This window comes from Rhinolophus sinicus, chromosome 14, assembly GCF_057876585.1.
Source record: "Rhinolophus sinicus isolate RSI-liver-muscle chromosome 14, RSI-T2T, whole genome shotgun sequence".
In the NCBI taxonomy this organism is placed as follows: domain Eukaryota; kingdom Metazoa; phylum Chordata; class Mammalia; order Chiroptera; family Rhinolophidae; genus Rhinolophus; species Rhinolophus sinicus.
The window spans coordinates 24050900-24339257 of NC_142514.1; the positions used below are offsets into that span (position 1 = coordinate 24050900).

General features: G+C 42.0%; 7 protein-coding genes and 1 long non-coding RNA gene across 27 annotated transcripts; 2 read left to right on the forward strand and 6 right to left on the reverse strand.

Moving 5' to 3' along the window:
* The first annotated feature begins 4337 nt into the window (after positions 1–4337).
* GJA4 (gap junction protein alpha 4) lies at positions 4338–7217 on the forward strand. Of its 4 annotated transcripts, none has more exons than XM_074334361.2 (3): positions 4338–4447; positions 5403–5482; positions 5720–7217. In XM_074334361.2, the coding sequence occupies exon 3, from the start codon at positions 5737–5739 to the stop codon at positions 6730–6732; it is 996 nt and encodes a 331-aa protein (XP_074190462.1). In that variant the 5' UTR covers positions 4338–4447; positions 5403–5482; positions 5720–5736; the 3' UTR covers positions 6733–7217. The 4 variants fall into 4 exon arrangements, with proteins under 4 accessions (XP_074190462.1, XP_074190461.1, XP_074190458.1 ...); XM_074334357.2 differs by lacking the exon at positions 4338–4447 and adding an exon at positions 4467–4648; XM_088791019.1 differs by lacking the exon at positions 4338–4447 and adding an exon at positions 4796–5177.
* A 36711-nt stretch (positions 7218–43928) lies between these two features.
* On the reverse strand, positions 43929–53924 carry LOC148755673 (uncharacterized). The gene is made up of 2 exons (XR_016018604.1): positions 45378–53924; positions 43929–45299 (listed from the first exon to the last, which is right to left on the reverse strand). It is a non-coding gene; the product is annotated as an uncharacterized LOC148755673 (long non-coding RNA).
* A 2290-nt stretch (positions 53925–56214) lies between these two features.
* On the reverse strand, positions 56215–57142 carry SMIM12 (small integral membrane protein 12). The gene has a single exon (XM_019730099.3). The coding sequence runs from the start codon at positions 57140–57142 to the stop codon at positions 56864–56866; it is 279 nt and encodes a 92-aa protein (XP_019585658.1). The 3' UTR covers positions 56215–56863.
* Positions 56215–121879, reverse strand: DLGAP3 (DLG associated protein 3). Of its 5 annotated transcripts, XM_074334363.2 has the most exons (15): positions 120812–121387; positions 104104–104249; positions 100669–100751; positions 98073–99230; positions 93711–93916; positions 93325–93397; positions 82571–82784; positions 82005–82318; positions 81549–81634; positions 67749–68233; positions 66343–66434; positions 65935–66078; positions 62695–65252; positions 57235–57324; positions 56215–57147 (listed from the first exon to the last, which is right to left on the reverse strand). In XM_074334363.2, exons 4-13 carry the CDS (start codon positions 99177–99179, stop codon positions 65034–65036), a joined length of 2940 nt encoding a protein of 979 aa, XP_074190464.1. In that variant the 5' UTR covers positions 99180–99230; positions 100669–100751; positions 104104–104249; positions 120812–121387; the 3' UTR covers positions 56215–57147; positions 57235–57324; positions 62695–65033. The 5 variants fall into 5 exon arrangements, with proteins under 5 accessions (XP_074190464.1, XP_074190466.1, XP_074190465.1 ...); XM_074334365.2 differs by lacking the exons at positions 104104–104249; positions 120812–121387 and adding an exon at positions 121796–121879; XM_074334364.2 differs by lacking the exons at positions 104104–104249; positions 120812–121387 and adding an exon at positions 121722–121742.
* On the reverse strand, positions 121235–157932 carry TMEM35B (transmembrane protein 35B). Its single transcript, XM_019730164.3, is given in 9 exon segments — positions 121235–121340; positions 121784–121903; positions 150392–150459; positions 151028–151130; positions 152265–152339; positions 154802–155075; positions 156115–156277; positions 157824–157874; positions 157876–157932. Coding segments are annotated over 9 exon segments (1017 nt in total).
* Positions 157933–159366: 1434 nt separating this feature from the next.
* ZMYM6 (zinc finger MYM-type containing 6) lies at positions 159367–197676 on the reverse strand. 8 transcript variants are annotated; one of them, XM_074334368.2, is made up of 17 exons: positions 197533–197676; positions 196938–197026; positions 196254–196419; positions 184948–185032; positions 184261–184501; positions 181111–181285; positions 180822–181013; positions 178817–178967; positions 178293–178408; positions 177248–177517; positions 176930–177080; positions 176176–176348; positions 174788–174935; positions 173425–173565; positions 172952–172989; positions 163036–163180; positions 159367–161320 (listed from the first exon to the last, which is right to left on the reverse strand). In XM_074334368.2, exons 3-17 carry the CDS (start codon positions 196344–196346, stop codon positions 159489–159491), a joined length of 3951 nt encoding a protein of 1316 aa, XP_074190469.2. In that variant the 5' UTR covers positions 196347–196419; positions 196938–197026; positions 197533–197676; the 3' UTR covers positions 159367–159488. The 8 variants fall into 8 exon arrangements, with proteins under 8 accessions (XP_074190469.2, XP_019585662.3, XP_019585661.3 ...); XM_019730103.3 differs by having other exon boundaries at positions 197517–197670; XM_019730102.3 differs by lacking the exon at positions 197533–197676 and adding an exon at positions 197372–197451.
* Positions 197677–211034: 13358 nt separating this feature from the next.
* Positions 211035–255172, reverse strand: SFPQ (splicing factor proline and glutamine rich). Of its 4 annotated transcripts, none has more exons than XM_074334373.2 (12): positions 254249–255172; positions 253312–253500; positions 252685–252986; positions 252493–252588; positions 251767–251963; positions 251585–251669; positions 251135–251252; positions 250746–250794; positions 250544–250665; positions 241756–241801; positions 240795–240883; positions 211035–213227 (listed from the first exon to the last, which is right to left on the reverse strand). In XM_074334373.2, exons 1-10 carry the CDS (start codon positions 255062–255064, stop codon positions 241778–241780), a joined length of 1998 nt encoding a protein of 665 aa, XP_074190474.1. In that variant the 5' UTR covers positions 255065–255172; the 3' UTR covers positions 211035–213227; positions 240795–240883; positions 241756–241777. The 4 variants fall into 4 exon arrangements, with proteins under 4 accessions (XP_074190474.1, XP_074190475.1, XP_074190473.1 ...); XM_074334374.2 differs by lacking the exon at positions 211035–213227 and adding an exon at positions 229002–229145; XM_074334372.1 differs by lacking the exon at positions 211035–213227 and adding an exon at positions 239929–240017.
* On the forward strand, positions 212721–232720 carry ZMYM1 (zinc finger MYM-type containing 1). Of its 3 annotated transcripts, XM_019730109.3 has the most exons (10): positions 212721–212807; positions 217421–217593; positions 218708–218780; positions 218960–219209; positions 224680–224854; positions 224945–225157; positions 227104–227257; positions 228116–228268; positions 228426–228463; positions 228977–232720. In XM_019730109.3, the coding sequence occupies exons 2-10, from the start codon at positions 217498–217500 to the stop codon at positions 231290–231292; spliced, it is 3468 nt and encodes a 1155-aa protein (XP_019585668.3). In that variant the 5' UTR covers positions 212721–212807; positions 217421–217497; the 3' UTR covers positions 231293–232720. The 3 variants fall into 3 exon arrangements, with proteins under 3 accessions (XP_019585668.3, XP_019585669.3, XP_088647146.1); XM_019730110.3 differs by lacking the exon at positions 224945–225157; XM_088791020.1 differs by lacking the exons at positions 212721–212807; positions 218708–218780 and having other exon boundaries at positions 217454–217593.
* Positions 255173–288358: the final 33186 nt, after the last annotated feature.

Genomic DNA, 288358 nt, shown 5'->3' on the forward strand with positions numbered 1-288358 from the left:
GGAAGAATTAAGAGGGCAAGGGTGTACTGGGAATTAATGCCCATGAATGGAAAGGGGAGAAAGTAGGACTGAGCGACAAGTACCGTGGCAGGGAGCTCTGTGTCCGGGGACAGATTGTCCATTACAGGAGCCCCGTGTTGGGTGGAAATGGCTGGGCCCCTGAGCACTGCTTGGCTCAGTCGTCACTTGGGGCCAACCCCAGCACAGCTTGGCCACCTGGACAGCTGAAGCCAACCTGAAAGTGCTAACAGCTGGAGGCTGTCCGCTGACCAGACTCCACACAGCTGGACAGCAAGTACTGTATGGAAGGGGTGCATCCGCTGTCTGCCACCCACCCTCATAGCCCATTCGCAGCACAGCAGCCAGGGTGATGCTGTCAAAACCTAAGTCAGGCCGTGTCACTCCTCTGCCCGAAGCCCACAAAGGCCCCTCACGCAGGCTTTTAGGGGCCTATAAGCTCTGCCTCATCCCACATCTCGGCCGTTCCCTTTCTGAACTCCTGTCTTCTCTTTGCTCACCTCACCCCAGCCACACTGACCACCCCACCCCCCCCCCGTTCCCCAAGCAGGGAACACCAGCCACACTCCCACCTCAGGGACTTTGCACTGTGGTTCCCTTAGTCTGGAATGCTCTATCCCAGAGGACCACAGGGCTCCCTCCCTTCAGGGCCTGTGTCAAACTTCAGCTCCTTAGTGAGAATTTCTCCTCCCTTCTATTCAAAATTGAAACTGCCATCCCGTGCACCCTCAATCCTCCCTTCCTACTTTACTTTCCACATAGCATTTATTATCATGTAACAGGTTCTACATTTTATTTTGTCTATCTCCCCCCAGCTAGAATGTCAAAGCCACAAGGATGGATTTTCGTTCCCTCTTTGCTCTCCAGGGTCTAGGACAGTGCCACAGCTCCAGGGGCAATAAATATTTGTTGAATTAATAAATTCATACATGGGCCAGGTGACCTGCTAGGTGCTACCGTAGAGATGTAAACCAGACCCAGCTGCCTGCCCTCCAGGGGCTCACGGCCTAAGGAGGGAGGAGTAAAGACAAGTGAACAATGCACCAAGGGTGGGGGAGGAGAAATTGGGTGTCGTTTAATTGTATAGTTTCAATTTTGAAGGATGAAAAAGTTCTGCAGATCTATTGCACAGCAGTGTGAATGTACTTAACACTACTAAATGGTACACTTAAAAATGGTTAAGGGCAGCCCGTTTGCTCAGTGGTTAGAGCGCAGTGCTCAGAACACCAAGGTCGCCGGTTCAATTCCCACATGGGCCAGTGAGCTGCGCCCTCCACAACTAGATTGAAAACAACGACTTGACTTGGAGCTGAGTTGACATGGATGGAGCTGATGGGTCCCGGAAAGACACACTGTTCCCCAAATTCCCCAATAAAAATTTTTTTAAAATGATTAAGATGGTGAATATTAGGTGTTTTTTATCACAAGTGAAATAAATTTATTTTTTTTAAATGTACCCAGGGACAATAACTGAGCCACTGAGATCACAAAAGCACAACTAACCCAGTGGAGGCCAGCGGGGGGAACTTCTGGGAGACGGCAGTGTGGAGCAAAGTCCTGAACAACTTGTAGGGTTCAGCACAGGAGGGAGCTGCAGGCAGAGGGAACAGCATGGACACAGCAAGAGTGCACAGGGAACCACAGTAAAATCCAGCCGGATCGTGGAGTAAAAGGGGAGCGGGATGAGGGTGAGAAGTGGCCAAGGCCAAGAGGCAACGGGGAGCCACAGAGGGTTTAAATGGAGCGGTGTTGTGGTCAGGGAAGGGTGGAGGCTGGGTTGGAGGGGGCAGGGATGGAGGCCGGGGACCAGCTGGGAGGCCACTGAGATGGTGGCTGTGAACAGAGAGTCAGGGCAGTGGGGACGGACGGTGGGATGGGGTTTTAAGGATGTTTCCAGGTGGAATGGCCAGGTTGTGGGGATTCCTCTCATAGCTGATCCCAGCTCCTCCTTTTCCCAGGAAGGGGCTGGGTCATTCAAACCCTGACCTCCAGAGGAAGCTGTAAGAGCTGGGGGAGGGGAGCCTGTGTCTAGTCACAGGAGAGGAGCTCTGGAAGCAGAGGCTGCAGTGGGAGCGCGGCAAGAAACTGCCTCTAGGGACCTTCATTCTCACGACCTCGGGGGTCAGAACCAGGGCTCAGTTGTCAGTTTTGAGAATCCAGAAGGCTGCGCTCAGACGATCCTGAAGTTCTGAGGTCTGAGCCAGGCCCATCCCACTTGCTGCCCAGAAAGTTCAGTTAGTCCTGCTTAAGGTAGGACCCTCAGGGACCCAGGGGCACTGGGAGTCTAAGAACTAAATCCTGTTGCGGAGAAACAGGGACCTTTTTGCCACCAGCCCCGGGCTTTGGCCCCCACCTGCCCCTCTCCCCACCTCTACTCGGCTCCTGAGCTTCTTCCCCTCAGCCTTTTCTGTTCTGTCATCATAAGAAACATCCAAACCTGTAGACAATTTTTGTAAGAGTTCAGTCACAAGATTTTCTCAACAAGAGCTTCTCAACCGGCTGAGAAAAATACTTCCAAGAAATGACAGTTTACAGCTTCTTTTATGCATTTGGAATTAAGGAGGGAACTTAAGGAAGATTACTTGTAAGTAGCAGAAATCAAGGCAGGGATGGGATTACAGGATAGTTAAGGAGGCTGTGCGCTCTCGAGGGTGGTCACCCTTTAGAAGGAGGGGTCTGAAAAAAGGCATTCACATAGATGCACGGAAAAAATGGACAGAGCTTGCTTAAGGTACAGCTAAAGAAGTTATATGCCTGGGCATGACTACCCACCATGACCTGCCCAGTTAGGAATTTATGATCAAATCACCCTGTAAGGTCACATTCCAAAAACCCCCATTTTAGTCCACGGCTTCCACCAAGACCAACCCACAGACCCTTTTTGTCACAAACATTTTGTCACGTGTTTTTAGCCACAATTCACTTGAACTTTCTGTGTACCAATATTAGGCTATGTGTGCGTTGATTGGATCTCCTATCAACCCTACACAGTAGGAACCATGACTATCCCCATTCTACAGAGGAAGAAACTGAGGCACAGGGATTTATGCAACTTGCCTAAGGGCACAGGGTTCAACAGCAAAGTCTCAACTTCAACTCTACTGCCTCCACCACCAAGGCCAGTGACATCTAACACCCTGGGGGCAGTGGCCAAGGTCTCAGGATCTGGCAGCCCCAGGTCCTTGAGCCTTTGTTCTTTCTGTTCCTTCTGCCTCAAACGCTCTCCCACCCACTCCAGGAAACATTCCTAACCAACCCCTGTGAGTCACCCAGTCCTTCTCAGAGCTTTCCACATTTATCATTTCACTGCTTCCTATGGGCTGATGTGCTCCATTCCTGCCTCCCACACCAGCCAGTGAGAGCCTGTGGCCAAAGACCACCTCTGGCTGCTTTATGGTCAATCCCCAGCTCCTCCTACAAGCCTGCAGCACAATAGACCCTCATTAATGTTCATCAATAGGATGAAGCCTAAATGAACCAGGGTAGGCTCTGCTCACTACACCCCCCCCATTTACAGGCATAAGAATGGGATCCAAGTGAAAGGTGGGGAGAGATCCCCTGCCCAGTGTCAAGTGGCCCATGAAATTACTTAGAGACCTCTGATTGAGTAGCCCCCCAGGAGTGGGGATGTTTGAGAATTCTGCAAGGATACAGGCTGGGCTGAGACCCCAGCTCCAGAACTGACTCTAGGGAGGGCACTGTGGGTCCCCATGTCCTGGTGAGCCTTGACTGAACAGTCCTGGCACAGTGCTGGGCACACCGTGGCAGCCTAAAAAAATAGGACCCCAGCTCCAGGGATAGGCCCTTCCCTGTTATGTAAAATTTCCCAGCCTCAGAGGGGAAGAAAGAGGCTTACAACTCCAGCATTAATTACATCAAGAGTTTATTAAGGGATGCCTTGTGCAGCAGGATGACGGGATATCCTCCACACATCATGGCAAGAGCTAAGGGATTACATAGGACAGGGTAGGATGGATGGAGGTGCTGGGACGTCACCTGGCCCCAATAAGGGTAAAATGCTTTACAGGTTCAGTGGGGCAGGGCAACAGGCCTCTTCCAGGAACCAGCTGCTGTGGGGCATATGGGAGGAGTCGATCAGAGTCTCTGAGGGGATTTAAGAGAAGAGATCTCCACGTCTATCTGTATCAAGTCACGGGCTCTGGCAACAGTGACATCATGGAACAGTCTCGCCACACTCCCCCATCAGCCCCCTCTACTCACCTTCACAGCCCCTCAGGCCAGTCGCTGAGATCAGCAAATTCCTACTCTAATCCTTTCAAATTCCACCACCCTGAAAAACTTCACCTTGGAGAATTCCTGTTCCAGCACCAAAGAAACTGCGGCTAAGGGAGTGGAGAAGGAAAGAGCCCCCTTCGCCACCCAACTCCCAGTGCTACCTCCCGGGCCCCTTCCTTGAGAGTCGCCTGAGGTTAGTCTGCACCTCCGGGTCCCATCGGTAGGCTCTGAAAATTCAGCGCCTGCTGCCCTCCCGCTGGTTTCCTGCCCCCGCCCCGCCCCTCCGCGCTATTTAAGGCGCCCTGCCGCCAGGCGCGGTCCTGCAGGGCTCCCGAGACTGCCGCTCGGCCTTCGTGCGTCCACACCGCCACCTGGGCCGCCTGGCAGGCAGGCGGTGAGTTGTGCTTGAGGGGTGGGGGTGGGGCTGAGGGTTGCTTCGAAAGTGGGGAGGGTAGGGGGGAGGCGAACCACCGCAGTAGCACTCACCCGGCCTGCCTGTGGCAAGGCTCTATGCGAAGCGAGGTTCCTACCTTCTTTCATTAAACCCTTACAACCCCAGGAGGCAGGAATATTATTTCCATTTTACAAGAGAAGAGACTGAGGTGGTAAGAGGTTGTCACTTAAGCCAGGTCCCCGGTTTATAAGAAGGAGTCAGCATTGGAACCCAGGTCTGGTTCCAAAGCCTGCCTCTAAACAGCTTTGCTCCCCCTTCCCCTACCTCCTTTCCCCTCACCCCGCCCCCCAAGATGTTCTGGGAACTTCGTGGCCTGTGCCTCCACCCTGCTATGACAATTCAGGAGTCTAGAATTTGGCAACAAAAGCTTGGGGGGTGGGGGCAGGAGGGATGGAAAAAGGGGACAAGAGCCAGCGTCAGTACTTAAATTGCAGGTGGTCATCACTGCTGGCAGGTGGAGCTAACGCAGGTACTGCCTTTAGGGTGTAGCACCCCTCCGACCACACGCTCAAGGGTTAGAGTGAGATATGATGTGGAGGGGAGCAGGGACCTGAGGCTTTGGGTCCCCTGAGAAGCTGACATAGCGCTACCTCTACCCACTGTCTGGGGAAAACCTGTCATAGACAAAAGAGGGGGAGGGGATGTCACAGCTGTGTGACCTTGGATAAGTTCCTAAAATTCTCTTTTCCCATAGGCTCAGGAGCCTTAAGTTGAGCCAGATCTTTTTGGGCTGTGGTCATCGTGGGACTCTGGCTGGGAACACGAGGGACACAGGTGTGTGACTAGACAGGACTCTAGCTGTACCCTTGCGAGAACTTAGCAGTCATCGTCCAAAGATCTGCTTTTAGTCCTGACCGCCCTGCTAGGTGTGAGCCCCTACTTCCATCTCTTTCACTCCTTAAGCCTCAGTTTCCCCCTAGGTAACAAGGATGTGGCCGACCTCCCTGTAGGCTTGTTGCTAGGACAGCTGAGAAGGACTCCGTGCTGACAGTGTCTTCTGTCTCCCTGCAGACGGATGCCCAGGAGCCATGGGCGACTGGGGCTTCCTTGAGAAGCTGCTGGACCAAGTCCAGGAGCACTCGACTGTGGTGGGCAAGGTCTGGCTGACGGTGCTCTTCATCTTCCGAATCCTCATCCTGGGCCTGGCGGGTGAGTCTGTGTGGGGCGATGAGCAGTCGGATTTCCAGTGCAATACAGCCCAGCCGGGCTGCACCAACGTCTGCTACGACCAGGCCTTCCCCATCTCCCACGTCCGCTACTGGGTGCTGCAGTTCCTCTTCGTCAGCACCCCCACCCTGATCTACCTGGGCCATGTCATTTACCTGTCTCGGCGGGAGGAGCGGCTGCGGCAGAAGGAGGGGGAGCTTCGGGCACTGCCACACAAGGACCCACAAGTGGAGCGGACGCTGGCAACCATAGAGCGCCAGATGGCCAAGATCTCAGTGGCAGAAGATGGCCGCATGCGGATCCGCGGCGCGCTGATGGGCACCTATGTGGCCAGCGTGATCTGCAAGAGCGTGCTAGAGGCAGGCTTCCTGTACGGCCAGTGGCACCTCTATGGCTGGACCATGGAGCCTGTGTTTGTGTGCCGTCGACGACCCTGCCCTCACCTCGTGGACTGCTTCGTCTCCCGCCCCACGGAGAAGACCATCTTCATCATCTTCATGCAGGTGGTTGGACTCATTTCCCTGTTGCTCAACCTGCTGGAGCTGGTATACCTGCTGTGCCGCTACCTTATCCAGAGGATAAGGGCCAGGCAGGGCCAGGATGCCTCCCCACCCCAGGGCACCACCTCAGAGCCTTACGCTGACCAGGTCTTCTACCTCCCCATGGGCAAGGAGCCCTCATCCGAGCCATGCCCCACCTACAGTGGGCTGTCATCCACTGAACAGAACTGGGCCAACCTGACTACGGAGGAGAGGCTGTCTTCTGGGCCCCCCCTCTTCCTGGGCCTGTCCCCCCAGAGTAACCGGAAATGCCCCAGTAACTCCAGCAGCTCTGCTTCCAAGAAGCAGTATTTGTAGAGGCCTGGGACTTCTGTCACCCTGTAGTGACAGAAGTGGGGCCTGGGAAGTCTGGCTCCCTTGGGTGCCCCCTCCTTGAAGGCTCTGCAGAGATGACGAGGGCTGGGGGAAGTGGGGGCTTGCTGGTCAGAGAGCCTCACTGTAGGTTGTTCTTGAACATCTGGGGCCTTCCTGGTGACCAGAGGACACCATGGTTTCCCCTCCAGAACATGGCTTTACCCCAGGCTTTGGGTGCTCTTGGCCAAAGGTGTTATGGGCTCTCTGGTCTTTTTCACTTGGTTCAGAGGGACCTGGAGCCAAGTTATTCCACCCCCTCCGTCCAGGTTGTCCTCACAGGAAAAGGCTGGTCAGGGCTGCTGGGTCGGCCTTGGTTACACACAGCCTGTGCTGGATCTGGCCCTGCCAAGGGGACTGGTGTCTTGTTCTCATCACTCCTTCCTAGTTCTGCTGTTTATACTTCTAAAATAAATAGGACTTGATCACAAGCTAGGTGTGTATATTGATGCTGTCGTGATATGGTTCAGGGTGAGAGTTAGGGGGTACAACTGCTTTGCCAAGGTTTTCTTTGCTTTTGCAGCCTGCATAATCTGTCTTTGGCCTCTGTAACCCCAACTCCAGCTACCACCTATATCCTGCCTCTCAGCAGCCCTGAGTCCCAAACATCCCACCTTTTGAAATGCCTCAGGCACCATCCTCGTCCCATCCCCACTGCCCAGCCCCCTCAATCTGCCCATTAATCAGCGGCCAAAGCAGTGTCTGTCCCCATCTCCCCATCCTGCCCCATGGCCATCCAGTTCCCCCTGTAGTGTGCTTCCTTACTGGACACTCTGCTCCCGAGGCCTGCCTGCCAGCTGAGCCCTTTATAGTCCAGCTCAAATGGGCCCTGCACCCATTCCACCTCATACTCTATTTGCGAGGGCAGGTTTAGATCAATTGCCCCTTCCTCCCTTGGCCCTTTCTAGTCTGCCCACCAGAAAGAGCAACTCAAGGGCCTATATCATGTCTCCTCCCCATGCACCTAAAACTCACTCAGTGAGAAGAGACAATGGTAGTATAAAAAGGTGGAAGGGAGTGTGGAAGAACAGAATCTTGCCTCTGAGTCACAAAGGTTGCAGGAAAACAACAAACAATTGAACTGGATCTTGACCAGTGAATAGGAGTTCACTGGGGAAGGGAAGACCCTGAGTATTTGGGCAGAGAAAACAGTTCGTGCAAAGATGCAGGAAGGGAAAGGTCAGGGGGAAGAGTGGAGGTGCTTAGGGCCTGATAAGCCTTCTAGGAAATGGGAAGAATAGCTGAGGGTGAGCCCAGTGTTGATAGAGTTGATATTTGTGTGGAAGGTGACCCAGGTAGAGACAGCACTCAGGTAGGTAATGGCCCTCAGTGCCAAGCTGGTTGTCCTCCCCTACTCAGGGAGATCTGGAGTGGGGGTTGGAAGAGGGAATGGGGTCTACCTCACATGGCCACATGCTTCTCTCTGAGAGCCTTCACAGTAGGTTGGCAACCTGTCCCCTCTCTCATCAAGTTTCCAAAACACCAGCTCTGTACCCCTCACTGCAGACAGAACTCGCTCACTCACTACTTAGCCATCAAGTCTGAATGCTCAGCCTGATAAGCTACCAGCCCTCTTACTCTCCCAGCTTTGGTCCCCATTGTTCCCTCTGAATCCCTGAGATCTAATAGACCAGCCTCCTGGTGGCTCCCCAAACTCACCCGGTATGTCCCCACCCTGCTCTTTTGCCAACCTGGAGTGCCTCTTCCTCCACACTTCCAAACCCCACCAGTCCTTTAAACACTACTGTACCCTGGAAAAGGCAGAGCCTGAATGCAGAAGAGTAAAAAGAGCTTTAACGTCAAGGGATCCTCCATTTAAATGCTGCCTTAAGACCGTACAAAGCCATGCGGTCTTAAGTCAATCATTTCACTTCTCTGAGTGTCTGTTTTCTCATCTTTAAAATGCAGATAACATCGCCTGCCTCGCAAGTGACAAGAAATAAAAATAAGAGAAAGTATATGAGTGTGTCTGGCTCCTAGTACTCATGCAGTAAAATTCAGCTCGCCTTCTCCAGCAAGGCCAGCATAGGTTCTTCCTCCAGGAAGCCCTCCCTGATTTCTCCAGCCAGTCTCCAGTGATGCTCTCTACCTCTCAGGAATCTGGACCACTGTTTAGTATGAATCTATTTCATCTCCCCAGCAAGTCTCTAAGAATCACCAGGGAGACACTTTTATTCCCCACGGGCCAAGCCCTGCATTCACTTTGGCTATGAAATGAGGGATTGAGTTAGTTTGGGCAGAAAGGAGGCTGTTCATGCATTGAAAGGGCATGATCCAGGAGACTGAGATCCTCTTCTGAGGAATTTGCCCCCAGCCTGGGTGAGAGGCCATATTTGGTGGTGTTTTAGAGCCAGCCCAACCTGAGGGCGCGGGGAGCCTGCATTTCTGATATTCCCCACCTGTCCTGGCTTGTAAAGGTAGGAGAAGGCAGGTTTAGTTGAGTGATGAGAGCATTCTTTCCCTCCCTCAAAGCTCACCAGCTCTGAGCTTGGTGTTGGAGCTGGGGTCAGGCTGGGGCCCATGGACTTTGACCTTTGGCAAGGCTGAGGTTGGGCCCTAGACTGGTGACCACACAAACACAAGGGCAAATGGGCTGGAGGCTTGAGGGTAGGCATAGAGTAGTGGGGATGGGACCACATAGAGTGGGGCGGGGGGGGGGGGGGCGGTAGGGCGAAGACTTATGCAGTGAGGAGTGGCTGTAAGCTCCATCCCATCTGCGTTCATTTCCTAGAGCTGTTGTAACAAAGCCCCACAGGCTGGGCGACTTCAACGACAGATATTTATTGCCTCATCGTTCTGGAGGCTGGAAGTCTGACATCGGGATGTCTGCAGGGTTGGTTCCAGGGGACTGTGAGGGAGAATGTGTTCCAGGCCGCTCTCCTAGCCTCTGGTGGATTGCTGGCAATATTTGGCATCCCCCAGCTCTGCCTTCATCTTCACACAGTGTTCTCCCTGTGGGTATGTCTGTCTCTGTGTGTCCACATTTTTCCTTTTTATAAAGACACCAGTCATACTGGATTAGGACCAACCTAGTGACTTTATTTTAACTTGAGCACCTCTGTAAAGATGCTATTTCCAAATAAGGTCACATTCTGAAGTACTGGCGCTTAGGATTTCCACCTCTTTGGGGGTGGGGCACAATTCAACCCCTACCACCACCCCACCAGCCCCATCTGACCTCCAAGCACTTGTTGTGGGAGACAAAGGAGAATGTTAAGTAAATATTGGACTCAGACATCTCCCTGGTGACATGGTCAGGATGGAACACAACAGATTCGCATTGCACTTCTTCCTTTGCCTCCTTCAGCCTCTCACCAGCCTACCCCTCACACCCTCAAAATGTGAATTGGGAACACGGGCAACTCTCAGTCACAGAAAGAGCCATAGGAGGCTTGACTCCTGCCTCTTATCCTTCACACTCACTTGACTACAGTCCTTTCCCCTCTCTGGCCCTCAGTTTCCCCACTGTGAAATGAAAGGGTTGGATGAGAAAAGGTATGTGGCAATTAGGTATGAGGAGAATTTCGTGGAGTAATTTATCACTAATCATTGATCTGAAGCTCACAGGTGATACACTCTTTTTCATGAATCAGAACATATTCAAGATCATTTCTACAGTAGGATAAATCCCAGTCACTTGAATTCACATTTCTTTCCTCAGCGGGGGAAAAAAGGGATGAGGTTATGTGGAGTGCACTGGGAATTCTGCATAACCCAAGGTCATCTTCTCTGTAACCCATGGGACTATGTGAACTTCATGGGACGCACATAAACAAAGCCGACAGCTGTTGGGCTGGGTGACATCACAACTTCTTCCCAACCTAACACGCTGGCTCACTGACCACTGGGTTGCTGACCTCATGATTCACCCCCTGACCGCCAGTGCCTTGACTGGGGGTCCTTCATTTCCTTTGCACACTAACCTCAGCATGACCACTGATGTTTGCAGGAAACAGAATCTATCACAGGACCACTGCAGCTTCTTTCTCCACTTTACAGCTTCTCCTTCTAGCCCTGGCTCTGACCCCAGAGGCCACACGAGGCTTATCCGTTCTGCTCTGTCCACAAGCGCTGCAGCCACAAGCAGATAGCCCCCAGGCTCATCCTGAGCCTGGTCTTCTACTGTTCCTCCAGGGGACTCTGATTTCCAGACGTCTCTGGCCAACCTGCAGTTTGTCTACTTTCCTCTTAACATGTGTCGCCCTCCCCTGGGTGCTAGATATGATGCTCCAAGTGATCAGAATCCAGATTATCTTCTCTCTTGCCTCAAAACTTCTACCTCTATTAATGCAACCTAGGATTACATTAACTTTTCTATTTTCTTCTCTTTTGCATATATAGAAATTTTATTTGGATTATAAAGGTAATGCATGATCATTGTAGACAAGGAGATCCCACCATTCAGGGGTAAAAACTGTTAATATTCAGAAGTAATTCTTTCCAGCCTTTTCCATGCATATTTTAAAATAAAATCTGAGTAAAGGTCTATCTATAATTTCATACTCTGCTTTTTTCATTTTACATTAAGTCATGCCTTTCCCCCACGTCATCGAGGGTCTTTAGAAATACCACTTAATGACTTTATCATATGGCTTTATCATTATCCACTTAAACATGATCCCAATATTGAATTTTTTAAATTGTTTACAACTAATTATCCTCTATTATCAATTGTACTGTGGTGTAGATGCCTGTACTTAAATGTTTTCCAAATTGCCTATTTCCTTAAAAGAAAGACATTCCAAGAAGCAAAATTCCTGGGTCAAAAGGTAAGAAATTTTAAATCTAAAAAGTTAGGGGCTTTCTTCTGGTTATGAAAATAATTCATTGTGAATGATTCAGAAATGCAGAAAAGCACAAGCAAATTATAAGACATGAAGGCACCAACGACCTCTGAGAGTGAGAGAGAAGGTGGGGTTGAAAACAGAATTGCTCACAGATGGCAGCTGGTGCATGGATCCCCTTCTCCCCCCACCCTGTAGAGGGATGGAAGTTTATTCTCTGGAGAAGATAAAACAGAGGTGGATGGGGAAACACCATGCACAGTAGAGGGTGGGAGTACCATAAAGAACATAGAGGAATTAAGTGGAAGTTCACATACTGAATGGCGAGACCCTCAGCCTTCACCACCACCTCCCCCAGTTGGCTCTGAGAATGCTGGCTGATAGATAAGTCTATAAAAGAGGCTCTGATCTAAACTGTAGGTTGTGGAAGGCTGCCTTGAGGAGGTGAACTTCAGCACCTGAAAGGTGAGGAAGAATGATCCAGCAAAGAGATGGGAAGAGCGTCCCAGGCAGAGGGAACAACATTCCCCAAGGCTCTGAAGAAGGAAGGGGCTCAATGTAGTCATTGCTCAGGGTTATTTCTTAAATGGACTGCAAGATACTGTTCAGAAAAAATTACTTGTATGTTCAACAGCACTGTATGAAAGTGCCCATTTCAAGGCACCCATAGCAGCATTATTTTAAAATTTTCAATTCCTTTATTTATTATTCAGCAGGCAAAAAATTTGGTATCACCTTTCAATACACAAGCATTGATTACTAGTGAGGCTAGACATTTTAACATATACTTCCTCAGCACTTGTGTTTCTTCTGTACTTTTTTTTTGCCCATTTTTCTCTCAGGTTTTAGTGTTTTCTGATCAATTTGTATAAGCTCCTTATAGAGCTCTTTTATCTCTCTATAAAGATAAAACTTTTTATCTGACATATTTGTTATAAAAAATGTCTCAGTGTGTTTTTTCATCCTTTTTAATTTCTCTGTAGTCAAATTTGTCAATTTTTTCCTTTCTGATAGTTTCCTGCCTATACTGTTTTCCCCTTTCTAAGATTATTTTTCATCTTATATATTTAATACTTTAACTTGTCTTGAACATAATATGAAAGAAATAATTGTTAAGTAAATAAAAGAACGAACAAATAAATTAATTTTAGCATATAATGTAAGGTGAAGTGCTAACTTTTGTCCCGTCAATAACTAATGATTCCAGCAATCCTTACTGAAAAATACTTCCAACACTAATTTATGTTATCAGCTTGACCATATACTATATTTTTATACATAAAACAGTCTATTTCTGGGCTAGCTAAGATTATATTCCCTTGATCTATCATTGGTATGAAACTATCACTGTTTTCATTAGTGTAGCTTTGTAACACATTTTAATATCCAGTAAAATACATTCTCCATTTCTTATTTTCACTTTTTTTGAGAATCCTGGAAGCCAAGTATGTATCTCTAGGCAGGTGTTTGAAAGGGTCTTCTCAGTGGAATCTGACAGACCTAAAAGAAGAGACCTATAGATCCGGGCACTAGCGATTCCTCAAGGAACTAGCTAGATAGTCACGCAGTGAAGAGCAGTCAGGAGACCCCACCCACTTCCTCAAAGCATCCAAACAGCTTTTGATGACCCCCTCTTAGACAGGAGCACACCACCAAGGATCGGGGCACTTAAGGAAAGTAGCTTATATAAAAGAGTCTGAATCAGAGAATAAAGCTTTTTAGAGAATAGAGATTATACGTGGAGAAGAAAACATTTTTAAACTATTACTGCTTTCTTCAGAAAGATAAATGAGAATATTGTATCCATGAAATAACATGATGCTCTCCGAACGCAACATGCAAAGGAAACAACAAAATCAAGTTCTTGGAAAGTAAAACCATGAGAGAAGAATTGAAAACTTCAATAAAAAGTTTGGAAGATAGCTAGGCAATCCTCCAGAAAATAGAATAAAAGACAAAGGTATAGACATTAGAAAAGATTTTTTAAAAAGTAGAAGACAAGTCAGGAAGTCCAACTAACAGGAGTTCAAGAAAAGACGATCAGAAAAAAATAGGAGTGAAACTAATTGGAGAAACTTCTAGATTGAGAGGGCTACTACGTGCCCAGCCCAATGGACAAACATAGGTCCACACTACTGAAAATTTTCAAAACACTGGAGGCAAAGAGATGAGCCTACAAGTTTCTAGAGACAGAACATAGTTCCACATACAATCTCAAGAATCAGAATGGCATGACACTTTGCAACAATATCGGAAGCTACAAGACAACGGTTCAATAACTTCAAAATCCTGAGGACAGTGATTTTCAACCTGGAATTCTACACTCAGGCCAATGACCAGTTAAAGTGTGAGGGTCGGCTATACATTCTGCAATTGACTTGCTAGCATAATTCCTTGAAGGTTTAAATAAACTTGCATGTAAAACTATCTGGACTCACTACCTTTTTCCTGTCATTCTTCAACTTTTTTTTCACTCTCTTCAGCAACTATCTGTCTATTCCAATTTTCTTCTTCATGAATCTATCTTAGGAATTTATATTTCCTGACTCCCTCCCCCCAAAAAAAATTGCCATTTGAATTAAGTGTTCAGGTAGCCTGTGTCATCAAACCATATATTCTCACTTTGTTTACACTTTAACTAAAAGCCCTCAGTAAAATTGTTCCTGAGATTCGTTGTGTGCCACGTGGAGGCGTTTTGTAAACAGGGTTATGCTAGTTTGGTAAAATCAATTGGAAAGCTTTTCAGCTAAAACTCCTGAGCCTTTTACACGTGGGCTGCCACTAAGCTATTACTAAGCATGAGCTTATGTAACTGGGAATTTGGGCAATAAAAGTTTGACATCTGCACCAGTGAATGCCATCATGTCCACTTCAGCCCATTGCTCCAACTTACAAGAACCACACTTGTTTTTTCTTTTTTAATAAGCAAACTTTTTTTTTTTAACTGTATTTTTTAAGTGTGTTTTTCCAGGACCCATCAGCTCCAGGTCAAGTAGTTGTTTCAATCTAGTTGTGGAGGGTGCAGCTCACAGATCCCCATGTGGGGATCGAACAGGCAACTTTACTGTTAAGAGCACTGAGCTCTAACCAACTGAGCTAACCGGCTGCCCCATGAACCATACTTTTAAATCTGGATTCTGTTATCTACAGTATTAGCCACTCCTAGCTTCAATAAATTGGATTTGTTCTTCATTTGATAAATCTGAGAGTTTAATGCAATTAAAGGGCCTTCCCTGGTGGAGATGATTATTCCTAGGTCTGTATGTTTGGGGTCTTTGTTAAGTGCAAAATACTCTTTCTGAAAGGCCATATCCCTCGCTCCATCCCACTCCACAGGAGGGGAGGCAGCAGAGCAAAGTGTCACAGAGAACCAGAAGGTATGGAGAACCTGATTACCTAGACCATGCCCTGAGCTCAGTGAACCTCATCATTCCAGCTCAGCTGTGACCCAGAGGGAATGAGAGGCAGACACAAGAAGTCAAGTCCAGCACAGGGCCCATAAAGCTTCCCAAGATGAGATGCCCAGGCATTAGGTTAGGACCGTAGGTGCACAAGCCAAACTTTAGTCATGGGAAGAACCATCTCTGCCTTACAGTTCCTGCAGTAACAGAATGCAGCAAGCCAGGGAGCCCAGGACATCATCCCAGGATTGGCTCTAGAGAGGCCTCCAGAAAAACTGAGATGATAACAGGGAGTGTCAGAGCCATACATATAACTGAAGTAGATATAATGAGGGGACAGACCAAGACCGAGAATTCTACCAACCCCATAGCAACATCAATGGGAGTTTTGACATTATTTCTAAATGAGGTTATACATAGAGACAAATATTCTTCATAAACATAGATGCAAAAATCCTCAATAAAATATTAGCAAGTCAAATCCAAAATTATATACCAGGACCAAGTGGGATTTAACCCACAGTATGCAAGGCTGGTTCAACATTTGAAAATGAGTTAATATAATCAACCACATCAACAAGCTAAAGAAGAAAATTATGTAATCATATCAATAGATGCAGAAAGGGCATTTGACAAAATCCAACACCCATTCATGATAAAAACTCTCAGTAAACTCAGAATAGAAGGGGACTTCCTCAATTTGATAGACTATCTACAGAAAACCTACAGCTAGCACCATACTTAGTGGGGAGAAAGTAGATTTCCCACTAAGATTAGGAACAAGACAAAGATGTCCCCTCTCACCACTCCTTTACAATGCTGTACTCAAAGGAGTTGAAAACTTATGTCCACACGAAAACTATACACAGATGTTTATAGCAGCTTTATTCATAATTTCCAAAACTTGGAGACAACTAAATGTCCTTCAGTAGGTAAATGGATAAGTAAACTGTGTTACATACAGCCAATGGAATATTATTCAGCACTAAAAAGAAAGAATCTGTTAAGCCATAAAAAGATATGGAGGAATCTTAAATGCATATTACTTAGTAAAAGAAGCCAATATAAAAAGGCTACATACTGTATGATTTCAACTATATGACATTCTGGAAAAGGCAAAATTATGGAGTCAGTAAAAAAATCAGTGGTTGCCAGGATTTAGGGAGGAAAGAAGAATGAATAGGCAGAGCACAGATGATTTTAGGGGCATGAAACTAGTCTGTATGATACTATAACGGTAGATACGTGTCCTTATACAGTTGTCAAAACCCATAGAATGCACAGCACCAAGAATGAGCCCTAATGTAAACTACAGATTTGGGTTGATGATGATGTATCAATGTAGGTTTAACCGAGTTTCAAAATACATGAAACAAAAACTGACAGAACTATTAAAAAACACAAGACAACAGGCCCCAAATGGAGTCACTTTTGCTGAGCTCAACATCCCCAAGCCAAGACTTAGTTTCGGATCTGCCAGAAATGGAATCTTACACCCGTCAATCATGAATCACCTGACGAGCACTATTAGGTAATCTGCCTGATAGACCCCTGTCATCTCCTAAAGTAATGTAACTTGCAATAACCAATCCACCTTTTTTTTTCTTTCTTTTTTTTTTTTTTTGCCTAGAATAACTTCCCTCTGATAATAACTCTGTTCTGCCTATAAAAGTCCTTCGTTTTGTACAGCTGCTCCAAGTTCCTTTCTGTCTGCTGGACTGGATGCTGCCCAATTCATAAATCATTGAATAAAGCCAATAAGATCTTCAAAATTTACTCAGACAAATTTTGTTTTTTAACAAGGGAACAATAAATAAATCTATAATTATATCTGAAGAGTTCAATCTTCCTCCTTCAGTAAGTGATAGGAAAAAAAGACCAAACAGTAAGGATAGAAGAGCTTTTAATAACACTACTAACCAATTTGACCCAATTAACATTTATACAACTGTCCACCTAACAACAGAATACACATTATATTTTAAGTGTACTTGGATCATCAGCAAGATAGATCATATATTGGACCATAAAATCAATCTTGATGAAGTTTAAAGGATTGAAATTATGCAAACTTTGATCTTTGATCACAATGGAATTGAACTTGAAATCAACACTAGAAAAATACCTGGAAACACCCAAAATATTTGGAAAATAACACACCTAAAAAAGCCAAGGGTTCCAGGAGGGAAGCCGAGAATATGAAGCCGAATTGGAAAAAGCCAAGGGTCAAAGAAGTCACAAACAAACTTTTAAAATATTTTAAACTGAGTGAAAATGAAAATACAGCATAACAAAATTTGTGTGGTGCAGCTTAAGCAGTGCTTAGATGGATATTTGTAGTTTTAAATGCTTCTGTTAGAAAATAAAAAGTTCTAAAATCAGTATTCTAAACTTCTACTTTAAGAAGATAGAAAAAGATCAAAGTGAATGTAAATTTAAAAAAAAAGAAATAATAAATATAAGATCAGAAGTCCATGAAATAGAAAACAAATGAACAATAGAGAAAATCAATGAAACCAAACTGGTTCTTTAAACAGATGTATAAAATTGATAAACCATCAGCCAGATTGATCATGATAAAAAGGAAGACACAAATTACCAATATCAAATATGAAAGAGTGGCCACAACTATAGATCCTACAGACATAAAAGATTGATAGGGAAATATTATGAAGAACTTCATGATGACAAATTCAACAATTTAGATAAAATGGGCAAGTTCCTTGAAAGACACAAACAACCAAAGCACACTCAAGAAGAAACAGATAACATGAACAGCCTTATATCTATTTTTTTCCTTTTATATAGAAACATTAGCCCTATATCTATTAAAGAAATAGAATTTGTAGTTTAAAACCTTCCCACAAAGAAAACTCCAGACCCAGCTGATATCACTGGTGAATTCTACCAAACATGTAGGGAAAAAATATCAACAATTCTACACAAACTCTTACAGAAAACAGAAAAGGAGGGAATATATCCCAACTCAATTTATGAAGAAAGCACTACTCTGATAAAAATGACAGATAAGAGAGAGAGAGAGAGAGAGAGAGAGAGAGAGAGAGAGAGAGAGAGAGAGAAACCATCTGCAATAACATCAAAACTATAAAAAATTAGGAATCAATTGAACAAAATGTGCAAGATCTGTGTCATGAAAACTACAACACATTATGGACAGAAATTAAAGACGATCTAAATAAACAAAGCGTATACCACGTTCTAGGATAATAAGACTCTAAGATAATTGTTTTTGAGATGTCAATTCCTCTAAAATAGACTTATAGATTAAATACAACATACGTTAAATATAATATCGATTAAATACAATCGCAATCAAAATCCCAGTAGGCTTTTTGGGTAGAAATTGACCAGCTGATTCTAAACTTATATAAAAATGCAACATACCTAGAAAAAGAACTAGGTTGGAGGACACGTACTACCTGATTTCAAGACTTACTATTAAACTACTATAATCAAAATGGTGAGGTATTGGTAGAAGGATAGACATATAGATCAATAGAACAAAGTAGAAAGTCCAGCAATCTACTCACATCTTTTTAGCAAAGATGCCAAGGTAAATAAGTGGGGAAAAGATAGCTTTTCATCAAATGGTGCTGGAATTAGATATGGAGAGAACACAAAAGGAACCTGAGCCCTTACCTCACACCATGCACAAAAAATAATCTAAAATAGGTAACTAATAATATAAAACTTCTAGAAGTAAAAAGAAAAGAAATTCTTGAGTTGAGAAAAGGTTTGTGAGCTTGGGTTAGGTAAAAAATTCTCAGCTAGAACACAAAAAACACAAGTCAAAGAAGAAAAAATTGATAAATGGGACTTAATCAAAAATAATCAATGAAATAGATGAAAAGATGCTTAATAATATTAGTAACTAAAAAATGCAAATTAAAACCATAATGAACTGCCACTACAAAAACCACTAGAAAGGGTAAGGTGAAAAAGACTGATCATACTAGCAATATGGACAAATATCAAAAACATGCTAAATGGAAAAAAACAAACATAAAAGACAATACACTCTATGATTCCATTTATATGAAATTCTAGAAAAGATGGGTGGCCAGTTTGCTCAGTGGTTAGAGCACAGGGCTCATAACACTAAGGTTGCTGGTTCGATTCCCACATGGGCCAGTGAACTGCTTCCCCCACAACTAGATTGCAAGCAAAGACTTGACATGGAGCTGATGGGTCCTGGAAAAACACACTGTTCCCCAATATTCCCCAATAAAAAAATAAAATAAAAAAAAATTCTAGGAAAGACAAAACCGCAGTGAGGGTAAGCAGATCAATGGTTGCCAGTTTCCTGAGCTGTAAAGTGGGGAGTCATCTCTATTAGTACCTACCTCACAGGGTTGTTGCAAGAATAAGAAGCTCTACAGGGAACTTAGCACAGTATCTTACACATGGAAAAAGTTCAGTAACTGTTAGCTATATTTTTTTTAATCATTGATATTTTTGTGGCAGAGCGTGGTGGAGCTCACCCATATCATGTCAGCCTCTTCTTCCTGGACACACTACTAGCCCCTACTTCTAGCCTCTTTGCATCTAAGTATGACCATGCAACTAGTTCTTACCAATAGAAAGTGGACGAAAGTGGCCAGGCAGTTAAGACTGGGTTGCCTCTCCATGCTTTCTCTATTTGCTGAAGGATGGAGAGAACCCAGTGAAGGACTCTGAGACCCTAGAAGATGATGGAACCACAACATGCAAGGAGCCTGGTTGGACTGGGAAACAAGCCAAAAATAAACCTTTATTGTATTAAGCCATAAAAAGTTGGGTAAGTTTTCATTGTTGGTATTGTTGTTACATTAGCCTACTTGATTAATCCATCATATGTGTGTGTGTGTGTGTGTATACACATATATATACATATATGTATCTATATATGTATATCCATGTATAATATTGCTCTGTCCTTATCCTTCCTACTCTGAACCCTCAGAAGTACTGAGTACTTCCTACTATGACGTATGGTTCAGAGAGGTTAAGTAACCTGCTAAAAGTCACACAGCCACCATGTTTGATCTTTTATTGACGTAGTCAACAAATCGTTTCTTCCATCTGCTGTGTGCCAGGCCCTGTGCTGGGTCTGAAGATACAAAGATACAGGGAGACAAAGTCCTCAAGGTGCTCAAGGGGAACAAACCCATGACTCATGAGCTACAGCCCAAGACAGAATGGAGCCTGTGCACTGTGGTCCCTCTCTGGTCCCCTCCCCCAGCTCTGCTAGCTCCCAGAGCTGCAGAAGCCCAGCAACAGTCCAGAGACGTTTCCTGAGGCCTCTGTTTTCCTTGGCCCTGTGGTGGGAGACAGTGTGGCCAACAAGGTGGAAAACAAGAGCAGTGGGGAGGTGAGGGGGGCGCAGACCTCCCAGCAATACATCCCTGTCGCTGATGGGAGCAGGGAACAAGGGGGCTGCCCTTCCCCCACCCCCTAGCCCATCCAGGCCATTGTTCCCTTGTTGTGACAAGGGGCTCAGCTCAGGCCCACAGACCAGGGGCTTCCTCCCAAGCCAGCCATGCTTGGACAGCTGGAGGAAACAGGCGGCTGGTGAGCCAGGTCTCCACTCCAACAACAACAGGCTGCCTGCCCGCTGGCGGCCTTGCTGGGGGGCCGGCCTGGAGCCAGAGAGGCCACCCCACTCCACCCCGCCAGTGGCAAAACATGTTTTCTTGTTTTCTGAGGGGGGGAGGGGGCTCGTACCTATCCTGAGCAAACATGGGAGCTGATAAGCCTGGAGAGGCCTGGCTGCCAAGCCGTCAGCTGGGGCTATGGAGGCAGGGACAGGGCCAAGCCTCACACGGGAGGTCACACAGGCCAGAATGCCAGGTTCAGAGTCAGTGGGGGGGACAGCCAGGTCCTGGCCACTCCAGGAATAAAGCACCCAATCCCAAGTCCTCCTTCACTGAAAAAGGGAGACCCTCGGGGCTGCCAGGCCACAAACGCCATCACTGCCCTCAGAAGCACAGCAGACTAACCAGTGAGGAGTGTACCCATCGACTGAGTGCCTGCTTCTCAGCCAGTCCTCTTCCCAGCATCACCATGTCAGTGCTCACAGAGAATATGAAAAGTAAAGATTGCTGCCTGTCACCTTTGTCAGATCAGGTGGCTGAGGCTCAGAGAGGCAAAGTGACTTGACCAAGGCCACACAGCGAGTGGTCCACAGTTGGGTTATAAATCTACAGCTGCCAGACCATAAAGTCCATGTTCTTTTTATCATGCCCTAGCCAGCCCCATAGCCCTTCGTGTTTGTAGAGGTCTTTAGCTTACAAAGCACTTACCAGACTACTGTGTTCGTTTCCTAGTGCTGCCGTGGGAGCCATTATCAACTTGCCATAGCTACCCCTCATTTTTTATCAAGAAGCTCAAAACAAACCCATTACATTAATGTCTTTGTTTGGATTCCCCCCAAAGTAGACCCTGAGGTAAAGGTTTGAGTGCAAAGCAGTTTATTCCGGAGTTGATCCCAGGAAGTGCATCCAAGGAAGTACCCATAGGGAAAGGAGAAAACTAATACAGGGTCCATCCGTGGGCCAGGACTGCTGTGGGCCTCTGGGACTCAGTCCCCCTGGGGACCTCTGGGACACAGCATAGAACAGAATTGTCCCTTGAGATTCAAGAAAGCTAAAATATTTATCCACACTCCCACCCATCCTTACTTAAAGACTGCTTCTGGCACCTTAACTCTCCAAGCTTCCAGACTGCACTGTGAGGGGGGCTGAACGTGCTCCTGTAGCCAGAGAACGTCCTCAGGCAGAGACATGCAAATCATCATGACAGCAGATGCAGGAGTAGTCGATGCCAAGGGGACATGAGTGGGGTACTGACCGCCCCTGCTGCCATTAGTAAAACAGGCAGCATCACTCCCGTTTTGTAGATGGAACTGTTGTCCCCGTAGGCCACACCATCCCACAGCCCCATGCACACTGTGACTCTGTTCCCACAGGCCTCTCTTCAGCTCTAAGAGGATGACTTCTCACCAAATGTCACAGCCCCTGCAGCCAGCCTCACAGGATCTGAGTTCCACCAAGAGATTACGAGTCCCATCATCCTCTCCAATTCTGACCCTGTCCACAGAGAGTCCGTGTCCTTTGATTCCTCCCATTTCTGCCTCCACCCCCCATAACCTCCTCCTCCAAAAGGCTGGGGCAGTATTTATTTCCTCTCTTTTTGGGGAGAAGCTCTTCACATTACTATCCAGGAGCCACATAATCAATCCTCAGATATGCTTCATCGTTTCTCCCACCACGCCCAGGGCGCTTACACAAACGAGACCCTTGGTGGCCTACTCACCAAAGTCAGAGTGCCCGGTGCAGGCATGCAAATGAGGCTGCACCCAGAGTTTCACTGCACAGATGACGAAAAGCTCTAAAAGCAAGCGATTTGTCCAACTCTCATGCAGCACGCTATCTTCTAATTCCAAATCTTCGAAAAAGAGGGAGTGTGTACCCTGTCACTGGAGGTTTATAATAGATGCTAGAAAACAATGCTCTGGTGCAGGATGTACCAAGGTGGGGGGTGGGAGTGGTCCACCCCAGGTGTGGGCAATAAAGGGGTGGCATTATTTGTAGCAGATTTAAAAGGAATGGTAAAACTGACTAAAATTCAGCCTGGTTCTTATTATCACCATGCACTGGTACTCCTAGAGAATATCAGGGATAAAATAGCCCTCGACCCAGGTGGACTGCTCCCCCACCCCATTAATGCACGGCTTCACTGTGCTTCTCCTCTCCTATTCTGTGTCCGCAGCAGACTTTATGAATCAATCAGGTCTCTCCTTTCCACTGAAGTGAATGCTGCCTCAAAACCCACCCTCCATATTTTACTGAGCAACCACGTTCTGAGCTGGCATCAGAACTGACCCCTGGCATCTAAGATCCTAAGGACCGTAAGTTTTTTAGCCAAGACGCTTCCTGTTCAAGAAGTGTTTTACGGACTGTTCTCTGGATAGGGGTCTAGCCTGGACCCCTTCCTCTCGTACTTAATCCAACTCCCCACCTCCACTTCTCTGATTTTTTAGTCCTTACTAATCTTCCCTTACTGTTCACAGCTCTATTTTTGCTCGACTCCATATTTTGTCTCTACCTGCTTCCTGCCCCTAGGGCACCTAGGACCCTGGCTTGAGAATTGAATCTGAAAAGGCTTGGCCTCCTGCCTACCTACTTCTTCCCATGGTCACTGCAGCACAGAACCACGGGGAGCACTGCAAGGTGACTTCTTATCTGTACATTGTGTCATCAACATAACCTTGAACCCTCTGGGAAATCCCCTTAAGGGAGACCTGACCTTTAGCACTTACCACTATCTTAAGTTATATTAAGGATTTATTTGGAGGTTTAGCGTCTATCTCTGTCCCTGGGAAAGTAAATTTCAAAAGGTCAGAAACCTGGTCCATCTTATTCCTTGCTGTATCCCCAGTATCTAGAGCTGTTCCTGGGATATGATAGACACTCAGTAGCTAGCAGGTGAAAGAAGAAGCAGATGAGTTTTCCTCTGCCCACACTTTGGCCACAAAGGCCCAGACCTACCTGGGGTAGCCTCAACAGTCAGGATGGCTCTGCCTCCAGGATCTCAAACTCTGAGCCCCCATGGAGCACACCTGCCCTTCACCCCACAAAGGTCCTCGAGTTCTTCTGCCACTCCATCCTCTGCCCATCAGCCCTGCTGTGCTCTCCTGCCTCTGCCTGTGCTCGAACCCATCCTCTGGTTCCTGAGATCTGCGTCTTTCCCTAGGGCCTGTTCATCCAACCAGCAGCCCCAGGGAACGGAAACACAGGAGGTAGAAGAACAGAGTATTTGAGAGCTAGGACCCTGAAACCAGAGTGGCTGCATACCACATCATGCACACTTTTTTGCTCACATTTGTGAGGAAAAATAAGGACGCACATTATACATCGGTAATCCTAATTCCGTATCTATGCAAATGTTTTTAATTCTTTTATTTATGCTTATGAGGTAAAAGTGTAACTCTAGAAATCAACAATGATAACCGTATGCAAAAATAATACCCTGGAACGTGATAACCGGTTTTGCTGAACTTACGACAAGCTTGCAACAACGAAGAGGTCTTCCCTTTCTATGATGCTTAAATATCATAAATTTGTTACCGGTACATAAAATTTCTTGTACGTTGTATCTGTTCTTCTGTTTTGTAATTATTTGTTACATAGAATTTCTTGCACCATAATGTGTTAAAAAAAATAAATGCTAAAATTCCTTTATAATACAAAAAACAAGTACCTAAATGTAAACTAATAAAAATTTGAATTAAAAAATTAAAACAAAAGATTTTTTCCCTGAAAGTTTGGGCCAAAAACATTGGTGTGCCTTCTACACGGGAGCACATTACACATGGCAAAACACAGGACTTAGCCTCTCTGAGGTTCAGTGTCTTTTCACCAACAAAATGGCAAAAGTAATACTAACACCCATCTCAATGGTTTTTACAGGATTACATAGGGAGCTAAAATACACCAGATGGTAGTGAGCCTTCAACCATGTTTACCATTATTAATACCAAGTTAATAATGCATTATTAGCACCATGTTAAAGACGCTTTTATAATAGTCCAGAAGAGAAAAGTACAACCCACTCAGCCTCCCCCAAGCCTTATAGGGATCACTGAGGAAAATATTCAAAACTTAGGTTTGCATAGAACTCAGATTGAAAAACACTGGTCTAACCACCAACCATTTTGCATTGCATTAATGACCCTAATTCTTCATCCCTCCCTGGACCCAAAGCTTTTGTCATATGACTCTGTAGATTTTCTCACTGCAGAGATGGGTCTACCTCCCTACCCCATGAATATGGGCTGGTCTTGTGGCCTGCTTGGACCAAAAAAACAACAACAACAGAAGTGACTATATGCCAGTTCTGAGCCTAGGCTCCCAGAGGTCTCACATGTTTGCATCTGCTCTCTTTCATCACCACCACTCCAAGAGAACATGCTTAGGCTACCTGCGGAAGGATGACAGACAAGTGGAGCAGAGCAGAGCCATACCAGTCACCCCAGCCGAGGCAGTCTAGATCAGCCGACAGCCAAGAACCCCCACACATGTGAATGAGCCCATCCAAGGTCAGCAGAGCTGCCTAGCCAGCCCCCAGTTTACTCTAGACCTGTGAGTCATAAATCCTTATTGTTGTATGTACACCACTGAGATTATATGGATATTACACAGAAAACGCTGACTGATACACTACCCAAACAGGTATTAGACCACTGTGCTCTAGCCTTTCTACCAATGGCTGAGCAGCTTCTGCTCATACACTTCCATCAACAGCAATCTGATAACCTTCAAAAGCAGCCCATTCCCAAAATCTTTTCATAGTTTGGGCTCAAATCTGCCTTTGTGTCCTTCAACCCTTGAAACTAACTCCTAGATCCAGACGAAAGTGGCCCAATCTCTCTCCTGGACCTATCTGCATGTTTATATGGACGTCCTCCAACCACACCAAAGTCAGCACGTCCAAAGCAAAACGCTTCTCTTTCCTCTCTCTGTTTTGCACAGGGCAAGAAGAACCTCTGAAGTCTTGCTCTTCCTCACCCCCGACATTGAAATAGTTGCCAAGTCATAAAGATTCTATTACCTCAGAGTCACACATGACTCTCCAGTGCTGGCCTCTTATCTCTGGTCTAGTTCCCTCCAACAGTTGCCCCCCTGCCAGCAAGGAGTGTCACCCCTCCATTCCCTCCTCCACACCAGCTACAGTGCTCCATGAATCCGTATTTCTCTCAAAGCATGTTACCTTCCACCTACTCTGTCCTAGGAGCTGTGCTAAGGATAGAAGATAAAATGCATAATCCCTACGCTCAAGGAATTAATCTAGTGATGGGGCTCATCTTTCTAGCACAGGGATCTGACGATGATATTATCCTTTACTGGGTGCCCATTATTACATGCCAAGTACTTTATATCATAGATCTCAAATTCTTCCAACAATTCTATTGAATTTCATTGTATCCGTTTTTACAGATGAGGAAACTGAGGCTCAGAAAGTTCAAGTGACTTGCTCAAGCCATTGCTCATAAGTGGCAACATCGGGCTGTTGGTCCCCAAACCCAGGCTCGTCCTATGGCAGCAAACTGCCTTTCAGGCTGTTATCGTGCCCCTTCCCTACTCAAAACCTCAGCAACTCCCAAGGCTGACAGAAGAAGCCAGTGTGTTTAGCAGGGACTCTGGGGCCTTGCTTGTTGCTATGCTCGTGTCAGACCAGCACGTTTCAGTTCCTCCCCTCTGTTGGCTTGTGCTGTTTCCTCAGCCTGGGATGTTCTCCTTCACATCCTGACCTCCCCATTCCTCAAAACCCAGCTCAGGCATACCTTCTCCAGGAAGTCTTCTCATTAGCTAGCAGGACTTTCCTGTGTTCCTTCGGCACTCTGTCTCCCACAGCAGACTTAGGGGTCTTTGTAGACAAAACCTGAGCCTGACCCATCTCGGGGCTCCCTGGCTGCAACCCACAGACGGTTTGTGCTCCGTAGCCGTGGAACCAGACAAAATGAATTGGATTGGATTGCTGCAAATAGGAAGTGGGCTCAATCATGGGGCAGAAATTGGCTGTGGGCTCAATCATGGGGCAGAAATTCATTTAACCAACATTTACTGAGCACCTACTATGTGCTCACTCAGGATTTTCAGTTATAAGAGTAACAACCCTGGCTAACATACATGGGAAAACTATTGAAGTATCTATAGAGTAGCAATAGGAAGCCTTAAAAACAATGTTCAGAGAACCACCAGGAACCCAGGCATGTTTGTCAGGAAGAGATTGCATTTTGGAAATACAGGTGAGGAGGGACCTTAGAGATTACGTATTCCAACATTTCCCGATATATTCTCAGTGGAACACTATGAAGACAGCACTATGAGAAAGGGTAAGTGAGCGAGGCTGGCTAACTCAGATTTCTTCATTTCAGGACTTCTCAGAGCCTTTGATATGCCAGCATGCACTGTGAAAGTCCAGGAGTACATAAGGTCGTCAACTTTTCCCTTATTGGACCATGCAACCCTTTTCTCGGGGAGTATTCTGTAGGATTAATGTTTAGCAGACCACGCTTCAGGAAACCCCCATCTAACTCAACCCTCAGTTTCAGACAGGGAAACTGAGGAACTTTCCTGGCCTTGGTGGGTCCTGGTCTCCTGACTGTCAGCCCAGAACTCAGGGCAGGGACCCATGGCCAGGAAGAGGAGACAAAGATGAAGGCAGACACCTGGGCCAAGGGAATCCCTCAGGCCCTCCTCTGCCTGACGCTGCTGCTGCCGCTGCCGCATGAGCTCACCCTCCAGGTGCAGCTGAACAATGCAGACCCTCTAGGCCTTCGGGGCCCACTTCCACCCTCAGGAAACCCTTCTGGGGAAGCAGGGAAGAGGAGTCATGGCAGCACTCGGCAACTCAGGCCCAGCTCCCAGGGGCCTCAGCACCAGAGGCAGGGAAGGGGGCAGAACACCCACAACGAGCAGGAGCCCACGGCCTGGCCAAAGAGCAGATGTGCTGCAGTCCAGCCCCAGCTCTGCCACATGGCTGTGGGATCTGGGGCAAGGTTCGTTAATTCTCCAAGCCTCAGTTTCTTCAGCTGAAAAAAGAAATGTTCAGTTGACACATTACAAATGATTCAGTAAAGTGTGCAGCATTCTTCAGATATGAAGAGTTATTGTTTTATTGGAGATCAGTTAAGAAACAAACTTTCCTCTTTTTCCTAACAAGAGACCCTGAAAAAGCCTTCTCCAGTAGGTCATGGCAACACTGGTGGGACTTCCACAAAAGAGGTGTCTCCCATTTAGCAATATCTGGCAGGGCCATGACTTACCTAGAAACAGATATAAGACAGCATTAACACTGTAGTATTCATTCCAAAAGTATTTCCTGAATGCCACTAGTGTGCCAGGACCTGTACTTAGTGTTATTTACACACACACACACACACACACACACACACACACACACACCCTATATGCTAGCTTATAACTTCATCTCCACCCCCTTGATCTGAAGGCCCAGGCTGCCTAGAATATACTTTCCTATCTTCACCTGGTGAATTTCTACTCATCCTTCCACATGCAGATGAGGTATCACCTCCTCAGGTCTGCTCCGCCTCTCCTCCCTCCGGGATAAGTCGGGATAAATCGGTGCCGCCTCTTTGCTCCGTCTGTGCAGACCCTCATCGCTGATCTTCCTCCATCACTATCCTATCCTAGGATAGTCTTACCTGTCTGTATATTTGTCTCCTCCAATAGATTGTGAATGACTTGAGCGCTATGGGCCTATAAGCCTAGACTGGCACATACAGGTTGGGTAAATGAATGTGAAACCCAGTTTCCAACTTTTTCTGTTGTGGAAAGCCTAAGGTTTTTCCACATATCACCCTTGAAGCACGAGTCCACATGTCTTCACATCTCCCCCAAAGAAAATACATTCCACAAAGCATCTGAGTGCTGGAGATTTTGTAAGGAAGGCAGAGGATATGCACATCCCAGGCAAGAGCCCCCAAACAGTTATCAGACACGTTCATTCCCAGGCTTCCTGTCACCACCAGTCGTCCTCGGTGGTAGGCAGAAGAATGGCAAAGGGGAATTAAAGCTGCAGATGGACTGAAGATAGCCAGCCCTCTGACATGAAGACAGGAAGATTATCCTAGATTATCAAGGGAATCATTATAAAGTGGAAGAGGAAGGCAGAAGTGGTGGTCAGAGGGATGGGATATGAGCACTGGAGCTGGCTGTAAAGATAGAGAAAGGAGAAACGGGGCCATGTGCCAAGGAACAGAGGTGGCCTCTAGAAGCTGGAAAAGACAAGGAAATGGATTCTCTCCCAGAGCCCCCAGGAAGGAATGCAGCCTGACAACACCTTGATTTTGGACCAGTGAGACCCATTTTAGACTTCGGATGTCCAGGACTGTAAGAATACATTTGTGTTGTTTTAAGCCACTAAATTTGTGGGAGTTTGTTACAGCAGCAGTAGGACACTAATACATCCTCTTGCCCTTGACCCCTACCATGCCCAGACCCTCATATCTCAAGCAATTCCACTGTGGCCCCAAACTTGCATGGTTCCCTCAGCTAAACATTAGCTTTGCAGTTGCCCAAACCCACCCTTCTAAAAAGGCAGTTTAGCATCCATCTGCTGTTTTCCAAGGATATATCCCTTGACAAGAGGGCTCACGACCTAGCCACTAGTCAAAATATTCCTTCCAAACAGAGCCCTTTGTGCTTTGTCACCTTCCGGATGGCCCTGGGATTCTAGTGGTGAGCTCTTCTCAGTTCCAAATCTCCCTCTTTTGGTTGAGGTTCAGAGCTTTTATTCTTGGGTCCTCTGATATCAGTTTTTGTAATGGGATCCCTCTTTCCAAGCCTGTTATGGAGGTACAACCCCATGCTAGAACACCAGCTGGATTTATGGTGCATCCCCTGCAAATTTTTTGTCTCAATGGACTTCTGAAAAGGACAATTTGGAATTATAGTAGCCACTCTGGGGGTCATTTGAGATTCTGAAATTAGTATACTTACATGCACAATAGAGGATGTCAGAAATATGAAACAAGATGAGTGGGAGGCATTTTTAAATTGGTATTCAGAGGCCTCCAAGAACTTAAATGACTCAAAGATAGTCTCAATATCTCTTTTGTCTTTTTGTCCAGCCAACAGCTTTCAGGGGAATTTATCTTTACCCTGGGATCTTCACCCTCTAAAAATTCCCAAAAAGTTCCTTCCTTGGAAACTCTAGCTATTTATATGTACAAATTTTGGTCCTCCCTCTTGTGCCTTCTTAATAAAATGGACCAACGGAGCCAAAATAATTTAAAACTCTAATGGCCGTTAAGGAAAAACTTGGTTTTAAGTCCACCTTAAGGGCCCTCCCTTCAAGAGAGAATCCCATCCCCGTGGCAATCTTGTAGCTACCGATTGTGCTGTCTAATCCCCTCACCTTTTTCCTCATCCCCACCCCCCTCCCATCTAACAACCCTCAGTTTTTCCTCTGTATCTGTGAGACTGTTTCTGATTAGTTCGTTCATTTATTCTTTTTTTTAGATTCCACATATTAGTGAGATGATATGGTATTTGTCTTTCTCTGTCTGACTTATTTCACTTAGCATAATGTTTTCTATGTCCATCCATATCGTTGCAAATGGTAAGATTTCATTCTTCTTTATGGAAAGCCAGTTTGGGGAATGTAATCAATAATGTTGTAAAGATTTTGTAGGGTATCCGATGGACACTTGTCTCATTAGGGAGACCACCTCAGGGATGGTGTAGATGCCTGATCACTGCACTGTACACCTGAAGCTGAAGCTGAATAATAATGAATGTCAACTACAAGTTTATATATAAACTTGTAGTTGACATTCATTATTATTCAATATATATATATATATATTTACAAGAAGTGGAGTACAGCATTAGGAATAGAGAATAGAGACAGTGGAAATTTAACGGCTGTATGCGATGTCAGAGGTGTAGTAGATTGGGCGAGGGGGGTTATCACTTTGTGAGGGATATAAATGATAAATGTCTAACTATTGCATTGTTTTGTACACCTGAAACTAATAAAAAAATAAAAAATAAAAAGAAACAAAAAGAGAGGGAGAGAGAATCCCAAACCTTTAGGGGATAATGGAATGCAGTCTTTGATCGACATGCAGAAGCTTCTAAAAACCACATTGACATTTTAAAAAACAGTTCTAAGAGGAAACTTTGGCCATCTGAGCAGGTGCTTTAAAATTTCTTACTGTTTCTCCTGCATGAAACCCAACGAGATATTTAAAAAGATTTAATAATTTTTTATCAGAAATTTGGACAAATTGGAAGCTAAAGATTCAGTCTGGTAGGAATTTTTTTAATCCTCCTTCCCTAAGCTAAAATAAAACTATGTGCCCAGAGGGAAAGAAACAAATTAGGAAGATGTTTTGGATGAGTAGATCAACCTATAATGTCACTTAAGTTACAACCCAGTTCTTTGGGAAATTGAGAGCAACTGTCCTTATCTTAAAAATCTGTGCAAAACCAGAAATGGAACTCTAGAAGCAGTTCAAAGCCCACCTATCTTTACCATCTTCAATTGTTCAGACTGAAGGAAAAAAAATAGGAAACAAGGGTTCTGGTGGTTGTTGTGTGGTTTTTTTTTTGCACAAACTGCTGCTCTGGCTCCAAGACTTCTTGCCAAAGACAAATATAAATCTTAATTGTCTTCTCAAATATTAAAAAGACAAAGCCTTAGCCATCTGAATGAATACACTTAACTTCTTGCAATTGTTATATATTAGTGGGGGTTTTGCCTTACTATACCTGTCTCATGGCTAACATTTTAAGCAAAAGTATCAGTTTTCTGGTTGTGTCTGCCTATGTATATGCATGTGTCTACCTCCCAAGGGTATGGCTAGAATTGGTTTGTAAAGAACTCTATTTAATTGGCTTAAAGGAATTAAGTGCTTATATTTTAAAGTTCTCAAAAAATATAATAGAAACTAACCCAAATGATTTTCAGGATCTGGGAAAATGCTTGGTATTAAAACTAGTTTGAGTTTGTTTTGGCGAAATAGGCATGTCTTTAGAGTATCAGCGTTTCATATGATACTTTTATTTTACCTGGGATTACAAAAATAACTTCATATTATCTATTATAAAATTTGTCAGCAGGAAAAATGTCTTGGGATAAGAGTCAATAATTACTATTGTCTGATATCTCATGGAGTTTACATGAATGATCTAAACATAATTATTAAGAACTAATAAACAAAAAAGATATAAGCTGGATAAAAGGGTTTGCTAGGTAAAACTTTTTAACAATGACCTATGTACTTAAAAATAGTTTCCCAAAAATCTTTTGGTAACTTGAAACCTTAGAGTTTTGCCAAGTTTAGTTAAATGATGAGTGAAGTTAAATTCACTGAGTATCTAGAACATTTCTACATAAGATAAAATACTGAAAGGTTAATTGTTAAATAAATTTATCTACTTTTGATTTCTTACAGAGAAACTAAAAAATAAATTTGGATCCATTAATGAGTGTTTTGACTTTGTTGAGGAAGCATATGTTTCTAAAAATTATGAAATATATTTGCCAGTAAAAGAACCTATGTTTCCAGAGGTTATGAAATATATTTATAAATTTGCCAAAGAATGCTGATTGCTTACTTTTTAGTTGTCATTAGAAATTAAGGTTTTTAAGGGTTAAGAACTCTAACTAATATGTAAGGAGATAACACATGCTTTTAGTAAGAGAAGCTATAAGGAATAGAAATGAATTTTTGAGGGAATTAAAAGTGTCCTAAAATAAGTTGGTTATTTCTGAATAAGAAGAGACAAATTAAAAAGGGCAAGGAAAGCTGTAGGAGGTTTGTGAAAAAGGAATCTTGAAAAAGGAATTTTAAATCAATTAAATAAGACTTAAATTGATTTAATTAAAGAAGTGCATTTAAATATCAAAAGTAAGTTGATGCAGAATTAGAGTTTGTTTCTGTTAGATGGGCAAAGTTTTCCTGTACAATTGGTATGTTCTTAATAAGAGATCATAAGGGAAAGCAAAGATTTTGTGTTTTATTCAAATTATTTCCTGCTCTGTTTCATCCGTCTTTGATTCCTTAGCTAATCAAGTTTTCTGAATATGAAGAGCTAAATTTTGCTTACAACTATTTAATGTTCTGTATTTGCCTACAAAGTCTTTAATTTTCACCATGATTAAATAGATAATGAAATATTGTTTCACAATGACCTATAGATCCTATTTGACTGTTTTAAAACTTTTGCTGTTTGATAAACTTCCCCAAAATTAAATCATCTTTTCTTAACCTGAAAAATAACTGAGATTTTTCAGAAGGCTCCCTGAAAATTTTCAAAGGACAGCACTCTCTCCTTATAAAAGGGGAAATTAAACTAATTAGGCCTATTTGATATGCTAAAATTACATGGGAAGCATTGTCAAATAAGAAATACTAATTATGTTGTATTTGTATGCATACGTTATTGTTAAAATAAATGTTTTAAAAAGATATATAACATTTCTAAGAATCTACAATGTCCTGATATAATGTTTTTATTTGTAATTCTAGTTGTCTTAAAATGCTGTGTATTGCAGAGAAAAGCAAATGTCTTTGTCAATTGCATTGTAATCAAATCCTTAACCATCTCATTTTAAGTCTGTCATTAGCAGAGAGTCAGTATTTTACTCTGATAGTTTTTACATACATGTTTAATCTTCACAGAGATTGATTCCTGAAGAGGACTCTGACACTTATTCTAAAATACATGCTTCTGATAAACTGTTAGATCGTACCTTTGAGCTGGGTGAGGATTTGCAGACCTCTAAGAAAAACTAGATTCACAAAGCTGCTAACAACAAGATCAAGACCAATAAGAATTAACAACATGGGACTGAATGAATTTAAGGGGACGATTAGAATTTTTATGACTTTTTGTTTGAAATATTACTGGTTCTTAAATCTTTTATTTTCCATATACAAGGAAACCTTTCCTCTTAAGCTACCTTTTCAGTTCCTTCAGCACTACTGTGAGTGAAAATAATAATATAGCTAACATTTGGGAGCACTTACTATGGGCCACGCACTAGTGTTATTGCTTTACATGTGTTAACTCATTTCATCCTCCCAACAACTCACTGAACGCAAGCAGTAGTCTCAGCCCCATTTTATAGTCAAGAGAATGGAGACACAAAGACTAAGTTGCCCAAGGTTACACAGCTGAGATTTTGATTCAGGCAATCTGACTCCAGAGTCTGGGCTCTTAACCATTGTATCCTGACTCCAGTACACAAGCAAACGAATAAATGAAGCATATGTACATGGATGCATGTGTGGACGTATGCCTGTGGGTGCAGATGCTGAGAAACAAAGTCACTAAGACAGGACACCTGCACTCAAGTTTCTCACAATCCAGCCAGGAGGCAGAGACACAACTCATTCACATAGTGCTTTGCTCTGACAGCATCCTGCATGGGGTTCTGGGAACAAAGAGGATAAGAGGGGGCAGGGAAAGCTTTCTGGAAGAGGTGGCACTGAGCTGAGTTTTGAAGGGAATGCAAGCAAGCAATTATCAAGTGAAAGGTGGCAAAGGGCATTGGGACAAAAAGACCTCGAGAAATACAGAGGCACATCAAGACACTAAGAGACAGAGAAATACTGACTGCAAATTATAGAGGCAGGGAAAGAGCCACAAAGAAAGAGGCAGAAAACAGCTGACTGTGTCATGACTGGCTGCTCCCGGCCCAACCTCCCTCCAGTTCTGGGACAGAAAATAGCCTGGCTGACCTGTAGTGTGCAAAGCATTTCCTGTGCAGCCCTGGGGACCCCTGAGCTGTACTTTCTCAGGGGTGGGGCTGGCTGGGGTGGGCAGTGAGGGTAGGGGAGGAGGGAACAAGAAGTCCTGGGCCTGGATGAATTCTCCAGGACAAGAGAGACTGAAGATGGGCAGGAAGTGGCATGTACATGTCAGGATCCTTGCAGGTGAACGGGTGTGCGTGTGTACGAGGGTGCCCAGAGTGTGGGTGGTAGACCTCCACCTTTGCACATGGCTTATCCTTGGGTTCTGTGTCTCTTCACGGAAAATGAAGCCTAGATGGACACACAGCTGGTCATGGTGGCCACCTCCCTAGCTCTGAGAGCCTTCTTGAGTACACAAGCCATCTCTTCTGGGAAGCTGCCAGCTCCAGAGTTCCGGGAGCAGCTTCCAGTAGACTACCATGCCTAGTTCCCAAGGACACCACTTCTGCACGCTCCCTCCAAGGGTTAATGACTTGCTCCCGACTTTTGCTGGGGACTGAGTGATCCAGCCAGAACCTGCTCTGAGAGCCTTTCCCAGGGAAGAGGAGGAGAGGCTGGGGGACAGTTAGGCCTGGCTCCCAGAACCCAGAACCCAGAACCTCTAGTTGGGGAAGAAATCCTCCTATCAGGGAGATCCCAACATCCCCAATGATTCCCCCATGCCTTCAGCCTCTTCCCCAGCCTCCTCATTGGGTCCCTGTCCCCACCATCTTCAAGGCTGTTTTTGAGACTATCTTTAAACCAGCTCGCCCATCCTGTCTTGATTCAGTTTATTTCACCCTCTATTCTTATTAGATTTCCCACATATGGAGATGTCTTTGAATCTAGAGCGTGCCTTTTTCCTATTTGATGGACCTGCTTCCAGAAACATTCCAGCAGAGGCTGAGAGGCCATCTGTGGAGCTGCCACAGAAGGACTGCTACACAGGCAATTCCTGCCCAGGAAGGAGGCTGGACTTGCATTTTCAGCTGTGTAGACATGCACACTGCAGGAGGTATTCCAGGTGAAACAGGGTTTTCAGGACACCCCAAACTTATGTTCCCTCACTCTGCTCCTAAGTCTGAGCTGTCAGCCAGTATTACCTCTTTGTGACCCTTTGGCTCAAATCCTGACCACCAGCCAGGGTCTTTGATTCCACTACATGGGGACCCATGGAGCTCACCCCAAAAGACCACAAAAGAGCTGCTAGGCTGGAAGTACACTGGCTTCATCTGGCAGGGCCATGCCAGGTCTTTCCGGCCCTCAGTGGGCCTGCTACCCTGGCCCCCAAGCAGCTACACAAATCAGAGATGTCACCATTCCCACCTTCCCAAAAGGAGACCAACGAACTGCTGGAAGTAACAAAGGAAGTAACATTTGTTGAGAACCTCTCAAGTATCTCTTTTAACCGACATACCAACCCTTCTAAAAGGGAATTGCTATCGTGGTGAAGAAGGGTTTTCCAGATGATGCTAAATCAGGATTCAGTCAGCTTGTGTCTGATGGATGGAAAGGAGAGCGCCCCTCCTCCCAGCATCCCTTCATAAGGGGAGTGTCCGACTTAGGCGGCAGTACAGGGGCGGAGGGCTCCTGGAGAAACTGGCTGGGGCAAGGTGAGCTTTCCCGGGGCTCAGCTCCCAGGACTGGGTCAGAACCTTAGGGAGAGAGGGAGGCGCTGCTGGCAGAGGTGCTTCCTTTCCTGGGGGATTGTCTGAGAGAAGGCTCACAAGCCACACTGCTTTGAAGCCCAGTGACCAAGTACGATCTGGATTTGGTGAGAGGAACCTTCTCTCCACTTCTTCATAGAATTCTAAGTGGTCCACTTCAGTGAGGACTGAGGAAAACATAATGCCACCTGGCACTCAGCCTGTCTGTGGGTGTGAGGGCACTGGGGTAGCACTGGGCACAGAGCAAGCGCTCTTTCATGGGCCCCGTAGACTTTCTGTGGCTTGCAGGCCAGGGCCAGACATAAATAACAGGTTATGAACACCTGTGAGACACGCTGGGGACTCTCTGAGTGGGTAGAAGTCTGGGGTCCTAGAGAGGGGGTTCTATGAGGCAGAAAAAGTGGGGCATTAAAGTCAATGTGATTTCATTTGTAGCCACAGGTTGATGAGCCAGGAAAAGGTACATCTCATGCACTTTTAGACGGACGGGGGCGGGGAAGTTGTCAAGCTTAAAGAGACCAAGTCACTTGCGGAGATGGCGGAGCTGGTGCCAAGCCTGGGTCTCTGGCTCCACAGCCATGCTCTTTTCAATATACTAGTCTACCTGGGCCATCTCCACAACTAAGATTGAAAGGACAACAACTTGACTTGCAAAAAAGGCCTGGAAGTACACACTGTTCCCTAGTAAAAAGTCCTGTTCCCCTTCCCCAATAAAATCTTTAAAAAATAAAAATAAAAAATTGGTCCTGTGACAGAACCTGTAATAGATCAGACTTGGGAGGTCTCAGCATTCCTGTTTTTCTCCACATGGAAGAAACAGGTCTGCAATGAAAGGCTGGAGCTGTAGAGAGAGACACAGAGGTGAGAGAGAGAGAGAGAGAGAGAGAGAGAGAGAGAGAGAGAGAGAACTGGTGACGCTCATGTCTGCCACCAATGCTGCTCTGTGGACTAGTAAGGTCTTTTTGCCTGAAAAGCATAAGTTGGATTTGGCCACTTGCCTAAGGCCCGGTCCAGTCCCCACATGCCCTGTCCATCCCAAAATAGGCAGGACAAAGAGCAGCAGCTCCAGGGAAAAAAATGCTGAGGGAGGTGGGGCACCAGTCAGGCTGTCCCTTGGGCTTCTCCCAACAATGGAATGGGCAGCACATTGTTTGTTTCTGGGTTGAGACACCTCCCAGATACCTCCACCCTTCAGCTGGCAGTCAAGTGAGGAAGAGGCCAGATTGGGTGGCATAGGCAGTTGCCAGTGTCTTTGAAAACCTTCTGATGCCTGGGAACTACCTTTCTGACCACAACTCACATGGACAGGGAGGGCAAGTGGAGATGTCAGACAGGGAACAAAACAGCTTGTTCTGTGCTGAGGAGGGAGGGAGGGAGGGAGTGACCCCAGGCTTGGGAGGGAAAAGGCTGGGAGACCTCTAACCAATGGAAGCAAGATGGATGCTTGATCCCTACTCAGATGCCCACTGTGGCCTTGAGTCAGCCATTTCTCTTTTCTTTCCCTCAGGGTTCCCAACTGTGTAACAAGCAATGGGAGCAGGAAACGCTGTGAGCTACAGAACCCTGATCTCTACCAAGTTTGGGGACAATCTGGCTTCATGTGTGGGATCCCAGACCTACTCCTAACCTTAGCACCTTCCAAGCTCCTCAGAACTTGTAACTGCTATGATTGTCTGTGTACCTTCCCAAGGTGGGCAAGTCCATGGGGCCAACACCAGTGGCCTCAGGGGCCAGGTACGCTGGGATTTCACTGTTGGTGCAAACTGATGGGGAAGGACAGGAAGCTGGGACTTTGGTAGGGAGGATGAGCTCCTCCAAGGGCAAGATCCAGCCCAACACTAATGTCTTGAGGCCAGTTTCATGTTCTGAGCAGACCGATTTCAGAACTGGCCTTTCAGGACATGGATGTGTTCAGAACAGGACCACAGTCCACAGCTTAGGAGCACAGACACCCAGCCCACCCCTTTGGGGGGAGTGGGGCGGGGAAGAAGACACTAACAAGGTTAGTCAAGGTGTCAGGAAGCAAAGCAGGGTTTATAAGCTATATAAATGGGGAAAGTGAAGCTGGCTTAGATGGCTAAGGTCCAGGGTTGCCAGAACTTGACACACCAGGCTATTGGCAACACAGCAAATTCCGGAGCCCAGTGGCCCTGCCAAGACTCAGGGACCAGGTCGGGCTGAGTGGTGGTACTGGCACCTGCAGTTGAGCGTGGGGATTAAGGCGAGACTGAGAGTCACGTGCAAGAACTACATAGTCTGTGCTTGGGAGGACTGACGCCAGGGTAGGGCCGTGTGTACAGCTCTGGTTTCCACACCAGCAGGGAAAAGAGGGGAAGAGAGTCTCGAGCTGCAGCCTTGGGAATAAAGAGTTTTACGGCGGCTGTGGCTCCCACAGGCCTGAGCAGCCACAATTCACACCTGCATGCAGGCGTGGGACACAGGGCAAGCTGTGTTCGTCTGTAAGTCCTGGAGATGACCCAGCCCTGGAGCCCAGGGTCTACGTAAGCAGCATTCTCAGCCCTGCCTCAGAGGTCCCTGGCATTTGAGTACTAGCCCAGTGTCCCCTGATGGAGGAAAAGTGCCACACAAAGAGTCCAAACCCCACAGACACTCCAAGTAGTAGAGAGCCACTATTTGACTCAGCTCTCGGTTACCCAAATCCTCTCTCCCCATTCATTTATTTCCTTCTGCTTATCACATGCCATGGTGGAGCACGTCCTCCAGCTCAGTGCTGTCCCACAGAACTCTACGATAATGGACATGCTCTGTCTCCACTGTCCAATACAGTAGCGACCAGCCACGCGTGGCTATTGGACACTTAACACGTGGCCAGTGAGGAGCTGAGTCTTTAATTTTACCCGTTGTGACTTTCCATTGTTACGTGGGGCTGGTGGCTCCCATAGTGGGCAGCATAGTGTCAGCTCTTCTATGTGGCAGGTGAGGCAGCAAAACCCTCTGAGCCCAAACAATCTAACCACGTCCGTGGGCCAGAAATGATCACATGGCGGGGGGGGTCTCTCTGATTGGCGGCAGGCTGAAGTAACAGAGATGAGAGAAAGGGAAAGAAAAGAAAGGCAAAGCTATCCAGGTGGCACATAAAGGCGTTACCTTATTTCATCCTGACAAGAAACCCTGCAAAGTAAATACGATCATCCCCCACCTTCCAAATAAAGAGACTGGGACGCAACAAAAGTCTAATAATGTGCCCAGGGTCACACAGTTAGTTAGGGCCAGCGTCAAGGTTTGAACCCAAGGGCCTGACTCCAAAGCCCACGGTTTTCCACCTCATCACGTGGCTGAGGAAGAAAGTGCCTCTTCCTGGCCCCGACGGGTTAGGGTTCAGCAGGGCAAAGCCACGGGCTGTCAGACAGTTCTCTAACTCACCTCTTCCTGAGCTAGGTCTGCCCTGTTACAACCTCAAGTGAATTTCTAGAACTCAGACACACCCAGATTCACAGAGAAGGCCAAAGGCACATGGCCAAAGAAAAATTATCTGCTTCCATGCCGTCCATTAGTGCAGATAATTAACCGCTGATTTGATATTCTTGGCATAAAGGAAAGCAGAGCTCTGCTTTGTTTGGGCTGATATTAAAACACTTGTTTACCCCCCTGTCCACACTGATTTGCTCACTCACTGGAGGACCGGACAGTGGGGTCAGAAGTGAGCTGGAAGGGAAGGAGATGAGGGTGGAGAAGGGACTAACATTCCTTAGAGCTCTAATATGTGCCAGGTGCCCAGCTGAGAAGTTCAACAGATTACCCCAAGTGATGACCATCCCAGGAGGTAGCTATGACTATTGTTTACAGGAGCAAGACTGAAGATCAGGGAGGTGAGGCGACCTGCCCAAGGTCACACAGCTGATAGTGTCAGACTCCAAGCCCATTTTATATCACGCTGGCTCTTGGCAGAGATCTAGAAAACCCACCACTGCGAAAAGAAGTCCTGAACTCCTTTCCAGCTCTATCTAGCATCATGCCTAAAGCCAGGCTCCTGCTGCAGCCTTCCCTTCGCCCAGAAGTTCAGGCTCCCATGAGCAAGGAGAGGACCCCCGCCCCCAACCCCATTGTGCAACCAATGACAATGAGAGTCAGGCGTCCCCTTCTTACCCACCGCTTTCCTCCCCACCCCATGGGGTGCTGCCAGTTCAGCACAATAGTGCATTCTGTGTCCAAGAGCCTCTGCTGGCGCCCCCAGCCTTTTACAGCCCCTCCAGACAATGGCAGAGCCCAAAAGGCCTGATAGCCGGTGACAAATGTATGTGAATGACCAGCTCACAGGAAGTGGCCTTCAATAGTCCGATAGCTTCCTGTATCCTGACATTGTGAAGGCCCACTTCCTGTGCTGTCTCTGAAAATACAGCAAGGCAGAGCTGGGGGCAGGGGCAGAGGCAGGGCTTCCCTGTCTACCCCCTGGGCCAGGCTCTCCGACAGTATTCAACTGGCTCCCCCAAGGACGCCTCCAGTCTCACCTGATTTCTGATTCCAGGATGAATTCCCTGCTGGCCTCTGACCAGTCCCTCCACCTCCTGGCCAAACCCCACCCAAGCCTAGTCAGAACAGAACGACCTATTTTTAGAGTTTCCACGATTCCACAGCCTTCAGTACCCCATTACCCCACCCAATTCCAGGATCTCAGGCCTTCTGCTAAGAAAGGCATTCCCACGTCTACTTGCATCTCTGGTACACATGACACATACTTCCTGGTGTCCGCTAGTCACTCTACTCTAAATGATAACCTTCGATGGGCTTACCAAGGCTTATTGAGTCACCCCTTCAACCTTATCTTCCCAGAGTGGACAGTCACAGTTCCTTCAGCTTCCTCCCTGTCACGAAAAGCAAAGGGCAGCAAGACAGCAGGGAGGTAGGGAGGCCTCGTTTCTCTCAGGGCTCCAGTTGGACTCAGGAAAAGGCTTTCCCAGGTTATGCCTCTCCACACACTTTGCCTACCAGCAGGAGCTGGTTGAAGAGATCAAGACCGCCTACCAACTAGCAGGAAGGCAGGAGCAGAGAGGGGAGTTAATGGACAGAGTGTCTCTGTGGAGTCAGGCTCTAGGCTAAGAGCTTTCCCCTCGATTACCTGGTGATGTATAATTACCTGGTGACGTATGTAGTAAATCTTCCTATTGAAGACAAGGACATAGAGAAGTGAAGTCATTGGCCCAGGTCACCCAGTTAATAAGAGGCAGAGCCCTCCTACCCCCAGCCTTGCTTGGCACTGGTAGACAGGCCTAGGTATAGGGGAAAGAGGAGGGTACCATTTGCCCACTCCTCTCACACCTCCTTAGAACCCCCACTTTCTATCCCAGACATTCAAAGTCCTCCCCCAACATTCTGGTGCCGGAGAAGTGTCGATGTAAGAAACGTCCAAACCTGTAGAGAACTTTTATGAGTTTATTTGAGCCAAACTGACAACATATGCTGGGGAGCAAGATTTCAAATACTCCGGAGAAAAACAGTTTTGCAGCTTTTTTTATGCATTTGAAATTAAGGAGGGGACACCAGGAAGACTGGAGAAAGCAAGGCAGGGATTGGATTACAGGACAGTTAACAAGGTATGTGCTCTCTTAAGGGTTAATACCTCCTTTGAGGGGTGTTACTTCTGGTATTTTAAAGGCTTGTTAACCTAGATGCACAGGAACAATTGACAGGGCTGGTTTAAAACCTCTCGTTAAAGAAGTTACAGGCCTGGAGTGTGACTACCCACCAGGACCTGCCCACTTAGGAATTTATGATCAGATCAGGTTACTTTCCTTACTCTGTGAGGTTACTTTCCATAGACCCTTTTTCATCCATAGAAGCAACCCTGGGGAGGAGCAGGGGGCTGCACCCACCCTGTCAGCTGCCTGCCACTTTCACTGAATCAGCCTCAGGCCATTGTGGTGGTGGGGACCTGGCATGGGAAGTCAAGCGGTGACAACGCAATCATCCTCCCCAGCCACTGGAGACCTGAGAGCTGCATCCCAGGCCCCAAGTGTCCACGGATGGGGGTGGGGGGGAAACAAAGAGGTCTCTGGAGATGGGAGGAAGGAGGAGGGGAGGAAGCCCTCCTGACTTTCCCACCCTCTTTCCGCCACCCTCCTCCCTCCACTGTCACAGGGGAAGAAAAGCAAAGGGCACAGTGAAATCTGGAGGGACCGACTCACTGAGGGCAGAAAAGAGCTGCAAAGCCAGCAGACGAGGGCTTGACTCCCGCACGCTCACCTTCTCTGCCTGTGACTTAGAAGGTGTCTTGGCCTCCGAACCTCAGCTTCCTCATGTATAAAAATGGAGACAATGCTCCCTGCCTTGCAGGGATATTGGGAGGATTCAATGAGATATTGTGAAGCACCCAGCCCAACACTTAGGCTGAAGGAGCTCAGTGAGCAAGCAGGTTTCCCTTTTCTGGGATCGGTCTGCCTCAGGTTCCCGAGACTAAGTCTTTTTTCCATGGGAGAAAGCAAGTGGCGGCCCTCCAGCCCTTTTCCAAGAAGGGAACCTCCACAATCCTGGGAACTGGCTGGGCAGGAGGTGGGGCATGTCCTCACCTAAAGCGTCCAGGGTCCCAGCCTCCACTGCGGGCTCCTGGACCCTGGGGGAACCAGCAGCCATGAGATGCCCTGGGCAGCTGAACTCAGAGGAAGGCACGTGAGAGCTGGGAAAGGGCGATGTGCCTTCAGAGCCCCTGAAATGCTCGCTAGCTCACCGAATGGGACCCCATGAAAGGGACGAGAGGCGCTCCAGGACAAGGCCAGGTGCTCGTTCTTTATCTGTGGCAAATGCGGAATCCCAGCAAACTTGAGTCACTTCCCCACCCTGCACTCAGCTTTTATCAAAAAACATGTGAGCTCATGGGGGAAAGGCTTACTATTATAGAATGTCAGCCTGAACCAACCCCAGGAGGTAGGTGAATGTGCTGGAAAAAATAGTAAAAGTGATGTTTGGACCCTCAGTGCTTTCTCCCACTCCCTAGCTGGAAGAGTAGAGGCAGAGCTCAGCTAAAACAAGGGCGGCGCCAGGTGCTCCCTTCCGAGTCAGCGTGCCCCCACGGGGAGAGCTGGCGCCGAGGCCAGCCTGTAACAGTTGTCTGAAGGAAGGACTTCCAGGCTCCGATAAGGCAGGGGAAGGACAGGACCCAGGCCTGGGGGCCCGACTGTTCCTTCACCCCACAGACCACAGGGATAATCAGCTCACAGAGGCAGAGCCTTCCGGCCTCTGGAGTTCAGTTCTCACCCTAAGGCCTCTTGGGGAGAGAAGGAGGAGCCAGCCCCAGGCAAGCAGCCAGGGACCACTGGGACATTGCCTCTGGAGTCTGGGCACCCCATGTCCAGGCTCTGGCTGCTGCCACTGTCCCCTGTAGAGATTTCCCCAGAGGCAATCCCTTCCATGGTGCCACCCTGTCTATCCTGTTACAGGCTGAATCATGCCCCCTCCGCGAAAACACAAAACATCCATGTTGATGCCCTAACCCCTGTACCTCTCAGAATGTGACTGTATCTGGAGATAAGGCCTGTAATGGATTAAGCTAAAAGGAAGCCATTGGAGTGGGCCCTGATCCAATCTAACTGGTGTCTTTGTAAGGAGATTTGGACACAAAGAGTCACACCAGGGCCCCCTGTCCACCTGCCCCACCTTGATCTGGGACTTCCAGCCACCAGAACTGTGAGAAAATCAATTTCTGTTGTTTAAGCCACCCGGTTAGGTCTGTGGTATTTTGTTGCAGCAGCCCTAACACACGAAGACACCTCCCCTGCCTCGTCTGGCGGGTCATGAGGAGGGGTCACGGGGTCTTCGTCCTCACACACTCCCAGCTGGGCCTCACAATGGGTTCCCGCTCCGAGAGCCACAAAGTCAGGCAGGGCCCCTTCAGCTCAGTTACCCAGCTTCTACAGCCTCCTCCAGAAATCTCCATCTGCCTGCTGTCAGTCCTGCAGTGAGCCAACCACAGCAGGACTGTGTTAGGGACCTGTCTGAGGGTGGGGCAAAGGCGTAAAGGCCACCGTAATGAGAAGGTACCTTAAGACCAACAAACAAAGCGGGCAAGTCCATAGAATATAACAGAATTTATTATAACTTACTTATAGGCAAGTAGAGTCGAAGCGGACAGATGACCCGGCAATTCCGTGCAAATTATCCTCCGCTGACAGACCCGTTACAGTACTGTGTTTCCCCAAAAATAAGACCTAGCCGGACAATCAGCTCTAATGCGTCTTTTGGAGCAAAAAGTAATGTAAGACCCTATATTATATTAAGATCCGGTCTTATATTATTTTATATATATTGTATTATTTTATTATATTAAGACCCGGTCTTACAGTACAATAAGACCGGGTTTTACATTAATTTTTGCTCCAAAAAACACATTAGAGCTGATTGTCTGGCTAGGTCTTACTTTCAGGGAAACATGGTACTTTTTGTATAGTGTAACTCAGGCACTAACGATTGACAAGACAAAGAATGAAGTCACAACAGGTGCCAAACCTCCTGGTGGTCTTGTGATAGATGACTGTTTATAATCGGTACTATGACCAGTTTGATATTTATCTCAGTTGTCATGCCATTCTAGCTGTTACTAACAAAAAATACATATTTATGGCAACGTTTTCAGGAACGCAGATAATCATCAACTAGAAAGCTTTGGAATCCTTTGCTAAGAACATAAAGGTCAGTCAAAGGTCACAACATGGCGACTCCAAGGTACAAAGATGGAGTTGGTTTTGTTCACATCTACATCTGTATAGAACCCATCTGGGACTGGGGATGCCACAAGACTCCAAGACAATGAAGGGCCTGGGGAGTGAGGGAGGCAAACAGCAGGCAGAGAAGCATCCAACGGCAGAGCCAAAGGGCCTCAGGCCTAAGGATCGAGGTGCCTCACCATCCCCTAGCCTCTGCCACAGCATCACCATAGGCCTCAGTTTCCCCTCTACACTCATGCACCTCCTTTTGGAGCCCAGGGAGAGACCAGGGTCTTGAAGTGTGGGTAAATCCACGGGATGGAAAAATACTTTAATCAAAATAACCAGCTCTTCCTAAGTGCTAATGAGGTGAGTCTTTGTTCCAAATGCCTTGCGTGTGCTTTCTTGTCCTCCTCACAATAACCCTATGAGGTAAGTAATATATTAGCCCCATCTGACACGAGATTGAAACACTGTCAAGTAGCTTGGCAAACGCCACACAGCCATAGTGGCAGCGCTGGGCTTTGAACCCAAGCAGTCTAACTCCAGAGCCAAGGTTCTCAGAGGGGCTAAGGCAGGGCTGGGAGCTGAACCCGTCCAGGCCCCAGCATATGTCAGCGAGGCAAAAGCTGGCCAAGGACAGGCCTTTGGGGACAACAGCAGCTGAACAAGCCACCTTGTCATCAATTGACCACATTATAAACACACAGGACTCTATCTGTGGGAAAGACTGTGACCTCCTACCCTCTTACACGTGAGGAAAACAGCTTGGAGCGCATCAAAGGGGCAGAGCTATCCCAAAGCTTTACTGTGACCTCCTACCCTCTTACACGTGAGGAAAACAGCTTGGAGCGCATCAAAGGGGCAGAGCTATCCCAAAGCTTTATCTTTGGTCTGTGCACTGGGAAAATGAAACCGGGAAGGGCGCAGGAAAAGCAGGCTGCAGCCTCCACCACAGGCTTGAGTCCGGTGAGCCATCAGCAGAGGGGCTGTAGCTGAGCCAGCTCTGTGCCCGATGGCCAGCTGGCACTGGAGGGTGTTTCCCCTCATCAAGTCAACTGGTCTGCAGGCCAGCCGCCCATGGGTTGGTGTGATGACAAGATGCAAACTGGGAAGGGGAGGAGGGCACGGGGTGGCCGCAAGCCCAGCTTTGCCAAGAATTCCCTGTGTTATCTGGGGTGAGCCATTTCCCGCTCTGGGCCTCAGATTCCCTTTGTTAGCATAACGAGGACCAGTGTTCTTCTATCTTCTATTTGAACTCCTTGGGGATGAGGGACAAATGAAAAGAGGGCTTCATATAAATACAAGAAATTTTACATCCGCTTCTTGATGAAATGAGGAAAGCAAAGCCTGCCCCTCTGTTTTCAAGGCTTCTTTCCACCTCACCCTTCCAGCCTACTCTACCCTCCCAGGCCTCAGCCAGAGGGAAGGCGCTAAGGGGGAAATGGAGACAAAGCAGAGACACTCCAGAAGCACCAGTCCCTCAGGCTCCAAGGCATTCAAACGCCTTCCCAGGATTTCCATATCCCACAGGGTTGGCCCAGGGGTCTGCTGAGGGTGAGGGTGAGCCCCACCTGCTGAGGGCATCAAACAGTCCCCTGGGCTCCGACCCAGGGGCCTTGCCAGGTTCCTTGGAGTGTTCCCATCCACCCTGCTGAGCTGCTGCAGAGCTTTGATCACTGCTACACGAAGGGTTTCCTGAATGCTTTCCTGAGGACATTGTTCCCCACTACAGAGTCATCAGGGTCAAATTCATCATGGGCTGTGCTGGTCCAGGTCCGACCAAGAGGGGAAAGCCAGCCCTCGGCCCAAGCCCCACTCCCCTGGGAAAAGTAAGCCAGCCATTTCTTTGAGTTTAGCTCTTTACCAGCCTCGGGGAAGGCAAAGCTGCAGCAAAACACTGCTGCCCTAAGCTCAAGGCTGCCCAGCAGCTCACACACACACACCTGGAAGCCATGCCCCTGGTCTTCCAAAGAAGCTTGTCTCCACACTCGGCCCCAATACCAGCTTCACTCCAGAATCACACTCAGGGGCCTCTTCATCCATTCAACATTTATTGGAAACGACTCTGTTCTGTACCAGGCCCTCTGTGTGGCACAGAGGTGGGTGAGATCTAGGCCCTGCCCTCTAGGAACACACAGTCTTGGGAGCAGAGACACATGCCCAGCACAGTGCCTTGCAATGCACGCTGCAGAAGAATGACACATGGCAGGAGAAGCAGGGAGGGAATGACAACCTCTGCTTAGCAGCGTGGGTACAGACCCACATTTGCTGAATCTTGTGGTGCAATAGGAGTTCACCAGGTAGCCAGCCAGTGCTCACGGAGGCCTCAGGACTTGAACAAGCGTGGCGTGCTCAGGAAATGGCAAAAACTAAGTTCCGTCCTGGGGATGATGGGAGGGAGGCTGGGCAAGCTGGTGAAGGACCTTGCATGGTACACAAGGGGCACTGGTGGTCTTCAAGGAGTGACCTCATACAAGATGTGTTTTAAAAAGAAAATGGTGGCAGAAAGAGAGAAAAGTTTTAGGAAGAGATCAAAAATTTCGGCAAGAGATGATGAGGGCCTGAAGCAGGGAAGGGAGGTAGGGAACAGAGGAGGAATTCCAGATATAGAAGAAGTGGGTCACCACAGGCTGGTGATGGAACACATGACAGGGAGAGAAAGGGAGTCAGAAATGGCTTGAGCAACAGGACAGAGACGGACCCTCTGCCAAACACCGTGCTGGGTGCCTTACAAACGTTCTCTATCTTCAAAACTCTGTGAGGCAGGTAGAATTATTGCCATTTTACAGATGATGCTTAGAGAAGTTAAGTGACGTTCCCAGCCGCACAACTAGATTACAGAGCTAAGCTTCCAACACAGGTCAGCACTTTTACCCATCAGACTAAATGGGAAATCTAGACAGAGATGTGTAGTAGGCGGTTTCAGAGAATGATATGGCGTTCAGGGGGAAATTCACAACTACAGATAGATATTTGGGAGTCACCAAGGTAGACACAGGTGGTGGCTGAAGCCACAAGCGAGGCTAAAACTGCCCGGCAAGAAACAAGTCAAGGATGAGCTGGAAGGACATTCACACTTAGGAGAAGAGGGAGGAGAGCTGGGCCAGGACCCTGAGACGGTGCTGACGTCGAGAGAGAATTCCATGGAGAGAGCTGAATACTGCCAAAAGCGACAGTATGCTGTAGAAAAACCAGTTTGGAGAGTGCTTTGAAAACGTGTGCTATGCTACACAGCCCAGTAAAGCCCTGCTTTTATCAAATTGACATGGCAGCCAGTCTGAATGAGGGTATGAGATTTGTAATAATACAAAGGCTTTTAGGCAAGATGGCTTTACCACTGTGGTGGGGGCGGCGGAGAGCCAGCAGCAAGGGGCGAGGGGAGTGCAGGGATGGGGCGGGAGGGGCTTAAGGAACTCGGTTTAAACAAAGAACAAAACACTTTGAAGACTGCATCCAGAAGCCAAAAACGGAGGGCCAGGCAGTAAGGTTACGTGGATTCCTCCAGGTCACTCGGCAGCTCAGGCCTTGAAGCGAACAGAAACAGATGGGGAGCCAGGGGTGGAGGTGAGGACGCAAGGGCAGCGGAGCGGGGCGAAAGGACACAAAGGACTCTGGACCCTCCCAGACAGAGGAGCCGCCCCTGCAGGGATGCCGGTAAAGGTCTTCTAAAATCTCAACTATTTGGAAATTTTAGACAAAAACAAAGCCAGGCTTTACCTTTGTATCATGTAAAAAGGATGTGACAGATAACGAATGTTAACACATTTAATTCAAAAAGAACAAACTGTTTTTAAGTACATGAGGCACCGCTGGAACTGACGCACTAATTCCTAATTACTCCTCTTTGCTCTGGAAGCTAACTGCCCAAAGACTTCTACTTTGCAAATACTTTGAGACTGTGCACAGACAAGGAATAAAAGAGCATCTATTTCTATTTCATTATTCAAACTGGCTGCCATCTCAATTTGATAAAAGCAAGGCTTTACTGGGCTGCATAGCATAGCGCATGTTTTCAAAGCACTCGCTAAACTGGTTTGTCTCACTCTTTTTACACTATCAGCAGGGAACACATTAGTGCCATTTGGCAGGTGGGGACACCAAGACCAGGAGAGATGAAGGGGCATGTCTCAGGTCACCTTGATTCTCCTGCTTCAGCCCAAGGCTCTTTCCTCTACCCATTCCCGACACGACAGGCTTGGGCATCCTGCAAACACCTTGCCCCCCACTTCTTATCTGTGACCTTGCAGACAGCACCAGTGGAACTATTACTTAGCAACTCAGGTCTGACGCTTGCAACTCCCCGGTCACAAGGCAGTCTTTCCTATAAAACACCCCTAAGAAGCCCTCAACCACCAGACCTGTGAGGGTCCCTGGGACTGTTCTCCCAGCCAAGGCCGTTCCAGCCTCCGCATCCCTGCCTCATCAGGATCACAAGGATACACGCAACTATGGCAGAAAATGAAGACTTTTCTTGCAATAAAATTAAAGCGGTTACCATTTATTGAGCACCTACTGGTTGTCATGGGCGCTGTTAGGAACTTTGCATGTTACCTTCTCCTGACAACAACCCAGCAAAAATAGGTATTCTTATCCCTGTTTTACAGATGAGGATACTGAGGCTTGGACAGGCTAAGTGGCTTGCCCAAGGTCATTCAGCTAGTGGTTAAGGCATTCATAACTCAAGTCTTCAGACTCTAGAACCCACTTTATTTTTACTCTATCACAATACCCTGGCTCACCACTCTGCAAGTGCCTAGGGACGCACGCCAAAGTGCAAAAGGAAAAGTGAAGCAAGACAGGAGCTTTTTCATGTCATTGCCTGGCTCCCAAGTGACTCTAGGGAGGCTGATCTCATGGTGTTTCACTCGGCTGACAGCCCCACCAGCCCGGGACCCTGGGAAGCTGACAAAGGCTCCCTGGCAGGCTTGTCCTGGCAGCTGCCCAACTGACTTGTGCTAACACAGCAACAGGCACAGGAAAGGCTCCAGAGAGAATGGAAAAGCACCAGACACTGGGCCACTGAGGGGACAGAAGTGATTCCTGCCGTGCTCTAAAGCCACCACCATCACCGGGGCGGGAAGACATCCAAGGTACAACAAGCAGAAAGCCCCAAGCGCATCCACTTACTAAGCTGTTTCAGTGAATCATGACTTTGGGCCAGTCCAAGAGAGGGCCACCTGCCTCCACAGTGAATCAGCAACATGGAAGAAAACCAGTGCAGGCCCCGGTGCGTCCCAGCAGCCTTGGCCTGCCGCTGCCCACTGGCACATGAACCCTGCTCCTTAATGTCCGCTCGCAGGGGCAAGGGAGCATGCACGGTCTTAGGGCGCCACAGCAGCCGCGGATCCTAGCCAGCCCGTGGGAAGAAAGCTAACAGAGTATTAATAGACTGGCTGGAGGCAGAAATTCAGTGAGGGCAAGCCCTAGGAAATGAAATTACTTAACAGGGGCACAATCAAAGCGAGACTGGAAGAAGGGAGCAATTTAGATTTCCAAAGAGGGCTTTCTCAGTCAGGCACTGGGAGGAAGGTACACAGGCAGGGTTATTCTAAAACATCTGAAAGACCAAAAATGTCAGTCTATGGAAAACGTTTTTTGGTATTGTTTCTGTAGCTGTTGGGTCCTCTAATGTTTTGCTTAGGCTAATATTACGCTACATATGTGCAGGACGCTTAAAAGTGTTTCAAGGGAACCACTCCTGGGATCTAATATTTGCCACAAATTTTTAGGCTGCTATATAAAATTTGCAAATTGGCAGCCACTAGGTCAAATTAACCCCATGGGTCTGCTGGCATGCTAAGAACTTTTTAAAAAATGAAATATCAACATTTAAAAATCAGATTATACACACACACACACACACACACACACACATGCACAAACATCTAAATTTCTAGCATCTTTAGAAGAAAACCTGAAAAAAATCCGGTATCACTGCTGAATAGCGACTGCCCCCTTTGGGCAGGCCTGTACTTTCCAGTTCTTGTCCTGGCCAGCTGATTTAAGCCACCTGACCGACCCTTGAAAGCACGGGTTTGCTACTCCCTTAGGCCCAGTGAAGGGATGCCGGGCTTGCTCATGCTCAGCACAGCCACAGGGTGGCAGCACTGGTCTGTCAATGAGGCTTGTCCATCAGCCAGAGCCCGCACCCAAGCTGAGCTTGGCATATCCTTTCAGAAACAGAAATCCCATCCTTTCTTCTGTGGCAGACACTCCTTCCCCACACGCCCCATCAGATTTATTCCCTGAGAAGCAGCAGCAGCTCACGTCAACACTCCCAGTGGGCCTCAGCGACTAGGGGCAAGTCACCGATTTGACTTGATCCCTTCTTCTCTCTGGCCACCACCTGCCACATCCTCCCAGCTCCTGTCACTCCACAGCCAGTGTCTCTACCTGTTCAGGAATTTTACCTTGACCACCTGATAACACTATCAGGCCTCAAGTCTTGAGATACAAAGTGGGGCAAACACCCTCCCCCCTTTTAAAGGCATTTTGTTCTTCACCAAATGCTCATCACTTGCCTTTGCTCACTTAGGGTTAGGTCAGTCGGTCAAGATGGCGCAGTAAGTAAACGCTGTGCTCTCGATCACATCAAAATTACAATAAAACTACAGAACCACCACCAGTGAGAATCACTAAAGTCTTGCTAAACCAAAGTCATGCAACTAAGGACATAACAGAAGAAGCCACATCAAGACTGGTAGGAGGGCCAGAGACGCAGAACGGGCTGGTCCAACACCCACATGTGACCATTAAAAATCAGGAGGGATATCTCAGCTGCGGAGGCTTCCCCAGAAGGAGTAAGGGGTCTCAGCCCCGCACCAGGGTTCCAGTGCTGGGGAGAGAAGGCCCCGTAACTTCTGGCTGTGAAAACCAGCGGAAATTGTGCTGAGTGGGATGGATGGAGGGCAGCTGGAGTCCCAGGCACTCCTTTTGAAGGGCTCGCACACGGACTTACTCATCGAGAGTCACTTGCTCTGAGCTCCAGCGCTGGGGCAGCAGCTCGAAAGGTGAAAGAGACATACAGAGAGGAACTGAGTCATCTGACTTCAGGACAAGGGCTGGAGGGGCAGCTTTCTCCAGATCAGAGGAGCTGGCAGAAGCCATTGTTTCTTTGTTGATCCCTCCCCTTCCGGCGTGCAGACACAGGCAGCCGCAGCCGCCATATCTGAATCTTCATTAAGATAATTAACACCATTGGCTCTCCCTGGTGAATCTAAGACCACGCTCCACCCAAATGTCGGGCACACCCAAGCCGCTTCCAGTGGCTTTTTCATGCAAACCACGTGCCTTGGCTCATGCTGCAGACTTTCCCAACATCTCTCAAAGGTTCACAAAACTCAAACAAGCAGCATCTGGCTTCAGCATGTCCAGTACCTCTGGCCGAGTAGCCCTAAGCCCAGCACTAGCTGCAGTCAATCTTGGTTTGTGGCTTGGCCCCTCAAGGCACCTCCAAGCATTGCGTGGGTGGCGGCCAGCTGCGGATTGCTTTGAGGCTCATGCCAGGTGGCCTCAGGCAGGGCACAGGCTGTGGCTGAACCTGGCCTGCAGCAGGTCCCCTCCCAGGTGGCCCTGGGGCTGGCACACCCAGTGCCAGCTTCAAACTGAGCTGGAGTATCACCTGGTTGCCTCCAAGGACGATACACCCAAAAGGCAGGGGCCAGAGCCCTGCTAGTGAATCCTGCTCTGTAGGGTCAGATTCTCCACAACAGCTCCTTAACTGTAGTCACAGTCAGTCCTCACAACCAATAAGCCCGAGGGTCAGTCCTAGCAACCAAGGCTCAACTATAACAGGAGGAAACACACAACCAACACAAGGAACACACCTGAAGCATCCAGCTCTAGTGACCAGGGAGCCTATGTCACTGGGCCCCACAGGACACATACTACATAAGGCCACTTTACTAAGACCAGGAGGCATAGCAGCTCTACCTAATACATAGAAATACACACAGGGAGGCAGCCAAAATGGGGAGACAAAGAAACATGTCCCAAATAAAAGAACAGAACAAAGAAAACAAAAAGAACAAGTCAGAAATAAAGAATACAATAACTGAAATGAAGAATACATTACAGGGAATGAACAGATCAGATGAAGCAGAGAATCCAATCAGCGATTTAGAAGATAAGGTAGCAGAAAACACCCAAACAGAACAGCAAAAAGAAAAAAGACTCCAAAAACATGAAGGCAGTTTAAGGGGCCTCTGGGACAAAATCAAGTGCACCAACATTCACATCACAGAGGTACCAAAAGGAAAAGAGAATGAGGAATTGAAAACCTATTTGAAGAAATAATGACAGAAAACTTCCCTAACCTGGTGAAGGAAATAGATATTCAAGCCCAGGAAATGCAGGGCCCCAAACATGATGAACCCAAAGAGGCCCACACCAAGATACATCATAATTAAAATATCAGAGGCTAAAGACAAAGAGAGACTCTTAAAAGCACCAGGAGAAAAGCAGTTGGTTTCCTACAAGTGAGTTTCCATAAGACTGAGAGCTGATTTCTCAACAGAAACTTTGCAGGACAGGAGGTATTGGCAGGAAATATTTAAAGTGATTAAGGAGTTCATCACCACCAAACCAGTATTACAAGGAATCTCACAGAGACTTAAGACATAAATAAATAAATAAATAATATGAATAATAAAATGGCAATAACTACATATCTATCAATAATTACTTTAAATGCAAATGGATTAAATGCTCGGATCAAAAACATAGGGTGGTAAAATGGATAAGATAACAAGATCCATACATACGCTGCCTACAAGAGACTCACTTCAGATCCAAAGACACACACAGACTGAAAGTAAAGGCATAGAAAAAGTTATTTCAGGCCGGCCAGGTGGCTCAGGCAGTTGGAGCTCCGTGTTCCTAACTCCGAAGGCTGCCAGTTCGATTCCCACATGCGCCAGTGGGCTCTCAACCACAAGGTTGCCAGTTCAACTCCTCGAGTCCCGCAAGGGATGGTGGGCTCTGACCCCTGCAACTAAGATTGAACAGGGCACCTTGAGCTGAGCTGCCTCCCGGATGGCTCAGTTGTTGGTTGGAGCATAGGCTCTCAACCACAAGGTTGCCAGTTTGATTCCTCGAGTCCTGCAAGGGATGGTGGGCAGTGCCCCCTGCAACTAAGATTGAACACGGCACCGCAAGGGATGGTGGGCTGTGCCCCCTGCAACTAGAAACGGCAACTGGACCTGGAGCTGAGCTGTGCCCTCCACAACTAAGACTGAAAGAACAACTTGAAGCTGAACAGCACCCTCCACAACTGAGATTGAAAGGACAACAACTTGACTTGGAAAAAAGTCCTGGAAGTACACACTGTCCCCCAATAAAGTCCTGTTCCCCTTCCCCAATAAAAAAATCTTAAAAAAAAAAAAAAAAGTTATTTCATGAAAATGGAAAAAAAAAAAATACCTGAAGTAGCAATACTTATACCAGACAAAACTGACTTTAAAACACAGGTTATAACAAGGGACAAAGAAGGACCTAGTAATCCCACTTCTGGGTATCCAAAGAAACCCAAAACGCTACTTTGAGGAGACGTGTTTATCCCTACATTCATTGCAGCACTATTTATAATAGCCAAGATGTGAAGGCAGCCTGGGAGTCCCTGAATGGATGAATAAGAGGTGGTACATATACACAATGGAATATTACTCAGCTATTAGAAAGAATGAAATCTTGCCATCTGCGACAACATGGATGGACTGTGCTGAGTGTAGTAAGTCAGACAGCAAAAAACAAATGTCATTTGATTTCACTTATAAGTGGAATCTAAAGAACAAAATAAACGAACAAAACAGAAAGAAACAGACACAGAGAACACTCTGACAGTTGCCAGATGAGAGGGAGTTGGGGGTGGATGAAAAAGGGGAAGGGATTAGGAAGTACAAATTTGTTGTTACACAGCAGTCACGGGGATGTAGGGTACAGCATAAGGAATATAGTCAACGATATGTAATAACTATGTGGGTGAAAGATAGTAGTTGGGATCAAGGTTAAAAACGGTGCAAGGATTAAGAAATGCAAATTGGCAGTTATAAAATAGTCATGGGCATGTAAAGTAAAGCATAGGGAATAGTCAATAACATGGTAATAACCATGGATCACTCTTAAATTATATCAGTCTACCCACTATGCTATACGTCTAATGCAATGTACAGCATGGGGAATAGAATCAATAATATGGTGACAGCATGGTATAGTGTCAGATGGTTGCTGGACTTATGGTGACCACTTCTTTAGGTATATAAATGTTGAATAACTATGGTGTACCCCTGAAACTAATATAATATTGTATGTTAGCTATATTTTAATAAATATCTTTTGTAAGGGGTGGCCAGTTAGCTCAGGTTGTTAGCCCAGTGCTCTTAACAGCAAGGTTGCCTGTTTGATCCCCACATGGGCCACTGTGAGCTGCGCCCTCCACAACTAGATTGAAACAACTGCTTGACTTGGAGCTGATGAGTCCTGGAAAAACACATTTCAAATAAATAAAAGTTTGAAGGAAAAAGAAAAGTCAACTTCATGAGACTATAGGTTCTTCTGCCTCTTCCTGCCCTCTGCTCTCACTCCCCTTCCAACCTCACCAGCAGCAGCCTAAGTGGTAGCTTTCAGTATAAACCCCTACAGCCTTTTAGGAAAGACATTGGTATTATGTATCAAGAACCTTAAAAAAAAAAAAAAAAAAAAAAAAGAACCTTAAAACTGCTCACCCCATTTCATCCAAAATGCCATTTGCTATTCCTATCATTTAGTCTGAAATGCAGGAAAAGCCTTATGTAAGATATTCATTGCACTATTTATACTAGTGAATAATCAGAAATAACCCAAATGTCCAGCAATAGGGAAACTGTTAAAAACAAACTATACTGTTTTTCCACTTGATGGGCAATTATGCAGCTATTAAAAACAATTAAGATTACGAAGACCGTGTGATAAGAAATGGTTATATGAAACACTATGTGAAAAAAATACAAAATTAAATAGACAGTAATGATAACTATCTAAAAATAAAACTGTGAGAATTAGAGAAAGATAACAAAATGTTAACTCTTTAGTTGTACTAGAGCCCTGGGACTATGGGTGATTTTTTTAAAAATCCCTACCAAATGTTCTTTAATGTACATGCACTGCTTTTACAGGGAAAAGTACGAGAGAGAGAGAGAGAGAGAGAGAGAGAGAGAGAGAGAGAGAGAGAGAGAGAGAGAGAGAGAGAGAGAGAGAGAGAGAGAGAGAGAGAGAGAGAGAGAGAGAGAGAGAGAGAGAGAGAGAGAGAGAGAGAGAGAGAGAGAGAGAGAGAGAGAGAGAGAGAGAGAGAGAGAGAGAGAGAGAGAGAGAGAGAGAGAGAGAGAGAGAGAGGGGAAAACTGGAAAATGTGATAGCAACTGTTAAGCTTCCTGGTCTACTAACTTAGCCTTTGAAAGGTACACTAAGCCTCTCATTATCATGATAGAAAGGCTCTTGAGACCTGCACCTCCAGGACTTACCACCTCCAGGATCCAAAGCCACCACACTGGTAAAACAAAGCTCCCAGGGTTCCAGAGACCTTAAAGGCCAATGTTATTCTACCCTGGAATGCCTGCACTTGCATTAACTCCTAAGGAGACCCCAAGCACCGCCTGGAAGATAGGATTAGATCAGTATGGTTCTCAGGTGCCACTTTAATGAAGTTTTGCACTATACAGTGATAGGGGGTGAAAGATGGTGAGTTTTTGAGCAAATTCACCGGCATCAAGGTGAATAGCCTGGGCTCCCAAGAACAGAAAAATGCTCTCCTTCCGCCTGGAATCCTCTTTCTGAGATGATAGGACAGGATTTCAGGAAGAGTGAGCACAAAGGACAGGGTAAACTAGTGAAGGGAGACAGGTAGATTTTTGAATTCTTCCCATGCAAACAGGAACTAGACATGTGGTATCCCTCCTAAGAAAACACCCCAATCCCAGCTAGTTCCGCCGGAGGCCAAAATGCCTCCCCATGGAGACTGACAGCCGACGTTCATTTCATAACACTCCTCCCAGCAGTGTACCCAGAGGTGCAGAAGCCTGGGCAGCTGTGGCCAGTATACAACAGATGCAGCCTGCAGGACAACACCCTCCAAGGCCTCCTCTTCACTGGCCCCTCAGCTGCTAGTGTATCTGCCTGGCCACAGAAGAGCAGCCAGTATGTACGTGGCAGGAAGGGCCAGAATAAGCAACAAAGCAAATGTGATGTGGGTTCTAGATGCTGGGTCAACATGGTGGCGAGACGAGTCACAGCCTACAGAAGGACCCATATGTCCCTGTCTCCTCCATTAGTTCTTCTCTGGGCGGTTTCTGTTCAGGACAGCTTTAGGGGCAAATTCCAGCTTGTCCTTGAGGCTCACCACCTGGGTGTGGTCTTTGCCTAGCAGCTCATCCAACTTGCGGTCTTCCCGGCGCTCTGAGATGCTCTTCTCCTCCTCCACAGGCTGGGGATCCTTTCCCCGGATGAACCATTCCAGGTGGTAGCCCACAGCCCCGACCACGAAGGCCACAGGAAATGTGACATAGGGCGCATAGGTACGTACCACGGTCCAAAACACAGGCCACATGACATCTGCAGAGGAGCACAAGGCAGCATTAGGGGGACACCAGCACCCTTTCCCCACCAAACAGGGACAACCTACCAGGGCTCTCCACTTACCAGGCAGCCTGGTACAATTTACATCCACCCCATGCAGAGTAATGCAAGAGGGTACCTTGCTTTATGCAACAGTTGGGCCCCTGACACAATCTAGGAAATTTCAAAAGATTCAATTGTTAGAGAAGGGGAGAAGACTCTCCATTTTACATACTATACTTTGATAATTATGCAACCAGGTGTGGCAGAGTTCCCCATGAGGAGACCTCTGGGCCTCACCTAATAAAGCTTCAAGCCTGTTGTTGACCTCCGGCCCTCCCTCCACAGTTTGCAAACCTTTTAAGAATGGGAAAGAAGGCTTTCTCTGCTTCACACATTTGTCTCCATGAGCACAGCCAGTCACCCTCTCCCCACCACCCACAATCCCATTGCGGGTCTACTGGCTCCAGGGTAATGAGTAGTTCCTTTGCTTCACTTCAAGTATAAGGAGCATATTTCAGCAGCCAAAACCCTAATTGGTCACCCAAGTATTCTGGATTTTAGATAGATAAGCAGACAACAGTTTTTCCCTACTGTGAACTTGATTTTTCTAACAATGACACAAACCTATACTTTACAAATCTGCTGGCCAAACCACTTTTTTTTTCTTTTTTTTAAATTTATTGGGGTGACAATTGTTAGTAAAATTACACAGATTTCAGGTGTACAATTCTGTATTACATCATCTATAAATCCCATTGTGTGTTCACCACCCGAGTCAGTTCTCCTTCCATCACCATATATTTGACCAAACCACTTTCAAAATACACTCTCTTCAGTAAAACCTATATACTCACATTTGCATAATAAGCTCCTAAAAATATGACCAACCCATTACATATATACTCTGGACACACTAGGACTTGAAAATTCTCTGTAAAACAAAACAAACAAACCAACAAAAACACGACTGTACAAGCCATAGCAGGGGGGAAAAAAAGAAAAAAGAAAGTGAAATGCCACCAGGGCCTCCTGAAATGAAGACATCACCAAAACAATGTAAACACACAACTGGGTCATCCTAAGGATGACTTCGTCTCAAATGATTATTACTTGTTAACAATTATCAAAGATTATTCACAATTATTGTAATAATAATAGCTACCATTTACTGAGCACTTACTGAGTGCCATGCCTTGGGCTAAGCACTTTATATACACTATTGCCTTTCAGTCTCACCTCCACCCTGTGAGGTGAATGGCATTATCAAAGGGTTAAGCAACTTGCCCAGAAGTCTCAACGAAAAGATCATTCATTTGAGCTCCTGTAGCTATTTCTCCAACTCAGCTATCTATGGTCTACAGTGAACAGTCAAAACCTCACCAAGGATAAGACGACTGACTCGCACCCTCTCTCTCTTTGGTTCTGATTCTCTTTGAAGGAATCCCAGCATTCTGTGGACCTAAGACTGTAACAGGCCATCCTCGGGGAAACAACTGCAGCAGCTCCAGATTCCCCTGCAGGTCCTCTGTCTTAGAACCAGGTACTCTGCTGGACAATGCACACACTAGTCACCATGATCTTCACAACACCTCTATGAAGTAGGAATTATCAGCCCTAATTTCTAAGGCCACAAAGGCTCTGGGACATTGTTAACTTGCCCAAAATCACTAGAAGGATAGAGCCACTGATTTTGAACCCAGGCCTCTCCAACTTCAAGGAACACACTACAGAAAGGTGTATGGTTTCTGTCTAAATCCTGAATTTGGGGAGAGCTTCTGCAAGTTTTTTTCTCATCAGCTTGGCATTTCACTACCTAGAAGAGGTTCCCTTTTTGCAAACTCTAAGCTTATACTCAGAGATTTGTGACATGATAATATTTAGAAGCTGTTAAGAGAGGCACTGAAGAATTTCAATCTAACACTTCTCCTTCCACTTCCCCACCTTTTAAGCAAGTTCTCTCTTTATAAGTAAACACTTTCCCTAAACAGCAAGTCTCCATTCAGATTTCCAGTTTTTCTTAAAACATATCAAGTATGAGTCCACAACTTATTCTCTCTCACATGCAGCACAAAGTCTCTCTCTGTCGTCCTGCTCACATTCGAATCATTTTCAAATAAGTCAATTCATTCATTTATTCCACATGTATAACCACTTCCTCTGCATCACACCCTGTGCTGGCCTATCACACTTGTCTGCATTTCTCAAGAGGGCAAGGTCTATGTCTGTACGCCCCATTGCACCCTATCCATCCCCCACCCCTACCACCAGGCCTGGCATAAAAATGCTCCAAAAAGTTTGTTGAATGAATGAATGGCAGCTCAGTCAACACTCTAGTGTAAAAACCACAGCAGTCATCCACCCACCCGCCCTCAAAAGGTGGCAGGAACAGAGCAGGTGCGTTTGCTGATTACAAGCTAGATACTCTAACAGTTCATCCCCCGGGTATCAAAATGAAAGAGGCAAAAGTGTGTCGGAAATACTGTGACGCACACTTCCAGCCCAGCGTGGAGGAAGCCTAAGCGCCCGGCAAAGGTCAACTGGGTTGCCAGGAAACCTGCCCTTGTGCGGGAGCCCGGGAGGCCCAACGAGACCCGAAGCCTCAGGATGAGACTTGAGAATTGCGAACAAAGCAGAGGAGATCTGAGCGGCTGCAAAATTAATCCTGACTGTCACTCTAGCCTGGTCCAGGGGTGAGCACGCAAGTGAGATCAGGGTCCGAATATCTACCCTTCTTCCTCCGCTGGGCTCCTGGTCCCCTGCCCCTATCCCACCACGCTCATGGCCTTCTGAGCAGCGTCAGTCCTCACACACGTGCCTGAGGCCGAGAAGCCCTACTCGCAGAGGGTCAGCTGGGCGCCGAGACCCGACCTCTGAGCCTGGAGAGGAGAGGGAGCCGTCAGGCCTGGCCAGGGCTGGAGCAGACACTGACGGTCACCCCTCCCGTGATGCAGAGGTCAAGGCCAGGAACCATGGCAACGGGCGGCCAAGGCAGCCGCCTCGGGGGGAAGGGAACTGCCTGCCCGGACCGCGTGTTCACCTGAGCCGCAGCCCGCACTCGTCCGTCCGGCCCCCGCCCTCCGCTAGTTCGCGGGCAACACCGATGTCGCCGCTCCCAGCGGCCCGCGGGGCCTGGCTCGGGACCCCGCCCACCGGCCGCCAGCTCTCTCGGAGCACAGTGATTGGCTGAACTCCAGTCAAACGACCGGAACAAGCTAGGCGTCTGCAATGCAGCCCCGCTGCGCTGAGATGTCCACAACGCCCCCTGGTGGTCAGGAGGTTTCCCTGTGACGTCACCACGTGATTTTTATTTTTTTTCTTCACGTGAAGAAAGTAAAAGGTCATCCATTCATTTATTCAACGAATGTTTACCAGGTGTCTTCTAAGACCTAGGTCTGGCACACACACAAAAAAGACATGATCCCTGACCTCAAGAAACTCTCTTCAGCGAATGTAGTCTAGTGTTTAAGAACTCTTCAGATCAGGGTTAGCTTGCTAGCTGTGACCTTGGGAACGGTATTAATCTGTCTAAGCCTCCTTTCCCTCTTATGTGTAAAGATAATAAAGATAGTAAAGATAACACCTATTACACAAGACGTTATGAGGGTTAGATGAGATAATGTACATAAAGTGCTATACCAGGCACATAGCAAGCAGGGAAATAAATACGTAGTATTACTGTTAGTCTACGAATAATAGAAATATAGTAACACCTACGTTTTACTTGACCCCTCAGGTACAAGTATTCACTCCCTCCTCTCTGTCCCGACTGCTCCCTGTACAGATGTCTATTTTATCACGTATAGGAAACACACACACACACACACAACCAAATCTCAAGCTCCATAATGCTCCAGCCTAGCCCTACCTTTCCACCCTCATTCCACTAGTCTCAACCAGGCATCTTTAGTAACACATGCTGAACCCCTCCTGTTCTTCCATACAGATGAAATTGTTTCACACCTCTGTGCCTTTATGTATGCCTTTTCATCTACCTTTCTTTACTAATGTGTATCTCTAGCTAATTTTTCAAGCTTTAGGAACACTGCCGTAGAAGCCTCCTGGACTGCATTATTAGGTTAGCTACCCTTCTATGATCTCAAATTGCTCAATGCTAAGCTTTGGCAGTGGAGATGGAGAGAAAAGAACGGTGTAAAGAAATATGTAGGAAATCGCTATTACCAGAACTTGTTCACTAATTGAATAGAGAGGAGAAAAGAACGGAATTACCTAGAATAACCAGCATTCGGTCAGCTAATCAACATATACTAGGGAATCAGGGATACAAAAAATGACTGGGACCATCCCTGCCCTGTTCTCTGACTTATGGGGAAGCAGACTGGTCTACAAAACATCAACAGAGTGTCAGAAATGTGGAGACAGAAGTATGCACAAGTGGCACAGAGGAAAAACCCCAGGAAGAATCAGGGAAGGCTCCCCAGAGAAACCTATCCTTGAGCTGAGACTTGAGTGATGGCTCGCAGTTCCATCAGGCAGAATTGAGTGGGGCTCAAGATTTAGGAAGCAGATAGATGTGGGTTCCAATCCTGACTCTGCTGCCTGCTAATCTCAGAAAAGCTATTTATGTTTTTAAGAAGACAATAATAGTACCCAACCCCTAGGGTTGCTCTGAGTACTAAATTACCCAATGTATATAAAGTTTTTGACACAGTACTTAACATCTCTTAAGTGCTCAGTAAATGGTGACTGGTATGTTCAGTATACTCCAAATTTATTTATCCTTCTGTAACATCCTATGTCAACATATGGCATTACTCATTCACTAAGCTAAAAACCTGAGTGACATATTTAAGACCTCTTCATTTTTGCATTATTCCCAAGGTCCAGCTTATATATAGCACCTATGCCTCCTGAATGTCTTTCAAATTCATCATCATCATCTTACTCAGACCACCTTAGCAATGGTCTCCCTCAGTGGTCTCTCTGCCTTCCATTGCCCCTTCCAGTGCATTTCCACTCTTTTAACCAAAGGGTCTCTCAAAAACTTAAATAGAATTTAAATGAAATCTCCAGCTTAACCACCCCCCCGGGTCCCTTTCAGGCACATCTCCTCCCCTATCCTCTTTATTCTCTGCTCTTCCCGTAATTCCCCACACACATACCCTTCCATGCCTTTGTCTACGCTGGTCCTTTTGCCTGAAATGCATGTCCTCCCTTCTCTTTCTTGATTGCAAAACTCTAATTCATCCTGCAAGACCCAGTTCAAATGACCCCCTCTTACACAAAGCTTTCCTAGACTCCCTGGCGGCTAGAGGCTCTGTCTCTTCAGCCTCTCTGGGAGAACAGGCCTCCCTTTGTACTGTACCTTTCTGTTTAAGTGAATGGCTTTGGCCAGACTTGGAGCAACTCAAGCACAGGGCCTGGATCTAATCCTTCGCTTATCCAGCATGACTCCCCAGACCACAATTCCCAAAGGAGACAACTACCCCCAACACCCCCATGGGGGGAGATTTTAGACTTCATGTGTAGTAGGATGCCCACAGAGCAGCAAATGCTGACCTGTGCCTGTGTCCCCCCACGTACCTCATGGTTCCAAGAAAGCTGACCCAGTTTCTGGGAAAAGACATAGACCCATAAAGTATAATGTAGAGGGTTAAACTCAGACTCAGCCACTTCTCAGCTTCATGACTTGGGGTAAGTTGTTTAGCCTCTCCAAGCCTGTTTTCTCATCTGTAAAATGGTGGTGATAACAATACCTGCTTTATAGGATTGCTCTGAGTATTGTCTAATTCAAACCTCACCCATGTCCCAATATTAGAGATGAGAAACTGAATCTCAGAGAGGTCAAGTGACCCAGCCAAAGCCTCACTTGGTCAGTCAAGGGCAGAGAGTTTATTCAGTAAGTCTTGGACCGGGTCCAGGAATCTGTTTGATATTGGCCCAAAGCTGATTCACTTTCGGAAATTCAGATCACATGTGGGCCGTCTCTACCTTCCAGTGGTCTCATGTGAGTGTGTATGACCTGTTGCTTTTCAGGTGGTCTCCCAAACAAGCCTGCAAAATATCTTCATGCCTCTCTCTCCTGTTCAAAACCATTCCATGGCTCCCACAGCCCTCAGGACCCAGGCCTACTCTCCTCAAATTGCCCAGCATGATCAAATCTCTGCACGCCCAATGCTTCTTTCTCCTCCAAGCCTTTGCTCTGCTGTTGTCAGATCTTGGAACATTCCTCCCAGTCCCAGTCCTCCAGTGGTTAATACATTTTTCCAGGACTCACCCCTATATTTTAACTGCTTGTTCACCTGTTTTTCCCATGACTGTAATCTCCCCATAAGGTTGAAACTATACTTGTTCAGGCCAACTCCCTGGTGTTGGGCGCCAACAGTGATTCTTGATAAATGTTTGCTGAATAAATGGTAAGAATTGGCTAGTCCAGTGTGATCCAGAAGAGTAGTCAACCCCCTGGAAGGCTTTTCCTCCTGCCTCAGGGTGACACATCAACCCCATGGACTGCTTAAGGACTGCAAAGGTTGCTTTCTGGTGGGCACTGCCACTAAAACCTTTCTGGGCTCAGACGGCTAAAAAGTTCATGGTTTGGTATTAGACAATCCTGGGTCCACCACTCTTAGCCCTGTGACTTTGGACAGATCACTTAACCTCTCCTGAGCTTCTGCTTTCTCATCTGTTGTAAGGATGAGCCACGTGCATGTAATGTACTCACCCTTTGCCTGACCCACAGTAAGCAGCCAGTAAATATCAGTCGTCACCACTAGGTTTGGGTTGCCATTTAGCTTCCCAGGAAAGTTCTGTTCTCTGCCCCCACCAAAGTGCCCACCCATAGGAGGCATCAGAAAATATGGTAACACTAAATTGAACAGAGTTTTCCTGCTGCTGATTAGGAATGACTGGAACTGAGGGACCATTGGGCCCTCAATATTTGTCCATATCTAAGAAGAACCACACTCCCCATTACTGAGCATATGCTGTGTGCCAGGCATTGGGCTCTGGGCTCCCCTCTCTGGAGGAACCCTGGAGTACTGGGACGCTGAAAGGCAAACGAATGGAGAGTTGGAAGCCCTCCCCTCTTCAACCCACAGGGACCCCTCCAGGAGGGCTCAGGTCCTTCTGTAGTCACGGGGGGTCTGAATCTTTCCCCTAGCTGGCCCACGCAATACTCACTCTCCCCAAATCAAGAGCTTGGGATCTCCACCTCTCCTCCCTCCACCCCATCCCCCATGCACAGGGCAGAGGTGACTTCTTCTGGAGAAAGTAGCTGGCTTAAGTGCAGTTCTGCCGTTTTATTTTTCCTGGGATACTCAAGGGGAATGTGGGAACAGCCACAGGTGTGGTGAGGGGAAGCCCCCATCTCCCCTCCCCAGCAGCTGGGAAAAGGGAGAGGCCCAGGTGCCCTGGTCCTGGGTTGGTCCAGCCACTGTGGTCCCTGGGCCCGGTGGGCTGAGGGCTGAAGGTGGAGCCCCTGGGAGGGTGGGGCGGGCTCCTAGGCGGGGTTCGGGATTCTTCATAAAAAGCCACAAAGCTGATCCCCACGAAGCCCAGCCCCGCGGGGTGGGGGGGACGCAGAGCCCAGATGGGGGACCCGGCCCGGCCTGGCCCGAGGGGGGAAGTAATGGCAGAGATGGTGCCCATGGGGAGGTGGGGATGAAGCGTCGGACCAGGAGGGAGGGGGGTCCAGGTGGGAGCGCAGGATGGAGAGGCACGGCCCCCAGCCCAGCCCGGGCGTCTTTGCGTGGGGTCAGGACGGTAAAAAACCCACGAGAGTGTGACGGGCAGGAGGGGCCAGGGCGTGCGGTGCCGGCGGGGCGGGCGCACGGGGCGGCCCGTGTTCACAGTGACCTCGACGCTGGGTGTACAGTACGGATAGAAAACCACGGCCCGGGCCCGGGATGGGCGGGCCGGGCGGGTCACAGCCTGGTCTGGGCCTCGGGAATGTAGATCTCGATGCTGTCGGCGCTCTCGGTGGCCGAGCTGTGGCGGAAGGAGGCGGCGCGCTTGGCCGCCAGGAGCCGCTTGCGGGCCTCCTGGCGCTGCCGGTCCACCGAGTCCAGGGAGCGCTCCTTCACCGGCACGCCCCGGCCCCGCGAGGGCTTCTTTGGTATCGGCGGAGGGACCTTCTTCTCCTCCTGCCGCGAGAAAGCACGGCGGATTAGTTTGGGGGTAGGACCCACCCGACTTCCCAACTCACGCCTGCACGACCCGGGGGGATTAACCTCCTGCGGCTGTGCCACTGAAAGCGGAAGCCGCAGCGTGTAGCCGCCTGACACCCCAGGTGTACTTGTCCTGACAAGGTTAAACCCCACATTTTTTTCATTTAAAAAATGAGAGTTTCGAGCACCCCCTGGCGGCGCCGTTGTGGCAACTGGCATTAGAGCGCTCGCTCACTGTAGGTGGGGAGGAACCCAGGCAAGGCAACCGCGGTTCACGTACCAGGCTTCCGGGCCCCATCACAGACAAGGTCTATTGAGATGAGGGCTGAGGGGACCCTCAAAGTCCCTTCTGTGCCTAGGTCCGAGCTGAGGGCACTCAGCCCTTCAGGAAGCTCTAGTTCTGCTCCCTTAAAATTACAGCTGGTCCAAGGTAGCCGCTGCCACCTCTGGGTTCTGGCAGCTTAGCCTGTGATGAGCACGGGGGCCAAGCAGACAGCCGTGACCAAGAATGTGGTCATTTTGAAAGATGGTCACCATCACCTGTCCAGGGCTGCCTTTGCTGCCCATGGATCTCCTCCTGTCTCCCACTCCCGACACACATGCCCCTCTGGGGAGGGGCATTGTCCAGGACTCTTGGCTTGAAGGAGCCTCCCCGCACCTTAGGCTCCAGGAGTTTCCAGCTGTTGGCCTTGAGTTGCTGTAGCTCCAGGAACTTGAGGGTCACATCCTCGATAGAGAGCTGCAGGAGGTCCCAGAAACCCGCCAGGTCCTGGAAGGTGGGCACGGGGAACGCAGTGGGGTCCTGCAGAGGAAGGAGACAGAGAAGAGGCAGACAGTCAGGGAGGTCTGAGCCCCAGCCAGGAACAGAGAAAGCCCCACCCACCCTCATTGTCAGGAAGCTCAAACTGGGAGAATGGGGTGGGGACTAGCAAACAGGGAAACAAGAAAGCTCAGGCTTCTCCCTCTTGGACACAAACACCTGGTCTCATCTCCAGGCATATATGCACACACTGGGTCACCCAACAGGTACACACACCTGATAGCCTCTACGCCCATGGGCACTCACCATGCTTTGCTGACACAGCCGGAAGAACTGCTGAACCTTCTGGGACAGGAGAAGTTGTGTACTGCCCACAGCACTGCGGATCTTCTCCAGGACTGGGGAGCAGAAGGAGATTCAAGGAGGGGAATGATGCCTTTCCTTCCCCAGCCTCCAGAAAGTCTGCCCTGAATCACTCTGACCCTTCCATTATCTGGCACTCTACCCATATCTCCTTCTGCCCCCTTCCCCATTTCATCCCCAGGTTCCTAACAAGCAGTTCCTATCCCACTTTACCAAGAAGGCTATCCTCAGAGACTGATGTTTCTTCCCTTATACAACCCACGAGGTCTGACAATTAAGTTTGCGAACTTGTTGCAATGATGTTGCTAACCTTTTTTGATACCGAAGGGATTATTCATTATGAATTTGTACCAACTGGACACATAGTTAATCCAGTTTACTATTTGGAAGTGCTGAAAAGGCTGCATGAAATAGTTAGACGACCTGAACTTTTAACCAACAATTCATGGCTCTTGCATCACGACAATGCAACAGCTCACACAGCACTGTCTGTGAGGGAGTTTTTAGCCAGTAAACAAATAACTGTATTGGAACATCCTCCCTATTCACCTGATCTGGCCCCCAATGACTTCCTTCTTTACCCAAAGATAAAGGAAATATTGAAAGGAACAAAATTTTGATGAAATTCAGGACATCAAGGGTAACATGACAACAGCTCTGATGGCCATTCCAGAGAAAGAGTTCCAAAACTGCTTTGAAGGGTGGACTAGGCGCTGGCGTCGGTGCATAGCTTCCCAAGGAGAGTATTTCAAAGGCGACCGTAGTGATTACTCTTCAGCAATGAGGTAGGTAGCACTTTTTCTAGGATGAGTTCGTGAACTTCATTGTCAGACCTGGTACATTTCTTGAATGCTTATCCCCCTGTGTCCTTCCCTCCCATGTCAGAGAACAGATGGACGCCAGCCCCAGCCTAGCCCTGTAGCTTTAGCCAAGCACTGGCTCCATGACACCTACTGGCTGAACTTGGTCACTCACCAGTGTGCTGCTCCTTGGCACATTAAGAATTACTAAACAATTTCACGTACACGACTTCTGTCTTCCTAGTCTCTACCTCGTCGACTTGGGCATTTTGGGGTAAGACTGTGTCCCCCCTCAGATTGAACTTGCAGGAAAGGACCATATCTCCCTGGCTTCATTTCCTCCCTCTCTGCCTTGGAATTCTGGTCCCACCACCTGGATCAGACCCAGATCCCCACATCAGCCCAGATGGGAAGAGTTGCCACCAAGGTCTGGTGCTAGGGAACCAAACTGTGAGGAGGGCACTCTCATGTTCAACCAAAAAGCTCCCGTTTTGCTAGTGCCCCTCCCACCCCAGCCACAATCCCTCCACACCCAGTCCCCTCACTCACTCTCCTCCGGCAGCTCATAATCCTCCGCCTCGCGCTCCATCTGCTGGCACCAGTGCTCCAGCTTCTCCACCTCCGCCCTCAGCATCTTGATGAACCACTCACCATCCCGTGGGCAGGGGGATGTGCGGCCTGAGTCGGGGAGGCTACGTGAGCCACGCTCCATCCAGGAGTCACGGCGACCGGCCACGGGGCCGGGGGTGGGGGCAGGGGCAGGGCCTGGCGACCCATCGGTGGCCGGCGGCTCGTACGGCAGTGGGTAGCCCTCACGGTAGGCCCACTGGCCCTGCGTGTGGACTGTGCGGAAGACTGAGTAGGTGGGGGCCCGGGGCCCGGGCTGAGGCTCAGAGGCGTGCCTCTGGAAGGAGCGTCCAAACTGTAGGGCCTTGTCTTCTGTGGCCACTGTGGCCAGGCCGGCCAGGCCCTCCAGCTCCAGGTCTGCCTGCACACCGGCGGTCACACTGTTGGAGCGCTTGAACCTAGCCCGCCTGGTGAGAGAGGTGGCTGTCATCTCTGCCCTTGTGGAGTTTCAGCCCAGCCCTTACCCTCCACTCCAGGCCAAAAGGAAAAGGGAGAAAGGAAGCCTACAAAGTGATGGACATTAATCCAGTGCCTTTAAATAGACCAGTCTTTGCAACAGGTGGGCCCATAATACACCTACCTGTTGTACTGCCTCTGAACAAGGTGATACTTAAAGTATTTAACAACCTGTGCTCCACTGGCATACACCAATCAGAACAGACACAGCCCAAGTGTGAGAGCATCACCCCAGAGTAGCTGGACTGTGGGGGAACCAGAGGGGCCAGGGAGGGGCCAGGGTGGTGGCTCTTTACCAATAAATACGGAAGTATTTCAGCATTTTAATATGTCCTCAGCCCTGGAGAGAGATGAATAAATTAAGGCCCAGAGAGGCGCATGGGAGCCCAGCACAAAGCAGCAGAGCCAGGATTTGGACCCAGGGCTGCTGCTAGCTCCACTGCCCAAGCACTTCCCAAGGAACCAGCTGCTAGAACATCAGGAAGAACTGCCGTGGAGCAGCTGGGGGGAAGGGAGGTGGCTGCAGCTGGGAGGACTTTGTCACTAGGGACTCTCACAGCTCAGCCCAGAGTCTGGCCAGACAGTAAGCCGGTGCCAGTGGAGTTGAATTAAGTTGTTGGCAGGAATGACATAAGGCCTGGCAATTTCTTGTCTTTGAGTTAATAATATGCAAATCATATGCAAAACAGAAAGTCAATTGGCCTTGTTCTTTTTACCCCTGGGGTTCAGAGTGGGGGCTCTTTTTTATGAAGAAGTCAGTGGCTCCCTGGGTGCATGAGGCTGGGATCAGACAACACTTGAGGTGGGAGTCAGGAGATTTGGGGGTAGGAGAAGAGGTGAACAGAAGTTTGAGGTCTGGAAATTCAAGGACCATAAAAGAAAGGTTCATGTGTCCTAAGCAATCTCTACCTTCATGTGGTCAGGAGAGAGGGAGTTGGGGGGCCAGCTCTAGGGGCCCCTCCAGCTTCCCAAAAGGTTCCCCAACCCCCACAACTTAAGCTTTCCTCTTGCTGCCCAGGCCTTCTCTCCCTGCCTGCTTGCCTGCTTGCTTCCCTCCAGCTGGCGGGCTGCCTGCTGGGAGCCTGTTGCCATAGAAACCAGGCCCAGAAGGATGCTGCAGGACCCAGGGAAGAGAGATGCACTCATGTGCAGTCTCCAGTGAGCCCTATGTCCCAACCCCCACCCAAAGAGAAAGCAAGCGAGAACATACTGCATTGCCTCCCACATGGTCTTTACCTTGGTGTCTGCCCGTGCTGCCCTAGTCAATATTTGCATCACCCTTTTCCCTGACTATTGGATCAGCCTCCTTTCAGATACCTCTGTCACCACTCAGCACAGCACAGAAGAGCACTGGATTAGGAGTCAGACCTGAGTTCTAATGCTGGCCTTGTTGCTATGTGCCTTTGGGAAGTCACTCACCCTCCATCTAGGCCATCTAATATATATAGAGAGAATATATATACATACACACACATACTGTATATATAAAATGATAGGGATGGACTATTAATTGTCAAGGTACTTCCTCTCTCTAAAATTACACCTTGCATATTTTCAGACCTGGGACCTAACATTCCCTCACCAATCCACCCAGGACTGGAGTAAGTCTTCCTAAAGCTGACCTCTGCTCAACTCATTACCCTGCTCAAAACCCTTCCATAGTTCCCCACTGCCAACCAAATACAGTTCAAGCTTCCTATGCTAGCATTTACCTGATGCTAGCATATACTCTGGATGCTGTCTTCCTCTCCAACCTCTGCCTTACATTCTCCTTGTTCCCCAAGTAGATTATACTGGCTCTGACTGACTCTAAGGCTTTGCCCATGCCATTCACCTGCCTGAAATGGCCTTCCCCCTCCTCACTCCCTGTCCATGCTCTGCTGAAGTCCCCTCTTCCTCTGTGAATCTCCGGACTGTCCCCAAGACCACCCTCAGTAGCATACCTCCCTCAGCAGTCTTCTTGCATTTGGAGGAAGCCCCACTGTTTGGTTCAATTATCTGTTTCTGATGAGTCTTGTGTGTCTAACTGAACTGTTAGTATGTACTTGGGATCCTTTTGCATATTTTCGTGACTTTGAGCTCCTTTCATTAGCCTTTGGCTGCTTCAGAGCTCCAACAATTGCAAATCCCACAGGCAAAGGTGAGGCTTGCCCCAGCAAATGCAGTATTGAAGACCTGCCTTCCCTGCTGACTTTCCTGTTGCCCCCTGGACACTGTCCTTCAGCACCACTGGGTTTGCCGTCTTTCACCTGTCCTCTGAGGGGTCCTCAGAGGACCACACTTTGTCTTGATGGAACAGTCCACACAGCCTGGAACAGAAGCATAAGTGCCCCAAGCTTTATGGATCTCAAGTCAGTACCTCAAGAAGCCCTCTCACTGGGTCTATTTCAAGGAAGACCAAAAAAGTTGAGGAGGCTATGGGATTACTGGACGCACAAGATTGACCGTCACTCCCAGCCAGGGGCCAGAGATTTGCGCAGTGCAAGCAGGAATCAGTCATCCCTCTGCAAGTGGCATTTACAAGAAGCAGTGTGGGACAAGATCACCCAAGAAAAGAGCAATGAAACAAATACCCAAAACCCCAGGGAACACAGACATTTCAGGGGTAGGTGAAGACACTGTAGCCCCCAAGGTGTCTAAGCCAGAGAGGACAAGGAAGAAAACCAGCACAGAGTCACCTAGAGGCAGACTGGGGACAGATGGGTCTCATGAAGGGATGAGCAGTCAACATGGAAAATGCAACCGGTTATGAATGAAAGGTGTCCATTGATTTGGCACTATGGGAGCCACTGGTGAGCAGGGCAAGAGTCGGTTTGAGGGGGCAAGAGGGGGCAGATGCAGATGGCAGGGGTTGTCAGGTGGTGGAGACAACTAAGCAAGACAATTCCTTCAAAGAGCTTGTTTAGAAGATAGGAGAAGACAGTGTACCTTTAAGGGAGGGATATTTTGGTTATTTGTCCATTATATCTCAACAAAACTGGGGGAAAAAAGAAGGGATACTTGTTTAGGGTGGTTCTCACATGCCATATCCTGAGGGGAGAGAACCTATGGGGCAGGCAGGATAGTTTGTGCATATGTTACCTTCCAAGGCAAAAGAGACTTTGCAGACATGATTATGTGAAGGATCTCAAGATGAGGAAAAGAGCCTGGACGGTCCAAGTTGTTCAATGTGATAACAAGAATCCCTATAAGTGAAAGGGGGAAGCAGGAGAGTCAGAGTCAAAGAAAAAGATGGGACGACGGGATCACGGTTGGAGTGATGCCATTGTGAGGACTCGCCCGGCCATTGCTGGCTTGGAAGACAGAAGTGGGCCACAAGGCAAGGAAGATGGAAAGCCTCTAAAAACGGGAAAAGGTGACAAAATGGATTCTTCCCAGAGCCTGCAGAAGGGATCAGTCCTGCTAACACCTTGATTTTAGCCCAGTGAAACCCAGTTCAGACTTCCAACCTCTAGAAATGCAAGATAATAAATACGTATTATTGGATGCCGCTGAATTTGTGGTCATTTGTTACAGCAGCAATTGGAAACTACTCATAATACAACCTGTAAAGAGAAATCAACTGAAGATAGAGAAGAGAGAGGCAGGAGTTCAAGGAACTAGAAATAAGGGGAATAAATAATAATGCCCTTTGAGTACTTAGTATGTGCTAAGCTAAGCACTGCACATGAATAAACATGCTCAATCCCCAAAAACAGTCCAACGATAAGGGTTATTAGTATCACCCTTACTTACAGATGAGAAAACTGAGCTTTCGAGAGGGTAAGTGACTTCCTAAGATCAGACAGTTATCAATTTAGTACAGTCTGGCTGTGGAGGAGCCAGCTCTTAAACCAAGGCTCTTAAACCAGCTCAGCTCCCTAGGATTGAGGAAGAGGGGTGGCTTTAATCAAGACAGATGCCTCACTCTTGAGGCAGGACTGGTACAGGAGGCAAGGGAAGAAGTGCAAGTAAGTTGGGGGTTGGTCCGGAAGTGGAGAGGGGTCCCACCAGAGGACCTTAATGGTTACAATGAAGGGAGCGGGGAGGCAGTCTGCTGGATATTTGGAGGTGGGGGAAGGAATGAGAATAAGCACTTTAGGGGAAGCAGCCTAGCAGAGTGGTTAAGCACACATACTGCCTGGGTCCAACACCCAGCTCTATGGCTTGTGCCTGTTTCCTCATTTATAAAGGAGAATGGTAACATTACCCATTCATAGGATTGTTACGAGATAATACATGTAAGGAACTTAGAACGGCACCTGGCCTGCCCATTGTAAATATTAGCTATTATATGGAGAGGCTGGACAAATTGTAGCTGAAAAGAAAGGGAGCTGGGCAAATAAAATCACGGGAATGTAGCACTGAGTACCCAGCATTGTAGTTATTAATTATTATGATTGCTGTTGATCATTTCCATCTGTTCTCCCACAGCACTCTGAATAAAACCTCTTTTATAATCCGTATCACATTGTATTGTAGTCAGTTATTTGCATATCTGTCTCCCTTACTAAATAGGGCAGTTGCTCATACATAAATGTTAGTTGAGTGGTTGGTTGGTTAATTGGAAGAAAGGATGGTAGAGAGCACTAATCATCTCCAACACCCTTTCTTCCTCAGTAACAGAATCCCACAATTTTAAGCTGGCCACACGGCCACTCTGCATAAAGATTGGTTTACCAACCTCCCTTACAGCTAGGTGTAGCCATGTGGCTAAGTTATAGCTCACAGGATATAAGCAGCAATGGTATGTGCAACTGCCAGGAAATGTCCTTAAAAGGAAAAGATGCCCTTCTTTGTTCCTTCCTCCTCCTTGCTGACCAGAATGCAGACATGATGGCTGGACCTCAAGCAGCCATCTTGGAACATGAAGTGGAAGGCAAGTGCTAAAGATGGAGGAGTAAGAAGACAGAAAAAGCCTGGGTCCTGACACTGTAGAGCACCTACCAGCCCTCAGCTGACGCTCTCTGGACTTCTAAGCAAGAGAGAAATAAACTTCTATCATAGTTAAGTCACTGTCATTTGGGGGTTTTCTGTAACTCACAGCCAAACCTAATCCTAACTATAGCAGATACATTTGCAGGGTAGTAAAGTTTAGGGCTTATGTCCCTATTTAGTTTTGGATTTGACAGTATTTGCTGTGGTCTTCATCAATAGCTGTCAACACAGAATAGAAACTGGCTTTGGTTATGCGTTATCACTAATTCATAACAATGTGTTTCACAATATTTTCTCCCCAAGCCTTTGCCAAGGTTGAGGAACCCTTCTCCCCTGAAGTTCCTTAGGATGACAATGATCACATAACTGATGATTCTGGAAGTTGTTACCATAGTTACTTGAGGGAAACATTTTTACTGTGATTCTCTAAGGGATAACACGAGAGGCTCTGGGAAAAAACTGGCTCATCCCAAAAGACACAGTGACCAAGGAATGCTCAACATCCAGGAGTTGTCAAAAGGTCTTGCCAAGAGTATTTGGCAGCAGGCTGGCAGGGGTGGGAAGGGAAGTGGCAGGGAGGAGGAAGGGCAGAGACATTTCAGCAAGGCTCAGCCATTGTACTAGCACCCTCTTTGAGAAAGCATCTAAGAGCTTAAACATATAATCAGTCAGGGGTCCCTGAGTCCACCACCCCAGCCTGGGGGCTATGACAGTGAAGCCAAGGTGTGGTTAGGGTGGGAGATTTAAGAAGAGCCATGACGGTCAGTCAGGAACCATCCAGGAATTGATGGCTTAGGAATGGAGGCAGTGTCCACTCCCAGGGCTTGTGGTCAGTCATCAACTCTTTGCTTTTGAAGGATTGTTCTTGGAATATAACTTCATAAGGATGGAAACTTCTTTCCCACAGCTCAAGGGGCTCTGTTCTTTCAACACACTCCCTTCCCAAGGTCCCAAAGCCAGAAATGACCATGATGCTATGGAAGGGGTGTTGGGGGTACTCTCCTACACAGGGTTCTCCAGGTAGCCCTGGGTGGGCACAAGTGGGTCTAAGGAGAGTTGTCAGATAAAATACAGGACTCCAGTTATATTTTAGTTTCAGATAAATAACAGATAATATTTCAGTATAAGTATGTCTCATACAATATTTGGGAAATACTTATACTGAAAATTATTCATTGTTTATCTGATAATCAAATTTAATTGGATGTTCTGGTGTTTTTTGTTTGATTTTGTTTTGTTTTATTTTTGCTAAATCTGGAATTTAAGGTAAGTTCTTGGTGGGAGGAATCTATAATTGGAAGATACAGGGGATGCCCCTGGTTAGAGAGAGTTAGAGGAAAAAATCGAATGGTTTCTATGTTCTCAAAGGGCCCCAGGAATATCATACTAATATTCAGCAAGGACATTTGATGCATTCTTTCATCACGGCCCAGAGTGTGCTGGGTCTGGGAAGACACTAGGATGCCCTAAGACATGACTGGTAACCATTTCTTAATTATACTCCCTCTCACCACAGAGCCTTAGTGCAAGCTGTTCCTTCTGCCTGGGACACGCTTATCTCCCATTTTCACCTACTCAATTTTTGTTCATCTTCAGATCTCCACGCAAATGTCACTTCCTCAGGGAAGCCATGCCTGACCCCTCTGGCTGGGTCAAAACACCTTATTATGCATTCTTACAGCACACATACCTCGCCTTTATGGCACCTTTTGCAGCTGTTACTTCTATATCATTTATGAGGTTCTTCGATGAATGCAGCTGTAAGCTTCATAGGACAGGGATTGTCTGGTTCTGCTCACCTTTGCATCCTCAGTGCCCAGCAGAATAATTGACAAATAATAGGGATACAATAAATATCTGTGGACCGATGAATCTCTGGTGGGGTACAGTGGAGACAGAACTGAAGGGGCACTAACTCCTACCCCTGTATATTGCTAAGCCAAGTCACCAGATAATGGGCAACTGGAAGGACCCGCAGACAACTCCCAGGTATCAGAGGCAATACAGCTGAACTCCTCACCCAATAGGTTAGCAAAGAACACCCTGAAAAGCAGAAAAGAGACATCTTTCCTCCCTGGCAATTTTTAAGACCAAAGTACAGAGAGAGAGAGAGACAGATACTGTGACCAGCAAGACAGAAGCAAGGAAAAGAGCGTCCAAGAAAATGGGGTGGCAGCCGGTAGGGGGCTAGTCCTGGATATTTGCCTAGAAAGGCTGCTGGTATTTATGGCTCACTTTTATGTACCAGTTGGGGCATGGTGTGTGGTAAGTCAGACTTAAAATGCCAGGGACATAAGGGACAGAATGGACGGTACAGGTGTACAACTAAGGATGCCTTCAGCAGACAAGCAAGGGAGCCTGGCCAGAAAGATGCGCCAGATTTCTTCTCTCCCCACCTGTCACCCCCTCTGGATTCCCAGTGTGATCACCTGTCCCAAGCAATTTAGTTCTTCAGACATTTATCCGCCATCTCACCATCTCCCCTCATCAGCCCACCCCACCAAAACCTCCCTGAGCACTTACACAAGAGCAAGGAAAACCTCATTCTCTGCCTGTCCCCACCCTTCCCAGACTTCACTCCAAATGTTCCGCTCTGTCTATCTCTGCTGCTATCAGCCTAGTATAGACAAATGATCGGTATTGTAGACCGAACCAACTTAGGAAGCTCCAACCCACCCCCTTGAACATATAGAAATACTGGATAAAATAAAGTCAAAAAAGTGGTTTTGTTATAAAGCCAAGCTTGAAAATAGAAAAGAGAAATCTTCAGGCACCAGAAACAAAAAAGAAATTTGAAACATGAGTAGTAAGAGGGAATCCAAGCCAATGAGCCACAAGAATATCAGGATAGACATATGCTAGAGGCTAGATGGTGACATCCAGGGAAAAAAGAGGAGTAACCCCAAACCTATGCATCCCGAGGGGCTGGAAGAAGACCCCATGCATAAAACCAGCAGCCAAGAAGGGTCATTTCATTTACAAACTTGGACTAGAAAACTCATGTCATGATTCAGGAAAGTGGCCAGGAAGTAGGATGCTGAGAAAACAAAACATTAAGGTTGCTTTGTGTGTGGGTGTGGGGTCCAAATGAGTACTACCAGTGAAACACAGAAATCTCAAGCTGAGATATTAACTCTAAAACTGGTCCCAAGCTCAAGAAGTACTTCAGCATAAAGGAAATTGAACCCATGAGGAAGGAGTGGGCAGTAACAAACAATAGTGAATACATAAATTGTTAAAACATGTTTGTAAACCTAAACTATTAAACCATAAAAGATATAACAACAACTGATTTAGAAGAGTTTTTTAATAAAGAGGCATAATCAAAATACTAGATAAATATATAACATGGAAAATGGGAGAAGGGAGTTAAGAAGGAAATTAAAGTGTTCCGTTTGTTTTGGGCCTAAGAAGCATAGAAATACTAATTTTAGACATTAGAAAAATATGAAATTAACTATGGTTGTTAAAAATTTGAGGAAAACCACTAAATTACTAAAATGTAAACTTCCAAACCAGTGGAGGGAAAAAGAGAAATAAAGTAAGCTTGAAATAAAGTAAGTCCAAATAAATTAGTAATCAAAATACATATAAATGAATTAAATATATCTACAAAACTCTAGCTCCGTGTTGCTTATAAGCAACACATCTAAAATGGAAAATATTGGAAGGTTGAAAATAAAAGGATGGAAAAAGATATATTGGAAAATTAACCAAAAGAAAGCAGCCATAGCAATAAAGACAGGTAAAATAGACTTCAAGGCAAAAACCATCAGATGAAAAGAAGCCTATATAATGATAAAAGGACAAATCTACCAAGAAGATACAACAATCATAAGCCTGAATACTTCTAAGCAGTACTTTCTCAAAATAAAGAAAAATTAATACAATTACCAGAGAAAATGACACATCCACAATTATGGTAAGACATTTTAACACACCTCTCTCAGAAATGGTAGATCAAACATAAAAATAAAAAAATAAAAAATCAAAGACAAACATTTGAAAAATATAATTTATATGTCTGATCATATATATATATACATATATACATATATACATATATACATATATATATATATATATATATGAAGAAGGAAGCCTCGACAAATTCTAAGGAATAAATATTGTACAGAATGCATACTATGACCACAATGTAGAAAATTTATAAATTAGTAGTGAAAAGGTAGACCCTCCCCCACAAAATACATTTGGAAACTAAAAAAAAAAAATTATTCTAAATAATTCTTGGGTTAAAAATGAAATTATGATGAAAGTTACAAATTATTTCAAACTAAATGACGAAAACACTGCACCTCAAAACTTATGAGATGAAACTATAGCAGTATAGTTAAAGGGAGTTTACAGCTTTAAGAGCCTATGTTAGAAAGTAAGAAACAGCATTCAGGAAACTGAAAAAAAACAAAGATGGTAAAAGAAAGAGTAAAATAACACAAAAGTATTAGAAGAAAATATTAAAGGTAAAAGAGAAAGAAATAATAGAGATGCTCACCAAAACCAAAAGCTGGGTTTTTTTTAAAGACTAATAGAATATAATTTAAAAATATATTTAAATGATAAAAATATACAAACCTCAGGCAAGATTGATCAAGAAAAGGGATGTAGGGCATAAATATATAGTATTAGGAATGGAAAGGGGGCTATAACTGATAGGCACAATAAAAGTTTATAAAGTTATAATACTATGACAAAGAATATTCATGCCCAAAATTTGGAAAACTGTCAATTTTTGTAAACTGGTTCACTTTTCTTAAAAATATAAATCACAATATTTAACTCATGAAGAAAAGTGAAACCAGAGTAGATCAATAACTAAAGAAACTGAAGCTGTAGTTCAAAAAGTTTCTCTTATCCCCAAAAGGCATCAGGTTGAGATAGTTTTATTGGCAACCTTTACCAAACCTTTATGAAATAGATAATTCCTACTTTACACAAATTGCTCCAAAGAACAGAAACACAGAGAATGCTACCAAACTCATTTTATGAGTCTATCATAACCTTAATACCTGGATTGAATAATAACAATAAAAGTAAAATAGTAGGCCAATATCACTTATGAACATAGATATAAAAATCTTAAAGTTATACCTATTCAAAAATCCAGCAAGGTATGTAAAAATAATATGAGTCTGTGACCAATATTGCTAGTTGCATATACCCATTCTTCTCTTTGTCTATAGCCATAAGAACCCTGATTTTCAGCTATGTGCTCCATTCATCACACATTGCTTCCCAGCTAAAAGACTATTCTACAGCCTCCCTTGCAGGTAGATGCCAACAAGTGATGAGGTTTTAGCCAATGTGATGTAGGTGAAAGTGTGTTACAGTCAGGAAGCCTTTTTTAAAAAGAAGGGTTGCATCCCTCCTCCTTTCTTCCTCCTTTCTGCTGCTCAGAACGCAGACAGGAGAGCTGGAGCTTGAACTTCAGCTCCTTGATATGAGATAATACACAAAGGGTGGAAATGCAGCAAGATAGGAACCTCAGGTCCTGACACTGCACTTCTATGTCCAGGCTTTTTTTTTTTTTTTTTCTAATGAGAGAGAAAAACATGAAGACACTCTTGAGGTCCTGTCATTCACAGCCAAACTTAATCCAAACTGATAATAGTATCAAGCAGGGTTTATCCCAGAAATGAAAGAATGGGTCAGGTCAACATGGAAAATCCCTTAATATAATTCACCACATTACAAATGAAAAGAGAAAATCTATGATCATCTAAGTAGATTCTAAAAATGCATTCAGTAAAATTCCACTCTCATTTTCTACTTAAAAAAAGATAAAATAAAAATTCTTAGCCTCCTAGGAATAGAAGGGAATTTCCTCAACCGGATAAATAGTATTCATCAAAATCTGTAGCCAACATCATCAGACTTGAGAGTGGGTACTGAGAAGATACCCACTAACATCAGGAAGGGGTCAAGAGTGGTACACTCAATAGCAAACTAGAAAACCTATTCAATGCACTATTACAAGAAGAAGAAATTAAAAGAAAACTCGTTTAAAAGAAATATCCTCATTTGCAGAAAAAAATAACTGACTATATAGAAAATGATGATTTTCAGATAAACTATGAGTCCTAATGAGAGACAGCAGCATAGCTGCTGAATACAAAATCAATACACAAAACTTAATAGTGTCCCCATACATGAGCAGTGCCCAATTATAAAATATAATAGAAAAACAATCCCCAACACAAGATCCATAATGCAAAAGACCATCACCTTGCTGATGAAAAAATCCTGCTTACTAGCCTCCCCGTACTCACTATTTCCTCAAATTTATTCTCCAGTCAGCAGCTGGTAATCTTTTGTAAACATAAATTAGATCATGGTATACTCCTTCTTTAACCTTTTAATGGCTACTCATTATTTATAATTAAATTTTACTTTTTTATCATGCCCAAGCGCAGTAGGACCTGGCCCCTGCCACTGCCCCGTCCCATTCCACACCAGCCACATGAACCTTCTTTCAGTTCCTGATGCAGGTCAAACTCTTTCCTGCCCCAGAGACTTCACATTCACTATCCCCCCTTCCTGGAAAGGCCGCCCTCTCCCCCCACCCGATCATCACCTGAGTGTTCCTGGCAATCCTCAGGTCTCAACTTAAATGTCACCTGCTTACCTAAACAAGGTTCCTTCTCTCTTAGTTCCTGCTTTTTTTCTTTCATATTCCCACCGTAATGTTTAATAATATCCCATTACATATTATATCATAGTGTAATATTTTTATTCATGGATGATTTATTCATTGCCTTGATTCCCCTCTAGACCATAACTTCTATGAGGGCAAGAGTCATGTCTTTGATGTTTCCCTGAGCATTTAACAGGAACTGTCATATAACAGATGCCTAATAAGTATTTTCTGAATGAATGACAATGAATGAATGACAAAGTTTGTTGATTTAGCCGGAGTCGCAGTAGAATTCCTACTGCACTCTTCCCAGGATTCAGGCTTGTTAGGAAGCATGGGTGGACCCCAGGGGTATATCTGGACGAGGGGCCAAGAAGCCTCAGGAGGGGAGTGAGTGGGGGCACATAGGCTTTGTTTATGGTTCACCGGGCAGCATTAGAGTGGGGGGGGGTGAGACAGGGTTCTGAACACAGAGCTGCATCTACCCATGACTCCCAACCCACCTCTCAAGAACTCAAGTCATGGACTTGAGGAATTGGGTTGGCCATAATCTTTTCTGTGATCTTTGTGGAATATTAAGAGTTTGGAGAACAGTAGCTTTCAGGAATGATGGGGGCAACAAGAGAAACTTCTTGCCCCCCTTGATAGAGACTTTTAGTCTCAAGAGCATGTGGAACTGCAGGGAGCTAGAGTAAGGATGGAGAAAAATGGTGATTCCCACAGGAGTCCCGAGAAGATTTGATCAGGCACACATGCAATACCCTAGGGGTTCCCAGAAATAGTTGTGGAAACTTTAGGGGAGGCCTAAAGGCTCAACAATGGCAACTGAGAACAGAGCTGCAAGGGACTGCTATTGGGACTCTAGTTTTATTCCTCCAGTGGGTATGGCCTGGACAACACAAATTACCTGGACATGAAACTTACAGCCAGCCACAGGCTTTTTCCCCAGACACCATACTTAGGGCCACTGCCCTGGTAACATTGCAGCCCAGAGGGCAGATGGGCCACTGTGGCACTGCCACATGGCTATTAGAGAAAGCGTCATCCCATAGGAACTCAACAGAGAAACTTCTCCCAGTATTCCCTCCAGAGCTCACAATGCTAATTTTTCCACTGCAAATTAAGAAAGGGATGCTTCTGAGGCCACCTAACACCAGAATGGTGCCTGCTGGCAATTCTTGGGTACACCACTGATTCAGGTATGTAATAGGTACCCACGGCTGGTTAAATGCTTGTGTGAGCCAAGTGAGGAGTGTTTTATCTGCCAGGGGGCTCCTGAGAGAAAATCTTCATGTTTATTTGTTTCTTTCTGAGCTCACATACTTGTACACCACAGGAAGTAATGAGGGATTGGCAAGATCCCATTATCCCCTGTAAAGGACAATTGCTGGAGGCCTGCTCAGCAGGCCTACCTGTTATTTCTCCTTACCACCCCCTTCCTTCAACCACTGTTTATCTCTTGTCGACCTCAGAGCACCTGGGACAGCATGACTACAAGGAGAACTCTCTTTAGACCTCATGGCTGCCATCTCTGTGGAAAACCTTGGGTGGCTGCTCTGACTCCTCCCCATTAAAAGGGCTTGGTCTCCTCCAGGAAGAGAAGGTGCACACAAGAGGACCAGGCCAGTGAGGTCATTATGCAGTCCTCTCTCCTCTTCTCCCCCAAGGAAGCTTGAGATGGTCCCACTCAGACTTACCTCTTGTCCTCTTCCACCTGTACTCCTATGGAGTGGAACTCTCTTCTACTCCTGTTCTCAGTGTCGGAGTCTGAGATAGTCTCCACCTGGTGGCAAGGTTCAGGAGTCAAGTCAGTGGCAGGAGCTAGACCAGGGACACAAGCCCTTCCCAGGGCCAGCAATGTCTGAGCCCCAAGCCAGCTGGCAGATCCTGCAAAGACAATCTGCCTGAACAAGATGAGACAGCCAGGAGGTCAAAAACATCAAGGTGGCAACCGCTGGGCACTGTCCATTCACCAGTAGGGGTGACAGTGCCAGGAAGAGGGACAAGGGCTGGGGCTGATTGAGCAGCCCTGTCGATGACCAGGCACAGGGGCTAACTGCTGCTCAGAGCAAGCCAAGGAAGGTCTATGTCTCCAGAAGACCCCATGACCCCCTCAACCCATCCTCAACCGGCCAGGGCCTGAGTTTCCATACCTGCACTCCAATGGACGGCCGCCACTTCCGCTGCCGCGCCAGGCTCCGCAGCTCCTCCCTGCCAGGAATGGTCTTAATAATGAGTGTAGGGGGCTTGGGGCTGGCCCGAGGTGGTACCGGCGCCAACTCCAGGGTGCGCGCGCCCATGGCGGGGCCATCAAGCCCGTCCGCGGAGCTGCAGCGCCGGGCAGGGCCCTCCGCCGCGGTGAAGCTCTCGTGGGCGGAGTCGGTGCTACTCTGGGCGGTGATGGAGATGCGGGGCGGGGCTTGGCTTCCCGGCGGGATAGGGGGCGGGGCCTTTCTGAAGTTGAAGGCTGTGGCCAAGAAAGCAGAGAAGCAGCGGGTGAGAAACGCCTCCGGGCAAGTGTCTGTGACCGACCACCCCACACACCCACGCGGTGCCCTGGTCTCCACGTCCTGCCTCGCAGAGGACCAAGGGTGTTCTCCCCATCATCCATCCTAGAGAGGCAAACGATCTGCCCAAGGTCACACAGCACAGCTGTGGTGAGGGCCAGAACCACACCCCAGGGCGCTTTCCAACCCAGGGGCAGACTAGGCATACTCACAGGAGCCGGGCCTCCCTGAGACAGAGGCAGGGGCAGCAAGGAGGGGCAGGCAGTCGTCGTCTTGAGAGCAGCCGGCCTGGATGGCCCGGAGGTAGCTGTGGCTCCGCATGCGGAAACAGCCAGGCAGGTCCAGGGCGTCCACGGCCTGGGACTCAAGCTCCCCAAACACAGACCCGCACACGGCCTCCAGCTGCTGATTCAACTCGTCGCTGAGCTGGGGACAGGGATGGAGAAGACAGTTACTGAGACGCCAAGATGGGGTAGGGGGATCTCCACAGCACTTTGTCAGTATATCTAGATCTGCAGAGGCTGTGTCTCTGTACGACTCTTCTGTATTTAGACTAAAGAAACCCTCACCCTCTGCAAAGAAAGATAAAGGCACCTTTGCCCTGTGCTGCTCCCCAAAATGCCTTGGGCCGTCCTTCGGGGTCTGTCTTTCCTCTAAATACTCCTCCTTCCATCCCATCTATGCCTCTCCCAAATATCTGGCCTCCAGACCACCCCATCTTCCTCCCCACCTACTGTGTTTCCCCGAAAATAAGACCTAGCCAGACACTCAGCTCTAATGAATCTTTTGGAGCAAAAATTAAAATAAGACCCAGTTTTATTTTACTATACTATAAGACCTGGTATATAATATAATATAATATAATATAATATAATATAATATAATATAATATAATATAATATAACCGGCTCTTACATTAATTTTTGCTCCAAAAGACGCATTAGAGCTAATTGTCCAGCTAGGTCTTATTTTCGGAGAAATACGGTAGTCCCCAGCCTTCACATTTCTCTCACCTGACCCTGAGGGAGAAGGCCAGGGACCCGACAGCAACCCTCCTTCCTAGTAGGGGGGTGGAGAGGCTGCAGCGAAGGCCACCTTTTATTTTACTATTTATGATCCACTACATTGTAAAACTGATTGAAAACAACGATGCAGCAGGACAGAAATTAACAGGTAAGTGATGGAGCAAAAATTATTAACCTTCAAGTTTTCCAAGCCTCCCCCACTTTCTGCCCACTAACTAGGCTTCTTGTTTGGCCCACTAGTTCCTTCCCTGCCCTCCTCCTCTGAGGCAAGTTCAGCCATTGCTGGATGAGGTTCTTGTTTTTGTTTTTGATAATTTTGTGGCACAGAATAGAATCCATGATGTTAAAAAAAAATATTAAAGCAACTAAGAAAAAAGCAAAACAAAAATTTTGTTCACAGAACCGTGTCGCACAACACTGCACTAAGACTAAATATACCACAGAGGCTGCAGCTTCATTTGCGTTATATGAAAAAACTGGCACAAAGGAAAAAATAAAGGTAGGAAAAGGTGGTCCAGTGGTAAGCTCTCTACCCAGAGCACAGAATGGGTGCACATTCATCCCTGAGCTTCAGAGCAGCCAAACCATTGAGGAGCATAGCCTGTGGGTTGCCTGCACGGGTTGTGAAGTGAGACCCATCTGGACTCAAGTGTTGGCTTTGCTACTTCCTAGCAGTGTGGCCTGAGAAAGGTACTTAAAGTTTTTGGGCCTCAGTTTAATCATCTGTCAAATGGGAGTGATAATGGTACCATCTTCATGGGCTATTTAGGCGACTCAAAGAAAAACATGTGAGGCACTTAGTACAGATACCGGCACAGAGTAAGCTCTGTCAGTGGCACGTGAAGGTTTTAGGGCCTACCTGGTAAACACAGGCCACCACTCATGAGAACCACAACTCTTCCTGTCACCAAGCCCCAGAGAAATTCCCCTATGAGTGATTATGTAGAGGCCATGGAATAAAGTCAAGGACAAAGTCCTCAGTAGCATCCACATGCTGAATGTGACAGCAAGTGTTCATGGCTGCATCTTGTGTCATCTTCCAGGAAAGATTCATGGCATCATATTTATGTGCAGTCCACAGAGGCTCAAAGGTATGGCTTGATCCATGTGTAAATTTCAGCTCACTGTTTCCATAACTCAGCCTCCAAAGCATAACATGATATCACAAGAGTCTACATCAGACTGAGGAGGAATTTCCATCCCTTTCTACCAAGGGGCAAACTAAAGCCCAGAGAAGGCAGATGAATTGTCCAAGGATGCACAGCTTGTACGTGTTAAAACCAAAATTAAATGCCTGGCTCTCACTCCAGGTTTACTGGGCATCAGAATCCCCTGGGGAGCTTGTTAAACCGACATTAACTCAGGCCCCACCTCAAGGATCTGAACCCAAATGTCTCTAACCACATGCCTCTCTTTGCTTTGGCTGCTGCAAAGCGTGGAGCCAAATTTGCTGGAGATTCAGACTCTGTGGTTCCAATGTGGGGCCAGCTGTTTTTTTTAAAAAAGGACTGCCTGGATTTCTTTCTGCAGTTTTTTGTAATGGAATTTTTTTTTTTTAAAGGAAGGTATATATTTTTTTTAAACTTTTATTTATTTTAAGTGTGTTTTTCCTGGACCCATCAGCTCCAAGTCACGTAGTTGTTTCAATCTAGTTGTGGAGGGCGCAGCTCACAGTGGCCCATGTAGGGATCGAATTGGCAACCTTGTTGTTAAGAGCACCGCACTCTAACCAACTGAGCTAACTGGCCGCCCCGTACTGGAACTTTATTACAAGTGTACAGAAGTCATAGGCCATGGAAAAATCAATCCAAGATACCATGGAAGTTGTTAACCTATATTTGACTGGCGTAAGCCACACTCCTGTGGCAGCTATAGCTTCACTATTACTCCTGTGAGTCTACCTGTAGTTTCCTATCTCTGGACCTCCGGGTAACAAGGACCAGCAGTGGCACAGTATTTCCCGAAGCTCGGGAGCTGATCTAACTCTTGCTATTTCTATGCCAGGCTCAGGATACTCCCCAAATAGAATCAATCGAGCCCAGAGGGTCCCTTGTAGAGCACAGAAAAGCTCATCTAAACCTATCAAAGAGCGTTTCAGTTTCAAATCAGGACACCAGAGGTGGAAGGACTCTCACTCTGCAGCTTATCTCTGTACCTCCAGCCCTCTTCTGTACGTAAAGCACTAGGGCAGAATCTCAGCCATATAGCAGATGCTCAATTAACATCAGCTACTATTATTAGTAGCAGGAGGTTCTTAAATCACAGTGAAAATACCTCTCAGAGACTTCTCCTTCCCAGGAGTTCTGAAGCTCTTGAAATCCCAACCATATGTTATTCCCACAATGAACTCTATATAAGGCAGACAAAGGGAGGGTAAGAAATTCCCTGGGGCCACAGACCTTCAATCTCTACAGGCCAAGAGGGGCTTCTGGAGTTCCAACAAGAGATCAGGACCCAAGGAAAATGCAGAATCAGATAAACTCTCAGAGGAATATTGCACCAGAGTTGATCTTTACTGTATTAGAATTATAAAATTGTAACATTATTCGGTGAATTCTCTTATTATCCTTGGACTGCCTTCCACCCTGCTCCCCCCACCCACCCCGCCCCAGTCCCCGCTGAGTCAAAGAATCCTCTTGGGAAATAAGAACCTTAGCCTTTCTTCAAACCAGACTCAGAATCAATAAATATTTCCAAGGGTGTGGGCTATTTAGAAGAAAATACTTTGTTTGGGACTAATTGAAAATTGTCCATGGTAGAGTTGGTGGGTCCAACTGGGGGCTAGGCAACATGCTGTATACTTTACATGTCATTTAGTTTAGTAACCTTGCAAAACCCTCCCGTTTCAAAACACTTTAAAACACCAGATAAAATATAACAAACATTGCTTTATATGCATAGCTGGGCTCACAAGAAAGCGAGATAAGTCCCCAGAGGAGAAAAGCAAAGAGGAGCCTGGAAAATCAGAATATTAACTGTGTGTGCCAATGCTGCAAACAGCCCAGTGGAGGAGGAAGGTGGGGGCTGGGGTTGCTGGTTTCAGTAACCAAAGGGGTTAGGCTTTAACACCAACTTAGGTGAAGCTGTAAGGCTTTGGGCCCACACGAAGCACAGAATAGGAAATGAGAACGTGCATAAAGTAGGAAAGGGGAAACCTTTGATGAAAAGGTAGACTGGGGGGGGGGATCAATTATTAGCACAGACTGATGATAAAGAAGCTAGCCTATAGTCTGGGGGAAAGGAAAGGAAACAAATCTAAGAATGTGTACCTACAAGCTAATCTTCACATAGACACAAGATTCTGTGTCTACATGAGCTTTCATGGGACAGACACCATCACCCCCCAAAAAAATTTAAAAATTAACATAAAATGGTCCTAGACCAAGAATAATCTAATAGAAGTGATTGCAAAGTATTTCCTGGGGGACCCACTCCTAACCCAGGCTACTCAGGATTCTCACAGATAAAGCTCTGTTGAAGATGAGCTAATACTAGATTGAAGGATACACAATCTCTAACATGCCCCTAATGATTTCCACCTCCAGGCATTCACACCCTTGTGCAGTCCCCTCCTACTAAGTGCAGACTAGACTTATCCGCCTACCTCTACTGACTAGAATATGGCAGATACAATGGGATGTCACTTCTGAGATCTGATTACGAAAAAAGCTGTGGTTTTCATCTTGGACATCTTCTCTCACTCTCTCTTAGAGCCTTTGCTCTGGGAGAAGTAAGCTGTTATGGTGCAAATAGCCCTAGGCTGAGTCCCACGAGTTATGAAACTGATGTCTGTGGCCAACAGCCAGCAAGGATCTGAGGCCTGCCAACAGCCATGTGAATGAGTGTGGAAGCAGATCTTCCTCTAGTCAAGCCCTGAGATGACTACCAGCCTGGCCAACACCTTGACTGAAGCCTTGTAAGACACTGATCCAGGTGGCACAAGCTATGCTGTACTCAGATTTCTGATCCACAGAAACTGCGACATAATAAGTATTTGTTGTTTTAAGATATTATGTTTGGGGTAATTTATTAGGTAGCAATAGATAACTAACACAAACCGTGACATAAACAAGAACTAAACTGTTACTGAGTTAAGCCATTGAGAATTCAAGGTTTACCTGTAACAGCAGCTAGTGTTACCTGAGCTAAAACAGATTATCTTTTAAACTATGTTTAAAATTTCTAAAACTTAAAAGATAAAACTGAAAACATATAGAAAGAATAAGAGCTTTGAAAAAAGACTATATAAAGATTTGAAAAGGAACCACATCAGGTTTATAGAAATGAAAAAAAAAAGAATCAGTGAAATTAAAAACACAATTAATGAGTTAAATAGTAGATGAGACACAACTGAAGAAAAAAATAGTGAACCAGAGATACATTTGAGAAATTTAGCAGAAGGGCGTATAGAGAGGCAAAGAGATGGAAAATATGTAGGAGAGGTTAAGATACATGGAGGAGAATAAGAAGGTCCTACGTACAATTCACAGGAGTTCCAAAAGAGACGTTAGATGGAAAAGGCAATACTTGAGGAGTTAATGATGGTGGCTGAGAATTTTCTAGACTTCCAACTTCAGGCATGACAGAGAGAAGACACCAAATCTTATCCCACCAAGACAACTATAAAGCTGGACAAAACTGTCAAAAGCAACAATTTCATTACTCTGAAAATCAATCAAAGAAACATTTATTCATGAAAATTACTGAACTTTGGGTAAGAACAGCATGAGTCTATGGCATCCTTGCTGGGGGCTGCTCCCATTACCCTGGCTCACAGCTCTATCAGTTGCAATAGTTCAACAAGGGTGGAGCAGGTTGTGAAAATCAGCTGCTTCACTGCCACTGGCAAAGGGGCCTCACTTAATTTGGAGCGTTGTCAGTTGGAGAATGTCAAGAATAGGAGAAGCCAGCAGCACTGAGAAGCTGAGGTTGTGGCACTGTTTGGGTAAGCTATGAACTGGCAGACTGATCAGGGATTTAATGGAGAGTTTAAGAGGGTGAGACAACTATAAGCAGTTTTATAAGCTCTCCACATATCCTGAGCTAACTAGAGGCTGAGTGCATGCACAACAGAAACCAGAGAGGCCCTGAGCCACCCACACATCCCCGGCCAGTGGAAACGTGCAGAGGAAACACAAGAGAGCCTGGGTAAAAGTAAAAGCCAGGGCAAGCCTGAAAACAGCCTGAAGTTTGTACTCCCCAGCCCATACATAGAACCATAAGCAGAGAGAAGAAGTCTTACTGGCTTGAGGTTTTTGAGCATAACTTCAACCCAATCTCTGGCTGAACATTAAGCTATGCAGACACAGGAGCAACTCCTAGGAAATGAGGTTTAAAAATAAAAACAGGAAAGAAAAAAGTTGATGGAAGTATCAGAGTCCCCCTCTATCAAGGAAGACAGATTTCACAGATTTAGTTAAGAGATTAATGAATAAACAAAGCAATAACAATCTTCAAGAGGTAAAGTAAGAATCCAGATATACATTATATTACCTAAAATGTTCAGTATTAAACAAAAAAATTATAAGACATACAAATAAACAAGAAAACATAAATGTTCCCAGATGTTTGACTTATCACAAACTATAAAGCAGCTATTATAAATGTTCAAAGAGTTATAGGAAATCATGTTTAAAGATTTAAAGTAAAGCATGGCAACAATGACTTAATTAATAGAAATATCATAATTATTCTTTAAAAAGAATAAAGAACCAAATAAAAATTCGGAAGCTGAAAAGTAAAATAACTGAAATGAAATAATTCAATAGAAGGGCTCAGAATAAGAAATGATCAATAAACTTGAAACTAGATAGGTATAAGTTATCCAACCTGAAGAATGAAGAAAAAAAAAGACTAGAAATGAACAGAGCCTCAGAGACCTATGGGGTAATATCAAGGATACCAGTATACATGTAACAGGAACCCCAGAAGAAGAAGAGCAAGAGAAAGGAAAAGAAAAAATATTTGAAGAAATAATGGCCCAAAATCTTCCAAATTTAATGAAAAACATGAATCTACAGATCAAAGAAGTGGGTTAAACATGAAGAGATCCATATCCAGACACATTAGCAAACTGTTGAAAGTTGAAGACAGAGAAAAAAATCTTAATAGCAGGAAGAGAAAAACAATTCATCACATTCAGGAAAACAACAATATAATTAACAACTGGCTTTTCATCAGAAACAATGACCTCTAAAGGCAGTAGAATGGTATATTAAAGTGCTAAAAGCAAAAACTGTCAAGCAGGAATTCTATATCTAGCAAAACTACCCTTCAAAAATGAAGTAAAAATACATTTCCAAATAAATATAGACTGAAGAATTTATTGACCTATCTTGCAAGAAATACTAATGGAAGTTCTTTAGGCTAAAAGGAAGCAACATCCAATGGTAAACAAAATTACAGGAAGAAATGAAAAGCACCAGAAATGGTAAATATGTGAGTAAATGTAAAAGACTCTATAAATATTTTTTTCTCATTTTTCCTCTTAACTTCTTTAAAAGAAAGATTGCACAAGGCAATCATAATGTCATCATTGGCTTACAATAATTGTTGGATTTCTAATGTACATACAGATAATGTCTATGACAATAATAACATCAAGAGGGAAGAGAAGAAGGAGAGATATTGGAACAATGCTTCTATATTTTATCAGAATTAACTATATTTTAATAAGTTATGATACACCTTGTAATTCCCAGCACAACCACTAATACTTTGAATAATATAGTGAAAAGGAATTAACAATAAAGAACTTGAAATGATACACTAAAAATATTTGTTTAATGCAAAAGAAAGCAGTAAAGGAAAAACAGAGGAAAAAAATTACATGAGACAATCCAACTATATCAACAATCACATTAAATGTGAATGTACAAGACACTCCCACTCAAAAGGCAGGGATTGTCAGATTAGATGAAAAAGCAAGTAGGTTGAAAGTAAAAGGATGGAGAAAGATGTACCAGCAAACAGTAACCATGAGAAAATTTTCCAGATTTGATGAAAGACATGAATCTTCAGATTCAGGGAGCACACACATCTATCATAGTGAAACTGCAAAACACCAAAATCAAAGACAAGATCTCAATAGCAATCAGAGAGAAATAAAAATTACCTACAAAGGCAATTAGTTTGATGGCAGACTTCTCAACAGCAACAACAGATGACAGATGACAAAGAAATAACTTCAAGACACTCAGAGAAAATGAATGTTGACCTATGAGTCCATAATAAACTAAATTATGTTGAGTTTACTACTAACAGACATTCCCTGAAAAAAATTACTAAAAAAAAAAAAAATGTACTTTAAAAGGAAGGAATGAAATGTAAAAAGATATAGTGAGGGGAGGAAGGTAAAGATATATATGACTTTGCTAAGTCAAATATGCATATTAAAATGATAAGAGTAACCATAAAGAATGAAAGTAGAATAATAACTGCCAAGTCAGTGTGAGCATTGGTGAGGAGAAAACTCGATTGATCCAAAAGAAGGCAGCAAAGGAGTAAAGAAGCATCGCCCAAAAGACAGGATAAATAGAAGGCACAAGGTAAGATGACAGAAATAGATCCAAATGTATGAGTAAATCACAATAAATATAAATGTACTAAACTCTCAAGCAATTGTCAGAATGTATATAAAATAAAATCTAGCTATAAACTATTTACAAAAGACATACCCAGAACATAAGGAGACAAAATGCTTTTTAAAAATGGAAAAGGATGTTCTGTGAAAATATTAAACAAAAAAAATAGAGTTAAGGGAAAAAAGCATTATCATAAATAATAGGATGACATATCTAATGCATTAAACCTATTTCTTCTTGTGTAGATTTTAAGTCGTACCTCCCAGGAGAAATATGTAATATATACATGATGTTAGATAGTACAAAGTGCTAAGAAGGAAAAAAAAAAAAAAACAGAGAAGAGGAATAGGAAATGTTGAGGGTGAGGGGCTAAAATTTAAATTTTACGATATTTGGGGAAAGACCTGAAAGAAGTAAGGGAGTGATCCATGGGAGTGTTTGGGAAGGAGAGATCCAGGCAGAGGAAGTAGCAAATGCTAAGTCCCCGAGATTGAAGCACACCTGTGGTGTCGTTGGTGGAGCAGAAAAGAGACCAGTGTGGCTGGAGTGGTGAGGGAAGGGAACAGCTTTAGGAGAGGAACTCAGAAGTAGCAAGGGCCAGATCACGCAGGGCCTTATAGGTCATAGTAAAGTCCTTGATTTTCCCCTGAGTAAGGTGAGGGTTTTGAGTGAATCCAATGCTATTTTTAAATGATCATTCTGGCTATATTGAGAGAGAATGGAGTGGAATGAAGGCAAATGCAGGAGACCAATTAGAAGGTAGTACAATAGGCCAGACAAAAGAACATGGTGATTTGGACTGGAGTGGTGGCAGTGGAGATGGTGAGAAGTGGCGGGATCCTAGACACACTTTGAAGGTGGGACCAACAGGATTTGCTGAAGGGTTGGATGGGGGATACGAGAAAGAAATCAAGACTGACTAGGGATTTCAGACCAGAGCTCCCAGAGGGATAAAGTTGCAATTATCTGAAATGGAGAAGACAGTGAATAGAGCAGGGAATTTGGCGGGGAAAGGGTACCAGCAGTTTGGTTTTGCATATCTTAAGTTTGAGATGTCTACTAAATATCCAATTGAAATTTCAATACGTTGTTAGATATGCATGCCTGGCATTTATAGGAGATTTGGGGCTGGAAATATATGTTTGGGAGTCATTAGGCTCTCAATAATATTCAAAGTCATGAGCTTGGATGAGCTCACCTAAAAATGAGTGCAGAGAGAAGTCCAGGAACTAAGCCCTGAAAAATTCCAATGTTCAGATTCTAGAGAGTTAGTTGCAGGCACAGATTGAGAATAAGTAGCCAGGGAGAGAATCTGGAAGAACCTAAAAGTTGTGGTGTCCTCAAAGCCAAGTGAGTAAGGTGTGTCAGGAAGTAGAGTCATCAACTGTGTTAGATGTGGCTGATAGGGCAGGTAAAATAAGAACTGAGCATTAACCAGTGGGTTTAGTGACATAGGCTGGTCTAATATGAAAAGACAGCTGTGCCAATCAGATCCCCTGATTCAGGAAATGTAACAAAGAAATGCTGAGAGATTGCAGCAGCAAACAATAGGAACCAATGTGGACAGTCTTTTGCATTGCTTTTTCCCCAGCAAACAGTAAAAATAGCTAACCTTTATTGAGTGCTGGCTATGTGCCAAGAACACTATTCTGCTGCCTATTTTTAAATAGGAAAAGTGGGGCTCAAAAAAGTCAAGTAACTTGCCCCAGGTCACTCAGCTGCTAAGTAGCTGAGCTAGAATTCAAAACCATATCATCCATTTAATAACTAAACTGCCCTGCCTCCGTTTACGTAAAGGAAAGTCTACATTTAGGTATGGAACTCACAATAATAAAATACTGATTTGGGGCCAGGTACCTTGTGTTTGCACACGTTTTCTCCCTGAACTCTCACAAAATCCCTGTGAGATAAATACCACTACTATTGCCATTTTAAAGATGAGAAAACAGAGAACAGAGGAGGTAAGAGGTGTCTTGCTAGTAGTCCCACAGGTGGTGGGGAAAGAACGCAAGCCCATGTCATCTGTGAGACTGCAGCTCTGCCTGGCTCTTGTCTGTACAACTAATCCTGCGTTTTGCATGGGGTGGGCTGGGAGCAACCAGGCAGGACAGGGCTGGGGAACCTGAGAGAACTGCCGTTGCCCTTACATACTCATCACTTTGAGGTCACTTGGTTTTTAAGCTTGTGACTCTGAGATCCCCAGTCTGAGTCAGCTCCAGGAGCCCCAAGGCAGGAGCTCCCCCAGAATCAGACCAGCAGTCTCTCCATGGCCAGACCTCTGACTGTGAGGCCTAGGCCAAGTACAGGACTGAATCTCCTTCCCGCCCTTTCGTTCAGGCATGCTGGGCCTCTCCCTACCTGTCCAGTGGTGAGGGAACGGCTGTAGCCAGGGATGGAGCTCCGGGGATGGATCCGGGGTGGGACGCAGCAGCTGGCAAAGGTCAAAATTCCAGATTCAGAATGGGGGTCTGCTAGGAGGTGGAGGAGGGGAATGAGAGCATTGGGGTCCCTGAGCAGGTTCTGTCCTTCAGAAACCCCCCGATTCCTCAAAATACTCCTGGATAAAGGGAGGCACTCAGATAAGGGCTATCACAGGACCCCCCCCCCCCCCTTTACATGGGGCAGGGCGAGATTCCCCAATCAAACCCTTAGCAGAGAATGGACTGGTATCCACCATACACACATCTCCTGCAGGGGCCCAGTATCAGCTGCCCATCCTCCACCCGGGCCCTCCCAGTCCTTACTTGATCCGGGCCTGGTCCACACTGGATGAGCGGCGGGAGGCGAAGCGCCGGGCCAGTGCTTTGGGAGACGTCTTGGGGCTGCCATCTGAGTCTCCACTCTCCTCGTCCCCCATGGCTTTGATGTAGCTGCCGCTCCGCATCCTACGGCAGGGGATCTCCCCGTCCTTGCCCCCAGTGGGGTAACCCCCCCAGTCATCTTGCGGCACCTGCGGGGACAGCGGCCTCTGTCTCTGACACATCCCTACTAAATCTACAGGCCAGGAGCCTCTTTCCCCACCGCCAGTGGGAGGCGCTTTGCTCCGGCTCCAGCCGGCCACACTCAGAAGCGTACAGACTCCATGCAGGACGCAGGCCCCAGGGAAGTCCTCTGCCTTCACCATCCTGCATGGATCTTCTGCTACTTAATTGACGGCTACTTGGGGAGGAGGTGCAGTGACATGCCAGGTGCCACAAGGCTGAAGATCAGAGGCCAAGTGACCTGTGTCAGTCCCACCCCCGCAGGGAAGAATCCCCGGACCTGTCACCTTTCACACTTTCTTGTCCTTTATCCTCACAACCTGCTTATGTCCCAAGTCCTCCAACTCTCCCCTCTCTCTTCTGTGAGGAGCCATAGAGCGTTTTAAGCAGGGCAGTGGCATCAGATCTGTGTTTCAGAAAGAGCACTCCGACAGTCTGAACAGAGGATGGATTGTGGAGGACTAAGAGTAGGGCAGGGGCTCAAGTGGCGGGAGAGAGACCCATTAGGAGGCTGTTATCCAGGCAAGAGATGATGAGGCCTAAATTAAGGCGATGACAATGAGGGGGAAGAGGAGATGGAAATGAGAGGTGTTAAGGAGCATCAGTGAGCCTGATTAGATGTGGGGGGTGTGGGGGCGGGGAGGAGTCAAGGATGATGGGAGGCTGCTGGCTGAGGACCTGGGGGATGGTGCTGTCACTCACAGAGCCATAGAATCCCAGAGAGACGGGTTTGGGGGGAAGGTGGTAGGCTCGGGGTTGAGCATCTTGAGTTTGGCAGAGGGCTGTTGAGCAGGTGGTTGGAATGTTTGGTTCTGCAGTTCAGTGAAGAGATCTGGGCTGGAGGCAGACGTGTGGGAGTCATGGGCGGCAGCTGAATCCATAGGAGTGAATGAAACAGCCCAGGGGAAAAAAGAAAGAGCTGGGGAGGGACCCACTGACATTTAAAAAGGGACGGCAAAGAAAGGAAGAGGAGCCTATGAAGTCACCTGAGAAGGAGTGGGCAGAGGGGTAGGAGGAAAGTCAGGAGAATGCCATGTCATGGAAACAGGAGACATTTCAAGAATAAAAGGAGTTGATAATGTCAAATGCCACAGTGCACTCAGAGGTTAGTAATTCAAGCTCAGGAGTTAGATCTATGTTCAAATTCTGTCCCCATCACTTGCTAGCTTGAACTTGAGCAAAGCTGGTTAATCTCTAAGCCTCAGTTTCCGTGTCTGTAAATTGGTAATGCTAGTTATGCCTGTATCACAGGGTTGGTGGCAAGGATAAATGAGCCAACATACAGTGTCAGCATAGAGCACGTCCCCAATAAATGTTAACTATTTTTATTGCAATAAGCATTGAAAGGCACCTCTCAAGGAGAGCTCTCAAGAGACCACTGCCAGGAAGGATGTTTTAGGAGAGTGGGATGTGGAAGTCAGACTGTAGTGAGGGGGACAATAAAAGGAAGGGAGGAAGTGGAATTAAGAACTTGGGTATGAAGGGAAGATAGGAGATGGAAGTGGGAATGGGACTGAGGAAAGATTTTTTAGGATGAGAGATTTGGGCATGTTTACAGGATAAGGGAAAGAGCTAGTAAAGATAAAGATAGTCTTTAAATGTGGAGAGGGAGGGAGCACAGACAATTCAAGGATGGAGGGGATTTTGGGGAGATGGGTTCAAGCCCTGCTACAGGCATCAGACTGGGATGGATACTCCTCTGAGCCAAGAAAGAAGGGGATGAGGGTGCCTGGGGATCTAATGAGTCTACAATATGGGTGAGCTGACAGGAATGTGAGGGAGTCCTACACTGTGAAGAATGAGCATAAATGAAAGTGTGGGGGAGAGGGATGGGGCAGGGAGGGAAGATTTAAAATACTTATTGTAAAGAACAGGCTAAATGGGGTGAGGACAGGGGCTCTGAGAGGAGTCAGAGTTCAGGGGAGGGACAGAGGCTCTGAGGATGAGACTAGGTGAGGGGACAGAACTCAGTCTGTGAACAGGAACCCAGGGATGGGATGGGGCCCCACGAAGGAACCCACGGGAAGGGATAGGGCTCGGTGAGGGGCTGGGGCTCAATCAGAAGGTAGAACACAGGGAGGAGACAGGCTCTATAAAAAAATAAGGGCTTCTAATGGAAAAGGGGTTCCGGAAGGTTAAGGGAGAGCTGGGGTCTAGAAAGAGAAACAGGGTCTCAGTAAAAGGGTTAAGGATCCAACAAAGACACCCAGTTTCAGGGGGCCAGTTTCCCCTGCTTTTGTGCCAGGGGAGTACCGGGCTGTCTGGAAGGTCCCTGCAGCCCCTTGCTCTCCCCCAAATGGTTCAGACCTCCCAGTCCTGAGATGTCCTGGAACCCCAGACCCTGATGGATCATTTCTCTTCCCCATACTCTACAGAGAGGAGCCACAAGCAGGCAGAGGGAGGCCAGCAGATGGGACAGCCAGGGCGCGCTCTGCCACACTGCAGGGTTCCCACTCTGTAGCCACTGCGGAGCTGCTCACGCCTCTGCAGGACACTGTGAGGTGCATATTAAAAAGGAAGCCCCCAGGGAGGTCAGGGCAGCCTGGGAGTAGCAGCAGGGAGCAACGGAGTGGCAGCGAGCCTCGAGGACTCAGTTATGGGAGAAGGGTTGGTGCTCGCACCTCAGCCCGTTTTGTCGGACCCTTCAGTTTGCCAGCTTAGAGAACCTCTCTCCCCAGGGAGGGGGCCATCCAAGGCCAACCCAGAAGTTAAATCCTAGCAGTCTCCAAACTCCCCTTCTGTCTCTCACCCTTTCCTGCTTCCCCTGGGGCCCATTTGTTCCCTTGGGCTTTCATGAGTTCCCCATCCAGTAGAGCCCTAATGTGTAAACAACGTAGCAATAAGGCCAGTGACACCCAAAAGACACATACAAGCTCAATTCTCATACCTTTGGACATGCTGTGGCTTCTTCCTGAAACACCCTTAATCTACTTCTACACTGAGATTCAGTTCAGAGGACATTCTTCCCAGAAGCTGCTCTGACCACCATCATCACAGGTGGGTGAGGTGCCTCCTCTGTGCTCCCATGGTGCCCACCACTGTCTCCTGTCACAGCCTCATCACACTGTCTTCTGTCTGCTTCCTTATCGGTCCCACCTCTAAACTGAGCCCCTCACAAGCAGCAGCTGTGTCTTCATCTTTATATCCACAGCACCCAGGAAATACTCACTGAATGGACGACTGTGGGTTAACTATGTAGAATGCGGGTTTGAGGGATAACCCTCACTCTGCTGGACCATTAGAACTTGTATTGACGTTTCCTCCTAAAAGTATGGGAGGGCTCAAGAAAACATGTCAGGGGGTCTGGAAGCGGGGCCTGAGACAGAGAGGGGGAAGGGTTGATGGTGAGATGAGCCCGACCCCATCTCAGTAAGATGGAGAGCGGATAGTGTGGGTTGGATGAAGACTCCATAAGAAGGGGTCAGAGCTTCGAGCCTCACCTGCAGAGACCATAGACATGGTGAAACAGGATAGGGACAGCATGCCAGTTATCAGCTGCACCATCTACTGCCAGGAAGGGTTATCCTGGCTTAGACTACAGTGTGTCCCCAGCCTAGGAAAACCCACGGGACAGGCTCCAAGGGTTCTTCCACAGCCTCACGGGTGTCCTACCACAGGCACCCTAGAATGACAAACCCCAGCAGAGGCACATCCTGCAACTAACTGACCTTCATATTCAAACAAGATTTGAGAAGAAAAAAGGTCTGGAGAAGGCCTGGAGACAGGAGAGTTGCTTTCCAATTGCTGACAATTGGAATTGCTCCAATGTCAAGGGAAGCTACAGCCAGGGAGCCCCAAGCTGTCCTGCGTACCCTCAACCTCATTCTGCGTCCAACCTCACAAGACAGAGGCCAGCACAGTTTGTCCAAAACAGCAGGTCAAGGGGAAGTCTTCCTGGCACTGACATACAATGTCAAAATAGAAGGGCTCCTTCATTGCACAAATGGGTAAACTGAGGTCCAAAGGGGGCTCAAGGTCTTAAAGAGTGAGGTGGGCAGAGCCTCCCTGAATCCAGGCCCTCTACCACGTGGACAGCTGACTCCCATCCAACCCTTTCCACAGCTTACTGGGTGACAACACCACAAGGGCTGATGACCCTGTTCCCCACTCCCACCAAAGCCTCACCTGCAGATAGTGATAAGTCCTGGTTTTGGCCTTGGCCTCTGGACCCAGGAGCCCCTTGCCTGGCCCGGCCCCTGGGTATCCATCCCGGCCCTGGCTGACCATCATGGTATGCCAAGCACTTCGCTTGACCGACTGTCCATCCAGTGACATGGACATGCCAGTGCAGGCAAGACAGCGGCCTTCTGACCCGCCCGAGCGTCCCTTGAAGCTCAAGTCCCGGTAGGACCCATCTGGAGCCTCCAGACAGAAGGGACCTCCTGGCTCCCCAAGGGGCCGCCCACCCGCCAGGAAGCCGCTATCGCTGTCCAAGTTGTCATCAGAGCTCCACCAGCCTGCGGCCTTGGCCTGGTGCCGCCCGTCCCCCTTGCGGTCCTTGCTCTTGCTCCTCTTGCCGTGCCGAGACTGATGGTGGTGGTGGTGGTGGTGGTGATGGTGATGGTGGGAGGTGTGGAGACCTCCGGAGCCCGGGCCAGGGTAGCTATCTCCCCCAGAGCCACCTCTTCCCTCAGCCTTGGGCCCATTATAGTCTCGCTTCCCTGGGGCCTCCAGAGAGTGGGACTTGGCAAAGAGCTTCTGCACAGAGTGAACCAAGTGCCGGATGCGGCTGGGGCTCTCGCTGCGGGCCTCCGGAGCAGTGCCAGACCCCGGCCCTGGCCCAGGCCCGGCCCCTGCTGGACCTCGCTGGTAAGGTAACGTGTGGAAGCCATCTTGTTGAACTGGCAACTGCTTTTCAAACTGATCCAGGAGTGTAGGAGGCAGGCGGGGAGCACCCTTGCCCTGTGGGTGGCCCACACAGTCTTCACAGGTGTCAAAGGGGCCCTGGCCGGGGTACATCCTGGGGAAGGTGCTGCTACCCCCCCCAACCCCAGTCCCCCCTGGCCCTCCCTCGGGGCCTACAGATGGCCCCTCACTCAGGCTCAGGGGCCCTTCAGGAGAAAGGTGTCCCAGGCCAGCTCTTGGGGCACAGAAGCGGGGCTCGGTGGAGAAGGCCTCCCCAGAGCCCAGCAGGTACGTGGCCCTAGCAGCTGGGCCCACGTCCATATGCTGCTGGTCAGCAAAGCGGGCTGGGCGGGGATGGCTGCCTCGGTCGCCATGGTAACCCCTCATGGCCTCAGCAAGGGCTCTTCATAGTGTTGGGGGCCAGGCCCCAGGAACCTCCTGGGAAAACAGGGAAAAAAGGGATTCAGATTAAACAACAGGCCACTTTACCTAAAACTTTTATTAGGCGTTCTTATAGCCCTTTAGGTAACGGATATCAATTCATAGTGATTAATTGTACTATCTTTCCACAAATGGGCTTAAAATCCTTAAAAGGGTCATACTAGACAAAGACACTCACAAGGGCACAAAATAATACCATCATTCATCAATGCTGCAAATTTGATACTTATTCACAAGAGGATATACTCTTCAGCCAAATGTATTTTTTTAAATCCTGAGGTTACCAAAAATAAGAGGATACACAAACAGATGCAAAAAATATTTTAAAAAACCAGTCATTAAGTGAACTAGCTTTTAACAAGTTGACTTTAGACAAATTGATCCTGAATCACACTTCTGCCCCATCCCTATCCATGAGGAGTCAGGACTCAGGGTCACAGCTCCCAGCAGCAGTAACCAAAGAAAATATGAACCCAAATCTACATATCCAGCTTGATTACACAGGAAAACCCCTCCACTTCCTTCCAAACCCTGTTCCTTCCTTCTGGCTACAGGCTCATTCTCCCTCCCCCCACAACTGAGATAGGAAGGAATAACCTGAGATGACTCCTTTCCTCTTCGGGGTTTCAAATATTCCCCAGTGAAATTTCCCCTTTTGCCTTTTACCCCCACCCACCACCCCCATTCCACTAGAAGGGAGTCATGAAGGGAGGAAAAACCATAAAGAGGAGGGACACTGGCTGTACAAGGCAGTATCTGAATCCTAAACTGGGATTGGAACCCAGGAGTTCCTTCTCCCGGGAACAGTGGGATGGCAGGGCAGGGAGATGATGGAGAGAACACATTGGAGGCAGTGCCCCTGGCCCCTATCCCAGGCTTGCCAAGGCTACAGGACAGAGAGGTCAGCTCTCAGCAAGAACTGCCTCCAATCAGGACTCCAGAGCTGCCAGGACAGGAGCTCTGGCAGGAGGGGGTGACAGCAGGAGGAACAGGGACTGAGATGCTGGCAGACGGCGCCCTCCCTTATCCCAGACCAGGCTCCTGGGCCATCTGCTGACTAGGAGGGGATGACAACCTCAAAGACTCCAGAGAGCAGCCCCTCCAAGACTTATGCTCCCTTGCTCCCCACCACCACCTCCCCATACCCACTGTGTTTCAGGCTCCCTCCAGAGTCTGCTCCTGCTCACAACTCATCTCCTACTATTTCCCGAGCACTCACTATGTACCAGGTACTGTGCCTACCTAACATTCTTTAATCCCATTAAAATCCCATATGTACATGTTATCCACACTTACCCAGGAAAGTTGGGCTCAAAAGGTGCAGTCGCAAAGCCAGTAAGTGGGTGAGTCACTTTGAATCAAGATTCGAACCCAAGTTATTCTGATCTGAGAACCTCAGTCTAACCCCCATCTCCCAGACTCTCCTACCACTCACCATCCGGGGTGTCCCATCCTTGGTGTCAGGAACCCCACTGCCAGGCAGAATCCTAACTTCAGGAGGCTCAGGACCACTGTCTCCTGATGGAAAAAAAAAGGATGGTGAGGTGAGCAAAGGGGGAGAGATTCTTCCAGAGTCCTCAAAGAACCAGTCTCTGGCCTTGACCATTTCCCTTCCCAACCCCCCAAACGAAGACTGATTGGATGCCCCATGATGCAAAGCCTTTGGGCCCCCAGGGAAATGAGGTCTGCTGAATTATGCAAATACATGCAAATGAGCTTACAGGTTGGACTACCTCCAACTGCAGGTGTCTGTGTGATCTGTGCATGGTGCTGAGCCATTGCATTTTTTTTCATTGCCCTCAAATATGATTCCATTCTACAAAATTTTGTTGAGCAACTACCACAAATAGGTGTATAGAGGTAATGCTAGTGTGATCCCTATGATCGAGGGGCCTATAGCCTAACAGGGGAACAACCTCTCCCATAACGGTTATTTCAGGTCCCTTTATTTTGACACAAGCTGATCCCTCCTCCTAGAATCTCCTTTCATCCACCTCCCACTCCATCAACCCTTTCCCTTTCCCATTTACTCATTTGAAGCCCCCTTTCCCTCGAAGACTTTCTGTACTCTTATTCTGGGTTATGCCTCTCTGATGGGCCTTTATAACAACCTGGGTTCCCAGTGAAAGCAGCTATCATACTGCATTGAAATTGTCTGTTTCAGTTTCTGTCTCCCCAACTAGAATGTGGTCTTCTGCAGGGGAGGAGCCACATCCTATTTACCTCTGGATCTCCGGCACCTAATTCAGGGCTTTGCCCAGAGCAGGTCCTTAATAAATGTTCACTAAGTCGATGAATAAATGATTGTGCAGGAAAGAAGTACCAAAATGTTAGGTTAGTTCAGATGAGAACAAGACCAGATGCACTAGAGGGAAACTGAGGAAGACTTCCCAGAGAAGAGTGTGTTTGAAATGGAGAACAAGACGGCTGTGTGTTCCACGGATGAGAGAAGTCCCACTGGTGGAAACAGTAGGCACAAAGGCAGAAGAGGTGAACAAATAAGGAATCCCAAGGCGTGGGGTAGGAGAGTTCCAGCAGACATTTAGGGTTTGGCAAATACTGTCAAGAGGTGGGAGAGAAAGAGTCAGAAAGGAAGATGACTCTAAAGTTTGCACCAGCTGTGACTGGAAGACGAATGATGCCATTGTTAGACACGGGGGAATCAGGAAGAAGGCTAGCTTGGTGGGCATGATTAATAGTAGTGGAAGAGACACAGTCAGACATCAGGAAGAACTTCCTAACCCTGAGCAATGTGAGACACTGAAGAAGACTGTGGTCTCCTGGGAATCTTCTATAAAGGAGAGAGTGACATGCCCAATCCCCAGTCCACCCTGTGGCCTGAGCTGGAGAAGCTATTACTTCAATCACCTGGAGGGAACTGAGGTGACCTCACAGATATCAACTGCCTGCCTCTAGGTGACAATTCTTCTCCTCTATTGCCCATCTTGGGGAAAGCAGAGGTGACTTCAGACCAAGATGGCCTCCCAAGCAGTTGTTGGAAAAGCACCTGGAAGCATCTCCTTGCTTTGGAAAGAAGCTATGCTAGCGTGGTCCTTTGTTCATGGAATGGTTCTCCCCTTCCTGCCCCAGGCAGGATGCACATCTGAGACTCACAGCGTAAAAGGCCACTTTGGTGGAAGCCTCTACCATTCTATTTGCTTTGCTTGTGGTCACATCCAGCTGGAGTCTCACAGTGAGCTTCCCAATGGTGGACATTCCCAGGATTCCACACGTCCCCTCCTGCCCGGCCCCACACAGGTGCTGCTGTCAAGCCACTGACCCCTCATCAAGTTCCTATCAAACTTCAGTCTCTTTAGCGTTAATTCCTGTTCTCCCAGCTCTAGTCTCAGGGGAGATGGGCCCCTGTAATTGCTCTTCTCCAGACAAACCACCCCCAACTCCCTTATCCATATCCTATAGGGCAGCATTGTCTAGTGGAAAAAGCACAAGCTCTGAGACCAGAAAGTGTGTGACACTAGTCAAGTCACCTTCCTTCCCTAAGCCAAATAATACCCGCTTACCTATCTCCCAGGATTTTAATATCAAATGATACAATGTATACGAAACCACTTTATAAACGCTAAACGATTAGACAATGTAATCCTTTATGTAAAGCCTTTATTTTGGATTTCCAAAATGCCCAGTGTCCAAATAATAAACAATACAATCAAATCCAAATTACTGGGGGAAGGAGATATCCAATTTATGGATGTACTAAACAAAATATTTAATTGACATAGATTTAATTATATAGACTTCCTCCTGTATATTATGTTTCACAATTACATTCCTCTTGCTGCCATCCCATTACTACACACAATCAATAGGAAGAAAAAAACAAGTGAACAAGTGAGGAGGGGACTAATAATTTAATTCATCACTAAGTCCTCTAGATTTTGCTTCCTAACAATAGATCTACCCACTTCCATACCCACTAAATTTTTGTTGGCTGACTAGGTAAAACTCACTCTCAATTTCCTTTTCCCTTTCCCAGCCTTCCTTGGAGCTAGAGGCCACATGATTCATTTTTGGCTAATGATATGTACACAAAAATTGGACGAGGGTTTCTAGGGAAAATTTTGCCTTTGTGATAAAAAGGGGTGGAACTTACTAGTATCATCCTTCCCCACTTTTTCTCAGATTGAATACAACCATGATGCCCAAAGCTAGGGCAGCTATCTTGACACCATGAGAGAAAAGCCTAGAGAATTGCAGAAATACTAGTCCTGGAGACACTGAGCAATGGAACCAGCATAAGCAGTTGCCTTCCTCCAGGCCTAAATGTGGTAAGGAATAAACTCTTCTTTATTCAAACCACTGTTAGCCAGATTTTTCTGTGTTTGCAGCAGAAAGCACTGCTAACTAACACAACTACCTCCGAACATAACCTCCGGCCTAGATGTCTGCAAACGCTCCTAACTGCTCTCCCTGCTTCCGTTCTTACCCGATTCCAATCCGAATAGTCACTTGAAAACACAAACCTCATCATGTCACTGCTCTGCTTAAAACTCTTCGTTGGCTTTATTGATGTTCTTAAGATAAAACACCTTAATGTGCCCAGCAAGGCCTGCCGGGTCTGGCCCTTCCTACTTTTCCAACCTCCGCTCACAACATGCTCCCCCTCACTTCCTCTGCTCCAGCCAGGCCAGTCTTTTTGCAGTCCCAGGATCCCTCCCATCACGGGGCCTATTCCCCCTGCCCAGAAAGCTTTGCCCGTCCACCTCTGCCTTGCTAACTCCTACACACCCTTCAGATCTCAGCCCAGTTGTTGCTTGCTCAGGGAAGCTTTGTCTGGCCTCCCTGACTAGGTCAGATCCCCCTGCTGTTTGCTCTCAAGCACTATGGACCTGGATAGCTCTTAAATCATTACCATTTTCCATCTGTGTGATTCAGAGATTGTCTGTCTCTCCCACTAGAATGTAAGCTCCCTGTAAGTGCAGGAATTCCATCCATCTTATTCACTGCATTATCCCCAATGCTTGGCACATGGCAGGCGTTTGCTGAGTAAAAGCGAGCCTACAAAGAACAAGAACCTTTCAGTTATGGCATTTGATTTCATTCGCACAACTATTCCAAGGGATAGCTATTTTATTACACCCCCCTGTCAATTTACAGAAGAAGAAACTGAGGCTTGAAGAGGTTGACTGCCCTACCCAAAGTCACAGAGTTGGTGGCAAAGTCAGAAGTCAAAACCAGTGTGACCGCCCTACAATGCCTTAGCTTTTCTCCTCCCTGTGCTGGAAGCCCAGAGAAGCCAAACTTATTAAACACCATTCTGAAGTAAACACAGTAATGAAAATGAATTTTAAAAAAAAAAAAGGAAAGAAAGAAAATAAAGAAACCTCACACATACCACATACTCTAGAGCTAAGCAGAGTGTGGTTTAGCCTTTTCCCCTGTGTGGTGAGTCCTGAGTTTGTTCCAAGTCCACGGTCAGCTAAGTACAGCACAAAGGAAGCTCCCTGAAGCCCTGTGACAATTCTGGGTGCTGGTGTTATGTTCCCCATTTTACTACACCGAGTCATCTCTCTACTATCCCAGGACACAGAGAGCTGCCCACATGGTGAACCTCTGGGCCCAGGGAAGCAGCCGCTTTTGCAATTGCCTGTGGCTGGCTGGCAAGTGAGGAGTGAAGGAGTCTGGGAGGGTGACAAATTCTCTGATGCAGCTCGAATCTATCTGGGAATGGAAGAAGTGGCACACATGCCGTCACCAAGAAATTACCCAATTTAGCACCAACTACACAATCCAGCAATTAGTTTCTTAAACCGGAACTTGCTGGGGGCTGCCAGGCTGGCGGGGTTGTTGTTACAAATCTCACTGGGAAACCAGCTGTGTAATTCGCTAGGAGGTTGTCACTGCCCCAAGCAATTACCTTCCAGAAAAGGAATGGAAAATGGGGGAAGAAAAAGGGCAGCAGAGGAAGGAGTCAGAGTGTTTTCTTCTTCCCTAGGGCCCTGCCCAGCCAAATCCGTGGATTTTTCTTTCTTGAGACCTAGGTGACTCACAAAGTCCCTGGATCAAGACAGTTCCTGGTGTAGACTGCTATCAGACTCCCTGGGTTCAAGTCTCTGTCACTCACCTACTAGCTATGTGTACTTAGGCAGCTGATTCACCTCCCTTAGCCTATTTTCTCATCTGTAAAATGGGGTAACATTAGAGCCATCAGAAAGATGCTAATGATGTGAAGGTTAACGAGGTAAAGCCTATCAATCCCTTAGTACTGTATCATGGTGAGTGCTCAGTGGCGGTAGCTACCACAAGTTGTACTTTCATTTTCATGTCTTCCTCCATTGGTTTACAGTGTGTCCTTGGGGAGGTCACTGAATCTCTTTGGAGCAGCCAAATAAGACCAAAGATCTTCTGCTGAGGAAAAGCAGTTCCTACTCAAGATTGTCCATACCTGAGCAACCAGAGGTTCAGGTGTGTTTGACAAATGCCTGTGTTTCAGAAGTTGACACAAAGTGATACCTTGGGAAGAGATAAAGATTTCAAAAATCCAGTATTAACTGACTCACTCCTCCCCACGAAGCAGTCTGGGAGAGCTGCAAGCTGGGCATGACTGTCCAGATGGCAGCAAAGGGGTACAGTTGCTCTCTTGCCGGGGATTAGTCCTACCTACTCCCTTCACACTGGAGCCTATGAGATCATATCCATACCAGTTCCAACATCGCAGAGCTTCTAGCAGGTGAGGCCTGGGACTCATTTTGCTGCTGTAGGCCTGGGTTATTCCATGCCTGTGGGTGAGCCATGTGTGCTCTTGGGACCTCAAAGTTTCAGGCTTTGCCTACCCATCCCCTTTCCCTGGGTCGACTTAACCAGAATGGCCAGGATTCTGCCTCGATTTCCCTCTAGAGTCCAGTCCTCTACTCCCCCCAACCATCCTGATAGCAACTTGGGTGGCTACTGTGAAAGGGCTAGCTAGTGGGGAGCCTGAACACAGAGCTTCTGACCTGCAGCCCATACTCCTGAGCCCCAGATAGACATTCCTCCCCCATTCCCCCTGTCCTCCTGCATCCAGTTCTGCCTAAGTCCCCTGGACCATTTTGACACTGGCTTTGCCCAGTGCCTTCGGCAAAACCTCTGTAGCTGAGCTGGTATCCCGGTCCCGGGCTTCTATCAACAACACTACCCAGCCCAGTTGCTAAAGACTCAGCCCTTAGGACCCCAGGGGAAAACTTCCTTCTCCTACTCTCACTGACCCAGAAAGCAGAGAAGGGAGGAAGAACAAAATAGAAGGAGGGAGGGTTGGGGTGAATGAAAAAGGTGAATGAAAAAGTTCACCTTCATTACTTTATTTAATCAACACTTCCTGGGGGGTTAGGGTAGGAATTTTACAGAAAATGGGCTACTGCTCCCAAACACTAGAGACATTTAGGCAGTTCCAAGTCTAAATCCATCTCCTGAACCCATTGGACAGTGCTCAGCCTGTGAATAACCCACACTACCTATCATCTCTTTGAAAATCCCACCTCCGGGGGCTTTGCACTTGATGTTCTCTCTGCTGGAACGCTCTGCCCCAGATATTCCCATGGCTTCCTCTGTCTCCTCTTTTGGGTCTCAGCTCAGAGACACCTTCCCTGACCACTCACTAACTAGAATCGAGCCCCATCCCCCACGTACATTCTATATCACCTGTTTTGTTGCCTTCATGGCACTTACCACTCTTTGAAATTATTTTCTTTAGCTATGACATGTTTATAGTATGCCTCCCCATAGCAGAAGGTAAGCTCCAGGAGAGCACGGACTATGTCTGCCTCACGTGCTGCAGTATTCTCAGTATCTAGAACAAGGCCTGGCACTAACAGGTGCTCAAAAAATATCTATTGCATAAATGACTCTTCACTTGCTGCCCTCATCCACTCTACACCTGTGCCCAACAGCCCACAGAAAGGACCTCCACTTCTTTCCCTCTAGAGCAGGGTTGTCAAAACTGCAGCCCGCGGGCCAACTGCAGTCCACAATCCATTGTTAATTGGCCCGCAGCAAATTCCAAAAATATATTCAGTTTGTTTAAATAAACCAGGTGAGGCAATACGTACTTCACCTAGAGTGAGTGGCCCAGCTGTTTGTGTATTTTACCACATATCGCCCTTGGTAAAAAACGTTGAAAAAAGTTTGGACACCCCTGCTCTAGAGGCTTCAGAGAACTCCTGGAGGATTCAGGATTAGAAATCCAGCCTGCATTTCTGTTTGCCTTTTGAGGACCTCCCACCCCTTGAGCATGCCAGAGACAGCAGAGCAACCCTGGTGGCCAAAGATGGTGGCATCTGAGAGAACTAGAGGCCTTTGATTTGCAGACCACACCAACACCTTCAGGCAGGGCTGGTGGTCTCTCTTCCAACTCCAGGAATCTGGAAGGGCAGGCCCAGTGACCTTGTTGCTGGGATTAGAAAGACGGTCATCTGCCTCCAACCTTTATATTGCAGCCTACCTGCATGACCACAAACAACTTGTTTTATTTGTCTGAACCTCAATTTTCTCATCTGTGAAATAGGGAGAACAATACCTACCTCCTAAGGTTATGGCAGTGAGTAAATAAACTGATCTGCCCAAGGCAAGTGGCACGTATGTCTCCATACATTGGCTTCTCCTGACTTGAGCACCCTAGTGCCTTCTTTCATTTGTATGTATTTGATGAGAATTGAGCTGGTGCTGCCTCCGCTGCCAGAATGCCGCCAGACCTGAGCCTGCCAGGGCCATCAGAGAACAACAGGTAGGATCCCAAGTTAACGGCGAGGTCCACTGGGCAGCAGCTTTTCAGCCAGACTAGGCCCATAGCCTTTCCTACTCTCTGGCCCAAATGTCTGGTTCCCCGCTGGAGTTCAGAGCTAGGACTGCCTCCTGGGTTAGCTCGCTGTCCTATAAGCTCTCTCTGTGAGCTAAGACAGGGCCTGCTTGCACTAGGGCCTACATCCTTCTTTGGGCCTCTCCCACAGAGGAGCCAAGCACAGGGCTGGGCCTCACAGGACCCCACAGAGTGGTTAGTTGACTAACTGCCAGGTTCATGTGGTGGCACCTCTCACCCGCCAACTCTGCCTGATCCTGTCCCAGCCTCCAGGGTATCTTAGCCCCTGCTCTCATCTCTGGCTTCTAGGCTTATCAGAAGCCAGAACTACTGTGGGAGAGGGCATGGGGAGAAGAGGCAACACAGACTGTGAGATCCTTCAACCTGGAAGGCCTATCTTCCCAACTTTGCCCTCTGATGCAGTTCAGGTATCCTCTCTTCCAAGAAAGATTCCTTAAACGTACCCTCCCCATCAACCCGAGGGCACAGTGGTTGCTACCTCATCTTGGGTCCCATACACAAGTAGGGTAAACATTTGTTTGCAAGCTGTGAGTGCCTCTAAAACAAGTATTCATCTGATCTATCTCTGTATGGACAAGACCTGGCATATAGTAAGTGCTCAGTAAGTTCAGGGTCAGTGTTTGAGCCATCAAGAAGGAGTACCCCTCACAGGGGCATAGGGAGAGGAGAAGAATAGGAGAGGATAGGAGGGAAATGACACCCTGCAGTTGGACCCAAACTCCCCAGCAGGCAGAGGTGGTCCAGTATAATCTGGGCTCCCTAAAGATCTGGGAGTATCCTGTCCAGAGAGGCACGCACACAGAAGTTGGAGGGCTACTTTGGAGGATGGCATACGATGGATTCAAGCACTGAATACATTTCAGGCCAAACAACCTCTGATGCCTTTCAACTCTGAGGTCTAAGGCTCAGAATGCCTACAACTCAGCAGGCATTGAGTTCAATGCTTTAGATACACTTCTTCGCATAGTCCTTGCAACTATCATGAGGTACCATTATTGCTCCCACTTTACAGATAAGGAAATTAAGGCTTAGAAATGTAAAGAAAACTGCCCAAGGTCACAAGTCATGGTGGAAGAGGGATTTCAATCCAGGTCTGAGTCCAGGCCCGACACGCTCAACCACTAAGAGACCAAACCCTGGCAGGTCGAAAGCAGCAGCATGTCTGTCTAACCACACTTGTCTGATGAGGTCACCAGGTAGACCCCCAGTGTGCCCTGATCCATCATGCAACCTCAGGAAACCTCCACCCCTGCCATGCCTCCCTCGCACACGGGCATACATGTTCCCATGACTGCTTATTCACAACTGAACACATGTGTTCATCCAGAGGCAGATTACACAGCCATGCAGAGTCATCCAACACAACGCACACAGCATTTGACTTCAAATATATAGTCATCACCATATAATGTGCACAGAACACACAAACTTGCTTCCACAAGGTTCACGCAGTATCTATTTTTATCCAATGGATACCGATGGTTGTGCACACAGAAGCTGCCCAGATATAGAACCTTATATACATGTCCACATGTTTATCTCCATACAGAAGAAACACAATTTCATTTCACATCACTTTCGCACCCACATCTGCTCAATGTCATACACCAAATCCTCCCCCAACAAGAATTTTATCCATTGTTCCCAGATCCAATACTAGGCCCAGGTGAGCAATGATTCTCGCTCCCTCTGGGGTTGGCCAGGCAGCCCTGAGAGGGGTAGAAGGCTCAGCCTGCCTGTGATGGATGGAATTAATCTACTGAGCTGGAGAAACTAAATAATTAAACCCCTAATCACCCCCCAAGCCAGCCAGGCCAATATAGCTGAGGGAGGGAGGGGGCTCTGAGGCCCAGACCAATATCCTAGAGAGGAGGGAGGGGCTTGGGAAGAAAGGCACAGAACCCTCGAGGAGGGTTCTCGGACAGTCAGACAGACAGATGGACCACAGGCTCTTCCATGGAAATGGAGCAACTTGGGACGACTGCCCACCACTACCACTTATATAGAGTGAGGGGAGGGTCCTGCTCTGATCCTCCTCTGACCCTCCCCAGAACCCTTCCTGCCCCTCCTAGAGGTGAGTCTTGGTATAGTAAGGGAATAACAGACCAGACACTCAAAGTGCCCAGGACCAGGGCCACCAATGGGGTCTGCCCAAAGTAGAGCTGAGGTAGGATCAGTGGAGCCCTGGCCCACCCCTGGCCCACACAGAACAGACCCCTCGCCAGCCTGACACAGATGGCAGGGAAGGACCCCTCCACACAAGTGCACCTGCTTCCCTCAAGAAGTGGGTCCAGCACGTGGCCAATAAGCTGAGGATGGGGTAGAGGCCTGGGCGGGGGGGGGCTAAGGCAATCAGCCTGGGAACGGGCTCCAGTCCTATTGGCTAAAAAGTGGGTCATTTTCCTTTTGAAAAATAGTGAGAAAATGGAGAAGTAGGTCGGGCTCTCATCCCCTCAGCCCCAGGCACCATCCCCGACTTATAGGGTGGGAAGAGAAGGAGAGGTCTACCCATGCCAAAGCCCCATTTTCTGAGGACCCGCCAGGGCTCCCAGCACAGGAGGCCAAGGTCATCATACTCAGGATACCCAAGGGCATGCACACTCTGAGGCCTGGACTGGAGCACAAGCCCCACCAGGCCCTGGGGGCACTGGGGTGAACGGCGCCAGGGCCGTACCAGGCTGGAGGGGTGGGGACTCCAGCACTCAGGACCCTGAGGAGCCCCCTCCCATTCTCACGTCTGTCGTGAAGTCTCCTCTCCTCTCCTCTCTTCTCTCCTCCCTTTCCTCATCGTCCACGTGGGCAGAGTCGTTGCCATGACACCGCGGGCAGGTGGGCGGCTCTGGCGGCTGTTTTGTCCCAACCCCCATGCTCAGAGCCCAGGTGGGAGGGAAGCGGCTGCAGCGCCCCCGCCCCTAGTCCAGATAAGAGAGGAGATTGGCAGAAGGCCCCAGTACACCCTAGAACCTGCAAAAGGGGCTCTAGCACTGGCCTCTAGAGAGAATGAGGCAAACACAGGCTCGCGCTTGGAGGTCTGGGAGAGGAACTCTCAGAGAGGATCTTAGGTCTGACGCCTTCCCCTCCTTTCCCCTATAGGTCAAGGAGTGGCCCCGGGAGGGCCCACAACTCCCACTTCCTCCTCCATTTCTCATCTCCCAGCTTTCCCCACATTGTAAGTCCCAGTCCCTTCACGCTAGCAGCTGATTGGGCCTGCCCGGGGTCTAAACTCAGTTCCTGCTTCTGCAACACAAGCTCAATTCTCCAATTCTCAGCCAGAAGTTGAGATTCAGAGATTCCTTCCCTACCACCAAATCCCCAGCCTGTCCTCTAGAAATCGGGTCCCCTTTCCCTGGGTGTCCTCCATACCTGAATTGACATCACAGCCTGGGGGAGACCACTCACTCCCTATTAAGCCCATACCTGGCCAAGGCACCCACTCGAGCAGGAGAGAAGAGTGGGAGTGGAGCAAGGAAAGGAAGCAAGGAGGGAAGGAGGTAGGGACCAGACCATAGACGCTGTGTGAGGATGCTGTCCTACCTCCTACCGTGTCTGGCCTCAGGAAGTCTGGGCCAGGCTTGAGCTCCTGGCTCTGAGCACTCTTCTCAGTGTCCGAATGCCTGTCTCCAAGTGTCTCTAAGTCTCTGTGGCTCTGACTTGCTGAGAACCTTCCCACTGTTCGGGACCCTGTTCCCTACCCCTACCCCTGTTCCCTAAATTGGGAGCTCTGTATCATTAACTTCAAGGAAACCAGAGGGACCTGTGCATGGCAGCCTCTGCAGCCCAGCTGGCAGGGGTAGGCATATGTGGGATGGTGGTGACAAGATCCAAAGGACGGGAGAAGGGCAGGCCAGGTTAGCTGGAGCGTATCATACATGACATATATGCCACATATACACATCAAGACACTTCTACTTTCTTCCTAAGCCTTCCCCTACTGACTAAGACAGTAGATCTGACTGGCTAAAATATATACTTGCACATGTGTGTGCGTGTGTGTTCATGCATGTGTGTGTCTGTATCTCCACCTCCACTGCCAGCAATCTACATCAGGCCGCCCTCATCCTAAGTTCTCACTAAGGCTATTACGACAGGTACCTCGCTGGTCTCCCTGCCTTGCATCTTGGCCCCACTCAATCCATTCTCCTCACTGGCTGCTAGTGGGATCTACGTAAAACTTGTTTATTCAAAAGGAGTTCCAAGTCAGGAACTCCTCCGGTCATACTGGGTACAGCAATGCACAAAACAGATGAAGCTTCCGTTCTCATGAAGTTTATATTCTAGTGGAAAAAGAGAGATGATTTAAAAATATATAAAATGGAGGAGGTAGGTGCTGAAAAAAAAAAAGTTAAGTAGGGTGAGGGGGCTAGAATGACCAGGTGCTATTTAAGATGGACTTTGGGGCGGGGGCCTCTCCAAGAAAGTGACTTCAGCAAACATTTGAATAAAGTGAGGGAGCAAGTCAGGTGGGTATCTGGGGGAGAGCATTTCAGGCTGAGGGAAAAGCTAGTACAACAGCCTCAAGGTGGGACTGTGTTCAGCATCTTTGTGAAACTGAAAGGAAGCCTGTGTAGGGTGGCACCTGAGACCAGGTTCCTCACTGGGGACTATTTTACTCACAGCACTTACGTTACTCAGAACCTACTAAGCACTTTGGATTTCATTCCCAATGAAATGTAAAGCCACTGGAAAGGCATGACCTCATCTTACTCTAGCTGCATTTAGGGGGAGAATCTGTGGAGGAGGGGCTGGCAAGGGTGGAAATAGGGACACCTGTCACTGAAACACCTTTTCCTACAGTTGCCCATCTGGTGAACACCGGTTCAACCTTTAAGCCTCGGCTCAAAGACCTCCTCTCCTATGGATGCTTTACCAAGCCCCTCTTCTCCCCACTCCAGAACTGACACACCCCTCATAGGTCCCCACAGCTCCTAATGGACATTTATGTGCTCCTACCTTGCTTAACACGCTCCTTACTTGGTTCCAGATGTTTTACCTTCTCTAGATTGTAAGTTACCTGAGTTCAAGAACCATCCCCAGTGTCCAGGAGAGTACATGGCACACCACAGGCATAAAATAAACATTGGTTGAATGAATGTCCGCATTGGGTGAGGCACATGTGATGGAAAAGGGACTATTCCAGGCTGTTACTAGCCCGGATGAGTTAGGGACACATGTTGCATTCAGGCCAGTGTGAGCATATGCCCACATATTTCTGCATACTCTGTTCATATGTATGTGTGTTAGCATGTATGTACATATTGACAAATTCCTGTGTTGATATAATTCCTGTACATTTATGTGTGTACATGTTAGTGCATTTATGTTGAGATATGCATATTAATTAATAGACAAGTAATATACACATATATCTGTACACACATATTGCCACATGCCCCATACGTGTGAGGCTTATACACACACTTGGACCTCCGTAATATCCCTGCCCCTTTCATCCACTAAACCCAACTTGTTCTGCTTGAGTCTTGGAATTTCTGTACCACTGCTCATGTTCAAGCTCCCAGACTCTTTCCCTGCATACACTCCTGAACTACATAGCTTCTGATCCGGCTTAGGCTCGGCTCCCTTACTCAGCTGTCCCCAAGGCTGCACAGGTTTCTCCTCTGCAAACTCTCTTCATAGGAATGGTGGTGGGGAACAATTGGGTCCCCATGACATGAGAATTTGAGGGACCTCAAGGAGTCTGCTTTCTGGAAAAGAGTCACAGGCATCAGGGTGTATCAAGTTCAAGATTGTAGGAAAACAACTTTCGGGCAGCCTCAATGTTCAATCAGAACCTCTCTCCCTCTTGCTCTTTCCCTCTCTGTCTCATTCTTTCTCTCTGTCACATTTATTCACATGTATGACTCAACTTATGTACATTATATATATTCACATGCTGATAATTCATGTGTGCATGTATGTGTCCCCACATATATGTTCACATTCACACTTACACTCACATACGTGCATCACTGGATGAGCACCACACACACACACACACACACACACGTTTAATTAATTGCCTTCACAGTCACATATAGACATGGATGCATACATGTCATACATACATGTACACATGTATATGTGTCCACATATACACTCATACACAAACTCACAAATGTTTGTACACATTCACACAGCATACTCACACATATACACTCATACACAAACTCACAAATGTTTGTACACATTCACACAGCATACTCACACATATGTACGTGCATATACACAGCGATATACCCACTCATAGGCAGAAATGCACTTGCACTGGAATAGCAGTGATATCCAGCCCTTCCTCTGGCTTCTGTCCTGTGCACAAAGCCAGGAGTCCATATTCTCTCCAAGTGACTTCACAAGTTTTCATTTGCTCTCTCTTCTTGCCAGTTTCCCAATTCTCCATTTGGAAAGTTGTTCCTATCATCAACAGAATATGCCCAAGAAGCAGTCCCCACCCCCCCATGTATACCCACACAACTCTTTAATTCTAGAAGAGAAAATATCAAGGCCAGAGTCCTTCCTCCCAGTACCTCGGGGTATGGTCCAGTGTTCCCAGATTCCAAAACAGTTATTGGAGCAAAGGAAGAAAATTACCTCTGGGCCCTAAAATCTCCTAGGATGCCTCTTTCTTCCCTAGAGGTCCGCTTCATGATGTTCAGTGAACCCCTCCCATCCCAGTCCAAAGGCCCTGCCAAGGAGAGGATAGACCTAGAGGCTTAAAAATGTAAAGGGGGTGACCTGGGCTCAAGATAACAAAAGAAGCAAGTATTTAAAAAACAGGAGCTGGGTAGGGAACAGGGAGCCAAGCTGAAGACACCTCCCAACAAGAAAGCTGCTGCTGAAACACTGGATCTTGAATAGCAGGACTCTCCAAGAGGCCAGGGAGAAGGGGGTGGACGTCCAGAATTCCATGTGGGGGTGGAGGGGTGACTGCTTCAGGCAGTAGCAGCAGCTCCAAAGTAAAGTCTTATCAAAGCTGTTATGTAACCAAGGGAGCTGAGTGGAGCATAAACACCTCCCCTCCCCAAACAGGCACCCACACCCACACCCACCACCTCCCAGCACCAACAGCATAGGAAAACTCAGCTCTTCCCAAGCAGCTAGAGAATGGGAGGAATCATCTTGATGAGCTACATCAAAAAGATGATGGGTGAGGGGCTCCTTATTAAACTAGAAGTCACAACTGGGAAGGGATGAACTGGTTCAGCTTGGGGTCCCTAAATACCCACCCTTTTCTTGAACTTCCTACCACACCTATTTTTGCTTAGCATCATCTGGAAAACTTCTCCTTCCTCTCCCCTCAAGAAGGATCCCATTTGAATATTTGATTGTGCTCTTGGGGATGGAAGGTGAAGCTGCCATCAACCCTTCCTGCCTGTTATTCCCCCACAGTCTCATCTGCATGTCCTGACATTTGGCTCTCATCCCCCTGGGATAACAAGGGAAGGGGCCTGAAGAAATAACTCCTTGTCCTATTCCCTTTGGAATTACAAAAACAGAGAATAAGAACCCCAAAAATTGAGATGACTCTGACCCTAGGTTAGTGGGGTAAAAATTTCCAAAGGAACTGAGGATTGAAACCTAGACCCTATCCCCCAATTTGAATATTTTTTTTCCACCAGATCTTCCTCTTTTCCCATTGCCCCATCTCCAGTAGCCTCCTCCTTCTCAACTCCATGGCACTGAAAAACCCCACCCACTCTTTGAATTCTTTGCTTAGAAATCTTCCTCCCCAAGAAAATCCTCTCCCAAATGCTGCTCTGAGCTGTGGCTGAAGTGGGCAGAGCATAAGACAGGCTTGCAGAATGTTTTACTGTCCCTTGTCCTGAACTCCAAAGGATGGTGGGCAAAGGGATGCCACATAGTCAATCAAATTCTCCTGAACTTTTTAGCTCTATCCACTCCAGGCAAAACCTAAGTAAGCTCTCCTAATCCAGAACTGCCTTGAGCCTGAACTTCTGAGACCCAGTAGAAGAAAGGCTGGTGCCAGTACCCCCAAGCTTGTTATACTAAAAACTATGATGAGAGCTCACAGCCACAATATCATCCTCCATCCCTACCCCCATGCTAACAGTAGGGTGGTTTGGGAAAGGGGAGGGGGAACTGAAACAGGGAAAGAGGAATCCCTTTTCCAAATACCACCAATAACTGTGAGGCCTAAAACCAGAGGGAGGACCCCCAAATCTGTCTCCATCCAGGGACTCTGTCCTTGGAAAGTGGGTCATCTGGGAGAATTTTTCTAGCGAGCCCTCAGCGCTGCCCAGCCGCCTTTCCATCATCGGCCCCAACGCAGCCCCTTTCAGGACCCAGGATAGTTCCAAAGTAGCAAATTCCCTCCGAGTCCCTTTCAGCACTCGGGACAGCTCCCAGAGACTGCGGGCCGCGTGCCAGAAACCCAGCCTGCCAGAAATGAACAGGCTTACCCCACTACACACCCTCTTTAGAACAGGAGCCCCTCTCCCCTGCCCCTCCCACACTCGCTCCCATCCACCCGAGGCACCTGGTACTCCTCCCTTCAGTCTATGTCCAAAGAGAGAAAAAAAACCCAGACACGAGGCTTCCCTGAGGGAGCCTAGAGACAGGACCCCACCCACCTCCTTTCAGCCCTGCGCTTCACAACGCCACTCACAGCTGGTTCTCAAAACCACTTTCTTTCCTAACCACCACCACAAAAATTAAAGAACTACTCACCTAGGGGTTCCCAGCCCTGTAGGCAGATGTGGTGAGGGGAGGCAGAGAGAGGTAGCTCCCCACACCCTGTTCTGAGCCCCCTTTCTGAAGGAGCCAGCTCCCATCTGGACTGGGGGGAGGAGAGACTTGTAGAAGCACTGAGTGATGGGGAGGGGAGAAAGAAGAGGGAAGGAGGCAGGAGCGGGGGACTGCAGGGTGGGGGTGTCAGGATGGGGGTGAGGGAATCCTTTTTTATTTCATTCTCTCCCCATGTCTACATGAGCCCTGCAGGCTCAGCTCTTTAATATTTACACACAGGAAGAGAAGAGAATGAGAAAGAATAGAGAGTGAGGGGGGCAGAGGATACCTGAGCTCAAAGGGCAAAGAGGCAGTGGCCTTTGGGAGCTGGGAGTTTCGGGCCCCCACACCATCCCCAACCCTCTCCCATTCTGAGCTCTTGCCTGGAAGGAAGAAGAAACCCTGGGACCATTCTGTCCCTTTGTTAACAAGATACTTTGAAGTGGCATCAGAAAAAGATCAGATCCCAACCCACATACCTGGACACCCCCACAAACCCAGATTTTTTGGGGGCCTTCTGTGCAGATGGCAGAGGCAGTATTCATGCGCAAGCATGTCCTGATGCTTGGAAGCGTGTGTGCCTGTGGGCTGCTGTGTAAAAGCTCATGAACATGTCATCCAGCATGTACAGGTTTATATAAGTATGTTCTGAATGTATTGACATATAACAGCCCATGCAAAGTTATGTAAGCATATGTGTAAACCAGCTCCAAAGTGACCTCCCTCAGCTGTTCACCTACAACCCCAAGGACAAGGCCACCTATCGCCCAAGATTCCCTTATTCATAGGCCCCTCCCTCACAGCCTCACTTTATCTTTCTGTGACATGGGGAGAAGGGCTTGTGGGAAGGCATACTGCATTTGAGCCCAGGGACTTGACAAGTTATTAGCAACGATGAGCTGGCAGCTCGTTACCATAACGATGGTGCCACTGCCTCACCCCAGCTCAAACCCAGACTCCCCAGACAGCAGGAGGCCCGCTGAGCCAGCAGCCTTCAAACTGGAGGGAGGGTGGGTAAAGAGGGAATCAAGACATAATGCTTGTATAGTGGAGGGTACACAGCTGTTCTTCCAGCCCCCACTGAGAGACAAAGCTTTGAATCCACCAAGTGGGAATGAAATCAGACTCTGGAAAGGTTTCCTGACCATGGGATGGTAAGACACTGGAAGGGGTCTGTTTAAGCCCTTCTAGACAAAAGCATTTGCTCCCTTTATCCCCTCACTCCAAAACCTCTGCTACTGATCTTAGTAGATTAAGAGAAAAACCAAACAAACAAGAAGCCCCTCTCTGAATTTCAGTCTTCCCATCTGTAAAATGGAAACAATTATCCTTAGCATTTGCCCTAGACTCCTGGAAGGTTAATTTAAAAGGGTTCAATGGTAACTACAGACCATTCCAAAATCAGACAAGCCCCAGAAGTTTCTCCACCCAACAAGAATCCATAAAGTAAGGAATTGTCAGGCTAGCTAGAGGCAAAACGCATCAGAAACTGGGTGGGATGAAGAAAAATGGAGCTCGGCCAGCTTAAGCCCCAGCATCAGCTGGAGAGAGATGATGTGGGGTGCCAGGCAGCAGCTTAAAGCAGGCGCTGCCACAGAAGAAAGTCTGGGAGACTGGCCTGCAGCAGCTCCAGCCTCTCACCAGCAGGAATCAAGACAAGTCCAGGTCCTACCTTGTTGGTACATATGGCTAGGAATCCCCATCCCCAGGAACATCTGTAGCTCCCTCTCTTTGGAACGGGGCACCAGGTTGAAGGACTTACAGCCTCAGGCTTATTGAGTCTTTAATTTTTCTCCCCAAATCCCCTCTGCCCAATTCTGATGAGCATGGGGAGGGGAGGAGGGCGGGGAGGGTTCCAGGAATGGAAAGTAACATGGAGAGTTGTAAAGTTCCTGAGCTAAGATGAGGCAAGAACCCACAAATTCGCTGTGTGACCTTGGGCAAGTCCCCTCCCTTTTCCGGGCTTCAGTGTCTTCACTTTATAATTAAGAGGTTGGACCAAGTTAATTCTAAGTTTCCTCCCCTGGCCATCATTCTATAGCTACATACAAGCTCATTCCTTGGACATGAGCCCCCTGACATAAAATGCAGTGGGCACTGGCTGTCAGATCAGTGGGACAGTGGGGGTCAGGCCTGTGGGGGTGGCATCCAAGGATGTTCATCTTATGTTCATGTTCCTTTTAGAAACACCTGCCACCCTAGCCCTCCCAGCTCCCTTTTTAGACCCTGATTCACTGCCAACTCACGAAGCCTCTCCCTCCCCTCCTCCTCTCTTCTCTCTCTCTCTCCCGTTTAGGCCTTGGCAGCTGGGTGCAGAAGTAGCCCCAGAACCCAGAGAATGCCGGGCAGAAATAGAGATCCATACCCCCAGGGTCAGAGACAGCACAGCAGGAAGCAACATTTTCTAACCTTTGCCCAACCCAGCTCCTTGTGTCACCAAATGACCTGGGTTGGAAGCTTTCTGTACCACTAACAGTGTGGGATTATGGGAAATGCAATTCATTTCTCAATCCTCAACATCTTCATCTATAAATTGGCATTATACTAGGCTGAACTACATGAAATTGTTGTTTTCGCAGGTAAAAAAACAAAAACAGTTGAATATTGGCAATTTCATATGGCTTAACCTGGCCTTCCTGCTTCCCAGCACTGTTAGGGAGATAAGAAGAGTTGAAAGAGGAACATTTTTCAAAAGCCCTGCATTAACATAAGGGCACTGTTTTTATTATTATTATTATTTCAAAGAGCTTCAGCACAGACCCACCTAGAGCCAGCAGGCTGAACCAATGACCCAGAACTTGGAAATTTAGGGCCTGGAAGTTTGGGGGACAGCCACCTGCTCTGATGACAAAGAACAGGGCAGAAGCTTGGCCTCCTCAGTTTCTGGCTCTAAAGGTCCCTTGGTGAAACATTACTGAGATGACACAAGTTCCCAGGCCCCAAAAAGAAGCACACACACTCCAGCTCACCTCACACCCCACTACCACCATGGGCCCCAGCAAACAGCAAGGACACAACCAGAGCATCACAGAAAGTACCCCCTGAGGTAGGTGAAGGTGGGGACCAAGGTGGGGAGTGCAATGCACCTCTTGCCTGAGTATGTGTGGGGGAAGATGAGGAGTCCCTGGGGAGAGGGGATTATCTGACCTCTGAAAAGTATGATCTCCCTTTCCCATGCCCCCCAACTACCTGGAATCCCCCAGTGGGGAGGGGGGAAAAAGCTCAGGTGTGGGTGACTCAGAGTGAAGCCTGCTCAGATACATTCTCACACAACCAACACACGCACGCACGCACACACACACAAACACTCATACAGACCATAGATACCTGGACCCACTTATCGAGACACAGTCACACTGGCACACACACATCCATTCACATACACACTCACAGAGACATACACAGGCACATGTCGTGACACACACGTCCGTGAATACATACACAGTAACACCCTTCACACTCTGCATTCACCCACTAACACGCATACACACTCACGCACAATGACACACGCACACACCCACAATGACACACACACACTCACTGTATACACTCACCGGCACAATCACCCACAGAACACACTGACACACTCACACACTTATCACAGACACACAGCGACACGCACTCACACTCACACACCTGCAGAGGAAACTTCTCTCCGGGTCTCCCCAACACCACCACTCCCCCCCCCAACAAGCCAGCTGGCTACTCCCTCCCTCACCCAAGCCTCCTGCCGGGCCGGGCGGGGCAAGGGCTGGCCAGCCCCCGAGGCGCTACCCCAGAGAGTGGGTCCTCGCTCCCAATGGTCCCCCCGCCCGTCCCTCGGGCCAGGCCCGCGGGCCGCCAGACCCGGGCGAGGGCGGGGGTGGAAACAGCGGAGGAGGCCCAGCCCTGGCCCCTCCCGGGGCCGCGAGCCGAGGCCGCCGGAGCCCGGGGCGTGGGCGGCGCCGGGCCGCAGCCTGGCCGAGGATGGGGGCGCTGCAGAGGGCGCGGCGAGCGCGGCCCGTCCCCACCCCTCCCCGCGGCTTACCTGGCCCAGCTCGGGCTCCGGCCGGGTTACATGGTGCCGGCGGCCCGGGCCGGGGGCGCTGCGGTGGCGGGCCGGCAGGCAGGGATGGGGCCCGGCACTGCGGAGCCCCCAGCGGAGGGGCCGCGCCGGCTGCGGAGCCCCGAGCGAGCGCCGAGCGGCAGCGGGAGCCGGAGCGGGAGGCGGCCAAGCCACGGAGGCTGGATTTCCCGGGGACCAGGAAGGGGAGGCGGGGGGATCCCGCCCGCGCGCTCCGCCCCCGCCCCCGCCCCCGCGCAGGGCTGCCGAGCCTCGAGTCCGGAGAGGGAGGGGGACCGAACTCCCCGCCCCCGCACCGGACCCAGGAGGGCCCAGGTCGCAGCCGGCGGGCGGCTGCAGGGGTCTCCGAGGAGCTCCCGCCTCGCTGAGCGGCAACACTGGGGAGGCCTAGCTGGGGGTTTCAAATAAGTGTCCCCTCCCACGGGACCACCGGGTTAGTGTCCGCCGGGGATCCAGGAACAGGCATACAGTGTCACGGCCATTCACAGCCGACCTAGGCACAAGGACCTAAGCACAGAGGCGGGCTATTGGGGAGACAGTCACACAGTCTCACAGACACGGTCTCGCGCCCCATCGAGGCAGTCACACCCTGAATGTCACACACAAGCCCCCACGCACATCCCCTTAGGAGATTCTCCTTCAGGTTTTCCCGGTCAGCTACCCGACTTCAGCTCCTGGCCTGGGTTCAAGTAGCCCCCTTGCTCTGCCCCAGCCCCTGCCAGGGTGGGGCGCTGTGCCCGACCTCCGAGCCACTGACAGGCGTCCCCCACCCACAGTCCTTACAGCCGAGGCATCTCTACTGAAGAGGGAGAACCCCGCTATACCTGCCGACTTTGCTGGGACCCCCCCACCTGTGCCCACGGTGCCCGCCCACCTCTAGGCCCTGAGCCAGGGGTTGTGCCAAGGCTGGGGCGGGGTGGAGGAAGAAAAGGGTACTGTCCGACGCACAGCCAGAGGCTGCAGAGCCAGGACACAGGCTGCAGGAGCCAGGAGAGGCGGAGGAAAGCTGACTGCAGCAGTTCCTGGCTTGAATCCGTGTTGGCGCCCACAGCGATGCTGTAATGGGCGCACGCAGGGAAGGGGGTGGAGGGACTCATTGGGGAAGCCGCAGGGGGAGGGGCTGAAGATGTGGGGTAGGGCCTGGTTCTGGATTCTGATTTCCCAGAATGAGCAAAAGTTGAGGTGGAGAGTAGTGTGATCCTCAAAGTCCTGTTCCTCTTTCCCCTCCTTTTCTGATCTTGAAAGCTTTGGGGTGATGAGGTATGGGTTTGGGAGACCCACTGTCCTCTCTAGGAACAGACCTTAAAGTAGCTCTGATTCAACACTCACCCAACAATTCCCTTCTCCTTGTACCCCTTTAGGGTCACTGGGTCTCTTCCTTGTACAAAGGGAGAAACTGAGGCACAGAACGTAGAATTTACAGGCCCAAAAGAGTTAAAACTGAGAGCCAAGCCTTTTCCCTTTCCTGGGGGCGATGTTTAAAGACGCCACATGACATAAATAGCACAAAGGAGTTTGGAGAGCCCTTTCCCAAAGAAACCTAAAAGTCTGGTGGGAGATTGTCAGACTGGTCACCTCTCCTGCTGCCTGGAAAACCAATTTAAGTAAGACTTTTGAATCGTGAGCTAAGGTCACAGATAATTCCCAGCCCAGGGATCACCCAAGAGCAGATATCAGAGAAAACAAGATAGAATGTTGGTTCCAGGAACCCACTTTAGAACTGAAAAAGAAACTCTGTTTCCATGAAGTATAAGAACAGCCATCATGTAGCATGCTAAAAGGTACCACAACGTTTTTTCAGTTCTAAGACATACATTTTGTTAACTACTCTGAAACTGCAAAGCATCTTAAAATAAATAAATATTTAACATGGTTTTCTACTTTTTTCTTAAAGCTGTTATCAAAGGGTTGATATGTTTTATAGCACAGTGTAGTTTTCATTTGTTCATTCAATAACCATTTACTGATTGTACCTGGTACTTTGCTAGCCTGTTGGGTCATAAAGATTAAACAGATAGGCTTACCTTGGGCAGTGTTCTCTCACACTCATCCAGTGATGTATGAGGGAGATGGAGATATAAACCAATAATTACTATCAGGGTCAGCTTCATGGGAGTGTGTGCTGTACAGTCACACAGAGCCCACACTTAAAATGGTCCCACTCTTGGTTTAATGCTCTGATGTCACGTCTTGAAATTCTTAATCATTTTTAGCAAGGGGCCCTGCACTCCACAAATTATGATTGCTATATTAGGAATCCCATGCCTCAATACAGACAGGCACAAAATAATTTTAGAGTCTAGCAGCAACAGTCAGCTCTGCCTAGATGAAGAGAGGCAGTTCAAAGAAGTAAAGAAGCATAAAGGAGGCATTTGAGTAGAGTCTCAAAGATTGGGAGAGAGAATTAGGGTAGAGAGCTGCATAACATATATACAGAGACGGAACCTCATCAAAATGTCAATCAAGCAGTATGGCAGACTAGGTGTTTGGTTGATTCTCTCACTGAAAATGTGATAAATGATTTTTTTTAAACAGGTGGATAAAGTATATTTTTAAATCTTGTTAAATGCATCAATGAACTAGCAAGGAAATAAAAATCTCTCCAGCTAAATTGAAGTGAAGGCAGACCCAGAGAAGTAAGCAGAACACGGAAGCTAACTCTATCCCAAGGGCTGTGAGACATTGGTTGCAAAAATGGCACCAATTCACCTCTTCCCTGAATCCATGTCCTTTGCCATATGACTTTGAAACTCCCTACATCAAGAAATGGACTATTTTCTCACGGTTTGAATCTGGGTGATGTGTGACTCGCTCTGGCCAATAGAATGTGGAAGAAGTCATGGTATGCCAGTTGTAAGTTTTAGCTTTAAGAGGCTTGTATACTTCTACTCTCTCATTTGGTTTCCTGCCTCCACTGTGAGAACAAGCCTCGAATAGCCTTCTAGAGAATGAGAGACAAAGTGTAAGCCAGCCATGCTATCCCAGCCAAGACCATCTTAGACCAGCCTATAGCCAGCTGCTCCCCGAACATGTGAAATATACCTGACCACGGCTGACTGATGAGAAGAACTATTGAGCCAATTTGAGGTCTCTTGAGCAATAATAAATGCTTAATTTAACCCACTGAATTTTTGAATGGTGTGTTACGCCAGAATATTGTTGCAATAAATAACTCATACAAGGGTATTTGCTAACAGATGAAATTGAACTTCAGTTTTCATAATCTCTCAGGGCATTTGGGAAAGAAGATAAAGTGCAGGGTCTGCCCAAGGTGAGCAAATACTCCCGTGCATAAACTAAAAGCCTAAAATGGCTCTCTCTACTCTAAGTACAGGTGAACTAGAAAAAACTCACCCTGTCTCCACACCTAGGAAATTGCAAGAAAAATTACCTGTTTAAAGCCTTTGCAATAGCATTGAGTGTAGGGAAGAAGAATCACCTCCTAAGAATCCATAACTACAAGTTAGACCTCACAGCACAGGCAATCAAATTCACTCTAGTTAGGTAATCTGAAAAATCTCAAATCAAGAATTTAGTATAAAATGGTCCCAGATTGGTTGTGTCTGGCAAAAGCAGATGTAAATCTTTGTTAGAGGAATTTACCTTCATCTCAGGCCTCACATAATTCCCACAGATAAAGTTCCAAAGAAAATGAACCACACACAGTTAAATATCACCAAACACACAAGGAAACATGGCACCAAAAATAAGAACCAGCAAAAACAAATAGCAAAAACAAATCTGTAAAGAACTCAACTATTAAAATTATGAGACACAATATAAAATAACTATATATATGTATATGTATATATTTATAGAAATATATATGTATGTATATATTTAGGGAAATAAAATAATCCTGTTGCCTTTGGTTTATTTTCCTTGTCTTATTGTGCTGACCAGGTCCTAGAATACAATGTTAGATAGAAGTGGTGCTGTTGGGTATGTTTGTCTTGTTTATAACTTTAATGCTCTGACATTTTTTCTTTATGATGATATTTATTGTAGGATTTTTGGAGACTTCTCTTGATCAGCTATAGGAAGTTCCATTTTATTTCTAATTTACTAAGAGTTTTAATCAATGTATGTTGAATTTTATCAAGGGCTTTTTCTGTATCTTTTGACATGATCATATGGTGTTTTTTCTTTAATATGTTGTGATCAATTACATTTAGAGTTTCCTAATATTAAATTTTACTTTCCTGAGGAGCTTTATGATTTATTTTACAAATATCATTGGATTTGACCTGCTAATATTTTGTTTTGGATTTTTGCATCTATCTTAATACATAAAATAAGCCTGATATTTTCCTGTCTTTGTATCTAGGATTTGGTATCCAGGTTATTCTAGCTTCATAGAATGAGTTGTGGGAGTATTCTCTCTTTTTCTTTTCCTGTAAAAGTTTGTATACAATTGGAATGATCTGATTTTTTTTGTAAGTTTAGTGAAACGCATCTGTAAAACCATCTGGAACTGGTGTTTTCATTATGGGAAGTTTTTAGTTTTGTTTTGTTTTACTATTGCTTCTGTTTCTTTAACAGGACTATATAAATGACAATTTTAGGCTTTCTGGGGTTTTTTGAGTCAATCCTAATAAGTTATGTTTTTCTAAGAATATGTCTATTTTGTCTAAGTTTTCATGCGTATTGTCATAAAGTTGTTGATAAAACGCTCTTATTAACATTTGAATCTCTGCTTCCTCTGTAATTTGTGCCCTCCTTTATGTTTATTTATGCATTCTTTCTTTTTCTTGATTCTCATTTTCCATATTTTAATCATTTTAAAGAAGCAATTTCTTAGCTTTGTTGATCTTCTTTATAGTATCTTTTCTAATTTCTTGATTTTTGCTCTTATTTTTATTATCTACTTCCTTTGGGTTTACTCATTCTTTAACTTACTGCTTACATTGGACACTTAGTTTCTTTAGCTTCAGCTTTTCTTCTTTTTTAATATATAAATACATAAAGCTATAAATTATCCTTGAAGAACTATTTTAAGTACATCTCACAGGACCTATAGGACACCATCAAGGGGACCGATGTATTGTGGGAGTCCTAGAACAAGATAAGAAAGAGAAAGAGGTAGAATGAATATTTGAAGAAAATTTTCCCAAATTTGGTGATAGACATGAATATAAACATCCAAGAAGCTCAACGAAATCCAAATAGAATGAACTCAAAGAGACACACAGTGAGACACATTATAATCAAACTTTTAAAGACAAAGAGAGAATTTTGAAAGCAGCTAGAGAGAAGTGACTTGTCCTGTACAAAGAATCATCAATGAGATCATAAGTAGATTTCTCATCAGAAACTTTGGAGGCCAGGAGAGTGTGGCGATATATTCAAAATGTTAAAAGAAAAAACTGTCAATCAAAAATCCTATCCTATCAGACTTACCCAGTAAGAAATGCTCAAGGAAGTCCTACAGGTTGAAATGAAAGGACACTAGACAGTAACTCAAAGTTGTGTGGAGAAATAAAGTTCTCAATAAAGGTAAATACATGAGCAATCATAAAAGCTAGTATTATTGTAACAATGGTTTGTAACTGTATTTTTTTGTTTGTTTTCTGCATGATTTAAGAGACTAATGCAATTAAAGAAAAAATAATTAATGTAAAAGTTAGTATTACTGTAAATTTGGTTTGTAACTCCAAATCTTGTTTTCTACATAATTAAGGAGACTAATGAATCATTAGGAAATGAAAAGCATTATTAATTTATGTTTTGAGACACACTATGTATAAAGATGTAATTTTGTGATATTAACAACCAAAAGGGGTGGGGACAAAGCTTTTTGTATGTTATTGAAGTTAAGCTGGTAGAAGTTCAAAATAGAGTACCATAGCTTTAGCATTTTAAGTGAAACTCCCACGATAACCACAAAGAAAATAGCTCTAGAATATACACAGAAGGAAATGAGAAAAGAATTTAAGTGTTTCACTGCAAAAAACAACTAAACATAAGAAAAAACAGTAATGCAAGAGCAGGAGTGTCTATATTAATATCAGACAAAATAAATTTTAAGTAAAAAACATTGCAAGAGACAAAGGAAAACACGCTTAGTGAAAAGCCCGTCATAAAAATACAAATAATGTAGGATTCCACTTCCGTAAGGTATTTAGAGTAGTCAGAATCATAAAGACAGAAAGTAGAATGGTGATTGCCAGCAATTAGGGGGAGAAAGAGAATGGAGAGTAATTTTTTAATGGGTATGCAGTTTCAGTTTTGCAAGAGGAAAACAGTTCTGGAGATGGATGGTAGTGATGGTTGTACAATATGAATGTCCTAATACCACTGAATTGTAGACTAAAAACTGTAATTTTATGTTTTATGTATTTTACCACAATTTTTAAAATTAAAGAAAAAATGTTGACAAATTGAATTTTGTTAAAATGAAACTTATGTTCATCAAAAGACACAATTGAGAGTGAAAATGAAAACTATTTACAACACATGTATCTGATAAAGAACTTACATTCTGAATAGATGAGGGATCCCTATATATCAATATGGAACAAACAAGCCAAAAAAACTTGAGTAAGTGCTTTCTAAAAAGAGATCTTCTAGTGGCCCAAAAAAACCTCAATTGGAATACGACCATACACCCAACAGAATGGCTATATTTTTAAAAAAACAAAAAAGTAAGTGTTGGTGAAACGTGGAGTAACTAGAACTCTGACACAATGCAGGTAAAAGTGTAACAATACAACCATTTTGATAAACAGTTTGACAATATCTATTAAAGCTAAACATATACCTATGACCCAGCAATTCTACTCCTAGGTATATACTCCCCCCAAATGAGTGCATATGTCCACCCCAAAACAAGAATGTTTATAACAATTTAATTCATAATGAACCCAAACTCAAAACAACACAAATAACCATCAATTGTAAAATAAGGAAATAAATGTTGGAATATTAATACATTGGAAATCATGCAGCAATAAGATGGAACAAACTAGTGCTACATGCTATAACACAGAAGAACTTACATCCTTGCTTCTTAAAGTGTGGTCCATAGAGCAGCAGTATCAGCACCACCTGGGAGCTTGTTAAACATGCAGGATCTGAGGTCCCACAATAGCCCTACTGAATCAGAACCTGCATTTTAACATATTCACCAGTTGATGCATATGCACATTAAGATTTGAGAAGCACTATTCTATCTCTTCCTTTGAATGATAGTTATACACACACACACACACACACACACACACACACACACACAGACAGAGGGTGCTGAAAAAGTGTATACACATTTTAAGAAAGGAAAAAACTGTATTAAAATTACACTGATGGTAACTATTTTGCGCACCTCTCGTAATTGCAGAAGTCAAACGTGACTTGTATTCATCTTTTGTTATTGGTATATATTGAGTATTACAATTTTAATAGTCTTTTCCTTTCTTAAAATGTGTATACATTTTTTTTGGCACCCTGTGTGTCTGTGTGTGTGTGTGTGTGTGAAAGTAAATTTCTATCAATTGGTACATTTGTGACTATGTTATACTTTAGAGTGTATATATTAAGATTTCTACATTTAATATGCACTTTACTATTTCTTTTGAACTCAATACAAAATTAAGACAATCAAATAAAAGCAATGATTTGGTTCATTAGCATATTCTAAAGCTGATGAAGAGGGGTTTTTTGTTTGTTTGTTTTAGAAATTTTATTGGGGAACAGTGTATTTCTCCAGGGCCCATCAGCTCCAAGTCATTGTCCTTCAATCTAGTTGTGGAGGGTGCAGCTCAGCTCCAAGTCCAGTTGCTGTTTTCAATCTTTAGTTGCAGGGGCTCAGCCCACCATCCCATGAGGGAATTGAACCAGCAACCTTGTTGTAGAGAGCTCGCGCTATAACCAACTGAGCCATCCAGCCGCCCAAAGAGGGTTTTTTAGTATCAGTGAAAACTCATAGATTTAAACATATTTTATGTATTTTAATTGAAGTTATTATTCTATTTATGCTCTATGTCCCCCATCTTTGACTAAAAGGAGCCCCATTAAGTTGTCTGCCGCGTCTTTTGCAACCCCAGAATATTGGTAACTTCCTTACTTTGTAATACAAGAAAATGTTTTAACTTGTTTTGTACATTTTCTGTCCAGATCTGAAAAATAGCCATTTTTTCCAAAGGTCCAAGGAACTTTTAACTTGAAATGGTATTAAAAGTTCCAAGTGGGTACTAAGAGACCTCATTAATTACCCTAAACACTTCTGAAGAAGAGAATGAAGAGATGTGATTTGCCTTATCAGATATCAGGACTTAGTAAGAAGGTATAAATAGCATCAAGACCATGTGGTGCTGGCTCAGAGACAAAACGATCAGGACAGTAGACTAGAAAGTTCAAAAACAGGTTTATATATGGAACTTAGATATATAATAGAGATGGCACAGCAAGTAAGTGGAAAAGGAGGGGAAATTATCTTTTTAGAAAAACAATTAATTGGATTCCTACTTCACATATTATACAAAATTCAATTCCAGATGGGTTAAAAACTTAAGTGTTGAATTCAAATTCGATACTCTTAATAGAACTGTGCTAGATTTCTCCAGAGAAAAGGAACCAATAGAAAATATATATATATATTTATTTATTATAAGAGATATTTACTAAATATATCTTTACATATATTCTAATATCTATTTTAAATATATAAATATTTATAAATCACATCTTTTTAATAAGTGTAATTATATTATATAATTATAAAAATATACAATTATACATTATCATTTAATATAACATATGTTTATTAAAGATATACTGAGGGTGCCAAAAAAATGTATACACTTTTTTTTTTTATTGGGGAATACTGGGGAACAGTGTGTTTTCCAGGGCCCTTCAGCTCCAAGTCGTTGTCCTTCAATCTAGTTGTAGAGGGCGCAGCTCAGTTCCAAGTCCAGTAGCCGTTTTCAACCTTTAGCTGCAGGGGGTGCAGTCCACCATCCTATGTGGAAATTGAACCGGTAACCTTGTTGTTAAGAGCTCGCAGCTCACTGGCCTATGTGGGAATCAAACCGGCAACCCTATTGTTCAGAGCTCACACTCTAACAAACTGAGCCATCCGGCCACGCCCTGTATACACATTTTAAGAAAAGAAAATAATGCATTAAAATTGTGTTGATGGTAATCACTTTGAGCCCCTCTTGTAATTGCGGAAGTCAAATGTGACTTGTAGTCATTTTTTGATATTGATATATATTGAGTATTACAATGTTAATACAGTTTTGTTCCTTTCTTAAAATGTGTATACGTCTTTTTGGCACCCTCTGTATATAAAGATTTATTATAAGGAATTGGTTCATGGGACTATGGAGGCTGAAAAGTCCCAAGATTTGAAATAGGCAAGCAGAAGACCTAAGAGAACCAATGATATGGTTCTAGTCCAAGTCCAAAGGCCTGAGAACCAGGAGAGCAGATGGTATAAGTTCCAGTCAGAGTCTGAGTCCAAAGGCAGGAGAAGACTGATGTCCCAGTTTGAAAACAATCAGGCAGAGAGAGAGAATTATTTCTTCCCCAGCCTTTTTATTCTATTGCGGCCTCAGTGGATTGGATGAGGTCTACTCACATTAGGGAGGGCAATCTGCTTTACTCAAATGTTAATTCCATCCATAAACACTTTCAGAGACATCCCCAAGTAATATTGAATGAAATATTTCAGCACCCCATAACCCAGTCGTGTCGACACATAGAATTAACCATCACAGAACAGGTAAATATCTTTCTGACCTTGCATTAGGAAGATTTTCTTCAATAAGACATGCAAAAAGCACTATCTAGGAAGGAAAAGATTGATACATTTGGCTATATTAGAGTGAAGAACTCTAATAAATCATCTTAAAGAAACTGAAAAGACAAGCTACAAATGGGGAGATTTTTTGTAACACATGTAACTGATCAAGAATTGGCGTCAAGGATTTTTAAATTTCTTTATATGCACTCCTTCAAATCAATAAGAAAGAGAGACACAATCAAATAGAAAAGTATATGAGACATGAGTAAGATACATGAGCAAAATGTATGAGCAGGGAATTCTCAGAGAAAAAGCACATGACCAATATACACTTAAAGCAATGCTCGGACTTATTAGTAAACAGAAAATGCAAATCAAGACCAGAATGTGATACCAATTTACATCCATCTGATTGGCAAAAATTAAGATATCTGACAATTCTAAATGTTGGGGAGAATGTGGATCAAAAGGATCTCATATATTTCTGGTGAAAGTATAAATCAGAACCATTTTAAAATAATTTGGCATTAGCATACAAAGTTTGCCATTCATGGATCCTCAAGGACAATATTCAAAGTACCGTGTTTTCCCAAAAATGAGACCTAACCAGAAAATAAGCCCTAGCATGACATTTCAGGATGACATCCCCGGAACATAAGCCCTAATGTGTCTTTTGGAGCAAAAATTAATATAAGACCCAGTCTTATTTTCGGGGAAACAACGGTATTAACCACCAATACCACATGAGTACTGACCAATCAGAACAGATGCCTGGCCAACCAAACTGGACACCAGTAGCTCCACTGGTGTGTACTAGCTGTCTACCACTTGTGCATACACTACCACCCAGCATTTCACCCTGATTATGTACCCAGAGAAAACTTCTGCTCATGTTTGTCAAGAGATACATACAAAAAAAATTCATAGCAAGACTGTTTCAGTTAGGAAAAAAAAAACTAGAAACAACCAAAATACCCATTAACAGAAGAATGGATAAAATAATCATAGAATAATCACACAAGGGGATATTATATAGAGCATGCAAAAATATGGATAATGTCAGATTTTTTGAATGTCACAGAAGATTATATACACCATAATACTCTTTTCAGAAAGTTTAAAAACAACTAATACTGAACACTATGTTTAGGTAATGTATATATTTGATAAAACTACACAAATAAAAAAAGAAACAAAATGATCATAAATCTGGGAAAGAGAAGCAGAGTTATAGGATGGGGAGGGACAGATAAGTAGCTCTTCTAGCTCTTGGGTTAGATAGTGGGATTATAAGTATTCATTACAGTCTTTTATAAATACCCACATACATACATTCATATACAACATAAGAGGTCTATGTCCAATGATGACAGTGACCATAAAGCAAGGATTATGATTCATTCAATTCTGTGTGTCTCAGATTCATTAAAAAATAAAAGACAATTTTGAAATATGAGCAAAGAACAAGGAATTTTAAAGAATGACCAAGCAGATAAGAAAAGGAACTAAATATAACTTCTAGAAGTGAAAAATATAATAACTATAATTAGAAGCTCAAATGGGTCTAATAGCCAATTGGATGCAAGTGCTAATGGTATCAGTGAACAGAAAGATAGAGCTGAAAAATATATTCAGACAGCATCATAGAAAGTTAAAGTTCTGAGACAGAGGTAACATGAGAGAAGGGTGACATGACATAGCCTAACATGCATCTAATCAGAAGGCCACCCCCACAAAAGAGGGAGAGAATGGGACAGAGGCAATACAGTGTTTCCCCAAAAATAAGACTAGGGGGCCAGTGTGGGGAGCCATGGTTATAAAGTTAACTGTAACCATGGCTCCCCACAGGCCAGCCCGGTGGCTCAGGCGGTTAGAGCTCCATGCTCCTAACTCCGAAGGCTGCCGGTTCGATTCCCACATGGGCCAGTGGGCTCTCAACCACAAGGTTGCCAGTTCAATTCCTCGGAGTCCTGCAAGGGATGGTGGGCTCTGCCCCCTGCAACTAAGATTGAACACAGCACCTTGAGCTGAGCTGCCGCTGAGCTGCCACTGAGCTCCCAGATGGCTCAGTTGGTTGGAGCGCATCCTCTCAACCTCAAGGTTGCCAGTTTCAACTCCCACAAGGGATGGTGGGCTGTGCCCCCTGCAACTAGCAACAGCAACTGGACCTGGAGCTGAGCTGCGCCCTCCACAACTAAAAATGAAAGGACAACAACTTGAAGCTGAATGGCACCCTCCACAACTAAGATTGAAAGGACAACAACTTGACTTGGAAAAAAAAAAAAAAGTCCTGGAAGTACACACTGTTCCCCAATAAAATCCTGTCCCCCTTCCCCAATAAAATCTTTTTAAAAAAAAAGAAAAAAAAAGAAGACCTAGCCAGACCATCAGCTCTAATGCATCTTTTGGAGCAAAAATTAATATAAGACCAATATTACATTGTATTATATTATACCAGGTCTTATATTATATCAAAATAAGATGGGGTCTTATATTAATTTTTGCTCCAAAAGATGCATTAGAACTGATGGTTCAGCTAGGTCTTATTTTCGGGGAAACAAGGTATGTAGAGAGATAATGGCTGATGATTTTCCAGAACTCATAAAGATATCAAGCTACAGATTACCAACAAATTTCAAGTAGAATAAGTAGAAAAAATCCACACCTACAACATCGTATTGAAACTGAAAAACCAAAGATAAAAAAGAACTTAAAAGCAGCCAGAGGAAAGACAGATTGCCTTCAAAGAAGCAATAGATAAGCTGACAATTGATTTCAGAAAGCAACAACAGACACCCAGGGGACAATTGAATGGCATATTTAATGGGCTAAGGAAACAAAACGGTCAACCTAGAAATCTATGTCCACTTAAAAAGACTTTTCAAGGATCATGGCGAAATAAAGACATTTCAGAGAGAAAACATGGAAATTGCCATTAGCAGACAACCACTAAAGAAAATTATAAAGGAAGTTCTTTGACAAAATTTGATCTCCTGTAAGAAGTGATCTTAGGTGGAAGATCTAGTATGCAAGAATTAATGAAGAACAAAGTAAATAGTAAATGTGTGGATACATATAAATAAATCTTCACTGTATAAAACAGAAATAATAAGGTCTGATGGGTTTTTCAAAGATAGACTCAAAACATGACAAAAATAGCTTATATCTCTGGAAAGGAAAGGAAATGGAATTAAAGTGTCTAAGACCCTTGTATTTGAGGGGAAGAGTGTAAAGAGATTGATTAACTTCAGACTTTGATAAATTAAGTATATATGTTCAAACTCTAGAATAATCAATTAAAGAATAAAGAAAAGAGTATATAACTTCCAAAATACTTGTAGAAAAATTGAAATCAGAGATATTCAATGAAAGTGGGAATCCAAATACCATTTCAGGTTGACCAGATGGTAGGGATAGAGACAGGAGATGAGATTAATGATATAGGCAAGAGTCAGATTATGGGGGCAGCCGGACAGCTCAGTTGGTTAGAGCACAAGCTCTGAAAAGGTTGCCGGTTCAATTCCTGCATGGGATGGTGGGCTGCACCCCCTGCAACTAAAGATTGAAAACAGCATTTTTGGAGCAGAACTGTGCCCTCCACAACTACCGTGTTTCCCCGAAAATAACATCTAGCAGGACAATCAGCTCTGATGCATCTTTTGGAACAAAAATTAATATAAGACCCAGTATTATATTATATATTATATTATTATATTATATTACTATATTACATTACATTACATTACATTATATTATAAGACTAGGTCTTATATTATAGTAAAATAAGACCATGTCTTATATTAATTTTTGCTCCAAAAGACGCATTAGAGCTGATGGTCCAGTTAGGTCTTATTTTCGGGGAAACACAGTATATTGAAGGACAATGACTTGGAGCTGATGGGGAAACACAATGTCCCCCAATATTCCCCAATAAAATTTATTTAAAAAAACAATGAGTCAAATTATGAAGGGTCTGGGGAGTTGGACTCCAGAGAAATATGAAGTCAGTGAAGAGCTTTAATTTAAGCATGGCTGACATGATCAGATTTGTTTTAAGAAACAGCACTCTGACAATAGAATGAATATAGATTAGATTTTACACACACACACACACACACACACACACACACACACAATCTCAGAAAATAATCAGAAATCTCAAACTTTGCCAGTTGGTACATAAAAGTGTCACCCATTAACATTCACAACTAAATCTTGGTAGCTTAAAACCCAGAATTTTTGCAAGCAAGCAAAAAGTGGGGGCTTTAGGCCATGGCTAGCTAGCCAAGCCAGAAATCTGCATGCTCAGGGCCCAACTATTTGTGAAAGCACCAGACTCCACACTGGCAGTTGACTCCCATTTCCATGTGCCATTGTTAGTGAAATTGAAATGCTGCTGTGTTGGCTTGATGCTTGAGATAAAAGTTATCTCTTGTGAAATGGAGAGAATGTGTTTTCTATGTCATGCTCAGTTGGAGAGGTCCTGCAGTGAAATTGCTTGAGCTGTTAGTTATATCATTTTCTCATTGCCATGGACACTCAGGCAGGGACTCCATAACCTCAGGTCCTAATGATCCCATAAGAGTGAGAGTCCTGCTGAAACTCCATTCCTATTGATGTTATCACCACACCACCACCACTACCACCACCACCAGGAACCAGTGAAGCAGGAACTCAGCCATGCCACTTGGAGCGGGAATTCAGCTGCAGCCTGAAGGCCACGAGACTTGGACACTGCATTGGAAGTGAGAGACTCTCTTGAGGGATGGTGTTTTAGAGATCAGTGATTTAACCCTTCCAATTCAAACTCATAACCCATGTTTCCCAGAGTGGCTGGACTGTAATGTCCTCTAGTCTCAGATACTATCTTGTGCCTGGAACCAGCACTGTTCTCCATTACTTACGATCTATTACTAGAGCTGGTTTGTATACTCAGTAACTTTTTCCAAGTGTAGGGAGTTCTCCCTCAGTGGCTCTGGTCTCCTCCCCTATCATGAGGCTTCTGTTGGGGTCACTCCTGTCCATCAGCCATATTTGCATATGTCTGAAAAGAGTTCAGGACTTCTCTTCAGGGGTTCCTCAGGCCTTGAGTAAATCAGTAAATGTAAATGTATCAGTAGATATAAAGGAAGATTTGCCTAAACCTTCTCAAAATTAGCTGAGCCCTAGTTCGTACCCAAACATGACATTCAGTTACATTTATATCACTTTAAAATACTTTTTAAAAGTGCATGCTCCTTTTTTAAATTAACATTTTAAATAAATTAAAATTTTAAATAATTTTATTGAATTGCCATTGGATTGTATATAAATATGCTATATATAAATATGCTATATATATATATATATATATATATATATATATATATATATGCTATATATATATATATATATATATATATATATGGTCTGGCAATTAAGTTTGGGAACTCATCCCAGAAAAAGTGCTACATGCCTCATTGCTGAATATCACTACAGTAACCTTTGAAGTACTCCCCTTGGGAAGCTATGCACTGAAGCCAGTACCTAGTCCACCCTTCAAAGCAATTTTGGAACTTTTTTGGGGAATGGCCATCAGAGCTGTTGTCATATTACCCTTGATGTCCTGAATGTCATCAAAATGTCTTCCTTTCAATATTTCCTGTATCTTGGGGGCCAGATCAGGTGGCTAGGGAGGGTGTCCCAATACAGTTACTTATTTACTGGCTAAAAACTCCCTCACAGACAGTGTTGTGTGAGCTGGTACATTGTCGTGATGCAAGAGCCATGAATTGTTGGTGAAAAGTTCAGGTCATCTAACTTTTTCATGCAGCCTTTTCAGCATTTCCAAATAGCAAACTTTGTGAACTGTTTGTCCAGTTGGTACAAATTCATAATGAACAATCCCTCTGATACCAAAAAAGGTTAGCAACAGTGTTGCAACAAGTTCTCGAACTTAATTGTCAGACCTCATATACCTACATGTAGTACATAAATTTATAAGTGTATCACTTGATGAATATGTCACAAAGTAAACACATTCTTGTAATCAATCCTAATCAAGAAATAGCACATTATCAGCATTAAAGTGTATGTTTAAGTAAGGAGGACTTTGTGGGAGAAGAAAGGGAGAGGCTGAGATCACTCCAGGGTCTGGATCAGATGACTAAGTGGATTATGGTGCCATTTACTGAAATAAAAAACACAGGAGGAGAAGCAAGTTTGGAGGAGAAAATTATTAGTACGATTTTGAACATGTTGAGTTGGAGAAGCCTGTGGGATACACAGGAGACTATTTCTAGAACACAGTTGGAACTATGTGATTAGAGCTCCAGGGAAACATTGGGACTGCGTAGAGTGACTTGATGATTGTATTATCTGAAGCAAGAACTGGGAACCATAGTTTGCAATGGATTTTTATGCTTCTTCCAGATTCCAGAGAGTAAATTTTAATACCAAAGTGTTGACATCATTGGGCTATTTCAGTGTTTTAGGTAATTTCCTTAACCTTTCTATTCTCGGTCTACTCATCTGTAAAACTGGGATAATAGTGGTACCTATTTTATGGAGTTTTTGTGAGTAAATACTGAGTATTTCATGAGTAAATAAATATGAAATACTTAGAACAGTGTCTAGGACATAGTAAACACTCAGTAAATGTTAGCTATCCCACTTATGGGGACAATAAGACTAAGCATTTGAAATGAAAACTGTTCTCAATATCGGAAAACTTAGAATTTCTTACTACAGACCAGGTGTTAGGGAAGAAACTAGATAGGTCCAGCCAGTAGCCTTAAATTGAGGCAAATGGGGTCTATCTCTGGTCCCTGTACTTTGGAGAGCTTTCCATACTTTTGAGTATATAACACACGCGCGCACACACACACATACACACACACACACACACACACACCCCACAACTTATTAAAGGATACATGTATGCCTCTGTTTCAATCTAGAGCTGTTGAAATTACATCTAGTAACTATGTTTGACAAAAAGGCTAAAAAAGATAGTACAATGGATAGTACTACATAAATATAAACTTTAATTAGAATATTGGCATGACATTTTTAAAAGAATATTGTATTTTGTTATTTAACCAACAAAAACACGACATTTCCAGAAAGGAATAGGTATTTTCTAGATACAGTAGAAATGATTTTGAAATTTAATGATAGAATGGACAAACATATGAGATGGATAAAAAAACTAATGATAAAATAAGTAATCATCATCTGAAATGGAGAGTTCAAAATGAGATTAGTAATTTAGTGGGCAACATAGTGGGAGAAGAAATTATACATACATAAATTTCTAAAAATAAATATTACCCCATTTAGCTAGATTGTACAGGAACGAGAGTCATTTTGAACAAAAAACTTTTAACTTTTTTTTATTATAGTAAAATACACATAACAAAAAATTTACCATCTTACCCATTTTTAAGTGTACACTTCAGAGGTATTAAATACATCTACTCACCCCACTGTGCAACCGTCACCACTATTTGTCCCCATAACTTCTTTCATCTTATAAAAAAGATGGCAAATTCAAAACCAATCATGTCGATAATTACATTAATTGTAAATACTCAAAACACTCCAATTAAGAGGCAGAGATTATTCACTTTAAAATTCTAAAAGAGGCTAAAAGCAAAAGTATGGGAAAGATATACCATGCAAACACTAATAATAAAGTGATGTTTCCTCTTTCACTTTTGATATTGGTAAATTATATTAGTATCTGACACAGTAGATTTCAGAACAAGGACTATAAACAGAGGTAAAGAGCTACATTTCATAATAGTAAGGAGTCAGTTAAACAAGAGGACGTAATAATCCTAAATTTACATATATCTACTAAAAGAGCTTCAAGAAGCATGGAGAAAAAACAGAAAAGAGAAAGGAAAAAGTAGACATATCTACAATTATAATTAGAGATTTCAATGCTCTTCTCTCAGTAAGTGATAGAAAAAGTACACAAATATTAATAAATATATAGAAGACTTGAATATTATCAACCACTTTGACCTGACATTTATAGAACATTCCACCAACAGTGGAGAATAAACATTCCCAAGTACACAGGGAATGTCCACAAATGTACACTGAGCCATAAAATAAAGCTCAATAAATTCAAAGGGATTGAAATCATGCAGAATGTGTTCTCTGATCATAATGAATTTAAATTAGAAATCAAAAATATAACTACATGTGGAAATAAAGCAAGTGTTTGAAATTAAAACAAAATAATTGTAAATAATCCCTGGTCAAAGAATATGTCAGGAAAATTAGGGGGAAAAAAGTTAAATGGAATGAAAATGAAAGATGTATGACAATGCAATTAAAATAGTGCTTAGAGAGAAATATATACTTTGGGCGGGGGGGAGTACTGGGGAACAGTGTGTTTCTCCAGGGCCCATCAGCTCCAAGTCGTCGTCCTTCAATAGTTGGGGAGGATGAAGCTCAGCTCCAAGTCCAGTCACCATTTTCGATCTTTAGTTACAGGTGGCACAGCCCACCATCCCATGTGGGAAGTGAACGAGCGACCTTGTTGTTGAGAGCTTGCCCTCTAATCAACTGAGCCATCCGGCCACCCCGAGGAATGTATACTTTTAAATGCTTATAGTATTAGAAAAAAATAAAGTTGCAAAATCAACAATCTACTATTTTACCTTAACAAGCTAGAAAAAGAAGAACATATTTAACCCAAAACAAGTAGAAAGAAAGAAAGAATAAAGAGCAGAAATCAAAAATGTAGAAAACGAATAATTTTAAATTAATAAAATATAAAGCTGTTATTTAAAAGATCAATACAATTTATAAACCTCTAATTAAGTTAATCAAAGGGAAAAAATGAGAAGGCACAATTTATTAATATCTAAAGTACAAGAGGAAACATCATGATCCTATAGACATTAAAAGGAAAATAAGATAATTTGAGCAAACTTACTTCAATAAAGGCAGTAATTTAGATAAAATTGACTAACCCCATAAAAGAAACAAATAGCCAAAACTGATGAAGAAATAGAAAAATTCAATAGCCTTATACTGTTAAAAAGTCTGAATTTTTACTTAAAAACCTTACTACAAAGAAAGTCCAGAAGCACAGATAGCTTCACTGGTGAATTGTATCAAACATCAAAAAAGAATACTCTTGCAATAAACTGTTTTTTGTATCTCCCAAATTCATGTGTTAAAAATCCTGACCTCCAATGTGATGGCATTAGGAGGTAGGTAGGGCCTTAGGAAGTAATTAGGTCGTGAGGGTAGAGACCTCATGAATGAAATTTGTGCCCTTATAAAAGGAACTCCAGAGAGCTCTCTCTCCCTCCGTCACAGTTGTAAGAATTATCACCACTATCCATTTACTCCCTTATATATCCAAGCATTGTATGAGACATCTTATGAATGCTGCCTCGTCTGGGTAAAATTGGGTGTGTGAAGGGGCAGTACTTTGCCAAGGCCCTATATCTGTAACATGATGGAACTGGGATTTCATTCTGAGTGTCTCTCACTCCAGACCCCATGCTTTTTCTCATTTCTATCTCAAGCTTCTGGCATGCCTTAATTTCCAAGCAGAATTTAACCATCCAAGCAAAATACTTTGAACTAATTGAAATATTAAACTTTGCCATTTTCTTTCAAATCATACTAATATAGAGATGGCAGGATAGATAAACACAGTACTTGCCTCATCCTGTGAACACATCAAAATTACAACTAAATTATAGAACAATCAACCTGGAGAACCATCTGAAGTCTAAATGAACAGAAATTTTATAACAAAGGATATAAAGAAGAAGCCTCATTGAGACAGATAGGAGGAGCAGAGACATGAAACCAGCTAGCCCCAAATTTCCGTGTGGCAGATAAAAATTGGGAGGGATTTCTCGGCCATAGAGGTTCCCCAGGGAGGAGCAAGGGACTCCAGCCTCACACCAGGCTCCCCAGCCTGGAGTACTGGTGCCAGGAAAAGGAGCCCCCACAATATCTGGCTGTGAAAAACAGTGGGGTTTCCAACCATCTGGGTGGGAAACCCAGACATCCTCTTAAAGGGCCCACACAGACTCGCTCACAGGTACTCACCCTGAGCTCCAGCAGAGGGATGGTGATTCAAGGGGCGTCGGAGACATACGGGCAGTGGACTGAAGTGTGTGGCTCGGGGTCAAGGCTAGAAGATAGTTATCATTTTCCCTGTGTAGGGTCCTCCTTCCATGCAGCCTGCAGGTGGGCGCCATCTTTCCTGTGTTGAGCCCTCCCTCACGCCCATGGCCAAATCTCAATCTGATTGGCCTGGTGAGCTCTGCTTGCTCCACCCTGCTGACTCACTGAGACCCTGCCACACCCAACTCCTCACTGCCCTGAGGCTTTATCAGCAGCTGAACCTTACAGGAGCCAGCAGGTGGCAGCAGGAATCAATCTGTCCTGTTTTTTTTGCAGAGCTACCCTCGACCCAGTACTGGTGGCAGCCATCCTCTGTTCACAGAGTGGCCTCTCCCATGCACCTCCAGGTCCAGCAAAGGCAGCAAACAATTGTGGATTGCTTTGTAGCTCCTACCATGTAGTCCCCGACCAGTCACAGGCAGTGGGTAACCTGGCCTGCACCAGAGCCCCTCACAAGAGGCCCCAGAACCAGCATACTTGGAGGTTGGCTTCAGACCACAGCAGAGCACCACCCAATTAGCCCCACAAGTGGCATACCCAAAAGGTGATCTCAACAGGCACCAGAGCCCACTGGGGCAAAATCCCATTCCATGGAATAAGCCACACAGTAGCCCATAAGCTGTGGATGTGGCCAAACTCCACAGCCAGTCAGCCTGAAGGTCAGTCCCATTCATTGATGTGCCAATAGCAATCAAGGCTCAAATATAACAGGTTGGTACACACAACCCACACAAGGGATACTTTCAGAGCACCCAGAACAGGGGACCAGGAAAACTGTGCCACTGGGCCCCACAGGGCACTTACTACATAAAGCTACCTGGCCAAGTCTTGGAGACACAGCAGAGCTACCTAATACATAGAAACAAACACAGAGAGGCAGCCAAAATGAGAAAACAAAGAAACACATCCCAAATAAAAGAACAGGAGAAAAACTCCAGAAAAAGAATTAATGAAAAGGAGGCAAGCAAACTACCATTGACAGAGTTCAAAACATTGGATATAAGGATGCTCAAAGAACTTAATGAGAACTTCAACAAAGAGATTGCAGGCATAAAAAAAGACATAGAATACATTAATAAGAACCCGTCAGAAGTGAAGCATACAATAACTGCAATGAAGAATGCACTAGAAGGAATCACCAGAAGACTAGATGAAGCAGAGGATGGAATCAGCAATTTGGAAAGCAAGGTAGTATAAAACATCCAATCAGAAGAGCAAAAGGAAAAATAATTTTTAAAAAAATGAGGACAGTTTAAGAGAACTGTAGGACAACATCAAGCACAACAACATTCTCATCACACGAGTACCAGAGAAGAGAAAAAACAAGGGATAGAGAAACTGTTTGAAGAAATAACGATTGAAAACATTCCTAACCTGGCAAAGGAAATAGACATACAAGCCCAGGAAGCACAGAGAGTCACAAACAGGATGAACTCAAACAGGCCCAAACCAAGACACATTATAATTAAAATGGCAAAGTTTAAAGACAAAGAAAGCATCCTAAAAGCAGCAAAAGAAAGGCAGCTTATAACTTATAAGGGAGCTCCCATAAGATTGTCAGCTGATTTCTCAAAAGAAACTTTGCAGGCCAGAAGGGATTGGCAGGAAATATTCAAAGTGATGAAAAGCAAGGATCTACAACCAAGACTACTCTACCCAGCAAGGATATCATTTAAAATCAAAGAACAGATAAAGAGCTGCCCAGACAAGAAAAAGCTAAACGAGTTCATCACCACCAAACCAGTATTACAAGGAATGTTAGAGGGAATTCAAGACAGAAAAATAAAAAATAAAAAATATAAATAATAAGATGGCAATAACTATCAACACTTTCAAAGTAAATGGATTAAATGCTCCAATAAAAACATAGGGTGGCTGAAAGGATAAGAAAACAAAACCCTTCCATAGGCAGCCTACAAGAGAACTCACTTCAGATTGAAAGACACACATAGACTAAAAGTAAAGTGATGGAAAATTATTTCACGAAAATGGAAATGGAAAAAAAAGTCTGGAGTAGCAATACTTATACCAGATAAAATAGACTTTAAAACAAAAACTATATATAACAAGAGACAAAGAAGGACCCAGTAATCCCACTACTGGGTATTTATCTGAAGAAACCCAAAATGCTATTTTGAGGGGATGTTTGCATCCATATGTTCATTATAGCATTATGTACAATAGCCAAGATGTGGACGCAGCCTGGGTGTCCATCGATGGATGAATGGATAAACAGGAGGATATATATATATATATATATATATATATATATATATATATATATATATATATATATAACAGAATATTGTTTGGCCATGGAAGGGAATGGGTTCTTGACATCTGCAGCGGCATAAATGGACCTGAAGAGTATTGTACCAAGTGGAGCATGTCAGACAGATAAAGACAGATTCAATGTGATTTCACTTACATGTGGAATCTAAAGAACAAAATAAACAAACAAACAAAACAGAAACACATTCATGGATACAGAGAACATTTTGATGGTTGCCAGATGGGAGAGGGGTTGAAGGGGTGTGAGTGAAAAAGGGGAAGGGATTAAAAAGTACAAATTGGTTGTTCCAAAGTAGTCAGGGGGATGTAGGGCATAGCCCAAGGAATATAGTTAATAATATTGTAATAACAATGTATGGTGTCAGATGGGTATTAGATTTGTTGAGGAGATAGATGGGAGGGGAGTTGGGGGGCAGGGTGAAAAAGGTGAAGGGATTAAGAACTAAAAATTGGGGGGCGGCCAGATGGCTTAGTTGGTTAGAGCGTGAGCTCTCAACAAGGTTGCTGGTTCAATTCCCACATGGGATGGTGGGCTGCACCCCTGCAGCTAAAGATTGAAAACAGTGACTGGACTTGGAGCTGAGCTGCGCCCTCCACAACAAGATTGAAGGACAACGACTTGGAGCTGATGGGCCCTGGCGGAACACATTGTTCCTCAATATTCCCCCCAAAAAAATTAAAAAAAAAAAAGAACTACAAATTGGTAGTTAAAAAATAATCATGGGGATGTAAAATAAAGTATATGGAATATAGTCAATGTTAATATTAGGTAATACTAGGTTGGTGCAAAAGTAATTGCGGTTTTTGCAATTTTTTTTTTGTTGTTGTTGTTGTTGTTGTTGTTGTTTTCAACCTTTTAAACCACAATTACTTTTGCACTAATCTAATAATTATGTATATTGCCAGATGCATACTAGTCGGGGATCACTTCTTAAAGTATATAAATGTCTAACCACTACACTATACACCTGGAATTAATATAAAATAATATTGAATGTTAAAAACTCATACTGATATAAATTTTTCTCAGTTGATATTTTTACAAAGATAGTTTGCTCCTATGGACTACACTTTCTCTATGAAAACTGCTGCTGTTCTTTGAATTTTCAAGGGTAACTTACCCCACCTCTGATTCCAGCTAATGCCTTAGGACAGAAGCCCTGCAGGCTGCAAGTGAGGAGGTTATTTGACCACTCAAATTCCTGAGTGCCTGAGGCCAATAAAGTTTTTTTTTAATTAAAGTTTATTGGGGTGACAACTGTTAGTAAAGTTACATAGATTTCAGGTGTACAGTTCTGTAATACATCATCTATACATCACATTGTGTGTTCACCACCCAGAGTCAGTTCTCTTTCCATCACCATATATTTGATTTCCTTTACCCTCATCTATCACCTGCCAATAAACCATTTGATAACAGACTTTTCTTATTTTGTTTCCATCCGTATTAAAATGCTAATGATTCTTTCTTCCCAGAAAAACTACCATGGTAAAAATTTACCATGTAGCATGAATTACTCATGTTTATTGATAGATTTGCTTGCAGCAAGAGGTCAATTAATTTGTTTTGCTTTTATATATAGGTTGTTGACTGAAATTATATGAATGTTAGTTCTGCTTATTAACTATTACTCTGTTATAAAAGAATCCCAAGTCTTGTCAATGTTACCTTCTTTCTAGTCCTGAAATAAATCATTTGATTTCTTTTTGTGAATTCTAATTCTCTGTTGAAAATATCTATTTTTTCATTCATTTTGTCAATATTTTCCTCTATTTTTGTAATAATTTTAATTAGTTATATGAAGTCCTTGTCTTATTCCTCCAACATCTGTGTCATTTATGGGCCTGCTTCTATTGTCTATTTATTCTCTTAATGACCAATCACATTTTCCTGCCTCTTTGCATGTCTAGTGATTTTTTGTTGTTGTATACTAGACATTGTATATAAAGGCTATTTAGAGGCTCTGTATGATATCTCCCACCAGAGAAAGTTCCACTTTTCTTTTGTTAGGCAAATACCATGTTTCCCTGAAAATAAAACCTAACTGGAAAATAAGACCTAGCATGAATTTTCAGGATGACATCCCTGAACATAAGCCCTAATGCGTCTTTTGGAGCAAAAATTAATATAAGACCCGGTCTTATTTTCGGGGAAACACAGTAGGATAAGGGACAAGTTACCTCAATCTAATCAGGGTTTAAGTGACACAGAGCTGGGTTGTAATGTTAGATTCTGTCCACCTCCAATTCATTCACTTTTTTTTTTTTTAAGATTTTATTGGGGAAGGGGAACAGGACTTTAGGGGAACAGGACTTTATTGGGGAACAGTGTGTACTTCCAGGACTTTTTTTCCCAAGTCAAGTTGTTGTCCTTTCAGTCTTAGTTGTGGAGGGTGCAGCTCAGCTCCAGGTCCAGTTGCCATTGCCAGTTGCAGGGGGCGCAGCCCACCATCCCTTGCGGGACTCGAGGAATTGAACTGGCAACCTTGTGGTTGAGAGCCTACTGGCCCATGTGGGAATCGAACCAACAGCCTTTGGAGTTAGGAGCATGGAGCTCTAACCATCTCAGCCACTGGGCTGGCCCCATTCACATTTTTAGGCTGACCCTTCTAGGGTTTTTACTGAAAGTCTAGCGGCTCTTTGTCTCCCTGACCCGGAAAGATCTGCAGGAGCGTCAATTCTGCCCTTTGGAAGTTCTGTACTTGGCACTTTAGCCTTCTTTCTTACCTGCTCTTTACCCCCACAGCTTCAAAATCTGGAAAATTTCTTGGGAGGAATACTAAGCGATATTTTTGTATCAGGCCTCATTTCTCTAGTTGGACTTTCTGTCCTAAGCATCTCAAGATTATAAGAGATTTTATTTTGCATTTTAGAAGCCCTCAGCTTAGCTTCCACATTCAGTCTCAGAATTTGGAAAATGTCCTTTGATTACAATCAACCGTGTTTTCAGCGGCTGAAAATTTTCATCTCATTGAACAGCCAAAAGACTTGCTGGTTCCTTTTTCTACCAGTAGAGGCTCTCTGCATGGGTCAAGCTTAATACTCAGTTCATGCACAGAATGAGCAAATGCTCCCAGGTTAGAAAACATCCATGACCATCAACTCAACTCAGAAGGGATACTCCCTTGATAAATACAAATCCCTTCCCGAGTTCCAATTCTTCTAGTCATTGTTTCTTCCATAGTTCTGCCGTGTCTTTAAAATACGATTTTTTGTAATTTATTTGGCTCTTCCTAGTTATTGCAAATGAAAGGCAAGTACCAAAAGTACCAAGGTACAAGTTTGGCTTGAATCATGAACCAAAAAACAAACAAACAAACAAAAAAAAAACATCTTTCAATTTTCAGCATTGATTTAAAAGATTGCCAAGAAAGTCTATGGTCATGATGCTAATATGACTAACAAAAAAAGATACACAAAGTAAAAGTTTGGCCACAAATATTCTTAGGCCATGTATTGTACATAGTTTGGATTTACTAAAAGACATGCCTCCAGATGTGCTGATAGCAATGACATTTTTTGGAGTAATTCAAAGATTATACACAATATTTTCTGGATATGGCTAAAGATGGAATATATTGATGAAACACATTAAATTTGACCTCAGAATCACTCAGACACATGGTGAGAATCTCAACTAAATGCCATTAAATCAATTACAATTAATTTATATAAAATGTGATATGTCCTAGAAAAGTTAGATAAAACAACCAAAATTCTCAAACAAAGAACAAATCACGGTCATTTGTGGAAGACATTAATTTTGAATATGTATTATCAACAGTTACTTGAGTTGCACTATTGCTTGCTATTAAAAATGTTAGTAAATGTTAGTAAAATCTTATAAAAACAATTTACTAAGTTTAAATATTTCATTTTAAAATTAAAAACATATTTCTATATATACTATAGAGACTGCTTTTTGGCTGTTAGATTGAGGTATAATCTTGATTGAAGAGATATTTGAACAAATTTAGCAACAAGTTGTCACTTAGGTTTTTTAAAAATAACCCATCATTGAAAATTTTGAAAAAAAGAACTTAAAAAATTCTGTATGAATATAGAAATGGTTTGAACAAACAGGGAAAAAAATCACATTATGAATGATAGTGATTTATATAATAAAATTAAAATATTTTATATTTTTGTGATAATTTATCATACATGACCCAAATACAATGTTTAAACATAATATGTAAAATTGAATTCAGTCACCTTTGATAACTTGCTGACTTTCAGTCCTGAAAACCATAGCTTTACACATATTTTTCAATCTGTCATTACAAAGGTATATTTGTCAACATAGGTGAATGGAACACATTTCATTTAACAATGTGTTTTCTTGATTTATAACTTTTGAATATTTAGACATATAGTATGTAGGCCTTCATGTGCAAGTACTGTTGCCCAGGACCCCACAAATGCTAGAGGCCAGCGTGAGTCTAGCACCCAACCACAGCACATTTCAGAACTAGACTGGGGTTCACTGAGAATTAAGGGTGGAGAGGCATGATTTAATGACAATGTCTTTCTATGAGGGCTAGATGGTGGGCATGTGTAAAAAGGCAGGGCTGGGAGAGCCCTAGAAGTGACTGTTCTAGGAAGGAAGTCACAGTCCCTGAAGCTGCAATGTGGTCCAAGGAGATGGCTTCAGCATCAGTGAAGGATAGCTGCAGCCACAGGGGGAAAACACGATCCTCCTTCAAGCGCTAAAGGAGAGGGAAATAGATGTCACGGCAAAGAATCCGCTGCAGAGAATGCATAGAGGCCTGAAGACAGAGCGCGAAATCAAGCTGAACTCTGAGAGGCTTCCCTATAGAGGTAGAGGGAACAGGTGGGGCCTGGTCTGGAAGTGAAGATTCAGGTAGGAGCAGGCAGGGTCACAGAGGATGCAGGGCTGGCCAAGGAACCCAGGCAGGTGTGTGCAGAGCCAAGGACCTGGACCAGCCCTGGCCAAGGGCAGGAACAAGGTTGGGCTGGGTTCAGAGACCTGGAGTGTGATTGAGCTGAGGAGAGAGTGGGGTCTGGTAGAGAAGGGGAGCATTGTTCTTTCTGGGTCAGGAGCAGCTTCCCTGCACCATATTTGGAGCCCACTGCCACAGGGTGTGGCCTGGGTGACACAAGAATTGGGCATTCCTGGCCCTGTAAGAAGAGGGGGAGTGTAGGGCATACTTACTGATAGCTGCTGAAAACAGTTAGCAGATGAGTTCTCCCTGGATCCCTGGAGAAAGGGGGTGTCCAGCATTTAATCAAGGACCAACGTGGGCTCCCTTCATCCTGGATTGAAGGAGGGTCTTACATCAAATTCTTGAAGGTTTGAAATAAATAAGGGGCCCAAGAATCCAAAAGGATTGCCAGTACAAAGCAGTCTGCTCTCTCTCATCCCTCAGGCTCTTTGCATCTGGGTCCTCACCACAGGTTCCTGTTCTCCTGAGTGACAGGGAGGGAGGGAGGACGGTGATTCCCACTCACTGTAACTCTAGACAGAGGCCTTCTTTCTACCATGTCTGACCTCCCAGATGCAATCGACTCTTAAGTTCTTTTTCCCCAGGTCCGACACAGAAGACTAAGTTAGACATTTCCCAAAGGAAACTGACTACTTTACTAAGGGAAAAGTCACATCAAAAGCAAGATAGTACAAGACTGCAGGGATGGATGAGCCCATAGGGAATCATTTTTTATCTGGACAGAATCAAATTCAGCCTCAGGAGATTCAGCTGGCTCTAGTGTGGACACCAGAGCAATTTATTCCACCAGAGCAAGTGAATTCATGACATGGACCCAGGCTGCCTCCTGGCCTTGGCACGAGATGCTGGTCAGCATCGCACGGAATGAGCCCACCTAATTCCCAAGGAAGGAGAGAGAAGTAGCAATTACTCTAGACCTACCAGTGTGTATTTGGGCTTTTGTTTAATTCCTCCAACAAGTAAGATAGGCTAAGATTTGGCTGGTGTGAGGTCTTAGGTGACACCCCCACCGCCACACCGCCACCAGGTTTCAAATAGATATGGAGGAGACTGAGAAGCTTTCTAGGAAAAAGAAACGAATTAACCATACTCATAGCTAGAACAGAGAAGAATCCAGATTCAAGGAGGAGGCAGGTGATAATGCCCACTCCAGGTGAAGGCGTGTAAAACAGGGACTGTCACATATTATTGATGGGTATGTAATGGGTGCCGCATTATATACTGGAATAGAAAACATCTGGAAAGATACACATAATAAGAAACTGTGAACAATGGTTACCACTGGAGGAACCTTTATTTTCTATTTTACATTTTTCTCTACCGCTTTGAAATATGTTCATGAATATGTGTTACTTTTAAAATGAACAAGGAAAAATTTAAAGAAGGAATAAGGAAACGATGGAAGGTAATTTATCAAAAAGAAGGAACTTACCAAATTTATCATTAGAAGGCAAATTCAGCAACAGGGCCTAAAGGTAAGACAGATGGCTGATTGGTGGACCCTTCCTGACCCAGCCCACTTGGCAACATGAGCACACTGTTCTGTCATTAAGCTTGAACTCCTCCAGGCCCAAGCAGTCTTGCTGTGGGGGCCTCAGTAACATGGCTGGGGAGAGGGGAATGGTTCCCTTCCCCAACTGAAGCCAACCACTGAGTCTTCAGCACATAAGGAGGGAAAGCACTGATGGCCAGAGCCGTTCGCAGGGATTTGCACCCAATGACAGAGTCCCAGCTCAGCTGAAGCAAAAGGCAGCACGGCTGGAGGATCCCTGTCCCAGCTCCTAGCAGGATGAAGGTCCAGCTTGGTTACCACCAAGTCCTGGCACAGTGGAGGTGATGACACAGGTGCAGGTATCCAACAACAGCAGAAGGAAACAATCATTAGGACTGGAGCAGGAATGCATCCGGGTAATCCAAGCGTGGAGAATCCCAGAAACACTTGAAGAAAATCTACCCGACACTGGAATGTCTGAGTGAGTGCTTGAGCATTTTAACCTAGTGATCCTCAGCTTTCATTCATTCATCCGATAGACTGAGGTCTTAACCATGTGCGAGGCATGAATAAGGGAAACAAGGAATTTACTAAGTTGAATTGGTTGAAAATAAAATTGCCAATATTCAACCTTTTTGGGTCTACAAAAATGGCACTTTCTTATGGGTCAACATAAATACTTCTAGCAAGAGAGAAAGAAAAGAAAGCCAATGAATTACCCAATTAATTGCTCGATTACAATTATGAAAAGAGCTATGGAGGAGCAATCAGATCTAACCCAGTCATGTGTGTGTGTCTTGGTGGGGGAGGGTGTTTGCTGGTCAAGAAAGGCTATAGTTACTTTTGAGGAAGTGACAATGATGAAGAGGAATTAACAAAGTGAAGAAAAGCAAGGGACATCATACCTGGCAAAGTCAGGTGCAAAGGCCTTGGAGGGCAGGAAACTGGTCTGTTCCAGGGACTGAGAAGGTGACTGAACCCATGCGGAAAGGCAGAGGTAGAAGAGGTTGAGAGCGGGTGGGAAGCAGAAGCCAGATCAGGCAGGGCCTTGTAGGCCATTTTAACGACTTGGGTTTTATCCTAAGAGATTTAAAAAACAATGGCAGATTTTTACTTTTTTTTTTTTGTATCCAAAAGCTGGCAAAGTCTAGGGAACATTCAGGCTACAAAGAATGTTCTATCCCCTTTTCACAGACAAGCCCAGCACTCTACAGCTACGCGGCTACCGGGTCTTAAAATTAATATAAGACCCAGTTATACTATATTATATAAGACCCAGTCTTATACTATAGTAAAATAAGACCGGGTCTTATATTAATTTTTGTTCCAAAAGATGCATTAGAGCTGATTGGCCAGCTAGGTCTTATTTTGGGGGAAACACGGTAGAATGTGGTTGCGTCAGAATTGGAATCTAGGTCCTTCCAAAGAGTTTTCTCCACTGAGGAGGCCACTGGCAGGGTGGCAGGAGTGAAGCAGACAGAGGAGCCAGGACCTCTGTAGGAGGAGGCCGAGGGGGCCACGTGTGCCCCAGGCTCACCCACCCCCGGGCGGCAGCTCAGTGCCCAGCAATCCTGGTGGAAGCTGCACAGGGAGAAGCAGTAGACGAGCGGGTCCAGGCAGCTGTGCAGGCTCAGTGGCACCAGGCTGAGGGTGTGCAGAATGGCGAGTGTGGAGGCGGCAGGCTGTTGGGCTGGTTGACAAGCTGTGAGAAACGAGGAAGAGGCAGAAGTCCCAGAAACCTTGGAAATTTCCAACCTGGTGACTGGGAGGGTGGAGGTTCCCCTCACGGAGCGGGTATGGTTCAGATACGTGGGGGTATAGGCATGTGCAGTAAGCCCAAGCAAGGCTGAGCCAACTAGGGGTTCAGGAGAAACCAACCTGGAATATACAGAATCAGACCCAGAAAGAACCCAAGCCATCCAGATCAGTGGGGGAGGGAGCAGGGCATTGATGGAGGGCCAATCTTACGATGCACTGATCCAGAGGGACAGGCCTATGCATAGTGACCTTGGACTTGCCTTTGTGAAGGTCTTCTCCTGACGCTTGCCTAGAGTACCTTTGGCAAGGTTGGTTGAAAAGGTTTCACAACTCTCAGGCCTTCCAGCCTGTTTCCCACCTCCTCACCTTTTGACCACAAAGAAGCCCTGGGTCTGACTCAAAACTTTGGAAGCAAATCAGAAAGAGCACAGGCCCTGGAATCAGGCAGATTCTGGATACACACATTTATTTGCCATGTGACCTTGGGCAAATTACTCAGCTTACTGCGCCTGTCTTCTCTGCTATAAAATGGAGATTAAAAGACCTACCTCACCGTGTTGTTGGGAGGGTTATGAGAAAACATAAGTAAAACTCTGAGCACCGTGGCTGACCCTGGGGAGATACTTCATCAGCATTAGTTCCCTTCCCTTCCAGGCAGCACACAGATAACTGTGTACACCCACACAGGCACACACACAGCACTAGAGATACAGACGCCAAGCAAGCAAAACAACACGAAGATATCTGGGCATATTCCTCTTCTCTCCCCAAGGAGGTAAGTGCACAAGCCAATGTCCTCTTCCTATTTTGGACACAGACACACCCCTGGGGTGTCCAAAACGCGGTTCCTCCAATACCAAAATTTGTACTTCTGCCTTTGAACCTCTCAGGCTCCCGTCCTCTGTGGGACCCTGAGTGAGCAGTAGTACCCTCCTCTCCCCTCCCTCTCAGCTCTGTCCACCATGGCTGCCCCACCCTGAACCTATCCCTTGCCATTCCACTAGTTCAGTCTTCTCTTACCTCTTGCTGTTCTGGCTGCTGCTGTTCTGGCTGCTGCAGCTCTCTCTGGAGCCCTTGGGGCCTAGCTTTAAGGACCTGAGACAGAGCAGAATCCACTCCCACCCACACATCCTAGACCCTCCCATCAACTAATTAATCCCAGGACATGACCTGAAGATTGGGCCCAACAGCTGGAAGGGCTGGGGACCACCTGTGGCAGCCAGGGCCCAAAGGGAAGTGAATGTCACTGCAAGGCAAGAGGGAAGGGGGAGGGTGGGAGGAAGGGGATAGAAAAGTCTAAGGAAGCCCTCCCTGGCAGCTGAATGTCATTGTGTTGACCTGATCTAGGTTGGCTGCGGAGTGGGGGACACATTTCCTGGGGCCTGGCTTCTCCTTGGGCTAAGGAGCCAATGCTGGAGCTCCTGCTGCTGTCAATCCCAACGGTTCCTCCATACCAGCTGGCCAGCCCACACCTCTAGCACCCTGCCTTTCCCACAGTTGCTGGGGGGGAGGCGCCCTACAGCCAAGCTTGGGGAGCCCTATGCAACTAACCTGCGTATGGGCCAAGCCTTTGTAAACAGGAACCCTCAATCTAATGCCAGCTGTGAGAGGTTTTACTCAAAGTCCTGGCTGGAGACAGGCTGGCTGTGGCATCCTGGCGGGGGAGAGGTGGAGAGATGGAGGCCAGGATCCTAGGGGCTCCAGACTCTACTTTCCTGAGCTTCAAAATTTTCATGCAGAGGGGCAATTCTGGAAAGCAAAGCAGACTTAATCACATTGGACAGATCATCCCATCTACCTTCAAGTTGAAGAGAGCAGAGGTGCCATGCCTGCCCACTTCCAACTTGGCAGCTGGTGCACTGCGAAGTGTGTGTTCTGGAGTCAATCAGGCCTTAATTCTAGTCTCAGGTCTGACACATAGGCATGTAAGCTTTCTAAGTCCATCTTCTCATCTGTACAACAAACCAGTATTTAATAATAGCATTTATTGAGCACTTATTATGTGCCAGGCACTATTGTCAGCACTTCAACTCACTAAATCCTCACAGCCACTCTAAGAAGTAATTACCATTATTAAATATATTCTGCAAAGAAGCTAGTATGTGGCAAAAACCATCATCTACCTTCCTCTCTTCTTTGCACAGTAGTGTGGGTAAATCTTAACTAGTTTAAGTCCATCATGGGAGTTCCATTCTCCTTGCTAGTGATTGGTCTAGGAATAGAAATGTGACATAATTCTGGTCAGTGAGATATGAGGGGAAATCTAGGGGTCTTCTAAGAGAGCTTTCCCCTTTCTTTTCACCTTTGGATGTTATGTGTAAATGTGACATCTGGAGCTGCTGCAACTATTTTGCGACTCTGAGGGCAGTAGCCAACAAATTGACAACAGCAGAGCAGAAAATTGAAAAAACATGTCTTTGATGTCATTGTAACGCAGCCAAATTACCCAACATTGAAACTAAAGCTATGCTATCTCTGGACCTGTTATGTGAGCAAAAGCTTCCATATTGTTTTGACTCTATATACGTAGTATACATATACTAGTACATGTATATGTACTTCACATATACTACTGTATGCGAGTATGTAGTAATACATGTATATAAATGCGTGTGTTATATATATATATATGGTGAAGATGGTTTTTGATGTGACAGTAAGTATCCTAATATGGTCACTTTCCCTTGGGAGTACACACACACACACACACACACACACACACACACACTCTGCTGACTCCCTAGGACCTCTGGGATTCATCCCAGGCTTCTGGCACTGCTTTAACAGGCAGTGTCCCTTGGAATTGGCTGTCCCCTGCCTCCATGTAGGTATCCAAGGAGCACTGCACTGAGTGCCCCACCTCACCACCAGAGGCTGGCAGTTTCAGGTCCTGTAAAATGACTCAATGCCCATCTTTGTTAGCTTTGCAAATCTAAAGTGCCCGAGATAAAAAGCAATGTGAGGGAATACCTCATGTAACTTGGAAGGGCACAGGCGGAAGTAGGCACTTATACTCTGCCGCACTCAATGTGCAAATTTTAAGTATGTAATAAAGACCTTAAAAACGTGCATATCTTTTGAACCAGGATCTTCACTTTTAGGGAAATAAAATATGTATGCAAAGGTGATTTACTGTGAGGTTTATAATAGCAAACCATTGGGAACAATCCAAACATTCCTCAGTGGGGGCTTGACTCAACACATCCTCACAGTGGAATACTATGCAGACATTAGCATCAACAACGTAGAACAGACATGGAAGGGAGTAGATTAGCTTTAAAAAGCCAGTGATAAAGTAGTACATATGGTCTCATTTTTAATTTAAAAAAATCTATATAAAGGCATAGAAAAAAACTGAGAGGTAACAGTTATACAAAGGAATTGAAAGTAGTTATTTGGGGGGATTAAAATGTTGGGTGATTTAAATTTCTTTTCTGCTTATTTTCTATTTTCACATGACAAGGAGAATGGTAGTAAATGTCAGAAAACAGCAGTAAATGTCCGAGAGGAAGCAGGGCCAGGTAGACAAGATGTCTGTTTCAACAGTGTGGCCATACTTTGACCCCGGATGTACTGTATTGGTAACAAGGTGATGGATTCTGTGTGTTCCGTGTTCCTGCTGTGACAGTGACAAGGCACAGAGAGGCAAGAGACACCTACTCTCAGGATTCCTTGAATGTTCTTGGAGTTTCCTCCTAGTAGGTCTGACCACTTTCTTAGGTTGGACTAAGAGCTGGCAGATGTCCAGCAGCAGCCAGAGTGCCAGGCAGACGATAGCTGGGATGCAAGTGTTCAGTGACTCTTTCAGAGACACCAAAGTGAAGATAGCCCCTGGAATGGAAAGTGAGGTCTCTGAGACTCCCTGGGGGCACCCAGAAAATCCAGGAGCTCAGGGCTCTCCAGCCTATTCTAACCCACTCCAGCTCAAGCACTCCCATTAAGTACCACCCACTCCATTCCACACACACACACACACACACACACACACACACACACACGCATGCACACACATGCACCCTAAACTAACACTCAGCTGTCTGGCTTCCCAGAGAGAGCAGGACCCAGAATCAGAAGCTTTTTGAACTACTAATGTAACCCTTCTCAGAGGGCAAGAAAGAAACAGCAACAATCCAGCCAAATAGGGCAAGGAGGTGGGTAAATAGGCATTTTTGGAACATATTCTCCCTGATGCTATTCCTTTCTTAATCCTACTGGAGGGAGGGAGGCCAAGGGTTTGGTGGTGGAAGTGAAGGAAAAATCTGAAAATGAGGGAAGCTCCAGAAATGGAAAGGAAAGCCTGGGGGAGGGGTGGTAGTGGTGGCAGCAAAGGTGGCACAAGGCCGGGACACACAGATGAGCCTGAAGATGTCTGGCCTTTGAAGCAGCAGCTGTCTTTGTACATCAGCAGTTCCTGTGGGCAGAGCTGCTAGGAGAGGGCCCCTCCAGGACTGCTTGCCCCAGAAAAACTCTCTGCATTTCTGTTCAGGGGGCTCAGCTTTCCTGTTCTCAACCGCCAGACACATAAGTGGCAGCTGCTATTCTATTCTCTCATCTCAGGTGTGGGGTCAGGGGAGAACAGTAGGGGCTTCTAGGTTACAAGACTTCTTTATAAATGGAATACCACACAGCCAATAGAACTGATGAGGTAGAAGGTATAGCTGACATAAAATAGTGTTACAGTATATTACGTGTGAAAAGCATCTGTCCTAGTCTGAAGACCATGGAAATCACAGTACAGCAGGAAGTGCTCCTGGTTCCAGAGAAAAAGGAAGGGTGGCAAGAATAAAGGGAAAGAGAGGAGCAGCCAGGTCTTTCCATCATCCTCCCCAAGAAGTCCCCCCTTCCTCTGCCCAGGTGGACCCCCCCTTACCCATCATGAGGATGATCTCTTGCAGCCTCGGTGGACCCAGGACCAGCAGCAACCCAGCCAGCAGTTCCAGCCAGCCCACAGCCACTTGGTAGCTCATGGGATCTGCCTGGTAGCCGAACACCTTCAAGAGCAACACGTAAGCAACCTGGATGAACAGGGCTTTCTAGGGATGGCAGGGAATGCCTGGCAGCCACTTACCAAGGACGCACTGCCCAGGTGCTCCACAGGGGCATTTAGTGCCTACGTCCTCAACTCCCCCAACAAAGGAGCTACTTCTCTAGGTTGGGTCCAGGGCTAAGGTCAGCCTGGAAAGGGGAGAGCCTCTCTGGAGGGCTGAGCTTTAGAATCAGAAAATAGGCTTTATGCTCCAAGGAGAAGGACTGGATGGTGATGGAGACATGCCGTGTTTCCCCGAAAATAAGACCAGGTCTTATATTAATTTTTGCTCCAAAAGACGCATTAGGACTTATGTTCAGGGGATGTCATCCTGAAAAATCATGGTAGGTCTTATTTTCAGGGAAACACAGTAGACTTATTTTCTCACCAGACTCAAACCAGATTACAACCTAGTCCCAAATTTCAGGAAGAGGAATCAAGGCTTGGGCCTTGTGATCTAGTGTCAAGGCCTTGGGAACTCCACAGCTTTTCTTTCTTTCTGCCTGGCCTGGTTTCTACTCAGGTACTATGCAGGGAATATTTGGACTTGGGAGCAAGCATGGAAGAGCAGACTGTTGCTCATTAAACAGATTCCACCCTGAACATCACATGCTGAGTCCTGGATCCCACCACAGTAGAGACAAGAGGAGTTTAGGGGGCTAGTGACTCTCTTGCTGAGTCAGGCTCTGTCCTGGGCCACATGACAACACCCCAACCCTCAGGTTAGCTACCTTTTCCTGCTCCCCCACCTCAGCTCTACCTGCCCTACTCAGCATTTAAGGAAGAAGCTCTAAGCTATCTGGCTCTGGAGATGAACTCCTGCAAACCTATCACCACCCAAAGCCAGGAAAGGAGCGGAAAATCCAGGCCTTCGGAGAGGGAGGCTGTCAGGGTCTCCAGGCTTGTTATTTGAGGGGTTTGGGAGATTGGTGGGCATAAGAACATGAAAGCTTTAGTGAGAATCTGGAACTAGACATAAGGCGGAAGGATGACTTCTAAGGCCTCCCTCTCAGGTTCCATTCTCTAGGAAAGGGCTCTGGAATCTAACAGGAAGAGTGTCTCTTTTGGGTCCTGCTTTCTAACTAGCTGTGCAACCTTTGGAAGGTACAGTTCACCTTCAGGGCGGTTTCCTATCCTACCAAGCAGGGATTAATAAAACCCTCACCAAACCCCAAGAACTCAAGCAAAGGAAAGAGGGGATAGGGGCAGGTAAGGAGCTGTGACCCTGTTCCATTCTATCTTCCTCCCCCAGTCCCCGACCATTTCTTTTCCAGCTCTAGATGTGCCTAGGCAACCAATGATCAGCTGGAAGGGGACATGCCCGACCACTTCCATCAATGGAATACCCAGAGAACTCAGAGGAACTCCCCAAGCAGGCGCCCACGTCGAAGTCGACGTCCAGGTGCTCTGCCCCCAACCCTAGCGCCACTTCACCCAAAGGCAGGTGCGTCCGCCGGGTACGGGCGCGGGCAGGCGGGGGAGGGGCGCGCCGGGGTAACGGCTGGGGTAACTGCTGGGGCCCATCCGCCCGCTGCCCACGCCACGCCGCTCACCATCTGCTGGCACGCAGGTGCCGCGATCTGCTCTGAGAGCTTGGCTGCCCCGGGTGAGTGCGAAGAAGCCGCCCAGCGGGACACGCAGAGCAGCGAGCTGGAGCGCCATAGCCGGGTAAGCCCTCCAGGAGGGCGGGCTCGCACGCCCCAGGGCAGCCCCCACCCCTCCCCTCGAAAACCCACCCCTGCCGCTGGTTTATTTCCTCCCGCCACCGAGCGGCTGGAGGACCTGCGCCAGAGCCTCCCTTTCCTTGCCTTCCAGGGGTGTTGCCACCCTCTCATTTTCCGAGCACTGGTTGCAGGAGAGATGGCATTTGTTGCAGATGGGAACACTGAGGCCCACTGGCTCTTAACTGACTGTACAGGCCCATTTGAATTCAGGGAAAGTCTCCGTCTCCTAGTCCCCACGGACAGAGTGGAGTCAAACATGGCTATCGACGTGGCTCACAGAAGAGCTCCGTTAGCATCAAAAGACCAGGGCTTCATTCGTGTCTGTGCCACCTAGCTTTGCGTTCTGAGCTGTCACCTAACATCAGCGGGCCTCAGTATCTGCTTCTGTAAATGGGGATAACACCGTATCAGCCCTCCTAAGTCTGTAATAGACCTAGCACAATGCCTGGCACATGTAAGAGCCCAAAAAGTTAGCTGCAAATTAGTAAATTATTAAATTAATAATAAACCAATAGCTAGTCATAAAATGAATTGCTCTTTTGTGTCTTTGCCACTAATTCTAAATATATTTTCCCTCTAATTCTGTCAGTTGAAATTAAAATGTAAAAGGTGCTTGAAAATTCAGATACTAGCAGCCACGGAAAGAAAGGCTTTCAGGAACCAAAACCCTACAGGCCACCCCTGGCCCATCTGCTCTTACCTGGAAATCTGTCTAGACCTGGATGGGCAAACTATGGGCCAAATTCGGTCAGCTTTCTGGTTTTTTCACTCCCCCTCCCTCCCCCAGCTAACAATGTTTGTTTACATTTTTAAAATAAAAAATTATAAAGGCAGCTTTCATGACACAGGAAAATTATATGAATTCTTATTTCAATGTTCAGAAATAAAAAAGCTTTATTGAAACACAGCTACACTCGTGGGTGTATTGTCTACAGCTGCTTTTGTGCTGCAGCCACAGAACTGAGTACTGCAGTTGCCACCTATGGCTTGCAAAGCCTAAACTAGTCACTATCTGGCCCTTTACAACAAAGGTTTGTCCTAAACCTTTGGGGGCCATAGAGGCCCCCAAAAGTAGTCTCAAACTCTCCTGCTGCTCTCATTTCCGGTTAGCCAAGTTGCTTAGATCTGTTTTCTACCTACCTACAACCTGCTAGAGTAGGAGGCTGAAGACTAAAATGTCCCACGTGCTTCTAAACGCCAAGCAGTTTCAACATCCAGATTTGCTATTACATAAATTGGGCCTTTCATTACCTACATATTTGTCACTAATCCAAATTATTCGATCAATGAATAAAATAGTTAAATTCTCTACCTTGGAATATTAAAACTATAATTATGTGTAAATGTGTAATTATTAAATTCCACAAAAAGAGAAAATTATTAAAACATTTAATCACTGAAAGCACATATCCACATTAGGAAATTATATTTTAGGATACTTATACAAAATTTAACACAAAAGTATAGAATTTGATAATAAGCAATATGCATTTACTATTCTTTCTCCTTTACTAATTTTTCTATCCTTGGAATTAAAGATGTGACTGCAAGTCTTAGGGCAGGGCCAGAAACCAACAGATTCCTTTGTTTTGACTCAGTCAAAGCCGAAAATGTAGCATCACATAAATAAATAGTTGAAAAGGGCAATAAAAATTGCATTGCCTTTTCATAAAGTTCTGGGTAACTTGTCTTTGCATTTATCCAAAATTGAGTTACAGACACTGATTTAAATACTGATTGTAATTCTAAATCAGAAGATAACTGTCCCAGCTTTTCTTCTTCAAAGTCCGTGAGACTGCTATTTTGGTGATTCATAAAAGGATTAAGTATCCACAAATTTCCTGAACGTAAGTCTTCTTCTGGTGGATAACAGTCATTGAACATTTGAGCAAGTCCTTCCAGGTGCTCAAAAACAACACTTGCAATGCTCCTCATATTTAAGCCTGATGAGGTTGAGAATTCAGAAAATGAAGAGAACATGTCATAATCATTCTCCTGTGTGCGCTTCAACCACATTTTTAACTTTTCTTTAAATACATCCATTTTATTATACAAGTTGAAGAGTGTAGTCATAGTTCCTTGGAGACTTAAATTTAATTCATTTATAAGTGAAAAAATATCTGATAAATAGGCCAGCTTTGCAACCCATTCCTCATCAACAAAATACTTGGCCAGATCTGAATGCTTTTGATTTAGAAAAATTTCAATTTCATGTCGTAATTCAAATAATCTTGTTAAAATTCTCCCTCTCGATATCCAACGTACTTCAGCATGAAGTGGTAAATTCACATGCTCAGACCCCATCTCTTCACACAAGATTGTTAACATACGTGAATTCAATGCATTGCTCTTTATAAAACTTAAAATTTGTGCTGACTGCAAAAGTATTTCATGTAAGCATGGAGACAACTTTTCTGCTGCTAAATGTTCACGGTGAATAAAGCAATGTGTAAATGCCACCGTATTCATCGCAACTTCTTGAATTTTTGCCTTTAAACCAGAATACCTGCCAGTCATGCTTACAGCCCCATCTGTACAGAGACCAACACAATGTTTCCAATCCAGAGATTTACTATCAGTATATTTATTTATTAGTTCAAATATTTCAAAACCAGTTATTTGAGATGACATTTCAATACAACACAATAATTCTTCTTTTATGTCACTACAATCGTAATCAATGAAACGAATATAGCACAAAAGAAGGGTGATATTTGAGATTTCTGATGACTCATCTATCTGAAGGGCAAACCACTTTGACTCTCTGACTTTTTGAATCAGTTGATCTTCAATGTCTGCAGACAGTTCATCAATTCTACATCCAATCGTATTATTAGAAAGAGGAATGGTTTTCATTTCGTCTCCAGCACTTGAACCCAAAACTTCTGAACACATTTCTACTAAATATGGTTTAATTAATTCTTCAGCAATGGAGAATGGCTTCTTGCTGGCAGCAATTTGGAAAGCAATTAAGTAAGATGCTTTCATAAGTGACTTTTCAACTAGTAAACACTTTTTAAAAGAACTGTTTTGACATTCCATTTCAAGAGATTTTTGTTCAAAAAAATCTACCGGTTTGTTTTCTAATTCTGAATGCTTTGTCTTCAAATGATGAGAAAGATCTGCTGGCTTCATGTTTTCAGCAGATAAGATTTCTCCACAAATGACGCATTGTGGCCTTGGTGAACTTTCTTTTGATCCCGGACAGATAATAAAACCAACTTTTAAATATTCCGCATCATAAGTCTGGAAAAAACCTACTCTTTTTTTCTTTGCAGGTGGAGAATCAAGTTCCACATCACTTTTCTCATTAGGCATAGGTAAATCTGAATGAAATATTTGAATCTGTTATTTTCAAGAACAACTAGGCAATGTTCTTTATGCTTTCCCCATGGATTTAAAATTTATATTTTTTTCACTATTTATATTTATCAAAGGAATACACTAATTAAAGTTTAAACACAAACCATAATACTTCCATTATGCTATTAAATACTGAATTTTTCCTTTGCCCACAGCTTGGTCACTGACTGAAATAAAACTGTAGGCTGTGGTAGATGAACTTGCAATGCTATGTATTCAATAGATTACTGGAATTATAGCAGAAGTCCATACAATATATCAAACTAAGAAAGTTACTTAACTTTTTAAAAGTTCAGGAAAAAGAAAAAGAGAAAACAAATGTTGCAAAAAGTTAACACGTGGTGAAGGGTACACTGGTGTTCATTGTGCTGTATTTTCAATCTTTCTGAATTTTGAAATTTTTCCAAATTAAAGTTGAGGGAAAAAGAGAAGTGTTAATTATTGGATTTAATACCCAGTGTTAGTGAGGGTGCAGAGAAATGGATGCTCTCAAACTGGAGCATAAATTGATGTAACTTTTTAGAAGGGCAATTTTGCAACACATACCCAAAGCTTTAAAAATCTATGATAGCTTTTGAATCTGTAATTCCACTATTTAGGATTTATCCTAAGGACATAATCAAACAATGGACAAAGATCCATTTATACAGCTTAATCAACATTGTTTATAATATTAAAAAACTAGACGCAATCTAAATGCCCAATCTTAGGGGGATGGATATGTTATATACATTGGAATCTATGCATCCATTAAGAATCTCAATGTATATTTAAATTTATATTGACATGGAATGGCTTCTGATGCAATGTCAAATGAAAACATAGTTCACAACAGTATATAGAAAACAGTCCAATATTTAATATAGAAAAAAATTTTTAAATGTATAAACACACACATTTAGATGTCCACAGATCCTCTACTACCTTCTACATGTGAATGTGTATATAAATTCATGTGTACACAAAGTATCATTTTAACAGGAATATCAAATTTAACAGGAAACAATCAAATTTACCGAGGAAAGAAAACAGGATTCTCCTTGACTCTTACCAAAAGAATGGCACCCTACATAAAAACTCATGATTACTTGGTGATAGACTAAGCTTTTAAATACAGTATAGTCTGTGACATAAAATTACCATTAAAAACAAAAATCAAAAAAATACTTTGGGCAGAATAGGCTATGAAAGTAATTGAAAATATAAGGGTAGTAGGATTAAAAGCTATAACATCGACTGGGCAATTAGTTTTCAAGTATAAATTCAAGTAATTTTCCTGATCACCAACACCTCAGACATAGATAAATCTTTAACTCACAAATCAATTCATAGTATTTTAAAAAAGAACTAAGGTTAAGTCACTAATACTTGTAAATAAATTTCTATCTTAGTAATTATAATAGCTTTTCTGTACATTTGAAAAATAGCAGTGCACACATGTAGAAGATGTTTGTCCACTCTACACATAGTGCTTTGTGCGCATATGGGTTCAATTTAGTAATTGTTAGTGTTAATGACAATAATTATAAGGAATAATTTAGATGTTCAAAGTATGTGATCCAAGAATTAATGAATGTTTTCCCATTTAAGAAACTGTCAATGACTTTCTTTTCCTTTCTTGAAAAAACAAATAAAACAAAAAACAAACTTTCTACATGTGGAAAGCAAGGACACATACCTGTCTGACATTCCTTGTGTTGTGTATGTGGTTTGCAAGAGATAGCCTTGGTCTGTGTAACGGGTTTGCACAATAACGCTTTGTTCTTTAAAAGCCTGGAAGACGGGGAAGATGGAAGTTTCATGGCATCTGTCCGTGTATTTTCCTAGTTAAAAACAAATTCAGAAACCAAAGAGATTTTTTAAAATATCTTATCACTGACTATAACTGCTATCAATTGAAAGGTGGCATATATCGAGAAATATAATTCCTCTGAAAGAGTAATTGCAATAAAGAAGTCACTTTGGAAAATATGCACTAATTCCTAATTCTTCTAATCAGTATCAGTTCCATTTACTGATTTTTAAAACTACTCTGCCTATAGTACATACAATCAAAACAGATAGCTGCCAGATAGCTCAGTTGGTTAGAGCTGGGTGCTCTTAACAACAAGGTTGCCGGTTCGATCCCCACATGGGCCACTGCGAGCTGCGCCCTCAACAACTAGATTGAAACAACTACTTGACTTGAAGCTGACAGATCCTGGAAAAAAACACTTAAATAAATAAAAGTTTTTAAAAAAAAACACAATGAAAACAATCTTTGCTGATTAGGACAAGTGGCTAGTTACAAAAATTAGATCCGACATCAGGCCATATCAAAAATATATTCCGTATCGATTAAAGACCTCAATATGAAAAAAAATAACTCTAAAATCACTGGAGAACTTCCAAATTACCAGAACAAGGAGCAAATATTCTTAAATAAAACACAAAAGAATTAAAAACCAAGTAGAAAAGACTGATATATTTGACTACCTTGAATTTTATGCAAACAAAGGTCTTTAAAAAACAAAGTTGAAGGATATGCAATAGAGTGGGAGAATGTATTTTAAAATGTTTTTTTCATTCAGTAAGTACTTACTGAATGTTTACCACAAGCCAGGAACTATTCTAAGTCCTGAGGATAGAGCAGAAAACAAGACAAAGTCCTGCTCTTAAGAGGCCTTACATTCTAGAGGGGAGACAAAGAAGATAAACGAGTCAAACAAATACGTAATGTGTAATTTTAGGTAGTGATTAAATGCTATGAAAGAAATAAAGCAGGGTAAGGGAATGGAGAGTGATGGTGTAGAGAAGGGTAATATTGGAGTAAACATCTGAGCAGAGACCTGAATATTCAAAAGGGCAAGCCATGCAAAGGCCTGAGGTCAGAGGATTCCAGGCAGAGAGACTGTAGGGAAAGAGGTTGGCATGCTTTAGGAATATCAACAAGAACAAGGCTGCAATAAAGTAAGGAGGAGCTAATATGATAAGTTTGAAGAGGTAGGCAGAAGCCAAATTGTACAGGATCTGGAGGGTTTGAGTTAATAAAAACAACCAAAAGTTACGATTGTATTTTAAATGTGATGGAAAGCCACTGGAGATTACAGATGCAATAATTCTGAGTTATGTAATAATTCAAAGGTATAAAATGTATACTTAGAAAGTTTTCCATGCCTGTCTGCCATCTATCCAGACTCAACCTTGAACATAAACACTATTCCCAATTTCTTATACATTCCTCTAGAGATGGTCTATGTAATTAAATAAGTTGCTTCTGACTACCAACGATAGCGCATTATTAGCAAGGTTCTGCACATTGCATTGTCACTTAGCAAGCTATCTTGGAGGTATATTTACATAACTTTGCATAAAGCTGCCTAGTCACAGCTTTATACCCTGAATGTACTTCAGGTAATCTGAAGTGCCTCTGCTGCTGAACATTTAAATGTTAAAAATCTTTTGCTATTATAAACAATGCTGCAGTAAATATCCTTACACATAAATTAATTCTACATGTGCTATTACATCTATAGAATAAGGTCTTATACGTGCTGTTTGGTGGGTCAAAATATATTAAAATCTGTATGCTATGGGCTTTAACAATGATGGTACTGCCGAATTACTTTCCACAGAAGTCGTATCAGATTAAATTGACGTTCAGGAATGCATGTGAGCCTGTTTCCCAACACTCTGGTCAACGAAGTATGATCTGACTTTCTCAATAAGTGAAAAATAATCTAACAGTAGTGTGGTTTGGTATTTTTCACATTTAAGCATTATTTGTATTTCCTCTTCTGTGAACTGTCTATTCATATCCTTTGCTCTGTTTTCCTTTACCTTTTAAAAAATAGTATGCATATTTTTTGAATGGGTAATATATGAGGTATAATCAAACTCAGTGAATGTTTAAATAAAAAATTTATTACAATAAAAGACACATTGCCATTAATCCCCCTTGAAATACTCCCCCTCACTTGGAACACACTTATCCCATCATTCTTGCCACTTTCTAAAGCAGTTCTGGAAGTCCTCTTTAATGAGTATCTTTAGCTGTACTGTTGTGGCTGCCTCCAGGTCCTGAATCATTTTGACTTTGGGGAAGAGACAGAGGTCTCGCGGTGCCAGATCCAGTGAATAAGGTGGATGAGGATACACCATGTTTTTATTTTACAGAAATTGCCGTATACCAGAAGCAATGTGTGACACGGAGCAGTGTCATGATGGAGGATGATTTATACTTTAAAACACACCTTCTCTCAGCCATAGCTCACACCTGACTGACTGCACCAAACAAGTTGAAACTTGTCACAGTTACTAAGGTTCCACATGCTGTTCCCGTTTTTAAGATCCCTGTCTTTCCATTGGATGGCATTCGGCAACAGCATTCACAGTTTTTTGTGATCACAGGGGAAAGGCTCCATGTCAGTCATACTTCGCTTCTGGTATGGCAATTTCTGTCAAATAAAAACATTACAGGGGGCGGCGGATGGCTCAGTTGTTAGAGCATGAGCTCTGAACAACAAGGTTGCCGGTTCAATTCCTGCATGGGATGGTGGGCTGCGCCCCCTGCAACTGAAGATTGAGGGCAGCAACTGGACGTGGAGCTGAGCTGCGCCCTCCACGGCTGGGGGACGACTTGGAGCTGATGGGCCCTGGAAAAACATACTGTTTCCCAATTTTCCCCAATAAAATTAAAAAAAAAAAAAAAAGAAAAACACATTACAGTGTGTCTTCATCCAACTTATTTACTGGATTTGGCATCTTGTGACTTCTGGCTCTTCCCCAAATTCAAAACGACCATGAAAGGTAACCCTTTTGGAAGAAGTGTATTCGAAGAGAGGGAGAGTATTTTTTTTTCTATTTTAATGATGATTATTTTATTCTAGATGAGTGGGAATATTTTGAAGGAGATTAATGGCAATGTGTCTTTTACTGTAATAAATTTTTATTTAAACCATATTGTTTGATCACACCTTGTAACATGACATAAAATTCAAAGATTCACATAGTAAGCAATGAAAAAATAATAACTGTCCCTCTTAAAATTCTCCCTCATTAGTTCTCCTCAGAGTCAACCACTATTATCTATTTATTGGTTGCTTCCCGAGATATTCTATACATATGTATAGGCATGTGTTCAAATACAAATGACAGTATGCTATATAGTTTTGTATCTTTTTTCACTTGTGTATGACTGCTTTATGTCTGTACATATAGAGCCACCTCATTCTTTTTAACTGCATAGTATTCCACTGTATGGATATGACATTTAATTTAACTACAGTCCCAATAGGTCCGCTGTGTATGCTTGTGCAGAGGACTCTATTTGCCTGGCCATGTGACTAAGTGTGGGATTGGAGTGGGGTGCATTTCAGGCTCCAACCATGTAGGGGTATTTCTTTTTTTCTAATTAGTGCAATAACTCAGGATGAACTCACAGTGGCCCTGATCACTGTAAAACAACTAGTTTGTTTTCAAGTTTTTGGTACTATAAACAATGCTGCAATTAGCTTCCTTGTAACATACTTCATTTCATAAATTTGTGAAATATATCTGAAGGACAAAGTCCTAAAAATGGAATTCCTGGGTAAATTCGTATTTACATTTTAAATTTTAACAGGTTTTACTAAATTGCCCTCTATAGCAGTTTTTCCAACTGCTGTTGGCAATATGTAAAAATGCCTTAACAGTGTTATCCATCATATTTATCTCTGCCAATCTGATAAAACTGTAGTTCTAACTGGCATTTCTCTAATTTTGCAGTTGAATATCTTTGCATATGTTTAAGATCTATTTTTATTTCTTAATTTATAAAGTGATGGATCATACTTTTGCCCATTTTCCTGATGGGTATTACGTCTTTTTACTGATTCACAAAAGCTCTTTACGTATTAATATAAAAGAAAAAAACCTAGCCTCTTATGACATGAATTACCACCTTTTCGTTTTTTGTCATTTGTCTTTCAAATGTAGTTAAATTTCCCTAACAAATCTTTTATGGCTTCTGGGTTTTGTGGCATATTTAAGAAAGACTTGCCCCATTTCTGTATTAAAATTATTTCCTATATGGGAGGGGGGTGTGTATGAGGGAGGTAAGGGGATTAGAAAGCACAAATTGGTAGTCACAATATTGACACGAGGATATGAAAGACAGTTTGGGGAATATAATCAATAATGTTGTAAAGATTTTGTAGGGTGTCAGATGGGCACTTGTCTTATTAGGGAGACAACTTCATGGACTGTTTATACACCTGACCACTGCACTGTACACCTGAAACTGAAGCTGAATAATATTTAATGTCAACTATAATTATATATATATATATATATATATATATATATATATATATATATACACACACACACACACACACACACACACACCACACACACACACATATGATCATATGATCACAGGCTGTGGGGTACAGCATAGGGAATAGAGTCAATGGAATTGTTAACAGCTATATATGATGCCAGAGGGGTAGTTGATTGGGGGAGGGGAGTTATCACTTTGTGAGGGGTATAAATGTCTATTACATTGTTTTGCACACCTGAAATGAGTAAAAAGAATTCTTTCCTATATATTTTCCTGGTACTTTTTTAGTATTTTTTTACATTTAAGTCTTTTCTCCACCTGGACTTCATTTTGGTTTAAGTTGTGACGTAGAAATCCAACTGTATTTTCTTCCACATGTCTACTTAGTCGTCACAATATTTATTGAATAATCTAGATTTCTTCTACTGATCTAAAATGCTACCTTTACTATTTCTAAATTCACACACACACACACACACACACACATATTTTAAATTTCTGACTTCCTTTCCACCTATTCATGGCTTCAGTATCAGCTGTTGTAACTATATAGCTTTATAAAATTTGTAGTTTTCCTATAATTTTGGATGCTTGCTCTTCCCTTTTTTTATTCTTTTTCAGAATTTCATTGAAGGTTTTTAAGCAGTGGCGTGACATAACCTGCTTTAAGATCATTCTGGCAATAGATGGAGAAAAAAAAAACTGCAAAGGGCAAGAATGGAACCAGGAAGACAGGTAGGAGGTCCCTGCAATAATCCAGAAGAAAGATGATGGTGGCTCAGACTCAGAAGTTAGCAATAGAAGTGATAAGAAGTAAGGAACACTGGAGAGCAAGTCTTGGAGGAATAAAGGGTCCTGTTTTATACATATTGTTTGAGATGACTATTAATTATCTAAGTATAATTATCATCTAAATGTCAAGTAGGCAGTCGCATACATGAATCTGGAACTCAGAGGTCAGGGCAAAAGAGATAAAACTGGGAATCAGGCACCACCTAGGTGGTGTTTAAAACCACAGGACTGGGGCCGGCCCAGTGGCTCAGGCAGTTGGAGCTCCATGCTCCTATCTCCGAAGGCTGTCGGTTCGATTCCCACATGGGCCAGTGGGCTCTCAACCACAAGGTTGCAGATTGGAGTCCCACAAGGGATGGTGGGCTCCGCCCCCTGCAACTAGCACCGCCAACTGGACCTGGAGCTGAGCTGCGCCCTCCACAACTAAAACTGAAAGGAAAACAACTTGAAGCTGAATGGCACCCTCCACAACTAAGATTGAAAGGACAACTTGACTTGGAAAAAAGTCCTGGAAGTACACACTGTTCCCCAATAAAGTCTTGTTCCCTTTCCCCAATAAAATCTTAAAAAAAAAAAAAAAAAAAAGAACACCACAGGACTGTATGAGTCCCCTAGGAAGCAATGTAGATTGAGAAAATTGACAAAGTTATGATGACCTGGAAGCTGAAGAAGGTATTTCAAGAAGGAAGGAAAGATCAACTGTGTCAAATGTTACTGAAAGGATGAGAAAAATGAACTGAAAATTGACCACTTAATATGACCAAATAAAAACTGATAGTGACCTTAACAAGTGCAGTTTCACTAGAGTGGTGCAGACAAAAGCCTGACTAAAGTGAGCTAAGGAAAGATAACAGATAAGAAAATGGAGGCAACAAGTTGAGGCCACGTTTAGAGGAGTTTTTTCAAAATAGAGAACAGAGAAACGGGACAATGGCTAGAGGGCCATGACGTTAAAGAAGGATTTTTTTCAAGAACTATTACTGCATGTTTTTGTGCTGATGAAAATGATGGGGGGGGGGGGGGCAAATCGAGAATATATATAAAAATCCTATAAATCAATAAGAAAGAGGCAATTCAACACAAAAATGGGAAAAAATTAAAAACAGGAAATGAAAACTCAAATGTTCAAAAACAGAAAAATAAGCAAACTCACTAGTAATCAATGACATGCAAAATAAGACAGCAGTAAGATATTACTAAACTGATTGGCAAAATAATGTTTAAATCTGACATTGAATGATAACGAAGCTGTGGGGAATAAGTACAATCATAAACTGCTTATGGGAATAAAAATTGGAATGGCCACTCTGTGGGGCAATTTAAAAACTAAAAATACAAATACACTTTGACCCCAAAATTCCACTCTACACTATACAAACACCTGCACACATGCACAAGGAGACATCTACAAGGATGTTCACTGTAGCAGAGATTCTTAATAGTAAAATACTGGAAGCAATGAAATGTGGTGCCCACATACAATATAATACCGTATAGGAGTCCACAGTTAAATAAAATGTGGTACCCACATACAATATAATACTATATAGGAGTCCACAGGAATGTACCAAATCTATTAAGTATCATATGGTATTTTTAAAAACAATTATTAAATGTTTTCCATGCATTTGTATATAAGAATGTGAAATATTAAAAATGGTCTGAAAGGACACAAAGCAGACTCCTAATAGTAGTTACATCTAGAAACATGAAAAGGGAACTGGTGATAGTGATTAATTTTTTAAAAAAGAAAAAGGGAAAAGGGAAAAAACCTGTGAGCAAATAAGCCAAATCTAACAATGGTTAATTCTGGATAGCGGGAACACAGTTGAGTAGGAGTTGGCAAAGAATGGCTCTGGGCCAAGTCCAGTCTACTACCTGTTTTTGTAAATAAAGTTTATTGGAACACAGCCACTTAATGCACTAAAATGGCAGAGGTGAGGAGTTGCAACAGAGACTGTATAGCCTGCAAAGTATAAAATATTTACTATCTAGAGCTGTATACAAAAAGTTTGCTGACTTTTGTAGTAGATTTCCTTCTTTGTATTTTCCTTTATCTTACCTTTCCCCAAAATTTAAGACCATTTAAATAACTTGAAGGAGATTCACACTCAAGTCCCAGAGAAACAAAGAAATAATTGTAAAACTGTCAAGTTTTTTTAAAATCATAGAGTATTACACTATTTATTATTATACTTTTTTTTTTTTTTTTTTTTAAGGAGCGCACAGTTCACAGTGGCCCATGCGGGGATCAAACCAGCAACCTTGGTGTTATTAGCACCATGGTCTAACCAACTGAGTTAACTGGCCACCCCTATAATTATACTTTTTAATAGACTAAACTGAAAATATTAATTAGAGCTATTCTGTAACACAGTTTAAATAACTGGTTAATTATAGGACTCCACATAAGGAAAACATATATAGCAGTCACATTTAATGAGGGATAAGTTCCTGAAAACTGAATAATTCAAAACTAACATAATTCAAGACTAACTGTCCTATACATATAAAATAGAGGAGAGATGCATTCTCAGAGTACATAAATCTACAATCAATATTTTTATAATACATATTAGTATAAAACAATGCATTAATACCTTAATCAATTATATAAGGATGTGGTTAATAACAAAATTATTAATTATATAACACAGTGATTAATCATGTGATTTTAAAATAAAATTTAATGTTAGTATAAAATATACAAATAATTACCAAGTTAACTTAATGACAGTTCACTAATGTAGTATACTGCCTGAAAGTAATTAAGCAGAAGTTATTATTACCATCTTCCAACAACACAAATAATGGGAGAGTTAAGAGGTATCAAATTAGGACAAGCTCTCTCTCTCCACATTATGGTGAAGCTGGTCTGATTCTCTGAAAGACTTGCTAAAGAATGAATCTACTATGGTTTCATTTATCTCATTTTTTGTCACTGCGGACTTCTTGATGTGGAGACACACTGTCCATCTTTGGCCACCATGAAACAGCCATCCACATTTGGCTCATCTTCTTCAAAACTAGCAGTTGTTGCTGAAATATGGTCAAAAGCCTGTGTCAGTCACTTCACTGTTGGTTGATGTTCTGAGGGCCCCGGCTGTTGCCAGGGCCCTCTTCCTGCCATCTTTGTTTTTCTAATTCTAACAAGTCTTCCTTTATTAATTCACAGGGAACAACCCAAGCAAAATGTCAACACCCCCTTACCAACCTTGCACAAATTTACCTTCTTTACCATTTTCACAGATTCTTTTTTTTTTTTCACAGATTCTTTATTAGCAAGTGTCACGATGTCTTCCAAGTTAAAGCCTCTTTAAATTATAATAAAACTGAAATGTTTTGATAGCTTTGGAGTTAGCAGGTATAGCTTGTCTGCTCATTTTTATATACTTAAAACTTTGGTGGGCTTTAAAATGAGAAATTAGTAAACCTTTTTGTTTCACTGTCACCTCCTTCCAAATCATTAAAACCACTTCATGCCTTAGCACAGATGATACCTTGGCTTTAGGGGTGCATTATGGCAGCACTGATCTTGTAGCCGTGTTGCCAGGATTTTATCCATTTATTCTATTATCCTTGCCTGGTTACAAGATAATTTTGTGAACTAAAGGGTGTACCTGCTTTAATGCTGCTTTTGGTCTTTTTGAACATTATCTCTAATATTCTGCAGGGTGCACTCTCCTACATTAACAGAATGAGATACTGCAGCAGTAGTTTGGCTTCTTCAGAGTTTTATCACATTTAACTTCTGTTCCAAATTTATTGAATTATGGGCATATTTTTTTAGCACTTGCACCACCACTTAATGAACCTGAATGACATTGTTAGTTGATATTTTTAAAAATGATTTTTAATTGTATCAAGAGCATATGTTAAGAGAGCAACACAACAGTCACCAAAAACATTAAGCTAAGATCTAACACCTTTGCTTCATGTGATATTGATCAGGAATGATGGGAATTTTATTTTCCTGCTAAAGTGATGCTGAGACAGGACAATAATGACATAGTTTATAACCCTTTCAGCCTGCCAGATTTGAAATTATGTATTTCTTCAAAAATTTTTTTTTAGTTTTTGGAAGTTTTATAATATTTCAAACTTGAGGCATAAAGTAGGAATTTAAATATTTTTACTTTGCACTGTTTTCAGCCTCACATAATTCAAAGATGCATAAACTGACACTATACTGAACTTTTTCAAGAAAATTTCTAGTCTAAAAGAAAACTACCTGAATGCAATAAAAGAGAAAAATAAGCAACCAGATGGAATTGACAAGTATTTAAAGAAATTAAGGAGTCATACACAAATAAATCAGGAATGCATTCTTATTCATGATTTAACTTTAACATTCAAAAACAAAAATTAATGCATAATATATACTCCACTTTTTAAAAGACTAAGCTGCAAACAGAAATGTACTCAGATATATATTAGAAGGTTATATCCAAAATGAAAATAAAATGGCATCATCAGGCAAAATATTAACAATAAAACTTACATCTTCAATGATCTTTGTTGCTTCTTTAGTTACTGCACCTGTTATAAAACATACATTATTATCCCTAGAATATACAGAAGTAAACAGTGAAACCAAGAAGTTACTTTCCTTTCACTAAAGTGGTCTATAGTCTGGTACAGAATTTCTCAAAAACGGTTCAAGGAAACTCAGCTCAATATCATCTGGGGTCCTTGGTAAAGGTAAGAATTCCTGGGCCCCAATCCCACCCTACTGTATTAGAATCTCTGGTGGTAAAGGCAGCTATATTAAAATCACTTGTGTTCTTAAAGAAATAAATTATAACATACCTCTTCCTTTCCTATCCACCCCACCCTGCTAGCTACCCACTTCCCTCCGAGACAGAGGAACATTTCCTCATATAAATGTAAATGTAAATATTACCAATAAGAGCTACTCAGACTAGACACACTCACTTCCACAGCCTAATCAAATGCCTTTACATCAAGTCATACCTTTCAAAACACTGTTAGTGTTCCCTGTGGGCTGGGCTGGAGATACTTTTGCCAATGACACCACACTGGTTATAACTGGCGTTGTATTTGTCCTTGCAGAAGGGAGCGCCACTGAAACAGTTGGTGCCTTAGAAATATTTACTGATTAAGATAAAAAGGTAAGACCTAGTATAAACAAAAGGGACACACACACACACACACACACACACACACACACAAACCTGTTTAACAACTAAGTTTTCAAGGTGCAATGCAAATGTCTAACTGTAGAACATTGAGTTAGGTGACTCTGGTCACATTAGTGCTCATTAGAACTTAAAGAGAAGATGATTCTCTAAAATTATTAACTTCAAATGATATTTAACAGGTAAAAAATATAGGATTAACTGGGCTTTTCTATTCAAGAATATTAAAACTCCTACACCTAAGCTTGCTTCAAATAAAAATTTAACATGACAATTTTTATACATAAGTTGGTGATGTAGCTCTCCATCCAGATAATGTTAACCCACATTATAGAAAGAAAATTCTACCACCCACCTGACTGGTCTCAGAGAATGGATGATAATACAAAAGATTAGCACAAGGCATGTCTGGATTAAGGTGATGATTAATAAGACTGCAAAGGTACACAAGGGCCAGACTGCAAGGAGTCAAAGCACATGGATTCTGTCAATTCAGCAGCACTCCAGGCTTTGGTCAGAGAACATAATATCAAATGTTTTTAATCTAACCCAGTGAAGTCCTACAGCAGGGAGCCACTCTAAAAACATACCACGTAGCTATCTATTCATCTGGATATTTTGACCACATTAGCTGTCCTACTTGCAAAATTATTTTATTCTTAGCCAGAAAAAACTTTGCTACCCATGAAGAACTGGTCTACTTTATTTTTTGTGATGTAATTAATGTGTTGTTCTTTTTCTCTTGGCTACAAGCAAGCTCTGGATCAAATCTTACACCAGTCACGGCAACTACATTAACATACTTATATCCTCTCTCCCTTTGTTTGCTCCAATTTTCTATTTTTATTTCTAGTTAATTAACTGAATAGCATATATCCCTTAGTGTAAGTTATTTATGTACAGATAAATTCAATCAAAAGCAATCAAATCTAATTTCCCTATAAGATTAGTGTTTCCACATTTATTATTCTTGGTGTGTTTGATTATGATAGCAAAAAACATCCGGATTAATTTTCCCTCAAGGGCAATCTTTAAAGATTCTTATAGGAAAATTTAAGGAAACTCAGGCTATCTCAATCCAGTGCAATTTTGTTTTTATTATATTATTTACAGCTGTGTATGTTGATAGTGTACCCTAGCACCGACATAAAGATCCCATTAACTAAGTTTAATTTTACCTTTTCTTTGTGAAACAGGGTCATTCGTAATTTGCTGATGACAAAACTCCAAGACACAAAATAGGTTACAGAAATGTTTGATGTTTCCTTGCCATTTTATGGACTCACTTAGTTTACCCTGTCGTTTACAAGCATCACATTTGGCCATCTGAGAAAGAAATGTAGGGCAGAATAGACTTAAAACTATGAAATAATAAAAAATTAACATTAATCATAAAACCAGAAGGCATTATGAAAACAGAATATATGAGTCAGTTGAGATTACAAAATGCAAGGTTCCTTCCCACCTTAAAATACTGTGGTTAAAATAAAAAAAAAAAAAAAAATATATATATATATATATATACACACACACACACACACGCGTCGGACAGTTAAGTTTGTGAACTTTCCACCGTGTGTGCATGTATGTGTGTGCATCTGTACCTGTATATGTATAGAATACATACACACTTAATTATTTATTTCATACAGATAGCCTCAATCAAGAGAATACAAAAGTTGATCTCCTATTTTCAAAATTACCAATGAAGGAATCTAAAGATAGGTTCTCTTTTTAAAAGGTTAAAAGGCAGCATATTGCAGTAGAAAGAATATGGGCTTTGGAGTCACAAAGACTGACAAATATCTAGTGGTATCCTTTGTCTTGAGCACTGAGATAGGTCCTGGTCATATAATTATGAAAATACATACCTCCCCCCAAGAAGATTATATTTTGGGGGTAGGGAGACCAGTAAACAGGTGATTTCACTGCAGTGTTATAGGTGCAGTCTATCGGTCATCTACCAGCTTCTTCAAGGGAATGTTACTTAATCTCCCTGGACCTTACTCTTATTCCTTATTGATAAACTAGCACTAATATACCTACCTCTCGGGACAGTGGTGAGGATTAAATGAAATAACACTTACGAAGCACCGAACATGTCCTATTAGTGGTTCAATTAATATTAGCTTTTGTGGTTAGCCCTTCAAAAAAGTAATTGTTTTTACAAAGGAGGTGGACAAGGAGGTCAGTAATAGTCATTTGACCTATGAAGTGAGAACAAGGTCTGACTTCAAATTCCTCAGAGTAACTTTCTGACTGCGAAGGCTTAAGGCAACAGAACTATGTAAAGTTCTAACTTGAAAGAAGTTATAACTAAGGTCAATGTGCCTTATAAGAAAGCAAATAATAAAAGGAACATACCCTCAAACAACGACAAAGTCTTCAGAAATTCTATACTCTTTACTCCAAAGATTTCAAGTTTATAATCAACTGAATTTTACTTGGAGTTCATAGTTTATTTTATCCAGTTCTAAACACAAATTTTATTCACATAATCTGAACATATTTTAAACAGAAAATAATTTTTACAAACCTCAGAAAGCCAGAGGTATATTACATTTACCTGATAAAACAGAACTGTAAATTTGGACATGCAATCTTCACAACAAAACTCTTCTAACTTGCCCTCTAATCGATTTTCTACCAAATTAGGGGATGTCTGGGAACAATAACTACACATCCTACAGTAGTTTCCCCACCGTTCTCCAAAGTCACGGGCAGACAGGTACTTGCAAACTGAGAACCAGAAGAGATGAAAAGAAGAAACAACAAATTTACATTAAACTTGAAGGAGGTAAAGTGACTTCCTTACAGTCTTAGATAAAAACTTTAAGTGAATTTCTAAATACTCGACAAAATTATTTGCCTTTAGGTTAAAGTATAGTCTCTATATTCACAAAACAAATTCATATTACCTTTTAAATATACTCTAAATCGGCCATCTATATTTAGAAACATCAGAGGTATAAAAGTGTCTTAAGCCAAAAAGCCATAATTGCTTAAGTACCGTCTTCACAAATTGGTACAAGAACAAAAAGTTCTCTGAAGTCACAGCTAAACTCAGCAAGAGATTTTCTATACTCTATATTAATAAAATTGATCTCATTATATTTCAGAAGTTTTTCTTTACTAAGATAATTGTAACATTTAAAAGGATAGACTTTAAAGTGAAGTAAGTATAAACTCAATATAAAGGCCTCAAATTATACCACATAAAACAAAAATTACTTGAAAATGAATTATGGATTAATAGCCCAACTCATAATGAATAATTCATAACACATGCTCTGTGGATAAAACTGAACTTTTTTCTTTACCTTCACTACAGAATGGCTTATCAACCCCTGAGAACCGTACAGTCTCCTTTATAATTTTCTGTAGTTTACAGTAGTCACACATTGCTATAACTTTATTTTTCTTTTTGTAGTCATCAGAGCAAGTCTTGCCACAAAACAGAAACATTTTACCCTGCAGAGAAAGAATACTCATTAATATCTAATTAAACATTATCTTTATTTTTAAGAAATCCTTTCCTCCTCATTTAAAAGCAAATTAAGTGATAGTCAAAGATGAAGAGATAAAAATGTTTCTATTGGATAAGTTTAAATTCAATCCCTTTCACGATCTCTCTTTACCTTGTAGAAAAGAAGTTCAGGTTTTGTGGCAAACAGATGGTTGCAGTGCTGACACTTGAGTTTAACAACTGCATGGGCAGGAGCAACTTGCTGGGCCTCTGAGGCAGGAGATTGGAGGCCCGATGCTGCAGAGCCACTGATGACGCTTGCGGAAGTGGCAGAGGTGCTACCTCCTCCTGCTGACACCGCTGACCCGGAGGGCGGGCTTCCTTGGCCCTGAGACAGGGGCACTGCTGAAGAGTTTGTTCCTTTTGGCTTGTTAAATACATTCTGAACGAACACAAATAAGGCAAACGTTTTTAACAACTGAGAAATAACGGAACTTTCGCCTTCTCATTTTGATAAATTAATTCCCCTGCCAATATTTCTTTAAAATGTATAAAGTAGTACACAGAAAGAGTTCCAATAGCATATTTACAGAATACAAGGACCGAGCAATGCAGGCTTCTAGACAAACACCTTTAGTATACATGACCTTAATAAATTAGAGCAGGCCTCTCCTTTCCAAGACACCCCTTCACCTGCAACCCCATCACCAAGCAGCCTCTGACAGCTATTAAGAACACTAGTCTCTCTCTCCTTAGCACCAGGGACACTGCATCAGGCATCTTCCCATCCTGGAGGATCACTAAACTCTACTGTCTGTGTATCGCGCAGAGTGAAGAGAAGATATGACAAGTAAGTGGAAGCTTACAATTCCATGCCAGGAATTGCATCTGGCCCAGGATGAGAGGAAGGGACACGTGAACAGATCATCATACTATGTATCCAAACCATATCCTAGCTTCCACCCTTCTGAAAGGGAGAGAGCCAAGGGAAAAAGTGAGAAGGAAGGACAGTTTAGGTGAGAACTCTGAATAAGGAAGAAAGCACTGAGGCTCAATACCTGGGCTCAAACATTTTGCAGAAATGACCTTTGGAACCACAGTTGAACTTTTTTCTTTCTAACTTACAGTGTAATCTTTTATGTACCTTCAGCAGTTAACATTTTGCCATAGACCAATGGCTAAGAGAACTGCAGGAGTAAAATACTCTTAGATCATACCTGGAAAGCCACCACACAACTGGAGCTGCAGAAGCTGTATATAGTTCCATTGGACATGGCTAGGTGATACTGAGGGATTGCTGAGGTTTTACAACTATGACACGAAACCTGGACTCCTTGGTAACAAAAAATAAAAACCAATGAATAAATGACACAGATGAAAAAATAATCCAAAAATGTATTAGAATAAAAACAAATAATATAAAAACAAAAATCAAGGAGCTTTATTATAACCTGTAAAGCTAACTACAACTTCTTCAATTAAATCCGATTTACACAAAAACTAATTTTGAACTTGTGATTTTTTTTTTATTTTCACATATGAAACTACAAAAAAAAATCTCAACCAAGAAAATCAGTGAAAAACATTTTTCACTTAAACATCAGTTCTTTGAACCTACACCAATCTTGGGTCTGTATCTAACCATATAGATAAATTTAGTTTATAACAAAATAAAGGAAAAGCAGTTACATTCTTCTTCAATAGTTATTAAATCTATAAATTTATCAAATTTAAACATTACCTGAAGAAATAACTGTCTTAACTCTGTAAGCAGATAAACAATTAACAGAGCAGAAAAGTTCTGTTTTTCCTGAGTCATTCGTAGTCTCAATCATTTCAGCTGAGGGCCTCAATGATTTCCCCAAGGCATATGGAGGAGTCTGGGCTGAATTCTGTTAATAAAATAAAATAACATTCACATACCTAGTACAAGCATACATATGTACATATTGTTTAAGAAAAGAATAAAGAGGGGAGCATTTGAGGTCTTGCTCCCTGGCATATGTCATCAGTTTGGTTCAAATAAACTCTTATAAAAATTAAAAAAAAAAAAAAAGAATGAAGAAAAGCTACTTACAACTACTGCCTTTGGTTGAAATATTTGAGCATGACAACAAGGCCACACCAAGCATGGACTTTTCAGAAAGTTGGGATGTGGGAAAAATAAATTCTTTCAGATAATAATAAAATGTAAACTGAAGAAAATTAGTAACTACTCATATATATACTAGCAACAACATACCACATTAAAAGGAATGAATCAGATAGTCTTAACATTCTTTTCTCATTACAAATAATCAGAAAAGACCAGGTAATCCCTGAACCAAAGGGCCATCCTTGGTACAGACTTGGACATTAATCTAGGAGACAGTCTACCACTGTAAGGTTATTTAACTAGTAAGACTCTTTAGGAGGAGGAAATAGAAATGACGTTTAAGGTATATTATGTCATCCTGCAGAACTACTTATTTTCAAGCTAAGTTTCATAATAAAATTTGCCCATAAGTTTATCATGTTTTAAGAAACAATAATAATAATGGCTAACATTTACATAAATTTCCAATATTATTACTTATTGAGTGTTTACCAGGAGCCAGGACCCATGCTAAGCCATTTATATACAGTGCATCACAGAATTCTTTTAACAACTTAGTGAGATACTTTAAAATATTGAATTAACAAGAAGTTTATCTTTAATTAGATAAACACATAGACAGAAAAGTCAGAGAATAAACTTATTTCATCTGACTCCAAAGTCAAGCTCTTAACTGCTAAACTAACTCTGTCACTGACACAATATAAGGTTTCTCAGTAAGAAATTACATGGGGAAGTATATGGTAGGAATATATAAATTGTGAAGTTTCACTACATAATCTTCCTGGTAAAAAAGGAACATCATTTATGCAGCTGATAGGCCAGTAATAAAATTAGGAATGAAATGGATTTTTGGATCATATATATATATATATATATATATATATATATATATATATATATATATATATATAAATAAAATGGATTCTATTCCTGTGAAAGCAATAACCAGACTGCCAAAAGTTGCAATTCCTAGAAAAGTGATACTTTTCAAAGAGATGAATGTCCATTACCAACTGCTTAGAGGAATTACATATAAATCAAACTTGATAACTAAAAATTTTTTAAATTATTATTTACATCCTTTTTAAAAAGATAACTTTTTAAAGACCAAAATCATTCAGCAATAATTAAGCTGACACAAATTGATATATTTAGTAACCAAATGTATCAATTATTCAATAAAGTAAATAAAAATTAAAGTATTCTAATAAGGCAATGTTGCCAAAATAATTACAATTCATTCCAAAACACATTTAAAAACGTATTTTCTAAAAGGAAAAGATATGCTTTAGATTCACTGATTTTTATTATCTTTTTAACTTGTGGTAATAGTTGATTTACAATAACATGGGATTTTCTTCACTTTGATATATCACAAAACATTTCAGACTGAGCAAATCATGAAATGACATTTGTGAATTCCTGGCCATGAAGGAAACCTTAAAAAATGATCTAGTTCACGTATATCATCTCACCCCCACAATCAATCCTTACAGTATCAGAACCTATCCTACTTTTCTGGAAGGGAAATCACACACCAGGATTAACTGATGGGAAGGATCCTCTTTTATTTTGTATTTCACCCCTGTGCAGCCATCGCAGAAGGGGTGAGCCTAACTATATGCAACAGACTGATATTCATTCATACCTGCTTATATGCTGTGACACTTGTTGAAGTGAAAACCTTCTGGGACTGGCTGGGACCAGAGCTACTATAGCAATAGCTCCCACAGTTCTCACAACATTTCATGGTAAGGTTGTTGGTAGAGTGAAATTTTGAAAAACAAGCATCACTACAAAGACCATGTACCACATTTTGATATTTAACTTCAAATCGAATCTAGGAAATAAAAATACATACACATACAAAATAAGCAGAGCCAGTTAAAAATCTCTGATCTTTGATTAGAATCTCAATAAAGATAAAAGGAACTTACATCAGCATTCTTCTGACACATGCTGCACTTAGTTGAAATGCTATTGGTATATATGGTAACAACAGGTTTTTTCTTTAGCTCATAAGAAGAAAGGCATGACTGGCTGCAGAAATCTTTGCTGGGAGAAGAATTTTCAAATTGGATTGTGATCACATCCTTTGAATTTAAAATGTCTCTAAAAATAAATAACAAAGCCAAAATGAAACATATTCTTCCTCTTTGTGAGCTAAAATGACTATACTTACAAAGTGCAGCTAATGAAAATGGCTGACCCTGCATAAGGCATCTGGAAACCTGGGTTTGATGATTAGTTCTGTTACTTATCAGCTGAGTGACAATAAGTGAGGCAACTACTATGTCAATTTCCTCATGTATAAAATGTTGTTTATAATACCTAACTTATAGATGTGTGAAGAAGAATTATACTTAAAATATATCCAGTCAGATACACATGACAAAAACAGTGAGGCTTCCAGCTCTAACCAAGTTTCATCCACTGGAGCCAATGGAGTGAGTGGCCATCCCACAACTCCAGACCACAGAACACTTGTCCTCTTATTAGCCAGTAGCTGCCAAGAGTAGAAATATGAATGAGACAAGAAATGAAATTAAAAAAAAAAAAAATTTAATGCAAGATTTGGGAAACAGTGAACTACAAAAGATAAATATAAAAAATTGGCATGATATATAAAATTTAGCTGTAATTGAAGTAAGCAAAGAAACAGAGGACAAAAGGGCTATTAAGGTTTGGTAGCAGAGGACGGAAACAAGAATAAGACAAAAAGGACACAAATAATTGAGTGGTTCTGTGAGATTCCTAGAGTCATTTTATAAGAGTTCATTGTTGCAATAAACACTGACAGTAAAAACAGAGGCTGATTATTGACATTCTTCTGACAAGTATAAAAACTGAATAGTCATTAATCAGAAACACTAGTGCAGGCCATAAAGTAAAAAAATAATGGCAATAATATGATATACTACAATAACGTGTATTGAGTAATTACTATGTGGCAGGCATTGCTCTCTTTACTCAAATTATCCAATTTAATTATCAAAAAACTCTATGAGGTAAGTATTATTATAACTGCCATTTTATAGATGAGGAGACCAAATCCGAAAGGTTACATAGCTTGTTAAAGTCACACGGCTGGTAAGCAGCGAAGCCAAAATGCAAATCCCAGCACTCGGATTCTGCAGTCTATGGAGTTAATCACTTGACAGTTCTGCCTCCCATCCTGTACCTTTATTATACAGAACTGTTCCATGGTAAACTAAGAAAGAATAACAACAATAACAAAGTACGTTAATCTCCTAAAACTCACCTAACCTTAAATATATGACAGTGAATCTTGGAAACCAAGTGGATATGCTTACACACAAGTGAAGTACTAACTTAGAAAAGTAATTTTTTTCTCTAAAAACAGAATACTACAGAATTTCATTTAATAATGTGAATCTGCCAGTGGCATAATGTATGCATAAGTAAACCAATGAGAATGTCTTTTTAATGAAATATAAATATAAATGTGCACATAAATATAAATGTGTTCTAAACCTTACACATCCAAATGAATGTTGCACCTTAACATTTATCTTTAAAAAGCCATACCTCTTCCAACAACATGGCTCCAACTTTTTTTCTAGTTTTTCTTTTAATTTATAAAAACTCGAAGAACTTTTTAATTTTATAGCCAAATATCATGTTTAACAGTATGATTAAGTTTAACCATCTACAATAGTCAGCTGATTAGGCATCAAATAACTTTTGGCAATTTGCAAAAATCAAACCCATGCTGAAAAGATAGATTTATTACCTAACTTAGTCTAAAGGAATGTTTCATAGGTTCTGAAAGCAATGCCAAATCAAGAGATTAGAAAATTTTTTTTGACTAAGAGCAGTACTATGGTTAAAAAGTCCCTGACACTAGTGACTATTTTTAAGAGAATAATACGCATTTGGGTATATAAATTGTGCTATGTTCTTTAAAATTTAATTCATTTTCTCTTGATATATGACATGTTGAAACAGAATATCTAAAAACAGAAAACTAAATTTACTTCTTCCCGATCAGTTTTATGAGGATGACATAAAAGAGTTAAAGTAAGGCATTAGAAAGGCATTCTAGAACAAAACTAAATTTTAATATTTAAGTAAAATATTTTAAAATTCCTCTTTCCTTTCAGTTGGGAGATTTCCATTTTAAAAGGATCTACTTTTAGATACCTAAGGCCAACACAGCAAGCAGATAAAGAACCTGTCCTTTATCTCCAAAGACAAAATAGGGGCCTATAAATTATGTTACATATACACAATATTAATTTTATTATTAAAAATAATAAGATCCCACTTATTAAGCATTTGCTATGTGGTAGGCCCTGTGCTAACATTGTCTGATTAAAATCTGAGGGAGTAGATACTTCCAGTGAAGTATCTATCAATGAAGAAACTAAGGCCAAGGTTATCCAGTTCATAAGTAATAGAGCCATGGTCTAAAACCAAGTTCTTAACTTTTATTGCTCTACATTAGTAACTACTGACAACGTACTATATTCCTAGAATTACACTACCACAGGAACAGCCAAAACATGTCAAATTCTTCAAACATACTAAGGTAAAGAAAGAAGTTGACTTTGTTGCTATTTCTTTCTCTTTCTGCATCTATGCATTATTTAAAATAACAATGATCCCCAACAAAAGCTCACAAGGATTTTTTTTTATAAACATATTTTTGTGGCCATTTAGAGTTTTTACCTTTGAAAGAATTAAATAATTTCCATATACTTGCATAACTGTGATATTATTTTATTCTATACATTCAAGATAACTTCAATAACATTCAAGATAACAAGTAATTTTGAATGGTTGTTGTCTACAATTACAGGATATATGAGAGGTCCTACAATTCCCACAAATAGTTTATTTCTTTCCATAGTAAAATTTAAACTGAAAGACATAAGGAAAACTCATTTAGACAATGTTTTTAACACCAAATTGCTTACTTTAGAATTTGCAAATTTCTCAATTAGCCTAAAAGCTATTTTCATAGAAAGGTGCTAAAGAGATTGAGAGTAGCAATAGCATTTCGAACTAAACTATATACAACTAAACAAGTAAAGTAAAAAGGGATGTGATTAAGAATTTTATACTTCGAGCAGTTTGTGCAGGTTTTCTTGGGAGGAGGTAGTAGGCAGGCAGGTGAAGGATATCTGGTGATGCACCACATGGAGCAAAAGAGATGAGGAGATCCTGTCTTATGATACGCAGTTTGCCCCTTATAGAGCAGTTTTTTACAGCCAGAACAAACAGCTACAACTGGAACTGAAGGAAGCCATCTGTTTGGACCAGATGATGCAAGAGGAAACTGAATGCCTGGGGTCAACTGCTGAGCTTTAAAAAAAAAAAAAGTTTTAGTATCAACTGAACACATACACATTCTCTATTTCTTAGGACAAATTACCTCAGTCTTGAAATCCAATATGAATAAAGCAATAAGCACTCCAGGGGATTTCAAACTTTTAAAATCATAATCCATAGTAAAAACTACATTTCACATTATAATCCAGGACACACATACATACATGTGTATATATGATTTAATAACTGAAACAGTAGTTTCATGAAATAATGTTTCCTTACTACAAACATCGTACTCTGATATAAACTTATTCTATTCCAATTTTTAAAATGCTGGTCAAATACCAGCTACCCAGTTTGAAAAGTAATGCTTTATCTAAAGGAAGAAAAAAAACCTACATGAGGTACTTTCCCTAAATTCTACTAGTCAGATATAACATATATTAATCATAATTAACTTTTGCAGTTCTATTTCTTACCAAGAGGACTGTCATTAACTGAAAACACAGCACTAATTTTCAGTTCACTTTCTTGAGTTTTTGGCTTTGGGGCATGTCCATACTCCTTAAAGAAAAAAAAAGAAAGAGAAATGAATATGGTGTTAGTTTAGTATCTAAGTTAACTAGAAATTCAAGCAAAAAATAATTGTTATATTCATCTCTTCTACATTCTAATCATAATCACCTTTACAAGTACCTCAAAAGTCAAAATTTACAAGTTATCAAACTAGCTTTAGTCTTTACAAAAAAGGATCTTTCAGAATTGGAATATCTTTTATAATGGAATATCTTTTACTTTTCAAACGTAATCTTTATATATAGGGTAATAGACAGCTTTTTTTTAAAATTTTTTATTGGGGAACAGTGTGTTTTTCCAGGACACATCAGCTCCAAGTCAAGTCATTTTCAATCTAATTGTGGAGGGCGCAGCTCATCGGCCCATGTGGGAATCGAACCGGAGGCACTGCGCTCTAACCTCTGAGCCAACTGGCTGCCCACTGGCAGCTCAGCTCCCAGCTCAAGCCGTTGTTTCCAATCTAGTTGTGGAGGGCACAGATCACAGGCCTATGTGGGAATCGAATATGATCTTGGTGTTATGAGCACTGCGCTCTAACCATTGAGCCATTCGGCCACCCCAATAGACCGCTATTTCAACGTTGAGCACTACCCTTTTTTGAGGCTGTGTTTATAAGGGGTAAATTAAATTAAATCTGACTAGCTTATAGTTTGTATCAAATTGGTAATTTTAGCCAACAGATTTACAAGCTGTCATATCTGTTAATAGCAGAATGAATACAAGAGCTTCAATGTAATCTGCTCATTATCCATAAAATCACAGCCTAAATCAGATTTATGCTTATCATATTCTTTAAAATGTTTTAAAATATAATCATGAAACAAAATTTTAAAAATATAAATACCTATCTCAAAAAAGACTCTTTATTCTGAGATGACAACCATCCTACTTTTTTATGTGTCAAAATAGCCTTACATATTTCAAAATAAGTTTTTTAAAAGTCTTACTTTTCTGAAATAATGGTGAGAATATATGGTAGTGTATTTTTAACCTCCCTAAACCTAGCAAAATAACTGACTGATATAGCAGTTCCCAAAGTTACTTTTGAAATTTCTTTGAACTATTAAATGCCAAAGACTAGGAACTACTGCATTAATTTACCACTTCCCATAATGTGCATTATGGCACAAAGAAGCTGCTGTTTACAAGGCAGGAACTATGATACTTTCTTTATAGATGCGGAAAGTGAAGCTTTTAGAGATGTTCAGCAATTTGTCCAAAACTCACAGAGATACTCAGTGCACAGATGGGAATCAAACCCAATTATCTCTCTTCCAAAACCCATGCTATCTCCCCCATAAATGTACAAATACAACAAAACATAATTACTATAATAAACTCAAACCCTGGCCCCCCAATTGAAAGTAATTTCTCCTGTTGTAGTCTCTCAGATCTCCTTTTACTCATAGTACCTGTCATAATACATTTCATATTGATTTGGGTAATAATTTAATGTCTAACACTGCTCCTCCACATGAGTGTGCACACGACCATGTCCACTATGAATAGGGACCGTATTTGTTTTTCCACCTCTATACAGGCAATGCCCAGCACAGTCAACATAACACAACAGAGAAGACTGGGTTCTGACAGCAGAAACAGATGGACCTTGGTTCAAACAATATAATCATGATCTTTATTTGATCTTTCTTAGTTTTAATTTCCATATCTATAAAATAATATTATCTAACCCATTAGGCCATTATGAGGGGGGTGTAAATGATTTAATACAAATAAAATACGTAGCATGATGCTTTACAGCTAGCCAGAAGTTAAGTGATTTACACATAAAAATGTTAGCTCTTACTATTTTTATAATTATGGCATTAAAAAAATATTTGTTGAATAAATGAATCCAACTCCATTCAACCTAGAGTAGATGTTCTTAAACATTATATTTACATAACAATATTTATTTAGTGACACTTGCAAAAAGAGAAAGTAAAAGTACCTATATATACCTCCTTCAACTTACTAAAAAGAACACTTAAGATTCAATAAAAAATTACTTTGCCTTATCAACTCAATCTTTAATATTTTTTTAAATATGCATGTTGCATTTCCCTGGTCAGCTCATTTTACTTCATAAAGTAACTACTCCAAACTTTCATCACTCGTAAGTCCCAACCCCACATATTTCATGCTCACAGTGATCTTTCAATTTTACCAAGAAAAATGAAGCAACTGAGAACTCCCTCAACATCCTGATTCCCGCTTCCACCATAACTACAAATTAATCAGCAAACTGTCCTCCTGTCTTACAGGAAAAGGCAACATTCCTAGCCACAGCTAAAAGAGTGCTTGCATTCGGGATCCCTTTCCCTCTTTTCTTTCAGCACTCCATACTACCTTTGTGTATATTCAGCCTCTCTCCATCTCCATATTGGTTTCTTTCCCTCAACTTATATGAGGTGTGATCAACAAATACAGTGAATGCTGCTGCCGAGTGCCATCCAACGGAAAGGCAGGAATCTCTAATACAGGAAACATCACGTCAAACCTTAGTAACCGTGTGTGACAAGTTTCAACTTGTTCGGTGCAGTCAGTTGGCTGTGAGCTATGGTTGAGAGAAGGTATGTTTTAAAGTGTGCCATAAATCATGGATCACGAACAACTCATTAACATGAAATGGGCATTTTCATCCTCCATCATGACAACGCTCTGTGTCACACATCGCTCCTGGTATACGGCAATTTCTGTCAAATAAAAACATTACAGTGTGGGGACAGGTGGATGGCTCAGTTGGTTAGAGCGCAAGCTCTGAACAACAGGGTTGCCGGTTTGATTCCCACATGGGCCAGTGAGCTGCACCCTCCACAACTAGACTGAAGGACAACGACTTGAAGTTGATGGGCCCTGGAGAAACCCAATATTCCCCACTACAAAAAAAAAAAAAAAAAGATTGAAAAACCAAAAACATTACAGTATGTTCTCCTCCACCTTTGTTACCGGATCTAGTACCATCTGACTTCTGGCTCTTCCAGAAAGTCAAATAACCATGAAAGGTAAACGTTTTGAACCAATTCAGGACATCGAGGCAGCCACAACAGCACAACTAAAGACACTGACAAAAGAGGACTTCCAGAACTGCTTCAGAAAGTGGCAAGAACGATGGGATCAGTGCGTTCGAAGCAAGGGGGAATATTTTGAGGGGGATTAATGGCAATGTGTCTTTTACTGCAATAAATTTTTTTTAAACATTCACTCTATTTTTTTATCACACCTTCGTAAGTGTCAACTGATAGTCATCAGTGCCAATTCAATGCCAACAGGAATCCCCAATTTGGGGTACAGTGAAGGAGGAGACTTTATTCAGAGTAAACAGCTCAACTGTGATGTAGCACAGCTGTGGAACAGCTCAATTATGAAATATCATGGCTGTGGAACAGCACAGCTGTGAGGCTGCCCTCAAGTGAGGCAGCAATCTCCAGTTAGACAGCTCTGTTCCTCTCCACTCAGGTCAGCTGAGACAGGATAGTTTCCACGCTGTTCTGGTCCGGCAAGTTGTCTTCTGTGTTTCAGGTTTAGCCAGGGAAAGTCTTCAGTGGAAAAGGAAAGTGGCTCCTCAGAGCCAGAAGGGAGCTGACTTATATAAAGAGAAGTCCCTGCTCCTGGTCCCTGATTGGTCCATCCTCATGCAAATGAGGATTCCAAATCCTCAGTTTGATTAGTTCAGAAAGCACTGTTCTGATTGGTCAGTGAAGATGCTAATGGGGATACAGCTATATAGCTCCAATTGGATGGGGAAAATCTCAGTCCTATTGTAAGAGTTGGCTCAGACAACAGATAGTTTGGATGCCACACTAAAAAGTTTATGCTTTATCACACATGAGAAGACAGGGTCTTTAAAGGGAGTAGTGTCATCAGATCTGTAAATAGTAAAGGCAGGCAGTTCAATGTGGGAGGCAGGAAGTTCAGTGCAGATACAGGCAGATTAGTGTAGGCTTCTCCCTGAAGCATGTCTTCTGTGACAAGCTCCTGTTTAGAAATGGTTATTTGGTTCTTTTTAAATTTGAGTCCAGGAACACTTGGTAGGTATCTTTTTTCCTTGGGTCAACATAAGGAACCTATTCCCTTAAGAATTCCTGCCCTAGGGCCGGCCCGGTGGCTCAGGCGGTTAGAGCTCCGTGCTCCTAACTCCGAAGGCTGCCGGTTCGATTCCCACATGGGCCAGTGGGCTCTCAACCACAAGGTTGCCAGTTCAATTCCTCGAGTCCCGCAAGGGATGGTGGGCTCTGCCCCCTGCAACTAAGATTGAACACGGCACCTTGAGCTGAGCTGCCTCCCGGATGGCTCAGTTGTTGGTTGGAGCATGGGCTCTCAACCACAAGGTTGCCAGTTCAATTCCTCGACTCCCGCAAGGGATGGTGGGCTCTGCCCCCTGCAACTAAAATTGAACACGGCACCTTGAGCTGAGCTGCCGCTGAGCTCCCGGAAGGCTCAGTTGGTTGGAGCGTGTCCTCTCAACCACAAGGTTGCTGGTTCGACTCCCGCAAGGGATGGTGGGCTGTGCCCCCCTGCAACTAGCAATGGCAACTGGACCTGGAGCTGAGCTGCGCCCTCCACAACTAAGACTGAAAGAACAACAACTTGAAGCTGAACAGAACCCTCCACAACTAAGATTGAAAGGACAACAATTTGACCATTGTTCCCCAATAAAGTCCTGTTCCCCTTCCCCAATTAAAAAAAAAAAAAAAAAAGAAAAAAAGAATTCCTGCCCTCTCTTCTCTTTTTACAACCAAGCAGAGAAAAAGTATTCTTAGTTCTTTCTCTACTTCCTCACTTTGATTCCCTCCAGAACTCAATGCTATCAGGATACTGCTTCAACTGTCTTAAGATAACAAATCATCTCACAATTGCCTAATCCAATGAACACTTTTAGATTTTATCTTTTCAGATATATCTGACACTGCCAATTATTCCATTCATTGCCTTCCAGTTGTTACTTTAATTCATTACTATATCTTAGTTTCTCCCTCATTGATCTTCTAACATTCACCCCTAAAGTCAATCGTTCCCAAATTCAATGACATCAGAAGCCCCTGTAGGTCTTGTTAAGACACAGATTGTTGGGCTTCAGCCCCCAACATTCTGATTCAGTAGATTTAGAGCAAGGCCCCAAGAATACACATTTCTAATAGGTAATGCTGAGGCTGCTGCTTGGGGGACTACTTTGAAGCCACTCTGAAGCCCTAAATTAATCCAGTTTCCAACTTTCTATCCTGAGCTCTACTCTACTCTCTACTCTTGTTCCTTTAACAATCTCATTCACATTCAAGATTTCAACTATCACCTATATAGGGTTACCAGATTTAGCAAATAAAAATATAAAACACCCAGTTAAATTTGAATTTCAGATAAACAACAAATAACATATATAACTATGTTCCAAATACTGCATGAAACTACTTATGTAAAATAATCATTGTTTATTTAACAGTCAAATTTAACCAGGCATTCTGTATCTTATCTGGCTAGATCTACAACACTGTACCTACAAGTAGATAACTTTCTAAATACCACATCCACATGGCAAATGCCTGCCAGTGCAGATTACCACTTGAGTGTCCCACTAATCCCTTAAACACAACAGATCCCAAACTACGCTAATTACTTCCCCCCATATTCTTTTCCTAGCCCCTCAATAAATGGTATTATCACTCAGTGCACTGAGGCCAGGAACTTGTGTATTCCTGGACTCCACCTTGACTCTCACACCTCATATGCTATCTCTAAGTTTGATCAATTCTACCTAAATATATTTTTTCAATTACAGTTGACATTCAATATTGTATTCGTTTCAGATGTGCAAAGTGGTTAGACATTTATATAACATACAAATCCATCCCGATAAGTCTAGTACCTCCTTGACATCATACAGTTATTATATCATTCATTATATTCCCCATGCTGTACTTCACATCCCTGTGACTATTTTGTAACTGTCAATTCATACTTCTTAATCCCTTCACCTTTTTCCCCAAGTCCCGTAACCCTCCTCCCACCTGGTAACCATTAGTTTGTTCTCTGTATCTATGAGTTTTTTTCTGTTTTGTTCATTTATTTTGTTTTTTAGATTCAACATGTAAGTGAAATCACATGTTATTCGTCTTTCTCTGTCTGACTTATTAGCATATTACCCTCTATGTCCATCCATGTTGTCACAAATGGTAAAATTTCATTCTTTTTATGGCCAAGTAATACCCCATTATATATACATATATGTACCACCGTTTCTTTATCCAGTCATCTATGGATGGACACTTAGGTTGCTTCTATACCTTGGCTATTGTAAATAATGCTGCAATGAACACAGGGATGCCTATATCTTTCAGAATTAGCGTTTTGGATTTCTTCAACTACTCAGAAGTGGGATTGCTGAGTCATACGGTAGCTCTATTTTTAATTTTTTGAGGAACCTCCATACTGTTTTCCATAGTGGCTGCACCAATTTGTAATCCCGCCAACAATGCGCAAGTCCTCTTTTTTCTTCACATCCTCCCCAACACTTGTTGCTTGTTGTTTTGATGACAGTCATTCTGACAGGGGTCTACCTAAATATCTTAAATCTATTCTCTTCCCACTTTATTGTTGAACTATGAACCTCTAAACATTCTCCCATGTCTGCATGACTTGGCACGTGCTGTTTTCTCTGCCGAAAAGTCTTAATTGTTGTAACGCAAATGCTACCTGCCCTGTGAAACCTTCCTCTCCTCTCCAGACTTAAGGGTTCTTTCCGCTATGTTTCCAATGCATCTTGCACAACACTTTTTATTACTGTAATTGCTTAATACTGTGATTCTGTTATCTGTACAAAGGTGACACAAAGCAACAGGAAGAATACAATTTTGAAGCCAGTCAAAACTAAATTGCTATCCTAGCTGTGATGTTTCCTTTGAGTTTGGTAAGTTACTTAACCTCTCTTTGCCTCAGTTTCCTCATCTGTAAAATGAGGTAAGGCTATTTCCCTCATATGGTTATAGAGTTTAAATGCAAATGCATAAAACATGCTTAACATAGCTTCTAATGAGGGACAGCCACTCAAATAATTACCTCTCCCTTATACTATCAATTCCATTGAAAGCAGAGGTCCTATCTTTTAAACTTTGTAGCATTTCTGAAAACAAAATAACACAACTTAGCCTGTGGTATCCTGGTTAAGAGTTTGGGTTCTTGAACTAGATTCTTGGGTTGAAATCCTAGCTCAACCATTTACCAGTTGTGTGTCCTTTAACAAGTTACTCTCTGTGTCTTAGCTTCCTCATGTGTAAAGTAGAATAACAGTACTTAACTCTTAGGGTTGTGAGTATCAAATGGATTAATACATATATAAACTGCTTATAACAGTGTTCAACATGTGCTGTGGATTATAGTAAGCAGAAATAAAAACTCACTGAATGAATGAGAGCTCAACTATAACTTTAATATCCAAAACAGACACTTAGTATATCAGAAAATAAACATTTTCGCTTTCTTGTCTCCTATTTTCCAATATTCAAATGCAACATGGAAAAATAGCACAATGTTCAAATGGCTTTTCTATCATAACCCACACTCTCATGAAAAACCATAGCATATTCACCTTGAACAGCATTAATACAAACCAAAGAGAACTGAGTAGGTCCCTATCTACTTAAATTTACAGTGTTCACTATTAGTGGGAGTTGCATTATCCTAATTTTTATATTCAGAAAGAATGCTCAATTAACTCATAGCACAATATTGTTAAACTTATATACTATAGACAAGCTATAATGAAAGACATTTTTTTCTGGAATTTAAAAAACTGGTTTAGGGGGGTGGTAGATGAGGTAAAGGGGATCAAATATATGGTGATGGAAGGAGAAATGACTCTGGGTGGTGAACACAAAATGTGATTTATAGATGATGTAATACAGAATTGTACACCTGAAATCTATGTAACTGTACTAACAACTGTCACCCCAATAAACTTTAATTAAAAAAAAAATCTGGTTTATATCCCAGCTTTGCCATGGGACCTTGGTGAAGTCACTTGTTTCTTCAAGCTGTTCCCTCATTGTGAAAAAGAAGCTCTTTTATTCCAATTATTGAGTATGTACTTTCTGCCTGTCATTGTGCTAGGAAATGAGGATTCAAGTCAAATAAGACCAGACTCTGTATGAAACAAAACTCACTGATCCATAGATGCCATAATAAAAGTGAAAGCAGTTTACAATGGGGAAAAAAATTAACTCTACCTGAGTAACTAATTAAACTGTATCAAAAGAGGAGAAAATTTTTGCCAGGCTATCTAGTTTAGGATACTGCAGGCAGAAGAAATGGCATGTATGTGCAAAGGCAAGGAAACAAAACTCAACAGAATATACCTTTGAGAGAAACACAAATAGTTTGCAGGAGCATAGACCAGAAAAGATGGGAAGGATGAGTGATGATGCTAAAAAGGGAAACAAAGGCCTAAACATGGATAGTTTGGATGCCACACTAAAAAGTTTATGCTTTATGACACATAAGACAGGGTCTTTAAAGGGAGTAATGTCATCAGATCTGTAAAGAGTACAATGTCATCACTATACAGTGTTTTGATGGAGATTGTGACTGAAGGAAAGAGGCCAACTGGGCCAGCCCAGTTGGAGCACCAAACTCCTAACGCTGAGGTCGCCAGTTCGATTCCCACATAGGCCAGTGAGCTGCACCCTCTATACCTAAGATTGTGAACAACAGCTTTCCCTAGAGCTGGGCTGCCGTGAGCAGCTGGAGGTTGGTGTAAACTGCCACAGGCTGCTAAGTGCTGCCATGGGCTACCGTGTGTCTCCGGTGGCCAGCGTGAGTGGCCAGCAGCCATTGTGAGCGGCCGGCAGCTGGCCAGAGCTGCTGTGAGCTACTGTGAAGAGTGGACCAATGACTGGCAATCGACTGCCTGGGGGGGGGGGGGGGCGCAAGGCTCATAATACCAAGCATGGGCCAGGGAGCTGTGTCCTACATAACTAGACTAAGAAACAATGGCTTGAACTGCAGTGGCGGGGTGGGGGGGAGGGGAGGGAGGTGGAAGAAGGGTAAAAAAAAGAGGATAAGTAGGAAATTGTTATAAAAGTCCAAATGAGAAATAATGAAATAGGGAGGAAAAGGAAGAGACAGAGTAAAAAAATACTTAAAAGGCAGAATCCACAAAACCTGGCAAACAAATAGTTACTTCTGGCAGAAGAGAAAGATTTACCATCTGGAGGGAAAGTAAGTGTCATGGAAGCCACCATTTCCCACCCCACATCCTATAGACAGACACTACCTCAAAACTCTTCTCAGCACAGCACTCTGGGAAGGCATGAATTTGATGAGCGAGACAAAATCTAATTGGTATCCCTGTCCTGGAATGATACTGCCTTTGAGATGGTATGAGAAATAAATATTATCATTATTATTATTTTATTTACATTATTATTTATATTTTAAGTTAGTGCTTTGCTTATACAATAAAGCCAGTAACTACAGAGTATAAAGCAAAAGAACTGTCCAAAAAGAAGAAAATCATTTTCTTGCTAAAATAACTAACTAGTGTCTCCACATTGAGCTCCACAAATTTCCAACCTGGGTTCCTAAAGGGTAGCCAGATGATCTTTCCGAACATGTTTATCTTACTCTCCCACTTAAAATCCTACAACAGCTTCCCAATGCTCTCAGGATAAAGACCAAAATTCCTAACAAGGTCCACAAGGTTCTGCATAATCTGGCCTCAAACTACCTACAGAGCCTCATCTCAGAAGCAGGATAGCACAGACTTTGAAGTCTCACTATCTGGATTTGAATCCAGCCTTTGCCATTTACAATCCATGTTCTGTGGTAGAACTGCTTGACCTGTTTATACTTTGCTTTCCTCGTCTGTACAATGGGGTTGATAACATGGACGTGAGAATGGTGGCTAGCTCAGTCTAAGCACATGTAAGTATTAATAAGTTAATGGGCTGGCCCTGTAGCTCAGGCGGTTAGAGCTCCATGCTCCTAATTCTGAAAGCTGCCGGTTCGATTCCCACATGAGCCCATGGGCTCTCAACCACAAGGTTGCCAGTTCAATTCCTCCAGTTCCGCAAGGGATGGGGGCAGCGCCCCCTGCAACTAAGATTGAACTCGGCACCTTGAGCTGAGCTGCCGCTGAGCTCCCGGATGGCTCAGTTGGTTGGAGCGCATCCTCTCAACCTCAAGGTTGCTGGTTTCGACTCCTGCGAGGGATGATGGGTGCGCCCCCTGCAACTAGCAACGGCAACTGGACCTGGAGCTGAGCTGCACCCTCCACAACTAAGACTGAAAGGACAACTTGAAGCTGAACGGCACCCTCCACAACTAAGATTGAAAGGACAACTTGACTTGGAAAAAAGTCCTGGAAGTACACACTGTTCCCCAATAAAGTTCTGTTCCCCTTCCCCAATCAAATCTTAAAAACAAAAAAATAAGTTAATATTTATGTCACATGTTATCATGATATAATATACGCTACATATTGATGTATTAATGCCACCTATTAGTACTGTTGTTATGATCATCACCACCATCATCATCACCATTTTCATAACTTTTCTGTTCCAGGTCCCCTGGTCTTGCAGTTTTTCAAAGGAACCACACATCTTTGCTAATCACTGCTTTCCTATATGCAGACCCCTGTCTAGAACACTTTCTATGCCTCTGCCTAGTCAATTCGTTTTCCATAATTCAGCTTATAAATCCTTCCCTCTGGGAAGCCTTTCGTAGCCAGTCTCTGCCCACAACCAAAATTAGGTCAAATTGCCCATTTTAGACTTTTCTTTCAGAGCACTTATCATAGTTTATAATTATATATTTATCCCTTGATCAATTACTTGTGTAATGTCTAACCTATAACTCTATGAGGGAAAGGACTCAAGTGACTGGTCACTCCTGGATCCCCTAGCATAGAGGAGACCACAAATACTTAGCAAAAAAAAAAAAAAACTACTGTCAGATACAAAAAAAAAAAAGGTACCAACTGTGGAAAAATGGTAACAACATATTACTTTCTTTTTACAAAATGAAACATCCAATAGTTACCAAGCTCTTTTTTTCATTCAAAGAACAGAAAAACTGATCTATTCATCTAATGAGGGGGAAAAATCAATTTGGGTTGTTTGAATTTATAAGCCAGAAACTGCCTAACTAAAAATATGAATTCACCAGATAGAAAAGAAGGAATAAAAAATTTTTTTTAATAAAATGAAATGCTTACTTGAGCATTGTCAGGTTCTTCTTTAATTTTGTCCAGAAGCCCCTGTTGTGGTGCCATTGCTTTGCCACATTCACCATCCAAAGGTTCTTTCATTCTAATTTTTTACGTAAAGGAATTCCCCAGTCTAAACTAACAGATTTCTTCTTGGTAATGGATAGCTGGGCTCCTAAAACACAACATAAAGGATTGGTACTAAGGTTTATTCTTTTTTTCTTCGTCTTCTTTTTCTTCTTCATGTTTATCTGTTAAAAGCTTTGTGTTGAGCACAGGGCTTTAGGGTTGAAGCATTTGAAAAAAAACTTTTCTAAGGCCATGGCTAACTCTAGTCTTTCTTCCTGCTTTCTGCTTCTTTAGTAGTTATCTTCACAAAAGAAAATATTTTGGCAACAGCTCCCACTTCCCCAACAGCTTTAAAGACAAGCACTCTGGTCTTTTATATTTTGAAAGTTAGAGGAAATTAGACCAGCAGACCAACATGTAGGTGCAAGGTACCAAGCTCTTGGAGAAATTTCTGACTCCATGAAAATTAGTGCTTGGAGGCCCACCTCAGCTTTTATTTCTCAAAGCGGAGTACACCGAGCTCCCCACCCCCATCTCTAACTCAGCCTTTACTGGAGGCCTCCATAAGGGCCCCATTTCTTGGCCTAAGATGCCATCACAAGTAAACAATAGGTACTCCCTTACTTAAAGCGGACCACCTGCACCTTTCAGGGTCTCCATGGGAGCCATGCCCAGGAATGAGCCCCTTTGAGCTCTGCTTCACCTTCGCCTTCCTGTAAACAAGAAATTCAATTAGCCAGTAAGCAGACTTCCCTTTCCCTAGTAGTAAACATACTAAACAAGACGTGGTAAACCTAAAGCACAAAGATAGCTCCCCAAAGTTATCTTTATCCGGGTAGTCAAGCCAGGCTTGAAATGGGCAACTGGTTTTTAAAAGCCTGTTCTGAAAAAAGAGATGGGAACTTTGGTCCACTTGCCAGTTATAACAATCTACGGGCGCTCATCCCTCCTTCTAGCATAGCATTCCCTCCGAAATTCTCGTCCCCACCAATAATTCCCATGCGCGTCACAGATACAAACGCGGCAACATTGTATCGTAAGGAGAATACGCGACCCACAATCGCCTGCCAGGGCGCCCCAGCCCGAAATCTGCACCGCGTCAGCCACGCAGTCCGACCGGCCCCGCCCCCGTCCGGCGCCCGCCCCGTCACATGGCGCGGCCCCGCCCCGCGCAGTCCCTCCCGCCGCCGTAGTCGCGCTCACCTCCTGGTCTCCTTACCCGGGGAAGCACGACCAGGCAAAGAAGCAATATCGCCCAAGACTCTTATTGGAGTTATCTTTTCTTACTGAAATCCTTTCACCAGACCCATGGCAACGCAACACCCGCACTACCGCGCTTGTGCAACACTGGTCTCCTTCCCCCCCCCCCCTTCCCGTCATGCTCCAAACCTGAGCAGGGTGAATCTTCCCAGCATTCCTCTTTCCTCAGTTATGGGTGACTTCTTAAAGAGACCGAGACCAATTGTGAAAATTAGAGGAAGGGGCTTGGGGGAGAATGTTAGGGACATTAGATGGCGCTCTACGTGTTCTGCACCATTCTTTAATGCTCATTTCCAGAAAGGAGGCCTAAGAGAACATATTCATAAACAACAGCAATCACAAAAGACTGAATAGCCAAAGCAATCCTAAGAAACAAGAACAATGCTGGAGGTATCACACTCCCTGACTTCAGCTTGTACTATAGGGCAACAATAATCAAAACAGCATGGTATTAGCAGAAAAACAGACACACAGACCAATGGAATAGAATTGAAAACCCAGAAATAAACCCACATAAATATGGACAGATAATTTTCGACAAGCCAAAAACATACAATGGATAAAAGACAGCCTCTTCAATAAACGGTGCTGGGAGAACTGGAAAGACATGTGCAAAAGAATGAAACTAGACTGCTCTCTGTCACCATGTACCAAAATTAACTCAAAGTGGATCAAAGACCGGTCTTATATAAGACCGGGTCTTATATTATGGTAAAATAAGACCGGGTCTCACATTAATGTTTGCTCCAAAAGATGCAATAGAGCTGATTGTCTGGCTAGGACTTATTTTCAGGGAAACAGGGTAGTAGAAATGCAGATTGGTGCAGGTGCTCTGGAAGGGAGTGTGGAGGTTCCTCAAAAAATTAAGACTAGAATTACCATATGACCCAGCAATCCCTCTCCTGGGTATCTACCCAAAAAATCTAAAAACATTTATCTGTAAAGATATATGTGTTCCTATGTTCATTGCAGGTTTACATACGGTGACCAAGACATGGAAACAACCAAAGTGTCCTTCGATAGATGATTGGCTAAAGAAGATGTGTTATATATACACAATGGAATACTATTCTGCTGTAAGAAAAAAATGAAATAATGCCGTTTGCAACAACATGGATGGATCTTGAGATTATAATGCTGAATGAAATGTCATTATAAATGAGTGAAAAGTTGAGAACCATATGATTCCACTGATATGTGGTATATAAACCCAAAACAACAAAAGAACGAGAAAAACAACTGAAAGAACAAAAACTCATAGACACAGACAATAGTTTAGGGGTTACCAGAGGGTAAGGGGGGAGGGCGGTGGCCTCAAGGTTAAGACCAACTTAATAGTGCAGCTGTAAGACCACATTAGGAGGTAAACAGTGTCCCGTGGACCCTCTCATCTAGATAGAAGGGCTTCTAAGAAACATAAGGTCATTGTCCCATAGCAATTTGACGTACCCAAAGTAGAGAGAGCTTTGTCTCAGAAGTATGGATGTGGTTCGGGGAGCATGGAGGGAATCCCAGTAAGATTCATGAAACACCCACAAGGTTTTTAAGGGAAGCAATTTGGCAGTTGACTAACCACTGGATTCTCTCAAAACCAAAACCTTAAATTATAAGGAACAATGTCAGTTTGAAATGAAAAAGATCTTTAGATTCTCCACATTCTATGAGCAGAGAGAAGCTGAAAAAGCTATGCAGTGGCAAATATGAACCATTCCTTACGGAAAAGAAAGGTTTGTCAGGGGGGCAAAGCCACGAGCCCAGAATGCTGTGGGAGAGCTCCCTCACTACAAAAGTTTTAAGCCTCCCTCACTATGGAAATTTTAAGTCTCCTTTCCCTAGTTTCTTGGCTCCTTAGCCCCTGGCTTTGATTATTCTTCTAATCAGTTTCTGAGCCTTAGACTAAAGATTGCTCATAGCCTGAATCACAGAATGTCTCGCAGATAACGGTTTAAAAGCCTGTGACTTCCCAACATCCCTCAAGCCATTCCGGACCTAACTTTTGGACATTTCCATCCCACAGGCCAACTAAGTTTTAATATACCCCACAGGCCAGTAATCACTGTCCAACCCCTTCTGGCCTCAGCTCCTGGACAATTGACACCACTTAAATGACTGGTTGAATGGCCACAGGCTCTAGAGAGCTAACGGGTTTATTAATTAAAATCTATTTTTCCTCATTCAGGGGCCTTGGGGATACAGAGGATACCCCAACAAGATTGCCAGTGGCAACCAAAGAAGCCAACATGGTCTTCCAGGCAGATCTCAGGATCCCTTCCTCTCATCTGAGATCAGATAGGGTGAGAGTTCTGCGAACCCCCCAATAGGTAGGGAGAGCTCTACGCCCCTGCCCAGCAGGAAGCAGATACAGAAAAACAGACCTTCTGTCCCTCAACTTCCCATAGAGATTTTATGGGGATCACGTCTCTCAAGGGGAAAACAAGGCAGGCAGTTAGACATAGGCATCATGTCTCTGCATCACATCTCTGCATTACTGCCCAAAAGACCTCCCCTCTCTGCCCAAAACTTCCCCTTTCCATTGTAAACAAATGGGTACTAGATACCCAACTAGATCAAACTGGCCACTCACACCTGCACAGTTTAAAAAAGATGAGGTAATAGCCTCTTGTCAATCACAGGTCTCAATCAGGTGGTCAACACTCTGGGAAAGGAACAGCCCATTTGAGAGAAAAAGAAAAACCACCAAGACCTCTTTAGTCAGGGCCCTTGAGCCATTCTCTACTGCTCGGGTCCGCTTCCATTTCTTTGAAGTGTACTGTCTCTTCTAATAAACTACTCTTTCACCACTTTATTTTTGTGTCTTGTTCAATTCTTTGCTTGAGACGCTAAGAACCTGGACATCGTGCCGAGAAGGACTCACTCTCCGGTAACAAGAGGGCAGAAGCAAAAGCCTCCAAAAAAATGGATTAGGGAACTATTCCCATAGAACAAAACAAAGAACATCCCTGTCTTAGAGTATAAGAATCAGTATTAGTGGATGGGGGTGGAGGGTGGCTTTCTTTTCAAAAGGGTTCCAATTCCATTTGGAAGAGGAGAGTCTGTAGCACTGGAGAGGATGTCTGTCTGTCTGTCTGTCTGTCTGTCTACCTGCCTGCCCTCCTCTCTGTGTTCCCTGGTCTAGAGGGTTCTGTCTGTGCTTCCTTGCCTAAGCACTACCTCCCACAATGTTAGACTGGGCCTCAGAGTCCCCCCTACTTCAGCTATATTGGCCTGGCTGGCTTGGGGAGTGATTGTGAATTTAATTATTTAGTTTCTCCAGATCGGTAGATTAATCCATCCATCACAGGCAGGCCAAGCCTTCTCCACCTCTCCCCCTCTCAGCACTGCCTGGCAAATCCCAAGAGAAAAGAATTACATTGCTTACCTGGGCCTGGGGACAATGGAAGAAGTTTTAATTAGGGTGAAGGAGAGTGTAAAAATTGGGGGCAGTGAGTGTTTATTTAGTGATGTGGTCAGATTTAAAACATGTTTATCTGAGAAGGATATATGAAGATGAACATTCATAGAAACATGAATATACAGGCAGGTGTTTCTGTAAGTTGTATGTGAGTTAAATTACTATAAATATACATGTGCAGATACAAGCAAGGGCTAGAAGGAGTTAGGAGTCGATTAGGCTGTGACATTCTCCTGAGTGGCCTCAGGCAACCTTGACAATGACAAGACAGACAGCTTTCTGCGTGTTGTGCCTCTCTGGGACCAGCCTCGGGTCCTCGCACAATGTTAGACTTCAGAATCGGACAGCACTTTGGTGATTACGTGGTAGAGGCTTGAGAAGTACATGAATCCCTGCCACAGCATTCCAGAAAGAGTCTCTGGTCTCTGTTTGCACACCTTTCAAGGCAAGGAGTTAACTCCTCCTTGGCAGCTCCTTTCCCAGTGGACAGCTCTGCCATCAGAAAGGTTCTGATGACAAACCCTGGCCGGGCCACAGGAAAGTATCTCCCTTTTCTGCCCTCACCCCCACTTACTTAATTCAGCTCTGGGGTTTCATCAATCACTGTGCCTAAAGTTATCAAGTACTGTTCAGCCAGAGCCACTGCTGGGCCCTAGAGACAGATAGATGGATGAAGTAAATTTTGGCTTTTAAAGTTCATGCCTTAGAGGGAAGGCGGATATGGAAAAATTATAAACAAGAATAGAGGAGGGAGTGATTAACTTGGCCTGGGGGAAGAGGGGCGGCTTTCAGGAAAGGATTCCTGGAGGAAGGAAGACACTGGAAGTAAATCAGAGGGCAAAGTCAGGCAGAGGGAACTTTGCAGTCAATGCTGCCTCCTCTACCCACATAAGCTCCTACTATGTCCCTAGCTCTAGGCTCTCTTCTCTCCTGCCAAGTCCAGAAATCCAGAGCAAAGAAAACAGGCATAGAAATCCCTGAGGCCAGGGCAGGGTCAGGCAAAGTTACAGGTAGAGCTGAAGGTGCCACCATATAAACCCAGCAGTTAGCCAGCTGCCCCGTGGGGCCCAGACCTATGCTTGACACCGCTGTGGAAGAGGCCCAGAAGGAAAGGACAAGTCCTTGATGAGGCAGAATAGGGTTAAAAAAGTGAACCTGAAGCAGGACTGCCCAGGCCTGCATCCCCTCCCCAGGAACTGCCAAGGCTCATCCCCTAGAAATAAATCTGATGTCTAAACCCTCATAAAAAGAGGAGATGAGACACAACTGGTTTTAACTGGTTCTTCACACATGTGCAAACTGCCGAAACCTACCCATTATTGAACTCTAGCGTAATTATAATGCAATTAGAATAGAATGAATATTAAGGCTTGCCACCCCACCTCTGTGGGTTTTTCTGTATGCATTCTGGGTAAGAGCATGCTCAAAAAGAAACTAGTTATATAACTAACATACGTCAATCAAATGACCTCAGTCTATACGTCACATCTCCTGCATAAGGAAATTTACCTACACTTTCCTATATAAGGAAAAGCTAACCTAAAGTTAGGGACAGTCCTCTGTCCTGGCACCGTCTAGGCCAGCTTCTTTCTTCTTGAATAACTTACTTCCTTGCTCTCCTCATTTCAAGCTGAGTCTGTGAATTCTTTTCATCTTTTGTGAATGACTAGGGGTTAATTCCAATGACACAACAGTCCTGGTGCTGAAAACCCCCATCCCAGCTCACACAGAGAGCTTACAGGAGGGTGTGCTAAACCAGGAAGCTGTCCTAAGTTCTGGCCTTGGTGGGTGTCTGGACCCCTGGACAAGAGAGTAGGAAAGGCCATGGGCCTGGCCTGGCTGAACAAGCTCTTGTGTCATGGATCCCTGCTATAGACTTGGGCTCCTAACTACTGCTATGCAGGCATAAGTCTGTGAGCACCGTGGAAGCTAGGACACACCTTGGACTCTATGGTCACACCATCCCAGCTCAACACTGGTCATAGATTGTCAGACTAGAGAAGGCTCTAGGGCTCTAAGGAGGAAGAAAGGAAGGAAGCAAGTGAGTTCCTACTGGAACAGCCACTACACCGGATGCCGGGTATTTCACACAAATTAATACCACAGCTCTGAACTTCATCCTGGTCCCAAAGAAGGATACACATTAAACTATTAACAGCACTTATCTCTAGTGAGTAGAATATTAGAGGACTTTGTTTCAATGTTTTACAGGATGATATATTATCAGGAATAAATTATTTCTAACAGCCAAAATGTCAGATGATCAGTATATCTGTAATCTGCATGGATTTAACAAAAAGAGTCTCTAAGGGCTCTTCCAGCTTTAATAAGTTATGATCAGATGCAATAATTAAAAATATATAGATAAAATATAGATATAGATATAGATAAGGTATATACCTTATTTCCCACTTTGTGTATGTAAGGAGTCAGTCATTATAGAACTAACTTCTGTCCACCCTCTCATTCTCCCTCAGTTGAGGTAGTGACTTCTCTAAATGGGGAGATTGGAAGGATAACCTGATTATGTGCCTCTTCCTCTTTTCTTTCTACATAGAAGCAAGTTGTCAACAGGGAACAGTAGTTGTTTTTTGGTTCTTCTCTGCCTTAAGCCTCACAGAGGCAGGCTTGCCACGTGGGGAGGCTATATCCTCCAACCTAGCCTTTTCCAGTGATGAAGGTGATATTTGCCATTTCCTGAGTCTTATTTCTCAATTGGTTTAGAAGTTAGTGGGGAAGAGGAGTACTAATTATTGGGGCCCCTAAAGGCCCCCAATAATTTAGTTGAAAGAACACTAAATCAGGAGATGCAAGGTCAAGTTTGTAATCATAGATCTGCCACCCATGAGTTGTGCCCTGGGGTACCTCAGTTACCATTAAGGCCTCAATTTCTTATCTGATAAAGTCTAAATTCTTGATTATAAGCAACAGAAACAAGGAATGGTTATTTTAAGCCAAAAAGGGAAAATATGTGATAAGGATATTTATTGGTGGCTTGCAGAATGATAAAAACTAAAAGAAATGGTTGAGACAATGGACAGAATCAGGGACCTCCCAAGATCTTGCAGCTTGATCCATATTACTGCTATTGCTAAAACAAACGTTATGCTAAACATTCTGTCTTTTAGTCTGGGTAAGCTAAATACTAAAATAATCTCCCAAATTACAGAGGTTCTACACAATGCAAGTTTCTGTCTCACACAACTGTCCAACATGAGTGCCCCTGGTCTTGTAGCTTTTTTGGGCAGCTCTCCTCCAGGCAGTGTCTCACGGACCCAGACTCCTTCCATCTTGTGGCTCTGTCCTCCTCTATGTCCGTGGAGTCCTTTCCATTCAGCTAATGATTGGGAAAAAAAGGGAAAAGATCTTGTGTAGGAGGTTTATACAAGTCTGGCCTAGATGTTGGGCATCATTTGTATCTACATTCCATTGTCCAGAACTCAAGTTACATGACTACACCTAACTACAAGGAAAATGTAGTTCATCTGTATGCCTAGGCGAATAAGAAAATGGGGTTTGGTGAACATTTGACAATCTCTGTCACAACATCCCTTGAACAAAATTCAAAGTTCTGAGAATGGTCATCTGATTGGCCAAGTTTAAGTCACATGCTAATCTACTGGCCATACCATTTCCCTGAAAATAAGACCCACCCCAAAAATCAGCCCCAGTTAAGATCGTCAGCCAGATGGACACATTTAGTACGTTATGACAATGTTCCAGAAGAATATGACATGACTGTATTTGAATAAATGTAGGTTTTTGTACATGAAAAAATAAGACATCCCCTGAAAAAATGTCCTAATGTGTCTTTTGGAGCAAAAATTAATATAAGACCCCATCTTATTTTGGGGGAAATACGGTCTAAGACCTGGTCTTATTTTTGGGGAAACATGGTATCAGGAAGGAAATACAGGAATAATCTATACTTCTTTACGAATTTCCCTAAAAAGGGGATCAGGGTGCTTAGAAACAGGGGAGAATTGGATGCTAGGCAGCCAAAAATGACGAGTGTCCAGGATATCTATAATATGCATAGATTAAACAAGAAAGTCTTCAAGGGCTTTTCTAACTTTAATAGTTTATGATTCAAATGCCAGAACTAAAAAAATATATAGATGTCCCAAGATTTCTAATGAGGGCAATAGTCCTCCCTGAGTCCAGGGCCTCCCTTGGAAGACCGAATAATTCATAGAACAAGATAACATTTGTCAGTGTATAGGAAAGCATTAGTGGTCAATGGAACCATATACTGTAAGAAAAGTGTGATTCAGAATGTAATATATTAAAATCGAGAACAGCACTGCAAGGTCATGACCTTAAAATATTTTTTCCCCAGGTTTCTCACTACTACTTTAGCAGCTCTTAATAGTTTGCCAAACATTTACTCTCAAGTATACTCCTAAATCCTAAAAGCAGTCTTTAGTAGTTTTATTCACCAAAAGAATCTGGAAATCATTGCAGAGTAGCTGATTCTATGGGACTGGGTGGAAAATTCAGTATGACTTTAGAACATTCTGTTGTGTTAAGAAAGAAAGGATGTTTCAAGGATGTCAGGAGTAGAGCTAAAGGGAGAAAGCTTAAAGATGTACCCACTGGCCAAGTTGTAATAATTTGATTTTAAAACATAATTAGAGTTAATAGGACTAGGTCAAATCTACAAAGACTATGCATTCATAATAAGACTCAAAAGAGAAAAATAAAAAATAACTTTAATATAAGTTTGAATACAATGTGATACATTTAATAATGAGTTATATGTGTACCTTTGCATTTGCAAGTATGAATGCATATTTTTTCTTCTGTAAAGGGTATGTTGATTTAAATATATCCACATATAATTTACTTGTATTTATGTTTTATACATGAGCAAGCTGGTAAAAATGAACCAAAAACTTATGAATATGCCAAAGCACCTTTTAAAAGTACCAAGTACAGGAAGGATCCGTCAGTACTAAGTGATTTCATTAAATTGTTATGACCGGATAGGAAAGTCCACCAGTTAGTTAATTAGCACCAGATTAACAATAAGCAAGTAAAAATAGAGTTCGACAGATATTTTAAGAATGAAAAGAGTGAATCAATCCTTCATCTCTCAGGAGATAAAACAACTACACGGCCTTGCTAATTATAATAAATGACTGATAAGAAATACGTAAGGTTTTAAGCAGATTGATGTCATGTAATGGCAGGATGATTGATTAGGGACTACTGGTCATGCAAAACTTAGAGCTTACATCATTTCCTGAGTAGAAATGAAGTTTCAAAAATTAAAAACCATAGGAAAACAGAGACTTATAAGTCTCACATTATTTAAAAAATTTATTATAAAAAAGCATTAAGTTAATGGTCTAAATTACCTTGGACAGAAAAACTAGGTCTTATATCTCAAGCAAGAAAGAATTAGTTGATATCACAGATCACAGAACCTCAATTGGTCTAAAACTGTATTTCTTTTTCTACTGGATTTTGGAAGATTTCTGAAATCCCAGAAAATAATCAAAATTATATTACTTAAACCTCAAAAAGATATCAAAGTAAATATAGGTATAATCTTAAGAGGTATAAAAACAGTGCAAAAATAATGTAGTAATATCTAACCCATGGCACTGAATAGGTTTAACTATAAGTGTAGTCGACTTTGTAAACTGTGTATTTGTGCATGCTTTGCTGATGTTTGTGGTATATGAGGTACTCAAAAAAATCAACCATATTAAATTTGAAATTGCAATTTAAATTGTTTAAGGGAATTAATCAAATGTGTAGTCCATGTTTAATGCTCAAGAAAAAATGATCTAACCTTTCATTAGAAATATGACTTTGGTAAATTGTTACTAAACAACAAATTGTAAGTTTTCTTCCCCAGGTGAAAAAGCCCATTGGAAATGAAAGAATCCATCAATAATTCTGAATCATAAGGCACAAAGTAGATAATGTGCTTTTACTACTCCTTAGGAAGAAGAGGAAATAATAAATGGGAGACTGGAATATGGGGTAGGTTGAAAGAATTTGGGAAACTGTTGCATACACGTTCTGAGAAAGATGGACAACCAAACAGATAATTAGTCCACAGTGTGGTGAATATTGCAGAAGGAATGCTCTGGGAGCACAGAGGAATAAGAGGTTAACCCAACCTATTACATACCAGATATAGTAGAATACTATGTAATTTGTAACCAAGTATCATGGAAACCTCACATCAGTTCTAATTACAAGGTTTTCTCAGAGTGTGGGGAAACCAGATTAAACCTAAAATGTCCCCATGGCTATGATCTAGATATGTATTCTCCAGGCCTACCTAATTGAAAAGATAGCCAAGAAGTCTCTTTGCCAATAGGCTTCTGGGAGAGAACTGATGTGAAGAGAAAAGATAAACCATCAGTACAAGCCTGCTACAGTAACGAGCCTCAGGGATAGAGGAGAGGCAACCAAATAGATACAGTGTCTGTCACTTGGATTTGATTCAACCTCAGTTCAAAGGGACTCATGTCTAGGTCTAGGGAAAGGAAGAAAGACAGGCCAAATGAGGTCTCAAGAAGAAGCCAGAAAGAGCAATACTCAAAACTTGAAATATCAGTTTTAACTAGCATTTCTGACATATATTAACACTATCTTGGGACCCATTTAATTGAGTATAACACAAAAATGGGAGAGATCATCTCCTCACGTTTATTATAGATATCAAGAGGTCCACATTACCAGGGAAAGAACCAGGAAAATGTTGAGTACAAACAAATTAAGGGGCTCAGAGATTAGTTAAGCAGCTTCTGCCAGGTTGTAAGTGATAGAGTTAGAGTTTGGATCCAAACATTGTGTGGATCCAATTCCTATCCCTTTTTCAGTTCAACATGCTTCTCTGTGGTCTCCTGGCTTTGTTTATTTCAAATGATAACTACTTCACCTGCAGCTCTCTCAAGTGGAGGATGCTCGGTCTCCTATACCACCTGCTTTAAGATCTCAAGTTGAATCTACATCCCCCATGCTCCCCATTGCTGCTCTTATGTAAAAATTCATGTTTCTTTAAAGCTTATATCATCAGGCTTTATTAGACACTTCTCCTTACTACTGGCATCTACTCATCTCTTAGTCACTCTTCAACACTCATTGAAGAATTTGGCTGCTAGCTCATTATTTATCTTTTCTGCCATGATTTCACCTTCCTCACGGACACTTCTAACACCCTATCTCTCAGTTTTTTAGCTTCTCATTTTCAGTGAACTTTCCCCCATTCCACTTGAACTTACCCATCCCAGTGACCACATCTTGAATCTTTTGATTGCCTAAAATTTCTCCACCTCTGAAAATATACTCAGATATCCCACTTTATAAACATAGCCTTTTGTCTTTTCTGTTTTCTCACTCAATTTCTCCCTCTAAAGCTATACTTCTATTTATATAAGCTATAAAGACTTCTGGTTCCTCGCTCTGTCTACTTTCTTCCTATTTATTAACCTTCTGCTGTCTTCTCTTCCTTTTATGTTTTCTCCTAGTCACCTGCCAATATCCTAAATTCTCTCCTATGGACCTGCTATTGTACCTACCTGGAAACACAACCCTGAGGCAACTTCTTCATGCCCATCCCTGGGCTGCTTACTATTGTTGGTAAAAATCATGCAGACTACCAACTTGGTGCAAATATAAATTCAAGGTCCTCAGCCTCAACTGGGCTAATGGTATTGCCCAGAAATCATCCCATGCCTGTTCTCTCTTCCATTCTTCACAATGACTATTTAGAGTTTCTCATTTGTTTTCAAATCTCTAACCCTATCACCTCATTCACAGCAGATGACCTGACCTCTTATTTCACAGAGAAAATACTATAGAAGCCATTAAATAAGAACTTCCTCAGCCCCTAGCACCAAACTCTCAAAGTTTTCTGCAGTTACACCCACCATTCTTTCTCTCCTCCCATTACAAAGGAAGGAGTGTCTCTCCAGCTACCACTTTGTCTTTGTCACAGCCACACACCTCTTAGAAGAGCTGACGACACTCACTGGTTTCATTTCTTCATATCACACCCACGCCTCAATCCACTCCTATCTAGATTCTGCCTTCTATGGAAACTGCTCTTGGTAAATTCACTAATGACTTTTTTGCTAAATCCTATGGAAGTTGATCTGTCCTTATTTTATGAATCAGCAGTATTGCTATTGTTGACCTCATCCTCTTTTAGACCCCCTTTTCACTTAACTTTGTGATACCATATTCTCCAAATTTTCCTCATACGACCTTGGCCGTTTCTTCTTAGTCTCTTTTTGTGTTCTCATCTCTATGAGGTTGGACAATTAAGTTTGCGAACTCATCCTAGAAAAAGTGCTACATACTTCATTGCTGAATATCACTATGGTCACCTTCGAAGTACTCCCCTTGGGAAGCTATGCACCAAAGCCAGCACCTAGTCCACCCTTCAAAGCAATTTTGGGACTCTGGAATGGCCATCACAGTTGTCATCATATTACCCTTGATGTCCTGAATATCATCAAAATGTCTTCCTTTCAATATTTCCTTTATCTTTGGGTAAAGGAAGAAGTCACTGGGGGCCAGATCAGGTGAGTGGGGAGGATGTTCCAATACAGTTATTTGTTTACTGGCTAAAAACTCCCTCACAGACAGTGCTGTGTGAGCTGGTGCATTGTCATGATACAAGAGCCACGAATTGTTAGTGACAAGTTCAGGTTGTCTAACTTTTTCATGCAACCTTTTCAGCACTTCCAAATACTAAACTTGGTTAACTGTTTGTCCAGTTGGTGCAAATTCATAATGAATAATCTCTCTGATATCAAAAAACATTAGCAACATTGTTGCAACAAGTTTGTGAACTTAATTGTCAGACTAATTCTTTAATTATAAGTCTGCCTCAAGGTTTCTCTCTTTGGACTTCTTTTCATCTCACTCTACCCACTGTGACTATTCTTTCACCACCCACCTCTATGGCTGTAATGATCAACTCCATATGATGACTCATGAAGCTGTAACTCTTTCCCAGATATTTCTTCTGAACTGTTTATCCAACTGTCTATTAAATATTTCCCTTTGGGTATTCCACAGGATCTCAGACTCAACATATCTAAAATTGAACCCATTATTTGCCTCAGTTCCATACCCCCTCAACTGCTCCTCTTTCTGTGTTACCTATCTCATGGAATGATACCACTATCCACCAGGTTTTCTGATCAGCATACTTAACTCTTTCATCACCCACATTCGTCTACAGTGATTCTTCTCTTAAACATCTCTTTAATCAGCTCGTTTTTCTCCACCCACACTTCCACTCTCCAGGTTCAGTACACCATCCTCTCTGATTTGGTTCAGGACACCATCATCTCTAATTTGGAGGCTGGAAGTAGATGAGGCCACATCATGTTAAGCATTATAAACCAGATTACGAAGTGGGAAGGGTAGAGGGAAGACATAAAAGGCCTTTGATCAGCAAGTTACTGGATCAGATTTACATTTCAGAAAAACTGCTCTGGCTGCTGCTGTTGGGTAAGAAGGGAAGAATAATTGTTATGTACAGAGACCACTTCTGAAGGCCAATTTGGAACCTAGACTGGAATCTGAGTACTCCACCTCCCAGGTATTTTGATTAAGTGAGTGATGGTCATTTAACAGACTCAGCACCTTGCTGAGATTATTTTCCCCTCTAAATCATCAGGAAACTCATGTCTATATCCAGTAAAAATATCCTTCAGGCATGGAGGTAAAATAAAGACATCGTTATAGGAGAAAATCAAAATAATTTGTTGCTAACAGACCTGCTCTAAGAGAATTGCTAAAGGGAAGTTCCTCTGATAGAAGAGAAATGGTACCTGAAGGAAACTTGGAACATCAATAACAGAAATGGTAACTATCTGAGTAAACATAATATACTACTCTTCTCCTCTTGAGTTTTAAAAATTCTTGATAGTTTTCACATTGATGGAATTTACAATTCTAATACATAAGACAACTGTAACATAAAGGGTAGGGAGAAGATAAAGGGACTTATATGGGGTAAAATTTCTACCTTTCACTTGAAGAGGTCAAATATTGATTCTAAGTGGACTATGAAAAGTTACTTATGTTTATTGTAATCCTAGAGTAACCACTAAATATAACATACAAAGAGATATGGTCATAAACAAAAATTAAAATGGAATACTGAAAAATGTTCAAATTAGCCAAAAGAAGGCAAGGGAACAAAGGGAACAAATAACAGATATAAAATGGTATACCTAATTTCTATATACTATATTAGGAAGGTAAGAATAACTGTTGGAGAAATTAACTTCAGTTACCAGTCTAGTACAGCAGATCCTCCAATAACATTGTTTCAGTGTTACTCATTATAACGATGCCCTAGGAACTTAACTTGTCTATTATCAATTAGCCTATGGCAAAATTGGTTTCGTTATACTTTGTTTCCCTTAAAGTCAGAACCTACGGACGATGTTACACGAAGACTTACTGTATTCAACATCACCAAAGGGTCTGAATTTGAAGTTAATTACAGAGGATATTTAGGGACCAAAACAGCAGGGTCAGGAGGCGCCTAGACATCACATTCACAAGGAGCCTCATATTTAGACTTTTCATAGTATCTCAAGAAGTATGGTCAAAGACAGGATTGCAATAAATTAATCATTCGACTTTATGTATCTTTTATAATCCTATTATGACTTTAAGAATAGCACTTTTTTTTTTTTTAAGATTTTATTGGGGAAGGGGAACAGGACTTTATTGGGGAACAGTGTGTACTTCCAGGCCTTTTTTCCAAGTCAAGTTGTTGTCCTTTCAATCTTAGTTGTGGAGAGTGCTGTTCAGCTTCAAGTTGTTGTCCTTTCAGTCTTAGTTATGGAGGGCACAGCTCAGTTCCAGGTCCAGTTGCCGTTGCAGGGGGCACAGCCCACCATCCCTTGCGGAGTCCAGGAATCGAACTGGCAACCTTGTGGTTGAGACCCCGCGCTCCAACCAACTGAGCCATCCGGGAGCTCAGCAGCAGCTCAGTTCAAGGTGCCATGTTCAATTTTAGTTACAGGGGGCGCTGCCCATCATCCCTTGCAGGACTTGAGGAGTTGAACCAGCAACCTTGTGGTTGAGAGCCCACTGGCCCATGTGGGAATCGAACCGGCAGCCTTCGGAGTTAGGAGCATGGCGCTCTAACCGCCTGAGCCACCGGGCTGGCGCAGCACATTTATTTGATCCCATACTTTTTTTAGGCGTTGAAAGTGTTAAAACTTGTTAAATAGCATTTAAAACCTACTATGATTTTTGCCACACTATTTTGGGATTATGCTAACTGTAATATACTAAGAGGTCCCCAAAATGGAAGAAGCGGGAACCCCCTCACCATCTCTGTGAATAATTACTTTTATTGGGAATTTACTCTGTACCTGGCACTTTACTAGCATGGCCTTTCTAATCTTCACAAGCCTATGATGTAGCCATTATAATTATCCCCATTTTAAGGATGAAGAAATTGGGATTGACAGAAGTTGCCAATAGAGACCTCTCTCGAATCCAGGATATCCAATTGCTGAGCCTGAGCTCTGAGTCAATCGACGCTGCCTCAGCCTTCAAGGGTCCAAATGTGGCTTTCATCTAGATATGACTTAAAGGGTTAAGAGCCTAGGAGGCCGTGAGGGCTCTACCCAGTCCCCTCACCCACCTCCCCCCTTATTCCAAAGTCACCCTTTCCAACTACAAAAGGGGCCTTAAGGGGGCGGCTGCGCTGCGCATGCTCTGCCGCGGAGCACTGCGGGAAAGGGGCGGGGCCCGCGCTTCCTTTGGCGTCCAAGTTCCTGTGAGAATCCTCGCGTGGCGGGCGGCCGGGGGAGAAGTTGGTAAGCTTCCCTGAGCCGCTCTGGTGTCGGTCTGTATTCGTGCCTTACGGATGGGCGGAGAGTTTCGCGTGTGGGAGGGAGATGAAGCGTGTTGGGCAGGGTTTTTAGAAACCGGGCCTGCGAGCGGATTCCGCCGTCTGGCGTTCGGCAATTCCGGGACAGGCCCCTCATTGTGTTTGTGGTCTTCTTTAACCTTGTCGGCAGAGAGTCGGGGGGCCATTGCCCCCAAATTCCAGCGTTTCTCGCCGCCTACTGCTCCTGCATCGTAAATGGGCTTTCAGCCTTTGGTCTCTCCGCGGCCTCCGATTTTAAAACATTCATCTGGTCACATTTGTGGCTTCTCCTTCATTAACTAGTGATTTCTTTAAACTTGAAAACCTGGAGCTCCCTTTGCAAATTGAATTATACACAGGATCTCAGCTAAAAAAAAGATAAAATAATTACAACGAAAGTTAAACTTGATGAATGCGGACTTGAAATGGAATTAGATGAAGGTGCAATCTTTATCACTTTATTTCAGTAGTTTGCGGTAGTGGACAAGATTGAGGGTGTCTTGGTTTGCTTGGACTAGTGTTTGCAGACGGTTAACTTTTTCAGTCTCGTTTTACTTTTCAATTAAACTGATCCAAAAGCTGGAAATTAGATAAGTGAATTTTCTCTTAAGAGTTGAACCACCAGTAACCTCTGATAATAACTTGTATTGCTCATCACAAATTTATAAGACAAGAAACCATTAAAATTATAGCAAGAACTATAATGCATTTATCCCTGACAGTAGCAGGACTTAACACTGTCCTTTTAACTCCTAGGTTGAGGCAAGAGCATTAGAGGAGTAGATGCCCTTGCATTTGAGTGAATTTGCTTTTAGGGTTTTCAGTGAGTGAAAAAGCATAGTAGGTCCAAAGCTGTAACCTTCCTCTGCAATGACCTAGCTGCAAGGAATTGAACTATATTCACCCAGATGGCAAAAAAGCTATTTTCTGAAAGTCTGTGCTAATCTAGCACAAATTAGTGCTTTGGACATCTCCAAAATACTTACCATTTGGTATATAACACATTAAGTGTATCTGGTGATTTTTATCAGTTTTTTAAAGTAAATTTTTATTTAAAAATGAGATATGAATGAAATTTTTGCTGAATCCCAAAAGCTACTGATATACAACATTAATTTCAAGGTTTTTTGTGTTTAAAGACCTTCTTGATACAATACCTGTCTGCTTTCCCAACTTCATTTCCTTCCACTATCACTCTTGCATTTTATCTTCAACAATAACTCCACTCCTTATGCTTCCCATATACTTGTGCTTTTGCACATGCTGTCCCTATACCTGAAAGTCTCCATTATTGCTTCATAGAAACCTTCTTTAGAACCTACCTCAAATTCACCTTCTAAAAGACTTTAACCATCTTCTCTTTCCTCATTTCTACTTAGTACCTTGTATATACTTACAGTATTATTGCAGTTATCATACCGTGCTAGGCAGAGCATTATGAGTGTGGGGACATCCTAATAATCTCTGTAACTTTGTAAATAGTGGCTCCCCATTGCCTATAAAGCTAAGCATGGACATTTTAGTTTAGTTTGAAAATCATTTCATCTTCTGCCTCCAACATTCCTATCAAGCCAGTTAAAAACTTGCAGAACTCAACTGAATAGTTTTAACTTTGCAAAGTATAAAGGATAACGAAGCATCTGTAATGCAAAAAAAAAAAAAAAAGAGGTTGGAGTATACCTGCTCCTAGACTCTTCATTAGTCATTTTATGTTTGCTTGTATGCATACTACACTATCCTAATTATTGTAGCTTTCTAGTAAGTCCTCCAACTTTTTTTTTTTTTTTAGATTGTCTTGGCTATTATTTGCCTATTTGTGTGATGACTGACACTTTTGAAGGGATTCCAAGATGCCAAAGCTCAGAGATGCTTTATTTTTAATTGATGTTTGGGCTTGCATAGCATTTTTACTTTCAGGTGAAAGGAATCTACTTAATGACAATCTAGTAAATTTCCAGTGACTTTTGCTTTGCTGGTTGTATGTATTAGGTTGGTACAAAAGTAATTACGGTTTAAAAGGTTAAAAATAATTGCCAAAACCGCAGTTACTTTTGCACCAACCTAATAATACTCAAATGGGCTGGACAGAGGCCATATGAACTTTTATTGCACTTCACAATCAGGCCTTATTTGTAGGGGCTTTCAATAAAAGCTGAGTTAAAGATCAGGGTGGTTGACTTTCGACCTCAGAAATAAAAGATAATGGCAAAATTTCTTGGGTCTTTCATGTACTAACTCGGAATAAAACCATAGAATTACTCCTGTAAGAACCTTAACTTATCCATATGTTTTAGTTAACCCCTGCCCTCCATCATCGTGAGTTGTAAAACTCTTTTTTTTTTTTTTTTAAAGTTTATTGGGGTGACAATTGTTAGTAAAATTACATAGATTTCAGGTGTACAATTCTGTATTACATCATCTATAAATCCCATTGTGTGTTCACCACCCAGAGTCAGTTCTCCTTCCATCACCATATACTTGATCCCCCTTACCCTCATCTCCCACCCCCCACCCCCCAAAATTCTTTTTTTAAAAAGAGTATCTTTGTCTTGGTGATCAAGGAAGGGGAATCCAGGAGGCTTGTACTGTGCAGCCAAGCTAGGGTGGCAGGACGGGAAAGAGGGCCCAAGGATTTAGAATCAGAGGTGGCAGCTGCCAGAAAATTGGAGAGGAGACCTCAATTAAGGAAAAAGAACACAAGGAACCGGTTTGCCTTGAAAAAGAGACCTTGGGGCTAAGCCATCAGAAGCTCCTGGGATTCCTCAAAAGTTATAAAATGGAATTCTTTTTTAAGCCTGAATGTGCAATAATTTTTTATATTGTGGTTTTTACATTTTAGCTATCTTTTTACCAAAAAGGAATCCATTGGTTGGGGGAGGGTGTTGCAGGCATGAGCTGTGATGAGAAAATAGATTCAAGACATGTATTTAGAAGGTATATTTGATCCAATTTGGTGGTTAGATGTGGGGACTTTGGGAGACAGGAATTTAGTACTACCCATAGATTTCTGGTTTGGGAAATTGGGTTTATATGACAGTGCCATTTACCAAGAAAGAGAACATGTGTAAAGCAGGTTTATGGGGATAATATAAGAATACAATTTTAAATTTCTTGAATTTGAGGAACCTATGGAACACCCAAGTGGAGGTATTTAATAGGTAATTAGGTATATGGGCTGGAGCTCAGGAATGTAGAGGAATATATAGGTATTAGTTGAACCCCAGGTTGTACCTGTAGAGCAAGTGAGAACAATCCTGGGTGTTAACATAAAAACCATCCAAACCTGTAGAGAATTTTTATAAGTTTATTTGAGACACACTGACAGACAAATGCCAGGGAGCAAGTCTCATATGCTCCAGAAAATAACAGTTTTTCGGTTTCATGCATTTGAAATTAAGGAGGGGACATAAAATTACATGAAGGTAGGAGAAAGCAAGGCGAGGATTGGATTACAGGATACTGTTCTCTTGAGGATGGTTATGTCTTAGAAGGAGGGCTCTGAAAGCGAGTATTTCAGAGGAGTGTTACCCTAGATGAACAGAAACTGTGGACAGGACTTAACTTAAGGCAAAGATAAACCTTTTACTAAAAAGGTATATGCCTGGGGCAGGACCACTCACCCTGACCTGCCCAGTTAGGAATTTATGATCATATCACCCAGTGAGGTGACTTTCCATAGAACCTTTTTTTTGTCCACATGGGGAATTGTGCTTTGGAGGAACACAAATAGTTTAGAAGCAGTGAAATAAATGTTCGAAAAGAAGACTGGCAAAGAGGTAGGAGTAGAAATAGGTCTTGGAGTCATAGGACTCAAGGAAGGAGAGAGTTTCAAGGAGGAGGGAAAGCATAGTCAGAGAGAGGGCAATAATAGCTTTAGAAGTTGGATCCTTGAATGTACTTAAATGCTTACCTGAGAGGAACCTGTAAGGACGGAAGAAGAGTTGAAGATGCAGATGATGACTGGCTCTATAGGAGGGCAGTGGTGAAGAGAGGTAGTGCTTACAGTTGATTGGATTAACCTCAGATAGAAGGCTTTACATTTGTAAGACTTTGATAAGTTAAAAATAAACTTGTGGTGGTGGCCTGTTAGTGAAGTTGCTTAGAGCGCGGTGCTCTTAATAACAAGGTCGCCTGTTGGATCCACATGGGCCACTGTGAGCTGCGCCCTCCACAACTAGATTGAAACACTACTTAGAGCTGATGGGTCCTGGAAAAACGACTTAAAATAAATAAAGGTTTAAAAATAAATACATACATACATACATACATACATACATACATACATACTTGTGGGTTTAATGATTTTATGCTGGAATCGGACCTGGGAGAATAGAAGTGGAGACTAGTCCCAGATGAAAGCATAGAGGGGTGTCTACCAGATGAAGTGTAAAGCAAAGCTATATTGGGGAATAGTGGATGAAGGGAAGAAAGTCAGTATTGATACGCCGAGAACCTTGAGGCCTAGCTATCTACAGACCCTTTTGTGCTTCCAGAAAATTGCTATATTTAAATGGACTAATTTTAAAATAAGACTCTTCATCAATTACTATTTTATTTTAGGAATCTGGAGGAAACTGTTCCCCAAAAAGAAACCTATTGGTTTGGAACTGGAGGATTCCTTTGTGTCAGATATTCAGATGAAGGAATCACCAATAAAGGGTGAACCTGACAAGGCAGTGGCACCACAACTGCTGCCGTTAGATGAAATTAAGACAGAACCCGACAATACCCAGGTAAATAATACTTGACCTTATTTTCTTTTCTCTAGAGCAGCATTTATGTATAAATTTTAGTTATGCAGATGCTGGTGTGTTGGTTGAAAATTTTAAATCCTATCTTTCCCAAAACAGTTGATCAAATAATATAAGGTTAAGTGCCATGACAAGTATGCAAGAATGTGACTTGACAGAATGAATTGTTTGGAATTGGGTTTTTGGGTTGATAAAAGGATTGGTTAGGATATCATGGTTCTGGCTAAGGTTAACACGTTTTTTCTTTGTTTTAACTTGAAACAATACAAATAACTAATACATTTTTATGCTACTGCCTCTATTAAGTAGTAGATTTAATACATTTAAATTCTTAGAATTCTTTTCTTCATAATTTTTTAATCCAAATTAGTTTCATGTTTTTATTCTTAAACTTTTTTCAATATTACATGCTAAAGAATCGATAAATTGATTCAAGCTGTGAGTGTTCTATAGAACCAAATTTCCTTAGAATGTTTGCATATGATCTAGCTGAAATTTCTAATGAAATAAAAAGTAAATTTAGTTTTAATTTATTTCTCATGTTCTGTTTAGAAATAGCCTAAAGTAAATCAGTGTCAAGTAATGATATGAATCCCATTGAGTTGGTGACACTGTTGAATGTTGTCCCTCTAGGAAATGTCTGTTGCCTTTTCACACATAGACATTCAAAAACATAGGTCAAGTTTAGATAGATTGCCTGCCGCTCTGAAAAAAGTCCTTCTTTGTAAACTCAGCCCAATCTAACAATTCTTGTGTTTAGGACTTTATGAAAACAATTAGCTGTTAGAGATTAGAACAAAGAGGGAAAAATAGGTGTCATTATTGAATATGTCCACTCTCTATTTGTAGGAGCTAATAAGGGGCTGTGTTAACAAAAATTTCTGAAGTCACATTTAGGTATGATAGAAATAATGTAGTAACTGGTTGCTGTTGTCAGCCAAAGGCCATTAAAAGGGGAATGCTTACCTATGTACCATGGTTCAATTCAGTTATACAATTCACTGAATAGACTTGAGCATAATTTATCATTTTCTATTCTATCAAATGACTTGTTGTTTAAAACACATTGTATTCATTATTTTCAACTTTTTTTTAGGAGTATTGTCAAGCCCAACATTCCAAAACTCAGGAGAATGAAATGAAAATAAACACTACGTTTTCAGACAGTGGTAATAGGATTATTTAAGTTAATCATATTTATTCTGATCAGTATGATGGCCAAGTTATTCTACTGTTTTAGAATGCATTGTTTGAGTTTTAAGTCCAGAAGTAACCTCTAAAATAAAATGAAAGTATGCTTTATTGTATATAAATACTAATTTTTGTCCTTCCTGTTTTGTGTTTATAGCCTCACAGTTGACTACAGGCATTCTGATTTCTCTGACATCATCTGGCATGAATAAAATGCTTCCTTCAGTTCCAGCCACAGCTGTTCAGGTTTCCTGTGCTGGTTGTAAAAAAACCCTCCAGAAGGGGCAGACTGCTTATCAGAGGAAAGGGTCTACACAGCTGTTCTGCTCCACCCGGTGCATCACTGAGTACATCGCATCTGCCAGTGCACCAGCTCTGCCCAAGAGAACGTGTTCAAACTGCTCAAAGTATATAATTCTCAATCATGCCTCCTTTTACTTCCCTAGATAGATCTTGATCAGAGTCTTGGCTGTCGTTTTTTACATTTTCATTTTTTCTGAAGAAGTATCACCTTGGTTTAGTGAAAAGAAGCTGCTTCTGCTTTCAGTGCCTCTAATAGTCTTTAGAAATAGGGTGGTGGTGGTGGTGTTGAGAGATTTGCAAAAATTAGAATGTGAGGCGTTCTGTTTCTCTTCGACTTTAAGTAGTGTGACTTCCAAAACTTATTTTCCTATTCTTTTCGTTTCAAATTCTGTGTGAGGTTGTATGCCCATTTTATCATTTAAACTGTGTAAGAACAACCTACCGAAAAATTAATCATACAGTTACTTTGGATCTTCCAAGGGATAAAATTGTTTCTTTTGTAGTGGTAAATGAAGTTATTTAATTCTTTTGAAAAATTGAATAGCCATTGGTAAACATGGATGGATGGATGTAATCTTATTAAGATTTCTGTGAGCTATTGTTGTGGTCTTTGATGCTAACTTCTTTACATATTCCTATGTATAGCTATGTAGATGCAGAGAAAGGAAGTAATGGTAATTTCATAATGAATTAGTGAAAAATGTTCAGGACTTTGAGCTCTACCCTGAGATGTACAAGTATAAAGGAGAGGCTTATCGTAGTATAATCCTGGTTTGTTAGTATTCATTAAATGATAATGCTAAGTTTTAAATAGCTAGTTCAGAACAAGAAAGCAGATAGGCCACCAATTTTACTTTAAATATAATAAATTCCTTTAAAATAATGTCTTGTTTTGGAGTTGGATTGCCATTTAGAACTACATTTTGCTACTCAAAGTGTGATCCTTGAGTAGCTGTTTCAGCATCATCGGGGACCTTGTTAGAAATACAGAATTGCAGGTCTCACCCAGACCTGTTGAATAAGAACTGCATTTATCCCCAGGTGATTCGTATACAGTTGTCCTCCCTTATCCATGGGGGATATATTCCAAGACCCCCAGTGGATGCCTGAAACCATGGATAGTACCAAACTCAGTATATACTATGTTTTTTCCCTATACGTACAGACATATGATAAAGTTTATAAATTAGGTACAGTAAAAGATTAACAACAAATATAATAATTATAACATACTGTAATAAAATTAAAGTGAATAGTTTCTCTCAAAATATCTTACTGTACCTGCACTTATCCTTGTGGTGATGCTATGACCTTAGGTAATGAAACTGGAAAGCAAAACCTTGGATAAGGGGAGACTACTGTACATGAAGTTTGGAAAGCATTGAGAACTTCTTTCTTAGTATTCCCATCTGTTTTGTTAAATGTACATAGGAACTATGAACATTAAATAATTAAGTGATCCAGATAATACTGGCATGTAATATAACAACTTAAATGTTAGGTATCACTATTCTCTTAACAAACTCACAAACCCTCTTTTATTGGTTGCTTCAGTTCCTCATTTGGCTGCTGCTTCAGGTGTTATTTGTTGCTTCAAGTCTTATTCCCTGGAACTTTCCTTACCTTTCTCTTGGGAGTTTTCAACCTTTTAATACTCTACTTTGTCTTTTTTCTTTTTCGCTATGGGCTGTATGACACTCTCTTCAGTCTGCTTCCATCTGCAGAATCATAAAACTAGAAGGGACCTTAGAGATCATCCAGTGCAAACATTTTCTTTGGGTTTTGAGGAAACAGGCCCTGAGAAGTTTAAGGTATCAAGTTGCTATGTTTGCAGTTTACCCATTATACGTCTTTAGAAGATCTCCCAGATAGATTGAAAAGGCTGAAGCAGGAAGGATTTAGTGTGTAAGTTGTTCTCAGAGGCAAAGAAATCAAATCTGAGCAAAGATGTGAAACAAGTTTTGCTTCCTTTGGAATAAAAAATTTTTTGATACAAAACACTATTGATAGGTTGGTGGAAAGGTGGTAGAGTAATGCCTAGGCTAGGAGAGGCCATCCATTGTTGAGAGGAACCTGTGCTTTTTTTAGAACTTTTTTTTTTAATTTATTGGGGTGACAATTGTTAGTAAAATTACATAGATTTCAGGTGTACAATTCTGTATTACATCATCTATCATCTAGAAATCCCATTGTGTGTTCACCACCCAGAGGCAGTTCTCCTTCCATCACCATATATTTGATAGAACATTTTTTTATTCCACATTAATTAGCCTCTTGTATTAATATGTAGTTCCCAAGATTTTTAGCTAATTATCAGTTACTGTTTGAGGTTTCTTTTATAGCATGATTTAAAATGTTTTTGAGATGATGAAGTTTTTATTCTATTTCATGAACCAAATGAAAACTATCTTTGAAAATGATATTTTAAATCATGTTAAAGATTTTTTTGAGAGCTGTATATTTAAGAAGTGTCATTTCTGCACTCAATATCCCAGTTGGAACCAACTAGAGATCCTGAGAGCAACCAGTCGAGTTCAAAATAGGCCCATGCACTAATGCTATAACACTTATTTAGAGGAAAGTTCTCAGACCTATGCTCAGAGTCTTTTAAAGCTAATTTTAGGCACTTTGATTTTTTTTATTTATTTAGTAAATTAGAAACCAGGAACCTAGTGTGCTACTAGCAGTATAAATCAGTAAGCGTTTTCATTTCCATGCTTCTGTCAATGCAGTTTCTTCTGCCTCCCTTCCCATCTGGCTAATTTTGTATCCTAAAGGCCTGCCTCAAATATCTTTACCTCTTGTCTGTTCTCACATTCTTCCTCTCCTCTTACTACCTGCCACTCACCCAGATTACTTGTTCTGTGTTTTGATAGTGTTTTGAACTCCCAAAGCATTGATCATAAAAGTAGTATTTTTAAAGAATTGATATTGCCCAGGTTAGACTATGAGCCTCTTAACAACAGGGACTAGATTACAGTCATCTTTATATCCCCAAGGCCTAAACACTGCCTGGCACACAGTGAATCCTAGAAGAATTTTTGTCAAATGAAATACAAGTATAGCACAATTCAGGTACGGCATTTACAGCTGTATTTTAAACCAATAAAATGATTGATGGTTTGGTAATGAAATGAGCCTGTTGTTTTTGGTACCACCTGTTTAAGAGGGTGGGAAAATCATACACTAAAAAAATTGTAAATATTGAAGTGTTAAAATAATGTTAATTTTAGGAGTATTTCATCTGAAAAACTTATCCTGAAAGATTGCTGTTCTGAGGGTCCTAGGTAGCCAGGTATCTTGGTATTTGTTGTAGCAGCAGTTCTTAAATTTTCTGTTTCACACTCTTAAAAATGATTCAAGACCCATAGAGCTTTCGTTTTAGGTAGGTTATACCTAAAATGAGTATATACTGTGTTAGAAATTAAAACTGAGAAAATTTATTTAATCATTAACGCATTTAAAATACAAAACTTGGTGCATGTTCACAAATATTTTTAGGAAAAATAGCCATATATATTTAGTGAGAAATTTTAAGAAAAATTTAGTGAACATTGTTTTATCCATTTTGCAAAACACTTTAATGTCTGGCTGGGTTTTCATATCTGCGTCTGCATTCAGTTTGTTGCAAAATATTGTTTCGGTTGAAATCTGAAGAAAATCTGGCCTTATAAATATGTGATTGGAAAAGGGAGGTGTGTTCTGCTAGCCTTTCAGGTAATTATGAATACGCTTCTTTGATACATCAGAAAACAAAGGGTAGTTTTTTCAAGGTTAGTTGTAATGTGGAATCTGAAACCATATCAGTGAAGTTTTTGTATTGTTATTAATATATTAAAATTCATTGGTGTAATTGTACTTTGGTATATTTGTACTTTGGTCCTTTAACCCGTAAATGATTTTTGTTACATGCAATCTTTGGGAAATATTAGTTCACTGAGTTAAGCAGATCTTCCAAATGTTGACATATTTCATTATGCAATATTTCAAAACCACATTTGTTTTTAAAAGTCACTGATCTCATTAGGAGAGTCTTCAAGTGTTGGGAAGTGATTAAGCTGGTGGTGGCAGATATAAGTTTCCCAAAATTCTTTCAATGAAAGCTCAACTTTTATCAGTGGCCGTGATACTGACAGTTGTTTTTCTTGAAGTACGAGCCTTGCTTTACTCATTTTTGAAAAAATATCTGCCAGGTATCCACTTCTGGATAATAGTTTGTCTGATACTTGTTCTTTAAAGTAACAGTGTGTTTCATGAGAATGGTAGATAACTCAGGTTGTAACTCAAAACATTCCCACATGAAGTTTTCCTTGAGACAACCATCATACTTTGACGTCCAGGGGAAATAGTTTATGCCTCTATCCCATGCATCACACAGAATGTTAAAAAGATGTGATGTACTCAAAAATCAAGTTTAATAAAGTGAGTAATTTTTTACAGGGAATGCATGGCAGTAACAGTAACAGTACTGGTACATTTTGGTGCCACTGCCTTAATTTGTGCTAAGGCTCTGGCAGTTTTACCCACTATTGCTTATTTTCCCTCCTAGTTTACTGAGGTGAAATTCCTGTAACAAAAACATTTCAGTAGCACTTAGTAACACTCTGTCTAGTTTCAGAACATTTTTATCATGCCAAAGTCAATTGCTTTATTCATTAAGCACTTTTCCCCCATTTCCCATTCTCTCCCCTCAGCCCTTGGCAACCACCAACTTGCTTTCTGTCTATGGATTTATCTGGATATTTCATATAAATGGAATCATACAACATGTGACCTTTTGTGTCTGGCCTTTTTCCCTTAGAATGTTTTCAAGGTTCATCCATGTTGTAGCACGTATGTCAGTACTTCATTCTTTTTTATAGATGAATAATATTCCACTACATGAACATACCACAATTTATCTTTTCATTTATTGATGAACATTTGGGCTGTTTCCTTCCTTTCGCTGTTGTGAATAGTACTGTTATGAACATGCATGTACATGTACTTCTTTTGAGTAATTGTTTTCAATCCTTTGGGGTGTAAAACAAAGAGTGGAATTGCAGGGGCCCACCATTGCTTTTGCACTGCCAGTTCAAATGTCAACACAGTGAAAAAGGCAAGTAACACCTTAATATGAAAATAGTTTCAATCTTGTGGACCCCCTGAAAGTATCTGGGGAATCCCCAGGCATTTGCAGAACAGATTTTGAAATTCCAAAGTCGGTCAAGTATGAATATGACTTCTGATCAATTCTATTATCGCTAGCACCAACTAATACAGGCTAGATAATCCTTAAAATGGCAGTTAGGTCCTTAAAATGGCACTGTCAGGTATGTTTTATAATCCCTACTGTATAGATGAAGTTAACATTTAGGGAGCATAAATGACTTGTTCATTGTTACTTAACATAAATGAAAAGAACTGGATACCAAATTCAAGTTTTCTTATTTCAAGGCTAATATTACTATTTCACAGTTCTTCAGGTAAATGAAACAACGGGAGAGGGTTGTTTGAGGGAATGATTTAGCTTATAAAAAAAGAAATTATCATTGTGGTAAAGTGTTTAATGGTGCCCTGTTGTTTATTTTTTAGAGACATTTTAAATCTAAAGGATGTGATCAGTCTCCAGCTGGAAGACACTACCTCTAGCAAAAATTTTTGCAGTCAATCTTGTCTTTCATCATATGAAGGAAAAAGAAAACCATTTGTTACCATATATACTAATAGCCTTTTAACCAAATGCAGCACGTGTCAGAAGACTACTCTTGTAAGTTGCAATTTTTGTCCAACCTTTAGGAACTCTGATTCTGCTTAAATATCAGAATTTTTACTAAATATTTTTTATTTTTTATCCTAGATTCAGTATGAAGTAAAATACCAGAACGTGAAACATACTCTTTGCAGTAATGCCTGTTTTTCAAAGTTTCACTCTGCTCACAACCTAATTATGAACTGCTGTGAGAACTGTGGAACTTACTGTTACACTAGCTCTAGTCTGTTTCATATACTTCAGATGGAAGGACAGTCTCTTTATTTAAACAGTTCAAAGAGTGTCACGGCATCTAAGCAGGTATGAATAAAGATCTCTTGCCTAAAGTGAGGACCACTCCATTTGAAGTTTATTCATAGGACTCAAATGAAAAGTCGATGATTGAATTCCTTCCATTAATTGGCTTGTGAATGGTCCCCCTTTAGGAGAATGTGGAGATAATAGATTTTAGTACCATTGGGAACAGTTTCAGTTGGTAAGATGATAAAGGAGATGAAATAAAAGACTTCTGCCAGTTCCTTCTTGCAATTCCTTATACTTCATGATAAGTGCTATATGGAGATTTTCCTAAAAATCTGATCATCTTACCTTAAAGAAAGGCAAGCAGATAGAAGCTTGTTTGTAAACTACAAAGATAGTGAAAATAACAATAGTCTACTGGTCAGTAAGACTAACCGCAAAAGTGAGGTTAAGGCGAATCAAGAATGTTATGCTTTTTCTGAATCAGTCATGGGAGGAAATAAACCAATGAGAAATAATCCCCTACTGTATATAGGAGAACCTTGAAAGGGTGGTTCTGAGAACCGAGAAGCTGAGATGAACACAATTAGTGGTCCAAGCCCATTTCATGAGGTGGGACTGTAACATATCTTGCTTGTTTAGATGATGTTTTGAGACCCGACTCTATCCCTATAAATTCTTCCTTAAAAACAAGCAATTGAGGATGGGTGTCTTAAGCCTCATTTCAAATAGGTCATTTGTGAGCCACATCTTTGGCTGAATGCCCACAGCATGAGTCCCGTCTTGGGACCAGAAATGGGAGGGTAGAATGCATGGAAGCCTCCCAAATACAAGAAATGCCGTTCCTTCTTTTTCTTTATCCCTTACACTCAAATAGACTGGCCTGTTTCAGGAGCCTATGTTGAGTACTTATTCAGCCTATGTGATGGGGCAGGGCTGATTTGTAGAGACGAGTTAAAAAGCACCACCTAACTAACCATACACAGCATGTAAGATATTGTGTTAGTGGTAATGGAGAAAACCTAAATTGTTAGTGAACTGTAATCAAGTAGAAAATGTTCAAATCTGTGAATCTAAAAATGAGGTGGCTTTGTATTTTCAAAAGTGACTCGGTATAATTGTAATTATTTAGGCCATTACCATCTTAATAGAGTATGTTAAGTATTATTAGATTTCTCATATGATTAAATCATCATAAATTATACCACTATTTTTGGTTAATGTTAAGTACTGGTGAATTACAAAAATTTATAATAAAGGATAAAAATACAAATTTTCACAATTACACTCTTTGTTCCATTCTTCCTTTCCCAGTATCCTGTTCTTTCACAGAAAAACAAGTCATACAGTGTATTTTCATTTGTCTGCACTTTTTGCCCCACCAAGCAGTTCTATTACATCATTATCATTAGTATCAACTTCTTAAGTCCAGGAATGACTGTTCCTCTTTCACTAGAAATAGGTGGTGAACCTGTTTCTATCCTTTTCCTTGGCACACTTACTGCTTACTAAACATGTTATAGTCTATACTTCTTATTGCTTGTATGCTGCTTTCATTCAATGTTTGCAATTTTTACCGTGAAGTTAAGTCTAGTGACTCCCACAGCGTCTTATAACGTGTTGAGCACCCTTTTCTGGCTCCTCCTCAGTATCAGTAGGTTTTCCTGAGCTGACACCCAAATAGGCACTGAGGGAAGATCTGTAAGACTTTTGTTTATCAAGTTGGCTTCGATTGCCTGGGATGGTGAACTTCTATGACCACTTTCTTCATTGCTTGCATATATATTATTGCTATTAATATATCTGACAGATCATACAAATAATAGATTGACCAATTTCCTGCGTGTTAATCGTTGTAATCCATACCTTTTTTTCTCCTTTTTAAAAAAGTCTAAAAATGTGGCTTCATTGTCATTATTTCTAGAGCAGTGGTAGTGGGTATGCTTTTATAATGTTAATAACTTGTCATATACCAGGAACATGAAAATTATTTTAATCTCTAACAGAAACCAGCCAAAACACTTATATCTGCTCTTAGCAAATCATTGAAGCCCTCAGATGAAATGATTGAGATTACCAATGACTCGGGGAAGACAGAGCTTTTCTGCTCTGTTAATTGTTTTTCTGCTTACAGTAAAGCTAAGATGGAAACTTCTACAGGTAATATTTAGTAGTTATCAGAGGTTTAGTAATTATTGAATATTACTACCTTTAATTTATAACCTTGATTCATTTCCAAATTAAACTGACTTAAAAGTCAAAAGCATTCAAAACTTGTTGCAAAGAAATGTTTTCCAGTATTTTTGTGTAAAAGGAAGGCTACTTCACCACCAGAGATTTAGTATTTATTTATAGACTGTTGTATTAGATATAGAATCTTGTACTTAGCCCTGCTTTGTAAAAAAAAAAAAAAAAAAAAAAGGTCATTAGTTACATTTTTCACATGCAGTAGAGGGAGTTGGAAATAGTTTATGAAGTTCACCAATAGAAAAGCCCAGATAATCCAGGGCCAACTGTTTTCCATCAAAGAGCCACATATAGGACCAGTGGTGCTATTTACATAGACAGTGGAGTGAATGATGCCCTGAGGTTTGTACATCTTGCAAACTGGCTTACTATAGAAATCTCTGCAATACTCAGAAATCTGAGACAACAGCCCAGCTTGATTTGTGTTGAGGTTTATGAATCTTGAGTTAGAAATGATACCATTAGGAGACTGAATAGGAGTCTCTTTTCTGTTCTTCATTGGTAATTTCACAGAAAAGATATGCTTGAAATTTCAAGCAAATAGTGTAAAGACGGAAAATGTGTGCAAAGGTAGTGGTAGGACATCTATCAGTTTAATGTTGTTACTGATGTTATCCTCAAGAACCTGGCTACCCCTAAGCCCTAATAGAATTTACTCAGCAATTCCTAAAGCTATTAGATATTTGCATTGTCTGTTGAAACGTTTGTTATTAAACAGTGCTTTCTGATTAATTCTGCCTGGCTTATAAGAAATCTTTTTATTTTTATCAGTAAATGTTTCCATGGCGCATGATACTTCAACAGAACTCCTTTCTCCGAAGCAGCTTTCTCCAAAGAAAGATCAGACTCCAATTATAAGCAATATAGTGTCGTTGGCAGATACTCATGTTGCCCTGCCCATCGTGAACTCTGATGTCTTACAAGGTAAAAATGGATGTGAGGATATTTGACATATATACTGTTACCATATGTGATGAATCTCTAAGTTTTTGTTGCCTGACGTGAAAGAAGCAATTATAGTTATGTTATTGTTTTATAGATTATGGTGTAAGTTCTTAAATTTACGCTTTGTTTTAAATAGGTACAGTTTCTTCAGTAACAGCAAATGTGACTGCAGATGTAAGTTTTATTAAGTTTTTTGGCTCTTCAACTTTTTAAAGTATATTTTGTGCGCGTATATATGTGTGTATATCTGAGCATATTAACTTCAATTTTGATCCTACAGCTGAAAAAAGGAGAGCAATAAACCCTTTTTGGTATTTACATTCAGTTTGCCAAATCTCAAGTTTGACTTGAAATTATTAATAAGAATATTTAAGCAGAAGTATTATTAGTCATAGTTTTTCCTCTGGGTTCTTTATTACTTTTCCTAATACTTATTAAGCAATTCTCACCAGAGCAGTAAGAATTATTTTTATTACAATTACATACCAAGTGACCCTTTGAACAATTAATGCTGAATCTAGATTGCAAATAAGTAAGTTACAAATAATTAGTAAGGTTTCCCCCTAGTGGAGCTCATACTATAACACGCCCATTCACTTTATCATGTTACTAGAATAGATGTATTTGATATTTTAATTGACTATTTGAAAACTGTTAAAAGTAATGTTATTTTATCCTTTTCTAAAGATTTCTAAGAATTCATCCAGTGAGTCAAGTAGTGGTGTTGCTAACAGCAGTGTGGAACAGCCAAGTCTTTCCCCGTCTTCATCAATACTCGGTCAGCATACGATTGACTCCAGTATAGAAGTACAGAAAGATCAAGTGTCAAACCAAGATGACACGTGCAGTATGGAATCTGTGAAAATAAGTGACAGACTATGTCGCCCAAAATTTACATCCAGAGTACAAAAAGTTAAAGGTAAATCGCAAAGTATTAAAAAATCTTGGTGTTCAAATTTTCAGCAGTTAGAAAACAGTGTTAGAAAGAATGTGACATTCTGTTATTCATGCCAGTTGTTCTACCAAAAAACTTCTGGGTATGGAAGGGAATCATTTGCAGCCCAAGGAATTGCTAATTGGAAAAAAACTCTGGAAAAGTTCAGAAAGCATGAAAAAAGTAAAATGCATTTGAAGTCATTGCAGTTTTGGAGGGAATACCAGTTTGGTGATGAAGCTGTCAATGGTAATTTATCTATTCATTCAAAACAGACTGAAGGAAATACAAAGTACCTAAAGCTTATAATTGAAAATATTTTATTTCTTGGAAAGCAGTGTTTACCCTTAAGAGAAAACGATCAGTCTATTTCATCTGTGAATAAAGGCAATTTTTTAGAATTGTTAGAAATCAGAGCCAAAGATAAAGGAGAAGAAATATTTCGACTTACGAATTCACAAGTTGACTTCTATAATAGTACACAAATTCAAAATGATATTATTGAAATAATAAAGACTGAAATGTTGCAAGATATTGTGAATGAGATCAATGTCTCCTCAGCTTTTTCTATAATATGTGATGAGGCAACTTATAGTGTCACTAAAGCACAGCTTTCAATTTGTGTAAGATACCCACAGAAAACATCAAAGGCAATTTTAATTAAAGAAAGATTCTTGGGTTTCATAGATGTTGAAGAGATGACTGGGACCAACTTACACAGGACTATCACAACTTACCTGCAGCAAATTGGAGTTGATTTGAATAAAATACGAGGCCAGGCTTATGACAGTACTACTAATTTGAGGGTGAAATTTAATAAAATTGCAGCAGAATTCAAGAAGGAAGAGCCAAGAGCTTTATACATACATTGCTATGCACATTTTTTGGATTTAGCAGTAATTAGGTTTTGTAAAGAAGTAAAAGAACTCCGAAGTACTCTAAAGATTCTCAGTTCTTTGTTCAACACTTTTCCTATGTCTGGGGAAATGTCTGCAAATTTTCAAAAGATTTGTAAGCTAAGTCAAAACGAAACATGCAAGAAACATACATCACAGTCATGTTGGACAGTCCACAATATGTATGCATTACTATCTGTGATTGAGGGTCTTCCAGAGATTATTGAAACACTGGAAGTTGTATCAAGCCATTCTTCAAATACAAGTTTGGCTGATGAATTGAGTGATTTGTTGACATTGGTTTCCAAATTTGAATTTATTTTTTGTCTGAAATTTCTTTATCGAGTATTAAGTGTTACAGGAATTCTTTCCAAAGAGCTTCAAAGTGAAACCATAGATATTTTTTCCTTGTCTTCAAAAATAGAAGCAATTTTGGAATGTTTATCCTCTGAAAGAAATGATGTCTATTTCAAAACTATCTGGGATGGAGCAGAAGAAATATGTCAAAAAATAATCTATAAAGGTTTTGAAGTTGAAAGACCTTCTTTTCAGAAAAGAAGAAAAATTCAGAAAGTAACAGACCGTGGCAATTCAGGCAGTACGTGTTTGTCTACCTCAATAGAAGAACAATATAAAATTAATATTTATTACCAAGGATTAGATACTGTATTACAAAATTTAAAAGTATGTTTTTCAGAGTTTGATTATTGCAAAGTGAAGCAAATTTCAGAATTATTATTTAAATGGAATGAACCATTAAGTGAAGCAACAGCCAAGCATGTCCAAGAATTTTATAAACTTGATGCAGACATCATCCCCGAACTTAGATTTTATCGGCAATATGCAAAGCTCAACTTTGTCATAGATTATGATCACATCAACTTCATCAATCTTGGCTATTTGTTTATTCAGCATGGTCTTCACAATAATATTCCTTGCATATCAAAGCTATTAGATATTGCTTTGTCTTGGCCAGTTACTTCAGCAAGTGTTGAAAATTCATTTTCTATACTGCCTCGTCTTAAAACATATTTATGTCATACCATGGGACAAGAGAAGTTCAGTGGCTTGGCTCTAATGGCTGTTGAGCAGGAATTGGTAAATAAACTGATGGAGCCTGAAAGACTAAATGGAATTGTGGAAAAGTTTATCCATCAGATGAAAGACATATAGTACTTGCTAATTTGAATTTACCTGAATTTTGTGTTTCTGTTGTAACAAGTTTTTATTTCAAATTGTTGTCTCTTAAGAAAAACACTTTATCTTCAACTTGCCTTTTTCACTTTATTTTTTTTTTTGAGATTGTCCCATCTTACAATTGTAAGATTTAATTGTATTGATGTACCATAATATATTGGAACAGTCCCTATTGCTAAACACTTTAATTCTTTCTAATCTTTTGCTAATATAAATAATGCTGCATTTAATAACCTCTCAGATTATGTTGCACATTAGTGAGTTATTAGAAGATAAAATTTTAAATTCGAGTACTAGGTCAAAATTTGTATTTTTATTTTTGATAGATATTGGCAAACTCCTTTCTATAAAGATTGTGCCAATTTACAGTACCACCACTACGGTGTGAGAGTGCCTGTTTCTTCAAATCTTTATAAGGCAGTGTTAAATGTTTTGATTTTTGCCAATCTGTTAGCTGAATGAGATTTTAATCTCTGTGGCAATTAAATCTCAGTGGAATTTTGTACTTTCACTTAAGAATAAGCTTGGGTATCTGCTTGAGCCATCTGTATATCTTTTTCTATGAACTGTAACATTTAAACATTAAATCTACATACTGCTGGGTTTTTTTTGTTGACGCAAGAGCTGGATGAACACAATAGGAATTCTTAATCTACTTTATGAAAATAAGACTATTTTTCAAGTAACTCCAAAAGAAAGGACTCTTTATACTTTACAAAAGTTTAGATAACAAGGAAATCTTTTCCTCAAAGATCCGAAACAATTTAGTGGTAGATATAGCTGGGCCTGGATTCCCCCCCACCCCCTTTTTGGAGGAATATTTCTCTGCCACTTTTCCCTTGGTGTTTCATCAATTTTTATAATTTCTAATTTTTTCTAGAAAGAGCATCCATTTCATCGAGGCTCTCAAATCTATTTGCTTAGAGTTATAGAAAGTATTCTCAATTTCTTCTCTATACCTATACTAACTTGATTCATTCATCTTCTGTACCTTTTCTGTTTTGATTACGCCAACCAGTGATTTCTTTAGTTGATTTACTTTGTTTTTCATACACATTCTTAGGTTTATTTAGCAATCCTACTTTTAAGAAAAATTATGGTTGATTTTAACATAGAAAAATACAAAGAACATAAGTAATATTTAGTTCTATTAAATCCTAACATCTTGCTGTGCTCCAAGTTTTTATTTCAGAAATAAATTATAGATCACATTAAAGCCGCAAATCTTTTCCTGATAACATTTCTATAATTTTATACTTAGTATGTAGCCTTGTTTATAAACTTTATATAAAACTATGTTGTATTGTACGTATCTTTAGTTTGCTTTTTTCACTTAGTTTTTGAGACACATGGATTTCTAGCTATTTTAACTGTTGAATAAAAATCTGTTATATGAATATACAAGTTCTTCCTTTTTCTATTTTAGTGGATATTTTAGTCTCGATTTTGCACTTTTATAATACTCCAGTGACCATTTTTATATGCACTTGTACATTCATCTAATATTTATTGAGCAAGTACTATATATCAGGTACTATTCAAACTGCTGGAGATTCAGCAAAGGATAAAATAAGGACCTGACTCCAATGAAACTTAGCTTTCTAATGTGGAACTCCAAGAAAGATACTAGAAGAGGTTGCTCATCAGCTCTTTTCATGTAAGTAGCTATTTGTACATTACACTAGGGTAAAAGATGAGGCTTTGAGAACTGTGGCCATTTAAGGCCCTATCCAACCACGGATCCCTGGCACACCAGTTGAAAAGGTCTGCTCTGGGGTGCTTGAGGGCCTTAGGAGTGGAGTTGATGGGGCAAGGCTACCGTGTTTCCCGGAAAATAAAACCTAGCTGGACCATCAAACTCTAATGTGTCTTTTAGAGCAAAAATTAATATAAGACCTGGTCTTGGGGCTGGCCCAGTGGCTCAGGTGGTTGGAGTGCTGTACTCCTAATGCCAAGGTTGCCTGTGCAATTCCCACATGGGTCAATGAGCTGCGCCCTCCACAACTAGATTGAAAATGATGACGCTGATGAGTCCTGGAAAAACTGTTCCCCAATACTCCCCAACTAAAATACAAATTTAAAAATAAATTCAGATTTCTACTTTTATTTAAAAAAACAATATAGAAGGCAGTTATTATCTAGTACTGAATACTTATTGCATGTATTTTCCTTTTCTGTTTGGTAAAGTGTTTACCACTGAACTTTCCTCTTAAGTCATCTTTGTCTCCCATGTGTTTTTCTCATATTTTCTAGCTATTTGTACTTGTTTCTCTCTTGTCATGGAAGTAAGAGTTAGTTTCAAGAGGCTGGATTTTTATTTTTTATTTTCAATTTTTTTTTACTTAAAATAGTCCACTATAAAGCCAGTGATAGACCTAGACCTGAAAAAGGAAACCAAAAACAGCTATCTTTGTTGAATGCCCACTACATAACCTAGAACTTTTCTCCATGCTTTGTCTGTTATTTAGTTCTCAAAACAACCTATTGTTTTATAGAGGAAATTAAGACAGAGGTTATGGATCACACAATTAGTAAATGGTAAATCTAGAATTTGTGCCCAGGTAGTAGTGTGACTCAAAGCCCATGCTTTCAATCACTGCTCTATTACTTTCCCGCCCCCTTCTGCCCCCACCCCCACCCCCACCTCGGTTCAAGCCGTTGTTTCCCAGTCTAGTTGTGTTGTTTCCCAGTCTAGTTGTGTAGGACACAGCTCCCCGGCCGATGCTGGTATGAGCTTTGTGCTCTCCCTGTTGAGGCAGTGGGTCGCCGGTCAACTGCCGGCCACTGACGCTGTCCACCGGCCACTCATGGCAGCCCACTCCGACCTCCAGCTGCGCACGGCAGCCCAGCTCCAGGGAGAGCCATTGTTCACGATCTTAGCTGTAGAGGGCACAGATCACTGGCCCATGTGGGAATCTAACCGGCGACCTCTGTTAGAAGCATGGCGCTCCAACCACTTGAGCCACTGGACCAGCCCTCTATTACCTCTTATACAAACTTATCAAATATTCCTAAACGTAAGATTAACTACCAGGAAATGCATTAAAGAAGAGAAGATGGCAGAAATAACAGTGTAACTTTTAATCTCCCCAAATCCCTCCATAAAAGCAAAAACCCATGCACAGCATCTACAACAAAGCTTGGTGACAAAGTAATCCCCACAATCCCAAAATGAGATTAGGTAATAACAAACTGAAAAGCAGGTATAAGACCTGAATGTTATCAGCTGTCTGTATAGGTCATGGAGGAAAATCAGTGGCATGTCTGGTGGCCTCGAGAATAGGTCCCCCAAATCAACAGGCTTCCATCCATTGGAAATTATGCAGGCCAATTTGAAAACTGCCAAAACAGGGAAAATTCCTGAAGATGCCAATTTGCAGTTCAGTTTAAGAGGACTGCTAAATTCTGAAGATGTTAGAGTAGGCTAGGTCCTTATGAACTCGTGAAACTAACAAAACTAAGCATTCGAAAACAAGATCCATTTAAGGAGAAACTGCTAGAAAAGTTATTCTGTCCCTTTCCCTCCCTCCTAAAAGGAAAATGCGTGTCACATAAAAGTGAGCAACAAAAAATTGTGAAACACACAAGATTAAGAATATAGAACAGAGTAAACCCTTACAAAACAAAAATTAACTTGTTTCAAACCAAACTAAATGAAATTAAGAAAATGATAAAAGTTATAAAACAATGTAAATCAGAATTAGACTCAGATGAGTAAAAGATTTGAGGGTGACAAGAATTCAAGAAAGCATTAGAAATTAAAAATAAAAATCAGTTTAAAAACTAAAAGGAACTCAAGTGAATAAACACTGTTGATCCGTAACAGGATGGAAAGGTGGAAATGTTTTAAATCACGACACTTGAAAAGGATTCAAGAAAAAGCAACAAACGGAACACCAATACCCATATAAAGTGAATCCTCAAATCCAAAGCAATGGAAAACAATACTAAAAAATATGTAGCTGTCTTGTTGGTACAACTGCTTTGCTAAATTCACCATCCAAAGATTTTGTCTTAACATTTGATGAAAAGAAATCCCTGGCTCCAAGCCAATAGGTAAATAGAATGCCAGTCTCCCTAAGACACAAAGTAAAATACTGATAAATCCTCAAATACAAAAATCATTCCTCTTTAGGTCTATTACTGCCAAGGGCAGTGTTTCTCTACTGCTCAAAACCCTTTTCTTCGACACACTGGCTTTCCTTTTTTCTAGTATAGGGCTGCTTTCCAATCTGTTGGGATTGCTGTTATAGCCAACTGTCATTTAGGTGTCTTTTCCCTCTCCATACCACAGGCTCAGTCAGAGTGGACTGTTCTCCAAAGTCCCTCTTCCTCACTTGCCTCAAAAACAGTCACCAGTCTGTTTTCCTTTTAGGAATTTAGACATACCTATTTTGTGGAAACAATATAAATGTCCCAACCACCTCAGCTGAGGCATCAGATGAGTGAAATAGCCATGTTGGACAATAGCCATGCACCCCAAGAGTCTTCAGAAGACTCAGCTCCAGCCTCCACCTGCGTCACTGAGACCCATTGACCCCAACACCGTAATTTATTGTCCTAAGCCACTGAGTTTACTGCCGCTGTGCTGAAAATGGATCTCAGTGGGCAAGGAGTAAACAAGTTAGGAGGCCACTTTAATAATCTAGGTAATCTCAGTGCCTCTTGTTCAAGTGATTAGCTAGAACAAGGAAAAGCTTAAGATCAAAATCCTTAACAAAGCCTACAAGGCTTTCCATGATGTGATTTCTGCCTTACTGCTCTAGCCATATACTAACCACTCCCATGGTCTTTTTTTAAGAAACCCTTTTTTTGAAATGTAATTCGTATTATAATTCATCCAAAGTATGCAATTTAATGGTTTTTAGTATAGTCACAGACATATACGTCACAGTAATTTTAGAGCATTTTCACTACCTCAAAAACCCTGTATCCTTTAGTAGTCATCCCTCCTCGCCATTACACTCCCCTTCCTCAACTCTATCTCCCCCCGTCCTAAACCACCACTAACCTACTTTGTAGATTTCCTTGTTCTGACCATTTCATATAAATAGAATCATATGTGGTCTTTTGTGACTGGCTACACTTAGCATGGTTTCAAAGTTTATGTTGTAGCATGTATCACTACACTTCTTTTAATGGCTAATAGTCCATTGTTTGGATATACAATTTTTTAATCCATTTATTAGTTAATGGACATTTTGTTGAGTTTCCACTTTTTCACTATTATGAATGATGCTTTAAGCATTCACATATATATTTTTGTGTGAACATGTTTTCGTTTCAGGTATTAAAATTGCTGAGTCATAGGGTAACTGAGGAACTACTAGACTGCTTTTCAAGGTGGCAGCACCATTTTACATTCCCACCAGTAGCCTGTGAGGATTCTAATTTCTTCACATCCTTGCCAACACTTGACTGTTTGGTGATTCTTTTAAAAAAACTTATTTAAGTGTGTTTTTCAGGACCCATCAGCTCCAAGTCAAGTATAGTGGTACCTCAGTTTTTTAACATAATCCGTTCCAGAAGACAGAGTTCTAAAACAGAAAACCGAGGCACGGTTTCCCCATCCATAGAAAGTAATCCAAAATGGATTAATCCGTTCCAGATCTTAAAAATCAACCCCTAAAACTACAAATTTAGCATGAATTTTACTAATACCATAGATCCATAAAATTTACGGCGTTCATAAACCGAAATGTTCAACAGAGACGTTTGAAAACCGAGGTACCACTGTGGTGGTTTCAATCTAGTTGTGGAGGGCGCAGCTCACAGTGGCTCATGTGGGGATCGAACCAGCAACCTTGTTGCTTAAGAGCACTGTGTTCTAACCAACTGAGCTAACTGGCTGCCCCCTTATTTGACTTTTTGATTCTAGACAGTCTAGTGGGTGTGATTATCTTTTCTCCTCAGCTTTACTGAGGAATAATTGGCAAATAAAATTGTAAGACATTTAAAGTGTGTTGTGATTTGATAGTCATGTACTGCTTATCGGGATTCCTTCTGAGAAATGCATCGCTTTGCGAACATCAGTGTAATTACACAAACCTAGATGGTATAGCCTACCACACACCTCGGTTATAAGCCTGTACAGCATGTTATTGTACAAAATGAGATTAAGTCAAGCACAAGAGAAAATGATGCATTGAAGACACAGTAAACATGAGATGTGACTGCTGCTGGTGTAACTTGGCATACTGTTTAGCAGCAAACTATCAGAAAAGTGCACTGACAAAAAAATTAATAACAAATCATTTATTATCAAATATTATACAATGTACCGGCAGATTTACACAAGCACCACCACAAACACGACTGATGCGTTGCACTACATGATGGCTGTCACTACATAGTAATTTTTCAACTGCATTAATCTTATGAACTACAGTATATGCAGTGCATTGACTGAAACATTGTGGCAAATGACTATATATACATTTTTGAAAGCATTCACCACCTCACCTTTGAGAACATTTTCGTTCTACTCTTAGCAAGTTTCAATACAATTAACCAGTCAGCATGTTATAAATTAGACACTCAGAACTTACTCATCTTAGACAGCTGAGTTGGAAGTGGTATCTCATGGTTGATTCATAATTCTCTATTGACTGGCTTCACTTAGCATGGTTTCATGGTGCTTTAGCATGATGTTAAGCACCTTTTCATGTGCTTATTGGCCATTTATCTTCCTGGGAGAAATTTCCATTCAAACCTTTGGCCTATTTTAATTCATTTTTTTAAATTGTATCCTTTCTAGATAAAAGTCCCTAATCAGATACATGATCTGCAATGATTTTCTTCCCTTCTGTGGGTTCTTTTTACTTTCTTGATGGTGTCTTTTGAAGCAGTTTTTAATCTGGTAAGTCCAATTTACCTATTTTGTTGCATTTTTGGTGTCATAGCTAAGTCTCCTTTGCCAAACTCAACGTCATGAAGATTAACCCATTTTCTCCTAAATTTTTGTTGCTACATTTAAGTGTTTGGCCCACTTTTTGTTAACTTTGTATATGCTATAAGGGGCCATATGAATCTCAGTTGAATTTCAAGAAGTCAGTTGGGATCATGTTGAATCTGTAAATCAGTTTGGGGAATACTGACATGCTAACAATTTTAAGTCCTTCAATCCAGAACATGAAGATGTTTTCCCATTTGGTTCTTCACAATTTCTTCCAAGTCATTTTCACTTTCAATCCTTGAGATATTTGTAAGTACTATGCTCCCTCTTGCCTCAGGCATGTTTGGAACTCAACCCATTTTGGGTGCAAAACATATGCCCCATCTATGTGTTAAAATCTTGTGGGCTTTATCGTGTAATTCTGAGCTTCTTGGGCTTGCTTTCCCCCTACCTCGTCTCCACACACTTACTGATATCTATGTTGGGCATTGTGCCAAGTACTTAAAATACCAACTAATCAACATACAACTCTGCTAGGCAGGAATTCTTATTTAACCCATGTAATATTTGAGGTCAAATAACTTGTTAAAGCTAAATGGTCTCTTCCAGGGCTCCCAATCCCTTCACTACTAAGGATCTATTACCGTGTTTCCCGGAGAATAAGACCTACTAGCTGGTTGTCCGGCTAGGTCTTAGTTTCCGGGAAACACGGTACTAATTTTCCCTTAAGGACTACACAGTCTAAAAGCTTACCAAAATTAATACATTTCTCTATTCTTTGCTATCAAATATTAAACTATATATCAGATCTTCTAATTCCATGCTATATAACCAGGTAAAGAATTCTCAACTTGTTGGCTATAAACCCTATTTGAAAATACCACATACTTCTTTTCTTCCAGGAACTGTGCTAAATGCTTTATGTGTATCATCACCTTTGATCCAAATGACCCAATTAAAGTTATTTTCTTCATTCTACCAGTGAACAAACTGCAACTTGGGTAACCTGCAAGATAATGCAGCTGGGCAAATTGCTCAATACTTGAACTCTAGTATTTATGACCCCATGATACCCTTAACCACTGTCTTACACTGCAGGTTGTTTTTGCCTTGAGAGCCATAAACCTTCAGATCCTAAGTTTCTAAGCTCGCAATCAGAAAGAGAAAGTTGAACCAAGACACGAACTCATAAAAGATTTCTTGATTTGGGATAGCTGGCCTCCCTATTTGAAAAAATATAGCAACCACAGATAAGCAGAATGACCATAATCATGAGAAAAACAGGATCTTGGTCTCAACCCTAGTACTGACTATACAGCTCTTCAAAGCAAATTCCATGGCACCAGTGACTGCTATGGCTTTCAACTCTCTTCCTTTGTGGCTATTTTAACTATCTTGAACAAACTCCTGAATTCCGACTTTCTTCTCTTTAATCACAGCAAGCTAATAAATTAGCACTTTAGGTATAAAACCTATAAAGAGTAAAGACAATTTTAAAATACTGATGGCCAAATCAGGTTAGGCAGAAGAGCTATCTAACCGATTAGTAATTAGGTTTAAATAGCTCTGCCAAAAAGCCTCAAGAAACAGTTCTGAATTATATATAATCTGTTCTGTCTAGAATCAGAACATCTTAAGTCACCTAGAAACAAGCTGATGACAGGAAAATTCTAGAAAATGAGAGAGTCCTACTTAAAAACAAAACAAAAGGACAATCTGATTTTAAAATGTCTTTATTAACAATTAAGCTGTTCACTCCTCTTTGCCCTCTTCCTCACTGGTTTCCTGGACACAGTTCACCTGATCCTGCCAATTAAAGGAAACGATTACTCCCAAAAGACGTAAGAATAGTTATCAAGTTCTCAAACATTTATCAGCACCAAGTAAACTTCCTAACAACAAAGAAATATTAATCAAGGAATGTGGTATTAATAGTATTTAATAGTCCACATGCATGTAACTATGGCTTAAGATGCAGATTGTTTCCATTTCAAACTGATATGAGAGCCCTTTAAACCTGACTGATACCTTACCTATCTATACATGCAATTCATTAGATAAGGGGACAGGTAAGCTACTACCCACAGCCACCCTTTTGTAAAATAGTCTTATTGGACACAGCCATGTCCATTTGTTTATACACTGATTGCTTTATAGCTAGAATAGCAGAGTTATGTTTTAAATTGTCAATCATTCTAGTAGATCATTTTATATTTTGTTCTCATTTATTTTCAACTGTAAAAGATCCTACCATATTAACTATATAGATGAAAAACAAAACAGGAAACTTCAAATTTTCCGAACCCTCCTCTGCATGGTGCAATGCGCAGAAGTGAATATATATACCTATTTCTTATTGAAAACTGAAGTCCCCATTTTTCTGAGGCTGGAGCCAAATCAACAAAGCCTACAACCTCAAAAGGCTGTTAAAACAATTTTAGTACTGTAAAAATATTTCCCACAAGAAAGTTTTAATGTAGAAGAAATGAAAATGAGATGTTCACACACAAGTGATTATTTTTGTACTATCCAAGAGTTCTTTTTTCTAAAGGCAGTTTATAGAATAAGGATTGTGTAACTTACCTAGACACTTCCTCAGTCTAGCAAGTTCTGGCTTTCCTTCTTGGCTGGCTCATGCTGTGTGATGTCTTGAGAACAAATATCTTATCCACCTATCATTAAAAACGTGATTTTATTAAAATAACATTGCTCAGCATTACATTCTTATTAATAGTTAATGTGCATATTTTATGTTTGGATTCCAATCAGTGGTTTTTTGTTTTACTATGGCATTGCTTCAAAAAGATCCTGCCTACACCGGTAAATTCTAAAATTTTTCTACAAAAATTCTAAAATTTGTACTTTTGAATGTGTCCTAAGTTGAATTTAGAGTACTAAAAATACAGCATTTCTCCACTAATTCAAGCCCACTTTTCTGCTCTCCTGTGACTGTTTGCCCTACATAACCATGCACCTTTTCTCAATTCTTCTATTGTTTGACATTTTTATAATAAATATTCCCCATCTGTTCTCTTTCCAACTCACACAACACATAGGTACATGCACATACCTATTTTCAAAAACACAGAAATACAGGAATATCATCTTAGGAGCGACAAAACACCTTAAAAATCGAACGTTTCACCCCACATAGCTAAGTCACATTATTTAACCATTATGTAGCATACCCGATAGACACTTATTAGGGAGACAACTTCAGGTACGGTGTAGATGTCTGATCGCTCCGCTGTACACCTGACGCTGAATAATGTCAACTATAATTTAATATATGTATATATGTATATATTCACATAAAGTGGAGTACAACGTAAGGAATAGAGACAGTGGAAATATAATGGCTGTTTTCGATGTCACAGAGGTAGTAGATTGGGGGAGGGGGTTATCACTTTGTGAGGATATAAATGTCTATTACATTGTTTCGTACACCTGAAACTAATTTAAAAAAAATCATTTAACCATTAAATAGAAAAATCAAACCCCAAAGTCCTCTACTTCTAAGGTTAAGATTTCTAAGGCAACTTACTTCAAGTGAATAAGCACTCCAATCAGCCAACATCAATCATTGGTACCTAAAGAATAATTAGAAAAAGTTAGTATAAAAGACAAGGGTGTAAAGTTTGAAAATGCTATTAACTTCAAATTTTAAAGAATAAAATTCCAGAGACCAAGATTGGGGGCAAGTTACAGCATTTAAAAAAAAAAAAAAAAAAAAAAAAAAAAAAGGAAGAAACTTCATGGGGGGAAATCTAAAATTATTCTTACGTAAAGCAATAAAGCAGACACCTGAATTAGAATGAAAACTGTATCTTCTTAAAATACAAAAGCCTAACTGCTATTTTCACCAGTCTGAGCACAATATAAAGTTTGACTGCAACCCAAAATATACTATCCCTTATGTGAAGGTATGTGACAACGTTTACCTTACCAAATAAGTTTTAACATCGCCTTTTTTCATAAAAGCACATACCCTGCTCCTCATTCAAGTATGTCTTCCATTCTCGGGTGGACTGACCACCTTCAGCAGTCCTCCAAGAGTACCCTCCCCATTCCACAGTACACAACAATTCAGTTGTTATCCTGCAATCCTGTGTATTTGCCTCATTCTTTCCCTCTAAGTCCTCACTGAGTTTTAAGTTAGGGCAGGGAAACTATGCCTTGTCGGGACAGCAAGGAACCTGAGTTTTTTCTGAGGGAGAAGACATTCACCTTCACTATATATGCCTGCAGGGCCACAGTGCACAAAAACCAGAAAGATCAGCCTTAATTCTAGTTCCAGGTTTTTCTTTCTCCCTAATTATCAGTTACTGCCAAGAGTATATGAAATCGAGTTCCCTGTTGCACATGTACCATCCATAAGGGATACTATATCGTTTTGCATTCTTCCCCCATTCTCCAGATTACCCTATTCTGCATCCAGCCTCCCTTTTCACCCTCCGAATAAAATCTTTTCAGCACTGGTGTTCAAAAGCAACATTTTTATGGTTGATGGTTTACCAACAACTGTGAGGTTTCCACAGTTGAGTCTTAAAAATTGCCAATCATTATCTAGCAGCAATGACAGATGATTAGGAGCAGTCAAATCCTCCAAGTTCTTTCCCTAATAGGCAGCCATTTGAGAACTGCACTAGCTGACAAGAGCACTGAAACATATCAGCTAAAGCCAAAACCAAGTAAGGCCCAGAACAAACATCCTGGCTCTCTAAAACCTGTCCAGAATCATTAAGGGAAAGGCAGTAAATGCAGGACTGTGGATCGTGTCACTGCAGCTGACAATGATTAACAATAGGAGACATGCAACCCCCATTAAGGTTTAAAAGTCCAAAACTAGTCACACGCATCTCTTTATTTGGGAAAAGTGAGACTATTGTGCATTTTTTGTAGGTTTTGCAACCTTGTGTGAAGAGCACCCATTGCATTTCTTCCATCTTTCAGAAAGCACCTGTTAACTGTTCCAATGGCCTAACAGTACGAAAATGCATTCTGGCATCACACCTCTGAACATCAGACCATTCTCATTAAAAATAATAATTTTGGCTTGTAGCAAGAAAAGATTATGAAATACAATGCAAGCACCTCAGCAGTGTTATTACTGAAACCCATTTATTCCCAGCTTTTTGACTGAGTGATTTAAGACCCCCCCTGTACTAAGATTCACGAATTATAGCTACGTACAAATCAAAACTAGTTTAAGAATCAACTTCAGTCACAGGTTTCTCATTCGAAAGTGCAAAAGCCTCTTCACTTTGAAATAAGCAGAATAAAGCAAAATTAACCCCCCACCCCAATGATGCTCCTAAAGTCCGTATTATAACAAGTACATTCTCTTAAAATTGTTATGACTATTAAGAAACAGAACCTGAGCTTTTATTTCTAAACAATCTCTAAATCACGGTAGCAAGTGCTGGCCACCGATTTAATGGATTATGCCACAGGAAAACCCCATCAGGGTTGTATGCAAATTAAGTGACACTCTTGTCACTATTATCTAGCATTATGTTTGCTTTGCATTGTATTATTCACATAGAGAGCTAAACTAGTCACCATTTACTTTTATCTAGTAGCAGAGTCAAAAGTTATTTGCTTGAATGGACTACATATTAAAGTACAAATTTGTCCCCACCTTGTGAATTGCTTGCCAAAGAGCAAGCCATTTTTTCTTAATACAACGGAAGAAAATTCTCAGTCAAGAAGAGTTTTTACACATTTATACAAAGTAAACCAAACTTTCCAGTTACAGAGCAGAAAGCATTATACATGAAAGCTGTTTCTCATGCGTGCTAGCTAAAAACGAGTTCAGAGACCAAATATGAGTTGAGTTGAGGTCTGGAACAACAGTTGATGCAAAGCTTACGTCCTAAGCAACAAAAGAAGGTGTTTTAAAGTCTTTTATTTTTTTGGTAATAAATATTTTGGATTATATCATCACATCCCTAAAGCTAAGGGAACCAAATTCAAAAAGCTACTCTGAACATTTGCAGTTATTCTACAGAATACGACGAAGTCTTATGATTGGGAAATGATTCCCAAAGTGTGTTCAACTGTAGGCAAGTCAATGTGCCACACCAATTTCCCCCAGGTTTAGAGTATAGACATATTTAGACAAATCACGTAACTTGAACTATTCACATTAGCGTCCCATCTAAGCCCAAGTTAGTAACAAAGGTGTTTCCATGGAACCCATTAAAAAAAAAAAAAGCATTTTAAGTCACATTACAAAAAACTGTACTTTCAGTCTTAATTCACTCAACCTGCCGAATTACCAAGATTGCATTCTGAAATTACTGATATTGCTGACCTATGGGCAGGTCAGTTTGCTACAACAGAGACTAATTATCACATGCTATACAGTCCATGTCAAGATGTAAAAAGCACTCTAGCAGGAGAGTCAAGTATGGTTTGGTTCCCTTTCCCCCACACCACTGATGTGTTCCATGTTATCTTCCGTTACAATGCAACTAAAGAAAACCACACAACTGAATCAGATATACCAAAGAATCAAGTTTGCACTTTTTATCTGAGAACTGCAACAGCACTGAATTCTGCCTGACAAATTACAGCTCTAAGCCCAAACCCACGCAGTTTTGATAAGCTAGCTTTAGCATACAAGTGTTAGGTGCTGCACTGTTATTTCATTGTCAGAAGTGTGATGTCAGAATGCCCACGGATTAAAAGTACATAGCAAGTCACCAAGTTAGATTATATTGCTTGTTACCTACCTGTATGCAGTCGGCAATGAGAATCTTGGAGCAAGCAGGAATACTACATCCGGGTCCTAATGTCCATTGCCATTTGCGGTACTACGTTCCTCACAGTTACGCACTGCAGAAATGCTGGCTAAATGCAGTTATGTAGCAGGCCACTACTTTAATAGTGCATAATTGCAGTCCAAGAACACCAGAAAACATTCCGCCACACATAGTGGCTTGCCCAAGAAAAGCCAAGTATCTCAATTTTTACCTGCCATAATATGCCACTTATAAAAATTGCACAGGCGTAACATTACAATTTCCCAAATTATAAACTGTTTATATTAGTGGTATGATACATCTATAAAGAGTGGTGGGATTTATAGTTCTTAAGGAGCTTAATTAGTGTTCTAAGAAAAGAGGATTATGATTTCACTAAATAATGTGAGCCAATGGGTTAAGCTTATAAATAAGATACCTATTAAATACACTGGGGTCTCTTAGAGAATGCAGTTTTTAAAGATTAGGAGTACCAAGTTTCAAAAGGATGTGTTCCTCTTAAAACAATAATATGAGAGAAAAGTGGAGAAAAGGAAAATGGGGGCAGGTGATTTCTTTAAATGAGAAAAATGGCTAAATTCTTTGAAAGTACTACCCTTCCCTTTCCCACCCCAAGATTCACATCAGCTTTTAGGCAACTACTTTTTAAGATGACTTGAACCACATTAGGCTAAAAACTATCATATACATTGCAAGACTTATAGAAAGTCTATTTGAGTAGCTGACAACCCTTGGTACACTATTTCAGTGATAAAAATAAAAAACTTAGTTGAAACTAAGCAACATTATTTGCTAAACAACGTTTAGCAATTCTACAGCTCACAGTAAGGCTATCAAAAACCACAACTTTCAGCAGATTATCCATTAGCATCTTTCACCACTCTTCAAAGGTAAAGTACTACCAAAAGCTTATTTTAGGGGTCTGTGCCAGCATCCCTTATAAAGAAAGGCATGTAATCTGAAAAATAAACTGAAACATTAATTTTATAGGCAGATTTTCCCACTTCCCCACCAGCCCCCACCCACACACACACACAAGTTCACCCTCTATGGGTGTCCCATGAACACCCCTTATTTTATGATTAGTGGAGTCCCTACCATACAATTCAAATTGTAACGGACTCCTTTCGAATCAAGACCCTTGTTTTCCGCACAGAAAATCTCATACATTATCACCAATTCATAACTTGACTGGGGACAAAACTCCCTCATTGATAATTATGGTAGAGCTACCCATTTCCAGGTGTCATGTGAATAGAATGAACGTTATCTAATGAGATTCTCTCCCTTAATTAGCACACCATGTACCTGTCAGTCACACAACCAGAATTGGGTGACATGCCTTTATACTCAACTAGTATTTTGCTTTTAGTATTATCCAGTTTCCTATGCAGAAAGTGCTCATTGTTTCAACAATAGATTTCCCCCTTTATACTCAGGCACAATACTAAACTTCAGCATTTTAACAAAGAATTGATTTAGATTTTTTCTTTTGCCAATTAGCACCAAGAACAGAGGTGAAGAGGAAGACACATTCCATAGTAAGAGTTCTATAATGTACAAATTTGAATGGAACCATGAGTAAGAACAAAGCCAAACCATTCAATTACTTTACCTACTTTTAGGAAGCTGTTCCTCTGCTAACACATATACACTGGGAAAGCAAGTTCCCACTGTACTAACAGACAACAGTCATAATGTACTGTAAGTCAAAATATCTTATTCTAATGGAAGGAAGTTCGATGAAGTTGACAAAAAATTGACAACACCATCAAAACACTCCAAAGCTTTATGGAGGGAGGGATATTTATATTTGTACTGTGTAGCATGAGCAACTCTCTCCAGATTTAGTGCTACATCAAAAGGAAATGATGGAAAAACGGGTTAACAAATATTTTACAATTAAGAATGGTTATCTGCAACCCTATGTTAACAATCACCACTCTTAGAAAAGAACAAGATTTTTATAGTCCTACAGATTTTGCCCATCAGAAGTAGCACAAGGAGATATAAAACTTAGAGTACAAATGTATATGTACCTAAACCTACTTTATGATCACTATACTTCTTCCTTTCCCAGTTGAATTTTTCAGACTAAACCCCATCTTTATAAATCGCTTGAAGTAATACATGAAAAGACTTCATGTTTAACAATCTTTAATTCAAATGTGAAAGTTTAGTACAAGCCATTTGTAGGGCTTGGGACTTAACTCTTTTAAAAACAAGAATGGAGGAATGCAACAAAATGATCTTTCCACTTTTTCTTCAGAAACTTTCAAGGAAAGGATAGATCACAGGGCCATAAAAGATCCATTTAGTCATAACCACTTTCTCCCCCTATCAATAGTCTTACACCCATTCCATAATCTTAAAACACATTCCTGAAGATTTACAGTTCAGCTTTGCTTACATAACCATTTAAAAGTACTTAGCACCACTTGCTTCCTATAAATGCCAAACAAATCAAATCATGAAACTACTTCAGTATGCATTTCTTCTTTTTAAAACAAGGGAGTACTTATTTGTAGAAAGCAATACTTAGCCTACAAATACATTTCCCAGAAATGGCATGTGCCATTTGAAGGTCTAGACACTCTCATGCTTTCAAAATGGAATACCTAGCCTAATGTGCATAGAAGCATGAATGGCAAAGTTGAAAATCAATATTATAACTATTTTATCTATTTATTTGAAGCACAGTAAAAAAAAAAATGGTACACTTTGGAAATTCAGTGGCACAAGGTACACTGCCATAACTTGAGGGGACATTATACAGTTTAAAAAAAAAAAGAAAAGGAAAAAAATTCCCCTGTTTCAAACACTGCATTACATAATTTTACCTGCCCAAACAGACCATTTACAAATATTAGGTCAATAAACTGCTAACATCCATAAAAAGTAGCTTTCTTACTAAAATGCAAGAATTTAAAAGATTGGTATCTAAACAAGAAAAGACAAAAACAAACTGGAATGAAAGCCTTGATATCATCACATCTAAAATCGGGGTTTTTTGTTTGGGCCTTCATACTCTTCTCTCCCTCTACCATATCCTGCTGGAGTTCCAGGCCCCATTCCTCTAGGACCCTGTCCACCCACAGGTCCCGCACCTCCCTGCCCAAAGCGCTCAGTACGCTATTGGAACAGTAATTAACAGTTCATTATATGTAGTTGATGTCCATGTGTGTTAAGTAAATATTTTAGAAGGTTCCGTAGTCAACGTTCGTCGATACAATCACCAATGAGTCGATCCACAGGTACCGGGAACATAGAAAGGAAAAAAGGGTAATTTGAAAATTAGTTTACGATAATACATGCCTTGTGGTATGTTCCCACTTGAGCCATTCTCATACACCTGTTTCAAAGAACAGATCTTCCCTGTAGTGCTAAAAAATTTAAGAATTAGTGTAGATGTGAAAACCCATTCCAAAATGAGTTTAAGAAATTTCACATCAGATTAACCCACTGAAAAGCTTGCAAACTTCTCACTTTCAAGGTCTGAACAGGATATTTAATTTCCAAGTAAGCCTAACAAGCCCAACCAGACAGATTCAATTCACTCAATGAAGTGACAAAGACCTACTCACCAGTTAGTGGCATGTGCTGCATAAGAAACCTTGTGCTTTTCAAGATCTTAAGACACATCTGCTAAGTTGCAGAACTCTTAAAAGGTTCAAAGTTTAATAAAATGCTACCAGACTACAAAAAGAAAAAACATAAAAGACTAATAGATTTAGTCACTTAACCGGCACAGTAACTTGATTAAAAAAACATGTTGCCATATTCTCACAGGTATACCACCTTCAGAGCCATCACTATATAACCAGAGACAATTATGTTCACAGTACTGTTCTGTATTATTGCAAATTGACTGAATATACAGCCCACCCCCGTAACAGCCCAACTTTTCCCTTTAGGTCTTTGAAAAGTCCACTGGCACTGAGCTATGATTTTATGTTTTGGGTATCTCCCGAACAGCCTAACACCAAGCTTAAATGACTGCAATAAAGCAGGAGTTCATTATTCCATCTAGTTTTAGGTACTTCTAGTCTTAGAAAGCTACGTACCCAAACAAAAAAACCCTATAGATATGCAAGCACCACAGCCTGAATTATCTTTCAAACTCCGTTTAGAATAGATCCGTTACTGAGTATTACTCCAATAAACATAAAACAAAACCAAAAATGGCATCAGGATGTAACTATTCCTATACATCATAATTTCAACATGTTCCTTACAAAATACTATAGGACTGCTTGAAAAGACTAAATCCCAATCCTTTACATTATTTTCCAAAATCCTAAGTTTTAGGGTTTTAGCACACTGTACTGTATATTTCAAAGCACTAAAAAGGAAAATTTGGAAGTTTCACGATTATGTTATTACAACATCTTAGAACCCAGAGGTTCTAAGAACCTGTTACATGGAATACAGAAACTTAACTGTGGGAGCATCATGTCAAATTAGATTTTTACAAATTTGTTTACATACCTACAGTTTGCCTTTTAGGAAGCACATAAGCCAAATTTTACCCACATTATTTTTAAATTCAATTTGAAGAAGCTAATAGCACTACGTTTAACCCAACCAGGTATTTACGGTTCTAATTCCCAAAAAGCCGTAAGTGGATTTTAAACAGGTGAGGCCCCATACTAAATCTTATGTTCCTATTTGTAAAATGAATCTAGTGAATTACACGCTGCAGCTTCCTTCCTTTGCCAAAAGACTGTGGGTGAACTAATCAGATTCAAGTCAGTTGTGAAAATGAACGCTTCTCTAAACCCACTTCTAAAGCCAATATTCAGTTCTTTTAAGGATTTGTAAAGCCCTATATTCAGCCACTCAGACCAATTCACTTGGTTGTTCGTTCTAAACCATCTGACAGGCTATCTGTACAGCTAAAATATGGTTGTATCAAGAAGGTTCAGATCAAATGCACACAACTAGTATGCTTAAAATTATCACTGATTTTTGGCACCCTGTAGCAAAATAGAGATGTCAGTTTATTTTAGAAGTTATACCTATAGACAAGCCCAACGGGTGGGAAACGACGAGTCAAAACATTAAACAATTCCCTTTTCATGGGTAGAAGCCACACCAAGTATAGGTCAAAGTCCTACACGTCACTAAAACATGCCTAGAAGCTGCAAACTGCAAGTCTAAATCATACATATGGCAAATACCAGCTTAATGAACAACAGTTTGCCATTTGATTACTCTCACTTGGATGTAGAATAATCAGGTACATTACACCTAACATGTAGAATTTGGATTTGCCATGCGCTGGAGTGCAAAAGTACACAAGCAATGTAATGGAAAGCACCTAAGTCTATTTATTGCCAAGATAACTCCAACATACTACTAAGAGCATTGACTTCCCGCTGGCAACCATATCTGTTTAGGTTACCACACAGAGTTCTTCTATGTTGCCAAAGTATTCCTCAATATTATGATTTACGTGATAGGGAAACTAAAAGAGGTCCAGTCACCTACTTTAAAAAACAACACACACACATAAGTTGTGAAAATGAGAATTTCCTGTGTACTACGTCCCACAGGATACATTACCATGTCACTTCCCATCATGGAACCACTCATGGTTGCTGGTGGAACTCCAGGATTAGCTTCATAACCTATGCCACCACCACCACCTAAAGGTGGAAATTTCTGGCCTCCTGAACCATAGGGATCTAGGAAACAAAAATGCTGGTTACAACGCAACCAGAATATTGCTCTCTAATGGTTTTGTTAATTTAATTTTCATGCTTACCTCCCATGTTCATTGCTCCTCCGCCACCCATTCTCATGTCTCTTTCTCTCTGAAAAAAGAAATCTCTTTCACACACTTGTACTATACACATGTCCTTCTTGAGAGTACAAAAAACCCCCACAAACTTGTTTTTATCTTTTAAAATAAAGTTCATTAAGGCAATTTGAAAGTCAATATTCTGAAACCAGTTACTGAGATTCAATTATCAAAAGACCTAAAAGCTTCTTCCCAACCAATGAAAACTGTAAGGCAAAATAATCATAACATACTTGTTTTAAAAAAAGGGCTGTAACGTGAAATGTTGTGTATTTAACTGAGTAAAATTTCATTCTACGTGTCTATAAGCTTTGTAGACAACTCCAATTAGATTGCAACAGAAGTTTACTTACTGGATCCATGTAGCCCATTCGGCTGTAACTTTCTTCTCTTTGGCGTCTCATTTGTTCTTCCATTTCACGTTGACGAATCATCATCTCTTCTTCCCTTCTACGTCGTTCCTCCTCTTGCCTGGAAATGTTCATCAAGCATATAAACCAAAGTGTTATCCACATCTTTTAAAATTCAGTCTGAAGAAAACTAGTAGTTTGCCTAACAACTTTACAAAGTCTAGATTAGAGCAAACATACGTAAAGGCCTGGAGAGTCTAGAATAGCCCTAAAGACATTCTGGCAAAGAAAATAAGCAGTCTTTATAAAAATCTTACACACAATTCCAATTTAGGTGTTATACCAACACTGACAAACCTCTCTGTACTTCACTGGAGTCACCTGTAAAATCTAGGTACACCTTTCCTCTAAATGTGAATGCAGAAGCAAAGGCATAGTTTAACAAAATTTTACCTCAATTGCATTTCTTTACGTTTCTGCATTTCTTGATTGTGAAGTTCTTCCATGCGTCTTAATTCTTCCTGGCGTCGCATCAGATCTGAACATTGGAAAATTTTGTTTTAGATTCACATTAAGGGTTCTAATAAGTTCAAAAAGCAATTGACCCTATCGGCAAAATTCAGAGGATCTTTTACCTTGACGCAAAAGATTTGCCTGATGCTCATGATAGGCATCTTCCATTTCACTTTCCAATTTGTCTTTTGCATCTTTCATGTTTTTTTCAACTTGTTCCCTTTGCTGTTTCTCCATTTCATCTAGGGACTTCCATCGCTGAGAATATTCATACTCAAATGTGCCATGCTGGGCAAAACGAGGAGGGGTTTCTCTCTCCCTGTCAATATTTAAACATGAATCAATTTGGGAATGCACTCGAGAAATACTATCTGATTTCCCTAAAAACACTGGTCTTTCCCCCTGGCCTATCACTTGTAAGGAATACCAAGAGGCAAAGACCACCTTGGTTCATATAAAATATCTTCACAGTATAAACACATAGCCCAAAATGATACAGTAACAGAGAACGTGGGCACTAAAAGATAAATCCTATCTTCCTCATTTCCTAATTGTTTCCTCTAGCAAAATTCCCATTCAAGGAAAATTTTCCCATCCTTAACAATAAGGATACCTCATGCCTCATAGAATTGTTGGTTGTAAGGACAAGATTGTCTGTGAAATATACCTACCTCAGAAACAAAAGCTAAGCATTTGAATAACTGCTTCAAAATCAAACTTTCTGAGCCTGAGGCTTTTATTAAGCATATCCATTTTGAAAAACTTTGTATTTTAAGCAAAACTGAAAAATTACTAGAGTAAGTTCTCACTTCAACTTGAAAACTGCTCCAAAATTTTATCAATCTTACTTTTGATACATTGGATTCTTCTGTGCAAGTTTTTCAGGAAGACCATCTTCATCATCTAATTGTTCAAGTGGCTCCACAATGACCGGACGAGGAGTTCTAATAACAAAAACAGTTCATCTTAACTTTTTTCCAGTCTTACTGCAACTTCCTCATACAAGTTTAACAGAAATTAAAATAAGCACAAGAACTTACGTTGTCAATAAGAAAACGCCTTCACTGCATCTTTCAAATGCTTTTCTTGCTGCTGGTTTAGAAGCAAATTCAACAATGCCTTTCCCTGTCGATCTTCCACGATCATCCACAATTACAACAGCCCTTTCAATAGGACCAAACTGGCTAAAGGCTTCTTCCAACAGTTCATTGGAAACATAAGGTGAAAGATTTCGAACAGAAAGGGCAGCAGCATGTGTGGCAAAGCGAACCCGAAGCTGTCTACCTCTCATGGGTGTATCATCAAGTTCAGCTTTAGCAATTTCAGCCAGTGCTCTGGATTCCTGAAAGTTATCAGACACACTCATGTTAACGACCTCAAAAATTGGCTAATGCCCACTCTGAAATTGTCATAAGCCTAATTCTCATTGCTAGTCTTCCTCCAGCTTAGTTCAAAGTTTCTTCAGGTAGCCCTCCTCCACACCATTCACTGTAGGTAAATGTCTTACCCACCCATTCCCTTTGTTTCTTAGATACTAATTATGCACTGTACAGCAGTTGCACCTTTTCTGTAATGAAAAACTTAAAGACTTACTCCTTTTGGTTAAAAAACCATACATATGTGGTAGTAAACAATGGACTCTTAATTATACATAGAATCAAACTCACAAGCTTAATAAATCCGAATCCTTTGCCTTTGTTGATAAAAACTTCTCCTGGTTCTCCATATTTAGCAAATAGTCTTTTGAATTCATCCTCCGTAATATCAGCAGGTAGATTTCCAACAAACAACCGACAACGCTGAGTGTAAGTTTTCTCTCCAGGTCTCCTCAAGAGAGACAAGTTGGCTTTAAACCCCTAATGAAAAAAGAAGGGAATTTTCAGACACCAGTGACCCATGCGAGCAGGGAAACCCAGTAGTTTTTGCTTTTCCCAAATTGGATGTTACCAACCGCGTTACTCTTCTGTTCCGTTTAAAGTCAAACCAAGGTTCTACTACATATGTGGGATTTCCAACGTAATCACTATCCTAACTTCAAACAGCCCAAATCATTCAAAATACTCTTGAAAACTGACACTTAAACCTGTCTACAGAGTAGAGTCTGTATCTGCTATCTCGTCAGCCCTATATGCTGAACGTCCTAAAGAATTTAAGTCGTAGCAGACAAAAGTTAAAATGGTGGTCAAGTATTAAATGAGCAAAGAAAATGACCAAAATCCGGTTGTCACCGACAAGAATTGCACCTGCGATTTTCACACTGTAAATCCCCCCATCTCTCCAACTCCACATTTCACGCTGTACTCTGCTGATTCCCACAATCCGCTAGTTTTAACAGGGGCCATCATAGCTTCTCATGTCCTCCTTCCTTAGGCAACCCTCCCTCGGTCCTCTGCCAGCGGCGAGGCCAATCCCGGGGCCGGCTAGCGGACCCACGCGGTCCGCCCCTCGCTCCCGCAGCCCGCCCCGCCCTCCGCGCGCAGACGCCTTTCCGGTCTCCGACAAAATGGAAGCCGATGGGGGGGAGGGGAATGAAGAGTGGGTCGCCGCCATCTTAGGGAAACCGACTCGTAGGGAAACCGACTCGTAGCTCCGGGAGACACTCACCTCCGAGTCGGAGATCTTCTCCTCGCTGCGGCCGCCCGGCCCGCCGGGCGGAGGCCCCTGGTGGTGCTGCTGGTGGTAGGGTGGGTGGTGCTGCCGGCCTCCGCGGGGCTCCCCGCCTCCTCGGTGCGGCGGCTTCGGATGACCGCCAGGAGTGCTTAGGCCCGGGCCACCGCCGGGCTTCGGCCCGCCTGGCATTTTGACGCCTTTGGGGCCGCCGGGTCCTGGACCCTGCTTAGGCCCTGGCCCCGGGCCTTGGCCCCCCGCGGGTGGAGGCGGCGGACCCCCGGTCTGAGGGGGGGTGGTAGGGACCCCACTGCTCGGCGGCGCTGGCGGGGGCGCCCCTGGGGGCGCCGAAGTGACAGCCGGCGGCGGGGTCGGAGTGGGGCCTGGCCCCGTGGTAGCCCCAGAGGTTGGGGGAGTAGCGGGAGGAGCCGATCCGGAGGCTGGGGGAGCGCTACCTACTCCCGGAGCCGGGCCGGGTCCCTGAGGAACGACGGGCTTAGATGAGTCCTGTGGCGGTGGTGGCTGCTGATGCGGTGGCGGCTGCTGATGCGGCGGCTGAAGCGGCGGTGGCTGCTGTGGTGGCGGCTGCTGAGGCGGTGGCTGCTGCTGCTGTTGATGCGGAGGCGGTGGCGGGATCGGGGGCTTGGGGCCACCCGGGACTGGGCCGGGACCCAAGGGTCCGCGGTTCTGATTAAGGCCCATGCCGGGCGGCGGGGAGCGAAAGTCGTGGAGGCCGCCGCGGCCGCCGCCTCCTCCGCGCCGGTGGAAGCCGCCACCGCCACCGCCGCGGCTCCGGAACCGATCTCTAGACATGTCTGTGATCAAGGGGCGGTCGAGACAGAAGCGGAGAAGACGCTCAGGGAACGTGGAGGCCACCTTGCTTCGCACAAGATGGCGGATGACACAGGCTGCGCGCCGCCTTTGTCCTCTTCTTATATAGGCCAGCTGGCGCGGCCCCGCCTATTTCTTGATCGGTAGCTCCAATAGCCAATTGCAAGTGCCGTACTTTATGACATAAAGTTACGAAGCGCTAATATTTTCTATTGGCTCCTGGATGAGAGGCGGGAGGAATGGGTAGCTTAAGTTTCCAGTTGGCCAATGAGCAGAAAAGGAGTTGACTGATTCGCTGGGAGAAATTTGAATGAGTTCGCCAGACCAATTTTCCCATGAAAGCAAATAGCAAAAGCTCTATCAGCTCCGAGGGAGATGTTAAAAGACCCTTTTCTTTCTTGATTGCACTGGGAGCAGTCGGCTGGTATCCTCGCCTGGAAACAACAGACGTTCTCTGGTTCAAAAGCATAAATTAAGTGCCTGCTATCTACTCTGTCTTGTCCTGGGCCAGTGAAATTTGCGAAATAAAATCTTACCGATTTCACATACACAAGCTCACTGATTTCATTTTGGAATCTAACTGCAGTATAGGTTTGTTTAGCAGTATAAACGTCGCAATAGGCTTAATTGACTGCACTCTGTTTAAAAACAAGTCCTTGATTTTGTGTGTTTGTATGGACTAATAATTTGCAAACAAATAATGGGGAATATAACATTTTTCTTATCACAACACTTTATGCACAAATTAAGATACTTTAAAAATTACAATATTAAAATATCTATATGGAATCATCCAATGGGCAGTGTCTTACTTCCAAATTTCCAACCTCTGAACTGCCCTCGCCATATTCCTTAATATCTCTCCTAGTTACTGTTATCTATGAACGTTTTAGTGGATCATTCCTCAATATTAGCTCATGACTTACTGTCTTCCTTTCTACCTCGATTTCTGTTCATCATTCAACATCTATGGGGATGATCACCTAATACTCTGTCAATTTTTTACCTCCTCACCTCCAACGATCTTTTCTTCCATCCAATATCAGCTGCTCCACCCCCCACGACTGCCCACAGGTCATCCCTGTGTTTGTTATTGCTAGTAAGTATTTCATCTCTAAAATCTCTGTTTCAAGAATCCTAACTGTCTGATCATAGTCACTCTGATTCTTTGACTTCATCAAAACCTCCAAGCCATTAAACGTATTACTTTTTCACTATCTCTCACATTCTTATATTCATGATTTGTGTAACACAGTTTAGACATTACTATTGCCTATAAACACATACAACTGTTCCTCTTTCTCCATTATGCACACCAGTAAAACCCCAATTCTAGTTGGACCCAATAAATGACCTTCTTTAACAAGGGTTTTACTTTAAATTCTTGATCACAAGCCTCATAAAGGCATTAGACTTTTCCTGGTACTCGTACTGCATTTCCCTAGTAAGTTCACTTTCCCTCTTCCAGAAATAGTGTATCTCACACCTTCTCTGTTCAAACGCCTACACATTCTTCTCTCACTCCACTAAAACTAATGACTTCACGTCGTATTTGAGAAAACAAAAATCAGACAGGAACGTTCTCGTCCAACTGGAAAGCCACAAGCCAATTTGATTTATACTGTGGGGGCACAAAAAATAACTTTCCTCCCACCTAAGTTCTTCTAATTGAGCAAATAATCAGATTAACTTGAGACAGATTAATAGGAGAAAATGTCCATAATTCATTATGGATGTACATTTGAGGGTGCCATAAGATATGAGACCGGAAGACTCACTGGGCAGTTGAGATTTATATGCCATTTTGAACAAAGGAGAAGGGGGGCAGGGGTCTGGGATTTATAAGGAAAAGTAGGCAATTCACAAGTAGATGAGAAAGAGTAAATGGTAAAAAAAAAAAAATGTTATTGCTGGGCCACCCAAAAACAGTGGGACACAGAAGGCCAACAAACAGGCTTTGCTAGATTTTTTTCCCTGTCTGCCACATTTAGTTTATATTATGATGCTAAGATGATGCTTCATTCCTTTAAGCAGGGCTTCTTTCTGAATTCCTTTAGACAGGAAGGGGGAGGATCAAAGTTTCTTTCTGAGTCTTTTGTTTCTTAATAACCAGCTTAAAAATCAATATTCCAAAAGGGACATTTTGTGATGGCAAACTTTGGCCCCCTCAGTACCCATCTTCCTGATACGATGAAAGATGTGTCTTTGCCCCTATCAAAGGGCAACCCTCATATAGTACTATGGATCCCACCTGCTCTTGCCTTTTCTAGGACTTTTCCTTGCTGTATCATCAATTACTTCTACTGGATCATTACCATCTTAAAAGTAAACAAAACCCTCCCTTTATCCTTCACTCTTTGTAACAAAACAAAAACAAATTGTCTACACTAGAGGTCTCCATTTCCTCACCTCTATTTCCTCTTCAATCCACCCAATCTGTTCACCCTTCTCCTCTTAAACTTGCCAAGGATACCAATGATCTCATGTTGCCAAATCCAATAAACACTTCTCTATACTCATCCGTTATTACCTGTTAGCAACATTCAACATAGACATCACTCAGTCTTTCATGAAACACTTTTCTCACTGCCCTCTTTGAAACCACATCCTCATAATTTTCCTCCTGCCTCAGTGATCTGTCTCCTTCTCTGACTCCTCCCTCATAGGACCTCTAAATGTTGGAATATTTCATGGTTCATTTCTGGGCCCTCGTGGAGACTTCAAATACCATCTAAATGTTAATAATCTTCAAATTTACATTTCCGTAATAAGGTAAAGCTCTCCTTTGAGTCCCCAACTCATATATCCAACTACTTATTAGACATCTCTACTTGGAGTCCTAGCTGGAATATCAGATTTAATATGTCTAAACTGGAGCTCTTGATTGTATCGACCTAATTTGTTTCTCCCCTTAATTTCCCCTACCATAGTAAATAGCATCACCTTTTTTTTAAACAAGGATTCATCCTTTTCATAAAATCCAAAAGTCGATTCTACCTCGAATGTATAGCTCAAATCCATTTATTTCTCTCCATCTCTATCACTACAACCTAATCTTTTTCACCTCCATCTCTCACCTGAGTTACTGCAACCACTTTTTAACTTGTCTCTGTGCTCTCTTTCTGGGTCTTCTCTAGTCCATTTTCCACATGGCAGCTAGGGTGATGTATTAAGAAAAAGCGATTCAGATGTCATTTTCTTTCCCTATTTAAAGGCCCTCAGTGGCTTCCATTCATCTTAGAATAAAATCGAAACACCTTACCAAGATCTATAAGGCCTAACTTAATCTGACCCGTCTGCTTCCCTTGTTTCATCTCTTTGGTTCCCTAACCCTAACCACAAGAGAGAGGCCCCTATCTGTTCTGAGGATCTATCAAGTTACTTTACATGCATTTTGCCTCAGGGTATTTGGACTTGGTGCTTACTTAACTTGATACGCTCTTCTCCCAACTTTGTGCAGTTATGGTTTCTTTATTCTTCTATCTCAGCTTGAATGTCACCTCAGAAAAGTCACCTCTGATGATCAGCACATCTACAGTAAACCTCTCCTCTGTTACATCATCCTGTATGTGATATAAGATATATAGGTCTGACAATTAAGTTCTGGAACTCGCCCTAGAAAAAGTGCTACATACCTCATTGCTGAATATCACTGTAGTCACCTTCGAAATACTCCCCTTGGGAAGCTATGCACAAACGCCAGTGCCTAGTCCACCCTTCAAAGCAATTTTGGACTCTTTTTCTGGAATGGCCATCAGAGCTGTCATATTACCCTTGATATCCTGAATGTGATCAAAATGTCTTCCTTTCAATATTTCCTTTATCTTCAGGTAAAGAAAGAAGTCATTGGGGCCCAGATCAGATGAGTAAAGAGCGTGTTCCAATACAGTTAATTGTTGACTGGCTAAAAACTCCCTCACAGACAGTGCTGTTAGAGCTGGTACATTGTTGTGATGCAAGAGCCATGAACTGTTGGCGAAAAATTCAGGTCGTCTAACTTTTTCACACAGCTTTTGCAACACTTCCAGATAGTAAACTTGGTTAACTGCTTTTTCAGTTTATACAAATTCATAGTGAATAATCCCTCTGATAATCAAAATAGATTAGCAACATCGTTGCAACAACCATGTTTCCCCGAAAATAAGACCTACCCCAAAAATAAGCCCCAGTTAAGATTGTCAGCCAGACAGACGCATTTAGTACGTTATGACGATGTTCCAGAAGAAGATGACATGACTATATTTGAATAAATGTAGGTTGTTGTACATAAAAAAATAAGACATCCCCTGAAAATACGCCCTAATGTGTCTTTTGAAGCAAAAATTAATACAAAACCCTGTCTTATTTTTGGGGAAATATGGTAGAAGATCCGTTCTTATTTTGGGGAAAATACAGAAGTTCGAGAACTTAATTGTCTAACCTCATATGATAGCTCTCTTCACAATTTGTATTTATCTTGTTTATTTTTTCACTTGTTTATTGTCTGTCTCCTCTATTGGACTGGGATTCTGTCTGTGTTCTTGAGGCTGTACCATTGGTACATAACACAGAGACTGTTAGCACAGAGATGCTTAATAAATATGTGTTTAATGAATAAAAGAGTGGATGAAAGCATAACAATGAAGAATAGGCTCTGGTTCCATCTCCAGGGCCTTGTCCCAAGGTCCTTCACATTTCTGACATACTCCTTAAGGAAGTCATGAAGATTGTGTGAAAAGTTTAATACTAAGTGCTCAGTAGATGCTATTAACTGTTGTTATGAAAAAAAATCAGAGACCTTCAAAGACACTTGAGTGTTAGAGCCCAGAAGAAAAATGGAGTTGAGTAATAAAAGTCTGGTTAGTGTATTCTTGAAGCGGCGAGGAAATTTGTAATGCATTTTAGAAGAAAGCCTATCCTTGAATTTAACAGTAGATTAAAAGAACTAAGTAGGGCTTTTCTTAGGAATACTGGGATATCTTAATATTAGGAACGTTATTAAGATATAAGAAGAAAAGTATTAAGCTAATACATCTCATCAATAAATCAAATAAGGAAAAGCATGTGGATGCTAAAAAGACATTTGATAAAATTCAACACATTGAGTTTTAATTTAATTTAATCTTACTTATTTTTATTTTTTTAAGGAGGGCGCAGCTCACAGTGGCCCATGCGGGGATCAAACCAGTAACCTTGGTGCTACTAGCATCACACTCCAACTAACTGAGTTAACTGGCTATTCCTGAGTTAATTTAAAAAAAATTTGGAACAGTAGGAAAATTGTTATAAAAAATCTTTATCGTTTTGTTGGGTGAAAAAGTGTTCAGATTATACCAACCACATCTGGAAATGGAAAATTGCTGATTTCCTCCATTCTACATAATGGGAATAGCTGCCACTTAATGACCATTTAGTACTTTGTACCAGACACTCCATTATCTCAATTAATGTTTACAACAATGATATGAACTACATATTATGATTATTCCCATTTTACAGATGAGGAAATGTGTTTACAGAAGCTAATTAACTTTTCTGGTGTTACACACAGTTAATGAATGATAGAAGTGGGATTTGAGTCCAGATATCTCTCATTCTATGTTTCAAGTTCTTAGCCATTCTGTTATTCTTTCTCTCTGATTCTAGATGTTGATGCTTAGGTTCAGCTATAGACTGTTTTTAATTTTTAAAAATTACCCAAGTAGTACATTACATACATGTTAACTGTAAAAGATTCAAGTAATTAATAAGTTTCTAGAGTAAATTCTGACCCCCATTTACTCACTCCCACTCTATTGTTAAAAGTTTGATGTGTGTACCAAAAGGAAAATCCTTTAATATGAAAAAAAATAGCTGCCTCAAACAATAGCCAATATCATAACAATAGCCAAAATTAACTGATCATTTACAATGTTAGACACTATAGTAAATACTTAATATTTAATTCTAATGACAACTCTACCACTACTGTAATCTACGCTAACACGGCACCATGATTTCACACCTAGACCTTTGCAAAAGCTTCCTAAATGGTGTCATACTCTTACTTTCTATTTTCCAGACAGCAACCAAAATTATCTTTTTAAAAAGCAAGTCTGATAGCTCTTAATCCCTTCTTTAAAACTCCTTGTCTTCACATTGCCTTTAGGAGAAAAAATACAAAGTAAGATGGCCCTCCATTCTCTGGCCATCACTTTCCTCTTCAGTCATCCCTCCCTCTTGCATTTTTTGCTGCAGTAACACTGACAGCCTTTTAGTTCTTTTAACTTATGCTCTTACCTGAAATAATCTCTCCCTGACCATCCTCTTTCCACTTTGTGGTTAGTTCCTATTGATCTTTCAGGACTTGACTTATACCTACCATTCTCTGAAGGCCTTCTATGACCCCAAAGATCAAGTTGCTTCATTTGATTGGCACCCTGTGCTTTTACTCTCATAATGCTTATCCCAGTTAATTGTAGAGGCTTTCTAAATTGTACCCTCTAGACTGGAAGATTGTGAGGGCAATGACTGAGGTTCTCTTTTAACCATCAAATCCCCAGAGCCTAGTGCTGGGATACTCAATTATGTTTGAACGAATGAATAAATGAATGAATGAATTAATCCATTAATCTTTCTTTTTTTGAACCACTGAGGAATGCCCCTAGTCATAAACGACTAATTTCAGATATTAAACATAACTTCATAGCTCAACTGTGTGGTAAATTATGCTGGATGGCATGTAGAACAATCTTCACCTTATAATACTCTGAATGTGGATGAAGTTACGATTCAAAACTATAATTGCAATAAGTAAAAAGTACAATTATCTTCTGGTTTGACTTTTTATGAGGCCTAAAAGGGGGAAGGATGGAAATAATGTGCTTGATTAAACATATTGCTGCTCCCCAATGAATATTAATTGAATTGACTAAATTTACATCTTCAATTGTATCCTAAAGCCTGAGAAACTATGTTGGTCAGTATAATTTGTGTTAATTTAGCTTCATAGTTCCAACTTTGCAGATGCTATTTATTCAGTTACCAGATCTATCAGCACTTGTCTCTGTAGCTTCATGCACACAATAGAGGCCTCAAGTAATTTTGTTGGGGAGCAGAAAAGAGGGCACCTAAACTCCCAAAATGCACACTCCCCTGTAATAAGTGGTTCCTAGATCCACCCAATTGGCAAACTCTGACGGTGCAGTAAAGATCATCACCACTAGGTGTCTCAGTGGCCGTGCTACTTCCTCCATCACTGGAAAACAGTTATGTGCACACACTCCATTACTCTATTGTTATTGAGCCTCCAAGCAAATAACCTTTCCGAAGGGTTGATTTCTATACCTGGGTAAATTTTCCAACAGATCTAATCAGTATTTAGATCGCCTCTCTCAATAAAAACATTGGATTAACCGTAGTCTCTCACTCTGTTACTGCTTTCCTTTGTTTGGAGATAATATACTGTGTTCGTAGTCGACTTATTTATTTATTTATTTCCCTATCTATTTATTTATTTATGAGGGAGGGGAGGAGTCTTAGCCTGAAGGGATTATGATGTTCTACCTGATCTTGAACACCTCTCACCCCCACAGTGAACTAAATGTCCTTCTAGGCTTTCTCTACAGAGGTACTATAGTCTTAAAGGCATTTATCACTCTTTGCTGCTAAATTGACCACTTGGGCTGATTTTAAAGGTCAAAAAAAGTTGGAACTTAAAGAATCACCAAATAGAGGAAGATAGCATTGAGACAGATCCCATATATATATGAATTTTTGTCAGAAGGGGACATCAGAAATCAATGAGAAAAGAAATAGTCAACAAATGGTATTAGAATAACTAGTTTACCAAAAAAAATTATCAAACTAATTCCAGAGGATTAAAAAGATAAATATACTTTTAAATCAAATCCTGAAAGAAGGAAAAAATATGCATGAATATCAGATCTTTGTCAGGAGGAGAAATTTCTAAGATTTAATATAATAACTACAAAACAAAATATCAATAAATTGCCTTGCATGAAGATTAGAAATCACCATGTGAAAAAGACAAGACAATAACAAAAATTGAGTCAAACTGAAAAAACAATTGCAAAGAAAAATAGTCAGAACATACAAAGAATTTATACAATTTTATAAGGAAAATCACCAAGAGCTCAATAAACAGCCAAAATAAATGAACAAACATATGGAAAGTATTTATCTTCACTGATTATTTCTGAAATACAAAGTAAAATGAAATAACCATTTTTTATGTAAGTTAACACAAATTGAAACAGCCACTACTAATATATCCCTTATGGAAAATAATTTAGCATACCCTTGCAAATGTTTTCTCTCTGTCTCTCTCCTCCTTCGTTCTCAATCACCCCCTCCCTTAGGCTCTCTCCCCCGTCATTCATTCATTTTTATTCAACAAATACTCTCTGTGTGCATGCTAGGTGCTGGAATCTAGCCTAAATTCTAAATATGGGAAAAAATTTGTGTACAAATTTGTTCATCTCAATGTATGTGATCAGTAATAACCTCAAATTGAAAACCTCCCACATAGACAAGGGAGACCAAAAGTCCTATTTTACTCAGGACAATCTTGGTTTATGCCTGATGTTCTTGAACAATTATTAAACGGTACCCCCTCTTAAGACAACTTTCTGGCTGATGGCAGTCAAGTATCTTGAGGAAGGGCCAGCTTTCCTAATTTGTACAAAGTACCATGGGGATTAGCCACTGCCCAAGGAATTACTGAGGTTGGGTGATTATTGGTTTTGTCTCTTATTTTTCTGTAATTTCCAGGTTTTCTAAGATGCATGTGGTTTTCACGTGGATTAACTCATTTAATTTTCATAACTCTATAATTTTTTTATTATTTTGCTGCTTTTTTTTTAATATGGAGGAAATCAAAGTACTACTGAGAGATTAAGTTACTTACCTAGAGCCACACAGTTAAATGGTAGAACCAAGATGTACACCCACAGTCTATTTCCAGACATTTACACAACTAAGGTAGCCTACCCATAGTGATAACTATATCCAATTGGGCTTGTTATTCAATTTATGGGGGAATAAAGATTACCTATACTTATAAATATAATTAGAAAAGTACTTACAAATGGTAGCCAAAAAGGTCTTTCTTTATTTCTTAGAAACAAAATCTTTCTCTTAAGTCTACTAATTAGAAACACATTAAAAATATAAATAGTTGATTATTTTTAAAAACATAAGATGCAAAAATTCATAAACAAATAAGTAAACTATAATAATCCCAAACACCAAGTTATAAATGTGTCTTTTTGATATGTGGTTATATTTCTGTTTAAATTTCAATGTACATTAAATATACTCAATAAAAATATCTGCTTTAAATGTGTTGGTGGACAAATAATATTTTTCTTACATGATTAAAGTAAATTAAACAATATGCATTACTAGTTAAATGAGGAAATGTAAAAAATTATGTATATTTTATGAGTGTTATTAAAGATTTATAAAAACAACTATATAATGCTACCTTTAATTATATGTTAATCTAAAATAAACTTCAAATCATTTTTTTATCATATACTACAGAAGGACAAAATTTAAATTATCTCCTTAAAAGGGATCCTAGTATATTTAAGTATCACCTCAGCAGTCTGAATCATACTATAGTGAGTGTTCCCAAGTCTCCTGAACTATGGATTCACAGATCATAGTGAACTTTCACTGTAGATGTCTCATTTATTATGTGTTGACATTTCCTAGATTCATTTTCAGACATTGGAGGCAGCTTAGCTCAGCTATGAAATGAAACAGATCAAGTTCCCATCCCAGCTCCATCTCAGGCCATTTGTCCCTGGGCAAGTTTCTGAATCTCCCTGAGCTTTATTTTCCTCATTTGTAACAATAAGGTAATAACACCTCCTAGTGTTGGCTTGAGGATTAAATGAAATGGGTCACATTGAGTACCTAACACGGTCTGGCTTCTAGTAAATTCTCAATTTAAGTTAGTAATATTGTGACGTCCAATTTCTGGGAACCTAACTGGGGCTCTTATGTGGTGACCATGGTTGGACAGGGTCAGGTTTGAAAATAATCTCACTGGCTTGAACAAGGAAGGACACAATGGAAGCACAGTTTGAGTGACATTTCCTGAGAGGATATAAGGGAAACAATTTGGAAGGGTAGGGCAAAGCAGGCAAGATCACCAAGGCTGGTCGGTTTTTGGCAGGCATGCTAGGCACTGCAGGGGGGTATCTGGGGCAAGCCAGATTGAATTTTAATATCCTTCAGGCCACAAAGGGAATACGCTTCCTGTATTCCTGACACTGCAGTGAAAGCCAGTTTGGGTTCTGACCCTTCCCTCCTAATCACTGGGACTGCACCAAGAGCCGCAAAAGGGCCTCTGCCTCTTCTGCCTCCAACACGCCCAGAATGGGGCCTAAACTCCAAGTTAAATGCCTCTCTGTATTCAAGGCTCTCATTATCATCGTATAACATGCCTAGAGAATCCATGAACTTATACCATAGGAATAGGTGCCTAACATGGGAGGCAGCATGCCTTGAAATCCTTTTGCCATCTTTCAAAGTCCAATTCCAGATCAATGTTGCAAGGATTAAATGAGATGATGCATATTTAGTACATTGCTCACCACAAAATATTGGCTGTTATTCCTCTGTATCGCCAAGATTCACATGACCTGGAATGCAGTGGGCATTGGTTGATTAAAGGTTATCTTCCCTGGGCTTTTTCAGGCAGGACCTATCACTTGTTCCTTTGGGCTCCTAACCCCTATGTTCTTGGTTTGTCACTGTACTTACCACTCTACATTACATTTCTACTGTCTGCTGACTTGCATACTTTTTCCATCAGACTGTGAGTTCTCTGAAGGCAGGGATCACATCTGTCGTCTGTGAATTCATATCTTAGGTGCTTAATAAGTGTTTCGTGATTATTAAATAAAGCAAAATACATTGAAAAAAATATGCATTTGGAATCTTTACAGACTTGGATTTGAATCCTAACCTCAACATTGAAGCTATGTTTCCCTAGTTATTTCCCTGAAAATAGGGATGATAGTAACTCCCTTCTAACATTTGTGAAGGATTAAAGAGGATAGTGTAGGAAAGGATGTAGCCCCTGGACCTGGCCAATTTTAGGTGCTCAGTAAATGTGTTCCGTTTCTCCTCTAGGAATTTACACTGAAAATACAAATCTCTTGGTCTCTGACTTTCCTTCATTTCTAAAATTCTCACGGAGTAAGAATACGTGAGTTAAATGTAAAATACTATGATGTCTTTGGCTAAGCAATGGCTGTATTAGCTGGAGGAAAAGTCTAATGTGTTATTACTGGGCTTAATTAAGTCTTCTTTGATATCCTGCCATCATGGAAGAAAATACGTTCTCCTTGGCGTTAATTCAAGGAGCACTACTCACAGGAGGAAAGTCTGGGGCAGGAGTCATCAAGGAGGATGAGCTCCATTCCCCTACCTCAGGCAACAAGCAGCATTTCTTCCCAGCCCTCTTCACAGACACTAATAGACCCTGCATCCTTCTCCTCCCCTGGGGTTTCTTTGTGAATCACCCCAACCAGACCAAGGCTGGAAACAGGACTGGGATTCGTCAGGCCTGGTGGATAGCTGACAGCAGGAACTGAGTCTGACAGAGAGGGCTGGATTTTAAATAAACACAAATCCGATTGGACAGAAGGTAAAAGATGAGGAGAAGAGGAGGTAAACCAAAGGGGCAAATGGAGAGATTTTCCTATGAATGCTCCTGTAAACCAGATCCAGAGATTGCTTAGTAGCTCCTCCCCCAATTCCCCACTACCCACCTTCCATCCCTCCCCCACTGCCTTTTCACTGCTTGCTGAATTTAGACCACGAACCACGTGCTTGCTGCCTCTTCAGAGCCTTCCTGGGAGTGAGAATCTCATGCTTCTGAAGCAGCGGGATGATCCACAGCACAAAGTCAAACAGCCTGCTCCTTCTGTTTTCCACAATTGGTCCCGATTATTTGAGAGGAAACGATTCAGTCACACAAGAGATGACTCTAGGAGTCAATGGCCTACAATTCTAAACAGCATAGTCACAAAACTGGATTAAATCCATTACCTGCCCCCAGCCCCTTTGAGCTATTTCAGCACTCATCCACCACTGTCCACTGCCCCTGTTCTCTTTCCCATTGCCTTCCCACTGTGGTCCACTCAAATGAGAATGGCCTCTTCTGCCCCCACTGACTTCCTGGAGTTAAAATATTTTTCAGCAAATTACCTGAGCCTCACAAGTCTGAAACCATGATTTTGAAAAAGCTCAAAACCTTTCATTCTAAAACATTGGCACCTCCAACCTCTTTTCTTAGGATGTTTTATCCACTTCCATAAGAAAATTGATCTATGCTATGTTTCTCATCCTCTCAAAATTCTCAAGGAATTATCTACCCCTAGGTACTTTAAATCAGATTTTTCTTGTAAAAGAAAAGCAACAACAACAAAACCAAAAATGTCTCACGAAATAGAGACAAACTCACTTCTGGGGGACAGGCAGCATAGCTTTTAGAAAGTTCATACACTCTACAGCCAGACTGTCTGGGTGTGAGTGCTGGGTGGGTCTTTCACTTACTAGTTATTTAATATATGGCTTTGTCTTAGTCCCTTAACCTCTTTGCATCTTGAAAAATTTCCTCATTTGTAATATGGATGATAATAATATTTGAAGAACATAGACATGCTATAAAAACATATATTATTTTACTAGAATATAGATTTGAACACACACACATATATATACATATATATGTGTGTGTGTATATATACATACATATATATATATATATATACACATACATATATATATATATATATATATATATATATATATATATATATATATTCTGGAACTATGGCCTAGATCTTTAACAGCTAAGCCACCCTGGTACATTCTGACAAGCCACCATTCCCAGTCCATTGAAACTGAACTCCAACCTTATACCTTTCTCCTACTTGGCCATTTGAAAGCTTGTTCTTACAAGAAAAAAGTAACTTCCATTGTTGAAAAAAGAGAAATGAACCCATTTGCTTTAGTGAAACCGTAGTGGCTCAATTTCTAGGTTTGAAGAGATTTCAATTCATGGAAATGAGATTGTTTGCAGAGTTGAATGGAGGAAGAGTGACCTTTAAAAAGGACATTAAGGACTGATATGTGAGTTAGAAGGGTCAGCAGAGTCCGTAATCACAGACAACAAAAGACAGGTTTCAATGCCTTGAAATTTAGCTCTTGTCACAGCCACACAACTTTAGTTGTACTTTGAAAGGTCACCAGTGTCCCCTGTGAGCCAGTTTAGGTCTTTTATCAGTCCTCATCCCTCTTGAATCTTTGTAATTTCTCCTTAGCTCCACACCAAAGTCTTTAAGCTCCTACAAGGAATATTCAGAGGACAGTGGCAAAGGTACAGTCTAAAGGTTACAAGGATTCTACATTAAAAAGTGGAACAGTGGAAATAACACATAGGCTAGAAAAGATGGAGAGAAATGGATGCAAACTGAACTAAAAGTGGCTAGGACAAGCTTATTACCTTCTTCCCCTTTTTTTGTTTTCTATTTGCTTTCCTAATGCTAAGTGTAAAGTACATTATAATGAGGAGAGAAACTTTTTAGAAAGAAATAACAGATTACATGTAGAAAAGTTAATAATTTGTTGTTTCTTTCACGGCACCTTCCTAATTTTTCATTTTATTAATTGGCTTCTTGGTTTTTGTCTGTTACTCCACTACAGTGTAGGCTCCAAGAGGGCAAGGAACAGGCCTTTGGTCTTGCTTCTGCTTTTATCCCTAGTAACCAACACAATGCCTGGTATATTGTAATAGATTTTAACATAGAAAACAAGATATAAAAACACTAGGAGGAGACATTGGAAAACATTAGTTTTATATTCTTGGGGGACATCAAACCTTCCTAAACAAGAAAGATAATCAAGAACCATGAAGAAAAAGGTAACTAAATCTCACTACTTAAAAAAAGGAAACTTTCTGCCTGAAGAATAATAATAACTAGTAATTATTTGTCACTTTATATGTGCCAGTTTCTGTTCTAAGCATTTTACATGTCTTAACTCATTTAAGCATCCTAATAATCTTATGATGCAGGTACTGTTATTATCATCTCCCTTTTATAGATAAGGAAACTGAGGCCCAACAAGGTTAAATATTAATAGTTTGCTCAAGATCGAACAACTGTTAAGTGGTAGGGTCTGTATTTGAACTAATGCAGTCTAGTTCTACGTATCAATAAGAAACATACAAATAATCCAGTTGAAATATTGGCAAAGAATATTAATAAAAAATTCACTGAAGAAATAAACACATATGGTTAATAAATATTTCTCACCAGTAAGTAGTGATTCCTACAACTATAACAATACTGAGATACTACTTTTTACCCTCTAGATTAGCAAAAAGTAAAATACTGCTAATATCCAGTATTGGCAAAGGTATGGGGAAATAGAGTAAATTGGTAAAACCACTTTCTTATTTTATTCAATAGGTTATTTTTTATTATTCTCACTAATGATTGACTGATCAATGAGTGTTGATTCTCAAATTGTCCAAGATCTGACCAGTGGGAACCCCTTCAAACTGGCTCATATATCCTTTTCACATGTCCCATCATTCTTTGAGCACTACTTACTTTCTGGCACAACAAGATATTTATAGGCTTATTCTGTCCCAGCCCTGTAATCAGTCATTTCTCTAAGGGGCCCTGGTTCCTTGTAGAAACCAATCATATTTAGTGTATGGTAGTGTCATTGCTTTTAGGTCCTCTTGAAAGGCTAGAAAATGAATGTGTGTAAAATGCTTAATTAGTAATATTAAGTAAAATCACCCAAAGAGAAAATTGTATATACGCGTACAGTATGGTAGTTTTCATTCATTAAACACACACATACACACACACACACAGATTAGCAAAGGGCTGAATTAATTTTCTTTCATTTCATTTTGTATTCCAAATTTTCTGAAATGCAGCATGTTATGTTTTATTACTTTTTCAATAAACTTTTTCTTTTAGAGTAGATTTAGATTACAGAAAAGTTGCAAACTTAGCACAAAGAGTTCTCTTATACCTCACACTCAATTTCCCCTATTATTAACATCTTTTGTCACAACTAATGAACCAATATTAATACAATTCATATGAATGAAAGTCTATATTTTATTCAGATTTCCTTAGTTTTTACCTAATGCCCTTTTTCTGTTCCAGGATATCACATACATTTAGTCATTATGTACAGAGGGTGCCTTTCAGTTTCAAATTGTTGTCCTTTCAGTCTTAGTTGTGGAGGGCGCAGCTCAGCTCCAGATCCAGTTGCCGTTGCTAGTTGCTAGTTGCAGGGGGCGCTGCCCACCATCCCTTGCGGGAGTCTAGGAATCGAACTGGCAACCTTGTGGTTGAGAGTCCACTGGCCCATGTGGGCATCGAACCAGCAGCCTTCGGAGTTAGGAGCACAGAGCTCTAACCGGCTGAGCCATCAGGCTGGCCCATGTCTCCTGAGGCTCTTGGTTGTGATAGTTTCTCAGACTTTCGTTGTTTTTGATGACCTTAATAGTTTTGGGGATCACTGGTCAGGTATTTTGTAGGATGCCCCTCAAATGGGATTTGCCTGATGTTTTTCTCACAACTGCACAGGAGTTACAGGTATGGGGGAGGAATATCACAGAAGTAAAGTACCATTCTCATCACATCATATCGAGAGTACACATATCACTTGTTGGTATGTTATTTTTATAAAGACAAAATAAATGTGTTTATCTGGATGGTATTTTAAGATTCTAAATCAGTTGTCTTAAGTAGATTTTGAAATTTGTATCTCTTCTCACAAATTTTTTAAGTTGATCTCTTAAATTTTCTCATCATAAACGTAAACACAGTTGACCCTTGAACAACTCAGTGGCTAATGACATCTATTCCCCTTGCAGTAGAAAATCTGCATGTAACTTTTGCCTCCCTGGAAACTGAGCCAATAGCCTATGGTTGACCAGAAGCTTTACTAATAACATGACACATATTTGACTAACACATGTTTTGTATGTTAGATGTATTATATACTGTATTCTAACAATAAAGTAAGCTAGAGAAAGTAAAATGTTATTACGAAAATCATAAGGAAGAGAAAATACATTTACAGTATTTATTGAACAAAAATCCACATATAAGTGGACCCATATAGTTCAAACCTGTATTGTTCAAGGGGCAACTGTAATTGTAAAATATGTAGTTAACAGAAAATTGTGAAGGTCGACATAAAAATTTTATCAGTCTTTGTAATGTGTCCATTTGATACTCACCATAACCCATATTAAAATACACAGACAAACTCATTTTTACAGTTAGAAATTCTTCTTCTTTTTTTTTTTTTTAAAGTGTATACTTTATTTTTTGTTTAAGTTGTTGTCCTCTCAGTCCTAGTTATGGAGGGTGCAGCTCAGCTCCGGGCCCAGTTGCCGTTGCTTGTTGCAGGAGGCGCTGCCCAAGGGACTCAAGGAGTTTAACTGGCAACCTTGTGGTTGAGAGCCCACCAGAACCACGCGGGAACCGAACTGGCAGCCCCCGGAGCTAGGAGCATGGAGCTCCAACCACCCGAGCTACCAGGCCGGCCCCTTCTTCATTTTTTTTCTCTCTGAACTCCTATTTCCATACCATTGTTCCAATAGAATTTTATCATAGTTTATCATATTCTTTATGCCTGAAAGGCTTTTAGTGGTCACTTTTTTCTGCCATAAAAATATTCATGTACATTGAAAAGTAATTAAGTTTGTAACCATGAGACCCCAAGTGTTAAAATTTCTTCTGAATTGAATTTATTATACTTATTAATATAAAATTAATCTAAGCAACATAAATAATTGTGCCTTTAGATAATAAACATAAAAATAACAGAACAAAAAAATGAAAAGAAAAAAGAAATGTGCTTTTTAAAGGTTTGCCTAAGAAGCTATGTAATGCATTTTCTTATATGTTAGTTTAGGATGTAAGTTTGGCTGCTATGCCAAAAGGAAACAAAAATATTAAAACATAATAGAAGTTAATTTCTTTCTCTTATAAAGGTCTAGACAAAGCGGTCCAGAACTGGTAGGGCAATTTGCTTCACAAAGTTGGTAAAAGACCCAGGTTCCTTCTAACTTATGGTTCTGTCTTCCTCAATAAGTAGCTTCCATGGCTACAATGAAAGCTTCCATTGTTGCTTGGCTAAGATGGGTGCTCTAGAGCCTTCCATTGCATCCAGTGGGAAGGAGATGATATACTCTTTCCTTTTAAAGACACACCTAGAAGTTGCACATTTCATTCAGTCTGCTCATATTCCATTGGCCAGAAACTAGTCACATGGCCACACCTCGCTGCAAGGGAGGCTGGGAAGTGGGGGCAGCACTGTGCTCAGCTAAAACTTCTTTAATAATTAAAGAAATGGAGGCTGGATTTTGGGGAAACAATCAGCAATCTTTGCCAAAGCTGGAATGTAAACATGCTAAGGGTGAAAGATGCATATGGAAATCCAACACTTAGTGGCTATTAATCATTACCCTCATTACATCACCACCAAAGATTTCAATATGAACACCAGACATTCCTTTTCTAATGTCATTTGGCTACCCCACTGCTAAGGAATTTATACCAACCACTTTCACTCTTACATAGCCTCTACCCCATCCCATTCTCCTTTCCTCTCCTTCTCAGGAACAAAATCAAACTCCTCAATTTATTTGAAGTAGTTTATCAAGCCATAGTCATGCCCCTAGGGTTTTACCTTCTACTTCAAAAAGACTATTAATATGTTCTCCCAAAGACAGACCTTCCCTTAGAAAAATTGTTAAAATGTTCTGCATGTTTACACTAAGAACCACCTTCCCACCAACAGAGGAGGTAGAATTTTCTTGTGTCTAGCACACCTTGAAGATTTCTTCACATGGCAACCAGGAGCACAAGATGAAAACCATTGTTTATATCAGGCTCTGACCCAATGTAAGACTATAACATTGGAAAAGTTTGTCTTCAGATGCCTTCAGTTTTCCCCTACACTTCCCCTAACCCTCAGCCTCTCCTTTCCTTCCTTTCCTATCATAGCACTTCCAAGCCATCCTCCTGTCTTTGCTTTCTCAAAACAATCAATGAACCACATTTGACTAAGGTGTAAATAACAGTGGGATATCTCGTTACTAATTTCAGGTACATTTACATTTTAACACTGTTTAAAGGCTGAAGCTTAAGAGGTGAATGTCTAAAATGGGAGATTTTCAAGTATCTCATCATTCTCAAGGGAAATTCTTCATCCTTGCTATCATTCAGGCGAAAACATGAGATAAAAACAAACTTTTACTGAACAGCTGGTATGTACTAGGCATCGTGTACAAAACTTTCACATAATTCAGTGTATATATTCTTCACATTGATTATAAGTGGTGTTATGATCCGTATTTTACAGATAAATTGAGACTCAGAGAGGTTTAACAATTTAAATCCAGATCTGTCCGATTTCCCAAATCTGCATTGTTTCCACAACAGCACCTGTGCACATTTGCCTGAAGAAAAGAAATTAAGGATTGCCACAATCTTAGGGGCCAAATTTTCTCTGGAACTACTCCAGATAGATCGTGGGCCAGAATTAACAATATAGGGAGTGGTTGTAGGAGATGAGTAAATTCTGCACCCAGCCAGACTCAGTCCCTTTTGTGGTGTTTCTCAGGAAGAAGCCTATCAGAATCATCAGGCCCTTAATCAAAAAAGGTGTCCTGAATTTCTTCCCAAACTGCTGATTCTGACCTTAGGGACACAGACCTGGAATCTGCATTTTAGATAAGACCCTAAAACATACTAAGTTTATAAATCACTGGTTCAACGACTAAACAGAAAATAAGAGCTGTCATCCTCCTTCCTATGACTGCCCATATTTTTGTAATTTTATCACTTGTTAGCACTCTTATCAGAGGCTGGGAACCAAAAAGGCTAGGATTTGTTCTTTTAAACTATTCATTTGACAATTATTTATTGCATGCTTTTAAATGTGCCAGGCATGAAACAAACTCATTGCTTCAGAAATGTATTAGAACGGAGGGCAAAAATGTGGGGGGAGGGAGATTTGAAAGCAGTGGTCAGAAGAAATTGAGAAATTATTTGAGTGGTCTATCACTCACATGGACTTTCAGTGTCTCCAGAGAGGTAGCTGCATTAATCTGGGACTACACAGGCGTTACTAGTCACCTGTGTACTCTCATGTTACAGGACTGGAGCATGCCTGCCCAGATATGCTGGTCAAAGGGAGAAGCAAGAAAACCATTTCTCCTCGGCTTCCAGTGGAGAAGTCAGATTGCTAGCTTTCATTTAGCTGGGGAGGGATATATTTCTATACTCACAATAGGACCTAAATTTTACAATTCTGTAGGCCTTCTTTAAGAAAAAGAATACAAAATTATGAGTACAATATTAAGTATGAACGTGAATAATTGTTTAGAAAGAGAAAAGAAATCAAGACAAATAATTGAAGACTCAGAGATTCAGATCTCTCTTTTCTGAGATCTTGAGGCGATTTTGCAGAAATGCTTACACAGAAATGCTTCTTGATTGCAAACTGCTTCCTCTCCTCAACTCCTAGACTACAACTCGAATTGACTTCTACCGCACTCAGGGATCCCTGCAAGTGATGGGCCCTGAAACATAAGCTTCATTAACTTCACAATAAATCCTCCTTCCTCTCTTCTTTCCTCACAGGGCAAAGTGGTAATCTTTGCTCCAGTGGCCTTTGCTGTAACCTAGCAAATATGCACAAGGTCAGTTGTTAAACTCATGTAGCTGGGGAGCAATCTTGACAGAATAAACTCTGATGAGGGATATAGGGAGAGAAAATGGATTGTTGGATCTAAAAGCGTTATCCCACCCCATTTACCCTGGGGAATCTGGAAACAGCAAAGGGGCCTGTGAGAATTCCAACATAGTTATATATTTGATTCAGCCTGGAAGTGCAAGCTGGATAATAAAATTATTTTGGCTTGAATTTATTAATTCACTTAGCTTACAAGAGGTATCTCTCCCTTGCTATTCAGAAATGCTCACCTTGTGTAAGTAATACACACCAAAAAAGAGAATGAATAAGAATGTCTTAGAAAATGCAATTTCTTTAGTAGATAAAAACGGGTATGCAAAGGAAGGGCCTCAGTGGTAAAAATATTGAGAGATACTGTTCTGGTCCAAGCTTCTCACTTTACTTACAGATGCTAAAACTGAGGCCAAAAAAAAAGGAAGAGATGTGTTCAAAACCACACAGTCAGACAGTAGCAGAGCCAGAATAGAACTCCCGGTCCAGGCTTATCTTTGATCAAACAACCTTCCCAGCTCAAAATCTCAGTTTCTAATAGAAGGCAGAGTAATGACCCAGGAGGCAACAAGAATAACTCCTGTTAAATTGGATTTGATGCAGCAGGGCAACCTGGTGGAGGGGTGATGGGCCTGACTAGGTCTCTGCTGAGAGGAGTGAAAATCAGCCTAGTCATTGCTGGAGAGTTATTTGGCAGCCAGTATCAAAAGCCTTGAATATATGTAGGCTCCTGACCCTGAAATTTCACTTCTTGGAATTTATTGTATGCACATAATCAGAGTGAGTACAAAGATGTATACATATATATGTGTGCATATATATATGTATATATATAAACATACACACATGGATTTTTTGCAGTATCATTTTACAAGTAATTAAAATATCAGTATGAGCAGGCTTAGCATGAAACCTATGATGCTTTTCCTACCAGTCTTCACCCACTAGTTCTACTACCCAGGTTGTTGACTATGTTACCTGTATATTTTTTTCCGGTATCTACAGGCACACCTCATTTTATTGTGCTTTGCTTTACTGCGCTTCACAGATGTTGCATTTTTTACACGTTGAAGACAAGACCTTTTACCAGCAAAAATATTACGACTTGCCTTAATGTGATACTGGCTCTACTGTGGTGGTCTGGAACCAGTCCTGTGTTATTTCCGAGGTGTGCCTGTACTTTCATGTCTTTTAATGATATGCTCATACCACTGTTTCTTGATTTTTCAAGTTTAGATGTTACTCATTGATTTCCCATTATGGTAAGTGAGGATTTAGCTGCTCATACTCACCATTCCCACTTCTTCTCTTCACTCTCCGAGTATCATGACTGTTTGTTAAATTAGTAATCAGGATTTGCATTATTATGATTTCATAAGCATTGTTTATCTCTGTGCTGTGGAATATACTATGATTGCAGTTCATTTTTGTCCTTTTTTTCCCCCTACAGATATTGCTTCACTTTTATATTTGCTTAGTTTTCGATATCCATAAAATAAGCTTTCTTTATGTGTTCCATGGGATCCAGTATATGTGTATCAACATTATTTTTCAACTGGTCAGATATATCAGCTATTCCATCAATTTCATCCCCCCCGCTGCCCCCAGACAGCTCTGTTCCAGAGCCTTCTGTTGCTCTGTTCTGGAGTAAGTGCTAGATTTGTAGATCTGCTGCAAGCTATTACCGTAGAACTTTTTTTCACCATTTTCCTGTGTGTGCCTTCTGTTTTCTCCATCTAATTTCACCCTCTTTCTGCGTTTATTCCCCTATTTTACTACAGCACAGCCGCCACTGGTTTCTCTATTAAGAGAACATGTGAGGAAAGTCTACTGAGTCCTTGTAGATTGGAAATATCTTAATACTATCCTGACAATACTATGTCTAGGCGGAAAAAAACCAAACTAGGTTGATATCCCACTTTTTCCCCTCACAATTTGGAAAGGCTTGCCCCATTGCCTTCTAGCTTCCAATGTTACATTCCAATTTCAGGATGTCATCTCTTTTCCCCCTCTCTGGAAACTTCCAGGAATTTCTTTTTATAGCTTTGTAATCTGAAATTTTAAGATAATGTGCCTTAGGGTAAGCCTCTTTTCATTCATTGTACTGGGCACTTTGGAAGGCTCTTCCAATCTGGAGACAACTCATAAAATAAAAGTATATAAAATACCAATTGTGCATAGATTTCTTCTTAACACAAAAATATTAATAATATAGTTTGATTCTCTTAAACTTTTCTATATTAAACTCTAAAACTTTTCAGAGTTACAAGATGCAGACGAGGAAGGGAGACATTTGCTGAGATTATGAATGACCATAGACATACTGAACCCTATTTAAAATTATCATATCAACGACTTATTCACTTCAAGTGGAATATAACACAGCCTGTTAAATATATGCATTTCCTAACTTTTTCTTCTTTTCACATTCTACTCATGGTAATTGATTGAATTTTGCATTTCTTGGTTTTTGAGATATATATACAAGGTTGGACAACGAAGTTCGTGAACTTTTTGCAACGATGTTGCTAAGCTTTTTTGATATCAGAGGGATTATTCATTATGAATTTGTACCAACTGGACACACAGGTAACCAAGTTTACTATTTGGAAGTACTGAAAAGGCTGCATGAAAAAGTTAGACAACCTGAACTTTTCACCAACAATTCATGGCTCTTTCATCACGACAATGCACCAGCTCACACGGCACTGTCTGTGAGGGAGTTTTTAGTCAGTAAACAGATAACTGTATTGGAACACTGTCCCTACTCACCTGATCTGGCCCCAATGACTTCTTTCTTTACCCGAAGATAAAGGAAGACATTTTGATGACATTCAGGACATCAAGGGTAATATGACTACAGCTGTGATGGCCATTCCGGAAAAAGAGTTCCAGAGTTGCTTTGAAGGGTGTGCTAGGCGCTAGCACTGGTGCATAGCTTCCCAAGGGGAGTACTTCAAAGGTGACCATAGTGATATTCAGCAATGAGGTATGTAGCACTTTTTCTAGGATGAGTTCACAAAATTAATTGTTTGACCTCGTATATCAAAAAAATGGAAAATTCTAAATGTTCATAGAGAATGGTTAGCTTTATACAATGGCATAGAATGAAGGCTTTGAAAATAATGAGTCCATTTTACAGGTACAAATATAGAATTATTTCCAAAAAATATTGTTAATGAAAAAACAAAGTTCAGAACAATGGGTATAGTACGCCATTATCTATGAAAAATATCCTTCCTCTGTGGTAGAAAACTAGATGGCTTGGAGACAATAATGGAAGGAAGATTTACTTTTCACTACATAACCTTTTATATCTTTTTAAAATTTCACATCAGATATATGTATTATATTCAAAAATTTCAGTTAAATAATTAAGAAAAAGAACATAGTTTCAACAACACTTGGTGAGTGTCTTATCTATGGTTGATATGATATGATGGACATTGCAAAAGTGGAATTGATTGGTCTTGATAACTGATTCAATTAAAAAAAAATTATTGGGGAATATTGAGGAACAGTGTGTTTCTCCAGGGCCCATCAGCTCCAAGTTGTTGCCCTTCAATCTAGTTGTGGAGGGCGCAGCTCAGCTCCAAGACCAGTCACCGTTTTTCAATCTTTAGTTGCAGGGGGTGCAGCCCACCATCCCATATGGGAATTGAACCAGCAACCTTGTTGTTGAGAGTTCACACTCTAACCAACTGGCAATCCGGCCTCCCACTCGGAAGCTCATCTGCAGCTTGTTGCTTCTTCAATCTAATTGTGGAGGGCGCAGCTCACTGGCCCATGTGGGAATTAAACCAGCAACCCTGTTGTTTAGAGCTTGCACTTTAACAAACTGAGCCATCCCGCTGCCCCTCCCTTATGTTTTTCTTCTAGGAGTTTTATAGTTTTAGGTCTTACATTTAAGTCTTTGATCCTTTTCAAGTTAATTTTTGTATATGGTATGATGTAAAGGTCCAACATCATTCTTTTGCATGTGCATATCCAGTTTTCCCAGCACCACTTGTTGAAAAGACTGTCCCTTTTTCCATTGAATGGCCTCAGCACAGTCTGTCAAAATCATTTTACCCTATATGGAAGGGTTTTTTTCTGACCTCTTTATTCTATCTTATTGGTCTGTATGTTTGTCTTCATGCCAGTAACACACTGTTTTGACTACTCTAGCTTTGTAATGTTTTTTTTTTTTTTTTTTTTTAAAGATTTTATTGGGGGAAGGGGAACAGGACTTTATTGGGGAACAATGGTCAAATTGTTGTCCTTTCAGTCTTAGTTGTGGAGGGTTCTGTTCAGCTTCAAGTTGTTGTTCTTTCAGTCTTAGTTGTGGAGGGCGCAGCTCAGCTCCAGGTCCAGTTGCCGTTGCTAGTTGCAGGGGGCACAGCCCACCATCCCTTGCGGGAGTTGAACCGGCAACCTTGTGGTTGAGGACAGGCTCCAACCAACTGAGCCATCCGGGAGCGCAGCGGCAGCTCAGCTCAAGGTGCCGTGTTCAATTTTAGTTGCAGGGGGCGCTGCCCACCATCCCTTGCGGGAGTCGAGGAATTGAACTGGCAACCTTGTGGTTGAGAGCCCGCGCTCCAACCAACAACTGAGCCATCCGGGAGGCAGCTCAGCTCAAGGTGCCGTGTTCAATCTTAGTTGCAGGGGGCAGAGCCCACCATCCCTTGCGGGACTCGAGGAATTGAACTGGCAACCTTGTGGTTGAGAGCCCACTGGCCCATGTGGGAATCGAACCGGCAGCCTTCGGAGTTAGGAGCACGGAGCTCTAACTGCCTGAGCCACCGGGCCGGCCCTGTAATGTTTTATAATCATGAAGTATAAATCCTCCAGCTTTGCTTTTCTTTATCAGGACTGTTTTGGCTATTCAGGGTCCCTGGAGATTCTATACGAATTTTAGGATGGGTTATTGTAAATCTGTAAAAAACATCATTGGGATTTTGATTGAATAAAAATGGGATTGCACTGAATCTGTAGATTGTTTTGGGTGGTATTGACATCTTAACAATATTAAGTCTTCCAATCCATAAGCATGGGATGTGTTTCCATTTATTTATGTCTTCTTTAATTTCTTTCAGAATTTTTTGGCAATTTTCATTGTACAAGTGTTTCACCTCCATGGTTAAATTAATTTCTAGGTATTTGTTGTATTCTTTTTTGATGCTATTGTAAATAGAATTATTTTTGTAATTTCCTTTTCAGATTGTTCATTGTTAGTGTGTAGAAATGCAACTGATTTTTGTGTGTTGTATCCTGCTATTTCGCTGAATTCATTTATTAGTTCTAACAGATTTTTTGTTTGTTTGTTGTGTAGAATCTTTAGGGTTTTCTACAAATAAGATCATATCATCTGTGAACAGAGAAATTTTTACTACTTCCTTTCTAATTTGAATGCCTTTTATTTCTTTTTCTTACCTAATTGTTCTGTCTAGGATTTCCATTACTACATTGTATGTAAGTGGTGAAAGTGGGCAACCTTGCCTTATTCCTGATGTTAGAGGAAAAGTTTTCAGTCTTTCACTGTTGAGTATGATGTTTGCTGTGGGCTTTCACATGTAGCTTTTATTATATTGAGATAGTGTTTTTCTATTCCGAGTTTGTTGATTGTTTTTATTATGAAAGGGTATCATATTTTGTCAAATGTTTTTTCTGCATCAATTGAGATGATTATGTGTTTTTCTCCTTTAATTCTGTTAATGTGATTTATTACACCAATTGATTTTTATATGTTGAACCATCCTTGCATTCTTGGAATAAATCTCTATTGGTCATGTGAATAATCTTTTAATATGCTGCTGAATTTGGTTTGCTAGTATTTTGTTGAGAATTTTTGCTTCTTTGTTCACAAGGGAGATTGGCCTACAGTTTTCTTGTATTTCTGTCTGGCTTTTATACTAGGATAACGCTGATCTCTTAGAATGAGTCAGGAAGTGGTCTCTTCAATTTTTGGAAGAGTTTGAGCAGGATTGATGTTAATTCTGTAAATGTTTGATAGAGTTTATTATTGAATACATCTGGCCCTCCGCTTTTCTTTGTTGGGAGGTTTTTATTACTGATTCAATCTCTTTATTAGTTAGATTTCTTCAGATTTTCTATTTCTTCATTATTCAGTCTTGGTAGATTATGTGTCTTTAGGAATTTGTCCATTTCAGTGAGGTTATTCAATTTGTTGGCATATAATTGTTCATAGTAATCTCTTCTGAGAATTGTGGAATTGGTAGTAAAGGCCCCACTTTCATTTCTGATTTTATTTATTTGAGTCTTTCTTTCTTTCTCTCTCTCTCTCTCTCTCTCTCTCTCTCTCTCTCTCTCTCTCTGTCAATCTAGCTAAAGATTTGTTGATTTTGTTGATCTTTTCAAAGGACCAATTCTTTGTTTTCTTGATTTTCTCTCACTGTATTTTGTAAGGATTAAATAAAATAATGTGGTACCAATTCCTAAAAAAGAAATACAAATGGTCAGAGGTCACATTTTAAAGAGTTCAGCTTCCATAAATTAGTCAAAGAAATTAAGTTAACAGTAAGATACCATTAATTTATCAAATTGGCATTGTTATAAACAAACCAACTGGAAGTCAGCCCTTGTGTTTGGGTTTAGTTACTAGGAGGATATACTTAGGGGAGCTTTAAGGAAGTTGGTAATATTTTATTTATTGATCTGGGAGCAGCTGATTTTATGTTTTAAAAGTTAATCAAACAATTGGGAGTTATTGTTTACTTGGTACAGAATTAGAGTTTTGCAAGATGAAACAAATTCCTAAATTGGATGGTGGTGATGGTTGCAGAACAATGTGAATGTACTTAATGCCAATGAATTGTACACTTAAAAATTGTAACATAAGAAATTTTATATTATATGTATTTCACAACAACTTTAAAAAATTGAGCTACATATTTATAATTTGTGCATTTTTCTGAATATAAATAATGTTGTAATTATTACAAACAATGTAGTACATAGGATGGGAGCTTGTAGTAATCTGACATTGCTGGTGAAAGTGTAACTGATATCTTTCTGGAAAGCTGTCTGGCACCATGTATCAAAAGCCATAACTTTTGACCCAGCAATTCTACATTTAGGAATTTATCCTAAGGAAATATTTAAGATGTTTGCAAAGATGCATGTAAAAGGACATTTACTGTAATACTGTTTATTACAATGTTGTTAACAGTAAAAAACCCAGGAACTACCTAAATGTTCCATAAAAGGGGACTGGGGAAAATATATGGTATAGCTACACAATGGAATATATACGAAGCCATAAAAAATGCTGTAGGTTAAATTTTTTTTTTTAAGGAGTGCATAGCTCACAGTTGCCCATGCAGGGATCGAACTGGCAAACTTGGTGCTATCAGCACCATGCTCTAACCAACTGAGCTAACTGGCCATCCTTTTAGGTTAATCTTTATCCTCATAATAATATGTTCATGCTACATTAAGTGAAAAAAATTATGAGATAAATATGAAAAATATAAAAAGCAACAAAAATTTTGCTGATGATCATCTACTTTGGGCAATGCAAATGTATTGGCTTTTAATTTTCTTCTTTTTTTGCTTGCCTGTGCTTTAAATTTTCTTTAAGGAACACATTATTGCCTGCAAGTTATCAGCAACTAGAAAAAATAAAGTGTTTGGCACATAGTAGGCCCTCAAAAATGATAGTGCCTGTTTATTCCTTTGGGAAAGTAATCACTAACTGTTCATCTTCTGTATTAGTTAGGGTTTCCAGAGAGAGAGAGAGAGAGAGAGAGAGAGAGAGAGAGAGAGAGAGAGAAATTTATTTTAAGGAATTGGCTCACATGATTATGGAGGCTGGCAAGTCCAAAAATCTGCAGGCTGGAGACCCAAGGAAGAGCCACTGCTGCAGTTCAAGTCTGAAGGGCACCAGCTGGCAAAATTCCTTCTTGTTTGGGGCAGGGTGAGGGGTGTCAGTCTTTGTGGGGGTTTCAGTCTTTTTTCTATTAAGGCTTTCAACTGATTGAATGAAGCCCACCCAAATTATGGAAGGCAATTTGCTTATTCATAGTTCACTGATTTAAATGTTAATCTCACTTAAAAAATACTCTCAGAGAAATATCCCGAATAATGATTGACCAAATATCTGGGCATTATTGTCTAGCCATGTTAACACATAAAATTAACCATCACATTACTGTTCTGTAAGACTTGACTGTGGGCATCTGGTGAGAGGTAGAGGATGCCCACAAACTCTTTCAATCTGCTTTATTTAAGGTTTTCACAAACTCCGTAAAATTTGGCTGTTTGCCTCACTCTAGGAAGTGCCCACTTTAGGTTTGATCTCACATGAAGATGCCCAAGATTAGAGCAATTGAAACTGAGGAGGATTGATATCAAGTACCTAGGAGAAAACAGTTGCTCTTTCCATGTGATTTCCTCTTTCTCGGCCCAGGAATTGGATCCTGCTGTCTCCTGCTGTTCAGGTGAGGCTACAAAGAGAGTGAACTGTGTTGACCTGTCAGGTCTGTGCATCTCTGTGTTTTCAATGTTTTTCTCCCAAAGTTTGCCTGCATGTCTTCCCTTATTGCTGTTTGTTATTCTTCACTTTACACTTCTGTTAGGTGATACTCATTTGAAGTTTATGGAGACATTGCAAACGGGTAGCTTTGTAGGTGCTTCTTGTTGGCATATGTAAAAAATTTTAAAGTATTTGACTTAATTGATAGCATTCAAATACCGGAAAACTTTATGGTCTATCCACACAATGGACTATTATTCAGCCATAAAAAAGAATGACATACTGTATCAGTTATAACTGACATATATTATAAAATGGATGAACCTTGAAAAGAGTATGCTGAATGAAAGAAGCCAGACACAAAGACCACATATTATACTTTCCATTCATATAAATGTTCAGAATAGGGAAATTTACAGAGACAGGAAGTAGATTTGTGATTTAGTAGGGCTAGCAGCGGGAACTGAAGGGGCCAATAGGGGAGTGATAGCTAAAGGGTATATTTTTGCAGTGATGCAAATGCTCTAAAAGTGACTATGGTGATGGTTGCATATATCTGTGTAACAGGTAAAAACCACTGAATTTTACACTTTAAATAGGTGAATCGTGTGGTATGTAAATTATATCTCAGTAAAGCTATTAAAACAATTGAATTCTGGGTATATATCCAAAAGAATCGAAAGTAGGGTCTCAAAGAGATACTTGTACATCAATGTTCATAGCAGCATTATTCACATAGTTGAAAAGTGGAAGCAAACCAAATGTCTTCTGAGACTGCATGCTCTCCTGGTTTTCTTTCTATTTTGCTAATCTTTTTCTCTTCCTGAGTTATAAATGTTGGAAATACCTCAGAGCTTAGTTTAATTTATACTCTCTGGGTAATCCTATCCAGTCTTATGCTTTATACTGATGACTCCTACATTTCTATCTCAAGCCCTGTTATCTCTCCTGAGCTTCAGATTTGAATGTCCAACTGCCCATTTGACATTTCCACTTGGATGTCTAAGAGGCATCTCATGTCTAAGACATTACTCTTGCTTCCTTCTTTGCTCCACTCCCTCAAATCTTCTGCTCTGCTCTCTATTTTAAATAATGGACAACACTATTAATCTAGTCATTCATGCTAGAAAGCTAACAGTCATCCTTAAGTCACCTTTTTCTCTTCTCACTGCCTCCAGCATCCAGCTCATGAGCAGCAATCCTATGGTCTAAACCTCCAACACATATCCTGAATTCAACTACTTCTCACTATCTCTACTGCTAATGCCCTAAGCCAAACCATTGTCATCTTTCACCTGAACTACTGTAAAGCCTTTGAACTTATGCCCACTCTTGTTCCATTGTAGTTCACTCTGCAGATGGTATCTAGAGCGTTCATATCACTCTTCTTCTTCTTTAAGTAAGAAGTCTTTAGTGGTTTCCCCCTCATATACAGAATAAAATTAAAAGCCCTTACCAAGACCTGGACTTCTCTGACTTCATCGCTTGCCCCTCTCACTCAGTTCTAGTAACATTGGCACCTTGCTGTTCTTTAACACTTCAAGTTTGTTTCTGCTGAAGGGCTTTACACTTGCTGGTCCCTCTATCTGGAATCCTCTGCCTGGAATGCTTTGCCCAGACATTTGCACACAGTTGGCTCTTGCTCATTATTTAAGTCTCAGCTCAAATGCCACCTCCTCAGAAAAATATTTTCTGGCTACCATATCTAAAGTAGACACTTTTCATCCCAGTATCCTCTTTTACTTTCTTCTTAACATTCTCTGAATTTATTAATATATTTAAATGTGTCCAATTTTGTTTAAAACATATTTGAATCTAGGGTGGCCGGATGGCTCAGTTGGTTAGAGTGCGAGCTTTGAACAACAGCGTTGCCGGTTTGATTCCCACATGGGCCAGTGAGCTGCGCCCTCCACAACTAGATTGAAGACAACAAGCTGCCACTGAGCTGTAGGAAGGGCAGCCGGATGGCTCAGTTGGTTAGAGCGCAAGCTTTCAACAATAAGGTTGCCAGTTCAATTCCTGCATGGGATGGTGGGCTGTGCCCCCTGCAACTAAAGATGGAAAATGGCAACTGAACTTGAAGCTGAGCTGTGCCCTCCACAATTAGATTGAAGGACAATGACTTGGAGCTGATAGGCACTGGAGAAACACAGTGTTCCCCAATAAAAAATTAATAATTCTTAATAACAAACTGGAAAAAACATATTTTAATTTAATAGATAGAATTTCTTTAGATAATAATCTCTTTGGGAAAGAAATGCCAAGTCTTTCATATAGCTGCTCTGTACCTTTGCATGTGTCCCTAAGATGATGTGAACGTGTATAAGGAATTATGGTGTTGAGGAAGCATTAGACCTTGAATCCATTTGGTCTCCTTGTACTATTATCTTCTCTGGACACTCAGCAACCTGTTGGTCAGCAAATAATGTATCTTGTAGCCTGGCCTCTCTAAGCTTGCTAAGAGCCTGGATGCCAACCACAGCTCCTCTTGAGGTTGGCTGTTACTACTTTCTGTTCCCTACTCAGTGAGATCTACAGAGCTATTTCTCCCTGTCCTTGCCAGCCAGTTCTCTTGGCTACCTACCCTCTACCTATGTGGGAACTTCTGGATACATTCCATATCACTAAGGGCTACTCACTTGCAGAGCTCCTTCCAAAACCCTGTATCTAATTTTGTATATGGAATTTTGTGTTCTATTTCTTTGAAAACCTCCTCCCTACCCCCACTATATCAGCTTCAAGACCCATATAACTTGGATTCACCCGATTGAAGGTACTAAAAGACACTCTGAGGAGCTAAATGCAAGCCTTCTCTCTCTTCCCAACTACACTGAGCCATCACTTTTACTCATATGTGGCTGTTTGCTTGTTGGTGTGGGCATAGTCCGCAAGTCGTCTCTACTTGGCATTCCAAACAGAAGCAAAGCAAGAATGCTTTCTATTTTGAAGAGCTGGAGTGGGAAGATAGGGGCACATGTCTCAAAATTGATGCCTCTCTAAGCCCTCTCTTCCTTCTTCTTCCCTCTACCCTTTAATTAAGAGTCAGACTTTTAATTTCCTATGTCACAGCTTCATGGCTTAGCTGTACTAGATGGAAGCGGCATCTCCTCTGGAGTATGAGAGAAGTCTATGACACACTTATTATGTACTGAACTTCATACGTTAAATGGAATTAAGGAAATTTAGCAAGTTCTTTTTCTCTCCATGAATCCTATTCTACTCTCTCCTGATTAAGAAAGTCTCAGAGCAACACCACAGTTAAGGGTCTATAATGAAACATGATTTAAAGAAGAAAATTAAAATGAGTCAGCTTGATACTTGCAAAATATTACATCATTATATTCTACTTTTAAAGAGAAGTCAGAAATTTGGATTTGTATGTAAAGTATCCCATTTTGAATGTTGACATATAGTTCAAAAATTAAAAAATTAAAAAAAATTTATACTCTTAGAGTGCTAGGAACCAAAAGTGGTCTAAGAGACGTAGATATATTAACTAATCCTCCCAACAACCCATTTTACAGATGAGGAAACTGATGCACAGGGCAAGTAACTTGACCAATATCACATAGCTATACTTAGTGCAAACCAAATACATGTTTGTGGGACAGATTTGTCTCCAAGGCCATCAATTTGCAACCTCCAGTTTATGATATATTTGAATAAGCCAGCAAAAAATAAGAAAAAGCTTTGAATTCTGGCTTGGCTTCTCTGCTCAACCTTGGACTAGTCACTTAATTGCTATAAATTCCTCTGTAAAATTAGGATAATATAATTAACCTTGAAGTGCTCACCAAGTGTTGGTTTTCTCTTTTCTCCTTCTTCCATATGGATGGCTGTACTGAACATTCATGGTATGCTTGTATATTATCTATAATGCACAAATCCTGCCTATTGTTCAAGTCCCAGTACATTCTCAATACCTCTAGAAACAGTCTGATATAGGTAGGAGACAGCCTTTGGCTGGGGGTCAACAGGCTTGTTTCTGCCCTGGTGTTTTTACTAATCCTTTGGGTGATCTCAAGCAAGTCACATCTTTCTGGGCCTTGGTGGCTCCATCTTTAAAATGTGCAGTTGGATAAAATCTGGCTTTAAACTGTGTTCTGAAAAAATGCAACGTTTCTCTAATGGTGGGAGGAGGCATGAAAAGAAGAAAGAGGGCAAGGGGGAGGTTGGGTGAACAGGCTTATAGGTTCCCCATTTCTAATTCAAAATTAGCAACTTCATTTTAAGTCATCAGATTTTATTAGAACGGAGTAGTCCACTACCAATAAAAGAGGTGAAAACTACTATACCTTATATATAACCCCACATTCCCAGGAAGTATCTTTTCTTGGCTTCTCTTTTTATTTTCTTATTATCTTGAACATGGAACTCTGACATGTTTGTAAAATTCTGGCTGAAATATGCTTTTTTTTTCTTTCACTTTCTCTCCTGTTTCCTATCCAGAAGTGAAATGAAAGATGAACAGGCCTAAGTAAGGACCAGCATGGAAACTTCCAGCAATTTCACAGATAATTATCAGCAAAATGTGATGGATTAGGAAGTTGTTTCAAAATAGCTACCAAATGGCACACAAAAGTTGAAGTGACATACAGAAGTTTACATTTCATTATCCTGTGATTTTTAGGAGTTGCTTTTGAATTTTTTTTTCTTCTCATAGGGAATGATCTTCAGAGGCAACTTCTCTCTCTCTCTCTCTCTCTCTCTATATATATATATATATATATGCATACATATATACATATATATATATATGTTTTATTGGGGAACAGTGTGTTTCTCCAGGGCCTATCAGCTCCAAGTCATTGTCCTTCAATCTAGTTGTGGAGGGTGCAGCTCACTGGCCTATGTGGGAATTGAACCGGTAAACCTGTTGTTCAGAGCTCGCACTCTAACCAACTGAGCCACCAGGCCGTCCCTATATTTCTTACTGATGTTTCCCCTAGGCCACCACTATATTTCTTACTTATATGTTTCCCCTAAGCTATCATCATGAACCCCATTAG

Excerpts from the sequence above, each read along its gene's own strand:
- SMIM12 (XM_019730099.3), bottom strand. The coding sequence starts at position 57,142 with ATGTGGCCTGTGTTTTGGACCGTGGTACGTACCTATGCGCCCTATGTC.
- GJA4 (XM_074334361.2), top strand. The coding sequence starts at position 5,737 with ATGGGCGACTGGGGCTTCCTTGAGAAGCTGCTGGACCAAGTCCAGGAG.
- SFPQ (XM_088791021.1), bottom strand. The coding sequence starts at position 255,064 with ATGTCTAGAGATCGGTTCCGGAGCCGCGGCGGTGGCGGTGGCGGCTTC. Across the intron at positions 251,253-251,584 it reads CGTAAAGAAATGCAATTGAG|GCAAGAGGAGGAACGACGTA; the intron begins GTAAAATTTTGT and ends GAACATTTCCAG. Across the intron at positions 248,111-250,543 it reads CCATGATGGGAAGTGACATG|CGTACTGAGCGCTTTGGGCA; the intron begins GTAATGTATCCT and ends CTGTTCCAATAG.
- ZMYM6 (XM_074334368.2), bottom strand. The coding sequence starts at position 196,346 with ATGAAAGAACCTTTGGATGGTGAATGTGGCAAAGCAATGGCACCACAA. Across the intron at positions 178,968-180,821 it reads GTGTCACAGCATATAAGCAG|AATTCAGCCCAGACTCCTCC; the intron begins GTATGAATGAAT and ends TTTTATTAACAG. Across the intron at positions 161,321-163,035 it reads ACACAAGGAATGTCAGACAG|ATTTACCTATGCCTAATGAG; the intron begins GTATGTGTCCTT and ends TATTTCATTCAG.
- DLGAP3 (XM_074334365.2), bottom strand. The coding sequence starts at position 99,179 with ATGAGGGGTTACCATGGCGACCGAGGCAGCCATCCCCGCCCAGCCCGC. Across the intron at positions 93,398-93,710 it reads GTGGACCAGGCCCGGATCAA|CTGCTGCGTCCCACCCCGGA; the intron begins GTAAGGACTGGG and ends GACCTTTGCCAG. Across the intron at positions 66,435-67,748 it reads TTATGAGCTGCCGGAGGAGA|TCCTGGAGAAGATCCGCAGT; the intron begins GTGAGTGAGGGG and ends TCTGCTCCCCAG.
- ZMYM1 (XM_019730109.3), top strand. The coding sequence starts at position 217,498 with ATGAAGGAATCACCAATAAAGGGTGAACCTGACAAGGCAGTGGCACCA. Across the intron at positions 218,781-218,959 it reads CACTACGTTTTCAGACAGTG|CCTCACAGTTGACTACAGGC; the intron begins GTAATAGGATTA and ends TTGTGTTTATAG. Across the intron at positions 224,855-224,944 it reads CGTGTCAGAAGACTACTCTT|ATTCAGTATGAAGTAAAATA; the intron begins GTAAGTTGCAAT and ends TTTTTATCCTAG.